The following is a 265,682-nucleotide window of genomic DNA, read 5'->3' on the forward strand; positions in this document are numbered from 1 at the left end:
AGAGCTGTGAAAATGTTGAATATACTCCCTCCAGAGCTGGTTATGGTTAGCTCACTAGATTGCTTTAAAAAAGGCCTGGATTCTTTCCTGGGTGTACTTAAAGCGGTAGTATCCTGTTTTTTTACACTTTTACCTACAGGTAAGCCTATAATAAGGCTTACCTGTAGGTACAATTAATATCTCCTAAACCGGCACGGTTTAGGAGATATTTGCAGTGCATGCAGCCGCTCACGCGAGTGGCGCATGCGCTCTGAAGGTCCGGGGGGACCTTCAGTTTTGCTTGCCGGGAGCTTGCCGGAAAATCGCTGGCTCCGGGCCAATCGCGGCTCCGGCCAATCACAGTGCCAGAGCCGCCGAACCCGGAAGAGACGGCGAGGGATCATGGCAGCGCCCGCAGCGATGTCCGGGGGTCCGTGTCGGGGCTTCGTTCTAAGGTAAGTAATACATAATGAGCTAGTATGCGATGCATACTACCTCATTATGCCTTTGTCTTGCAGGTTTTTTTTTGTTTTCTTTTTGCGTTTTTGGGTTTACAACCGCTTTAATATAAGTGGGTACTAATATTTATAGGTAAAGTTGATCCAGGGAATATCCGATTGCCTCTCGGGGGATCAGGAAGGATTTTGTTACCCCTGCTGTAGCAAATTGGATCATGCTTTGCTGGGGTTCTTTCGCCTTCCTCTGGATCAACTGCAGGTATAGGGTTGTGTATATGTGATTGGTTGCGTTTTCATTACTGTTTTTTTTTTGTTTTTTATTGGTTGAGTCAGATGGACTTGTGTCTTTTTTTAACTATGTAAGGATTGGTAAGATGCAATACAATACATTTTTGGTTTGGGGTTTAATATTGCATTAAAGTGACAGCACTCCCATTATGATCTGTTTGAACATCCACAAACTAGAGCTGAAGGTCTCTTAAAGCTTCAAGAAAGCAGTGCTGAAAGCTTTGCCAAATGCTTTTGTAAAGGACTCCTGCCTGAGTTTGCATTATATAAATAAAGATGCCATTGTGCATCAACAAAGACATTTCCAAAGATTAGGGCTTTTTAGGTGCCATTAGAAACAGACCATTAAACAAATCATAAAATGATTCAACTTTTATTTATACAAATACCGTAGTAAAATCTTTGTTTAAAAAGCAATTGTCAATTAAATATGACAGTATCACAAACTTTTCTCGACATGTTTCGCTATACATACATAGCTTCTTCAGGAGATTTAGTCTGGATAATGCTCACATAAGAATTGCTGGGTCCATAGAGGGAACATAACACCCCTTTTGATCAGTATACATCTCAGAGACTTCAACATTTATTTTTCAGTGAAACCAGCTGAAGGACACTTAGGATTTTTCAAATAAATGCTTTTAAGAATGGATATCAGTGTACCATAAGGAGCAAATGGGGCTCAAGATTTTAAAGCACTTATAATCACCCATATATTGCAGAACCACAACCCCTTAAGAACATTAGGACTCAAAAGAGAACCATATGAAGAGTAGAGATATTACTGAATGTCACCCCTCATCATTGGAAGCAGAGCAATTGAAATTGCAGCACACCTAAGATGTCCTTGCTCCCTTCACTGGTCCCACTCAAAGTGCTACAGGGCTGATCAAGGAGGTTCATTACTTGCCAAATCACCAGTTAAAAACAGAAGAAAGTCTAAAAAATACAAATTATGCAGCCACCCCATCCAAGGATTGGTAAGATGCAATACAATACATTTTTGGTTTGGGGTTTAATATTGCTTTAAAGTGACAGCATGCCATTATAACCTGTTTGAACATTCCCAAACTAGAGCTGAAGGGTCTCTAAAAGCTTGAAGAAAGCAGTGCTGAAAGCTTTGCCAAATGCTTTTGTAAAAGGTTCCTGTCTGAGTTTGCATTATAGAAATAAAGATGCCATTGTGCATGTTTTTTCATAACAAGTAGTTTATTAAAGACATTTTATTAACAAATCTTAAAGAATTTATTGTTGACACAAAAGGTTAATATGATCTATCACATTATCAGTGCAAGAGTTTTCAGAAAACAAAATGCAATCTTTGAAATAAAATGGTTTAAGAAAACAAAGTGTAGAATATGTATGAGACCTCTTAGCTGGCTTGCAGAAAGATCCAGCTCTTTCTTCATTAATACAGTTTAAATGATCATTTTATTTTTTTAACACAAGCAGTTTAAGTACCCTAATTTTAGCCTATTAAGAATCTCTTGCAGTCTCTGTACAGCAGAGACTTGGAAAGGGAAAAGCAGCACAAGGTCAGTTGTACTGCAATGCTCGTGCTAACAAGCAACATGCTGACAAAATGCAGAGTGGCAGAGATGAGTTCATAAGTCTGCTGCTTCCCCTTTCACTGTCCAGTCACAGGCTGGAAGTGGGACAAGCATAGTTTTTTTTTTTTAAATCACAAAGAATTATACACTGAACAAGAAGTATCCCTTGTGCTGGTGTCTGCCCTACCGCATACCCTGTCTGACTATGGTCGCCCTTTTCTGGCTATTTAGTAATAATAGAAGCTGTATTTTAGCTTTCAGCATTGAAAAGAGCTTTATGATGATCTTACTTTTTTCATTGTGGGAACTGATAGTACAGCTACTATGGAGGGAGCAAGGGGGTTGGAAAGAGTGGGAACAGGGTCACTCTTGACAAGTGCCTTCCAGCGGCTTGTAATCCTCCAGTGCTGATGGGACAGTGGACGGAGGATTTCAACTAACTGCAGCAGAGAAAAATCAGGTCTACTGCCCTGCCAAACAGGACTATGCAAGTCTCAGGTGTGTTTTATTCGATTGCATAGAGCAGCTTTAAGACCTATTTACATTCTATTTTACTGAAATAAAATGCATTTGCTACGTGCATAAAAATGCATTTCAAGTAGAAATCCTTATTGCTTTTTTAAAGCAGCCCTGTTATTCGTAAGAAAACACTATGCAGACATATACCTATTATAGAAAGGACTTAATACTTATCTGTTTTACTCTCTCTTCTGTGGGGGATAAAAGGCATAGACCTACTGGCAGGGGTGTAACTACAGGGGTTGCAACCGGGCCCCGTGCCTCAGGGGGCCTGTGCGACTCACATGGAGCAGCATGTAGCGAAATTACTGTCCTCCTTTTTCCTCCTGTAGCTGCGGGAGGAAAATGGAGGAGATTGGTTCCTCTGTATGCTGCCCCCACCACTCCTCCTATCCAGTTCACTTATGTTCTGCTGTCTCTGGGCCCCTATGTGCTCCCCTGGTCCCCCCCCACTGTGCTGCTCCCCCACACTGTGCTCCCTTCCCTCTCCTGCCGGCTGCTGCAGGGGATGTGTCACAATAGAGAACCAGTAAGGGGTCGGTAAATATGTAAATTTACCAGCTCCTCCTTTTCTGAATGGACAGAGTCATAGTCAGTAACATTGTAAAAAAATAAAATAAAATTATAAAAATACAATTAAAATGCCAAAAAACTACTGACACCAGTGGGTGAACTTCCAGGATCGTAAAGGTCACACTTGCAACCGGGCCCTGGCATTCCACCACCGTGGGGAGGCCCCAAGATGGCAATAATGGGGCCCACTGCAGAACTTGTGAAAGGGTCCTGCTGCGGGGCGTAATAAAGGGCCCCGCACTGAGAGTAAAGGGCCCCAGGATCAGTGGGAAGTGCCCCAGGCTTGAAGGGCAGGGCCCCGGCTAGGGGTCAGAAGGGCCCTTCATGGTTTCTTGCAACGGGGCCCTAAAGGTTCTAGTTACGCCTCTGCCTACTGGTTGTTCAGACTCTACCACAATGACAGGTTTGTGTCCAGGAATATTTGGGTGGATGCCCTGGTTGCTCTGTAGAATCAGTGTAATCTGATTTTGTCCCACAAATGCTAAGCGTATTTAGTAGATCATTATTCAGGCGTATGGTCCGTTTATTTTCTATTACATCGATGCTCATCATGGAGAGCCAGTAGAAGGACGGGTCCCTAGTGAAAGTGGAACACAGCTGCCAATTACAGACACATTGAAAAGGCATCGTCTACCCCATATTCTCTGTGCTGATTCCATCCACCATCTGGTAAGAGTCTAATACTGCACCGTATCACAGGGTGGTTAATTTGATTATCTCCTTCTTCCCAACACTATCAACAGAGTTTTCTCTGCCTTTCAAGTTTATTTATCTGGTAAGGAGGATAGTGTGGTGGTGGCGGGATCTTCAATCACAGAGCACTGGCAACATACTTTACCTTTTCAACAACCATTTGGTGAAGAGTTTTTGTGGACTTTTGAATTCATATCACTCTACGAGTTATTGCACTTATAAAGTTAAAGGGTCATAAGTTTTATCACTTGTCACACTTGATGGAATTTTGGACTTTTGACCATTTTTATTCACCCATCTTCATTATATCACCATTTATGTAAGATTGTAATATATCACATTGTGGATTTATTTATTTATTGTTAGCGCACCTATATTTTACACAGATTTTTTCACTAAGGCACAGTTCAGGTAGCAGCTATAATTTTATATCAGCGCACCCTTATTCACACCATTCAGGCGTATGACCTGAGAGGGAAGGGTTCCCCCTTTCCTGGTGAAGGCTCACTCCATCAGAAGTGTAGGTGCTTTCTGGGATTTCCACCAGGCCTCAGTTTCCCAGCTCAGTAAAGTTGCCACCTGTTCCTCTATTTCTTTTGTGTTTTGAGGTTTATCGGTAGGCTTGTTAAATGTCGTTTGCCCGCCCCTCTTGAGATTGCTTTTGGATGTCTCAGAATTACTGGGGTCCTGTGATGTACAATTTAGGATTTGACTTCCCTGTAAAATCCCTTTCTTGAAGTACATCACATGACATAGGTCTCGTTTCCTTCTAATATCGCTTGCTGACAGTGCAGGGAGTGGGTGGGGTTATGTAGGTCTGTGTTAGGGCCATTTAATACTAATGGGATGTTGATGCGTCCCCTTTGACTTACAACCAAAAGTGCCTTTTTGATGTGTTTTAAAAAAAATTCACTAAACATACAGCATGCACGACTTTTCAAAGTGCAGAGCACCTGCAGTGTGAACAGTGACATAGGATTTTAAGGGGGATTGTTTTCATACACTTCTGGAAAAGCATAGTAAAACACACCAGTATGAAAGGGACCTTAAAAGGATAAGTTCACCTTTCGCAACATATTTTACCAATATTCAGGGCGTAGCATGTTACTGTTGCACCAGTCCCCCGATCCCCTGTTGTGATAGCAAGTGGGGGGATCTTTTCCCCACACTAGTCACAATTTAAAAAAATTTGCGGCCCTGCAGGGCTCTGCCTACCCAGCCTCATCATTAATTCACTGAGTTCTGTGAATGTGAGAACTACAAGTACTGACAACCTTTGCAGCTGTCAGTTTGTAGATCTCAAACTACCAGGGCGCTGTTGAGCTGCCTTCATTGTCCCTTCCTGTCAGTGTGTAACTGCCTACACATAGGGCCTGTCCCACTAGGTCCATTGGACTCCCAAGTTTTTTTTTTACAGCAGTTTTGTGTGTCATCAATTTGCGGCATGTTACGGGTGGCATTTCCCGATCTCATACTGCCGCCCATAGTGCAAACTGATGAGTATGAGGAGGCAGAGTGTCTCCTCCGGGGAACTTCCATCACATATCGTGGTGTGCGCAATGACATCAGCGCACTCCATCTCATGCAGGGTAGGCTGGATCTTCTAGGGTGGTGGCGTGGCAGACACAGGAGTGACAGGAGGACTTAGGACAGACAGTGGGTGTTTGGTTGACCGGGCTGGTGTTGAGTTATGGAAGAAGATAAGAGTATACATAATATTTTCTAAAGGTTATCTTTATATAAAATAATAAATGTGGGGGCCTTTTGTTGGGCATGATTTTTTTTGGGGGGGGGGGGGGCATTTCTTTCTTGGACCCAGGCAGCACAATGTCTTGGGCCATTTTTTCTACAAAGGTGAACTTATCCATTAAGCTATGCTAATTGTCAGCCTTCAGTCACCTGGAGGTGAAGCAAAACCCAATGGCTTTAGGCCTCATGCACACAAGGCATTTTTACAGCTGCTTTTAGGAACGTCACAGTTTTTTTTTTTGCAGCTTAAAAAGGCCCCTCCATGTTATTCTATGGCCTCATGCACACACAGGCTTTTAGGAGCTGCAAGTGGCATAGGGCGTTTTAAAGCTTTGATAAAAAAACCCCAGGGCCAGTGGGTTCTTTAGCAGCAGCGTTAAGCTGTAAAAACGCCTGAAGCTGCTAAAGGCCGCATACAGCGTTAGGCCACATTAGACATTTTTAAGCTGTAGTAGTTGGATTTGAGGTTGGAAAATAGAAGAGGGAAGAGAAAGGCTGCTAAACGCCAACGCTGCTAAACGTGCATTAACGCCAATACAAAACGCTTCTAAAAGCTGCTTTTTCCTGGCATCAGAACTGGTTTTGCAGCTTGTTTTTTTTTAAATGCCCTGTGTGCATGAGGCCTATGAATTAGGTCAGGCCAAAGATTATGCAATTTTCTTTCCTTCCACCAGGGGAACACTTTAGGTTTAAGACCAGTTGACACAACCAGATAGGGCTATTTCATGCAGCATATGCAGGGCTTTTTCATGCTGCATATGCAAAAAGAAGGAACATTCCTATAAGAAAAAAAAAAAAAAAGATTTTTTTTTTTAAATGCATTTAGTGCAGCAAAATGCATGTGTTTCACTGTTGGAAAATACAAAGATGTGAATGAGTTTGTACATTACTACAGAAGACATAAATGCAGGGTTCAATCACCTGTAAAGTATTCAAAAAGCAAAACTCTAAAAGACTCATGTCCTGGAGAAGCAAGTTGATCCTCCAGATACACTTGGTTTAAAAACAACTCCATGTAAATCTAAGGAAATGGCAAGACGCTCAAAAGCATTCTCCTCAGAGACAGGCTGTTGGGACTGTAAATCACAATGAGTGATAGTGACAGGGACAAAGGCTTGGCCTGCTATCCAGACTCATATCTGCTGGGCATGGGGCTGAAGTGTGCTTAGTGCTTCTGCTTATTAGGTGCCCTAATAACTTGGCACATATCACCAAAAGTCCTGAGTAGACATAGAGGTCCTTGTAAGCATGGGGAGGAGCTGATGAAGACTCAGAGGCAAAGAACCCTCTAACAGTAGGGGTATCAGTTTCCAGATTAAATGTGTTGGTTCATTCTGGGGATACTGGATAAACACCCACAGAACCACTAAGGGGTCACCTGTACCAGCAGATCTGTCTGATTTAGCAAAGGCAAGTTGCTTCTGCATAGTGGTAATGCAACAAGGCCCAATATGGGGCAAGGCCTCGGGTACACACAAATCCTGGTAGCTGGTTTTGATGAGGAGTTTCTGGTGCTTGAAGTTTGCTGAAAGCTTAGCATATAATTTGTAAACGTTTGCTATATACATTGTTTTTTCACATATTGAAGTCTGTATTCAGGGCTTACACGTTACTAGGTCCATTGTAATGCTTTCTAATGACACTGACCTGAACAAAAATGCAGATCAGATTTCTGACGTAACGCTATTGAAGCCACTAAAATGGTGTGACTGCCAAAAAAGATATCATGTCACTTACATTATAATTTTTGTATGTAAAAGTTTGTTGTTTTAAATATAGTGATATCAAATAGGTATTTCTATTGAAAAGAAACCTGTCATAACTGAAATATGTGGGCAGCCATTACCAATCACATTCTGAAATTGGCAGGTACCGGTTTGTTGCTCTTATCTAATGGTTGTAATGCTTTAGGTTGCTGACCCAGGGTAGTTATTCAGCAAGTGAAGTTGGAACTCCTGATCTGTGTTGTTGTTTGGGGTCAGTGATGCGGATAGCATCAAACTAAAAAGACCAGCAAGACAGGCAAGCAACTAGCATTCAACAAGGGAGTTCAGCATTGGCAGCCTGCTTTATCTTATAACAGATTACCTTAGTCTACAGACTTTTGTTTGCATCAGGTGGGTTTTGCATTCCCTTGAGGTTGAGTTAACAGTTGCTGCGGCCGCGGCCCACAGCAGGGGGTCTGGTGCGTCCCTGTTCACCGATTCAGGTGCAAATCGGATCCAAATTTCTGCCTGAATTTGCATCGGATTCCAAACCAAAGACGCACAGGACCCTTTCCAAATGCGGACCACGGCCACCCCAGAGGTGTGTGAACCAGCTCCATTGCAAGCCGGGCACACTCTTCTGTCGTGCGCATTGGATGTGGGGACACCTTAGGCTGGGTTCACACTGATGTGGCTGCAGTTCACCGATTCAGGTGCGAATCAGGTCCGAATTTTTTGCCTGAATTTGCACCTGAAACTGAGCCAAAGATTTATAGAACCCTTTTCCAATGCGGACTGCGGCCACCCCAGAGCTGTGTGAACCGGCTCGATTGAGAGCCGGTCACACTGTCCTGTCATGAAAAGTGGATGCGGGGAAACCCTCATTCAATTTGCATCAGTGTGAACCGAGCCTAAAGGTCTTTGGGAATATAAACCTGCTTGAAACAAGTCAAATGCAGGTCGTAACGAATTCAACTGCAGGTAAAATGCACTTTCTGAATGATCTGAGAAGCTAATTGAAATAATGCCGTTAATCCCAAAGCCTGTCAACACCGGCCCCAAGGCCTTGTTTTACATTACATGGGCGTATTACAGGAAACACCCATGTGAGGACCATGTTTCTATGCATCCCCGTTTAGGCAGTCCCATGTTAGTTTCCCATGCTTATTAGGACTAAGCGACTAAACGGACTTGGCTGCTGCTCCCAATCTGACAGCCGCGCAGATGCACAGTCCCAAACGCAGACAGTGTGCACTTAGGGCCCTGCAGAGCTGTCAAATTGGCAGCAGCGGCTGTGTGCATGCAGTCGCTGCATCCCAACTGACTTGAATAGGACTGCATGCATGGGAATGCACAAGAACACCTGTGCATCCCTGTGCGGGCAAACACAGCCCTCGCATGGGTGTTTGCTGTAATATACCGGTGTGAACGTGAAATAAGGTAACCTGTACTGAGAAAATGAGTAGGATGCTATTGTTGAACTCTCATTTTAAAACCAATAGTTGCGTGGCTACGATTCGGATTGTAAGCCTTTACAATAGGTTACTGACATAGAACAAGCATTAGGACCAGGTGTTCAGAATTTTTCACTTGACTAGCTGCATGCTAGTTCTGACTCATTCAAAGTATTGAGGCCAGAGACATCCGGGCAACTAACATTTTTAGAACAAGGTCAGTAATATCACTCCAATATTTCTCTCATTGCAGGTTTACTTTAAAAGCCCAGTCAACCCAGATCTGATATTCTACTTAAAGCAGAGTTCCACCCTGAAAACATTTTTTTTACCTAAAAATACCCCCAGGACAGTCAGGGCTAGTGCATTTCAGCAATGATAGCCTCTGAACTGTCCCCTGTTTAACTTACCTTTTAGAAGAAATACTTACCTTGAAAATGTCTTGTCCAGCGCTGCCATCTCATGTGTGGGCAGCTGAAGCTGGAGCGTCCTCTTCAGTGACGCCAGAGTCCCAGAATGCTCTGCACCAGCCCTGCTCGTCACTTCCGGTGCAGGCGCATCATCCCTGCACAGCATCTGGGCATGCCCAGAAGCTGTTTAGCAGGGAATGACACGCCTGAACCGGAAGTGACGAGCAGGGCCGGTGCAGGCGCCTTTGACTCCTGGGATCGATGACGCTCAACTCCCAGGAGTCAATGCAAGGAGGAAGTGACGGCGGGGGCCGCGGCCACAGAGGGAGGAAGAGGAAGGAAGGTAAGTATACAAGCATTTTCATTAAAAACAAGGTAAGTGGAAAAAAAATGTTTTAATTATCCAATTTTTTTTTTAGGATATTTTCTTCTATTGGAAACTGCAAAGTGAAAAAATAGGGTGGAACTCCGCTTTAAGAGGGGAGGTTAATGGGCTGAATCATCTGGTTGCTTATACTATTCATACACTCTGTGTCACCTACACCTAGCACCTAGGAACTTGTGTGTAGATATCACTTCATCAGAGTCCCCAAGTAATCCAATAATGCCAACTATGAGTGGACAGTGGACACCCTTTGACTCCTGAAAGTTAAGCATTTGTTTTTCATAGCTCTGTTTTGTAGATAAGACAGTTTGATAGATTCATTACAGTAGTCCTTCATAAACATTTGTATAATGCTTGGCAGTAGTAAAAAGTAGCCTTAAAAATATGATTCACTTGACTATCTTTTGCGCTAGACTTTTATTGATCATATTAAAAAAAATTCTAATTTGAACCACTATTCTAGCTACAAAATACTTCTACTCCTGTCAGTGCTTTTTCTGTTTTCTCTTGGTTGGACGGCATTTTCTGCAAAGGAATAAGAAGACCTTGACAGTGATGTAAAGAATAGTGAAAAGGCAGACCAACAGGACTCCAATGACATCCAAGCAGTGGTATTGATACCAAGTTAAATCATGGGAAGCTGGACGCAAATGCTTCGCTCCTTTGTGACGCATGACATACTCTATCCAGAAAACGGCTCTGTCTAGTGGTTTAACTGGCTGGTCATGATGGATACCCGATATCCTCAAGGCATTTTCTTTATACCTAAAATTGACCCACATTTGCAATGAATATCACAATTTGAGAACAATGATATACATAAACAGATTAGTCATTGAAAAGACTGTTAAGACACTTTTACACTTGTTCCTCTTGGGAACTCATTCCATGTTTTAAAATTGTTATTTTCGATTGGATATTCATTAAAGTGTTTCATGGATATAGGGTTCATTCACATGGGCGTTGCGGCCTGAACGACTTGTTTATGCAGCTGGAGCTGTCTGGATCTGCGTGCAAACAGCCCATGCTTCTCTGCGGCACATGGTGGCTGTACGGACACAATCACTCATCCTAATGTAACAGGCTTACTGGAGTGGGTGAGCAGCTCAGAGATATTGCATGTTTGGAGATATTCACCTGTGCTTGCATTAGGAGGAGCAGGTATGATGATAAAGCTGCTGCATTATAGAGAAACATAAACTGCCTACATGCAGGTCCAAGTACCTCCAGCCACATAAACAAGGTGCTCATTCACTCTGTACAGGCCACAGCACTCAGGTAAACGAGCCAATTAACTTGAAAAAGGCGGCACTAAGATGGCATCATCACTTGCAATCATTCATATAACATTACTGCAAATAAAAATCAGGAATTTTGTACTCAACGAAAATCTTTTTCTATGCATTAATTTGAGGATAAAACTAAGATCTTAAATATTACCTGGGTTCTAGAGTAGTGTCATCTGCAGGAGTATGACACTAGGTGAGCGCAGGCTAAGCCACCCAGGCCATGAGATCACACTATCAGGCCTGACTTCCAACAAAACGCCAATGAGATACTGAGTGAATGAAAGCTTTAGGCTAGGTTCACATCTATGCAGGTTGCAGTTAATGCAGGTTTTTTTGTGTTTTTGGACATACGTTTTTTATGCGTTTTTTTTTTTTTTTTTTTTGGCAAATAGCAAAATATGACAGTGGAGTGTTGCTTTGATGTGACTTTACACTCTGGCACTCAAATAGCATCAAAGTTGCATCAAAGTAGTGCAGGAATCTTTATGTGCTCAAATTAGTATGTTAGGGTAAGAGTTAGGTGTTGGGTTAGGGTTTGAGTTAGGGTTAGCAGTATTTACTAGGGTAAACACTAATCGTTAGGGATAGCGTTCTAACCCTAACAACTACTGCTAAATCTAACTCTAAAGTTTGTGTATAGATTATTACAAATAATAATAAAAGTCTTACGTTGGATTGTTGATGACTGTGTTCACTGCGTCAACCAGGTCCTGGCTTTGCATTTTGTTTATGTCAACTATAACTGCCATGCCTTTTGTCTTCATATGGATCATATTATCTGGCTGGTCAGCAAAGAGTGGAATTCCAACCATAGGAACACCATGATAAATGGCTTCATATATTCCATTAGTTCCCCCGTGTGTAATAAAGGCTTTTGTTTTGGGGTGACCTAAAAACAGAGCACATTCATTGTCATGATCACTAGTTTTGATATTAGTTCATCAGCACAAAAAGAACAATAGTTACTATTACAACACCCACATTTCCTTTTACTATTATTTTGCTCTTCTACCAATCTTTGCTAATCGCTAATTTACTGTAAATCAAGCCCCTACAGTGGGTATAGAAAAGAATCACCCCCCTTTAAAATAATCACATTTTGCCTTGGATCAAATATATCTGTCTGAAGCCTCTAGGGTCCTTTCACACAGGCTGTCCTATCGGGTCTGCCTGGCAGTTTTTCAGGCGGACCTGATCAGACCCTGCAGTCTCCTCTATGGAGCGGCGAATGTCAGTAGACACATGTCCGCTGACACCCGCCACCATCTGATCCGATCCTGCCCGCAAAAAACAGATGGATGGTGGTCGTATTTCTCTTTCGTTCATTGACGGACACAGCTTCTGGTATTCTTAACCATTGGGTTATGCTGCCCCCTACAGGAGTAGGACACTAGGCAGAAAATAATTCTGGCTACACCCATTGGCATACTCCCTCTCTCTGCTATAGCCACTCAGTTTTTTATCCCTGGTCAGGAGAAAGGACCTAGTTCCTTGCTGGGATCTTTGGTCCTGGCAAAAAATTTTTAGATAGAAAAGGACGTTATCACAGACGTATGATAACACCCAGAGGAGGGGTGAAACAAGTTGACGCAATTTCTGGCTGACGGCTGTACCAATTACGTCACTTCCGGATACCGGTGTAACGCAAACAGGGAAGAGCGAAACCTGAGCGGCCACACCCAGCTACCAACTACCCGGAAGCCTCCAGAACTCATTCTACTGCATTTGTATTACTGGCATATTGTAAGTGTGTACTCTGTTTTTTAATAATAAACACTATTTATACGGTATCACACTATGGAGATTCTTTTCTTCTATGGCCATTGAATATTTTGTCCACTTGGGGGAGATTAATCATCCATTTGCAAGTCCATCCAACAGTGGGGGATCCAATTGGAAATCTATCAGGAGAGTCTATCCCACACCTTACCAGACCTAAATGCTTTTGACCCACATGCAAATTTTGCTACGGGGTCCTTTGAGTCTGGTAAGTGGAATATCTATTGGGAGTGGATGTGCACATACTACACATTATCCTCATGGATTGGCACTTTTTTGTTTACTAAGTCAGCACAGAGCACTTTTCTTCACTGGCTATTTGCTGAATTTGGATTTTTCTTCACTAGCTACTTGCTGAGCTTGGACTTTTTAAAAAAAATTGAAGGGACACTATATGTATTTTGAAGATAGCACTAATTGCACTTTAATTTGATTATTGATTTTATGATTGGGGCTCTATTCATTGTGTATTTAGCACTTATGCACTTTTGTATTGGTCATTGAATTCAGACCATTTATAATTTGCACTTTAAATTTGATTATTGTTTATATCATTGTAGTTTTATCTATTGTATATTTAGCACGTCATGCACTTTTGTATTGGTTATAGAACCCACATTTTCTGGGGAATTGCATTCACGATTAGTATACATTTTTTTTGCGCTGTGTTTAGAAAGAATTGGTTTAAGATCACAAGATTATGAACAGCTGCATTTAAAGGATTTTTTTTAATCCCATAGCGCAGGACACAATAGTTTAACATAATTCCTCCATGTCTGCAACCGCGCGTGAAAAAGCGCTGGTGGACGCACTGATTGTATTTGTGCGCGAGCCTCCAAAAATGAGGGATGCAGCTGCAACTGTGACAGGCTTCCTTGGCACTCACAAACCACTCAGAGCAGAAAAGTGTTCCCCTTCCCCGCCTATTCTGACAGAATTGTAGCGAAAGAGTGAGGACGACCAAACGTCCCCTTTGGGTCCCTAAACGGTTTTCTAGGAAATGCCCCTATGAAGAGTCCCTTTTCAAAAAGTGGTCTGTTCCACCGGTGGTGGACCCTCCAGTTTCCAGATCAAACAAAGCAACTCTGATTCCGGCCTTTAAGGACCCGACTGACAAAAAAGGCAGAGGCTGTGGCTCACAGTATGTTCACACTGGCTAGCTCGGCATTGAGGCCAGTGTTCAGCATTGCCCTGGTGTCGCAAACTGTGTGGGCTAAGCTTTTGTGCCGTGACCTGGAGGGAGAACAGCTCCCACCTGCCTTTGCAGAGCTGGCGGACCAGCTGGTCCAGGGGCTGCAGTTTATCTGTGCTGCATCTTTGGATGCGGCTCCTCTGGTGGCTTGGCTCTCTGTTTTCGGCAGTGATCATTGGCTAAAATGCTGGTCTGCGGACCAGACTTCCAAAAAAGCCCTGGCTGTTCTTCCTTTCCAAGAAGATCGACTGTTTGGAGCTACCCTGGATGACATCATTAGGGGTCTCACAGGGGGGGAAGAGTACCTTTCTTCCACAGGCTACTAAGGGCAAGGACCCTCGTCGCAGACCTGGGCCCTCCTTTTCGGCTCAGAAGAAGTTTTTCATCTCTCAGAATCGACTGACAAGGGATCGAAGCCTTTCGGGCCTCCTCTGATGGATCCAAGCGAACTTGGTCTAGCAAGTCCAGAGCAGGCTTCTCCAGATCTGCAGACAAGGCTCCTTCAGCATGAAGGTGCGCCCTCACCTGTATCTGGGGTGGGGGGACGTCTTCGCTGGTTCCCAGACCCGTGGACTTCCCTGGTACATGACAAGTGGGTCCACAAAGTCTTTTTTGCTTTCAACGTGCGACTGTCCCCAGTCCGCTTACAGGTCACCAACGCTTCCCCTGCTTTGCAGTGGGAGAGGAACATTATCAGTTTGGGGCGTTAACATTTTATCTTGCCTCCGTTCTCCGTGTCTTCACTACAGTGTTGGCCCTGGTACTGGTATTGTTACACCAGCGGGGGATCGCAGTCCTGGGCTATTTATATGATCTCTTTCGGCAGAAAACCTGGAGATCACTAAAGGAACTCTGAAGGAGTTAGGTTGGTTTCTGAATCTTTGGAAGTCAGCCGTGGTCCCTTCTACGAAACTAGACTATTTGGGGCCGAATCTGGACTCAGCTTTAGCCAGAATAATTCTTCCTCCGGACAAACTTTAGACACTGCAGGCTGCCGTTTGTCTCCTGCTGATGAGCACCAGACTCCTTTACGCGGGATATTGTTTTTAACATTGCGAGTGTCATTCCACTTTTTTTTTTTACATTAAATCTGTGATCCTTCTGCTCGTATTGCCCTCGGACCTCTGGCCATGTACTGTATACACCTTACACTTTCTACTGTACTGTATTTTGTATTGCCATATTCATTTTTATATGAATATATGGTTGTGGAACGCTGAGATTCTATTATTTCTTAAGGGAACATTCGCTTGATATACGTGTGCTTTGGACAAGCATGTTTCTGGAACAAATTATGCTTGCAATCCAAGGTATTACTGTATTTAAATTGCCAGCAAAATGACAGCTCCAGACCAGTTCATTCTGTTCATAAAGAAAGCGGCTGTGAATTCCTGTAATGTATCCCAGGCTATTATCCTAGATGAGGCTTTGGTATAGATTCAGGGTTCCCAACGAGGTCTGAAGCTGTTCAAAGCGGGAAGACAGCTCCTGTAGGAATCGCATCACCTGAGTCTGATTAGCTTCTTGCGTCTCAAGTCTGCGAACTAAGCCCTGTAATGGATTGTCTGGAGGGTGCTGCACGTTGGCCGGGTTCAGGGCTGTTCAAACTGTCAGGTCACCTGTGGCCAGGTGACGACTGCACCCTGTTGGAGGCAGGGGTGCACCGCATGGTAGTGAACCCAGTAGCTGACTGCTGCGGATGGACAGGAACGTGAGCCCAAGATTCCCCAGGGCGCGGAGTCTAAGACCCAGCAGGTGTTCACCAGAGCCCCTAGTGGTGAGGATGGACTTGGCTGCAGCTGGGCCCAGGTCGTGGCCCCTGGGGTCCCCCGGGTCATGCTCCATAGGGAGAGAGGGGAAGCAGCCACTCAGGACACAAGGGATAGTGATGGGTAAGCCGAGGTCGGGACAACAGGCAGACAAGGGTAACCAAGGAACAGGCCAAAGGTCAGGGTCACAGGCAAACAGGAGTAGTCAGAGACAAGCCAAAGTCGGTACACAAAAAAGGTAGATCAAGCACACGGCAGACAGGAACACAACTAACAAACAAAGCAGACCTGCAGTGCACTGGTTAATATAGGCTTCCTGGAATGGCCTGGGGTGAAGCCAAACAGGGAGGAGAGATGATAAAAAGCAGCCAGAAGTAGAGTCTGGCCTCTAATGCAGACATGAAGGAGCAGGTAAGCTGCCAGACACTATTGCAAGTCCATGATAGGTACTCAGTAGTTTGTATGGCCCCCGTGTGCTTGTATGCATGCCTGAAAAAATTGAGGCATGCTCCTAATGAGATGACACATGGTGCCCTGGGGTATTTCCTCCCAGATCTGGACCAGGGTATCACTGAGCTCCTGAACAGACTGAGGTGCAACCTGGCAGTGTCAGATGAAACAAAACATTGTTCTAAAGGTGTTCTATTGGATTTATGTCAGACGAGCATTGGGGCCATTCAATGGTATCAATTCCTTCATCCTCCAGGAACTGACTGCATACTCTCGCTACATGAGGCCGGACATTGTCATGCACCAGGAGGAACCCAAGACCCACTGCACCAGCATATGGTCTGACAATAAAAAAATGAAAGGAACACTTTTTAATCAGAGTATAGCATCAAGTCAATTAAACTCCTGGGATATTGATCTGGTCAGTTAAGTAGCAGAGGGGGTTGGTAATCAGTTTCAGCTGCTTTGGTGTTAATTAAATTAGCAACAGGTGCACTAGATGGGCAACAATGGGATGACCTCCAAAACAGGAGTGGTTTTACAGGTTGTGGCCACTGACTTTTTTTTCCCCTACTCATCTTTTCTGACTGTTTTTCACTAGTTTTGCATTTGGCTAGGGTCAGTGTCACTACTGGTAGCATGAGGCAATACCTGGACCCTAGAGAGGTTGCACAGGCAGTCTAACTCTTCCAGGATGGCACATCAATACGTACCACTGCCAGAAGGTTTTGTGTGTCTCCCAGTACACTTTCAAGAGCATGGAGGATATTCCAGGAGACATGCAGCTACTCTAGGAGAGTTGAAGAGAGCCATAGAAGGTCCTTAACCCATAAGCAGGACCAGTATCTGCTCCTTTGTGCAAGGAGGAACAGGATAAGCACTACCAGAGTCCTACAAAATGACCTCCAGCAGGCCTTTGGTGTGAATGTCTCTGACCAAACAATCAGAAACATACTTCATGAGGGTGGCCTGAGGTCCTTACATCCTCTAGTGGGCCCTGTGCTCACTGCCTGGCAATGTGGAGCAAAATTGGCATTTGCCAAGGTCCACCACTGGCGCCCTGTGCTTTTTACAGATGAGAGCAAGTTCACCCTGAGCACATGTGACAGATGTGAAAGGGTCTGGAGAAGCCATAGAGAATGTTATGCTGCCTGTAACATTATTAAGCATGACTGGTTTGGTGGTGGGTCAGTGATGGTCTGGGGAGGCATTTCCATGGAGGGACGCACAGACCTCTACAGGCTAGCCAATGGCACCCTGACTGCCAATAGGTATTGGGATGAAATCCTTGGACCCATTGTCAATTGGAAGTGGAAGGGCCAAGCCCACAAAGTTGGGAGCATGAAATTGTCCAAAATGTTTTGGTATGCTGACGCCTTAAGAGTTCCCTTCACTGGAACTAAGGGGTCAAGCCCAACCCCTGAAAAACAACTCCACACCATAATCCCCCCTCCACCAAATGGTTTAAACCAGTGCTCAAAGCAAGGTCCATAAAGACATGGAGGAGTGAGTTTGGGATGGAGGAACTTGTCTGGCCTGCACAGAGTCTTGACCTCAACCTGATAGAAATACCTTTGGGATAAATTAGAGCGGAGACTGCGAGCCAGGCCTTCTCTCCAACATTAGTGCCTGACCTCAAAAATGCGCTTCTGGAAGAATGGTCAAACATTCCCATGGACACACTCCTAAACCTTGTGGACAGCTTTCCCAGAAGAGTTGAAGCGGTTATAGCTGCAAAGGGTGGGCCAACTCAATATTGAACCCTACGGACTAAGACTGGAATGCATTAAAGTTCATGTGTATGTAAAGCCAGGCATCCCATTAATTTTGGAAATATACATATATATACATACATACACATACATATTTACATACACACATACAGCGTATATGCAAGTCCTTTATTCCTTTATCAGATCAGATAACAGCTTCCTTATACATATTATCTTACATATATTTAAGCTGTGTATTTAGATGTTTGCCTTGAGTTCAGCTGTAAAGGGGCTTAGCAAAATGCAATAGCATAATAAATGATGCATTAAGCCATGACAACTAATTTTGATTTACATTTTACTACCAGTAACAGTGATGTTACAATTCTTCTTCAGATCAAGGTAATGATGTGGTTCTAAAATTTCATGAGAAAAGTTTAAACACTGATGGAGCATTTCCCATGAGATTTGGGAACCTCATCATTTCCAGCATATATGGGGGTGGGGACCCTGTTGTATTAGGCAGACCTTGCTTTTTAGTGCTAAGTCTGTTTTACAACCTTTACAAGGAAGGCATGAATAGGATTCATAATTACACACCTTAAAGCTGCACAAACACTTTCAATATAAATATAATTCACAATAGCCACAAAGGATATGAATCCACATTGTGTGCATCAAACGCATTTGCAAACCCAGATAATACCTTGCAAAAAGTTGCAGTGACATCATCACTGTGCTGTACCTAGCCTGTACAGAAAACAGAGCTGTGGGAGGGGCCCAACAAGCTCCACCCACTGCAGACTGCCTGCAGAAAACTACGACAGGGGGTGGAGACAAGACCAGTCACCCTGGGCAAGGAAAGAGTGCAGCAGCGTGATAGGTCTTTATTACAGGAAACTCCTACAAAGAAGTTAAGTTTAACCCTGGATTACTGCACTGATCTGGAAGAGCTACAAAAAAGCACACCGAGGTTCAAGGAAGACTACTAGAGTTGAGCGGACAGCTGGATGTCCGTGTTCGGCCGAACTTGAAAAAAAAGTCCGGGTCCGTGACCCGGACTTTTTCCGAACTTTACCCGGACAACGAACCCCAAACCCCATTGAATTCAATGGGGACCCGAACTTTCAGGCACTAAAAGGGCTCTAAAAAATCAATTGAAAGGGCTAGAGTGCTGCAAATGGCAGCAGAATGTAGTTAAGAGCATGGCAAGTGCTCTGCAAACAAATGTGGATAGGGAAATAACTTAAAACAAAAAAAAAACCAGAAAAATAAAACCATTTTCTTCATCTGTGAAGAATGAGGCCCATATGGAGTAGGAGGGAGGTTGAGGTGGCGGTGGATGTGGCGGTGTAGGTGGAAGCGGCGGTGGAGGGGGACGAGGTAGCCAACACTGCTTTTTTTCAGTCATTTTAAATTAGGGTACACCCCAAAAGAGTGAGAAAGATCAAAAATATAACAATGGCTGGGTAAGGTCGGTATCCATCTCTATTCTGCACAAGGTACGGAAAAGTCCTGTGGGATCCATGCCTGGTTCATTTTATTGAACGCGAGCTTGTCCACATTGTCTCTGGACAGGCGGCTGCGCTTGTCTGTGATAAACGCCCCCAGCCGTGCTAAATACACTTTCAGATAATACACTGGCTGCAGGGCACGCCAGCACCTCCAAAGGTGTAAAGGGCAAGCTCAGGCCATGTGCCCAATTTGGAGACCCAGAAGTTGAAGGGGGCAGACCCGTCATTCACTACATGTAGGCGTGTGCACAAATACTGCTCCACCATGTTGGTGAAATGCTGCCTCCTGCTAAGACGTTCCATATGAGCTGCTGGTGCTGCTGTTTGTTGTGGCGTGCTGACAAAGCTTTTCCACATTTCAGCCATGCTAACCCTGCCTTCTGAGGTGCTGGCGGTGCCCTGGTTGCGTTGGCGACCTCTTCCTCCTCCTCCTCTGCCTAGGCCTTTTGCTTCCACTGTGGCCCCGCTGTCAGGTGGGAATGCCAGCAGCAGCGCGTCTACCAGCGTGCGCATGTACTCGCACATCTTGCGATCACGCTCCAGTGAGTGAATTAAGGACGGTACGTTGTCCTTGTAACGGGGATCCAGCAGCGTGGCCACCCAGTAATCAGCACAAGTTAGAATGTGGGCAACTCGGCGGTCGTTGTGGAGACACTGCAGCATGTAATCGCTCATGTGTGCCAGGCTGCCCAGAGGCAACGAAAGTCTGTCCTCTGTGGGAGGTGTATCGTTTGTGTCCTCTGTATCCCCCCAGCCACGCACCAGTGATGGCCATGAGCTGGCCTGGGTGCCACCCTGCTGTGAACATGGTTCCATCTCCTCCTCCATCTCCTCCTCCTCATCCTCCAGAACTGTGCCCCTGCTGGACAATTGTGTACCTGGCGTTTGTGGGTGCAGGAACCCACCCTCGGAGCCACTTGTGAATGACTGCCCTGAAAGCCTTGGAAATGATCCCTCTTTCTCCTCCTCCTCCTCCTGTGCCACATCCTCTTCCATCATCGCCCGAATCGTTTTTTCAAGGAGGCATAGAAGTGGGATAGTTAAGCTGACAACAGCGTCATCGGCACTGGCCATGTTGGTGGAGTACTCAAAACAGCGCAACAAGGCACACAGGTCTCGCATGGAGGCCCAGTTATTGGTGGTGAAGTGGTGCTGTTCCGCAAAGCGACTCACGCGTGCGTGCTGCAGCTGAAACTCCACTATGGCTTGCTGCTGCTCGCACAGTCTTTCCAGCATGTGCAAGGTGGAGTTCCACCTTGTGGGCACGTCACATATGAGACCGTGAGCGGGAAGGCCGAAGTTACGCTGCAGCGCTGACAGGCGAGCAGCAGCAGGGTGAGAACGCCGAAAGTGTGCACAGACGGCCCGCACTTTCTGCAGCAGCTCTGACATATCGGGGTAATTTTTAAGGAACCTCTGCACCACCAAATTCAGCACATGCGCCAGGCAAGAGATGTGCGTCAAACCGGCTAGGCCCAGAGATTCTATGAGATTTCGCCCGTTATCGCACACTACCAGGCCAGGCTTGAGGCTCGCTGGCAGCAACCACTCATCGGTCTGCTGTTCCATGCTCCTCCACAACTCCTACGCGGTGTGTGATGTTTTCCCCCAAACAGGCAAGTTTTAAAACTGCCTGTTGTCGTTTACCCCTGGCTGTGCTGAAGTTGGTGGTGAAGGTGTTACGCTGACCGGATGAGGAGGCGGTAGAGGATGAGGAAGCGGAGTAGGAGGAGTTAGGAACAGGAGGCAAACTGAAGCACCCTGCAATCCTCGGTGGTGGAAGGACATGCTCTAAATTGCTATCCGCCTCAGGCTCAGCCGCCACTGCATTTACCCAGTGTGCCGTTAGGGAGATATAACACCCCTGACCGTGCTTACTGGTCCACGTATCGGTAGTTAGGTGGACCTTGCCACAGATGGCGTTGCACAGTGCACACCTGATTTTTTCCCCCACTTGGTTGTGCAGGGAAGGAAAATCTTGCCTGGAAAAGTAGTGGCGGCTGGGCACGACGTACTGTGGGACAGCCACCGACATAAGGCTTTTAAAACTGTGCGTCTCCACCAGACGGAATGACAGCATTTCAAAGGCCAAGAATTTTGAAATGCTGGCATTCAGGGCCAGGGATCACTGGGTGGGTAGGGGGGTACTTCCTCTTCCTCTCAAGTGTTTGGGAGATGGAAAGCTGAACGCTTCCACGGGACATTGTGGAGATGGTTGGTGACCCAGGTGGTGGTGTTGCTGACAGAGATCGTCTGTTTGCGGTGTGGCAGGTGCCGGTATCACTACAGAGGTAGATGAAGAGGCCGAGACTGCAGCAGAAGAGGAAGCAGGAGGAGCCAGAGACCTTTCTTGGTTTTGAAGGTATCTACTCCACTGCAGCTTGTGCTTTGCACTTAGATGGCTGATCATGCAGGTTGTGCTCAGGTTGAGAAGGTTTATGCCTCGCTTCAGGCTCTGATTGCACAGGGTGCAAACCACTCGTGTCCTGTCATCAGCACATTGTCTGAAGAACTTCCACGCTAGAGAACTCCTTTGAGCTGGCTTTGGTGCGCTCGGTCCCTTGCTGCGTTGGGCAGTAGCAGGCGTAGTGTCTAGGGCACGGCCGCTCCGCTTCTGCACCCTGCTCCCTCTTCTGCTGTGCTGGTGGCTCTGTGCGACCACCGCCTCTTCCTCCAAACTACTCAGGTCACCTGCATGACCTTCATTCCATGTGGGGTCGAGGACCTCATCGTCCTCCACATCATCTTCCACCCAGTCTTCACCCCTGCCCTCCTTGTTGGTCTCCACAATTCTGAGTGCCGCAGCAGTTGGCACCTGCGTTTCAACATCATTGGAGATGTGCTGCGATGGTCCTTCCATGTACTCATCTTGAGAAATAAGTGGTTGCGCATCGCTGCACTCAATCTCTTCCACTTCTGGGGCAGGGCTAGGTGGATGGCCCTGGGAAACCCTGCTGACAGAGTCATCAAAAAGAAGAAGAGACTGCTGCATGACTTGGGGCTCAGACTGCTTGCCTGATTTGCAAGGGGGTGAGGTGAAAGACGGTTGGACATCGGCTGCAGGTGCCAACTCTGACCTTTCTGCAGTAGACTGGGTGGGAGACAATGTGAAGGAACTGGAGGCACTGTCAGCAAACCAATCTATTATCGCCTCTACTTATTCTTGCCTCAACACTTGTAGAGGCGCATGATGCCCTACCAAATACTGCTGCAGGTTCTGTCGCCTACTCACACTTGAGGAAGGTGTTTCACTTATGTGTGTAGCTGGCACAGATCGACCACGTCCTCTCCTTGCAACAGGAGCTCTACCAGCAGCACCACGACCCAGGCCATGGCCCCTATTTGACGTTCTCCTCATATTTCTGTAATTTATGATCTTGCCCTAGAAAGGTGTTTAATTGAATAGCGGAACAAAACAACAACAGTATCGCACGGGTGTATCTCACAGTCAAATATGCAAACTATGCCGCAATTTAATTTTTTTTATACCCCAAAAGGGTGTATATTGAATAGCAGAATAGAAAAAAGTATATAAAAAGGTGCATCTCACACGTACCGATACAGACTATGCCGCAATTTAATTTTTTTCACCCCAAAAGGGTGTATATTGAATAGCGGAATAGAAAATAGAAAAATTTTTATAAAATGGTGTATCTCACACGTACAAACACAGACTAGGCCCCGATTACAATTTTCTGTACCCTAAAGGCAGGATGAGGATGAGGAAGAGGAGTAGGAGGAGTTCAGAACAGGAGGTAAACTGAAGCGCCCTGCAATCCTCGGCGGTGGAAGATGCGCCCAAAAAATTTGAAAGGTGCATCTCACACGTACCGATACAGACTATGCCGCAATTTAATTTTTTTCACCCCCAAAAGGGTGTATATTGAATATCGGAATAGAAAAAGTTTTACAAAACGGTGTATCTCACACGTACAAACACAGACTAGGCCCCGATTACAATTTTTTGTACCCTAAAGGCAGGATGAGGATGAGGAGTAGGAGGAGTTCGGAACAGGAGGCAAACTGAAGCGCCCTGCAATCCTCGGCGGTGGAAGATGCGCCCAAAAAATGTGAAAGGTGTATCTCACACATACCGATACAGACTATGCCGCAATTTAATTTTTTTTACCCCAAAAGGGTGTATATTGAATAGTGGAATAGAAAAAAAGTATATAAAATTGGTGATTTTTCAATAGCACATGTGAACACAGCAGTGTCTTATGTTTTATGTCACGGTCAGCAGCAGGCTATGAAGGGAAAAAAAAAAATTCCCCTTTAACTTTGTAATTTTTAAATAGCAGATTAGAACAGCAATCTGTAGTAAAATATAGCTGAACGCTGCACACAACAGACTGATAAAAATATATTTTTTTCTCCCTCCTCCTCCTCCTCCTCCTCCTCAGTGGGCTCAAGTGAGGGCAAAAAGATCGTTCACTGCACCACCCCCCGCACAGCAAAATCAATGTAGATCGCTAACGGAGGATTGTTCTGTCCTGTGTCTCCTAATCTCTCCCTCCCTAATCTCTCCAGCCTGTCCCTACAAAACATACATTACATACAAAACAGGAAATAAAATTACCGAACAGGGATTTTAAACCCGAACATACAGTAAAGATTTTGGGTCCGTGTCCGGGTAGCCAAAAACCAATTATCCGGTACGGACCCGAATAATACAGTCCGTGTTCGCTCAACACTAAAGACTACACATGACAAATGTATTCATACAATATTGACTTATCCCAGATTTCAGCTTTAACTCATGCTGTAAAATGACCACATTGCCAAAAGACTTACCTAGCAGATCATTTTGTGGTATCCAGTCATAAATCACTGTATTCTCTCCTAAAGTTTCTGGTCTCTTCCCACTGTACCTCCAGATTACCTGTTCCCAAAATATAATTCATTACCTTAATTAAAACAGAAATAAATTACCAAGTTCAGGAGTTTTAGGTAGATATAAACCATAAGTCCAGGTTTATAGAAACGAACCCAGTTTTGAGTGAATTATGTCATTTTTTCAGATCAGGATATCTTAGCACAGGTTAAAAATGTATTAGAAAAATAAATAGGCATATAATAATTGTAAATATTGCAAAATAACTAAATGGTAATAGATTTAATATATAATCAATAATAGATGTAATATATGTCAATAGTTTATGGAAGACAAAATTACCTTCTGAGGTAACTGGCTCAGGGCAGCAGCAATGACATTGTTTTTTTCTTCCGTCAAATTTTTTATCATAGAGCCGAGGGAGAACACCACAATCCCATGTTCTCCAGAACTTTGGACAAGTTTTTCCATTTCCTAGGGGAAAAAATAAATAAGTAATCAACTGATATAGTAAAATATTGTCTTCTGGTGTATTTAATTATACAAAAGATTACTACGCCAGTTACAACGCCTATCAAACAGACCATTCAATAAAGCACTGGTAAAGAAAGGGGCACAGATTTATATAAGGAGAGACTGAAATATTTTGGAAAATACATGGCTTAAAAACTTCTGCTGGAATTTTAAGTAGAACCCATTTGTTCTGCAGCACTTGATTTTAAAGTGATTGTAAATACTCAATTTGTAAAACAACCTATTCAGTTTAAAACAAAAATGTAATGCAAAGGAAGTTGTGAGTTGTAGCTATAGTATTTTTTACCAAGGGTTTCCTGAAACTGGAAAGTTATTTCAAGGGTTATTCTGTGTTGAAAAGGTTAGAGGAAGGCTGATCTTGATAGTCATATTCTATTTGAAAAAATAATTTTCAGTAATAGTCATAAAAAGAAACAAATAATTATTGCCAGAAAGCAATTGAATACAGTGTAAATGACAGTTTCTTCTAACATTGGTGGGCAGTGAAGAAGGGACCCTAAAATTGGTGGACATGGAGATGGGCCCTTACATTCGTGGTCAGTTGAAAAGGGCCCTATAACATTGATGGTCAGTGGAGAAGAGCCCTCTAACATTGGTGGTCAAAGAAGAAAGGCTCCCTAACATTGGCCATCAGTGGAGAAGGGTCCCCTAACTTTGGTGGTCTGTATAGGCAGGAGCTCACTCTACTGCTTATAGCTCAAGGAACCCCTAGCAGCCTCTGGAGGAACCCTCATTAATAAAAGCTCCTGATTTATCCATACCTAACAAAAATACTTTAGATACATTCTATATTACAGGGCTTCAGCACTGAAACAGTACTGCATTTCCAGATTCCATATGCAGTTTCCCCTGCTGGAGGATTCTGATGTTACAGCCATCTAATATAATAAAGTCCAAGTGTCTCTGCGTCCAGTCTCTGTGTCCGTGGGATTGCGCATGTGCCCCATGGACAGCCGTTGGGACTTGGAGCGCAGAGACTTCGGGCGACCGGGCGGCTGTGCGGTGGGCAGGCTTTGGCCTGCAACCTGGTAACCAATCGCTGTTGGCGCCAATACCTACGTCAGGGGCTCTGCATAAAGGGTGGTACAGAGGGGACAATGCGCAGCTCTATGGGGGGGTACACTGGGATGCGGCTAGATCGCCCCGGATACCGCCACCCGTGTACACCCCGCCAGTCAGAGCGTCTGTCCTGTATCTAAACACATCTCTACCCGCCCGCGGACACACAATAAATGTACGGTTATTGCTGTCACCAGGGTGTCCTGTCGGATAATGCATCCAAGTGACGTCACTCCAGCTGACTGGTCCATCCGATCAGCTGGTCTGGCGGTGACGACACTGACATGCGCAGTTTGCCGGATGCTTTATCCGACAGTAGATAGAGAGCGGAGGAGGGGAGAGAATCTATTGTCCGATTCTGCCTCGCTCTCTGCACATCTATCGGGACAGATCGGATTACAGTGCAGTGTATTCTTATGTGAGAAATGGCGGGAATATTGTCTGATAGAGAACACAAACACAGCTCTTATCGGGGCACATTAAAGGGGACTCTGACCACACTATTAAAAAGGAGACTCTGACCACACTATTAAAAAGGGGACTCTGACCACACTATTAAAAAGGGGACTCTGACCACACTATTAAAGGGGACTCTGACCACATATGTTCTAGCGCCGTTAATTTAACGGGCTTAATGTCTAGTAAAATATAATTGTACTCTATGCTACCTTCTAAAGTCCCAAGTTGACAAGACCATCTATAAGCCTGTATAATAAGACTGCCATCTGCACAGTTTTGCATTATTTCATAGTAAGTGTACAGTTAGGTTAAAGCATTAGTTACCTCTGGTAAAGGTTTCGCTGGTTTACAGTGTAGGCCCCCAACATACTCAAAATTTGGAAGAATTGGGCGTGGATACTCAAAATCCCAGTAAGTCCGGATCAGCCAGATTTCTGCTTTCCCCATAATTTCACAAAAAGTTGTGGGGCGACCTGAATATAAGAAAAAATAGTAAAATATGAGTTACGTTGAGCCCATTTGAACTGCAAAAGATATTTAACATAACACATGTTGGAGTAGGATTAATGTTTTGACCATTCTTAAAGCAAAGAAAAGTTTTCACAGTTAAGGGTAAAAAAAAAAAAAGATATTGTTCTAGTCATTGGTTCTGCAACTCTCTAACTTCTAGTTTCAGTATATAGGCATGGCCAGAGTGACTTCACAGCGAAATTACAAATTTCCCCCTCACTTGAATTTTGTCAAACTTTGTCTCAACTTTTATTATAGACTGCAAAAAAAAAAAAAAAAAAATTCAAATGGCTTTGTTTAACCGGTTGCCGACCGCCGCACGACTATATACTGTGGCGGTCAGCCCCGGCCAGGCAGAGTGACGTATCGGTACGTCACTCGCCTGTCACTGACTTGCGAGCCTATCGCGGGCGGGCGCGCGCCCGCCGCGGCTCGTTCACAGGCAAGTCAGTGCGTGTGACCGGCGGACTCGATGTCCGCCAGTCACACTGCGATCGCTCCTGTGAAGGGAGAAAGACAGAGCAGCTTGTGTAAACAAGCTGCCTGTCAGTTCTCCCTGTGTAAAAGTGAAGATCTGTCCGTTCTACTATGTAGAACGGTTGATCTTTGCTTTTACACCAATAGGAATGTCCCTACACAGTTAGAATCACGCCCCTAGGACACACTTAACCCCTCCCTGTCCAATAAAGTTAACCCCTTCCCTGCCAGTGTCATTTTTGCAGTAACAGTGCATATGTATAGCACTGATTACTGCAGTAATGTCACTGGTAACCCCAAAAGTGTCAAAAATGTCAGTCAAGGGTCCGATCTGTCCGCCGCAATGTCGCAGTACCGAAAAAAAAAATCGCAGATCGCCGCCATTACGCGTTAAAAAAAAAAAAACCAAAAATGACAAAAAACTTTCCCTTTGTTAGTAAACGCGATAACTTTTGCGCAAACCAATCAAAATACGCTTTTTGCGATTTTTTTTTTACCAAACATAGGTAGCATAAAACAAATTGGCCGAAAAATGTTAAAAAATTTTGATTTTTACTTTTTTTTTGGGGAATTTCATATAAAAAAATGTGAAAAATATTGTTATTTTTGCAAAATTTACGCTCTTTTTTTGTTTATAGCGCGTGATCAAAAAATCGCACAGGTGATCAAATACCACCAAAAGAAAGCTCTGTTTGTGGGAAAAAAAGGACGTCAAATTCGTTTAGGTACAGCGTCGCACGACCGCGCAATTGTCCGTTAAAGTCACGCAGTAAAAAAGCGCAAAAAAAACCCTGGTCCTTTAGCAGCCAAATCCTCCGGGGCTTAAGTGGTTAATAACAAAGCCAGGTGGTCACCATGTCAAAGCTGACATGGAGACGCACGGCTTTGTTAACAAAGGCCATCCCCTAAAACTAACCCCTAACCCTTTGTATATGAGAAAAATCACATTTAACACATCTACCAATGAGGTTTGCACCTGTCTTTTGAAGTCTGAATTTGATTGGTGTTAGATCTGGCAAAGAAGCAGGAAGTTATTTAGCACAGGTTACAGAAAAAAGACCTACCCATACCATGTATAAGAAGTGCTATTGGATGTAGCTGAAGTGGTTTACATTTAACTGAGACCAAAATCTTTCAAACTGCTTTAGCACAGTTCAATAGTTTGTTTGAAGTTCTCTTTGGGGCATTGATGATTGAAACTACGAATATCAGTCAAACTGGCTAGTCTGTTGCTTTTTGGTGCTAGAGACTTAATGGTTGGCTGGGGACAGACGAAATGGAGAATCAGTATTTTTTAAAGCAAACAAGTATTTCCTATAACACTAGACTAGATGCTTAATACACAATTATTTATTTCAAATTACTCACACTTAAAAGGAACGAAAAGGGTAACAATTCTGCAGCGTATACCTGCAAACTCTAATTGGCAAGGCCACTCTCATACTGTATTTTGGAAAGTTCCCTTTAAAGGTCACTAACTTTATTTTAATAATGAAGCATGATTTATGAAATCTGGGGGCACCTTACTGACAATGCCCTCTTTGTTAGTCACTCACAAATTCACGCCCCCATTTCAATCAATATTGAAACTGCACTGCTAAAAATATCAAAAAGGCAAGAAGATGAAGCATCCCACAGAAAATGCATGACCAAATTGTGGTAAGAATGAAAGGGGCTTAAAGTGGTATAGATAAAAAAGCCAGAGCCGTGAGTGCAGGCATTATCAGTAAATAATGCACAGAGCAGAGGTTAGGAGTGCAAGGTTTAGGAGGGCATAATGCAGAGTGTAGGGGTTAGGAGTGTGTAACCCACAGGGGTAAGGAGGGCAAAAAGAATAGAGGGCAAGTGTCTAGAGTGCATAATGTACAGAGTACATGGGTCAGAAGTGTGTAATGCACAAAGAGTGGAAGTCAAAAATGCATAATGCACAAAGTGCAAAGGTCAGGAGTGCGTAACTTAAAAAGTACAGGGGTCAGGAGTAACATACACAGTGCAGAGGTCAGGAGTACATTAATGCACAGAGTGCAGAAGTTAGGAATGCAAAGCCCATAGAGTACAGGGGACAGGACTGCGTAATTCACAGAGTGCAGGGATCAGAAGTGCGAAATGCACAGAGTGCAGGGATCAGAAGTGCGAAATGCACAGAGTGCAGGGATCAGGAGTGCGAAATGCACGGAGTGTAGGAGTCAGAAATGCATTATGCACAAAGTGCTGGGGTCAAAAGTATCTAACACAGAGATAAAAGTTCAGGAGTTGAAAACTCCCAAAGTGCAGAGGTCAGGAGCAAGTATAGAAGATGGGAGCAGTGTAACCATCATAAGGAGAAAAAGACAATAACACTAGTACTCAGGAGTACTGAAGATGGGCGCAGTGTCACTATCAGATGGAAATGCAGATATTACTTACTAGTACAAAAGCTAGAAGTAATGTTACTGAAAAAGAGAAGAGTAATTAGGATAATAGAGTGTACAGATCAGAAAACAGGCAAAAATTGTTGCCAGCCCCCTGACATCCATCCTATCCAGCCCAGGGGTCTCTGGTACATAATAGGGTCCCTCTTTAAGGATCTAGTTACCAGCACACCATTCTCCCCAGTTAACACATCATAGATAAAGCATGATCTCAATGGTCCGATTTGCCAAAATTCAGGTATAGTAAAAGTCTCTTATTTATCTGTTTCTATCTTAAAGTCAAGAACTGCAAGGTGCCAACTCCAGCTCTTCTTAATATAAGTGCATCAAATCCATTAATGGTTATGCGAAAGGATCTCATGCTTCAGCTGAAGAGAAATTCCAGTCGTTTAAAAAAAAATTAAAATTCAGCAGCTACAAATACTGTAGCTGCTGACTTTTAAGAATCAGACACTTACCAGTTTCAGTTCAGGAGTCCAGTGCTGTTAAGACCTACGCTGCTTATTTGCCAGTCTTTGGATTCCCGCTGCCACCATTTTGGCTGTACAAGCCAGCTGGCTCCTCACTGCACATGGCCGGGATTGAGATCACGCGTTCCCCTTAGATTGTTCCTGCAGGGACGTGTCAATGTGCCCTAGGACGTTGCAGGTGGGGGGCGTTGTGTGCCAAGCTTATACTGTATAATTCCCACTTAGGCCAAAACAAAGGTATCCGCTCTCCAAAAAAAAAAAAAAAAAACCCTACACAGTTCAAATATGCTGGGCGGGGGTGGTGTTGGTCAAATTAGCGGTATTTTCACTTTTAGGTAAAGGTCTGCTTTAAACTGTGTCTCTCCTGTATATATCAGTCACCACCTCTGATCACAGAGAAAGTGCAGTATCAATCAGAACCCTTTCATCTGGGCTGAGACACACAAATTGATCTGGAATTCAGTCAAAACCACTTATTTTAGGGTGAACAGAAAGCTGGTTTATGAACACATAGGGGCATGGACATTCTCCAGACGGAGAATGCATAGTAGATGCTCGGTGACAAGGGTTTTTTTTTTAGAGTGTAGAAAGCACATACATGATCGAGCAACAGTATTAACATACATTAAAATGCTTTGCAAGCATAACTGAACAGATTGTTGTTTATCTATAGATACACATATGATACTTGACAAAGTACAAAATAACCTTTGAGAAACGCCACCAGATGGTCATGGTCAGAAAACATTCTAACTTTCCTGTTTTAGCAACCCCAAAAGGTCTTGGAGAGTTCATCACACAAAAGAGAAACATTGATGAAATCAGGCCTATTTTATTGGATAGTCAGGTTAAATTCTTTATCAATACTACCTCCACGGGAGACCAAGGCATTGCGTCTGCTGCCAAACCTCCCTTCTCTGCCAAAGTCTCAGTTCCATGTCTGCCCAGCCTCGATTTCTATTTGGAACTCCACTTCCATGTTCCAGCTCATGTATTCTTCTCCAGCCAATGCCCTGCTTGGATCTCCCTCCCAGCTCGTCCCATACAAGACGCGCGTGTTGCTTGCGCTAGCGACATCTCCGATGCTGGGGACTTGTCCTCTAACCGAGGACAGCCTCCTTAAAATGGGGACTGTCCCTGGAAACCAGGGACATCAGGTCAACCTTTTTTAACCTTTAGTGTAATAAAATTCAAAATTTAAATGGTAACTCCACTTTGATGGAAAAAGATCTAGCAAATAAAAAAATATATAGCATATACACTTGCTACACAAGCCACGGTGCAATATAATGTTATTTTGAAATGACCTTTCCTTTACAATCAGCAGCTGTAATTTTCTGAAAAATTCAATGCAATATTGCAAGCTGGAGGCGTTCTGTATTCTGTACATTATTGGTGCATGGAATGCTTCCAGGAAAATAATTTCCTGCTTGTGTGATTACCTCATTGATTTTCCCAGAAGTCTGCACTAAGATACACATTTCAGGTACTCCTTGCTATAGGAATTTTTTGGAGGAATACTCTCCAAGGGCTAAATACTTCTAAAGGGATGCAGACCCTGCAGCTTTTCTCATTAGAACACTGAGAGTGCACCACCTGATTATAGTGAAGCAGACCCTTCGAAACAGCTTTGTCTTCAAAACAACCAAATATATTGTAGCACTAATCCCAAGATAAATAGGTCTCCCTCACCCAGAGGCTGTTCAGCTCCAAAAACACACCAGCAAATTTAGACTAAAGCCCCGTACACGCGATCAGATTATCGAACGATCTGTCGTCCATTTTTTGTGGCATGCTAGTCTGATGTGGAAAGTGAAGATGTTATTTTCATACGAATTTTCCCGTACGACAGAATTTTACTTCAGAAGTGATGTCATGGATTTCTTTGTATGTGTTCTTTTGTCTCTGAGCATGCCTAGTCTTGCTCTTAAGATTTTATTCCGTCGAAATCTGTACTAATGAGACGAAAATCGGACGTTGTATTACGGACAACAAAAATTTTATAGCCTGCACATCAGGATTTTGTCAGCCGAAAAGTCGGAGTGTAAGCTGTCGAAAGCACCATACTAACAATCCAAAAATCGGTAGATCGGTCGTCGGGACGAAATTTCCCTTCAGATTTTCTTATCGTGTGTACGGGCCTTTAAGCTTAGTCTAGCAGTGTCTTTTTGAAGATTTATTGCAGATCTTGAATAAATGCAGGAAGCAGAGATGAGGGTGCAGTATACTTAAAAGCACGCACAAATCTTGGGGGACAGATTCCTTGAAAAAAATCCTGATTCAGCAGTACTGGGCCTTATAGTAGCAGCCTCAAAATAATGCTGATAGTGGAAGGGACAGTCAGTTAAAGCGGAGTTCCGGGCACAGAAATCATTTTTCAACAAACATACCCCCGGGACAGTCAGGGCTAGTATATTCCACAATGGCTAGCCTCTGATCTGTCCCGGTTCGCACTTACCTTTTAGAAGAAATACTCACTTATAAAATTTCTTCCACAGCGTTTCCATCTCTCTTATGGGCAGCTGAAGCCGGCGCGGTCCTCTTCGGCGTCTTCTTTGGCGTCTTCTTCTCCCAGAATGCGCCTGCACCGGCCCCTCTCGTCACTTCCAGTGCGGCGCCGCATTCCTCCACAGCTTCTGGGCATGCCCAGAAGCTGTTTAGCAGGGGAATGCGGCGTCGCCCGGAAGTGACGAGCGGGGCCGGTGCCGTCGCATTGATTCCTGGGAGCGATGACGTTCAGCTCCCAGGAATCAGTGCAAGCCCGGAAGTGACGGCGGAGCCGCGGCACAGAGGGAGGAAGTGAAGACTAGGTGAGTATATTCGATCTTCAATTACAAGGTGAGTAAATAAAAAAAAAAAACCTAACTATCCAATTCCTTTTCAGGTGAAGGGGAACAAGCGGACGGGCACAAAAAAAAATATTGATTTTGTGCCCGGAACTCCGCTTTAACCTGAACTTATGCGAGCAGTCACAGTCCTTAGCAGAAACTTCTGGCATCTAAAACACTTCCACTCCTGGAGCAATATTCGAAAGGATCTTAATGTCCAGAGGCAGCTCCCAACCAGTTCCTCTGCGACTCTCTTCAGTGAAGTTCTCCTTTTCCAGCCCAGTTTCTACAGATAGTATCTTCCAGGCCCCCCAGCACATGGCACCCATTGAGGCCTTGCAGTAGTAACATCTCTGGAACACACATAATGCCTCCAAGGGGTGAGACCCCAGGAGAGAGGGCTCTCTGATCAGATCAATTTATCTTCTCCCGAGCCACACCTTCTGGATCAGTCTCCCAGGGATTGGCTAGGGTCAAATAACTATTCATAACCCAGGGATGAATCCTCCCACACTATTTCTTGAACATTTTTTAAAAGGCAGGAAGAAGTAATCAGCCCCTAGGTTTAGAGATAAACCTGATCAGACCTAACAAGCAAATATGCAGCCCAGCTGGGTGCAGTAGAGTCATACACTACATTTAGCCATTTAGACAGACCAGGACAGGGAAACTACAATAGGAATCTGCTACAATGTTTGTTAAAATCTCTGCAATGTATGTTAATCACCCAGAAGGGTTTATTTTTTTCTCAACAAAAGTGGAGCTACTCATTAACTACTTAAGGACTGGAAGGTTTTACCCCTTAATGACCAGGCCATTTTTTGCAATATGGAATTGCGTTACTTTAACTGACAATTACACGGTCGTGCGACATTGTACCCAAATAAAATTGATGTCCTCTTTTTCCCACAAATAGAGCTTTCTTTTGGTGGTATTTGATCACCTTTGCAATTTCATATAAACAAAAAAAAGAGCGACAATTATGAAAAAACCCAATATGTTTTACTTTCTGCTATAAAACATTCCCAATAAAAAAAAATTAAAAAATAAATTTTTTCATCATTTTATTCCGCTACATATTTTTGGTAAAAAAATCCCAATAAGTGTATATTGATTGGTTTGCGCAAAAGTTATCTCGCCTACAAACTAGGGGAAAGATTTATGTCATTTTTATTTATTTATTTTTTACTAGTAATGACGGCGATCAGTGATTTTTAGCAGGACTGCAACATTGCTGCGGACAGATCAGACACCTAACTGACACTTTTGGGGGGACCAATGACATTACTACAGTAATCAGTGCTAAAAATATGTACTGTTACTGTACTAATGACTGGCAGGGAAGGGGTTAACACCAGGGGCGAGCAAAAGGTTAAATGTGTGCCTAGGGGATGCTTTCTAACTGTGTGGGGGATTTACTTACTGGATTAACACAGAGACCTGTGTTCCTGAATAGAAGGAACACAGGATCCCTGTGTTCATCACTGACAGAACAGCGCTCTGCTGTGTTTTTATATCGGCAGATGGCCGTTCCATCTCCATAGGAAGCAATCGCAGGTGCCCGGCGGACATCCCGTCCGCCGGACCCGCTGACTGGCTCCCCCTCTAACTGTTACAAGAAACGATGTATAGGTACATTGTTTCACGTAACAGAGCCAACCTGCCGCAGTATAACTACGGCGGCTGGTCGGCAAGTGGTTAAGATTTTGATTTTACTAACTTACATTTAACCAATTGCTGCCAGCTCGCCCACAATGTATTGTGCTAAAGAACTCTAGGAATCTGAAAAAAATAAATTGTTGCTCTACATAAAGATGGCCTAGGCTACAAGATAGATTAGATTCCCAAGACCCTTAAACTGAGCAGCAGCACGGTGGCCAAGACCATACAGCGGTTTAACAGGACAGGTTCCACTCAGAACAGGCCTCACCATGTTCGACCAAAGAAGTTGAGTGCATGTGCTCAGCATCATATGCAGAGGTTCTGTGTCAACAAACTACATCAATTTTTATTATCCAGGTTTGCAGTTGTGCCATACTCTTTCTGTTATTGGATGATGGATTGAACAGTGCTCCGTGAGATGTTTAAAGCTTGCAATATTTTTTTATAACCTAACCCTGCTTTAAACTTTTCCACAACTTTATCCCTGACCTGTCTGGTGTGTTCCTGATGCTGTTTGCTCACTAAGGTTCTCTAACAAACCTCTGAGGGCTTCACAGAACAGCTGTGTTTATACTGAGATTAAATTACAAATGTGTAGACTCTATTTATTAATTACAGTATCTCACAAAAGTGAGTACACCCATCACATTTTTGTAAATGTTTTATTATATCTTTTCATGTGACAACACTTTGCTACTATGTAAAGAAGTGAGTGTTCACCTTGTATAACAGTGTAAATTTGCTGTCCCCTCAAAATAACTCAACACACAGCTATTAATGTCTAAACCGCTGGCAACAAAAGTGAATACACCCCTAAGTCAAAATGTCCAAATTGGGCCCAAAGTGTCAGTATTTTGTGTGGACACCACTATTTTCCAGCACTGCCTTAACCCTCTTGTGGATGGAGTTTACCTGAGCTTCACAGTTTGCCACTGGAGTCCTCTTCCACTCCCCCATGACAACATCACAGATCTTGTGGATGTTAGAGACATTGCTCTCCTCCACCTTAAGTTTGAGGATGCCCCACAGATGCTCAATAAGGTTTAGGTCTGGAGACGTGCTTGGCCAGTCCTTCACCTTTACCCTCAGCTTCTTTAGCAAGGCAGTGGTCGTCCTGGAGGTGTGTTTGGGGTCGTTATTATTTTGGAATACTGTACTGCAGTCCAGTCTCCGAAGAAAGGGGATCATGCTCTGCTTCAGTATGTCACAGTACATGTTGGCATTCATGGTTCCCTCAATAAACTGTAGCTCCACAGTGCCAGGAGCACTCACGCAGCCCCAGACCATGACACTCCCATCATCATGCTTGACCATAGGCAAGACGCACTTGTCATTGTACTCCTCACCTGGTTGCCGCCACACATGCTTGACACCATCTGAACCAAATATGTTTATCTTGGTCTCATCTGACCACGGGACATGGTTTTAGTAATCCATGTCCTTAGTCTCCTTGTCTTCAGCAAACTGTTTGCAGACTTTCTTGTGCATCATCTTTAGAAGAGGCTTCCTTCTGGGATGACAGCCATGCAGACCACTTTGATGCAGTGTGCAGAGTATGGTCTGAGCACTGACAGGCTGACCCCCCCACCCCTTCAACCACTGCAGCAATGCTGGCAGCACTCATACGTCTATTTCATAAAGACAACCTCTGGATATGACGCTGAGCACGTGCACTCAACTTCTCTGGTCGACTATGGCGAGGCCTGTTCTAAATGGAACCTGTTCTGTTAAAACCACTGTATGGTCTTGGCCACCGTGCTGCAGCTCAATTTCAGAGTCTTGGCAATCTTACTATAGCCTAGGCCATCTTTATGTAGAGCAACAATTATTTTTTTCAGATCTTTAGAGAGTTCTTTACCATGAGGTGCCATGTTGAACTTCCAGTTAACATTATGAGAGAGTGAGAGCCATAACACCAAATTTAACACACCTGCTCCCCATTCACACCAGAGACCTTGTAACACTTAACAGGTCACATTACACCAGGGAGGGAAAATTGCTGATTGGGCCCAATTTGGACATTTTCACTTAGGAGTGTACTCACTTTTATTGCCAGCGGTTTAGACATTAATGGCTGTGTGTTGAGTTATTTTGAGGGGGACAGCAACTTTACACTGTTATACAAGCTGTACACTCACCACTTAACATTGTAGCAAAGTGTCATTTCTTCAGTGTTGTCACATGAAAAGATAAAATAAAATATTAGATATATTATATATATTATATATATAAAAAATATTAGATATTTATATAAAAATGTGAGGGGTGTACTCACTTGCGAGATACTGTATATGCCCTAGTTTGTAGACACTGATTTTCATACAAACCAATTAATGTACACTTATTGTGGTTTTGTTTTACCAAAGACATGTAGCAGAATACATTTTGGCCTAAATTTATGATGAAATTTGATTTTATTGAATATTTTTTTATAACAGAAAGCAGAAAATATAGTTTTTTTCAAATGTTTTAAATTTATATAATAAAAGATAAAAAAAACCCAGTGGTGATTAAATGCCACCAAAAGAATGTTCTATTTGTGTGAAAAAAACTATATAAATTTCCTTTAGGTACAGAATTGCATGACCGCGCAATCGCCAGCTAAATTAGGGCAGTGCTGAATAGTAAAAAATGGCCTGGTCATGAATGGGGTAACACTTTCTGGGGCTGAGATGGTAATTTAGGGTGCACCAATGAGATCCACAAAGCATTAAAGGTTTAAAAAAATAAAAAACGGAAGATGAAGATAGTTGTGTTCAGGCTCTTTCCCTCTGCAAATGAACCTCTCTACATCTGTCGGGACAGTGCAAGCAAAGAGGGCGAGGGCGATGAGTTCCTCTTATGACTCATTCAGTTATGTGTGTAAATTTACAGCAAAGCAGATAATGATAGCATGTTAAACACTTGAAAGGGGGCCAGAAACTGTTGCTTTTGCAAAATGTAAATGTGAAATAGTATTATGCAATATTTTAGATTTACCTGGCTACAACAATAACTATGGTTTCTACTTCTATAAAAAGTTTGCAAATGAAATGTTATCATCGTATTATCATCTTATATTCATTACTAAATTGCATCAAAAGGAAATACAGATCTTTTACAATAAAAACCTCCAAATGTGGTTTACTATTGCAGTAGTTATTCATTCACAACATTTATGTGCTTGTCATGTTACAAAGGAGAAAAATAATTCTGTGTCATACATTTGAACCCAGTTTCCTCCACGCCCATCAGCTACATTCCAACTTTTTTTCTTTGTTCAGTGCAATCATTTTTACTCTTAGTGATATGGGGGTTGGTTAGCTCAGTGGTAAATTAGTTTTTTTAGTGAAGTCCATTCCAGTCCGAACTGTGTTTCAGAGAATTACCAGTCCACTTTTTTAAAAACAGATGAAAGTAAAGTCCACCTACTTGCTCACTCAGGGGTTTCAGTTTCGCACAGCAAAACAGGTAACAGAAAAATACCTAGCCACCTGATTCTAGCTTTAGCAATACCACTACTCGTTATACTGGTCCCTCAGACCATCTCAGTCCTCTTGGCTAATGCACCTTGCTGCACAGGCCCACTCCTGGCCTCTAGGTAGGGTTTCTTCTGACACCCCGGGCTTTTTCACTCCCTTGAGACTAAAGCCTAGTACACACGCAATGAATTGTCCATCTTTTGTCCTGAGTGGTATTTTGTTGGTTGGAATGTGCCTAGACTGCACACGAATTTTCCTGCACGACAAAATTCTACTTCAGAAGTGATGTCATGTGTTGGTTTGCTTTCTTTGTGTTCTTTCTTCTCTGAGCATGCCTAGTCTTGCTCATAAGATTTTTCCCTGTAGAAATCTGTACTGACTGCGCGAAAATCGGACGTGTTTTGACGGAGGACAAAAATTTTATAGCCTGCACACCAGATTTTTTTCGGCCGAAAAGTCGGAGTCGGTTGTCGGAAGCATCATACTAACAAGCCGAAAATCGGCAGATCAGTCGTCGGACGAAAATTCCCGGCCGAATTTCGACTCGTGTGTACGGGGCTTTACAGATTCCTTCAGTCTCCTGTTCTCTTTCCTAGTTGCCTCAGCTCTTTTAGCCTCCCAGACTTTCTCAGCTTTCCCAACTCTCTCAGTCTGATGGACATGGAATCTTTCCAACATGGAGTACTGTCTCCTGAGTAGATCACCTTTGTCTCCAGACAGGATCACACGCACCTGTCTTCCAATGAGAGCGCACCTCCCTTCTGGCCGGAGCCCTGAGCTATGCCCAAGCCTTCATTATAAGGCTCCGTTCACATCTAGGCGTTTTGGGGCGTTTTTGGGGCGTTTTTCTGCTCTAGGATCAGCTCTCAAAACGCCCAACAAGACAAATCCTATTCATTTCAATGGCCCCTGTTCACATCTGAGCGTTTTGACGCTGTATACAAAACGCCCAACGCTCAAAAAAGTACATGAGCTTCTTTTTGGGCAGATTACAGGCGTTTTCCATTGATCTCTATTCAATCTAAAAACGCCTGCACAAAAATCGCGGTAAAAATCGTGGTAAAATCGCGGTAAAAAACGCCGCAAAAATCGCGGTAAAATCGCGGTAAAAAACGCGCGAAAAACGCTACGCTCAGGTGTGAATGTAGCCTTAGAGCTGTGTGCACCTGGACACACACCCTGCTGGTGTTCAACAAAAACCTATGCACTGGCTAGGAGATTTTCAAGGACACTTTGAAATCTCCAAACTACAGAGCTCAATCAGGGAACACCAAAATCCAGAGAAAGCTGTAAAAACAGTTTGCTCCTCTCCAAATCAATACTCTGGAGTCCCGCACTCTGCACACGTGTGAACCCTGTGTTCTTTTTCCAACTATTTTCACAGTGGCAGGGCCTTACACTGTCATACCTTGCACGCCAACCTTTAATATTAAACCACAGATTCCTTCATGTTCCCTTAACCACTTTAGCTCCGGAAGGATTTGCCCCCTTTCTGACCAGGCCACTTTTTTTCACCTTGGCACTGCGTGATTTTAACTGAAAATTGCGCGGTCATGCAATGCTGTACCCAAACTAAATTTATGTCCTTTTTTCCCCAGAAACAGAGCTTTATTTTGGTGGTATTTGATCACCTGTGCAATTTTTATGTTTTGCTCTATAAATAGAGCGACAATTGTGAAACAAAACAAAAAAAAAAAAAGAATATTTTTCACATTCTGCTATACAACATTCCCCAAAAAAAAAAAATAAATGTAAAAATCTAAATTTTTTAACATTTTAGGCCAACTAGTTTTCTGCTACATATTTTTGGTAAAAAAAAAAAAAGATCACAATAAGCGTATTTTGATTGGTTTGCGCAAAAGTTATTGCGTCTACTAACTACGGGAAAGATTTATGTCATTTTTATTGTTTTTTTTTACTAGTAATGGCGGCGATCTGCGATGTTTAGCGAGAATGCCACATTGCGGCGGACAGATCGGACCCCTGACTGACATATTTGACACTTTTGGGGTTACCAGTGACATTACTACAGTAATCAGTGCTAAAAATATGCACTGTTACTGCAATAATGCCATTGGCAGTGAAGGGGTTAACCCTGGGGTGATCAAAGGGGTTAATGTATGCCTATATGCTTATTGCTGTGGGGGGGTTCTGTGACAGACACAGACAGATCGCAGTTACAGCATAGCTGAAACTTCAGATATGTCCCTGCCTGTCTCACAGAAGATCCGCCTGCTTTGTTTACATAAGCAGGTGGGGCTTCTCTCCGATTACCGGACGATCGGGGGAGGAAGGCGGCAATCGCCGCCTCTCCTCCCGCGGCCTGCCTCCCGCTGTGTCTAAACACAGTGGTAGCGAGCCTCCAGCGGCACACGCGTGCCCCCGAAACCCCTTCCCCTCCAGTCACGTAGTACTACGTGACTGAACCCAGGGGAGCCGCACTGCAGCAGTAATATTACTGTGGGCAGTCGGCAAGTGGTTAAGACAGGGGTGCCTGACCAGTGGCCCGCGGAGCCCTCTGATGTGGCCCGCGACCTGCTCTGGGATGGCACGTCGACAAGCCCAGAATGTGCATTGTCGACCTGCCATCCCAGAGCATCAGTGCTGTGAATGGAGCCGGCGGTAGAGGAAGCAAAGCTGCATAAGCCAGTGCTTCCTGTATAGCGCTGGTTCCTATCCCAGGTGATACCAAATGCACTCCGTCTGGGACAGCAACAGCCATACCTGAATGGAAGACTGTTCCTAAAGGTCAGTTTATTACTAAAATTACAGAGTATATATATATATAAATACAGCTGAGGGTTACCTGCACTGTGCCATAGACTTCTGGTATTACCTACGTGTTTGGTGCGCTTTCTGAAAGCGCACCAAAACTCCTAAATGCAGGAGTTTTGGTGCGCTTTGAGAAGTGCACCACCCCTGCAGGTTATACTAGAAGTCTATGATAAAGCGCAGCTAACCCACAGAAAGGCCATTGGTGCACTGAGCTGCACCCGCAGTGTGGGTAAACCACAGCGCATCAGTGTGAAAGCAGCCTACCTCCAAACCGATCCGCTTAAAAAAAAAAAACAGAAGCGGATCCGTCTTCTTCCATCTGGGCAGATTGGAGGGCCCATAGAGTAGAGCGAGCTGTGTCTGCTCTGTATATGCAGAGTAAAGGGAAGAAGGAAGAGCGCCTCTGAGTGAAAGTTAAATGCCACATTCTCTGCAATAAATTTTAACTTGCACTCAGAGGCGCTCTTTCTTCTTCCCTTTACATGTTATCCAGAGTTGACTTCACTCTTATTGAGAGCCGGCCCTGAGCTGCTACCATCCACCCAAGGTACTGGTCTGGACCCCACTTATGGACTTCCTTACAGTTCCTTTTATGTCTTTCATCATTCCCATATACCAGTGATATGGACATGGACTATTAATCCCCCCTGTGCGTCCTATCCTTTTGGTCCCTGTATTTGTACAACCATAATTTCTGCTTCATCATTCCCTTATATCATTAAGCGCCTATATACCATTGCCTATTTTCTGTATTTGCAGAGTGGACGTGGACCTGTCATCCGTCTGCTCCGCTCATTGTGGCCTGCGACCAGTAACCAAGTCGCTTAAGTGTCCCTCGCTCTTCAAAAGATTGGGCACCCTGTTTTAAAACATACTAATCTACCACCACAGTGAAAAAAAGGGCAAAAGGGCATTGATCCACAGCAATGAGATTTCCGCAGTTAGGCTCCGTTCACATGTAGGCGTTTTGGGGCGTTTTTGGGGAGTTTTTCTGCTCTAGGATCAGCTCTCAAAACGCCCAACAAGACAAATCCTATTCATTTCAATGGCCCCTGTTCACATCTGAGCGTTTTGACGCTGTGAGCAAAACACCCAACGCTCAAAAAAGTACATGAGCTTCTTTCTGGGCAGATTACAGGCGTTTTCCATTGGTCTCTATTCAATCTAAAAACGCCTGCACAAAAATCGCGGTAAAAATCGCGGAAAAATCGCGTTAAAAATCACGGTAAAATCGCGGTAAAAAACGCTACGCTCAGGTGTGAATGTAGCCTTAAAATGGAACTAAAGGACAATTTTTACATTTTGGATAGAGTAAATAAGGGGTTATAACCTCTGTCAGTTTTTTTGCCTTCCATTAGGGAGTTTTCTCTCCACTTCCTGGCCCATAGCCAAAATGAGAATCAAGAAGAAATCTCTTGAAAATTCGAGATTTCTTGCTTGTCACCAGGGTCACTGGAACTAGTGTCCCCATTGGAGTATTTTCCCCTTACTGTTCAGGTTACAATCAAAAATTTGGGACTTTCTTTTACTTTCACTCTCGGTGATAATGTTAAACAGGATAAATAGACAGGGTGATTCTTCCTAAAGAGTACACAAACACCAATTATAACCTGACAGGTGTTCCAATCCCTCTCCTCTCCAAAACTTAAAAAAAAAAGGTTTGCCTTTTATACTTTTATGGGTCTTTTTATTTAAAAAAAAAATGCTTTTTGAATGTCTCATCATTTGTGCAAGTGTAACAAATAATATCTGTAATGTTGACCACTTCAATACTGGGCACTTTCACCCCCTTCCTGCCCAGGACAATTTTCAGTGCTGTCGCACTTTGAATGACAATTGCGTGGTCATGCAATACTGTAGGAAAATAAAATTGTTATAATTTTTTTTCACACAAATAGAGCTCTCTTATGGTGGTATTTAACCACTTTACCACTAGAGCATTTTGCTGTCTTACGTCTGGGCCACTTTTTGCGATTCGGCGCTGTGCGACTTTAACTGACAATTGCACGGTCGTGCGACGCCGTACCCAAACGAAATTGATGTCCTTTTTTTTCCCACAAACAGAGCTTTCTTTTGGTGGTATGTGATCACCTGTGCGATTTTTACTTTTTGCGCTATAAACAAAAAAAGAGCGTTTATTTTGAAAAAATAACATTTTTAACATTTTTTTATATGAAATTCCCCCCAAAAAAGATGTAAAAACCAATTTTTTTTTAAAGTTTTGGCCAATTTGTTTTCTGCTACCCATGTTTGGTAAAAAAAATCGCAATAAGCGTATTTTGATTGGTTTGCGCAAAAGTTATTGCGTTTACTAACTACGGGAAAGATTTCTGTCATTTTTGGTGTTTTTTTTTTTAACGAGTAATGGCAGCGATCTGCGATTTTTTTTGCGGGACTGCGACATTGCGGCGGACAGATCGGACCCTTGACTGACATTTTTGACACTTTTGGGGGTACCAGTGACATTACTACAGTAATCAGTGATATATATATGCACTGTTACTGTAAAAATGACACTGGCAGGGAAGGGGTTAATTTTATTGGAGAGGGAGGGGTTAATGTATGCCTGGTGCTTACTAACGTGTGTGGGGGGAGGTGACTGTGTGAGACAGGGACAGATCGGATGTCCAGCTATGCTGAACACTCCGATCTGTCACTCCCTGTCACTGAGGAGATCCGCCCGCTTGTGTTTACACAGGCGTATCTCCACACTAGATCCCCGACGATCGGGGCAGAGCAGCGGCGATCGCCGCTGCTCCTCCCCTGGCCCGACTCCCGCTGTGAATGAAAACAGCGGGAGCGCGCCTCTGGCGGCGCGCGAGCGCCGCCTACAGGGGAGGAGTCTGGCGACGTAGGTCTACGTCGTCAGACGGGAACGAGCCACTTTGCCACAGTACTATTCAAGTACTCAGCGGTAAAGTGGTTAATCACCATTGGATTTTTTGCTCTTTGCTAAACAAAAAAATACTGAATTTTTTTTTCTTTAGTAAAAAAAAAAGCGTTTTTCCTTATTTCTATGATTACATTTTGCCAATAAATAATCTTTCTGCATACATTTGGGCCAAAATTTCTGCTACAATACAATAAATCAGTATATAATATTTAGCCTGTAGGAAAGCTATGGAGTCCATAAACTATGGTATATATATGAAAATCATTTAATCCTGATGTATTGAGGGCCTATCTCATTTCTTGAGGATCACAAATACCAGGACAGTACAAATATCCCCCAAATTACCCTTTTTGGAAAGTAGACAGTCCAAGGTATTTAGTAAGAGGCATGGCGATTTTTTTTTTACACATTATGATTGTTTATACCAGTGAATTTCACAGGTATAAGCAACCATTATTACTGAATGAAACTGATTTATTCAATGTGTTTAGTTGTAATTAGCTGTGATTGGCCACAGCTAATCATATGGAACAGATGGGCTGTGATTGCCCTGTCTGTACCATGTGATTACTGTGACCAATCACAACTAGCAACACAATGGATGGCATGAAAGGATGCCATCTATTGTTTACAATTGTCATGTGATCTGATGTAATTGGTCACAGTGATCACATGGTACCGGCAGCGGGTCGGTACACTGATCAGTCATTGACTGTGCCAAGGGCCGCACGCGAGGAGCGTTGCGAAAAGACTTCAAATGACGTCCACCTGGATCGATGAAAGTCCCACTTGGCCATCATTTTGCTATAGGCTGGGCAGGAAATGGTTTAAAATATATGTGTGTAATGGTTTCTCTATTGCCTTTTACCAGGTTAATGCAACATTCCCTAACATTTTATCCTAAGAAAAAAATAGCCATAAGAACATTCATCCATGAGAGTTAAGATTCACCAAGAGAGAGCATAACCTAAAGCCTGGTACTCACCAAACCAGCGGGTTAAAAAAAACAAAATCTGACAGATCGCCGTACCAGCACAAGTGATGTTGGTGCAGCGATCTCCCCCACTGTGCTATTGTATTCTGTCAGGGAAACTCCCTTCCCCCACCAGAATACACTGATACGTGCTTGCAGCCATTGACTAAAAGTGCTGATCGGATGCTGGCTTTCCCATATGTCCCTTCAACAAATGCCGATCGTTAGACTAAATTAAATTTGGCCGGTTCCTGCTGAAACAGTGGATTTTTGGACAGCGTGTGCCCAGCTTTAGTCCATAGGCTAAGAACATCCAATGGGTGTTTGGCTGAGCAAACCTCCAGCTGAAGTGTGAAGTGAAACATTTAGATCAGGGTTTCTCATCAGGGTTCCGTGGAAGCCTAGGGTTCCTCCAGAGGTTACCAGGGGTTCCTTGAGAAATAAGTGATTTTTTCTTCTCAGATGAGTAACAACAGACACCAATGATCTTTTTAGCTATCTGGAAGGATGGATTTTTTCCAATGACCATAAATGTAAGGAACATTCTTCCCACTGACTATCATACTATGTATGTACTGTAAATATAGAATGATTAGCAGGGGTTCATAATAAAATAATAATGAAACCTTAGAACGAAGCCCCGACACAGTCGCCCAGACACAGCTGAGGCAGCTGATATCTTCCCTCGGCTTCTCTTCCGGGTTCGGCGGCTCCGGCGTTGTGAGTTCACTTTCCGGCAAGGAGCTGGCAAGGAGCTCTGAAGGTCCTTCAGAGCGCATGCGCCACTGGTGTCAGCGGCTGCATACAGGGCGTCGGAGATACAGGGGATACAGGGGAGATGGACCTGTCCGACTGTTCAGTGGAGCGATTCACCGCTGAGCAAGCGGATTTCGTTTCCTGTGAAATGGGCCCCCCACTTGGTCCTACACCATCAGTGACAACAACAGGACGCTGCCAGCTCTTATGGGTTCAGTTGGTGGCTTCCTGATCATGCACCGCCTGGCCTCACCCCCTCCTCTTTTCTCAGTGAAGGACTATGCCTCCTGAGGTATGTGACGTATAGATCCCTGGAGTCACAGTGGGCAAAGTGCACTAGGCAGCAAAGTGCCTAGGTGAATGACGTGCATGGGGGCAGAGGATTTTCATTACAAAAAAAAAGAAAGCCTAATTTGCACAGTGGAGGGGAGGCAACATCATGTTGAGGGTGTAGATTCACTCTAAGAATGACATTAGGGATTTGAATTGAGCTGTTTAAGTCAACAGTACATTTCAAAGGAACTTGGAGATAATCTTATGCTGAGTTACCTACTATAGGTTATGATTCTTGCAGCAGAACATAGAAATTGCACCAGTGTACTCACCTAGTGCCTCACTATAATATGCATTCCGAGAGAATGAAAGGCCAAAATAAAATAAAGCATCCTGAGAAAAATAGAACATTGTATTTTTTACACGTTCCATAAAGGACATTCTATCTGTGAATCCAGTCATTATACCGGGTACATAGGAAAACGGCATTGGTTGTTGACCACAAAGTCTTTCTAAAGTATTAGCCATGGAGAACCTAAAGGAATAGACAAATGGCACTCCGATGATCTCAGCGATAAGTTCACCACAAGGAGCTAGTGGGTCCGCAACAAGGATATCAAACTTCTCATGTTTTAGCTTCCTTAACATCTCCTTGTTCTTTATGATACCATCACACACCAGCTGCTCTATCTCCACAGCGTCTGCCAAGCTTTTTTTTATTCGGGTAAAGAATTCCCAGTAGGACATATTAGGAAGATCATGAATCCACGTGCGTAAGAATTCCTCTAGTAGCGCTTCATTTCTGGCTTTTGAAAAAGCAACAGGGAAGACTTCAAATTTTAAAGCTGAGGTTTTCTTGGTATCCATGATAAGGTTGGCTGAACTGACCAGCACTGTTACTTCATGGCCTTTGTGTGCAAGGTTTTCAAGGATCACATTTAAGTTCATAAAATGACTGCCGTCTGTTGGCCAAGCCAGAATTTTCCCTGAGTATGCTGTGCCAAAGAAACTTACATGCATCAGGAGTAAAACGCTTGCATAGAGCATTTTGATCCGGAGTTCACAGAGACTTCCTGAACAAGAGAGTAGTAGGAACTACCCAGCTGCACTTTGTTAGCTTAGTTTATTAGGAAATCACATGATCTGTATATCTATAGAAGGAACTTCCGTTACCAAAGCATAAAGGAATGCATTCTGTTTCTTTTCACAATGCTCCATCTACAGACCAACATATGATATGCAGGTCATTGGAAAAAATACTATGAATCTAATTTGCTTTGCCAAAACTGGAGAGTGCAAAATCTGATGCAGCTCTTCATAGAAATCAGCTGCCAGTTTTTTTTGTCAAAGCTTAATTGAACAAGCTGAAGTTAGAAGCTGATTGCACAGCTGCACCAGATTTTGAATTCTCCAGTTTTAGTAAATCAACTCCACTGGGTTTATTTAAACACTGTATGAACAACCATTATATCCCTAATTTACCGTGTTTTGGGGAAGAGAAGAAAAGTACAAGAAGAAAGTGAATGATAACAACGTTCATATTATTTTGCTTATTAGTTTCCTCTTTGGCTTTTCAAAAACAGTATTGCCTTTTAAAATTGATTTAAAATTTTTGCTTGTCCTGGAATCAAGCACACAGACCTAACTTTATATCAAAGAAAATGAAATCACTTACGCTATGTTTACACTTGCAGTAGGGGGAAGTAAAAACACATGACTGAGCTGCCCCCCAAATGCTCCTCCTCAGCCTGCAAAGACAGCAGACTGGGGTGTACATATGCTGCACCCACAATGCTCTACATCACACCGCAGCAAAATTTAACCCTAGCGTCCAGTGCTGCTGGTTCAACTAAATGGGGGGGGGGGGGGGGCAGGCCAAGCTTACATAATTCTCGCCTAGGTGAGAATTGCAGAAGTGGGGCGGGTACCTGTCAGTCAGAAAAGGTACCCGCTACCATAAAAAACCTTTCAAATATATTGGGGGGGGGGGGGAGGCAGATTAGTGGTACTTTCACTTATTCTTTGTACAAAAATTGCCAAATCTGATCACAGAGAAAGGGCACAGCCTCTGGATACCAGAGAGGTCTGGTCAAACACTTTAGTCTTCAACATTTTACAGTTCAGAGCAACTGCACTTGGAAAAAGAATAAAGCGAATAAAAAAATAATATAGCATATACACTTGCTACGCAAGCCGTGTTGTAAGATATTCTTAATAAAAATGACCTTTCCTTTTCAAGCTGCTGTAGTTTTCTGTAACGTCCAATGCAATATTGCAACCTGGAGGCGTTCTGTACATGAGGATGTACAGAATGCCTCCAGAAATGTAATTTCCTGCTTGTGTGATGGGCTCACAGATTTTCCCAGAAGTCTGCACTACAATACAAATTTTTAGACACCCCTTGCAATAGGAATTTCAGTTTTGGTGGGATACTTCCCAAGGGCTAAATACTTCTAAAAGGGATGCAGACCCTGCAGCTTTTCTCATTAGAGTGAGTTACACCTTATTTTAATGAACTAGACTATCCCAACAGCTTTGTCTTCAGAGCAACAAAAGGTAGTAATCTGCTACAAAGTTTGGTATCCCTGCAATATATGTTAACCACCCAGAGGGGATTTTTTTTTTTTTCCTTCAATAAATGTGGAGTTACTCTTTAATATTTTGATTTTACTATTGAACATTTAATTTAGGGTGCACCAAAGACACAAGATTCCCAAAGCATTATAGGTTTCTATACAAAAAGAGAGCAAGCTAAAGGATGAAGATAGTTATGTAGAGCTGCCCCTATAGGGGCAGCTGTAGTTTAACATGTTCTTTCCCAAGCAATGCAGAGGCAACCAGGCACACAGCAACAGTCCATTCACTCCAGTTACTTGAACAGTTCGGGGATGTGTTTTTACATTTTTTTTGCTTGTAGAACTGGTAACAAGAAGGGGTTTGGGGTGGTAAGGGATACTCCAAACGTTAGGTATTGTTAGCAGAGGCCACTTCTCGCTCAATACCAGCAGAACAAGTAATGGGTAGACTGAAACAGTCTATAGGTTTACGGCTGGGGATTTTGAAGTAGGTTTGAGCACAAGTAAAGGTAGATTTCAACTGTCTATAGGTTCACAGCTGAGGACTATGAAGTAAAGGAGGCTCTACTCACAGATTTCTGGAACAGAGTCAGTCCATAGGTGCAGCCTCTTGTAGAGTAGTCCAGCATTCAGCAAACAGGGGTCCAGTGGCAAGCAGCCCCCCTCCATTCAGCTCAAAGATCTATTCTCTTAGTAGGGAAAACTACAAACTCCTGGGGGCTCCATCTCTGCCATCATCCGGGCACACCTCACCAGGGATTGGTTAGGCCCTGCTCATTATCCAGGGCTTGTCATTTGAATTCTTCCTCCATAAGCTCAATAAACATCTTGTAGAGGCAGGAGGAATTAATCAAACTCCCAGCCTGTGAACCCCTGAACAGACCAGAACAAACAAATAGTGCTCCCCTGTCTACAGAAGGAGCCAAAAACTAAATTTTCCTAGCCTAAATAGGAGGGTGTTACAGTTGCCTTCAGACTCTCTCTCTCTCTTTAAATCAGGGGTCTCCAAACTACGGCCCTCCAGTTGTTCAGGAACTACAATTCCCATCATGCCTAGTCATGTCTGTAAATGTCAGAGTTTTACAATGCCTCATGGGACGTGTAGTTCTGCAACAGCTGGAGGGCCGTAGTTTGAGGATCCCTGCTCTAAATGAACTTCTGTACATGTGTAGGAACAGAACAAGCAAAGAGGGTGAGGGTGATGAATCCCTCTTCTGACTCATTCAGTTAAATGTGTAAATCTACAGCACAGCGGGTAATAATAGCCTGTCAAACATTTGAAAAAAAAGCCAGGACCTCCAACTACTGCTTGGAAATTTAAATATGAAATAGTCATATGCAATATTTTATAATTACCTGGCTACAACAATAATCGTGGTTTCTACTTATCTAAAAAGTTTGCAAATTAAATGTTTTTATTGTATATACATTACTAAATTGCATCAAATGCTCAACTGGAAATACAGATATTTTGCAATAAAAACCTTACTATTGCAGCAGCTAATTATTAACTACATTTATGTACTTTGTGGTCATGTTTCACAAGGAAAAAAAAAACTGGCTTCATACATCTGAACTCAGTTCTCTCCACACCTATCTACTACATTTCGCTAACTCCAACTGATTTTCTTTCCTCAAAGATAAACGCAATCATTTTTTCCCTTGCACATCAACATTTAAGATAAGACACCACTTAGATCATTCATTTGCAACATCTTAACTTAGCACCATAGTGCAAAGGTGCATTGAGCAGTTAAGGGCCATACACACTATACAATTGTCTTTAAATTTTTTCCTTCAGACTTAGCAAAACCATATAATATGAGGTCAAATCTAAACACTTTCAATTTGTATGTAATCAGGCAGGCCCTTGTACTACATAGAAAATGTAAAGCTACAGGAAATCTGACAACAAAAGTTATATAGTGTGTATCCAGCTTTAGGGTAGGTTCACACCATGCCAGCACAAGAATTGCACAGGAACGAACTGTGCTTTGCTGTGTGATTCAGACTGCATGCAAAACGTATTCCTGCAGCAGATTTCAATACAAAGTTAACGACATCCCAAAAACAGGTTGCAAATGCAGTGCGTTTGCTCGCACCTACCTGCACCAGATTACATAGTACTTTTGGTTGCAGTGCATTTTAAAAACTAGTGCATACAATACTTTTAGTGCTGTGTGATTTTAGTCCATTCAAAATGAAATCACAGCACACAGAACCCCATGTGAATTGCACAGGAACATGGAGTGCGTTCCTGTGCTATTCATGTGCAGGGTAGGTTTAAAAAGCCCTTAAGGTAGAACTAAAGCAATTTTTTTTTTATATCCAGTAAGCAAGGATTATTACCCCTGCCAATTTTTTTTCCATATGCATCCCATTAAGGAAATTTCCTGTCCCATAGCCAAAATGTTACCAGGATCACTGGAACTAGTATCCCCATTGGAAGATTTCCCCCTTATTCTTGTTCTGGTGATAACCCACTTTCACTCTTAGTGATAACTTTAAACAGAATAAACAGAGAGAGTAAATCCTCCCAATGGGGACACAAAAGGTCTCCACCATATTATAATCCCCTGCTGGTCAAATGTTCTTAATCTATAGTGTTAAGCTATTTCCTCAATGGTGAATACTACCTCTCATGGTCAGATGTTCTTATGGCTATTTTTCTCCTAGGATTAAATATCAGTGAAGGGTAAATTTGCCCAGTGAAAGTAAACAAAGAAACAATTACACACATATTACAATATTACAGGTATATTTTTTATGATCGAACAAATGATGAGACATTCATAAAGAAAATGTTTTTTTTAAGTAGACACCTAATGCCCCTTTCACACTGGGGGACTCCGCCAGTGGATCCACCCATTCAGTAAGGGATCTCTCTGCTGATCTGACTGGTGCCAGATCCGTGTCCACTTATGCAGAGCGGACATAGACACAGCCCGCTGTTTTCTATGGGGCTGTCGGATGGAAACGGACTGCCTGTCTTTTTCCATCCGACTGTCATCTGATCAGATCCATTAGACGGATGGTGAACAGATCCCCATCTGTCTGTTTTTAGCGTACAGAATCGGGTCTAATGCCGGCAGGTGTCAGAGGACACATGTCTGCTGACATCTGCTGCTCCATAGAGAGTTAAGGCCCTTACACACGTACCGATCGTCGGCCGAAAAGCTTCGGCCGACGACCGATCTGCCGATTGTAGGCTTGTTAGTATGATGCTTCCGACAGCCGACAGCGCACTTTCGGCCGAAAAGAATCTGTCTTGCAAGCATGAAAATTTTTGTATGCCGACACCAGAGCGGCCGATTGTTTGCCAGTCAGTACAGAATTCGGCCGACAGACAGCAGATTTGCAAGACTGGGCATGCTCAGAAAAGAAAAAACACAGGGAAAGTTAACCATTACATGACATCACTTCTGCAGTCGGCTGTAGTCGGCGGACAAAATTCTTGTGCAGTCTTTTGCACTTTTCAACAGACACCGACAGCCCTGGACAAAAGACGGCCGATCGTTCGGCCGACGATCGGTACGTGTGTACGGGGCTTTATGGATGGTCCGATCGGGTCCACCTGAAAAACTGCCAGGTGGACCCGATTGGTCTGTCAGTGTGAAAGAGGCCTTAATGTACAGATTTCATCTAGGCAAAAGGGAATCATTATTTTCCAAATAGTGAGACCCTTTAGATCCTATTTTTCCATTTTCTCACATTTGTTTTTCAGTAAAACACGTCATGTCTATAGACTGTGCCAATTGCAGATATAATAATAAAGTGGAAAAAAGGTTTCCAGCTTTATTTTGTTCTGCATTAATTTACCAATTTTTTTTCATAATTTTTCCACCCTATTCTCTCTAAGATTTTCACATAATGAACATACATTGTCACTTATGTAATATGTTAAAGTGGTTGTAAACCCACTTTATAATTTTCTGGCAATCCCCTGTGTTAGATAATGCAATGCCTCCAGTGTCTGTGATTTGTTAAAAAAAATGCCCCTGTATTCCTTGTTCCCTAGCTCCGGTCGGCGCTCACGTGACTGGCCGCCGTTCCCTCTTCCGATCTGACAGCTACAGCGGGAGGGGCAGAGAATCCCCCATTAATGTCAGTCAGGAGGAGGAGAGAAGAGAAGGAGAGAGGCAGCTGGTCATGTGAGCGCTGAGGGGTGCTCGGAAATAAGGTATAGTGAGGAATATTTTTAATAGAGCACATACAGTGGAGACATTGCATTATCTAACACAGGGGATTGCCTGAAAATGCTAAAGTTATTTCAGCAGCAATAGAGGAAGGATGGCACTGACACAAGATAGCAGGCAGGGGGGGGAGGAGGAGAGGAGGACAGAGGAGAGCTGCGGATGATGGAGGCACATAAACTGACCACGGTTTCAGGGCTCACCAGCTACGATAAACCATGATAAAATAGATAAGAAGGAAATTCCACGCTCCAAATGATAAATAAAATATGAGAAAAGTCCAAATAAAGTCTGCCAGCAGAATCTGATATTGACAATTCAGAAAAAAACAGAAATAATGGTGAAATTGCGGCGCTCAGATAACAGTCCGTGCTTTTAGCAAGAACAATCCAGTCTGCTTACCAGATGGAAAATAAAAATAAACCTGTCGTTAAAATATATATAATGTTGAATCACATGATCCCAACTCGGCTCATGCAACTCCGCAGAAACAGCAAGGCATATGAAATCAAACAAAAATAGATCTCATGGTGCAGTACATTGAAACTAATAAATGGTTGAAATAAAGACCATCACCAAGAACCCTTGCTAAGTCACAATCCACTGTGGTTAGACATGCTGCTTACCAGATATAAATATGGGTTAGGCAAATCACTCTAAAGAGATTGTCACCAAGACCCTATTCACAGCCATAAACGACGGTGATCAAACAGGCTGCTTACCAGACTCTAATAGATGGCAGGCGTTTGTAAGTATATAGCACACTCCACTCAACAACAGGAGACTCTACCTCAGATGGTCGACACAATCCAGGGATCAGGTCTCGCAATCTCAGTAGATAATCAAAACAACAAAAGAAATACATATAGTGTAGTATGTTTGGACACAGGAATAACCTCTACCAAGAAACCACCACCAAGAGCCCTGTGTACCAAAAGAAATCATCTTTGGATGTGAGAAAATGGGCTGCTTACCAGAAAGGTTTAATATGATAACATATATTCAGGTAACAGGAGTCTAGGTAGAGCCTTGATGATGTTGGAACTCTCGTGTCCAGGGGATAATCCACTATCCAGGTTGCATCAAACAATGAACAGGATATATCACCAATATATTCCAGTATCCAGAAAGAAGAAAAGGCTCATAGTGCAATATGTACATTACAACTCATGTTTATTGTAGTCACTTACATGTAAATTCAGTAAAATCAGCAGGTGCACATATACAAAGCCGCGGTGTGCATTCAAACAGCGTGTTCCAAGGAACTGCAGGAGCGTCAGCTGACACGTTTCGACCAATCAGCCGTCGTCTGAGGACCTCACTGTATAGTCAAACAGATTTGGCCTTCTATGCTTCCGGGTCCCATATCAGCTGCATGGCCTGCTTTGGCTATAATTACACCCCTGCTGGATTTTCACTTCTCTCTGAATACAACAGGTAGTGAGACACCTGGCTGTCCTCTGTAATGACCCACAGCTTTCTTATGCAACTTGTCTGCTACTGAGAAGTGAGAACGGCGAAATTACATTCCCATTGCATAGAGATTTTCTAAATCCACACGCACTCATGATGCTGAAGTTGGCTCCTTATTTGGCCAGCTTCTTAATTGACTGCTGAAGTTTGCTCCTTATTTGGCAAGCTTCTTATTCAAATGCAAAATTCAGGTTAGTCTGATTGAAAATGCATGGATGACAGGGTGCCAAGTTTGGCGCCATATTTCATTTATATCACTTGGCTCAGGCCAAATTGAACTTTTCCATATAGAGAGATGCCCATTTAGTATAAAACAATTGAACTTTTATATATTTTATATATAAAAATTTAACTTTTCTATATAGGAGGATGCCCAATTAATGTAAAACAAATGGGATTTGTGTGAGCCAAGATGGTTTTCATATAGAAAAAAGCTTGGCTTCTTATTCAGAATTTCCTATTGAAATGCATGGCTGTCAGGGTGCCAAGTTTGGTGCCATATTTTACTCTTTATATCACTTGGCTTAGGCCAAATTGAACTTATATTAGAGGGATGCCCAATTATATGAAAACAAGTCACATCTGGGTGAGCCAAGATGGTTTTCATAGATAAAAAGGTATTTATTCAGAATTACCCCAATGAATCCAGGGCAGTTAGGGAGATAGAATTGTTGCCAAACTTCAACATTTTATTATAAACTTTGCAGATGATTGGTTAGTAAATAATCACTTTTGTGAATAAGGATCCAACCTGAATTCTGCATTCGAATAAGAAGCTGGCCAAATAAGAAGCCAACTTCAGCAGTTGAATAAGAAGCTGGATGAATAAGGAGCCCAGCATCATCACACATTCAGTATTACATCTAGAATAGCCCTATATGGTCTGATTAAGAATGACATCTGGACTTCCAATTGGGCCTTTGGTGTCTACGCAAACAGTACATTTCAAATGAGCTTGGAGATAATTCTATAGTGAATTACCTACTATAAGTTATGATTCCTGCACCAGAACATAATAGAAACTGCACCAATGTACTTACCTAGTGCTTCACTGTAATATGCATCCCAGGAGGATGGAGGATGAAAGGACAGAATAAAATAAAGCATCTTGAGTTAAATAGAACATGGCATTTTTTAGGTGTTCCATAAAGGACATTATATCTTCGGTCATTATACCAGGTACATAGGAAAATGGCATTGGTTGTTGACCACAAAGTCTTTCTATAATATTATCCATGGAGAACCTAAAGGAATAGACAAATGGCACTCCAATGATCTCAGCGATAAGTTCCCCACAAGGAACTAGTAGGTCTGCAACAAAGATATCGATCTTCTTATCTTTTAGCTTCCTTAATATGGATTTTTTCATTCGGCTAAAGAATTCCCAGTAGGGTTGCCACCTCATCCCTTTAAGCCAGGGCACAAATTAATTACACAGGTTCTGTGGCTGATTAAGGTGGTAATTGAACTCACTTAGTGCCTTATGTGCATTATATTAGCCTCAGAACCTGTGTAATTAATTTGTGTCCTGGTTTAAAGGGATGAGGTGGTAACCCTAATACCCAGTAGGACATATTAGGACATATTAAGAAGATCATATATCCATATGCATAATAATTCTTCTAGTAGGTCCTCATTTCTAGTTCTTGAAAACGCAGCAGGGAAGACTTCAAATTTTAAAGCTGAGGTTTTGTTGGTGTCCATGATAAGGTTGCCTGAATTGACCAGTACTGTTACTTCATGACCTTTGTGTGCAAGATTCTAAGGATCACATTTAAGTTCATAAAATGACTGCCTTCTGTTGGCCATTGGCCAAGCCAGAATTTCCCCGGGTATGCTGTGCCAAAGAAACTTACATGCATTAGAAGTAAAATGCTTGCATAGAGCATTTTGAAGATCCGAAGTTCATAGAGAATTCCTAAACAAGAGTTCAGAAACTAGGTAGTAGGAACTACCCAGCAACACTGCACTTTGTTAGCTTGGTTTATCAGGAAATCAAATGATTCTGTGCATTCTATAGAAGGAAATTATTTTTCCATAGGATAAAGAAATGCTTTCCACTTCTTTTCACAATGCGCCATCTAAATGCCAACAAACCATATGCATGTCATTGAAAATAATACTAAGAAGCTGATTGCTGTGTAATACCCGTTTCCTATACACTGTATGAATGAACAACCATTATATCCCTAATTAACCTTATTTAGAGAAGGTAAGTACAAGCAGAACGTGAATGGCAACATTGTCCATATTGTTTTTCGTTATATCAAAGAAAATTAAATCACGCCTTGTTTACACCTGTGGTCGGGAGCAGTAAAAACAAATGGCTGAGCAGAGTTTTTACCACCCCCCAAACACTCCCCCTCAAGGTGCAAAGACTGCGTACTGGGGTGTACATATGTCACAGCAACGATGTTCTTTATCGCGCTGCAACAAAATTTATCACCATGGCCCAGTGCTGCTGGTTCAAATAAATGGGGGGATTTTGTGGGTGGGCGAAGTTTACGTGAGGGCTGGTACCTGTCAGAATTAAGAACATTTCAAATATGTTGAGGGGGGGGGGGCAGAAGCAGATTGGCGGTACTTTCACTCTAAACCGTGTCTCTCCTGTGTACAACAGTCACCACATCTGATCACCGAGTAAGTGCAGCATTGATCAGAACCCTTTCATCTGGGCTGATACACACAAATTGTTGTGGATTTCAGTCAAGACCACGGTGAACAGAAAGCAGGTTTAAAATGGGCATGAACATTCTCCAGAAGGAGAATACCCAGTAGATGTTCTGCGACAAGGGTATTTATACAGTGTAGAAAGCTCATATATGATTGGTCAACAGTATAAACAACAATACAATGCTTTAAAAGCATAACTATTGTGAACAGATTGTCAAATATTGTATGTGTATCTATAGATAAAAAACAAAGGACAGAGTAACCTTTGAGAAAAGCCACCAGATGGTCATGGTCAAAAAACATTCTAAATTTCCTGTTTTAGCTACCCCAAAAGATCCTGGAGAGTTCTTGACACAAATGTGAATAATGGATGAAATCAGGCCTATATTTTGGACAATCAGGTTAATTTCTTTATCAGTACTAACTCCATGGAGGACCAAGGTCTGCTGTCAAACAAACTGCCTTTCTCTGTCACAGTCCCAGCTCCATGTCTTCCCAACCTCGATTTTTGTTTGCAACTCCGCTTCCGTGTACCAGCTTATATATTAGTCTTCTCCTTCTGCAGGCAATCCCCACCCTGTCCATCACACTCGGCCCTCCTTCCCCACCTGTTTCACACTAGAAGCTTGTGTTGTCCACACTAGAAACCCCTCTGATGCTGGGGACTTGAATTCTAACCAATGACTAACTCTGGAAACCAGGGACATCTGGTCAAACACTTTTAGCCTTCAACATTTTACAGTTCAAGACTTAAAGGACAACTCCACTTTTGTAGAAAAATAATATAACAAATAAAAAATATTATAGCATGCACAACTGCTGCTCAAGCCACGTTGTAATATAATCTTATTAAAAATTAACTTTCCTTTTCAAGCTGCTGTAATTTTTTGTAGACTTCAGTGCAATATTGCAACCTGGAGGTGTTCTGTACATGAGGATGTACAGAATGCCTCCACATATGTCATTTTCTGCTTGTGTGATTGGCTCACAAATTTTCCCAGAGGTCTGCACTAAAATACAAATTTTAGGTACTTCTTGCAATAGGAATTTTTTGTTTGTTTTGGTGAGATTTTTTCCAAGGGCTAATTATCAGTGTTAATTTTGTCAAGGAAATTAACACTGGTAATGGAGATATGACTAAAAACGAACTAAAACAATTCAGATGACCAAAATACGACTAAATGTAATTTTAGTCAAAAGACTATGACTAAAACGAAATAAAAATTTGATATCAAACTTAACACTGCTCTGCTTTTTTTATATTTTATAGTTCTACTTCTGTTTGTCAAAAAGCACTATTTTTGTTTGCCTATAATACTCGGTTTTATTTAGAAAGACAAAATATATCACATCGGTTAAATCTTAATACTAGTGTTGAGCGAACAGTTTGGCCAGAGCATAAGTTCGGCCCGAACATCACCAGTTTGCGTGTTTGGTGAACAACCGAATTTGAGGGGCGCTCGGTAGGATGTTTGCCCGCCGAGCACCCCACAATGCACTGCGCGCTGCACAGTGCATTCTAAGCCAAAAAAAAAAATATTGCCAGCAATACAAAAATGTAAGAAAAATCTTTACCAGGCTCTTTGGGCCTGGTATGGATTTTAAGCGGAACCCCATGCCAAAATGTAAAAACAAATGGTGTGGGCCCCCCCACAAAATCCATACCAGACCCTTATCTGAGCTTGCAGGCTGGCAGGCCAGGAAAGGGGGGGGATGAGCGAGTGCCTCCCCTCCTGAAGTATACCAGGCCACATGCCTTCAACATGGGGGGGGGGGGGAGTGCTTTGGGGCAGGGGAGCTCTTCTTAAATAGGTAAGGGGCAGAACCATCTGGCGACATAACCTGGTGGCACCACCCCCATGTGACGTTACAGACCGGTGCATGCTGGGGCAGTGATGGTACAATGGTGCGGTGCCATCAGGTGATGTCACCAGGAGGCTCAGCCCCTTTCCTATTTAAGAACTGTCGGATGGCAGAGCAGGCAGACTGCAGGAGCCTTCGCTGCGGGTGGAGTCTTTTTTATTTTTATTTATACGGGTCTGGCAGTGTGGAGGACATCGTGATTGATGATGGATCTACACCAGAAGACATTGTTTTTTTTTATTTTTAATAAAGGAATTTTCTAAAAACTGTGTTTTTTTAATTTTTTTGACACTTTTTTGGTGAATGAGTACAATGTACCCCATACTCATTCACATGGGGGGCGGGATCTGGGGGCCCCTGCCTGATGACCCCCATAACCACAGCCCAGAGTTGTGGGGATGAGGCCCTTCTCCCCATCAACATGGGGACCCCCCTGCCCCAAAGAACCTTCACATGTTGAGGGCATGTGGCCTAGTATGGTTCGGGGGGGGGGGGTGCACGCTCGTCCCCCCTTTTCCTTGCCTGCCAGGCTGCATGCTCAGATAATGGTCTGATATGGATTTTGGGGGGACCCCACACTATTTTCTTTTTTAATTTTGGTGTAGGGTTCCCTTAAAATCTATACCAGACCTATAGGTTTTTTTCACATTTTTATATTGCTGGTAATAGTTTTATTTTTTTCAAGAAAGCTTGCAGCCGGGCAAATCAATTTAAATGTAATTTTTTTTCTTGATTGATGTCAGTTTCTGATGTCATGGTACAGATGCGCCACTTTACAGGCAGACTAAGGGGACCCCCCAGGCACTATATTTGAAGTAATTTTTCATTTTTATTGTTTCACTTTGAGCATCATTAACCACTTGACCCCCGTCCACCATACATATACTGCACCGTACATATACTGCGGCAATCTGCCGCTGCTGGGCAAAGCGACGTAACCCTATGTCGCTCACTCAGGCACCTGTGGGGGGGCGAGCGTGCGTGACCGGCGGCCCCGATGGCCTCCAGTCACTCACGATCTCCCGCAGCAGAGGGAGAAAGACAGAGGGCTGATGTAAACACAGCCGTCTGTCATTCTCCCTTAGATCATCACAGAGGCTATGCGATCCTGCTATATAGGATCTCATGTCTCTGTGATGATCTAACAAGCCACGCCCCCTGACAGTTAGAATCACGCCCCTAGGGTAACACTTAACCCTTAATAAAGTTAACCCCTTCCCTGCCAGTGTCATTTTGACAGTAACAGTGCATATTTATAGCACTGATTACTGTAGTAATGTCACTGGTACCCCCAAAAGTGTCAAAAATGTAAGTTAGGGGTCCTATCTGTCCTCCGCAATGTCGCAGTTCCGCAAAAAAAATCTCAAATCGCTGCCATTACTAGTTAAAAAAAAAACAATAAAAATTACATAAATCTTTTCCGTAGTTAGTAAACGCAATAACTTTTGCGCAAACTAATCAAACTACGCTTATTGTGATTTTTTTTTACCAAAAATATGTAGCAGAAAACAAATTGGCCTAAAATGTTAAAACATTTTGATTTTTTTTTTGAGAATTTCATATAAAAAAATTTGAAAAATATTGTTATTTTTTTAAAATTGTTGTTCTTTTTTTGTTTATTGCGCAAAAAAAAAAAAAAAAATCACACAGGTGATCAAATACCACCAAAAGAAAGCTCTGTTTGTGAGAAAAAAAGGACGTCAATTTTGTTTGGGTGCAGCGTCGCACGACCGCGCAATTGTCCGTTAAAATTACTCAGTGCCGAATCGTAAAATAGGGCCTGGTCATTGAGCAGCCAAATCCTCCCCCTAAAGTGGTTAAAATCACTGATCCTTAAAAAAATGTTTGCACTGATACATGTCCCCCTAGGGCATTACCGGGCCCCCATACCCTTTTTATGCCAAATAACTTGCATATAAGCCTTCAAAATTGGGACTTTTGATTTTTCAAGTTCGGCTCCGATAGACTTTAATAGGGTTTGCGGTTCAGGTACAAACTTTTTCCATGTTCGGAAGTTCTAGTGCGAACCGAACAGGGGTGGGGGGGGGGGGGGTTGTTCGGCCCACTAGTGATGAGTACTTCTTCTGACTCATTTAGTTATGTGTGTAAATTTACAGCACAGTGGGTAATAATAGCCTCAGCCTGTTAAACATTTGAAAAAAAAGCCAGGAACTCAAACTAATGCATGGTAATTTAAAAATTATATAGCCATATGCAATATTTTATATATACCTGTCGACAACAATTCTTCTTTTAAAAATTTGCAAATTAAATGTTATCATTGTTAATGCATTACAAAATTGCATCAAATGCTCAGGTGGAAATACAGATCTTTTGAAAAAAAAAAAAAAAAACCTTCAATGTGGCTAGCTATTCCAGCAGTTATTCATTAACAACACCTATGTACTTTGTAGTCATATTACACAAGAGAAAAAAAAATCAGTGTCATACATTTGAACCCAGATCCCTCCACACCTATCAGCTACATTTCGCTAACTACAACGTTTTTTTTTCTCAACGATAAACACAATATTTTTTCGCTTGCACATGAACATTTAAGATAAAATGTCAGATAGATCACTCATGTGCTCTTAAAACATCTTACAGTGGAATTCACCCCCCCCCCCCCATCTCTATCACATTTGGTACATTCTTTTTTTGAGGGGAGCAGATAACTAGTTTTGATATGTACCTGCTTCCAGCCATCCCTTTCTTTGCCTGCAGCCTTCTCAAATACATCACAGGTCCCGGAAGGCTGCGGGACCATTCACAAAGCACAGGGCTGCTTGCACAAGTGCAGTTGGAAGCTGGCTTTAAAACCGCAAGGAGTCAAAGCCTGCTTTCTACATGAAACATGCCAGGCAACAAGGACCTGAATACTAGAGAAGAACCAGCCCAGGTGAGGAAGGCGCTAGATCTGTGGACTGGAAAGGATACTCTTATTAAAAGTCAGCAGCTACAGTATTTATAACTGCTGACTTTTTTTTTTTTTTTCTTTCTAGGGGGAAGATGCTCTTTAGCCTACCATCATAGTGCAAAGGCCTCTTTGATCTGGTCTGGTCCCACGCTGAGCTGTCAGCAGCAGCTTCTCTGTTTAGGCACGTGCAGGAAAGGCAGCCGACAACAGAGGCCCCATTCTTAGTCTATGTGTGATGTCACTTCCCTTGCATTTCACAGCAGTTGTCGGCTGTCTCTTCTACACAGCATCTGCCGTTGGGGACCGGACCAGATTGGCTGCAGAAAAGGTATCTATTGCGATTTTTTCTTCACAGGGTTAGATAAATTTGTCTTAGAATGTGGCTGCTAGTGGATTTAGCTTAGGTGGTTTTTGGCTGAACTTCCATTTTAAAATAGAACTAAGACAAATGTTTTTTTTTTCTTTCTTTTCAATTTTGGATCAAGTAATGGAGGATTATAACCCCTTTCAGTTTTGTTCCATCTGCATTCCATTAGGAAGATCTCCCCATCACTTCCTGTCTCAAAGCCCAAAAGAGAAGTGAGAAAAAATTTCTCCAAAATAAGGGAATCCCTGATTGTTACCAGGATCAATGGTATTAGTTTCTCCATTGGAAGATGTCCCCCTTATTCTGGTGACAACCCAAAATTTGGGATCCTCATTCACTTTCACTCTCAGGGAGTAACGTTAAACAGGATAAATTGAGAGGGTGAATCTTCCTAATGGGGATACCAGCACCAATAAAAATTTGACAGTGTTCTTATACCACTCTACTCCACAACTAAAAAAAAGTTTTGTCTTTAGTTATACTTTTATGGGCCTATTTATAAAAATTCACTTTGCAAATGTCTCATCACTTGTGCAAACAATACCTGTAATGTTGATAACGTGTAAATTGTTTCTCTGTTGCCTATCGCAGGGCGAATGTTACATTCCCTAACATTCAATCCTAAGGCTGGACACACATTATACAATTTTCTTATTCAATTTCCCAACTTTGTAGAGCAAAGGTCTGCCTCACTGCATGCAAATTGAAAGTGTTTAGGGTTGACCTTGCAAATTATGGTTTTGGTAAATCTAAAGGTAATTTGTACTAGAAAATTGTATAACACCTGGCCAACCTTAGAGTTAAAATAGCTGTAGGAACATTTAACCATGAGAGCTAACATTTACCAACAGAGAAATTAGCCTAATGGGCTAAGAACCTCGAATTAACAGGGGAAATAATATGAGTGAGACTTTAGCACTGTGTACAGTCTATGGAGAATCCTGTGTGCCGAGTGAATGGATATTTAGCTAAGTGAACCTCCAGCTGCAGTGTGAAGTGAAACATTTAACAGTGCTAATAAATGTTTCACTTTGCATTGCAGCTGGAGGTTTGCTCGGCCAAACACCCATTTAGTAGCCTGTTTGTACAGGATTCTTCGTAGACTGTACACAGCGCAGAGGTCTCCCTCATATTATTTTCCCTGCTGGTCAAATGTTCTTAGCCTGTAGCAGGGATATGCAAACCGTGGCCCTCCAGCTGTTGCAAAACTACAAGCCTATGCCTCTGGGTGGCATGCTTATGGCTGTCAGAGTCTTGCTATGCGTCATGGGACTTGTAGTTCTGCAACATCTGGAGGGCCACAGTTTGCATATCCCTGGCCTATAGTGTTGGGCTATTTTCTCTGTTGGTGAATGATAACTCTCATGGTCGAATGTTCTTATGGCTATTTTTCTCTTGGGATTGAATGTCAGGGAATGTTACATTAGCCTGGTGAAAGGCAACCAAGAAACAATTACACACATAGTACAAATATCACAGGTATATTTTTTTAAATTTGCATGAATGATGAGACAATCCTAAAGTAGTTCCCAAACTCTATATTGATTTATTTAATGCTAAATCTTGTATAGTCAAACAGCTTTGACCTTCTATGCTTCTGGGCCCCATAGCAGGTGCATGGCATGCTTAGCTATATACTGTAGAAACACCCATGCTGGCCATTGATTTTCACATCTCCTTGAGTAAAACAGGTAGTGAGACACCTGTCTATCCTCTGTAGTGACCCACAGCAACTAGCTTGTTCATCAGATGTGAGAACAGGGACGTTTCATTTCCATTGTGTAGAGATTTACTGATTTCATAAACACCCCTTATTATTACCCCTAGAATAGCCCTATATGGTCTGATTCTCTCCTAAGCATAACATTTGGGCTTCAAATTGGGCTGTTCATGTCCTTGCTAACAGTGCATTCATAAGAAACAAACTTTTAGATAATTCTAAAGTGAATTAACTACTATAGGTTATGATTCCTGCACACAAAAAAAATAGAAATTGCGCCAGTATACTTACCTATTGCCTCACTGTAATATGCATCCCAGGAGGATGAAAGGACCGAATAAAATAGAGCATCTTGAGATAAATAGAAAATTGTATTTCTTAGGCGTTCTATAAAGGACATTCTATCTGTGAATTCAGTCATTATACCAGGTACATAAGAAAATGGCATAGGTTGTTGACCACAAAGTCTTTCTACAATATTAGCCATGGAGAACCTAAAGGAATAGACAAATGGCACTCCGATGATCTCAGCGATAAGTTCACCACAAGGAGCTAGTGGGTCCGCAACAAGGATATCAAACTTCTCATCTTTTAGCTTCCTTAACATTTTCTTGTTCTTTATGATGCCATCACACACCAGAAGCTGTACCTCCAAGGAGTCTGCCATGGCTTTTTTCATTCGGGTAAAGAATTCCCAATAGGACATATAAGGAAGATCATATATCCATATGCGTAAGAATTCCTCTAGTAGCTCTTCATTTCTGGTTCTTGAAAACGCAACAGGGAAGACTTCAAATGTTAAAGCTGAGGTTTTGTTGGTGTTCATGAAAGTGTTGGCTGAATTGACCAGCACTGTTACTTCATGACCTTTGCGTGCAAGGTTTTCAAGGATCACATTTAAGTTCATAAAATGACTGCCGTCTGTTGGCCAAGCCAGAATTTTCCCTGAGTATGCTGTGCCAAAGAAACTTACATGCATCAGGAGTAAAAAGCTTGCATAGAGCATTTTGAAGATCTGGAGCTCATAGAGATTTCCCGAACAAGAATGTAGTAGGAACTACTCAGCAACACTGCACTTAGCTTAGTTTAGTTTATCAGAAAATCACATGATCTTTACATTCTATGAAATTAGTTCCTTCTACGAAAGATAAAGTAATGCTTTCCATTTCTTTTCACAATGCTCCACCTATAGACCAGAAAAATGATATGCAGGTCATTGAAAACAATGATAGCATTAAGCTGATTGCTGTGCAACACAGTGTTTCTTATTCACCATAAGAATAACCATTATATCCTTGATGAACCACTTCATTAGGTAGATCATGTAAATAAAAGAAGAAAGTCAGTAACAACTGCCATATTTTTTTGCTTTTTATCTTCCTATTTGGTTGTCAAGAAAACAGTATGGTCTTTTTTTCCCCCCATAAGATGGTCTTTTTAATTGGTTTAACATTTTTGCTTGTCCTGGAATCAAACTCACAAGTCTATTTTCTTCCCACTGCCAGGTTCAACTAAATGGGGTGGCACCACAACCGGCCCACAACTGCGTGCGTTGATTGATGGGGATTAAAGAAGGTGGTGAGGTGGTGGCATACTGCCTCCTCACCGGCTGTCAAATGCTTCTGAAGAGTGACATCTGAGGGCAACACAAGTGTAAATGAACCTTACTGGATATGACCTCTGCTGCTGCTGTGTACCCATACGCATGTTCCACTTTCTCCTATGTGCATGATGATGTCACCCTGACTCCATCTTATGTATTATGTCCATAGGTCTCCTCATTATTATACCTCAGTGCATGATGCAGGTTGCACCTTACAATGTGTTTTTATCTATTGGTTTTAATAAAGCATTATTTACTGAAAGTTCTTTGGATCTATTTTGTGCTTTGTTTTGAACATAATATTGGAGAAACTAATAGTAACACATAAGGGCATCCACGAGGTGTTTGTAAAGGAGAAGTGCATCCAAAGTTTGTTCTGCACTCCGATGAAGCCCGCTGTCAGTGATGTCACAGAGCAGGTCCAGGCTCAGTAAAGATCGCAACCATTTGATCAGGATCCACCCATATGCTTGGACCAGCAGCGAACCACTGAGAATCTGAGCCAGCCACTCCCACCCCCTCCGCAGTCCAGCACTCCAGTGAGTATGTGGGGGGCGGGAGGGGGCAGAGCAGAGAGCCGGTGACTGACAGTCACCGACTCTCTGCTCAGGGAGCTCCGATATCTGAGCAGTGTTTTATCACTCGGTTCTTAGTCTTAGAGCCGGCAGGGAACAGATGCATCCACCTAGAAAAGTATGAATTAATAAAAAAAAAACATTCTCATACTTCTCTTTTAAGCCCTGAAGGGGTAAAACTGCTTATAGACCATCTTATCTATGAAAGGTCCAACAAAGAAGGCTATACTTCCCTTTGGGTGTTTGTGAACACAAAATGTGGTAAAACAACTATAAGCTCTCTTACACAAGCTCTTCCCAGACACGACAGACCTTTGTTGGAGATGCCGGAGTGAAGTGGGCACGATACTTCATATCTTCTGGTCCTGTCCCCGACTACGCTCCTTCTGGCGGGATGTCCAGGCCCTCCTGGGGGAACTATCGGACCGGGTTATCCCGGATACTCCGGAATTCTTCCTACTCCAAGTCTCCTCTATGCCGATCTCGAAATGTAAGAAATCGATTATTCCCCACGTTCTGAGTGCAGCAAAAGCCTGCATCCCGGTGCTTTGGAAAACGACCAGAGTGCCAACCATTGGGGACTGTATGCGCAGGATGGAGGAAATCAACCGAATGGAGGACCTCACCCTTACGAGGCAGCATCGCAGGGAACGCTACGAGAAGATTTGGGGTTACTGGAATGTCTTCATACTGTCTGACAAGGGCAGGTCTCTGATGTGCGGTTGATCTCCCCCCCAGAGATGCCTGTGGGTTTGTCCATGCGGGGAGTTTCCCCCTCTGCTCCTCCCCCCCCGTCCCTACTTCCTCGCCATCTTTCTTTACCTTTTCTGAGTTTCGCCCAGCCCCGCGGGCTCTGTTCTCACTTATTTCTCCTTCCTTCTAGTTAAAATCGGGGAGCGACGGCCGGGAAAGGTCTTTTCTTTTTCCAAACTATAGTTTTTCCACATGTCCGTAGCGGTGCCTGGCTATTTGTGATTCCGGCTGGATATGACTGCCCTTTCCCCGGCACCGGGGATGGGCTCTACGATTACGCCAGGACCCCCATTGTTCACTGATCTGATGTTATAGCTTGCTTCTCCTTTTGATGCAATGTTTGTTACGCATTTCTGTACAGTACGTATTACAGATTGTTTCTCGACTGTTGTTCCTTTTCCACAAATAAAATATTTGAAAAAAAAAAAAAAAACAACTATAAGAAGAGGAGACATCGATGTGTTGTTGACATTGACTGTCGTAGTATTGAAGGATGGAAGCACTGCGTGTGATATACTGGATGATATTTTTTTTTTTACACAGAAAACACTATCTACACTTTGGATGGAGTGAACTGTTTGTTACACTGAAAACACTAGAGCAGTTTATATTTATGCATTGTTGCTATCAGTTACATATTATGTTGGTAAATGTGTAAATTCTAAAAAAAAAAAATAGAATGCAATGGTTTGCAAATCTCATAAACCCATATTTTATTCACAACAGAAAATAGAAAACACTTTAAAAGTTTAAACTGAGGAAATGTGCCATTTTAAGAGAAAAAAAAAAGTAATTTTAAAATAGATGGCAGCAACACATTTCAAAAAAGTTGAGACGGAAAAAAAACATGGCAAAGTAAGTGGTACTAACAAGGAAGCGCTGGAAGAACATTTTGCAATGAATTAGGTTAACCAGTTGCCGACCGCCCCACGCAGACATACTGCGGCAGGGTGGCTCAGCTGCGCAAAATCACATAGATCTATATGATTTTGTACACGCGGTCTCAGCGATGTTTAGACACAGCGGGAGCCGAGCCGCGGGAGGAGCGGAGGCGGCGATCGCTGTCGGCCTCCCGCAATCGTCAGAGAAACTGACATAAAACCCGCCTGCTTATAAAAACAAAGCAGGCGAGTCTTCTGTCACACAGGCAGAGACAGATCAGGCTGAAACCCCGATCTCTCTGTGCCTGTCACAGAACCTTCCCCCCACAGTAAGTAAGCACAGTTAGGCATACATTAACCCCTTTGATCACCCCATGTAATCCCCTTCCCTGCCAGTATCATTTATACAGTAACAGTGCATATTATTTAGCACTGATTACTGTATTAATGTCATTGGTCCCCAAAAAGTATCAAAAATGTCAGTTAGGGGTCCGATCTTTCTGCCGCAATGTCGCAGTCCCGCTAAAAATCACTGATTGCCGCCATTACTAATAAAAACAAACCAAAAAAAAGTCCAAAAATCTATCCCGTAGTTTGTAAACGCTATAAATTTTGCGCAAAAATAATTAATATACGCTTTTTGGGAGTTTTGTTTACCAAAAATATGCAGCAGAATACAAATTGGCCTAAAATGATAAAAAAAATTGATTTTTTAATTTTTTTTATTGGGAATGTTTTATAGCAGAAAGTTAAAAACATTGTGATGTTTTCAAAATTGTCACTCTTTTTAGTTTATAACGCAAAATCTAAAAACCGCAGAGTTGATTAAATATCACCAAAAGAAAGCTCTATTTGTGGGAAAAAAAGGGCATCAATTGTATTTGGGTACAGCTTCACACGACCGCACAATTTTTCGTTAAAGTAATGCAGTGCCGAATCGCAAAAAATGGCCTGGTCACTAAGGGGGGTGAAACCTTCCACAGCTGAAGTGGTTAATTGGTAACAGGTCAGTGACATAACTGGGTATAAAAAGAGCATCTTGGAAAGTCAGAGTGTCTCAGAAGTAAAGATGGGCACAGGTTCACCAATTTGTAAAAAGCTGCATCTACAAATTGTCAGTTTCAGACTAATGTTCCTCAAGGTAAAATTGCAAAAACTTTAAATATATTATCAATTATAGTACATAATATCATCAAAAAATTCAGATAATCTGGAGAAATTCCTGTGAGTAAGTCCCAAACGCAATATTGGATGCCCGCCATCTTCGGCACTCATTTGGCACTGAATTAAAAAAAAGGCAAGATTCTGTAATGGACAGCGCTGCATGGGCTCAGGAATACTTCCAAAAATCACTGTCTGAGAACAGAGTTCACTGTGACATCCAAAAATGGAAGTTAATGTTCTATCATGAAAAAAGAAGCAATATCTGAACATCATCCAGAAATGTCACCATCTACTCTGGGCCAAAGCTCATATAAAATGGTTTGTTGCAAAGTGGAAATCTGTTCTGTGGTCAGACAAATCGAACTTTGACATTCTTTTTTGGCAACCATGGCCGCCGAGCCCTTTGGACTAAAGAGAAGAGGGACCTCTTGGCTTCTTATCAACGCTCAGTTCAAAAGCCTGCATCTCTGATGGCATGGGGGTGCATTAGTGAGTATTGACTGGGAAGCTTGCACATTTGGAAAGGCACTATCAATGCTGAAAGCTATATCCAGGCTTTAGAACAGCTTATGCTCCCATCTAGACAATGTTTTTTTAGGGAATGCCTTGCATATTTCAGCAGGACAATGCTAAACCACATACTGAATCTATGACAACAGAATGGCTTTGTAGTAGAAGAGGCAGAGTCCAGGCTGAGGAGACCGCTCCAGGTGAGACTGGGATCAGGTGCCGGTCGGATCCGCAATCCAGGGTCACAGCAAGCAAAAAGGAATGACCGCACTTCCGATGAAATTCAAAAAAGGAGTGTCTTTATTCCACATCAATCAAATGGCAAATATAGATACAAACTGTGAGTGCAGGACAAGATGGGGGACGCGTTTCACGACTGGATGTGTCGCTTACTCATTACTTGGTAATGAGTAAGCGACACATCCAGTCGTGAAACGCGTCTACCATCTTGTCCTGCACTCACAGTTTGTATCTATATTTGCCATTTGATTGATGTGGAATAAAGACACTCCTTTTTTGAATTTCATCGGAAGTGCGGTCATTCCTTTTTGCTTGCTTTGTAGTAGAAGAGTCTGGCTGCTTAACTGGCCTGCCTTCAGTCCGGACCTTTTACTAATTGAAATTATTTGGCACATCTTGAAAGTAAAAATATGATAAAGAAGACCCAGGATTGTTGAGCAGTTAGAATCCTACATCAGTCAAGAATGGGACAACATTCCTCTCCCAAAACTCCAGCAACTGGTCTCCCCAGTTCCCAGACATTTACAGAATGTTGTTAAAAGAAGAGGGGATGCTACACCATGGAAAACATGGCCCTGTCCCAACTTTTTTGAGACGTATTGCTGTCATCAATTTCAAAATCACTTTCTTATTTTCTTATAATGGTACATTTTCTCGGGTTAAACATTTGATATGTTTTCTATTTTCTATTATATAAAATCTACATAAAACAGAATGCAATAATTTGCAAATCTCATAAACCCATATTTTATTTACAACATCCCATCTTTTTTGGAAATGGGGCTGTAGTTTTTCCCAAGTAAATAGATTTGGTTAGCACTGCACTTATTAAATTAACCTCTTCCCGTCCATGTTATAGCCAAAGACAGCTACAATGCGGTCATCCAGTTCTAGGAGGGTGCCCATGGACATTCTCCCAGAATCACACCCCCCGTGCGCCCCCTGGGGCCCACATCAAGTGCCATCTGTGAGCTTTCATTTACCTCATGATCAGCTATGTCCAATCACAGCTGATCACTTGCGAACAAACTTGCCAGTTTTCTACATTCCTCTCCTCACGCGCTGTCACAGCGTGAGGAGAGCCAGTAACGAGCAATTCTGACAGGGGACATTTGCACCAATATCTGGGCACTGATCATCTATAGTATGAGGCCAGTAGTGAGGGGATCCATTTTTTAGATCTTGAGATAGAGGTCAACAACAAGCAACTGTTAACTAAAACCTATTTCAAGCCTACTGACCCCAATTTATTCATCCCCACTGACTGTTGTCACCACTTTGAAATCAGTGCCTCGCAGCCAACTTCTACGACTGCGACGAAACTGTTAAACCATTTTTGATTTTAAACAACAGGCCTTAGTGTTGAAACACAGATATATAGAAAAGGGATATAATACGCACAAGTTTGATTTGAAAATACAGAACACCCTTACCATCGACAGAAGGATCCTTTTGGAAGAACAACCCAAACGTAACCATGAGGACAATTTTTAGTGGTCTTTTTTTACTACCTATTCCTTACAACATAGAAAAATTAAGAATATTGTTAATAAACACTGGGGCATCCTTAAAACGTCCGTGTTCTGGGATCAGTATTACCAGAGCGAGCCAAATTGATTTATAGAGGAGCTCCCTCTTTGCAAAGTAAAATTGCCCCTAATTTAATCAACCTCATTGTTTTTTTTCCATGTCGCAAATATAATGTTTGTTTACACAAAACTCACATTACAAAAAAAAATCTGGGATTTAGGTCTACAATCACTGGTGATACACCATGAAATTCTTTGCCACATGTGCCACTCATAATGTTGTTTATTTTCTGACCTGTCTGTGTGGTAAACAATATGTTGGTAGAACCAATAGATATTTCACAGTAAGGGTCAATGAACATATTAATCACTGTGTCCCTAAACATTACCATCGATACAATATTAAAGATCCCAGAGGTACTCAATTTTTAATTATTGATAAACATGTTTCTCCGTGGAGGGGAGGTGCAATTAGACGAGGAGTTTCCCAATTAGAAACGTATTGGATTTATGAGTTGAGGTCCTTCTTTCCCTATGGTATGAATATAGCATGGGACATTAATTCATTTATCAATAAGGCTGAACATTTAGAAGTCTGGTATGTCTTCTATGAAAACCTCTTCTGGGAAGTTTTCACAATCTGTCTATACAGTAAAACCTTGGATTGAGAGTAACTTGGTTTGAGAGTGTTTTGCAAGACAAGCAATTTTTTTTAAAATAAATTTTGACTTGATATACAAGTATCATCATGTCACAATTGAGTATAAAAGAGAAGAGAGGCGCCTCTAGATGTAGCGTTATGGTTACATTTAATGAAGGTGCAACATTTAGCAACTCACATGGTTGATGATTAAAACAGGCACATGTAAGTATGCAGGCATCCAGGGTAAAACTGAATACACTTATTTGGTTCAGATGGTGTCAAGCGTGTGTGGCTGCAACCAGGTGAGGAGTACAAAGACAAGTGTGTCTTGCTACAGTCAAGCATGGTGGTGGGAGTGTCATGGTCTGGGGCTGCATGAGTGCTGCCGGCACTGGGGAGCTACAGTTCATTGAGGGAACCATGAATGCCAACTTGTACTGTGACATGCTGAAGTAGAGCATGATCCCCTCCTTTCGGAGACTGGGCCACAGGGCAGTATTCCAACATGATAATGACCCCGAACACACCTCCAAGACGACCACTGCCTTGCTAAAGAAGCTGAGGGTAAAGGTGATGGACTGGCCAAGCATGTCTCCAGACCTAAACCCTACTGAGCATCTCTGGGGCATCCTCAAACGAAAGGAGGAGGAGCGCAAGGTCTCTAACATCCACCAGCTCCGTAATGTCGTCATGAAGGAGTGAAAGAGGACTATCAGTGGCAACCTGTGAAGCTCTGGTGAACTACATGCCCAAGAGGGTAAAGGCAGTGCTAGAAAATAATAGTGGCCACACAAAATATTGACACTTTGGACCCAATTTGGTTATTTTCACTTAGGGGTGTACTCACATTTGTTGCCAGCGGTTTAGACATTAATGGCTGTGTGTTGAATTATTTTGAGTGGACAGCAAATTTACACTGCTGTACACTCACTACTTTACATTGTAGCAAAGTGCCATTTCTTCAGTGATGTCACATGAAAAAGTATAATAAAATATTTACAAAAATGTGAAGGGTGTACTCACTTTTGTGAGATACTGTATACACTTTACACTAATCATCAGTACCTTGATTATCAGTGCAGCCTCATCAGTGCTGCCTATCAGTGTCCATCAATGCTGCTTATCAGCGCCCATCAGTGCTACCTATCAGTGCCCATTGGTGCAACAGAACTAAGAAAAACTGTTTTTCTGTCTTTTCTTTAGCAAAAAATAAAAACCCAATGGTGAATAAATACCACCCCCCCAAAAAAAAGCTCAGTCTGTCTCCCAAAAATGTTTAAAATGTAATTTGGGTACAGTGTTGCATGACAGCGCTGTAGTGTGACAGCGCTGAAAGCTGAAAACTGGCCTGGGCAGGAAGGGGGGGAAAGTGCCCGGTATCGAAGTGGTCATTTGTCTACAGAGTATGTAAATCACAAAGGAGTGCTGACAGGCATATCACGCAACTAGCAGTGCAGGAGGATTATCACACTTTTTCATACTTGTTCATTTTTATTGCAGAGGATCCCAAGGCAAGATCTGAGTTCACATGCTGCCAATGTTAGTGTGGTTTCTCAATCCTCATTGCCAGGAACCTTGTGCCAAAATGACATTGCAAAAGTCCAGGCGTAACACAGCAACATAAAAAGCAAGAATCTTCTGTGTGCATTCTGTATATAGTCACATATGGTAACTGGCAGGATAGAAAAACATAGTAGGGACCATAAGGACACCAAGGAGGAGACCCATGAAAAAAATTACATAAAATTAGGTAAAAAAAAAGAATTTGATTATCAAGTAAAATTTTATCTCTATTAACCGCTTTAAGACTGCCCGCCGCACATTTACTGTGGCAGGCTGCCTCTTCAGCGCGAGCCGACGTAGCCCTACGTCAGTCGCGCGCGTGGTGCTGGGCACCCGCGATCGTTTCCCGCTGAGAGAGAAGGACGGTCACCTGTTGTAAACACAGCCGACCATTCTTCTCTCACAATTATCACAGAGCGCCTGTGATCCTTCTATACAGGATCACAGGTCTCTATGATAATTTCACAAGCCCATCCCCCCACAGTTAGAAAACACTCCACTAGGCTCACATTTTTTCCAGAAGTGTCACTCTTTTTTTGTTTATAGCACAAAAAATAAAAATCGCACAGGTGATCAAATACCACTAAAAGAAAGCTCTATTTGTGGGAAAAAAAGGACATCAATTTTATTTCAGTACAGGGTCGCACGACTGCGTAATTTTCCGTCATATCAACGCAGTATCGATTAGCAAAAAACTGGCCTGGTCATTAAGGGGGCAAATCCTTCCGGTCCAGGAGTGATTAAATGTGCGTTTGTGTATATTTAAAGCGGAGTTCCACCCAAATGTTCAACTTAACAGATTTCAGCAGTGAAATGGTTTTTAAAAATGAATTGGGCTATAATTTTTTTTTTTTTGGATCACTTACCTTATTTTAGAGGATTGTTTGTCCTACTTCCTCCTTCTGCAGCCGCGGCCCCGGACGTTACTTCCGGTTTCGCATTGCGTCCTATGAGATGTGTGTCATCAATCCCAGGAGGCAATGGGCATGGCCGGCCGCTCCTCTCATTGCCGATCTCAATCTACAGCGCATTCGCGAGATTGCGATCGGCATTCTGGGTAGCCAGCTTGTAGGGAAATCAAGAAGCGGCGCACACAGCGGCTTCAGAGATGGCCACGCTCTGAAATCATTTTTAAAGGTAAGAAATGATCTACAATCAAATACTGTACTGTATTGTAATCTGAGAATAGTGTTAATGTAATTGGCGATATATTAGTATTAAAGGGGCATTTTTATTTAAAAAAAGTATTTTCGGCCGGAACTCCACTTTAAATTTAGATACATTTCTTTTTAATCAGCCAAAGGTATTGTACTTACATTTAATGAGATGTGGCCCTTGTGCTTGTTGCTGATAAGTTCCTTGAAAAGTTAATTCCTTTGCACCCCCATACATACTTAAAAAAAACTTAAGCTTTATTACACATCTGTATATGTCAACTAAGCAACATATATTTTTGCTTAGTTAATGCATAGGTATATTCAAGTTATGTATTTTTCCACCTTAATGAAAGATATTCTACATAATTTCCATGTCACGGGCCCCTTCTCTAAAATATGCCTATAACACAAGGCTAAATGAAAGAAAATATTGAATATTCAGATATATATTTGGTTTAAACACATTCTCAAATTACTTTTTATGCTCACCTAATATTTCGCTGTAGTAACCATCCCAGTTGCCAGCGAACACAAGATAGAGTAATATGTCTTGGAAAAGATAGAAGTTTGTGTTTTGCCATCTCTCTAGAAAAGACATCCTATCAGTTAGTTCTGCCATGGCCCCAGGCACATAGGAAAAGGGGGCTGGAAGATGTCCACATAGTCTCTCCATTGAGTTGCCCATGGAGAATCTTATAGAATAGACAAATGGCAGGCCAAGAACTTCAGCAATAAGTTCACCACATACAATCAATGGGTCTGAGATCAGGACATCAAACTTCTCATCTTCTAGTTTCTTTAATAATGACTTGTTCTTAAGTACCCCATCACACATATGTTCTTCCAGTTTCTGTTGTCTGGTCACCATCTCTTTCATTTTTTGATAGAATTCCAAATAGGTCATTTTAGGTACATCAAAAATCCATAGACTAAAAAATTCCTCAAGAAACTTTTCATTCTCCTCCTTTGTGAAAGGCACATCAAAAGCTTCATATTTTATATGTGAGTCTTTACTGGTGTTTGTACCAATTATAAAGGCGGCTGAATGAAGCAACACTGTAACTTCATGGTCTCTATTGGCAAGTTCATTCAGGATTATTTTAATATTCAAAAAATGACTAGCGTCTGTTGGCCACACCAAAATCTTTCCGGCAGAAACAGTGCTAAAAAGAGTTGTTTGCAGGAGCAGAAAAAAAATCCCAGTACAGAACATGTTGATGACTCACTGTGATCTGAGGTTATGTGAGTTGGTACAAAGTGTAAAAAGATATACGAAAAACTCTGAACACTAGAGGTAAAATGAAACAATGCCAATATATTGGTAATAGCAGCCATTTTACAAGAGACTTTTTAGTAATAGAAAAATAAATTAACAGTATTTCCTAGTGTGGACAATTTTCCCATATATTGCAATGCAGTGTTGCAAAAAGTGATACTGCCAATCTATTTCAACATTGCTTAAAAGACTTTCCTGGAAAAAAAAAAGCTTTAAACGTTTTCTTTTTTTCATGATGGATAAAGTAAAGGAGGTTTAGGGTTATAACCCCTTTCAGTTTTTTTCCCATCTGCATCCCATTAACCACTTCTGGAAGATTGTCCCCCTTAACCACTTCTGGACCAGAAGATTTTCCCCCTTAATGACCAGGCCATATTTTGCGATTTGGCTCTGCGTTATTTTAACGGAAAATTGCACGGTCGTGCGGCGCTGTACCCAAATAAAATTGACGTCCTTTTTTTCCACAAGTAGAGCTTTCTTTTGGTGGTATTTGATCACCTCTGCAATTTTTATTTTTTGCGCTATTAACAAAAAAAAAAGGACGATTCTGAAAAAAAAACAAAACAATATTTTTCACATTCATTTTAGGCCAATTTGTTTTTTGCTACATATTTTTGGTAAAAAAAAAAATCGCAATAAGCGTATTTTGATTGGTTTGAGTAAAAGTTATCGTGTCTACTAACTACGGGAAAGATTTATGTAATTTTTATTGTTTTTATTTTGTTACTAGTAATCGCGGCGATTGACGGACTGCGACATTGTGATAGACAGATCGGACCCCTAACTGAAATTTATGACACTTTTGGGGGACCAGTGACATTACTACAGTAAAGGGTAAAAAGAAAAGGTGTATGGCGCTGCCAGAATATAATAATTGTTCCGTGTGTCTTTCAACGATGCTAAATGTATATTAAATGTGTGTCTCCACTGTGAATATTAAATTAATAAAGTGTCAAGTGCATCATATATGTGCCTGGTGAAAAGTATATGGTGAGTACAACAATAATAGGCGATCCAACCCTGTGAGGGGTTTACAATAGTGTTAAAACAATTGGGAATAAAATTGGGTAAAAATGCAATGTGAATAAAAAGTATGAAAAAATGTGAGTGGTGTCAACCCAATAAATAGAGAAAAATTGGTAAAAATCAGTTGGATCCACCTAGAAACATACAATACCACATGGGTGAACTGTGAAAATCCTTAAACGGTGTAACTATACAATAAATAGCATCATATATTGACATGAAACTATATAAAGGGTAAGTATATAAAAACTTATAAACCACTCTAAAATTTGACAGCAATAGTCCAGGTGCTAGTAAGTCCGTAGTGACTAAAAAGGGCCTAAAAAGGAGGGTGGTCCCACAATGGAAAAACCCTTCCTAAATTAGGGGAGCAAAAAGTGACTTGAGTGCAGGTGCTCTAACGGAGAATTTTGGAGGTGCTCGGATGCCAGTGACAATTCAGTGCTCCCCACACCCCTTGGACCGCACTCACCAGAGTTGATCACCCCAACAGGGGTATCAGGCCTTGGATATATAATCCTGGGGTCCCCTTCTCTGGTTGTTAGGGTAACTGTGTGGTCCAACATTCTGCCCGAGTCCTGCGTGCCAAGGTCCTTGGGGTTAGGGTCCACGGGTGCACAGGTATATATGGGGGAAGAGTAGTACCGCTTTTAAAATTGCTTTATTAGAATCAAAAAGAGGGTACTCACAAACATAAAGAGAATAATCGGCATGTAAATGTTTATGTAAATCTTTATGTTTGTGAGTACCCTCTTTTTGATTCTAATAAAGCAATTTTAAAAGCGGTACTACTCTTCCCCCATATATACCTGTGCATCCATGGACCCTAACCCCAAGGACCTTGGCACGCAGGACTCGGGCAGAATATTGGACCACACAGTTACCCTAACAACCAGAGAAGGGGACCCCAGGATTATATATCCAAGGCCTGATACCCCTGTAGGGGTGATCAACTCTGGTGAGTGCGGTCCAAGGGGTGCGGGGAGTACTGAATTGTCACTGGCATCCGAGCACCTCCAAAATTCTCCGTTAGAGCACCTGCACTCAAGTCACTTTTTGCTCCCCTAATTTAGGAAGGGTTTTTCCATTGTGGGGCCACCCTCCTTTTTAGGCCCTTTTTAGTCACTACGGACTAGCACCTGGACTATTGCTGTCAAATTTTAGAGTGGTTTATAAGTTTTTATATACTTACCTTTTATATAGTTTCATGTCAATATATGATGCTATTTATTGTATAGTTACACCGTTTAAGGATTTACACAGTTCACCCATGTGGTATTGTATGTTTCTAGGTGGATCCAACTGATTTTTACCAATTTTTCTCTATTTATTGGGTTGACACCACTCACATTTTTTCATACTTTTTATTCACATTGCATTTTTACCCAGTTTTATTCCCAATTGTTTTAACACTATTGTAAACCCCTCACAGGGTTGGATCGCCTATTATTGTTGTACTCACCATATACTTTTCACCAGGCACATATATGATGCACTTGACACTTTATTAATTTAATATTCACAGTGGAGACACACATTTAATATACATTTAGCATCGTTGAAAGACACACGAAACAATTATTATATTCTGGCAGCGCCATACACCTTTTCTTTTTACCCTTTATTCTTACTATATTCCTAGGAATATAGTGCATAGGTGGGCTGCAGCCAGTATCAAATACCATATAAAAGGCTAAAAATTATCCTAAGCGCGGATTCTTCATATTTCACATTACTACAGTAATCAGTGCTAAAAATATGCACTGTTACTGTAATAATGCCATTGGTAGGGAAGGGGGTTAACCCTGTGGGCGATCAATGGGTTAACCACTTACCGCAAAGTGACGTATATTTACGTCGGCTAACTTTGCGGTGTTATACCAGGATGATGCCTCTAGCTTAAACTGGTAACCGTTAAAAATTCTTAAAGCGTCGCCTATTGAGATTTCTATTGACCGTAGTTTGTCGCCATTCCAAGGGTGTGCGCAATTTTAAACCGTAACATGTTGGGTATCTATTTACTCGGCGTGACATCATCTTTCAAAATATACAAAAATGGGCTAACTTTACTGTTTAGTATTTTTTAAATGCAGTGAAATGTGATTTTTCGTAATTTTTCCAAAAAAAAAAGGCGTTTTAAAGACCGCTGCGCAAATACCGCGTGACAAAAAATATTGCAATGACCGCCATTTGATTCTCCAGAGTCTTTGCTAAAAAAATATATATAATGTTTGGGGGTTCTAAGTAGTTTTCTAGGAAAACATACTGATTTTAACTTGTAAACAAAAAGTGTCCGAAATAGGCCTGGGGCTTAAGTGGTTAAATGTGAGCCTAGGGGAGTGATTGTAACTGTATGGAGGTGGGGCTTATGGAATGACCATAGAGACCTGTGATCCTATATAGAAGGATCAGAGGTGCTCTGTGATCATTCCAGAGAGAAGAATGGTCAGCTGTGTTTCTCTCAGCTGTGATAGATCGCGGGTGGCAGACGGCAATCGGAGCCGCCTTCCCCTTGCATTGGAGTCCCCTAGCCCCTATGTCGGTTCGCGCAGGAGGGCCAGCCTGCCGCAGTATATATTCATTAACCGGTCCAGAACCGGTTAATGACCAGGCCATTTTTCGCGATTCGGCACTGTGTTATTTTAAAAGACAATTGCGCAGTCGTGCGATGCTGTGCCCAAATAAAATTTATGTCCTTTTTTTCCCACAAAAAGAGCTTTCTTTTGGTGGTATTTGATCACTTGTGCAATTTTTTTTTGGGCTATAAACAAGAAAAGAGCGACAATTCTGGAAAAAAAACTGTACTTTTCACTTTCTGCTATATAACATTCCCAAAACAAAAAATGTAAAATCCAATTTTTTCATCATTTTAGGCCAATTTGTATTCTGCTACATATTTTTGGTAAAAAAAAAAAATCGCAATAAGTGTATTTTGGTTGGTTTGCACAAAAGTTATTGCGTCTACAAACTAGGGGAAAGATTTATGTCATTTTTATAAATTTTTTATTTTTTACTAGTAATGACGGCGATCAGTGTTTTTTAGCGGGACTGCGACATTGCGGCGGACAGATCGGACCTCTAACTGACATTTTTGAAACTTTTGGTGGGGCCAGTGACATTACTACAGTAATCATTGCTAAAAATATGCACTGTTACTGTAATAATGACACTGGCAGGGAAGGGGTTAACCCAGGGGCGATCAAAGGGTTAAGTGTAAGTCTAGGGGGTGTCTTCTGACTGTGGGGGGGGGGCTTGTAAAATCAATACAGAGACCTGTGTTCCTAAATAGGAAGAACTCAGGAGCTCTGCATTGATTCCTGAGAGAACAACAGGGAGCGATCGCAGGTTCCTGGCGGCAATCACAGCTGCCGGCCCCGTGGACCGGCTTCCCCGCTGGCGAGTGGGCGCGTGCGCCCCCAGGATCTTTCCGACGGACTGCCGTAGAGGTATGGCGATTTGCGGAAACCTTCCGACCTGCCGCCTTATAACTTGGGCGGCTGGTCGGCAAGTAGTTAAGGAGATTTCTCCCTCACTTTCTGTCCCATAGCCAAAATGGGAAGTGATAAAAATCTCTCCAAAGCGATGGAATCCCTGGTTGTCACCAGACTCACTAGAATTAGTGGCCCTATTGGAAGATTTCTCCTTTATTGTTGTTCTGTTGACAAAAAATGTTGTATTTTCTTTCACTCTCGGCAATAACATTATACAGCAGAAAGAGTGAGGTTGAATCTTACTAACAGGGGCACAAACTCCAAATAAAACCCCACAGGTGCTCTAATCCCTCTCTACTTACAAACGTTAAAAAAAAATTGGCCTTTAGTTATACTTTGCTTTGCATTTGTGCATCTCTTTTTCTTTCGTTCAGTTGGCTGGCTGAACAAAAAAAAAGAACAGTTTGTACCCAGCTTAAGAGAAAAATAGCCAGAAGAACATTTGACCATGAGAGTTAACATTTTCTAATAGAGAAAATAGGCTATGGGCTAAGGACATTAAACCACTAGTAGTGATGGACGAGCATTGGCCGGGGCGGTTCGCGAACTTCAGCCGCAAATTTTCTCAAATGTCCGCAAACCGTAAGTTCGCGGCGGGCCCCATTTACTTTAATGGGAGGCGAACTTTAAAAACCTTTAGGTCATATTTGCAGCCACAAAAGACTTACTAGCTATGCAAAAATAGTCCCACCACATGGACAATGTCATAACTGAAGAATTGCAATTGGAAAAGTTGCCCTAAAAATTATTATTTTTTTTTTACAGCAAAAAAATGTTTTTTTTTCCCATAAATCAGCCATAACTGACAGCAGCCGGTAAATACATGTCAAACACATATAGGGTCCATTCACACATCTGTAAAATGGGTCCGCATCCATTCCACAATTTGGCGGAACCTTTACAGACCCATTGATTTCCAATTCCAGTTTGAAAAATTAGGCATTCACAGGACAAAGAAGTAAGTGTCGGCCGCTCCAGGCCCCAAAAATTAGCCCACATGGGTTTACCTGACAGCTAAGAATGTAGTATTTGGTGGCTGAAGGTACATTAGGCATTCACAGGATAAATAAGTAAGTGTCGGCCATAAAAGGCCCCAAAAATTAGCCCATATGGGTTTACCTGACAGCTAAGAACGTAGTATTTGGTGGCTGGAGGTACATTAGGCATTCACAGGATACAGAAGTAAGTGTCGGCCAGTATAGGCCCCAAAAATTATCCCACATGGGTTTACCTGTCAGCTAAGAACATTGTATTCTGTGGCTGGAGGTACATTCGGCATTTACAGGATAAAGAAGTAAGTGTCGGCCAGTATAGGCCCCAAAAATTAGCCCACATGGGTTTACCTGTCAGCAAAGAACGTTGTATTCTGTGGCTGGAGGAACATTAAGCATTTACAGGATAAAGAAGTAAGTGTCGGCCAGTATAGGCCCCAAAAATTAGCCCATATGGGTTTACCTGACAGCTAAGAACTTAGTATTTGGTGGCTGGAGGTACATTATGCATTCACAGGATACAGAAGTAAGTGTCAGCCAGTATAGGCCCCAAAAATTAGCCCACATGGGTTTACCTGACAGCAAAGAACATTGTATTCTGTGGCTGGAGGTACATTAGGCATTCACAGGATAAAGAAGTAGGTGTCGGCCATTCCAGGCCCAAAAATTAGCCCACATTGGTTTACCTGACCGCTAAGAACGTAGTATTTGGTGGATGGAGGTACATTAGGCATTCACAGGATACAGAAGTAAGTGTCGGCCAGTATAGACCCCAAAAATTAGCCCATATGGGTTTACCTGACAGCTAAGAACGTAGTATTTGGTGGCTGGAGGTACATTAGGCATTCACAGGATACAGAAGTAAGTGTCGGCCAGTATAGGCCCCAAAAATTAGCCCACATGGGTTTACCTGTCAGCAAAGAACGTTGTATTCTGTGGCTGGAGGTACATTAGGCATTCACAGGATAAAGAAGTAAGTGTCGGCCAGTATAGGACCCAAAAATCAGCCCACATGGGTTTACCTTACAGCTAAGAACGTAGTATTTGGTGGCTGGAGGTACATCACGCATTCACAGGATACAGAAGTAAGTGTCGGCCAGTATAGGCCCCAAAAATTATCCCACATGGGTTTACCTGACAGCTAAGAACGTAGTATTTGGTGGCTGGAGGTACATTAGGCATTGACAGGATACAGAAGTAAGTGTCGGCCAGTATAGGCCCCAAAAATTAGCCCACATGGGTTTACCTGTCAGCAAAGAACGTTGTATTCTGTGGCTGGAGGTACATTAGGCATTCCCAGGATACAGAAGTAAGTGTCGGCCAGTATAGGCCCCAAAAATTAGCCCATATGGGTTTAGCTGTCAGCAAAGAACGTAGTATTCTGTGGTTGAAGGTACATTAGGCATTCACAGGATAAATAAGTAAGTGTCAGCCATAAAAGGCCCCAAAAATTAGTCCACATGGGTTTACCTGAAAGCTAAGAATGTAGTATTCTGTGGCTGAAGGTTCATTAGGCATTGACAGAAAAATAATTGTCGGCCATTAAAGGCACCAAAAATTAGGCATTCAATGGACATGAAATGCCTTTTATGCCGCTGTATTTAGCGAAGACAAGGAACAGGAATTGTTGTGGGTGGATGGCGGTCTTTCAGATATTTGTGGCCTGTCATGAGGAATTTCAATGAAACATGGTCTACTGGTCACATGTGTTGAATTCCTCAGAGATCCATGCCTCATTCATTTTTATAAATGTGAGGTAGTCTACACTGTCATGAGCTGGGCGAGAGCGCTTATCGGTCACGATCCCCCCTGCTGTGCTGAACGTCATTTCAGACAGGACACTGGACGGGGGGCAAGCCAACGGTTAAATTGCAAATTGTGCAAGCTCTGGCCAGAGGTCAAGCCTGCCCACCCAGTAGTCCAGGGGTTCATCACTCCTCAGAGCGTCCACATCGGCCTGTTAACCCGATGCAGTCGGACACCTGTCGGTCTAGGCGTTCCCTGATGTTGGATCCGGAGTACAGCTGTCGATGGTCATCTGAAGTGACCAAGACATCTTCAAACCGCCCTCTTCTTGCAGGCGCTGTTGGATTGCTACCCGCAACTGTCTCTCTGTGACTGAAAAGTCCTCTGCCAGTGCACGCAAAAACAGAATGCAGCATTTCTCGCAGCAAGGCCTGGAAGTGCTGCATTCTGACCGCCCTCTGTGATGCTGGTAAAATTTCCACCATTTTTTGCTTGTACCGGGGGTCTAAGTACGTTGCCACCCATTACTGGTCCTTGCCCTTTATGCATTTTATATGGGGGTCCCCCTTAAAACACTGGAGCATGAAGGCCCCCCATTCGCACTAAACTGGAAGCGGTGTAGTGGCTTGGCTCCAGCTCATCATCCAGGATAATGTCGTCATCGTTCTCATCCCCCCATCCACAGATAACACCAGGGATCCCAGAAAGGTTTAAAGCATGTTATTATTGCTCCTCCTCATCCGCCCCGGCACCATCCTCCTCTGACTCCTCTTCAGACTCCTGTTGTTGACTTGTCTCAGATGGAGTAGCACCCACTGGGAATTCATCCAACATTGTGTCTTCCTCATCTTCCTGCTCCTGCTCCTCGACGGCTTGATCAATGACATGATGCAATGCATGCTCCAGAAAGAAGGCGTAAGGTACGATGTCACTGATGGCGCCCTGGCCGTGTTTTACATAGTTACATAGTTACATAGTAGGTGAGGTTGAATAAAGACAATAGTCCATCCAGTTCAACCTGTGTAGGTGTGTGTGACTGTAATCATCTAACATAGCCCTCAATCTCCTGATCCTTGAGATGTAAGTCTAAGAGTCTTTTGAAAGTCACCATACTACCCGCAGAAACCACCTCTTGTGGTAGACAATTCCACAATCTTGTAGCCCTAACAGTAAAGAACCCCCCACGTTGCCTGAGGTTAAAATGCTTCTCCTCTAATCGCATTGTATGTCCTCGAGTCCTCATGCAATTCCTTCGAATGAACAGCTTTTCTTCTAAGCTGAGATCCCCATTAAGATATTTATAAATTGCTATCATGTCCCCTCTCAGACGTCTCTTCTCCAGGGAAAATAAATCGAGCGATTGCAGCCGCTCTTCATAGGTAAGGTCCTCCAACCCCCTAATCAGTTTAGTTGCCCTTCTCTGGACTTTCTCCAGCTCCAACACATCCCTCCTGAGGACTGGCGACCAGAACTGGACAGAATACTCCAGATGCGGTCGGACCAGAGTTTTATAAAGTGGAAGGATTATAGTCTTATCTCTGGAATACATCCCTTTCTTTATGCATGCTAATATTCTGTTGGCTTTGGAAGCTGCCGCTTGGCATTGCATGCTGTTGCCTAATCTATCATCAACCAAGACTCCCAGATCTTTCTCCATTTTTGATTCCCCCAAGGGTTCCCCTCCTAACGTGTATTGTGTTTTTATGTTTTTGGTCCCCAAGTGCAAAACCTTACACTTCTCCACATTAAACCTCATTTGCCATGTCGTTGCCCACTCCGTAATTTTGTCCAGGTCATTCTGTAGGATATCTGCTTCATGCTGTGCAGTTATTGCCCTGGCCAATTTTGTGTCATCTGCAAAAACTGATAACGAACTACTGATCCCTTCCTCAATGCTGTTTATGAATAAATTGAACAAGGTTGGTCCCAGGACTGAGCCCTGGGGCACCCGCTTACTACCTCAGACCAGTCTGAGTATGCGCTGTTTATTACCACCCTTTGGACACGGCCTTTTAGCCAATTCCGTATCCAAGAGCAAACCCTGCTGTCGATACCTGCAGACCTTATTTTATAAATTAAGCGCTTGTGGGGAACTGTATCAAACGCCTTAGCGAAATCCAAGTACACCACATCCACTGGTCTCCCCCTATCTAGCTCACAGCTCACTTCCTCGTAGAATGCTAAGAGATTGGTTTGACAAGAACGTCCATTTGTAAACCCGTGCTGGTTACTACTGATGATGTTGTTGTCTTTAGCATACTCTACGATATAGTCCTTTATCATCCCCTCCAAAAGTTTACATATTATTGATGTCAGACTGACAGGCCTATAATTTCCCGGGATATGTCTCTGGCCCTTTTTGAATATCGGAATCACGTTAGCCTTCCTCCAATCCCCTGGTACATCTCCTGTCCTAATACTGTCAGCAAAGATCAGGAACAGTGGTCTAGATATAACCTTACTGAGTTCCTTGAGTACTCTCGGATGTACGCCATCCGGGCCTGGTGATTTGTTTGTGTTAAGTTTATCCAGTCTTTCCCTGATTTCCCCCTCTGTTAGCCATAGTGGCAAGTCCTGTGTATTACTACTAACCATACAGTCATGGTCAGTGTACCCTTCCTTTTCCTGCGTAAAGACTGACGAGAAAAAAGAATTCAGCACGGTTGCTTTTTCAGTGTCCTCTGTAACCATCCTCCCATCATCGTTAATTATGTGTGCAATATGCTCTGCCCTAGTTTTTTTGCTGTTGATATATTTAAAGAATTTCTTTGGGTTTTTTTTACTATCCTCCGCTATTTGTCTCTCAAAGTTGATTTTAGCCATCTTGATTTCGTGTTTACACTTCTTATTTTCCTCCTTGTATTGCTGGAAGGCCGATACTGTGCCCTCTGATTTATATTTCTTGAAGGCCAATTTTTTTCCCCTAATAAGTTTTTTAACGCTACGGTTTAGCCAGCCAGGTTTGGCTTTGTCTCTTCTAAATTTATTCCCCATAGGAATGCACTGCAAGATGCCTTTGCTTAATATTGTTCTAAAGCATTCCCATTTTTCCTCTGTGGTCAGTGATCCCAGGGTTTGGTCCCAGTTTACCCTTTCCATCAATGAGTACAATTTTGGAAAGTCTGCCCTTCTGAAGTTTAGGGTTCTTATGTTCCCCACTTGCCTTTTTATATTGTTATTTATACTAAATGTGATCATCCTGTGATCGCTAGAGCCCAGGTTGTCCTGGACTCCTACCTCCGAGATTATGTCTGGGTCATTAGTGATCAATAGATCCAGGATAGCATTCTCTCTAGTAGGGGAATCCACCAACTGCGACATGTAGTTATCCTGTAAGGTTTCCGTGAATAGCTGGGCCTTATGCGAGTGTGCAGTCCCCTCTTCCCAGTCAATGTCGGGATAATTGAAGTCCCCCAATATGATGACTGATCCTAGTTTTGCCGCTTTACCTATTAGTGCTAAAAATTCCAGCTCTACCTCCTCCCCTTGGTTAGGTGGCCTATAGCAAACCCCCACAACTACTTTTCCCTTATCGTCTTCCCTATCGAGTTCAACCCACACAGATTCTAAATCCATGCTCATCCCATCCGTAATGTCACTCCTTTCTAGCACCTTTATATTGTTCTTGACATAGAGACATACCCCTCCCCCTCTTTTACCAACCCTGTCCTTCCGGTACACCGAATACCCTTGGATATTTGCCAGCCAGTCATGTGAGGGGTCGAACCAAGTCTCCGTTATTCCCACAAGGTCTATGTCCTCCTCATGTACTAACATGTCCAACTCATCCATCTTATTAGCTAGGCTCCTGGCATTAGCATATACCCCTCTTAGTTTTACGGAAGTTAAACGTGATTGGCGGTTTTGTTTATTTCTGTTTGGTCTGCTGTTCTCCCGCACAGACCCGCCAATTGATGTTGTTGACCTACTGTCGCTGTTGACCCTACAACTGCCTTCAGTCCTCTGCTCCCTCCTGACTGATTCTACTTCTGAGCCCTCCCCCCCATCTCCTAGTTTAAAAGCCCCTCCAACTCGGTGGCCATCTTTCTCCCCAAAAGAGCTGTACCGTCCCCATTAAGGTGCAGCCCATCCTTACTAAAGAGCCGGTAGCCGACTGAGAAGTCAGCCCAGTTCTCCAGGAACCCAAACCCCTCCTTCCTACACCAATTCCTCAGCCACTTGTTAACTTCCCTAAGCTCCTTCTGCCTCTCCTGTGTGGCTCGAGGTACCGGCAGTATTTCAGAGAAAACCACCTTGGAGGTCCTTTTCCTCAATCTATTACCTAAGTCCCTGAAATCGTTCTTAAGGATCCTCCACCTACCTTTAACTTTGTCATTAGTGCCCACATGCACCATGACCGCTGGGTCATCCCCAGCCCCGCCCAACAATCTGTCTGCCAGATCTGCGATGTGCCGAACTCGGGCGCCCGGTAAACAACAAACTGTTCGGTTCACGCAATCTTTTTTACAGATTTCCCTCTCTGTCCTCTTGATAATTGAGTCCCCAACTACCACAACCTGTCTAACCTTTCCTGCGTTACGGCCCCCCTTCTTCCTGGAGCCGTCCCTCCCCTGGCAGCTGGGGGAGGGCGCATGCTCCAGCACTGCCACCCCTGAGTTGATATCCCCCTCAACCTGCAACTCGGCAAACATGTTAGGGTCTACCAACTCAGGACTGGCCTCCCTGACACTCCTCCCCCTAACATTCCTAACAGTCACCCAGCTGCGCACCTCTGCTGCTTGCGTCTCCTCTGTTCCTCCCTCCTCTATGCTGACCCCTGCCAGCGCCTGATGGGTAAAGTCCAAGCTCCTTTCCAGGTTGTAGATGCCACGCAGTCTTGTCACTGTGTTCTCTAGATCCACGATGTGGGCTTCCAGAGCAACAAGTCGCTCACATCTTGTACAGCAGTATTCGTCCTCGATTGTTTCATCAAGGAACGCATACATGCCGCAAGAAGTGCACTGAGTGGCATCCCCAATCCTGTCGGACATTATTACCCACTACCCTATGGGGATAATATTAACGACCTGCTCTTCCTTACCTACACTACCTCTAACCTCCCTGGTACAAAACCTGGGGTACCCACCAGTCGCTAATACCTTCACCAGTCACTAGATACTCACCAGTCGCAAGGATCCTCACCAGTCGCAAGGATCCTCACCAGTCGCAAGATACTCACCAGTCTCAAGATACTCACCAGTCTCAAGATACTTCACCAGTCGCAAGGATACTCACCAGTGCAAGGATACTCACCAGTCGCAAAGATACTTCCAGTCGCAAGGATACTCACCAGTCGCAAGATACTCACCAGTCGCAAGCTACTTCACCAGTCGCAAGGATACTCACCAGTGCAAGGATATTCACCAGTTGCAAGGATACTCACCAGTTGCAAGGATACTCACCCGTCACAAGGTACTCACCAGTCGCAAGGATACTCACCAGTCACAAAGATACCCACCAGTCGCAATGATACTCACCTGTCGCAAGGATACTCACCAGTCGCAAAGATACTCACCAGTCGCAAGATACTCACCAGTCGCAATGATACTCACCAGTCGCAAAGATACTCACCAGTCGCAAGGACACTCACCAGTCGCAAGGACACTCACCAGTCGCAAAGATACTCACCAGTCGCAATGATACTCACCAGTCGCAAAGATACTCACCAGTCGCAAGGATACTCACCAGTCGCAAGGATACTTACCAGACTTCCCAGGTACTCAGTTGCAGAGACAGTCACACAGCAGTCAGTCGCAGTACAGACAAACAGCTATTGATTTCTCACAGAGTACAGTCACACAGCTTTCCCCCTGTTTGCAGCTGCTGCTCTACTCACAGCTGCTGCCACACACACACACACACTGGGACGGATGTCTCCTCCTCCTCCTCCTCACTGGGCACGGACGGTCCTCCTCCTCTTCTTCCAGGCACTAAGGAAGGCGGGTTCTGACCTCCGCCGCCGCCGCCGCCGCTCTCTGCCTCGGCTCCCGTCCTCCACCTCCGCTCAGTTGCTGGTCCCTGCACGGTGCACCCGCACCCCTTGTGCGGCTTCCCCCGCACGTGTCCCCGCAGCTCCTCTTCCTTCCTCCTCTCTCCCTTGCCGCACGAACCGCACGAACACTCACTTCCGGTTCCGGTGTTTCCAGTTTGGTGATCATGCCCGCAGAAGTCTGCATGCATCCCGCATGAGCAGCCACTAGCGAGGTGAAAAAAACCCAAGCTCCCCAGAACCTGTCCTGCCGCAGAGTTCGTACAGGTAGTAGTTAACTGCACGTTTCTGCTGGAGCAGCCTATCAAGCATATGCAACGTTGAGTTCCATCACGTCGGGCAGTCACAAATAAGACGCCTGACGGGCAGGTTGTGTCACCGCTGAATGTCAGCAAGGCGAGCCATGGCTGTGTAAGATCTTCTGAAATGGCCCGAGATTTTTCTGGCCTGCCGCAAGACGTCCTGGACCCCAGGATATTTGGCAACGAATCACTGCACGACCAAGTTCAGGACGTGTGCCATGCATGGCATGTGTGTTATTTTGCCCTGTTTCAGAGCGCTCAGCAGATTGGCACCGTTGTCGCACACCACTTTACCAACTGTCAAATTCAGCGGTGTCAGCCACTGATCTGCCTGTGAACGCAAAGCTGAAAGGAGTACAGGACCAGTGTGGCTCTTGGCTTCCAGGCACAACAGACGCAGCACAGCATGGCAACGTCTCACCTGGCATGTGGAATAGGTTCTGGGGATCTTGGGCGGCACAGCGGAAGAGACAGCAGCAGCGGAAAAGGAGGAGTCAGCCGAGGAGGAGAGGGAGGATGGAGGAGGAGGAGAAGGAGAAGAGGAGGCAGGCCTGCATGCAATCCGTGGCGGTACAACCAAATCTACACAGGTGCAACGGGTTACATGCTTGACGGCCGTCAGCAGGTTCACCCAGTGGGCAGTAAAAGTGATATACCTTCCCTGCCCGTGTTTGCTAGACCATGTGTCTGTGGTCAGGGCACTGACACTGTGTGCCAGAGATACATTCACTTGCCGCTGAACTTTGCCATACAGCTCTTGAATGCCTTTCTGCGAGAAATATTTCCTGCCTGGGACCTTCCATTGTGGTGTTCCAATGGCCACAAATTTACGAAAGGCCTCCAAGTCCACCAGTTGATATTGCAGTAGTTGGCGGGCTCTCATTTCCGACAAGCCAGCAGTCTAACGTTGGGCAAGAGGGTTATCCGGCGTCATCTTTTTTTTCCGCTCCAACATTTGGGCCACAGAAGCCTGCCTTTTTCCAGAACAACGTGACGACGGCATCGTGGAAGGTGGAGTGGAGGACAATTGTGAGGAGATAGGAGAAGGAGAAGGAGAAAAGGCTGGACGGCGAGAGCTTGGAGTGTGGCTTTGTGGGTTCTGACGGTGTTGCTCCCACTGGGCTCGTGATGGGAGTTCAGGTGCCTTCTTAAGGCGGTCGTCCCTAGGTGAGTGTTGGGCTTACCGCGACTTATGCGTTGACTGCAAAGGCAGCAGATGGCAACACTGTTGTCAGCAATGGACACATTAAAAAAAGCCCACACTGCGGAGCCATGGGTCCTGGGAGCACCAGATGTGACTGTACATGGTTGATGGCTCGCTTCTGATATATTTGCAGTCTGCTTTGTACCTCTTGTGCAATGCAAGTTCCTCTGAAGACGTCACTACGCTCTGACGAAACGTGCGTCAGGTGGAACGCACGCCGCAAGCTTCCGGGTAGTCTGGTGGGTCGCCGTTCTCCATTCCCAGGCATTTACCCAGAGCTGGCATTCATTTACTTTTACTTGTTTTTATTCGATCCTTACTTTGTACAACATATTTTATCGGCAAATTAAAATAAAACGATTTTTAATGGTACTGCACTATCGGAGCACTCTTTTGTCCCTTTCTTGATTTGGACCTGGAGGATCGGTCCCCAGACATAGGAATACCACGGACCAGAGTGAACCACAGAACCCAGCAGTTACCTATAGGCTTGGGAAGCAACAAGCTCGTAAGGTCTTGTTACTATACGGTACTCAAGACCCAACAAGTCCGGTGAGTGTGCACCCCTTTTGTTACAAGATATGCCGATTATACCAGCAGCTGAAATATTGGAGAAACATTACTAGGACACATTTGCACAAGATCATTGAAGGAACTTCACATTGGGACTTTTAATAATTTGATTAATTGAATATAATTTTATTTATTGATGTAATTTATACCTCATCCAGCACTCTGCACTTTATCATAATTTATATTTTTTAGGAATTTAACTTTCTTCACTTGATTGTCCACTATTCAGGTGTGTGAACAAGGAATTGCTCATCCCTGACTAATTAGAAGCAAGCGCTATATTAATCCCTGTGGGATCCATACCTTTATATATTTTAAACTATAGCAGCTGCTAATTAATATTTACCCACTTATTTATTAATATATTTATACACATCACTAGACACACATTTCATCTATTTATTTATTTATTTATTTAGTTACTCCCTTAAATTAGGCTCTCCAGAGGCGCAAGGGTATATACTATTTTAGTATATAATTCTTACTCAATGCAAGTTCCACCTACCTCTCCTCCCTATCTGCCAGTCCGTCTCTCCCTCTGAACTCCCCTCCTCTTTCTCTCTTGTGGACACCCACGTGACGTCCATAGACATGTCATCATCCACGTCACCTTCCCCACCACTAACATTCGAGATCTCGGAGTAGGCAGCAACAGCGGAGACCAACCTCCTTGGGCTGATCTGGGTACTGTCATCAGACTGCTGAGTGGCGGCTGTTGCTACCTCCTCTTCCTGATCCGATGCCAAGAATGGCTGCACATCGCAAATGTCTTGTGATGGATTGGAAAATAATTCCAGTGACTCAAGCGGAGGGTAGGTGGTGGTGGAGTTTGTGGTGGTGTCTTTGGGGGTGCACACAGCAGAGAGTGAAGAAGGTGCAGATAGAGAGGATGAGGAGGGTGCAGAAGAGGAAGGCTGAGTGAGCCACTCAACCAAATCTGGTGCGCCCTTTGACGTAATCGAACGCACCTTCTGAAACTTCACACTTTGCCTCCGGCCTACTGCTCCTGCCCTACTCCTATCACCCCTGCGGAAGGGCCTGCCTCTTCCTCTGCCTGTCATTTTTTAAATTACAAAAGTCTCTAGAGAATTGCAGTATATCTGGAAAAAGGTATATAACACCCTGCTTCAATCTGTGGTATTGGGGGGCCATAGGTTTATCACACCAGTTCTACAAATAATTGGCCAGTTACGGTTGTTACTGTGTGTAACACAGAAAAGTATACTGTTATTCAAAAAATTGTATACTGCAATTTAAAAAATTGGCCAGTGAGTTTGGCACTGTGTGTATCAGATTTAACACAGCAAAAGAGGCAATATTGTTGCAGGACACAAATACACTTATAAGAGTATACTCAGATAACACCCCGCTTCAATCTGTGGTATTGAGGGGCCACTGGTTTATCACACCAGTTCTACAAATAATTGGCCAGTAATGGTTGTTACTTTGTGTAGCACAGTTAACACAGCAAAAGAGGCCAAATTTTTGCAGGACTACACTCTTAGAAAAGTATACTGTTAAATAACACCCCACTTCAATATGTGGTATTGGGGGGCCACTGGTTTATCACTCCAGTTGTTCAAAAAATTGGCCAGTGACTTTGGCACTGTGTGTATCAAAGTTAACACAGCAAAAGAGGCAATATTGTTGCAGGACACAAATACACTTATGAAAGTATACTCAGATGACACCCTACTTCAATCTGTGGTATTGGGGGGCCACTGGTTTATCACACCAGTTGTTCAAAAAATTGGCAAGGGAGTTTGGCACTGTGTGTATCAGAGTTAACACAGCAAAATAGACAATATTGTTGCAGGACACAAATACACCTATGAAAGTATACTCAGATAACCCCCCACTTCAATATGTGGTATTGGGGAGCCACTGATCTATCACACCAGTTGTACAAAAAATTGGCCAGTGAGTTTGGCACTGTGTGTAGCAGAGTTAACACAGCAAAAGAGGCAATATTGTTGCAGGACACAAATACACTTATGAAAGTATACTCAGATAACACCCCGCTTCAATATGTGGTATTGGGGGGCCATAGTTATATCACACCAGTTCTACAAATAATTGGCCAGTAACTGTTGTCACTGTGTGTAGCACGGTTAATGCAGAAAAAGAGGCCACATTTTTGCAGGACTACAATACACTCTTAGAAAAGTATACTGTTAAATAACACCCCACTTCAATATGTGGTATTGGGGGGCCACTGGTCTATCACACCAGTTATAATACATTAAAAGTGCTTTTGTCACTGTTTGTAGTATTGCTGCAGCAACGCTCAACACACCAGTCACAATGCTGCACAGTGCACAATACAAATCCTCTATAATATGCTTTCTATATTACAAAGTATATTATACGTGGATTACATCCCTATGTAGTGCACTGCACACCTATACCAAATAGCAGCCCTTAAAATGACTTTTGTGGACCTTAACAGAGCGATTTGTGTCACTGCCGATCTGTCCCTGGTGCACACACAGCATACCTGTCCCTACACTGACAAAAGACTGTACACCGATATCAAATAAATAGCAGCCCTTAAAATGACTTTTGTGGCCCTTAACAGAGCGATTTGTGTCACTGCCGATCTGTCCCTGATGAACACAGCATACCTGTCCCTAAACTGAAAAGAGACTGCAGACCTATACCAAATACCAGCCCTTTAAAGGACTTTTGTGGATCTTAACAGAGCGATTTGTGTCACTGCCGATCTGTCCCTGATGAACACAGCATACCTGTCCCTAAACTGAAAAGAGACTGTAGTAGACCTATACCAAATACCAGCCCTGAAAAGGACTTTTGTGGATCTTAACAGAGCTATTTGTGTCACTGGCAATCTCTCCCCGATGAACACAGCAGACCTCTCCCTACGCTGACAAAAAGCAGAATGGGAAATGGCCTCCAGCTCTGCTCTATTTATAAGGTAGGGGGCATGTCCATGTGCTGAAATGTTTCAATTGGCTGTCCCGTTCCACCTGACGGCTGTGTCATGGGTCAAAGTTCTCCCCAATGTAAACTAATATGGCCGCCGCGAACAACGCCATGTGTTTGCAAAATTGTCGCGTTGCGAACAAGCAAAATTTGCCGCGAACCAACCGCCGGGCGAAACCGCAAGGCCATCTCTAACCACTAGGGGAAATAATATGAGGGAGACCTCAGCACTGTGTAGACATGTGCAATTTGTGTCTGTCCAAATATAAATTCAGACAAATTTTTAGGTATTCAAAGATTCAGATGTATCTGAATCTGTGAATGAAATAGTAATTAATTTTGTTAAAATTAATTTAATTTTGTTTCCTTTATTTGTTTTCTAACGAATTCCAAATTTTTTGAATGTTTTTTGGGGGTCTGCAGGCGGGAGCTTATCGGAATCTGGAAGCCCGCTTTAACAAGGGGGCCCCCAGATTCTGCCCCCCCCACCATGTAAATGAGTATCAGGTACCCCTACCCATTCACCAAAAAAGTGGAAAAAGTGAGTAAAGACACAACATGAGTTTTTAACAAGTCCTTTATTAAAAAAAATAACAAAAAAAAAAATATCCCCCAGTGTAGGCCCATTGTCAATTACAAAGCCCACCGCACCGCCGGCCCCAAAAAAAAAAAAAAAAGAAAAAGAAAACCCCCTGGTCTCATCAAAGGCTCCTGACAGTTCTTAAATAGCTAAGGGGCAGGGCCAACCGGTGACATTACCGGATGACCCCACCGATTACGTCACAAGGGGGCGGAGGTCACCCTTTGACATTATAAGGTGACTCCACCTCTTAGTTGTTACGGAAATTTCAGGCTGCTGAGCAGGCAGAAGGTGGGAGCCTTCGACGAGATCAGCGATTTTATTTCTTTTTTCAGGTCTGGCAGTGCGGTGGGCATTGTGATTGGTGTTCGATTTACACTGGGAGATATTATGCTTTTTAATAAAAGACTTGTCAAAAATTTGTGTTGTGTCTTTACTCACTTTTTACACTTTTTTGGTGAATGGGTAAGGGTATTATGTACCCCATACTCATTCACATAGCAGGGGGGCGGGATCTGAGGGCCCACTTGTTAAAGGGGGCTTCCAGATTCCGATAAACCCCCCACCAGCAGACCTCTACCACCACTGGCCAGGGTCAGTATCGGGGCAAGCGCGTCATCCCTGCACAGCTTCTGGGCATGCCCAGAAGCTGTTTAGCAGGGAATGATGCGCCTGCACCGGAACTGACGAGTGGGGCCGTTCAGGCGCATTGACTCCTGAGAGCGATGACGTTCAGCTCCCAGGAGTCAACGCAAGTAGGAAGTGATAGCGGCGGCCGTGTCCACAGAGGGAGGAAGAGGAAGTAAGGTAAGTATATTTTCTTCAAAAACAAGGCAAGTAAACAAAAAAAAAAAAACTTCATTATCCATTTCTTTTTCAGGTGACACAGAGCAAGCGGATGGGTGGAACTCCGCTTTAATGACCAGGCAATTTTTTGCGATTCGGCACTGCGTTAATTTAACAGTCAATTGCATGGTCGGGCGACGCTGTACCCAAATAAAATTTATTTCCTTTTTTCCCCATAAATAGAGCTTTCATTTGGTGGTATTTAATCACCTATGCAATTTTTTTTTTTTTTTTTTTTTTACACTATAAACAAAAAAAGAGCAACATTTCTTAAAAAAAAACAAAAAAACAATATTTTTCACATTCTGCTATATAACATTCCCAAAAAAAAAGATTAAAAATCAAAAATGTTCATCCTTTTAGGCCATTTTGTATTCTGCTACATATTTTTGGTAAACAAAAATCGCAATGGGCGTATTTTGATTGGTTTGCGCAAAAGTTATCGCGTCTACAAACTAGGAAAAGATTTATGTAATTTTTATTTATTTATTTATTTTTTTACTAGTAATGGCGACCATCTGCGATTTTAAGCAGGACTGGAACATTGCGGCGGACAGATTGGACCCCTAACTGACATTTTTGACACTTTTAGGAGGACCAGTGACATTACTACAGTATTCAGTGCTAAAAATATGCACTGTTACTGTTATGACACTGGCAGGGAAGGGGTTAATCTAGGAGTGATCAAAGGGTTAAGTGTAAGCCTAGGAGAGTGTTTTCTAACTGTATTGGGGAGGGACTTATGAAATGACCACAGATCTGTGATCCTATATAGAAGGAAGGACCACAGGCGCTCTGTGATCATTCCAGAGAGAACAAGTTGGCTGTGTTTACAACAGCTGACAGTCCTTCTCTCTCAGCAGGGAATGATCACAGGTGTCCAGTGGCAATCACGACCGGCGGCCCCATGGATCAGCATCCCCCTTGCCTAGTGGGGGCAAAAGTGCGCCGCTGTCAGCGCCTGCTCGCCCCCAGCACCACTCTCACGAACCGACGTACCCATACGTTGATTCGCACAGCCGAGCCAGCCTGCCGCAGTATATATGCGGTGGGCAGTCGGCAAGCGGTTAAGGTATACCTAAAGGCAAAAGTATTTTTTTTAGTTTTGGAAGATTAGGGAGGGATTAGAACCCCTGTCAGTTTTTATTGCTGCCTGTGCCCTTGTTAAGGAGGTTCACCCTCTCTGTTTGTCCTGTTTACCATTCAGTGGCGGCTGGTGCTCAAAAATTTGGGGGGGGGGGGGGCGCAAACAGAAAAATGTAATAGGCATTGCTTTGCGGCAAAAAATGCGGCAAACCATTGCATGACTTTGAGGTCACAAAAGTGTGAAAGGGGCCTTCAGTAATCAAAATAAAGTGTGCCCCCTTCAATGCAGAGTGACCACAGCGTGCCCCCTTCAATGCAGAGTGACCACAGCGTACCCCCTTCAGTGCAGAGTGACCACAGCATGCCCCCATCAATGCAGAGTGACCACAGCGTGCCCCCATCAATGCAGAGTGACCACAGCATGCCCCCTTCAATGTAGAAAGACCACAGCATGCCCCCTTCAATGCAGAGTAACAACAGCATGCTCCCTTCAATGCAGAGTGACCACAGCGTGCCCCCTTCAATGCAGAGTGACCACAGCATGCCCCCATCAATGCAGAGTGACCACAGCATGCCCCCTTCAATACAGAGTGACCACAGCGTGCCCCTTTCAATGCAGAGTGACCACAGCGTGCCCCCTTCAATGCAGAGTGACCACAGCGTCCCCCCTTCAATGCAGAGTTACCACAGCATGCCCCCAGCAATGTAGAGTGACCACAGCATGCCCCCATCAATGTAGAGCGACCACAGTGTGCCCCCTTCAATGTAGAGTGATCACAGCATGCCCCCTTCAATGTAGAGTGACCACAGCGTGCCCCCTTCAATGTAGAGTGATCACAGCATGTCCCCTTAAATGTAGAGTGCCCACAGCGTGCCCCCTTTCAATGTAGAGTGACCACAGTGTGCCCCCTTCAATGTAGAGTGACCACAGTGTGCCCCCATCAATGTAGAGTGACCACAGTATGCCCTCTTCAATGTAGAGTGCCCACAGCATGCCCCCTTCAATGTAGAATGACCACAGCGTGCCCCCTTTAATGTAGAGTGACCATAGCGTGCCCCCTTCAATGCAGCGTGCCCACAATGTGCCCCCTTCAATGTAGAGTGCCCACAGTGTGCAGAGAGACCAGTGCCCTTACCTGATGCAGCGGCGGCTTCTCCTCAGTCCTCCGTGTCTCCTGAGTCCTCCTCCTCCTCCCTGGCCAATGGCCGGACGCATGTTACTATTATCATTGAAAGTCCCAAGAAAGTAATAGAGGGGAAATCTTCCAATGGTACACTAGTTCTGGTGACCTGGGGGTCCCCAAGAGATTCCCTTAATTTGCCAAGATTTCCTCTCATTTCATGTTTGGCTATGGGACAGAAAGTGATAAGAAAACTCTGAAATGGGACACAAATGCTGAAAAAAAAAAATGTAACAGGGGTTATATTCCTCCCTTGTTTTATCCAACATGAAAAAAAAGGTTTTCCTATAGTTCTACTTTAATGCATGTATAAAACTGTATCTGACACCTTTTTATAGGCCATCCAGTTAATAATAACTTGCACTGGCAAGGGGCAGGATTGCTTTCTAATTACTGATAGGTTTCAGCGTGTGTACTGGCTTTCAATGCCTTTTTGCACCTCCCTTTCTTCATGTGTTTAATACTTTTTACCTGTGTCATCCACTTTATTACACATAACGTAATTTATGAACTTATTTGTTTTTCTTTTTTGTATGTATGAATTGTATGGATTGTTACCGACATGTGGTGAAAATTTCATGTCAATAGCACCTTTTGAAATATATTTACCCAGAAAAATGTTCAATACTTATTTTACCCATCGTATAAGTTAATTCCTTTGCACCCCCATACATACTTAAAAAAGCTAACTAAACTTAAGCTTTATTACACATCTGTATATGTCAACTAAGCAACATAAATTTGTGCTTAGTTAATGCATAGGTATATTCAAGTTATGTATTTTTCCACCTTAATGAAAGATATTCTACATAATTTCCATGCCACGGGCCCATTTTTAAAATATGCCTATAACACAAGGCTAAATGAAAGAAAAAAATTCCTGAGGATTAGATAAAAATACTTTAGTTTGAATGTTCAGATATATATTTGGTTTAAACACATTCTCCAATTACTTGTTATGCTCACCTAATATTTCGCTGTAGTAACCATCCCAGTTGCCAGCGAACACAAGATAGCGTAATATGTCTTGGAAAAGATAGAAGTTTGTGTTTTGCCATCTCTCTAGAAAAGACATCCTATCAGTTAGTTCTGCCATGGCCCCAGGCACATAGGAAAAGGGGGCTGGAAGATGTCCACATAGTCTCTCTATTGAGTTGCCCATGGAGAATCTTATAGAATAGACAAACGGCAGGCCAAGAACTTCAGCAATAAGTTCACCACATGGGAATAATGGGTCTGAGATCAGGACATCAAACTTCTCATCTTCTAGTTTCTTTAATAATGACTTGTTCTTAAGTACCCCATCACACTTATGTTCTTGCATTTTCCGTTGTCTGGTCACCATCTCTTTCATTTTTTGATAGAATTCCCAATAGGTCATTTTAGGTACATCAAAAATCCATAGACTTAAAAATTCCTCAATATACTTTTCATTCTCCTCCTTTGTGAAAGGCACATCAAAAGCTTCATATTTTATATGTGAGTCTTTACTGGTGTTTGTACCAATTATAAAGGCAGCTGAATGAAGCAACACTGTAACTTCATGGTCTCTATTGGCAAGTTCATTCAGGATTATTTTCATATTCAAAAAATGACTAACGTCTGTTGGCCACACCAAAATCTTTCTGGCAGAAACAGTGCTAAAAATACTTGTGTGCAGGAGCAGAAAACAAATCCCAGTACAGAACATGTTGCTGACTCACTGTGATCTGAAGTTATCTGAGTTGGTACAAAGTGTAAAAAGGTATACGAAAAACTCTGAACACTAGAGGTAAAGTGAAACAGTGCCTATATATTGTTAATAGCAGCCATTTTACAAGAGACTTTTTAGTAATAGAAACAAAAATGAATGATATTTCCTAGTGTGGACAATTTTCCTATACTCTGCAATGCAGTGTTGCAAAAAGCGATACTGCCAATCTATTTCAACATTGCTTAACGACATAACGACCAGTCGCTGCAGATGTACTGCAGCAGGCTGGCTCTCCCAGGCAAAGTCCCATACATGTATGGCGCTTGTCTAGGAGGAGCTAGGGGGCGAGCGCGCCCCGTCGCCGATCATCAGTGGGGAAGCTGCCACGAGTGTCAGGCGGCTTCGATGGCCGCTGGCTAGAGTTGAGCGAACACCTGAAAGTCCGTGTTCGGCGGGTTCGGCCGAACTTGAAAAAAAAGTCTGGGTTTGTGAACCGGACTTAACCCGAACTTTGCCCCGATCCCGAACCCCATTGAAGTCAATGGAGACCCGAACATTTGAGCAGTAAAATGCGTCTAAAACAAACATGGAAAGGGCTAGAGGGCTGCAAATGGCAGCAAAATCATCTTAAGAGCATGGCAAGTGCTCTGCAAACAAATATGGATAGGGAAATAACTTAAAATAACATAAAAAACTGAAAAATAAAAAATAATAATCTTGAATGATGTAGGAGGAGGACGAGGCCCATATGGAGTAGGAGGTTGAGGTGGCGGTGGATATGGCGGTGTCGGTGGAAGCGGCGGCGGTGGAGGAGGACAAGGCCCATATGGAGTAGGAGGTTGAGGTGGAGGTGGATGTGGCGGTGTAGGTGGAAGCGGCGGTGGAGGAGGACGAGGTAGCCAACACTGGTTTTGGTTTCTAATTTTTTTTCTTTTTAAATTAGGGTACACCCCAAAAGAGTTAGAAAGATCAAATACAACAATGGCTGGGTAAGGCCGGTATACATGTCTATTCTGCACAAGGTACGGACAAGTCCTGTGGGATCCATGCCTGGTTCATTTTAATGAACGTGAGCTTGTCCACATTGGCTCTGGACAGGCGGCTGCGCTTGTCTGTGATAACGCCCCCAGCCGTGCTAAATACACGTTCAGATAATACACTGGCTGCAGGGGAGGCCAGCACCTCCAATGCGTAAAGGGAAAGCTCAGGCCATGTGCCCAATTTGGAGACCCAGAAGTTGAAGGGGCAGACCCGTCATTCAGTACATCTAGGCGTGTGCACACATACTGCTCCACCATGTTAGTGCTGGGTTGTGATGCTGCTGGTGGAGCTCCTGTTGCAAGGAGAGGACATGGTCGATCTTTGCCAGCTACACGCACAAGTGAAATACCTTTCTCAGCTGCGAGTAGGCGACAGAACCTTACAGCAGTATTTGGCAGGGCCTAATGCGCCTCTACAAATGTTGAGGCCAGAACAAGTACAGGCGATAGTAGATTGGGTTGCTGACAGTTCCTCCAGTTCCTTCACATTGTCTCCCACCTAGTCTTCTGCTGAAAGGTCAGAGTTGGCACATGCAGCCCATATCCATCAATCTTTCACCTCACCCCCCTGCAAATCAGCCAAGCAGTCTGAGCCCCGAATCATGCAGCAGTCTCTTCTTCTTTTTGATGACTCTGTTAGCATGGTTTCCCAGGGCCATCCACCTAGCCCTGCCCCAGAAGTGGAAGAGATTGAGTGCACCGATGCCCAACCACTTATGTCTCAAGATGAGTACATGGGAGGACCATCCCAGCACGTCTCGGATGATGACGAAACACAGGTACCAACTGCTGCGGAATTCTGAATTGTGGAGACCGACAAGGACAGGGGTGAAGACTGGGTGGAAGATGATGTGGCGGACGATGAGGTCTTTGACCCCACATGGAATGAACATCATGCAGATGACCTGAGTAGTTTGGAGGAAGAGGCGGTGGTCACACAGAGCCACCAGCACAGCAGAAGAGGGAGCAGGGTGCAAAAGCGGAGCGGCCGTGCCCTAGACACTACGCCTGCTACTGCCCAATGCAGCAAGGGACCGAGCACACCAAAGCCAGCTCAAGGGAGTTCCCTAGCGTGGCAGTTCTTCAGACAATGTGCTGATGACAGGACACGAGTGGTTTGTACGATGTGCAATCAGAGCCTGAAGCGAGGCATAAACCTTCTCAACCTGAGCAAAACCTGCATGAGCAGGCATCTAAGTGCAAAGCACGAGAGAAAGGTCTCTGGCTCCTCCTGCTCCCTCTTCTGCTGCTGCAGTCTCGGCCTCTTCATCCACCTATGTAGTGAGACCGGCACCTGCCACCCTGCAAACAGAGGATCTGCCAGCAACACCACCACCTGAGTCACCAACAACCATCTCCACAATGTCCCGTGGAATCGTTCAGCTTTCTATCTCCCAAACACTGGAGCGGAAGAGGAAGTACCCCCCCCCCTACCTTCCCGCAATCCTTGGCCCTGAATGCCAGCATTTCAAAATTCCTGACCTTTGAAATGCTGTCATTCCGTCTGGTGGAGACGCAGAGTTTTAAAAGCCTTGTGGCTGTGGCTGTCCCACAGTACGTCATGCCCAGCCGCCACTACTTTTCCAGGCAAGCCATCCCTTCCCTGCACAACTAAGTGGGTGACAAAATCAGGTGTGCACTGCGCAACCCCATCTGTGGCAAGGTCCACCTAACTACGGATACGTGGACCAGTAAGCATGGTCAGGGACGTTATATCTCCCTAACAGCACACTGGGTAAATGCAGCGGCGGCTGTGCCTGAGGCGGATAGCATTTTGGCGCATATCCTTCCACCACCGAGGATTGCAGTGCGCTTCAGTTTACCTCCTGTTCCTAACTCCTCCTACTCCGCTTCCTCATCCTCTACCGCCTCCTCATCCGGTCAGCGTAACACCTTCACCACCAACTTCAGCACAGCCAGGGGTAAACGACAGCAGGCAGTTTTAAAACTTGCCTGTTTGGGGGAAAAACCACACACCGCGTAGGAGTTGTGGAGGGGCATTGAACAGCAAACCAATGAGTGGTTGGTGCCAGTGAGCCTCAAGCCCGGCCTGGTGGTGTGCGATAATGGGTGAAATCTCGTAGCAGCTCTGGGCCTAGCCGGTTTGACACACATCCCTTGCCTGGCGCATGTGCTGAATTTGGTGGTGCAGAGGTTCCTTAGAAATTACCCCGATATGTCAGAGCTGCTGCAGAAAGTGTGGGCCGTCTGTGTGCACTTTCGGCGTTCTCACCCTGCTGCTTCTCGCCTATCAGCGCTGCAGCATAACTTCGGCCTTCCCGCTCACCACCTCATATGTGACGTGCCCACAAGGTGGAACTCCACCTTGCACATGCTGGCCAGACTGTGCGAGCAGCAGCAGGACATAGTGGAGTTTCAGCTGCAGCACGCACGCATGAGTCGCTCTGCGGAACAGCACCACTTCACCACCAGTAACTGGACCTCCATGCGAGACCTGTGTGCCTTGTTTCGCTGTAACATATGCAGACTAGGCCGCAATGTAATCTTTTTTCCTTAAATGGGTGTTTATTGAATAGCGGAATAGAACAACAGTATCCAACGAGTGTATCTCACAGTAAAATATGCAGACTAGGCCGCAATGTAATATTTTTTCCCTAAATGGGTATTTATTGAATAGAGGACTAGAACAACAGTATACAACGGGTGTATCTCACACGCACAGATACAGACTGGGACGCAATTTAATATTTTTTCCCTAAATGGGTGTTTATTGAAAAGCGAACTAGAACAACAGTATACAACAGGTGTATCTCACACATACAGATACAGACTAAGCCGCAATTTAATATCTTTCTGTCCCCTAAATGTTTTTTTTTATTGCAATGCGCAATACAACAGTATGCAATGGGTGTATGTCACTGTAACATATGCGGACAGGGCCGCAATAAACTCTTTTGTCCCCTAAATGTTTTTTTTTATTGCAATGCGCAATACAACAGTATGCGATGGGTGTATCTCAGTGTAACATATGCAGACAGGGCCGCAATCAACTTTTTTTGCCCCAAAATGTTTTTTTTTTATTGCAAGGCTCAATACAACAGTATGCAATGGTTGTATCTGACTGTAACATATGCAGACAGGGCCGAAATAAACTCTTTTGTCCCCTAAATGTTTTTTTTTATTGCAAGGCGCAATACAACAGTATGCAATGGGTGTATCTCAATGTAAATTATGCGGACAGAGCCGCAATAAACTCTTTTGTCCCCTAAATGTTTTTTTTTTATTGCAAGGCGCAATACAACAGTATGCAATGGGTGTATCTCACTGTAACATATGCAGACAGGGCCGCAATAAAGTAGAAACATATTTGCCAGCACACCAAGGATCTTGCAAAAGCAGTCCAAAAAACTTTATTCGAGATAAGATCACATCAGAAAAATATAGTGCAACGTTTCAGAGCTGCACAGGACCCCTTCGTCAGGCATGTGATACAGTGCAGTTTGTGAGCAGAGAATATATAAAGCAGTAGCGGAACTATCAGGGTCGCAGCGGTCGCGCTTGCGACCGGGCCCTGGAGTTGCGCTACCTGAGGGGGGCCCGCCAGCCCCCGTTCTCTTACTGCGGCCGCGGCGTGAGGGGGCCTGTCCGCCTGACTGTTCCGTGTTCGCTAGTGGCTGTCTGGCTGAGACTGAGAGACGATCATTGTGCGGGCGGGGGGGGGGGGGGGCGGCGGTAGAGACGTGTCTAAAGCGGCCAGTTTTCTGTGTAAAGCTGCAATCTGCTGCTGTGCTGCCTGCACCTCCCCCAGCCCTGCCGATCCTCCAATCAGAGCTGATGCAGTGAGGCAGTGACACCAATAGTGTGCAGGGGGAGGAGGAGTTCGAGTGCGAAGAGACTACATGCTGTGCCTGCTAGAAGAAGTGTGCCTGCCTGGCTGGAGTTGCTGAGTGACTGAGGGGGAAGCTGACTAACCGACTCGACTGCTAAGTGCTAATTGTAAGTGAACGAACTTGCCTTTTTGATCCCAAACTCCACCCTTGTTGCTGGCTTGCTGCAATGCTGCCTCTTAATGATCCCAGACCCATGCCTGGCACAGAACAGATCTCATCCCTATCTACAACAGAGGTGTTGGGGGGTGTAGGGATGAGATCTGTGGTGGTGGGGGGATGGGATCAGTAAGACAGAGGTGGTGGTGGTGGGGGAGGATGACACCACATCCCACCCCTCCTCCACCCCCCCCACCATTGCCCCCACTGATCCCTCTCCACTATCACCTCTTCACCACCGCCATTGATCCCACCCCCCTCCCAACTATCACCCCCCCTCACCACCGCCATTGATCCCACCCCCCTTCACCATTGCCGCCACTAATCTTACCCCCCCTTCACCACCATCACCACCTCTGATCACACCCCCCCTCCCCACCACCACCGCCACTGATCACACCCCCCTCCCCACCACCGCCGCCACTGATCACACCCTCCTTCCCACCACCGCCGCCACTGATCACACCCCCCTCCCCACCACGGCACCACTGATCACACCCCCCCTCCCCACCACCGCCGCCACTGATCACACCCTCCTCCCCACCACCACCCCCACTGATCACACCCCCCTCCCCACCACCGCCGCCACTGATCACACCCTCCTTCCCACCACCGCCGCCACTGATCACACCCCCCTCCCCACCACGGCACCACTGATCACACCCCCCCCCACCACCGCCGCCACTGATCACACCCTCCTCCCCACCACCGCCGCCACTGATCACACCCCCCTCTCCACCACGGCGCCACTGATCACACCCTCCTCCCCACCACCGCCGCCACTGATCACGCCCCCCTCCCCACCACGGCACCACTGATCACACCCCCCCTCCCCACCACCGCCGCCACTGATCACAGCCCCCTCCCCACCACCGCCGCCACTGATCACACCCCCCTCCCCACCACTGCCTCCACTGATCACACCCCCCTCCCCACCACTGCCTCCACTGATCACACCCCCCTCCCCACCACGGCACCACTGATCACACCCCCCCTCCCCACCACCGCCGCCACTGATCACACCCCCCTCCCCACCACCGCCGCCACTGATCACACCCCCCTCCCCACCACTGCCTCCACTGATCACACCCCCCTCCCCACCATGGCACCACTGATCACACCCCCCCTCCCCACCACCGCCGCCACTGATCACACCCCCCTCCCCACCACCGCCGCCACTGATCACACCCCCCTCCCCACCACCGCCGCCACTGATCACACCCCCCTCCCCACCACAGCCGCCACTGATCACACCCCCCTCCCCACCACCGCCGCCACTGATCACACCCCCCTCCCCACCACCGCCGCCACTGATCACACCCCCCTCCCCACCACTGCCTCCACTGATCACACCCCCCTCCCCACCACTGCCTCCACTGATCACACCCCCCTCCCCACCACCGCCGCCACTGATCACACCCCCCTCCCCACCACGGCGCTGCCACTGATCACACCCCCCTCCCCACCACGGGGGGGGGCCCTTCATGATTTCTTGCACCGGGGCCCTGAGAAATCTAGTTACGCCCCTGATATAAAGACATACCATCAATAGAAAGCAGTGCATTTAGGTGACACCCACCTCTGATGACATCATTCTCCCGCCTAATATACACCTAATAAACATCATTATCATCAAAAGCCAGCCCTAATATAAAAAATATTGAGGTTACCATACCTTGGGGTTTTGAAGAAGAGGATAGGTCCTGGTGTGCGCAGGCTGATCGGGCACATCGCTAGGATGCGTCCCGATCCCCCCTTTAACAAGCGGGGCAGAGCGTCTAAATTACAGGCCGCCTGTGTGAGAGACGGTACGCCTTCTGATGCATAGCGTCCACTGCTGTCATGGGAACCATGACGCAGGGACGCGCATGCGCATCAGAGAGGCTCGGCTCAGAAGGGGGAGGCGCGGGCTGTCAGAGCTGAAGAGAGAGAAGGGAAAAAGACAGAACACAGGCGTGTGACAGAACATAGGCAAAGGAATGCATGGAGAATATAGAGCCAAAAAGGAATATTAGACGGAAAAAAGGATGCAGAACAAGAAAAAAGGGGAAAAAAGGAGTCAGCGATTATAAATGCAAGGGAGGATGAAAGAAGAAGAAGGAGAAAAAATGATGAATGAAAAATCAATAGAAAATATTAAGCATAGAAAATGAAAAAAATAAAGAAAAAATAAATAATAAAAAAAGAAAAAAGAAGAAAAAAAAGAAAAAAAAGGGGAAAAAAGTGGAATATGTAAGTAACAATGATAGAAAATCAAAAATCAAAATAGAAAAATGCAAAGGAAAATAAACAAATAATAAATAAATAAAATAAAAATAAAAAATATGAAAATAAATAAGTGTAAAAAATTAATAAAATAAGAAATGAATAATAAATGAGAACCAAGACAAATGTAAAGAAGACAAGAAGAAAGAGGTAGAGAAAAGAGGAAAAGATACGATATAAAGGTGGAGGAGACATAAGTAGGAGGAAACTACAATGAGGGGGCAAATTGGGACTTTAAAGGTGCAAATGATGGAGAAAAATCTGAATTCTCAAAAATTGAACATTTTATTACACAAAGGAAAAGGAACAAGACAGGACATTAGATAAAATGTTAAAAGCAAAGGAATGCACTCAAAAATATCAACTCTACATGTTTCGCCATCTTCATAATAGCTTCTTCAGGAGTTTTGCCAGATATTTCTTGAGAGTGAACATTTCTAAATTACAGAAAAAAAAAAAAGGAACATAAACAATAGAACAAAGGAATAACTACTGGGGCATAAACCAAAAGGTCCTAAATTTGATGCCCTCATACACTTCACAATTTTAGCACTAATATCAAAAAGGTACCTTTATAAAGACCTGACCCCTTTCTTTTGCCGGAGGTGAACACAACGTAGGCGCCGGAGACCAGGTGAATGAGGAAGGAGGAACTGAGACATCTAGCCCCTTAAAGTTGACCCATAGAGAGGGTGATAGCCAAGCCAAGGATAATACGTATTGAGAATGAGAGACTGCAATATAGGAATACATTAAAAACAATATAGGTTTTGTGACTTGTAAATATCACATTCTTGAATGGGAATATATTTACCTATTCTGAATTAGCAATGAAATATACTTCAAGGGTATTCCAATATCAAAAGCGGGGAGGGAGAGCAAAGACTATCCCATATAAATCCCCAGGAAGAAGTATCCCTTTAAGAGAGACAAAAAAAAAAAATATATATATATATATATGGTGTATAGGTACACCTCAAATTGTAAGAAATATGCTAGTGGTAAAATGACCAAGAATATTTACCCTTATGAGGCAATATTGAACGAATGGAGTTCCATCCACACTGATATGTGATCGGACGCCAAATTGCAAAAAACTTTCCCAATGGTGTGCTTCAAAACAATGCTGCACAAGAGAGAAAGAGGGGCATAAAGCACGAGGTAATTTAGTCAGCATATCTAAGCCCAAAAGGAATCAGTAGAGTAGTAAGAAGGAGAAATGTTCCATTACCGCAGAAATCTTCAAACGCATATGTCGTTCCCCGGTGGTCTAGTGTAATACTGTCCATGTTGCGCCGGCATTTATACACCATCTCCACTCCCGCGGCGTGTGACGTCACCGCGGGAGTGAGAGCGAGGTATGCCCGGCGATCCAATTGAAGCCAAGCGGGAAGTGCGTCATACAGACGCGACCGCATCACATGATGCGGCCCGGAACCGGAAGTCGAGGATGACCACATCCGGTCCGGTCGCCATGTATGCAGAGGAGGTAGATTGAGAAGGAAACAAATAGTCCGAAATAGGTTCAACACTAAGATCGACCCAAATGACGCTAATTAAGCAATGATACTTACCTGAGAGACTCTTAAAATATATAAAGATATAAAGAAGATTTTATAGGACACAGTCACATACAAAAATCTGCCTCAATTACTCTCTCGTATCCATAGTAAGAAATATGCATTCATCTGCTAAAAGAAAGATGTAAAAAGAAAAAGGATGTAATATTACATCCTTTTTACCAGGGTAGACTTTTATATGTCATATTGTCTGTTAGAGAATAATTATGAAAGCAATACGTTTATGAGAACATATGCCACCCACACTGCGGAACCCTGGTAATTAGTGTTAAAGACTCAAAATTGACATAAATGGTTGAAAGGAAAAGAAAAGGGAAAAGAGAAAGAAAAAAAGGGGGGAGGGGCAAAAAAGGAGAAAGGAAACAAAAGACGAACATCTTTTGTTAGCGCACATGATCAGTTAGTGCACATGACGAGTATAGCTCAGGAAACAAGGCTGTCAGTGTCGTCCCAAGGGTGCTGATAATGGGACTGCCATGGGCAGTTCAGCGGCCCCATCATTTGCAAACCTGTTCATGGGCTACCTTGAGGATCAGCACGTTTATCCGTCCATTCCCTTCAACAGCTTTGTGAGGGGGTGGATGAGATACATAGACAATATTTTTTTAATCTGGATGGGGAGTAGTGATGTGTTTTCAATTTTTGTAGATTTTTTGAATGGAATATCTCCCGGAATAGTCTTCAACCCAGATATCTCGGACCACCAGATTACTTTCCTAGACGTCTTAATTACCAAGAAAGATGGCACTGTCGTCACTTCTCTCTATACCAAACCCACTGACAGAAATACGTTGCTCCATTATCAGAGCGCTCATCCAACTCACTTACGCAGGAACCTACCAATTTCACAGTTTATGAGGGTGACACGTATCTGCTCTGACACCAAAGAAAGACAGCGGCAACTGCATTCTATGTACAATAAATTTCTGGCAAGAGGTTATCCCACCCAGTACTTGATCGTGCCCTGGAGAGGGCCACATCTGAACGACGCAGAACTAATGACTCTAACGAACGCCCACTATGCGCACATGCCTTCAGCCGTGAATCCAACAGGATCAAGCATGCAGTAATGAACAACCATAACATCCTACAGGCAGATATAACCCTCGCATGAAGCCTTAAGACAAAACCCATGATTGCCTACAAACGTAGCAAGCCATTGCGGGAACATCTTATAAAGGCTGATCATAGGCAGAAATATGCCCCAGCTCCCTTTAAAATATCACACCAGAAAGGGTGTTATAGATGTCATAATTGCAATGTGTGTAACTCTCTCATCAGTGGTGAATATTTTTCATACCCACACAGGGGCAACCAATACCGGATATTGGATTATCTGAACTGCAATACTGAATTTTGTGTTTACATTTTGAAATGTCTCCTCCCCCTTTATATTGTATCTTTTCCTCTTTTCTCTACCTCGTTCTTCTTGTCTTCTTTACATTTGTCTTGGTTCTCATTTATTATTCATTTCTTATTTTATTTATTTTTTAGACTTATTTATTTTCATATTTTTTATTTATATTTTATTTATTTATTATTTGTTTATTTTCCTTTGCATTTTTCTATTTAGATTTTTGATTTTCTATCATTGTAACTTATATATTCCCCTTTTTTCTTTTTTTATTATTTATTTTTTATTTATTTTTTTTTCATTTTCTATGCTTTATATTTTCTATTGATTTTTCATTCATCATTTTTTTCTCCTTCTTCTTTCAGCCTCCCTTGCATTTATAATTTCTGCATCCTTTTTTCCGCCTGATATTCCTTTTTGGCTCTATATTCTCCATGCATTCCTTTGCCTGTGTTCTGTCACACGCCTGTGTTCTGTCTTTCTCCCTTCTCTCTCTTCAGCTCTGACAGCCCGCGCCTCCCCCTTCTGAGCCGAGCCTCTCTGATGCGCATGCGTGTCCCTGCGTCATGGTTCCCATGACAGCAGCGGACGCTATGCATCAGAAGGCGTACCGTCTCTCACACAGGCGGCCTACGTGGCGCGCCATGATTGGCTACCGCTGCGCAATGCTCTGCAATTGAGACGCTCTGCCCCGCTTGTTAAAGGGGGGATCGGGACGCATCCTAGTGATGTGCCCGATCAGCCTGCGCAAACCAGCACCTATCCTCTTCTTCAAAACCCCAAGGTATGGTAACCTCAATATTTTTTATATTAGTGCTGGCTTTTGATGATAATGATGTTTATTGGGTGTATATTAGGCGGGAGAATGATGTCATCAGAGGTGGGTGTCGCCTAAATGCACTGCTTTCTATTGGTGGTATGTCTTTATATATTCTCTGCTCACAAACTGCACTGTATCACATGCCTGACTAAGGGGTCCTGTGCGGCTCCGAAACGTTGCACTATATTTTTCTGATGTGATCTTATCTGGAATAAAGTTTTTTGGACTGCTTTTGCAAGATCCTTGGTGTGCTGGCGAATATGTATCTACTTGTAACTGATCCAGTTGCCAACTGGTGATCGCTTCAGCACCCAGTTCACATGAGCCTACAAACCAGGAAGGTGTGCGATAGGAATATGAACTATACTATATAGGGCCGCAATAAACTATTTTGTCCCCTAAATGTTTTTTTTTTATTGCAAGGCGCAATACAACAGTATGCAATGGGTGTATCTCACTGTAACATATGCAGACAGGCCCGCATTCAACTTTTTTTGCCCCTAAATGTTTTTTTTTTATTGCAATGCACAATACAACAGTATGCAATGGGTGTATCGCACTGTAACGTATCAATGAAAAACTGAAAAATAATTGTCCCATTAATTGGTGCTTGTTGAATAGCAGATTTGAAATGCAGTGTCTGTCTAAATGCTGTAAGTCACAGTAAAATATGAAGGAAAAAGTTTTTTTTTTTTTTTTAATGCAGATTAAGCAGACACATATGCACTGAGGTTGAAGGAAATGCCCGCTACACACCGCACGCCAAAGGCTTCATGTACAACACGGGACGTTGTTAAAAGTCCCTTTGAATGCTGGAATTTTTAGGACGTTTAAAACATCAGTTAACGTGCTTTTAGTAGCTTTTTCCATTTGCATTATTGCACGTTTGGCCACGTCGCTTTTATTAGCGTTTTTTCTGCCTCCATTCAAAATCAATGGTTCCCTATGGGAGCCTATTGATTTGAATGGAAGGCGCACCGCAAGTCGGATCATCATCCGACTTGCGGCGCGACTTGCGCTGTGAGAATCTTGAGGGGGAACTCCACGCCAAAATGGGAAAAAATGGCGTGAGGTTCCCCCCCAGGTTCCAAACCAGGCCCTTCGGGTCTGGTATGGAATTTCAGGGTAGCCCCATGCCGAAAAAACGGCGTGGGGTCCCCCCCAAAATCCATACCAAACCCTTATCCGAGCATGCAGCCCGGCAGGCCAGGAAAGGGGAGGGGACGAGCGAGCGGCCCCACCCCCCCTGGACCATACCAGGCCACACGCCCTCAACATGGGGGGTGTGGGTGCTTTGGGGCAGGGGGGGGCTCTGCACCCCCCCACCCCAAAGCACCTTTGCCCCATGTTGATGAGGGCAAGGGCCTCATCCCCACAACCCTGGCCGGTGGTTGTGGGGGTCTGCGGGCAGGGGGCTTCTCGATATCTGGAAGCCCCCTTTATCAAGGGGGCCCCCCAGATCCCGGACCCCCTCCCTATGTGAATGGGTATGGGGTACACTGTACCCCTACCCATTCACCCCATAAAAGGCAGTGTATGTAAATAATGACAGGAGACGTTTTGGAAAGTTTATTAAAAATCTTCATCCGGTCTTCTCCGCTCTGGTCTTCTCCCCCTCCGCTCTTCTGCTCTTTTGCTGTCCGCTCTTCTGCCCTTGGCCTTTCTTCTTCCTCTGGTCCTCCTCAGACGATGTCTCCGGTGATTATGCCGGTCTCCGGTCTCTGCAGCTTGTTATATAGCCATTGTGGGCGTGGCCTCCCAATTACATCATCAGGAGACCACGCCCCTCATGTAATCTGTGACGTCATCTGTGGCATGAGGGGGCGGGGTCTCCTGATGATGTCAGCGGGCGGCCACGCCCACAATGGCTATATAACAAGCTGCAGAGACCGAAAACTGGCATAATCACCGGAGACATCGTCTGAGGAGGACCGGATGAAGAAGAAGAGCTGAGGGCAAAAGACCAGAAGAGCGGACAGCAAAAGAGCAGAAGACCAGAAGAGCGGAGGGGGAGAAGACCAGAGCGGAGAAGATCGGATGAAGATTTTTAATAAACTTTCCAAAACGTCTCCTGTCGTTATTTACATACACTGCCTTTTATGGGGTGAATGGGTAGGGGTACAGTGTACCCCATACCCATTCACATAGGGAGGGGGTCCGGGATCTGGGGGCCACCCTTGTTAAAGGGGGCTTCCAGATACCAAGAAGCCCCCTGCCCTCAGACCCCCACAACCACCGGCCAGGGTTGTGGGGATGAGGCCCTTGCTTTGGGGTGGGGGGTGCAGAGCTCCCCCCCGCCTCAAAGCACCAACACCCCCCATGTTGATGGCATGTGGCCTGGTATGGTCCAGGGGGGGTTGGGGCAGTTCGCTCATCCCCTCCCCCTTCCTGCCCTACCGGGCTGCATGCGCAGATAAGGGTCTGGTGTGGATTTTGGGGGGGACCCCACGCCGTTTTTTCGGCGTGGGGCTACCCTCAAATTCCATACCAGACCCGAAGGGCCCGGTTTGGAACCTGGGGGGGGGGGACCCCCACGCAGTTTTTATTCCCATTTTGGCGTGGAGTTCCCCCTCAAGATTCTCACAGCGCAAGTCGCACCGCAAGTCACATCATCCTGATCCGACTTGCGGTGCGCTTTCCATTCAAATCAATAGGCTCCCATAGGGAACCATTGATTTTGAATGAAAGAAACGCGGGAAAACACACGTTCAAACGCAAATAATTGCGTTCCTTTCTCCTCCTCACTTGGCTCAGGTCAGGGCATAAAGATTGTGCACTGCGCCCCCACACAATACAATCAATGTAGATCGCTGTCTGATTAAAGCAGATTGTTCCTATCTATGCTTTCCCTAAAAGCAATCTCCAGCCTGAACCTATAGTAAACTCCTATCTCTCCCTCCGGGCAAAAAGATTGTGCACTGCACCCTCACACAACCAAATCAATGTAGATCGCTGTCTGATTAAAGCAGATTGTTCCTATCCTATGCTTTCCCTACAAGCAATCTCTCCAGCCTCGCCCTACAGTAAACTCCCATCTCTCCCTCAGCAGTATCAGGAACCTCTCCCTAGTATAGTTATAGCAGAGTGACGCGCGTCGCTGTGTGACTCCAGCTTATATAGTGTCTGGGTCACATGCTGCACTGGCCAATCACAGCCATGTCATTAGTAGGCATGGCTGTGATGGCTTCTAGGGCACACTAGTTAAACGCTTGCTGATTGGCTGCCTTGCACCTGTTGAAACTGCGCCATTAAAACCGCGCCAAAACATCAAATAACAGTACCGAACAACGGACAGTACCCAAACAAACAGTTAAATGTTTGGGTTCGGGTCCGGGTACCGAATCCCCAAAATTCCGGTACGAACGCGAACAATACAGTCCAGGTTCACTCAACCCTACCACTGGCCACTCGCGATCTCCCCCCGCTGACAGAGAAGGACGGACGGCTGATGTAAACACAGCCATCCGTTCTTCTTCCTGGGATGATCACAGAGACAATGTGATCCTGCTATATCTCACAAGCCCAACCCCCCCACAGTTAGAAACACTCCCCTAGGCTTACACTTAACCCCTTGATCACCCCATAGTGTTAACCCCTTCCCTGCCAATGGCATTACTACAGTAACAGTGCATATTTTTAGCACTGATTACTGTAGTAATGTCACTGATACCCCCAAAAGTGTAAAAAATGTCAGTTAGGTGTCCGATCTGTCCGCCGCAATGTCAGAGTCCCGCAAAAAATCACAGATCGCCGCCATTACTAGTAAAAAAAAAAAAAAAAAAAAACAATAAAAATGACATAAATCTTTCCCGTAGATAGTAAACTCAATAACTTTTGCGCAAACCAATCAAAATACGCTTATTACAATTTTTTTTTTTACCAAAAATATGTAGCAGAAAACAAATTGGCCTAAAATGTTAAAAAATTTAGATTTTACATTTATTTTTGGTAATGTTATATAGCAGAATGTGAAAAATATTGTTTTTTTTTCAAAATTGTCGCTCTATTTTTTTGTTTATAGCGCAAAAAATAAAAAAAAGCACAGGTGATCAAATATCACCAAAAGAAAGCTCTATTTGTGGGAAAAAAGGACATAAATTTCGATTGGGTACAGCGTCGCACGACCGCGCAATTGTCCGTTAAATTCACGCAGTGCCGAATCGCAAAATAGGGCCTGGTCATTGAGCAGCAAAATCTTCCGGTCTTAAAGTGGTAAAAGGGTAACTCCACTTTCGTGGGGAAAAAAATAGCAAACAAAGAAAAACAATATAGTGTATACAATTGAGACACAAATCATATTGCAATTGAATGATATTAAAAATTACCTTTCCTTTTCAATCTGCAGCCGCTGTAATTTTCTGAAAATGCAATGCATATATATATATATATGGCTACCTGGAGCCGTTCTGTACATAGAATGTGTACTGACCACACCCCAGAAACATAATTTCCTGTTTGTGTGATTGGCTCACCAATTTTCCCAGAAGTCTGCCTAAGATACAAGTCAAATTTCTGGCATCCCTTGCAACAAAAATGTAATTTTAGGTCAGATACTCCCAATAGGAACACGTCTAAAGGGATGCAGGCCCAGCAGCTTTCCTCATTAGAGCCCTGCAGTTGAAAATTCCAAATTTTAAGAACAAATCGAATTCAGATTGGTCGAGAAATGATCGACTGATTCTAATTCTGTGTGAAGAATAGCTGGTTAACCACTTCCTGACCACCTGCCGCCTATTTATTGCGGCAGGTTGGCTCTCCTGTGCAAACCAACGTAGATCTACCGTTCTTCTCCCTGCAATGACCATAGAGCCCATGTAATCCTTCTATATAGGATCACATGTCTCTATGGTCATTTCAGAAGCCATGCCCCCCCCCCCCCACAGTTAGAATCACTCCCCTAGGCTTACATTTAACCCCTTGATCGAATGGCAAAATAGGGCCTGGTCATTAAGGGGGCAAATGCTTCCGGTCTTAAAGTGGTTAAGGAGCGGGCCGGAAAGCTGGCTGCCGCATCCTTAGCAATCGATTACTCAATAGCTGTCAGTGGGATTCCCCTAACACCTGAAATGTAAACATAAGAATGCCGGCAATGAAAAATTCTGAAAAAAAATCAGCGTAGGCCCCCCCAATCCATACAAGACTCTTCAGGTCTAAGATGGATTTTAAAGGAAACTTATGCCAAAATATAAAAAAGAAATGGCATGGGGTCCCCCCTCAAAATCCATACCAGACCCTGACCTGAGCATGCAGCCCAGCGGGCGGTCGTCAAGTGTTGTACCCAGCCTTTTATACCTTAGTAGCAACAGCTGTCTCCTATAGCAAAATAGACTCACAGTAAAGAGCAAGACTTGGTTGGATGAGTCCCTTTTTGATGCTCTCCTAGTCTCTTCCACAGCTCCTTCAGGTTCCCATTCTTTCTTTCATGCACACAGAAAGGCCCTCATTTGCAGAGCCCAGGGCCTGTGGCCTTAGGCTTCAGGCCCACCCTGAGCAGGTGTTCCTCACATACCCACACCAGACCAAGGTCTGGGTAGGAGGACTCGGATTACTGGACCTCTCTGCATGTTTATATTCCCTCCCAGCATGCACCAGCAGCCAACTCCTGCTGATTTGCTGAGAGAAGTATGCATATTCATAACCCAGCTTTACTGCAGCTCATAGTACTAATGCCAAGGGTAACAGTGCCACCTACTGACAAAAGGGAGGAACTGCAGGCTACACTGAACTTAGAGGAAAACCCAAATATTCACGAAGACTACAAATTAGTCATGTAAACTACAACCCAGCAAATTGAAACTTACTTGTAGCCCCTATTTAGGACAACGGGGCAACACCACTAGGGTAATTGGGGTCAAGCATCGTAAAGCTGTAAAGGATTTTTGTCAGCAGTTTTGAAAGGGTAATTAAACCCATTACTAGTTCATTGCATGCAATAAATGTCTTACGCAGGGCTAATTGATATCATAAAAGCCATTTGGACCTGATCTATACTGACAGCTATCCTACTTGATTTGCAAAAGACCCTTGCCTCAATTCAAAATCTAGACATAATTCATAAACTCACATAAAATGCTACTTTACTACAGATTATACAGTATATCTGAATGTAAAAGTAAATACTGAATGGATCAAGGTCACACCTGACTAGGCTATAATTTACAGGAGGCAGAATAGATGCCTCCCACCTCCTGTGAGACCTGCCTATCAAGTAAATAATTTTTAGTCTCTCTGGAATGGCAATCACATGCTGCACATTAATTTGTGCGTTGCCAGATCATGACATGTGGCATACACAAAATATTAACAACTTCTGGACCGGAAGGATTTGCCCCCTTAATGACCAGGCAATTTTTTGCGATTCGGCACTGCGTTAATTTAACAGACAATTGCACGGTCGTGCGACACTGTACCCAAATAAAATTGATTTCCTTTTTTTCTCACAAATAGAGCTTTCTTTTGGTGGTATTTGATCACCTGTGTGATTTTTAAACAAAAAAAGAGCAACATTTCTGAAAAAAAAAAAAAAACCCAATATTTTTCACATTCTGCTATATAACCTCCCCCCCCCCCCAAAAATTTAAAAATCTAAATTTTTCATCCCTTTAGGCCAGTTTGTATTCTGCTACATATTTCTGGTAAAAAAAAAACCAATGGGCGTATTTTGATTGGTTTGCACAAAAGTTATCATGTCTACAAACTAGGGGAAAGATTTATGTAATTTTTATTTATTCATTTATGTTTGTACTAGTAATAGCAACCATCTGTGATTTTAAGCGGGACTGGAACATTGCGGCGGACAGATCGGACCCCTAACTTACATTTTTGACACTTTTAGGAGGACCAGTGACATTATTACAGTAATCAGTGCTAAAAATATGCACTGTTACTGTAATAATGACACTGGCAGGGAAGGGGTTAACCTAGGAGTGATCAAAGGGTTAAGTGTGAGCCTAGGGGAGTGTTTTCTAACTGTATGGGGGAGGGACTTATGAAATTACCACAGAGATCTGTGATCCTATATAGGTGGAAGGACCACAGGCGCTCTGTGATCATTCCAGAGAGAACAAGTTGGCTGTGTTTACAACAGCTGACACTCCTTCTCTCTCAGCAGGGAATGATCACAGGTGTCCAGTGGCAATCACAACTGGCGGCCCCATGGATCAGCATCCCCCTTGCCTAGTGGGGGCAAAAGCGCGCCGCTGTCAGCGTGTCAGCGATCGCAGGTGTCCGGCGGCAATCACGGCAGGCGGCCCCATGGATCAGCACCCCCCCCGCCTAGTGGGGGTGAAAATGCAGCGCGTGCTTGCCCCCAGCACTGCTCCCACGAACCGACGTACCCATACATCGATTTGCGCAGTCGAGCCAGCCTGCCGCAGTATATATGCGGTGGGCAGTCGGAAAGCGGTTAAGGTATACCTAAAGGCAAAAGTATTTTTTTTTAGTTTTGGGTTTTTATTGCTGCCTGTGCCCTTGTTAAGGAGCTTCACCCTCTCTGTTAGTCCTGTTTACCATTATCATTGAAAGTGAAAGTCCCAAGAAAAGTAAAAGAGGGGAAATCTTCCATTGATACACTAGTTCTGGTGACCTGGGGGTCCCCAAGAGATTACCTTAATTTGCAGAGATTTCCTCTCCCTTCATGTTTGGCTATGGGACAGAAAGTGATAGGAAAACTCTAAAATGGGACACAAATGCTAAAAAAAAAAATGTGACAGGGGTTATATTCCTCCCTTGTTTTATCCAACATTAAAAAAAAGGTTTTCCTATAGTTCTACTTACAATGCATGTAGAAAACTGTATCTGACACCTTTTTATAGGCCATCCAGTTAATATTAACTTGCACTGACAAGGGGCAGGATTGCTTTCTAATTACTGATAGGTTTCAGCGTGTGTACTGGCTTTCAATGCCTTTTTGCACCTCCCTTTCTTCATATGTTTAATAATTTTTACCTGTGTCATCCACTTTATTACACATAACTTAATTTATGAACTTATTTGTTTTGGTTTTTTGTATGTATGAATTGCATGGATTGTTAACGACATGTGGTGAAAATTGTCAATAGCACCTTTTGAAATATATTTACCCAGAAACATGTTCAATACTTATTTTACCCACCGTATAAGTTAATTCCTTTGCACCCCCATACATACTTAAAAAAAGCTAACTAAACGTAAGCTTTATTACACATCTGTATATGTCAACTAAGCAACATATATTTTTGCTTAGTTAATGCATAGGTATATTCAAGTTATGTATTTTTCCACCTTAACCACTTACCGCCCGCCCGCCGTCATATGACGGCGGGACGGTGCGGCTATTATCCTGGGCGGACGTCATATGACGTGCGCCCATTCAAGCACGGCAGGCGCGCGATCGCGGGCGCGCCGCCGTGCACTGCCGGTTTCGGCGTGTCCCCGGGACACAGCCGGTCACCGGCAGGGGGGAAACAGCCAATAGGCATGGCTGTTTCCCACGTGATCGGCTGTGTTCCAATGACACAGCCGATCACAATGAAGGCGCCCGGGAGATGACCGCGCATGCGCGATCGGGAGCGCGCAGCGCGGTCATGTCGGTGGCACTGTGTTCCGTAGGAACACAGCTGTCACCGGCGGTAGTAAGCAGTCACTGACAGTGACTTTTTACTAAGTGATCGGCTGTGAATCCATTCACAGCCGATCACAAAATGTAAACACAGAGCAGTAACTGACTGTTACTAGCTCTTCTCCCCTCATACAGTTTCCAGTATGAGGGGAGAAGAGCTAGAAATAGTGAGTTACTGCTCTGTGTACCTGCAAAAGTAAAAATCACACTAAAATCACACTAATAAAGGTCCCCACACAGTCCTCAGCCCCCCCCAATGTCACCTGTCACCCAACAGTCACCTCATCAGTGCCCAGAAATTGACACCCATAACGTTCACATGTGAGCGCAGCGATCGCGGGCAGAATCACCGCGATTCTGCCCGCAATCCGGAAATCATTGCAAATTGCGGGACGCCTGTGCGTTGCCCGTTTTTTGCAATAGCACCCCAAACGCTGTGCGATGTTGCCGCCATTTCAGCCTGCCGAATCGCAGTAACATCGCGCAAACATCGCATGACGCCCAAAAAAGGTACAAGAGCTTCTTTGGGGCGTCATGCATTGTTTGCTTGACGTTACCTCGATTTGGCAGGTGGAAATCGCAGCAACATCGCACAGCGTTTGGGGTGCTATTGCAAATCACGGGCAAAGCACAGGCGTCCCGCCATTTGCAATGATTTCTGGATCACGGGCAGAATCGCAGTGATTCTGCCCGCGATCGCTACGCTCACATGTGAACGTAGCCTAAAGTTCACCGGTCACCAGAGACTGCCATCAGTACCGCCGTGCACCATCGCCCGTCACCTGTCACCCATCAGTGACCATCGCCCGTCACCTGTCACCCCATCAATCACCGTCACCTGTCACCCCATCAGTCATCGCCACCTGTCACCCCATCATTCACCGTCATCTGTCACCCTATCAATCATCGTCACTTGACACCCCATCAGTGATCGTCACTTGTCACCCCATCAATCATCGTCACATGTCACCCGGTCAGTGATTGTCATCTGTCACCCCATCAATCATCGTCACTTGTCACCTCATCAATCATCGTCACATGTCACCTCATCAATCATCATCACCTGTCACCCCATCAGTCATCATCACCTGTCACCCCATCAGTCATCGTCACCTTTCACCCCATCAGTCATCGTCACCTGTCACCCCATCAGTAATCGTCACCTGTCACCCCATCAGTCATCGTCACCTGTTTGTCATATACATGCAATCACTTACTGACCGCCTAACGACTATATGCGTCGGCCATTAAAAGCTAAATACTGGGTTTATGGCAGAAGATAGCCCCCATAACCCCGGTATTTTTTGAAATGGCGGGCGGTCGGCTTTCAGATAAGGGTGGTCCCAGTGGCGGATTCGCCGCGGAATTACCCTTACGGTGCAGGGGAAGAGGTGCCCCCCCCCCCTCCTGCCGCATCCCAGACGTTTTCCCAGCTTACCGGACCAGCGGGGAAAACTATCCGGTCTCGGATCCTCAGAGACAGGAAGTCGAGTGAGGGCAAGATGGCCCTCACTCAACTCTATGGTCTTGGAGGACCGGAGCTACGTCAAAAGACGTTGCCTAGCAACCGGTTTAAAGGGCCGCTTTTTTTTTTTTTCTTTTTTAGTGTAGTTGTGAGGTGTGAGGTCTTTTTGACCCCAGATCTCACAATAAAGAGGACCTGTCATGCCTATTTCTATTACAAGGGATGTTTACATTCCTTGTAATAGGAATAAAAATGATCAAAACATTTTTTTTTTTAAACTGTGTAAAAATAAGAAAATAATAAATAAAATAAATAGGAAAAAAAAAAAAAAAAAAAAAATTAAAGCGCCCTGTCCCCGTTAGCTCGCGCGCAGAAGCAAACGCATACGCAAGTCCCGCCCACATATGTAAACGGTGTTCAAACCATACATGTGAGGTATCGCCGCGATCGTTAGAGCGAGAGCAATAATTTGAGCGCTAGACCTCCTCTGTAACTCTAAGCTAGTAACCTGCAGAAATTTTTAAAATGTTGCCTATGGGGATTTTTAAGTACCAATGTTTGGCGCCATTCTGTGAGCATGCGCAATTTTGAAGCATGACATGTTGGGTATCTAATTACTCGGCGTAACATTATCTTTCACATTATGGAAAATTTTTTTTCTACATTTACTGTTTTCTTATTTTTTAGATCAAAAAAGTGATTTTTTTTCAAAAAAATTGCATTTGGAAGACTGCTGCGCAAATATGGTGTGATAAAAAATATTGCAACGATCTCCATTTTATTCTCTAGGGTCTCTGCTAAAAAAAAATATATAATGTTTGGGGGTTCCAAGTAGTTTTCTAGCAAAAAAAAATGATTTTAGCTTGTAAACACCAAGTGTCAAAAATAGGCCCAGTCTTAAAGTGGATAAATGGACAACTTTGTGTAAAGCGCTACTTGGATGTTAGGCCTATGTATGTGGCCAGGCTGTGAAAAAGTGTTACACATGTGGTATCGCCATACTCAGGAGGAATAGCAGAATGTATTTTGGGGTGCAATTTTTGCTATGTACATGCTATGTGTTATTTATGTTATTGCATAAATGGACAGCTTTGTGTAAAAAAAAAATGTGTTTTCATTTTCTTTCCACATTTTCCAAAAACTTGTGGAAAAAAATGACATATTCAAAAGACTCATTATGCCTCAAAAATTATACGTTGGGCTGTTTGCTTTCCAAAATGGGGTCATTTTATGGGGGTTTCCATTGTCCTGGTGCTCCAGGGCCTTCAAAAGTACGATAGGTTGTCAGGAAATTATATGTGTAATTTGTGCTCCTAGAATGCCGGACGGTGCTGGTTGGATGTTAGGCCTCTGTATGTGGCCAGGCTGTGAAAAAGTCTCACACATGTGGTATCGCCATACTCAGAAGGAGTAGTAGAATGTGTTTTGGGGTGTAGTTGCAAGTATACATGTGCTGTGTGAGAGAAATAACCTGTTAATACGGCAATTTGTAAAAAAAAAAAAAAAAAAAAAATAATCTTCATTTTCAAAGCATTGTGGGAAAAAATTACAACTTCAAAAAACTCACCATGCCCCTTATTAAATACCTTGGAATGTCTACTTTCCAAAAAGGGGTCATTTGGGGGGTATTTGTACTTTCCTGACTTTTTAGTGTCTCAAGAAATGAGATAGGCCTTCAGTACATCAGGTGTGATCAAGTGTGATCAATTTTCAATGATTCCCACCATAGCTTGTGGACTCTATAACTTTCACAAAGACCAAATAATATACACTTACTTGGGTTATTTTTACCAAAGATAAGTAGCAGTATAAATTTTGGCCAAAATTTGTGAAGAAAAATTACTAATTTGCAAAATTTTATGACAGAAACAAAGAAAAATGCGTTTTTTCACAATATTTTCAGTCTTTTTTTATTTATAGCACAAAAAATAAAAAACCCAGTAGTGATTAAATACCATCAAAAGAAAGCTCTATTTGTGTGAAAAAAGGACACAATTTTTGAATTATGAAGTAATTCTCAGTCAAAGTGTGAGAGCGCTGAAAGCTGAAAATCGGTCTGGGCAGGAAGGGGGTGAAAGTGCACTGTAGGTAAGTGGTTAATGAAAGATATTCTACATAATTTCTATGTCACGGCCCCCTTCTCTAAAATATGCCTATAACACAAGGCTAAATGAAAGAAACATTTTTTTTTGCATGTATGAATTGCATGGATTGTTACCGACATGTGGTGAAAATTTCCTGTCAATAGCGCCTTTAGAATTAGATTTACCCAGAAAATACTTATTTTACCCATCGTATATACCTCAAAATAATTCATAAACCTTTTACATAACTATCCTTATGTGGATCTCCCAGTGTCACATCTCCTCAGTTTTGGTATTTGCCTGCATTGTCCCCTATGAGGTTTTTTTGGCCCAGCCTTTCCCCATGCCCAGTTCTTACCCAGTGAATACACGTGTGTTCCACTAGTAAACTTCTGATGAAGTGGACCAAAGCCCAAGAAACATGCCAAGTGTGCGGACAAACCTTATGTAAAATTTATACTGCTTAGGCAATTATTGGATATAAGTGTGTATACTACAGCTTGGACATCAAACAAAAATCTTTTGGAAAAGGTTTATGCATTGAGGAATATGCAATTTTAATGGATAATGTCTGTTGTTTCTAAAAAAAATGTTAGTTTGTAATAAACATTATACTTTTTTAAACTATATCTTGGATTTCTGCCATTAAAATCCCGCCATCTTTATGGTTTTGAGCCTTCTAGAACGTAACCGTTTGCCGACCGCCGCCAGTACATATACTGCGGCGGTCAGCCCCGTGCAGGCAAAGTGACGTATGGGTACGTCACTCGCCTGCGAGCCAATAGGGGGCGAGCGCGCACAGCCAGAGGCATGCTCCTGCCCCCGCTCGCTCACTGTGATTCCCGCACGTGTGACCGGCGGACCCGATGTCCGCCGGTCACTCGCGATCGTCCGTTACAGAGGGAGAAAGGCAGGCGGCTATTGTAAACAAAGCCGCCTGTCATTCTCCCTTGTGTAACAGCAGAGATCATACGGTCCTGCTATGTAGGATCGTAAATCTCTGCTGTTACATGAAAAGCCACATCCCTGCACAGTTAGAATCACGCCCCTAGGGACACACTTAACCCCTCCTTCTCCAATAAAGTTAACCCCTTCCCTGCCAGTGTCATTTTTACAGTAACAGTGCATATGTATAGCACTGATTACTGTAGTAATGTCACTGGTACCCCCAAAAGTGTCAAAAATGTCAGTCAAGGGTCTGATCTGTCCGCTGCAATGTCGCAGTCCCGCAAAAAAAAATCGCAGATCACCGCCAATACTCGTTAAAAAAAAAAACAATAAAAATGACAAAAATCTTTCCCTTAGTTAGTGAACGCAATAACTTTTGCGCAAACCAATCAAAATACGCTTATTGCGATTTTTTTTTACCAAACATATGTAGCAGAAAACAAATTGGCCTAAAATGTTAAAAAAATTTGATTTTTAAATTTTTTTCTTTTGGGGGGAATTTCATATAAAAAAATTGAAAAATATTGTTATTTTTGCAAAATTGTCGCTTTTTTTTGTTTATAGCGCATGATCAAAAAATCGCACACAGGTGATCAAATACCACCAAAAGAAAGCTCTGTTTGTGGGAAAAAAAGGACATCCATTTCATTTGGGTACAGCGTCGCACGACCGCGCAATTGTCCGTTAAAGTCACGCAGTGCCGAATAGCAAAATACCCCCTGGTCAGGAAGGGGGTAAAATCTTCCGGGGCTTAAGTGGTTAAACATTTGAATTTGGGGTGTGGCACTAAAAAGGCTAATTAAACCATTTACCTAGAGCATTTTCTATTGATGCACTGTTATGAATTACATGCTGTCAATGTTGAATTTTCAAGTATGGGGCCAAATTGGCCCAAAATGTAAGTAAAATTTATTTGATGAAAAAAAAAAAAAAAAATATATATATATATATATATATATATATATATATATTCGATATACTGTACATAGTATTATATATATAGTACAGACCAAAAGTTTGGACACACCTTCTCATTCAAAGAGTTTTCTTTATTTTCATGACTTTGAAAATTGTAGAGTCACACTTCAAGAGGTAGTCACCTGAAATGGTCTTCCAACAGTCTTGAAGGAGTTCCCAGAGATGCTTAGCACTTGTTGGCCCTTTTGCCTTCACTCTGCGGTCCAGCTCACCCCAAACCATCTCGATTGGGTTCAGGTCCGGTGACTGTGGAGGCCAGGTTATCTGGCGCAGCACCCCATCACTCTCCTTCTTGGTCAAATAGCCCTTACACAGCCTGGAGGTGTGTTTGGGGTCATTGTCCTGTTGAAAAATAAATGATGGTCCAACTAAACGCAAACCGGATGGAATAGCATGCCACTGCAAGATGCTGTGGTAGCCATGCTAGTTCAGTATGCCTTCAATTTTGAATAAATCCCCAACAGTGTCACCAGCAAAGCACCCCCACACCATCACACCTCCTCCTCCATGCTTCACGGTGGGAAACAAGCATGTAGAGTCCATCCGTTCACCTTTTCTGCGTCGCACAAAGACACGGGGGTTGGAACCAAAGATCTCAAATTTGGACTCATTAGACCAAAACACAGATTTCCACTGGTCTAATGTCCATTCCTTGTGTTCTTTAGCCCAAACAAGTCTCTTCTGCTGTTGCCTTTCTTTAGCAGTGGTTTCCTAGCAGATATTCTTCCATGAAGGCCTGATTCACACAGTCTCCTCTTAACAGTTGTTCTAGAGATGTGTCTGCTGCTAGAACTCCGTGAGCCATTGACCTGGTCTCTAATCTGAGCTGCTGTTAACCTGCGATTTCTGAGGCTGGTGACTCGGATGAACTTATCCTCTGCAGCAGAGGTGACTCTTGGTCTTCCTTTCCTGGGGCGGTCCGCATGTGAGCCAGTTTCTTTGTAGCGCTTGATGGTTTTTGTGACTGCACTTGGGGACACTTGCAAAGTTTTCCCAATTTTTCGGGCTGACTGACCTTCATTTCTTAAAGTAATGATGGCCACTCGTTTTCCTGTACTTAGCTGCTTTTTTCTTGCCATAATACAAATTCTAACAGTCTATTCAGTAGGACTATCAGCTGTGTATCCACCTCACTTCTGCACAACACAACTGATGGTCCCCACCCCATTTATAAGGCAAGAAATCACACTTATTAAACCTGACAGGGCACACCTGTGAAGTGAAAACCATTTCAGGTGACTACCTCTTGAAGTGTGACTCTACAATTTAGTCATGAATCTACAATAGTCATGAAAATAAAGAAAACTCTTTGAATGAGAAGGTGTGTCCAAACTTTTGGTCTGTACTGGTGTGTATATATATATATACACATATATATATATATATATGTGTGTATTTATTATATAAAGCTTACATTAGGTTACATTTTTTTTAAAACAAATCAGCGCAAGGGACTGTACTTACATTGAATGAGAACTGTCCATTGTGCTGGGGGCTACTAAGTTGAAATATTCTTTGCTTTGCCATCCCATACCCCCGCAGCTATGATCTTCCAGTGCTGGGGTGGTTAATGTAATATGCTAGACTTTTTATAGGCACTCATCAAAAGTGTTGACTATGATGCCCTTTCCGTCCCTGTGCCAAATCTATACATGGTGTACTATCACATGCCACTCATCAAAAGTGTTGACTATGATGCCCTTTCCGTCCCTGTGCCAAATGTATACATGGTGTACTATCACATGCCACAATGAAGAGCACTCTATGAATGGAGGATGGGTGGATGGATGAAAAGTCCACCTCCTTCATTCATAGAGTGCTCTTCATTGTTGGAAGCGATGATACAGCTTTTATGGATGGAATACGTGAAGGAACATTTCAATGAACACAGTAGCCATCAGCACAAGGGACTCTTCTCATTCTATGTAAGTACAGTGCTGAGTGCTGATATAAAAAAAAAGATAACTAAACTTAAGCTTTAACACACAGCTGTATATGTGTAATGTTCTGGTACCTCTGGTACCCTTGTTCCATATTTCTCCTTTGCTAATTGCGTCCCATCTTGTGTAACAAGAGACGCATATACCTTTAAGACCGGATGACATCATTGCCGAGCGCCGCTATGAGCGGCTATTTCAATCGCCGGCTTTCTCTCACTCATCGCTCGTTCAAACCACATGTTCACCGCACCTTCTCCTGTGAAGTCGGAGCTGCTGACATTTCCTTTGCTGAACTGATGCCGGAACCTCGCCGCTGATCCGTATCTCGCTACGGGATCACCTCTCTATCTATGGACATTGTTACTACTAACCTATCTAAGTGATAAGTACCCCACAGGGGATTCCTTACTAACCAATCTCCTACTGTCATCTACTGCAATTACCAGGACTATCTATCTATCTATTCCATACCATCTGCATAGACTGTTAGCTCTTGGGACTACCTTCAACTATCCTTGCACTAGGTTACTCTGTCTATGTGTACTCCATCTGTGTCCTCTTACCATCTGCATTATACTAGACATCAGAACCTATCTGCTTTACCATCACCTGCAACTCTCCTAATATTACTCCTAGTAATCACCATACAACCTGTCTCTCATCTATACATTCTCATATGTTCTATCCCTCCACTAAAACATCTGATTGAGTATATGTATATTGCATAACAGGCTGTACACCGTGATGAAGTCCTGAGAGTTGGATAGGTTTATTCAACAGTATCTCTACAAGGCTACTGAGTGTGATAATTCTGCAGCTGAAAATCCATCCATTAACAAAAACGCATGAACGTTACAGATTGAACGAGCCTTAAAAAAAAATATGGATTCAGCAGAATTACCCACTCATGTACTACAATTAAAACAGCAAGTAGATGCATTGATCCTTGCGCTTACAGAGGTACAAAACGAAAATCAGACCTTGAGACAGCAGGTTGGCCGTCTCACACAGCTTTCTGCTACTCAGCCCCGTGAGCCTAAGATAAACCCTCCTCTAGTGTTTTCTGGTGATCGGAGCAAATTTCGTGAATTTAAAAACGCATGTCGTTTACTTTTTTTGTTAAAACCTCTAACCTACACCACTGACCAAATTAAAGTTTGTACCATCATCTCCTATTTAACGGGTGAACCCCGGGCCTGGGCAGACGCTCTCTTTGAAAAGGATGATCCACTCCTTAATTCTTACCCTCTATTCCTAGCACAACTCGCTAGTTTATATGAAGACCCCAATAAGCAGAGTACCGCTGATACCCAGTTACGGGCCTTGAAACAAGGAAGGAGACCCGTTGAAGATTTCGTGGCAAATTTTAAAAGATGGTCCCCTGATTCAGGGTGGAACGACACATCTTTGAGAACGCAGTTTAGACTCGGCCTATTTGAGGCCGTTAAAGACGAGCTCGCCCGAGCGGATTTACCTGGCACTCTGGAGGGACTGATACAGACCAGTATCAATATTGACAGACGACTACGAGAAAGAAAGGCTGAGAAGATGGGCTCACCATTTTCCAGTCCTTCTCGGATGTTGCCTGCTGATCCTACTCCTATGGAGGTAGGAATGATACGCCCACCTCTGACCCTTTCTAAACGTGCCAGAAGGAAGACCGAACATCTCTGCATGTACTGCGCATCCCCGAATCATTTGATAAGCGGCTGTCCCCTTGTCCGCAGAAAAGAGGGTGAGTGTTCAAATGTCTTGCTAGGCGGACTCACAACTTCCTTTTCTAATCCTTATCTTTTTGTTCATTTAACATTGCAGTGGGACCAAACTAGGATCACCACCAAGGCTATGATTGACACAGGATCTTGTGGAAACTACATTGACATTTGTTTTGTCTCCCTTAATAAAATACCTATTGTTTCAAAACCCAAACCTGTCTCCGTTAGTTTTATTAACTGTACCCCCCTATCCTCTGGTCCTATCACCAGTCAGACACAGGCACTCCTTGTAACTGCTGACGAGTCTCATGTGGAGACCACCACCTTTGATGTGTTAACATCACCACATTTCCCAATCATTTTGGGACTTCCCTGGTTACACATACATCAACCAATCATCGATTGGAAAACAAGAACGCTAGCGTTCTCTTCTCACTATTGTGAAACGACGTGTAATCTCCCCACATATGATAGGATCCTGTCTGTAGTGTTGGATGACATTATACCCAAGTGTTATCAGGACTTATCGGAGGTTTTCCTTGAAAAAAGCGCTCAAATGCTACCTCCTCATAGGGACTATGATTGTTGTATCGATCTACTCCCTAATAGCAAGTTGCCCTTCGGACATGTTTATCCTCTCTCACAGGATGAACTCTTTCATCTTAAGGAGTATCTGGATGAGAACTTGGCAAATGGATTCATCCGACCTTCTACTTCCTCCACTGCTGCTGGACTCTTCTTTGTCCGCAATAAGGATTCTAGCCTTAGGCCTATCATTGATTTCAGACAATTAAATGCCATTACAATAAAGGATCGTTATCCTTTACCTCTTATTCCTGAACTTATCGAATAGGTGCGTGGAGCTTCTCTCTTTTCAAAATTGGACCTAAAAGGGGCATACAATTTAATTCGAATCCGTAAAGGGGATGAATGGAAGACGGCATTCAGAACCAGGTACGGACTGTTTGAGTACCTTGTAATGCCATTTGGGCTATGTAATGCTCCCGCAGCCTTCCAACGGTTTATAAATTAGATATTCAGAGACTTGCTTGACATTTGTGTTGTAGTATATTTGGACGATATACTTATCTATTCTCATTCCTTACCTGAGCACATAAAACATGTGAGACTTGTGTTGTCAAGACTACTTGCACATAACTTATATGTTAAATCAAAAAAATGTTTGTTTCATAAAGAGGAAGTACTATTCCTAGGATATATTATATCAAAAAATGGAATCAAGATGGACATGAGCAAAATATCCTGCATTCTAGATTGGCCTGTGCCAACCACTCGCAAAGCATTGCAAAGGTTCCTAGGATTCTCTAACTACTATAGGAAATTCATTAAAAACTTCTCTGCGATTGTGAAACCTCTCACACAACTCACAAGCACGAAGAAACCATTTAATTGGTCAAAAGAAGCAGATGGAGCATTCTGTCTGCTGAAATCAAGCTTCACTACTGCCCCCATACTATGCCATCCAGACCCATCCCTTCAATACATCTTGGAGGTAGATGCGTCAAATATGGCAGTAGGAGCAGTTCTCTCACAACGACCAACAAACACCTCACCTCTTCACCCAGTTGCTTTCTTCTCAAAGTCATTAAGCAGCCCCGAGGTGAACTACCCAGTAGGAGAGAAGGAGTTATTAGCCATAAAACTGGCATTAGAGAATTGGCGACATCTACTTGAGGGCACTCAATTGCCAATCCTGATATATACTGATCACAAAAACCTTCAATACCTTCAGACTAATAGAACTCTTTCCCACCGGCAGGTTTGGTGGTCGTTATTCTTTCTGAGGTTTAATTTTTTAGTGACTTATACGCCCGCAGACAAAAATAAAAAAGCGCATGCACTTTCACGACTAGCCGAGAAAGATTCTACCGAGGTTCCCTCAGTTCCTATAATACCACTTGAACGTATTATCGGTGTCATTCGCTCCCTGAAGGAAGAGATTTTGCACAGCATAGGACTGGACTCACCTCCACCACAACTAACTACTGACACAGAAGGCTTCCTCTATTACAACAATAAATTATACATACCCCCTACTATGCGAACCAAGATCTTGGAATTGTCGCATGATGTACCTATGGCAGGACATATGGGTATGACTAAAACTTTAAATCTACTTACTAGGCAGTTTTGGTGGCCAGACATGAAGAGAACCGTAAAAAAGTTCGTTTCATCTTGTGATATCTGTGCAAGGTCTAAAATCGACAACACAAAACCATCGGGGTTACTTTGTAGTTTACCGATACCCCATGTTCCGTGGGAAGTGGTATCCTTAGACTTCATAGTGGAACTACCACCTTCCAATGGATTCAACACCATCTTGGTATCAGTGGACCATCTGACCAAGATGGCACATTTTACTCCTATCCGAAGACTACCTTCGTCCAAACAAACAGCGGAATTACTTGTGAAACATGTCTTTAAGTTACATGGTATTCCAAAAACACTGCTGTCTGACCGTGGTTCACAATTCATCTCAAAGTTTTGGCTAGCTCTATGTCAGATACTACGAATAGAGCGTAAACTTACTTCTCCATACCACCCTCAGACCAACGGACAGACAGAGAGAGTTAACCAGTGCATTGAACAGTATCTGCGTTGCTATACTTCGTATCTACAGGACGATTGGGCAGATCTCCTCCCGCTGGCGGAATTCCCCTATAACAACGCGACTCATAGCACTACTAAACAAAGTCCATTTTACCTAAATTACGGGTTTCATCCCACACTCCTTCCACCACGTATCTTGCCATCAAGTAATCCAGTGGCATCTGATTATCTTGCCCAGATAAAGGATTCTCTGGGATTACTCAACAATACCATATCACATGCTCATAGCCAACAAAAGAGGTACTACGACCTCCGTAGGAAACCCTCTCCCCAATATGCCATTGGGGATCTTGTTTGGCTTTCTACAAAAAATCTGAGACTAAAAATCCCTAGTAAAAAACTTGGACCTCTATTTCTGGGACCTTTCCCAATAGAGAAGCTTATTGGAAAAGCTGCAGTACAACTCACATTACCAGCAGACCTCAAGATACATCCTATCTTCCATGTGTCTCTACTGAAGCCCCATGTTCCTAACCAAGGAATAAGGCCTACTATCTCACCTCCACCTCCTGTACAAGTGGAAGGTGGAGAAGAATTTGAGATAAAAGAAATTTTGGATTCCCGTTTCAATAGAAGAAGACTCCAGTATCTTGTACGATGGAAGAACTATGGGCCCCAAGATGACACCTGGCTGGATACCTCCGATATACATGCCCCTAGACTGATTCGCAATTTCCACTCGAAATATCCAGAAAAAACAGTTCTAGAGGCCTTCCGGAGCCGGCCTTAAGGGGGGGGTACTGTAATGTTCTGGTACCTCTGGTACCCTTGTTCCATATTTCTCCTTTGCTAATTGCGTCCCATCTTGTGTAACAAGAGACGCATATACCTTTAAGACCGGATGACATCATTGCCGAGCGCCGCTATGAGCGGCTATTTCAATCGCCGGCTTTCTCTCACTCATCGCTCGTTCAAACCACATGTTCACCGCACCTTCTCCTGTGAAGTCGGAGCTGCTGACATTTCCTTTGCTGAACTGACGCCGGAACCTCGCCGCTGATCCGTATCTCGCTACGGGATCACCTCTCTATCTATGGACATTGTTACTACTAACCTATCTAAGTGATAAGTACCCCACAAGGGATTCCTTACTAACCAATCTCCTACTGTCATCTACTGCAATTACCAGGACTATCTATCTATCTATTCCATACCATCTGCATAGACTGTTAGCTCTTGGGACTACCTTCAACTATCCTTGCACTAGGTTACTCTGTCTAAGTATACTCCATCTGTGTCCTCTTACCATCTGCATTATACTAGACATCAGAACCTATCTGCTTTACCATCACCTGCAACTCTCCTAATATTACTCCTAGTAATCACCATACAACCTGTCTCTCATCTATACATTCTCATATGTTCTATCCCTCCACTAAAACATCTGATTGAGTATATGTATATTGCATAACAGGCTGTACACCGTGATGAAGTCCTGAGAGTTGGATAGGTTTATTCAACAGTATCTCTACAAGGCTACTGAGTGTGATAATTCTGCAGCTGAAAATCCATCCATTAACAAAAACGCATGAACGTTACAATATGTCAACTAAGTAGCATATATTTTGCATATGTGCATTCAAAGGAAAGAGATTCTACATGATTTACATGTCACTTGCACAACACCTAAACTGCACCAAACAGACTTTTCTGGTTGCAAATATTTTCTAAAATAGGCGTAAAACACAAGGCTGAATGAAAGAAACATTTCCATGAGGATTAGATGAGAAAAATAATAAAGATTGATTACCCAGACTCCAATTACTTTTCATGCTCACCTAATACTTCACTGTAGTACCCGTCCCAGTTTCCAGCAAACACAAAAATGAATAACAAGTCTTGAAAAATACAGAAGTTTGTGTTTTTCCATCTCTCTAGAAAAGACATCCTATCAGTTAGTTCTGCCATGGCCCCAGGCACATAGGAAAAGGGGGCTGGAAGATGTCCACATAGTCTCTCCATTGAGTTGCCCATGGAGAATCTTAAAGAATAGACAAATGGAAGTCCAAGAATTTCAGCAATAAGTTCCCCACATGGGATCAATGGGTCTGAGATCAGGACATCAAACTTCTCATCTTCTAGTTTCTTTAATAATGACTTGTTCTTAAGTACCCCGTCACACATATGTTTTGCCAACTTTTGTTGCTCGGTCACCATCTCTTTCATTTTTTGATAGAATTCCCAGTAGGTCATATTAGGTACATCAAAAATCCACAGATGTAAACTTTCCTCAAGAAACTTTTCATTCTCCTCCTTTGTGAAAGGCACATCAAAAACTTCATATTGTATTGGTGAGTCTTTACTGCTGTCTGTACCCATTATTAGAGCAGCTGAGTGAAGCAACACTGTAACTTCATGGTCTCTAATAACAAGTTCATTCAGGATTATTTTCAGATTCAAAAAATGACTAGCGTCTGTTGGCCACACCAAAACTCTTCCGGCAGAAACAGTGCTAAGGCTTGTGTGCAGGAGCAGAAAACAAATCCCAGTACAGAACATGTTGATGACTCGATGAGATCTGAGGTTTTGTGAGGTGGTACAAAAAGTCATAAGCTTTACGAAAAACTCTGAACACTAGAGGTAAAATGAAACAGTGCTGCTTATGTATTGTTAATAACAGCCATTTTCCAACAGACTTTATAGTAATAAAAAATGAACAGTGTTTCCTACTGTGGAAATTTTTTCCATATTTTGCAATGCAGGTTTTGTAATCGAACATGGATCACCGCCAATCTATTTCAACATTGCTTAAAAGACTTTACTGGAAATTAAAGCTCATCGTTGGGCAGCAACTCTTATTATTCCCCAAAAAAGAAAAAAAACATTTGAGTGTGGTTGTCACTGAATGGAAGTTAGAAGAGCCAGGTTACACAGCACAGACAGTTCTGCGTGCTCCTCTCCCCCATCTATACACTGCCGTAGCAGCAGAGCACTGCTGGACTCTAACTAATGCACACCTCCCAACTTTCTGAGATGGGAATGAGGGACACCTATTAGCAAAAGTATCTAAGCATAGGACACACCCCTGCCACGCCCCTTAAAGGAGAATTGTACAAAAAAAAAAGATTGGTTAAACCCACAAGTGTTTTTTTTTTAACCACTATTATTCCTTTATATTGGCATTTGGAATGCAGCAATTTAGAAACTGGATGAAAGGTTTAGCCCTGTAAAACACTTTTTGATAGATAAGTAATGCATTTTATATACAACTATATAGATCAGACCAAAATGAGGGACAAATGAGGAGGAAAGAGGGACAGGGGGGTTTTGTTCCAAATGAGGGTCAGTCCCTCGAAATTGGGAGTTATGCTAATGTACCCACTCCCTATTCTTTGGCAGCTGAGAGCTGTGGGACACAGAGCTCTAGGGGAAGCAGAAACAGCAGTGGACTGAGCTAGGTGGGGAGAGGAGAGACTCTACCTATGAGAGTGTAGCTCTCCTCCTAGCTCTAGCAGCCAGGGACATTAAAGTGACTGGTCACCCTGCTCCCAGGGATTTGGCAGGAAAAAATGGTCCCCTGAACAGGAAGTTAGCTTCCTATATGAGTGTCAGTGCTGACAATGGATTACAGACAGTCTCCGAGTTACATACATCCGACTTACATACCTACAATCGGAGGGAGACAACAGGAAGTGAGAGGAAATATACCCCTAGGAAGGGAAATGCAGTCCCGTAAGGGTTATAATGGGAAAAAGGTGTCTCCACTGAAGCTTTATCACTAATCCTTGTTTCCACAACAACTCAAAATCCTCAAAATCCAATAGTCACAGGGACAGAAGGTGAGGTGAAATTTTCTGAACAGGAGCACAGACAGCAAAACAAACATTACAGGGGTGTTAACCCATCCCTATGCTATTCAAAAAAAAAAATAAAAATAATTTTTTGGGCTGGAGTTACACTTCAAAAATGTATCTGTTCCAACTAACATACAAGTCCAACCTAAGAGCAAACCTACAGACCCTATCTTGTTTGTAACGTGGGGACTGCCTGTACAGCCTGTACAGGATACATGGTCAACCTGCACAAGAACGGCTTTGCTACAGATGGTGATGGTGAATGTGCCATTATATTTCTGTCTGCTGTTGGAGTGGGGATTTAAGGAAAATATTGTAATGGTATCAGAGAATTTTCAGCTTCTATGTTGTTTTGTAGCCATTTGGCTTGTTGTTCGACAATTTAACCACTTTACCACCGGAGGATTTTGCTGTCTTACGTCTGGGCCACTTTTTGCGATTCGGCACTGTGCGACTTTAACTGACAATTGCGCGGTCGTGCAACGCCGTACCCAAGCGAAATTTACGTCCTTTTTTTCCCACAAACAGAGCTTTCTTTTGATGGTATTTAATCACCTGTGTGATTTTTACTTTTTGCGCTATAAACAAAAAAATGCATACATTTTGAAAAAATAATATTTTTCACATTTTTTTATATGAAATTCCCCCCCCCAAAAAAACGTAAAAATCAAAATTTTTTTCAATTTTTGGCCAATTTGTTTTCTGCTACCTATGTTTGGTAAAAAAAATCGCAATAAGCATATTTTGATTGGTTTGCGCAAAAGTTATTGCGCTTACTAACTAAGGGAAAGATTTATGTCATTTTTGGTGGGTTTTTTTTAACGAGTAATGGCGGCGATCTGCGATTTTGTTTTGCGGGACTGCGACATTGCGGCGGACAGATCGGACCCTTGACTGACATTTTTGACACTTTTGGGGGTACCAGTGACATTACCACAGTAATCAGTGCTATAAATAAGCACTGTTACTGTAAAAATGACACTGGCAGGGAAGGGGTTAATTTTTATTGGTGCTCAAGGGGTTAATGTATGCCTGGTGCTTACTGACGTGTGTGGGGGGAGGGGACTATGTGACACAAGGACAGATCGCATGTTCAGCTATGCTGAACCTTGCAATCTGACCCTGCCTGTCACTTAGGAGATCCGCCCGCTTGTGTTTACACAAGCAGGCGGATCTCCACACTCGATTCCCCGACGATCGGGGAAGAGCAGCGCCGATCGCCGCCGCTCCTCCCCTGGCCCGACTCCCGCTGTGACTGAATACAGTGGAAGCGAGCGAGAGGGAAGTGTCTGGTGACGTAGGTCTACGTCGCCAGATGTTATCGAGCCACTTTGCCGCAGTAGAGCTCTAGTGAGCAGTGAGGAAGTGGTTAAAACAGATTTGTTAATATAATAATGGCAAGAACACATTGGTGCTGATTAAAGCTGGCCAAACATCGGTAGAATTTTGCTGAAAATGTTTTTTGGAACATTCATTCAATCTTATAACAGGAAATGGGTTCAAATCAATTATCATTTTTTAAATATAGAAATCATTTATTATATGATAACATCTATGCATAAATCAATTTATTCAGGAATTCTCTACCTATACATTCAGAGCTGCTTTCAGTGAAAAAATACAGACCAGCAGAAAAAAGGGACAAACTATCGCTGGTAGGAAAAACAGTGGTAGGACTCGTTACGTAGGCTGTAGTTTCACTTCCCATTTCAATGAGACAAGTATCTTCTGAAGCTCACTTCCGGTACACGAGAGGTGATGAGTATAGGTTAGGAATAAAAATGGAAATAAATGTACTGTAATGCGTGAAACAAAAGAAAGTTAAATTAAGATAGGTTAAATTGGTGCCCAAGGGGGTGATCCATGTACAAGTCAAACTCAGGCATGGCGAAAAGGGGACAAGAAAAAAAGGGGGGACCAGGGGCATATTCAAAACGGAACAAAAAGATGCCAGCCAGGGGGTTCAGCACGGACAACGTAAAGAGGTGCAGATATATCATAACGGGGGAGTCATCGTTTCAAAAACAAATGTAGATATGCACTAGGTTGGCAGCATGTATGTATAAGGGGAAGTTTCTTGCTGAAGCAAGAGGCCTCATCTTACTCAGGACTTCTAGACAGATCTCCTTCACGCAGGGTGGTTTCTATACACATCTTTCTGGTGTAGCCATGTCGACGTGAGGTCCGGGTCATCAAAGAAGTGCGCTCGAACATCGCACACTACCCGCAATCGGGCCGGGAGCAGCATGGCATACTTCAGGTGGTGTAGTCGGAGGCGTCGTTTAACCACTTGCCGACCGCTCACGTTGAGGGTACTGCGGCAAAGTGGCTCATTATCGTCCAGCGACGTAGACCTACGTCGCTGGACAACGCCCCCTCTCGGCGGCACGTGCGCGCCGCCGGAGGCTCGCTCCCGCTGTATTCAGACACAGCGGGAGTCGGGCCAGGGGAGGAGAGGCGGTGATCACTGCTGCTCTTCCTTGATCGTCTGGGATCGAGTGTGGAAATCCGCCCACTTGTGTAAACAAAGTGGGCGGGTCTCCTATGTGACAGACAGTCACAGATTACAGGATTCAGCATAGCTGAACCTGCGATCTGTGTCTGTGTCACACAATCCCCTCCCCCCACACACGTCAGTAAGGCATAGAAACACACAATAATATAAATGGCAATATTGCCATTTATATTATTGTGTGTTTCTATATTTATTACCTATTTATTGGTCTAGTGCAATTGCCCATATTTATTTGGTTTTTAACAACAACACATTTACCTACTGATCGATTTAAAATTTCTTGGCAGCGCCAACTTACCCTACTTCCCTATAACATTTGAATATAGCCTTTACACTATATTTTTGGTGTAGGCTGCAGCCAATTTTTTCAGTTTCATCCAGTTGCGCGGAATTTTTTACATATCTTAAAAATAAGGTGAAGCTGTGTTTACTCTAATCATGTGCAAGGAAAATATAACAGGGATATGTAGTCTTTAGAAATTTCAATTAAACAGCAGAGGAGATGTAAAAAGAGATGGCCAGCAGAACAGGCAGCACTCACAACATGAAAGTAGATTTTTCAAGTAAGCCTATATTGAATTGTCAAATCTAAATATTGTTTGTACTGTTATTACAATGAAATAATATGAAAATGTTTGCTATGCTCCAGAACTTCTTTAACATTTTGGCTCCGACCCTTCTCATTAAAGGCATAAGAATTTGAGGAAAATAAAATTATTTTTTGAATGAACCAAAAACTCTATGAAGTAATTTACTAAAGTACATTTTTTACTTTCAACACTCAATCATATGATTGGATGATAGGGTATAGGGCTTAGGGCACAGGTTACAGGGTGTCTTTGGGTGGGAAGCCAGGTCCCAGAAGGAGGGGGACATTCGTCTCTCCTTCTGCTGCTGTGGATGGTAGTCACAGGCGGTCAGCCTTGTGAACCAGGAGTGTGGAGCTGAGCCAGGAGGTCCAGTGGATGCTGACTGGTGGAGTTGGAGGCAGAGAAACCTTGGGAAAAACAGTGTCCGTGAGTACCGGGAAGCTTTCCGGGGGTCTGCCCAGGAAGGGGACCACTCCCGTAGAGAGTCAGTGGACAGGTGCCAGCACACACAGCAAGTGAGAAAGTGGGTGCCAAGTTAAAACTCTGAAGAGTAATTCAAACAGGAACATATTAACTATTTTCACTTCAGTGGCAGGGTGGAGCAGCGGCCTTGCCGCACACTACAGCTAGTTGTCCTCAAGATTGTGCATAGTTCGTAGTTGGAGTATCCCACTCATCCCTTCTCCCATCCGAGTTCTCAATAAAAACACAAAAAAACATCATACCCTGGATTGATTATTGACTGAGCCAAGGACTTTAAATGCTATTTATCTGCTATCAGTTGCTAAGGGTAACCCAGGGGAATCCAGAAATTGTAATTCTCAGCAGTGCTACATTTGGGGGCTTGTCCGGGATATCGCCCTGGGTTACCAGAATGGTTGCTAATGGCAACAGCTGAAGAAAACTGTGTTCTAATGCTCAAGAGAAGTGTGAGGCCTGCTCTACAGGAGATAGGGAGAGTGTTATGAAGAATCAAATGCACAGTGATGGTTGCCCATGGCAACGGAAGAATTTTTGTCAGAATTGCAAATTATCTGATCAAGTGATGTGCTGGAGAGCGGGAGAAATGCATCTTGCTGTACAAATGGACTTTATCTATTTAACAGTAGAAGGTGAAGGGGTGGACAAAGAAAATCGCAGCCCAGGCACATGGATCGGTGTGCCAGGGGCCTTGTATATGCCAGAGCTATACAGGAAAATGTTGACTGTGCATCCAATGACAGCGGAACATTATTCCAAAGCAGTGGCAAAGTGGATGCTGTAAAGAAAACTGTTGACCATGCATTTAAAGACAGTGGGACATTTTTCTAATACAGTATGGAGAGTCTTGCCTGTACAAGTGCTATGAATAGGAGTGTTGACCGTGCAATGCCTGACAGCGGGACAGTTCTACTACATAGCAAAGAGGGCCAGCTGGCTCAGAGTGATGGAGGCGCAGCTGGGGCCCTGGTACAGACAAGGATGGTGGATGCATGCAAGCTGATAGGCACAGTCCACTTTACAGTAACTTCAATGCAGGCTGAGCTGAGATGGAGTGGCATCAGAAGGGTTACTGTATCGCGCGGGAAAGCGTGCGCTGGAAAGTTCTGCCTAGCAGGAGGAGCCACTGCCAATCTGGAGTTGTGGGCGGAGACGCCGCTCATGCACAGCCAATCCGGGGAAGGAAGGAAAGTCTATAAATTATGTCCGTTCGGGTGGAGTTGAGAGGGAGACACGTGTGCGGAGGAGAAACATGGCGAGTACCGGAGTGAGCCAGAACGCAGAGGCTATCCCACGTGCTGGCGGAGAACCTGTGGAGCAGACCGGAGAGCCGAAAACATCAACCCTGTGGGATACGGATGGTGCCCGACGGGAGACTGGCGTTGTGCACTGGAGGAGGCGTGGAGCATTTGGGCCTGGTATGTCCTCAGTGTCTGAGTGTGACCATGCGAATGCAGGTGTGGGGCCAGTGCAGGCATTGCGGCAATCTGCTGCTGCGGGCAAAAGAGAGTGGAGGTCGGCCCAGAAAGTTGAATGTGTCTTGGGAGACCGGGGCCTTTCATGGGCCGGGGAAGAGGAGTGCTGAGGTTCCTGATGCAGCTGGAGTCTATGCAATCTGTCGGTGATCCAGAGTGCAAATGGAGAGAGGCCGAATGTCCAAACCGGGGAGCATTCGGGTAGTGCGGGCCGGGGAGTGGGCACTTGGTGCATTGAAAGCTGCAGTGGCAAAAATAAAGTCTGCTCCTATACAGACAGAGGGGAGAAGATGGCCAGCGGTGACCGAGGCTGCAAGTGTGAGCGTAAGCAGCGAGGAAGAGGCCGGGTTCATTGATGTAGGGTCTCCCAGCTTCCAGCATCGGTTTGGATCCTTGGAGGAAGGATTGGATGTTTGGAAGTCAGAAGAGGAGACTGAATGGGACTGGGGGTCTGATGAGGAGGCTAGGGATTCCATGGTGCGAGGACAGTGTGCCAGGATTCTGGGGTTCTGTAAGGCCTATGCTACTCAGGCCCCAGACCTATCTCCACCTAGAAACTATGCCCGGGCTCGGGATCAAAATGAGGCCTATGCCTCCCTCATCAAAAGAGAGGAGACCCTATATTCCCCATCTGGGAGAGGTAATCAGAAAACCCTCCCCAAATTTTCCAGGATGCAAAGGTGGATACAGCGGAAGGTGGCCTTAAAGTATGGGTATGACTATCCCTATGCTCCACAGGAGGTCATGCTGGAGATAGAGGCCAGAAGAGAATCATGGTGTGATGAGGTTATATGGGACTTTCTCTTTGTCCCCAAACCCTTTCGCAATCAGACTTTGTTGGATTTGCGGTGAAGGTGCAGAGGAATCTGCAGGCTATCTACATAGACCGGGTAGAGGTTCGCCACCCAGATGGATCTGGCCAGGCTTGGTCAATCAGAATTCAAGATGAGGAGGTGAAAACTGTACGAATCCCCCATCCGGATTTCTACTGTTAAGAAGGAACTGTTGAACCCAATTGAGGCTGGCTTGCCTAAGTTAATTGACCGAGATACCTGGGAAGTGGACTTGTTTCAGAGTGCCAACCCTCTAATTTTCCAGGAGAAGTAAAAGACTGCAATGTTTGTTCAAAAAGATCCCTTGGGCCATCGGGCCTGGATTACAGATTACAAATTATATAGAGTTCCAAGTGAACTACCTTGGGCCAACGGGCAGGCAACGGAGCTCTGTGAGTGACCGCCCGGAAGAAGTGGGCAACAACTTGAGAGTCTTTTGGTGGGGGGTGCCCTGGTGCCTGAAGAAATTACAAACTCCCACAGGACTGGTGTGTTGCTCAGGCTCTGGCTACGAAGTTCCAGTTGGAGAAAACTGGGTGCTGAGTGTTGCTGAAGAAGAGGACACTGCAGGCGCCAATTTCTGAACTGTTCATATTTAGTCAGTGGCAGGGTTCAGGATCGCCTTGGAGGAGCAATGCTGAGCGCCAGGTCAAGACTGATAAATGGAATAGGATCACTTAGTCAGGGATGTTGGATGAGAAGGCCGCCCCCGGCAGGGTCCGGGAGGGTTTTCTCATCACCACGAGTTAGATTTGTGGTTACACAAAGCATAACTCTACAGGAGTGTCTATTCTTTCTTTTCTCTTTTCCAGGTTGTTTAGAGTTAATAGCATCAATTAGTTAGGATGATATGTCCACTCACCAGTGCAGAATGCCTTAAATGCTCCTAACATATATTATATTGTACAGCAGAGATTTATATATTTTTTCATGTAATTTATTTCTTGAATATTCGTTCTTCCCCTTTTCCCCCCTCTCCAAGTTTGTGGGATACTCCATAGTTTTTTCCAGTTGGGATTTTTGTAGGGGCGGCTGCCCCAGAGTCAATGGGGACATGGCTCATTTTTGGTAGGGGGTGGATGTAACACCCACCTAGGTAGGTGCTAGGTAGGTAAGAGCCTAGTGACTCCATCTGCTTATCAGGGGAGCCTGATTGTTAGATTGCTTGTTGCATGTGTCCATGTGTGATATATCTGGTCTGAGCCATACAGGCTTTGTAACTATCTCAGTGGGTTGGCACAAACAGTGGTGCATCCTGGGATATGTTATAAAAGCCAAGGGCACATGTGACAGGGTGTATTTGGGCGGGAAGCCAGGTCCCAGAAGGAGGGTGACATTCGTCTCTCCTTCTGGCTGCTGTGGGTGGTGGTCACAGGTGGTCGGCCTTGTGAGCCAGGAGTGTGGAGCTGAGCCAGGAGGTCCAGTGGATGCTGACTGGTGGAGTTGGAGGCAGAGCAACCTTGGGAAAAACAGTGTCCATGAGTACCGGGAAGCTTGCAGGGTGTCTGCCCAGTAAGGGGACCACTCCAGTGGTGAGTTAGTGGACAGGTGCCAGCACACACAGCAAGAGAGAAAGGGAGTGCCAAGTTAAAACCCTGAAGAGTAATTTAAACAGGAACACATTCACCACTTGAGGACCGCCCGCCGCAGATATACTGTGGCAGGCAGCCGATCCTGGGCGAATCGACGTAGGTATACGACGCTCACTCTCAGAAAGCTAAGGGGCTAGCGCGCGCCACCGGCGGCACGCTCCCGCCCCCGATCGTCAACGGGGAAGCCAGTGCGAGTGTCAGGCAGCTCCGATTGCCACCTGACACCGGCGATCTCCCCCCGCTGACAGAGAAGGACGGATGGCTGATGTAAACACAACCGTCCGTCCTCCCTGAGATGATCACAGAGACCATGTGATCCTGCTATATAGAATCGCATGTCTCTATGGTCATCTCACAAGCCCAACCCCCCCACAGTTAGAATCACTCCCCTAGGCTTACATTTAACCCCTTGATCACCAACAATAGTAACCCCTTCCCTGCCAATGGCATTATTAAAGTAACAGTGCATATTTTTTAGCACAGATTAATGTAGTAATGTCACTGGTATCCCCAAAAGTGTCAAAACCTTTTGCGCAAACCAATTAAAATATGCTTATTGCGATTTTTTTTACCAAACATATGTAGCATATGGCCTAAAATGTTAAAAATTTTGATTTTTTACATTTTTTTTTTTTTTGGGAATGTTATATAGCAGAATGTGAAAAATATTGTTTTTTTCAAAATTGTCACTCTTTTTTTGTTTATAGCGCAAAAAATAAAAATCGCACATGTGATCAAATACCACCAAAAAGAAAGCTCTATTTGTGGGAAAAAAAGGACGTTGATTTTATTTTGGTAAAGCGTTTCCTGTACCGCGCAATTGTCTGTTAAATTCACGCAGTGCCGAATTGCAAAATAGGGCCTGGTCATTAAGCAGGAAAATCTTCTGGTCTTAAAGTGGTTAACTATGTTCACTTCAGTGGTAGGGTAAAGCAGCGGCCTTGCCGCACACTACAGCTAGTTGTCCTCAAGATTGTGCATAGTTCATAGTTGGAGTATCACACTCATCCCTTCTCCCATCCCAGTTCTCAATAAAAACACAAAAAAACAACATCCCCTGGATTGATTACTGACTTAACCAAGGACTTTAAATGCTACTTATCTGCTATCAGTTGCTAAGGGTAACCCAGGAGAATCCAGAAAGGGTCATTTTCAGCAGTCCTCTAGGGGACAGTGCTACAGTTGGACAAGCTGGTACTGTGGAGTACCACTAGATTGGAGCAAAGTATTGCAGGCTGTACAGGACAAAAATAGTCAAATCTGGAATAATCTGATACAGGGGTAAATGTCAGATAACAAATGATTAAATTCAAAACCAGTGGTAACGACCAAATTGATAGTGATCACCAATAACATTATGTAATAATTCCAATAAAGTGAATGTATACATAAAACAATGAGAAAAGAAAAAAAATGAAAAAATAATTTACAACAAAATATAGTCCCTGCGACTGTGAGTCGCTAAATTATGAAAGTACCACTAAAACAAATTCCGGAAGGTGGATATTGTCTTCTATGGCAGCTTAAAAAGCGACTTATAGTAAACAGAACTGCTTACCAAATATAGCTGGTCTTCCAAATTAATGGACAGACCTTGGCTCACTTTTAATAAGATGACAGGATCCACTCGCTAAACTTCTCATTAGTATGAGGGAAGGAGGCTCTCAAAGGGAGGTGTTCAAAGAACCATATAAATCAGATAAAAGAAAAAGCACATAGTGTAACACCGTAGATAAAATGGCAAAGGAAAGGAAATGTAAGAATAGCACTCACATGGTATCCTTATAATTAAAGGTGTCTCACTGGTGACCCCAATCAGGGAAAGGGAAGAACCGCAGATCCCAAGAAAGGGCAAACGACACACACAAAGCACTTGCAAGACAAGTGTACACCCGTGGAATTTCACCAAACAAAGGGCAACTAATTGAGCCACTTACCAGATGCGCGTGGTCACCCAATCAAGGGATAGACCTCACCCAGTATGTGTGGATACTCAAGGGATGCCTCAGGCATAATAGAGCGATAAATGGACAACCAAATCCCCAAAAAAAGGGAAACAAATGTGCAGACATAGCATAATACCGTTTAAAAAAGGAACACTATTTATTGGTTAAAAGTTAAACTCACATGCTGTGATGCAGTAATGGGCATATAAACATACAACCGATGCTGGAGAAGGATTGCAGCTTCCTCGTGAAAAAAATCATAGGCCGGCTTCGGGGGCATGGTCACGTCATGTCTGACTCCACCCAACGCATTTCGTCATAGGTTTGAGGTCGTCATAGGTTTGACGCCCCTGACGACGTCAAACCTATGATGAAACGCGTTGGGTGGAGTCAGACCTGACGTGACCACGCCCCGGAGCCGTCCTTTGATTTTTTTCATGAAGACGCTGCCATCCTTCTCCAGCATCGGTTGTATGTTTATATGCCCATTACTGCATCACAGCATGTGAGTTTAACTTTTAACCAATAAATAGTGTTCCTTTTTTAAACGGTATTACGCGATATCCGCACATTTGTTTCCCTTTTTTTGGGGGATTTGGTTGTCCATTCATCGCTCTATTATGCCTGAGGCATCCCTTGAGTATCCACACATACTGGGTGAGGTCTATCCCTTGATTGGGTGACCACGCGCATCTGGTAAGTGGCTCAATTAGTTGCCCTTTGTTTGGTGAAATTCCACGGGTGTACACTTGTCTTGCAAGTGCTTTGTGTGTGTTTGTGAGTGCTATTCTTACATTTCCTTTCCTTTGCCATTTTATCTACGGTGTTACACTATGTGCTTTTTTCTTTTATCTGATTTATATGGTTCTTTGGACACCTGCCTTTGAGAGCCTTCTTCCCTCATACTAATGAGAAGTTTAGCGAGTGGATCCTGTCATCTTATTAAAACTGAGCCAAGGTCTGTCCATTAATTTGGAAGACCAACTATATTTGGTTAGCAGTTCTGTTTACTATAAGTCGCTTTTTAAGCTGCCATAGAAGACAACATCCACCTTCCAGAATTTGTTTTAGTGGGACTTTCATAATTTAGCGATTCACAGTCGTAGGGACTATATTTTGTTGTAAATTTTTTTTTCTTTTTTTTTCTTTTCTCATTGTTTTATGTATACATTCACTTTATTGGAATTATTACATAATTTTATTGGTGATCACTATCAATTTGGTCGTTACCACCGGTTTTGAATTTAATCATTTGTTTTTTGATATTTTATTTATTAGGGGTTAGGCGCTACAAATTTTTGTACTACATTCTGGGATTTTCTATAGGTCCATGTGTGCGGATTCCCCACTCAAACAAAAGGTTATTTATTTATAGGTTTCACAGTCACCTATTTCACGGTTATATATATTTTTTAGCGCAGGAATCCATAAATCCGGTAAATGTCAGATGTCAAGACAGCTTATGGAGTGTTGGGAAACAGATGAGGTGAAGTTTTTCAAAGTTACAGTGGGTGATAACCACTCATCTGTATACTCTTCCTCAGCAGGCACTGCCCTACCAAGTACTGAGAGAGAGAGCGCTGACAGTACTGATAATTGTGACAAAGAGATCTGTAATACATGGCAGAATATTATTAAGAACGATAAAGAGAGTAATTTGTTATTCATCTCAAATGTTTTGTTTGCCACAGGTGACCTCGAAAGGCTTGGTAAAGAGACCAGTAGAACCCCAAATTTGGGTATGGGCTTTTAGGAAAAATATCTGGGAAAAGGTTTGGGCCAGGCTGACAGCTGGCACAGAGGTGTTCCAACAAACAGTACAGGCCAATGTGTTTTACCATCTGGTTCGATACAAAAGGGGGGAGGGGGAATATGTGACAGAGAGAGGCCATGCCACTGGGTAAGAAAAGGCAAAGACAACACAGGGTCTCACGTATGCTGAGTTAGGGGCTCCAGTATACCAGTTCTGACTGGAGAAAGTTGGTTTTTCATCTTTATCTAGGTTTTTTATTTCCTGGATTAAGGTCTGGAGCCTGGAGGTTTTTAAGAGCTTTGGGAGGGTAGCAGCCTCTACTCTAGCACAATCCCAAGTCTTGCTGGAGACCAACAGGCTGAGTGTGCAGGTGTGCACACCCGTTATAATCAAGGGCATCGCAGTAGGTCAGGACTCCCGTTAGGAGACAAGTGTGCTTTACTCAACTAGAGGGCTGAGAGAGTTGAGATGACATAGCGAGTCTAGAGGACTGAGAAAATTGAGATAATTGAGCAAGTCCAGAAGGCTGAAAGAACCCTACCTGAGGCCTGAATCTGAGACCTGAACAGCTGTACGCTAAGTGAGCCAGGAAGCTAAGCATTCTTTATTTTCGTATATGTGAAGTGATGTTAGAAATCCCTGTGTGGGAAATTCCAGATGTAAGGAATTTTGCTTTTATTTGTAAATAAAAGTGGGCCATCAAGTCTAAGTGCCGGTTCACACTGATGCGGCGATCGCATGTAATGTCGGAGCGCACTGCTCCTTCATTACATGCGATCGGCTGTGCGGTGCGAGTTTAGCCATACACTTTGTATGGCTAAATTCGCACTGCACCCGCAGCAAAGATGCACAGGACCCTTTTTTGCAGCCGCATCAGGATCGGATCGCACAACGGTTCACACTCGTGCGATCCGATCCTGTGCGAACTGCAAGATCGCACTGCGATATGCGATCAAACTGGGGGTGTCGTTAAGATTACATTGACACCCCCAGCGTATCGCATATGGCAGTGTGAACTGCCAGGGGTGCGTTTGCGATGCGGGAACAGGCTGCGAATTCGCAGCCTTCCCGCATCGCATAAGTGTGAACCGGGGCTAAAAATGCACTTCCTGGCTGGCCTGAACTCACACTATTGAGTTAACTACCACAATATCACAAAATAATTAAATATTCAGAGTCGACACCTAGCAGCCCTTTCACTTTGCCATGCAGCCAAATTGCTGCACGTTTTATTGCATCACACAGCTGCTTTTTTTTTTTTTATATGACTTTATATGAATTGTAAAAGGTGACACTTCATTCATGTCACTGCACAAGAGTGCAGTACGCTTCATTTGCTGTACGGTGACATACGGTACCATGCAGGAGAGTGCAATATTATCCAAACATGCTGTATAATATCGCACAGCTCTGGAACGCAGTGGAATACTGCATTTTGGTCTAAACATAACATACTGAAAACTATTGTGTTCTGTGTGACATTGCAGTTACCTATTATTTCTCAATGAGGAAAAAATCAGGTAACTGCACATAATGTGAATAGGCCCTCAAGCTTAAGGCTCCATTCACACCTGGGCGTTTTTGAGCGTTTTTCAGCTCCAAAAAGGATGCTAGTGAGAGTGTTCTGAAGATAATTGTCAGTTCACCTAAGTCGTCTTAAAGCGGAGTTCCGGGCAGAGAATCGTTTTTTTTTTTGAACATACCCCCGGGACAGTCAGGGCTAGCACATTCCACAATGGCTAGCCTCTGATCTGTCCCGGTTCGCACTTACCTTTTAGAAGAAATACTTACTTAGAAGTTTTCTTCCACAGCGTTTCCATCTCGGTTGTGGGCAGCTGAAGCCGGCGCGGTCCTCTTCTCCGTCTTCTTCCGCGTCTTCGTGTCCCAGAATGCGCTGCACCGGCCCCTCTCGTCACTTCCGGTGCGGCGCCGCATTCCTAAACAGCTTCTGGGCATGCCCAGAAGCTGTTTAGCAGGGGAATGTGGCCTCGCCCGGAAATGACGAGCGGGGCCGGTGCGGCGCATTGATTCCTGGGAGCTATGACGTTCAGCTCCCAGGGATCATAGCGAGACAGGAAGTGACGGGGTGAGCCGCGGCTCCGAGGGAGGAAGCTGTCATAGGTGAGTATTTACGATCGTCAATTACAAGGTGAGTTTTTAAAAAAAAAAAATCTAACTATCCAATTCCTGTTTAGGTTAGGCTGAACTAGCGGACGGGCACAAAAAAAAAATATCGTTTTTGTGCCCGGAACTCCGCTTTAAGGAAAGAGACTCAATCCAAGCTCATCCATAGTGGCAAATTCAACAGCCTGGCTGTATCGTAAGATAGGAGTCCTCAGGCATTGTCTATAGTTCTTATTGGAGTATCCCACTATTCCCTCCTATCCCCATTTAATAAAAAAACAAAAATAACAACCAAATACCCCATGGACTGATTATTGGAGTGAGCCAAGGAAGAAGAAAGTAAGAACTTAAACTGTCATCATGTATGCTGGTAAATCAGGGGGACCAGTAAAGTGAAATCTGGCAGTCCTTACGGGGGCAGTGCTACACATAGTAACAAAAATACATAATATTCATGAAAAGAGGTAAACCATCAGATTACAAACAGGTTAGGCCTAGTAGTAGTAGAAACACTCCTATCTCATGAGAGTAAGGTGAACAATAGTGACAGATCGGGGCACTGTAGAGCCTGTGACAGATCTTTTTTACAATCAGGGTTGGTTTGAAAAACTTGATATCAAAAGCTTAGCTTGTTACGGATATTGACCAGTTAGAGATTATTAAACAGTTATAGTATCTCAGACTAGTAGGGGTAAAAGTAACATGGACTTGGCAAAGCTGTCTGACCATGTCCGACTGAGGTACATTTTGTGCTAATGAATAATAAGGCTGTTAATGTACAAAAAGTGAGAAGCTAAGAAAGAAAAGAAAGAAGGAAGGAAAAGGTAGAAAGAAGAAGAGGAGGAGAGGGGATCCCCAGGGGAGACCAAATTGCCAATGAGACACGTAGGGCAGTTGATGTGGTTTACAGCCACCAGGGCAGGAGGACCGTTTCGTCAAAGTTCAGTGGTAAACAGTGTTGGATCCAGGGTTGCCAGAATTTTTCAAATTTGGAAATCTGGTCCCTTTCAATGACAAGGGACACTTCTCATTCAATGTAAGTACCTTCCCTGGTGCTGATTTAAAAAAAAATAAAAATGTATGCTTTATTACACAGCTGTATATTTTACCTAAGAAGCATATATTTTTGCAAAGCTAATACATAGGTACATTAAAGTGATGTTTTTTTCCACGTCAAGGAAAAAGTTTCATTTTCTATGTCACTTACTCTTTCCATGTCACAGTACACAACACCTACACTACACCAGACAAACTTTTCTGGTTGCAAATATGTTCTGAAATATGCCTATAACCAAAGACTGAATGAAAGATACCTTTTCCTGAAGATTAGAAGCGAAAAATAATATACTGCAGATAGATTGCTCGGATATATATTTGGTTTAGACACATTATCCAATTACTTTTTATGCTCACCTAATACTTAGTGATGTCGCGAACATAAAATTCGCTGTTCGCGAACGGCGAACGCGAACATCGGCGAATGTTCGCGAACCGGCGAACATTGCGAACCGCCATAGACTTTAATAGGCAGGCGAATTTTAAAACCCACAGGGACTCTTTCTGGCCACAATAGTAATGGAAAAGTTGTTTCAAGGGGACAAAAACCTGGACTGTGGCATGCCGGAGAGGGATCAATTATTGGAAAAATTAAAAAAAAATAAAAATAAAAAATTTCTTTGGATTTAGCATCTGGGGGGGTCTAAAAAGTGTACCTGTGAAGTTTCAGCTCTGTAGCATGTCCGGAACCAGAAAAAAATACGAATTAGGGTTAGGGCTAGGGTTAGGGTTAGGGCTAGGGTTAGGGTTAGGGTTAGGGTTAGGGTTAGGGCTAGGGTTAGGTTTAGGGTTAGGTTTATTTTATGGCTAGGCTTAGAGGGTTAGGGTTAAGGTTAGAGGGTTAGGGTTATGGTTAGAGGGTTAGGTTTAGTGTTAGGGGCTAGGGTTAGGGTTACGGTGAGATACTTAGGGTTAGAGTTAGTAGCCCTACCCCTACCCCTCTAACTCTAACCCTAAGCACTAAAAATAACCCTAACCTTAGCCCTAACCCTAACCCTAACCCTAGCCCTAACCCTGATTCTATTTTTTTTCTGGTTCTGCACATGCTACAGAGCTGAAACTTCACAGGTACACTTTTTAGACCCCACAGACAATAAATCCAAAGAAATTTTTTTTTGTTAAGTTTTTTTTTTTTTTTTCCAATAATTGGCTCTCTATCAAAAATGACAATTTTTAAGAACTTTTTTTGTGTGATTTAGTGTCTAGGGGGTCTAAAAAGTGTATCTGTGAAGTTTCAGCTCTGTAGCATGTCCAGAACCAGAAAAAAAAGAAAATTTTTCAGTAGAGCAGGGATGGTGGGAACCCCTTTTACACCTATATATGATCTTTTTTTTCTGGTTCTGGACATGCTACATATATATATATATATATATATATATTAAAAAAATACTCAAATACCAGCCCTCAAAGGGGCTTTTGGGGACAATAGATATATATATATATATCACAGAACAAAAAAAATTACACAAATACCAGCCCTCAAAAGGGCTTTTGGGGACTATATATATATATATATATATATATATATATATATATATATCTAAAAAAAAAAACCTCAAATACCAGCCCTAAGAAGGGCTTTTTGGGGTGCTGTCCTAGAGTGTACCAAGAACACTGGCTAACAAGACCGGGAACTGTCCCCAGCTATAACAGCAGCAGCAGCACCAGCACTTTCCCTGCTATCAGTAACACAGAAATGATCTAAGATGGATGCTGCCCTTGCTTATTTATAGGAGGTGGGAGGGTGTGGGAGGGAGGTATGCTGATTGGCCTGTAATGTGTCTGCTGACTGTGATGTTCAGGGTCAAAGTTTGCCTCAATGATGATGTATAGGAGGCGGACCGAACATCGCATTTGTTCGCCCGCAGCGGCGAACGCGAACGTTCGAAGTTCGCCGGCGAACCGTTCGGTACATCTCTACTAATACTTTGCTGTAGTAACCATCCCAGCAGGCATACATACGATAGAAAAATTTGTCACTGGAAAAATAGAAGTACATGTTTTTCAATCTCTCTAGAAAAGACATCTTATCAGTTAGTTCTGCCATGGTTCCAGGCACATAGGAAAAGGGGGCTGGAAGATGTCCACATAGTCTCTCCATTGAATTGCCCTTGGAAAATCTATAAGAATAGACAAATGGAAGGCCAAGAACTTCAGCAATAAGTTCACCACATGGGATCAAAGGATCAGAGATCAGCACATCAAATTTCTTGTGTTTTAGTTTCTTCATCAAGGTCTTGTTCTTCAAAACCCCATCGCACATCTATTTTTGGAACCTCAGTTGCTTGATAAAAACCTCTGTTGCTTTTTGTTGGAAAGCCATATTATGTTCATCTAAAGTAAACAGACTTGAAAATGTTTCCAAACGCTTTTTATTCTCCTCTTTTGTTAAAGGCACCTTGAAATCTTCATATTTTAATGGAGAAGCTTTATCAGTGTCCTTACCGATTATAAAAAAAGGCTGAATGACGTAAAACTGTAACTTCATGGTCTCTTTTGCCAAGTTCATTCAGGATTATTTTCATGTTCAAAAAATGACTAGCATCTGTTGGCCACACTAAAATCTTTCCGCCAGAAATAATATTAAATAGGCCCGTGTGCAGGAGCAGAAAGGAAATCCTCGTACAGAACATGTTGATGACTCACTGTGGTCTGAGGCTACGTGAGGTGGTACAAAGAACGGTATGAAAAACTCTGAACACTAGAGTTAAAAGGAAGCAATGCTGCTTATATATTGTTAATAGCAGTCATTTTGCAAGAGACTTTTAGTTAAAGAATGAAAAATGAACGATGTTCCCTAGTGTGGACATTTTTCTTTTAATTGGCAATGCAGTGTTGTAAAAAAAATGTGTATTATTGCCAATCTGTTTCAACATTGCTAAAATGGCTTTCCTGGCAATTACAGCTAACCTTTGGGCAGCAATAAAGGAAACCTCCCCTGGGGAGGTTCTATGGGTGGATTCTATGGGTTGGTTCTATGGGTGAAGAACAAAGCTGAAGACAATTCACATCATCTTTTACTATTTTAACTTAACAGTCTGCTGATCCTGTGTGCAGCCAGGCACAATTTTCCTGTAATCTAAGCTGAGCCTTCTGGAGCATTAGGCCCCTTTCACACATGCTGTCCGTTTGTCCGTTTTTCATCCATCCGTTGACGGATGAAAAACGGACATCAATGTATCTCTATGTAAAAACGGATGACAACGGATGATCATCAGTTAACATCCATTTTCATCCGCTTCTGTCAATGTCCGTTTTTTTGAATGGATGAATGCCCTATTTTTCATCCGTCAAAAAAATGGATCAGACGAAAAACGGATGACAACGGATGAAAAACGGATGACAACGGATGAAAACGGATGACAACGGATGAAAAACAGATGACAACGGATGAAAAACAGATGACAACGGATGAAAAACGGATGACAACGGATGAAAAACAGATAACAACTGACGAAAAACGGATGAAAAACGGATAACAACTGACGAAAAACGGATGACAACTGACGAAAAACGGATGAAAAATGGATGAAAAATGCATGGAAAACTGATACATTTTGACGTGACTGAACTGATGAACTGAACGGACCGTATGTGTGAAAGGGGCCTTAGAGTCGTTTTTAGTTTGGGCAGCAGCTGTTTTTAATTTGGACAATCAGCTTGTTCTTCTCCCCCACCTTTATACTGTCATAGCAGCAGAGCACTGATGGACCCTAGCAAAGGTACCCACTCTCTTCTCACACTGCTCTCTTACTGATCTCAGATCTTTGGCAACTGAGAGCTGGTGCAGGACACCGAGCTTTAGGGAGAAGTAGAAACCGCAGAGTGAGCTGAACTAGGCGGGGACAGGAGAGACTTTTTTCTTTTGAGAATCTAGCTCTCCTCCAAGCCCTAGTGGCAGGTGCATTGAGAAGACGGATCACCCTGCTCACAGAGAGTTTGTAGGTGGGGCCTAATCCGGTATAACTAATTACCTGAAGATTGCGAGAAAACATCCCTTTTTATATGCTTTAGAAATTGAATAGACACAAAGAAGACAGTTATAGCAATGGTGCTACATACAGTTCTCCAGGTTGATAAAGTAATGTTTGATAATGTTGATAATGTAATAATGCTAATTATAGGTTGCCAGAGGAACACTTCCCTTGGAGGTGGGTGGTATTACTGAGTAACACTGCGATCCCCAACGCCTCTGCAGATAAGAGTGGGAGACTGTTCCAGGAAGCTGGTAGAGGGGACAACCTGAAGGAAAAGCCTACTCTTTCCCTCTTCATCAGGTAGCTCTCTCTAATGCTGCTATTATTCTTTCCCTATCCAGCCAGGGCTCTGGCTCCATCTTACCCCACACTGCAGCCACGCTAAATGACGCAGAATTCCACTATTTATGGAATCCTCAGTCAAGATAACTGCCCAAATCTTGGTATCCAGTAGGATTGCCATCCTCTCCAAAATGGCTTCCTTGAAGCCCATAGATGTAGACAATAATTCCTCAAAGGGCTTCTGAAAGCCTAAAGAAATATCACAGTACTACCTTCGGGTTGGAGGAAATACTACAGCCTAGATCTGCCTACAAGTTGTCAGGAAAGAATGGTCCCCTGAACAAGAAGTTATCCCTTGTATACGTTTCAGTGCTATATTTGACAATGAATTATAGGTTACATGGGCAATCTACACAAGTAGGACTTTGCTGCAGATGGTGGGGACTCCGTTATATTTTTGTCTGGGGCTGGAGTGGGGCTTTAACCACTTGACATATGGAAGGTTTTACCTCCTTCATGACCAGTGCATTTTTTGCTAGTCAGCACTGTTCTGCTTTAACTGACAACTGTACAGTCATGCAACACTGTATACAAATTACATTTTTATATATTTTTTTATACAAATAGAGCTTTCTTTGGGTGGTATTTGTTGACAATAAACTCATAATAGTTGCACTGTGTTTATAAAATCAATCTAGAAAATATCAATAAGAAGTGAACCAAAAAACTCAATTACAAATGGTGTGCCTCCAAGAATCATCAAATATTTAGGCGAAACTAAAGGGTTTTTTTTTTTTTTTTTTAAGAAATTGGATCTTTTCAATTTTTTTTAATAGATAGGTTTAATAACAGACAGTAGAAAATTTGAGTTTTTCTTTTATTTCAAAATTGTTGGTCTTATTTCATTTATATAATCAAAAATTAAAAACCCAGTGGTGATCAAATACCGTGAATATGTAAAAAAAACTGTGCATAGTGCCAATTTAAATATTCACAGTCCTAATCTTACAGCTGCACTCTAAGGCCCCTTTCACACTTGTGAAAAATGTCTTGCGACTTGGGATTGCAAAGCCGCATGACAAGTCGTACCCCATGATTTCCAATAAGTACCATTCATATCGGTGCAACTTCAAGTCACAGCGACTTCAAAGTAGTTCCTGCACAACTTTGGTCCAATTTTGATGTGACTTGAGGTCCATAGACCTTGAGATTACACATGCATTGCTCAAAGTCACTGCAAAGTCATGCAAAATTAATTTTGTACAAGTGTAAAAGCATAAAAGCACAAATGCTTAATACATAAATAAACTCAAAATAGTTGTGATGTGTTTATCAAATCCATCTAACATATATCAATAAGAAGTGAACCGAAAACCTCAATTACAAAAGCTGTATCGCCAAGAATCGCCATACATTTAGGTGTTTTGAAACATTCTCCCCTGGGAGTCCAATACTTTTTGACTCCTTCTGTGATGCATGCTGCCACTCTTGTGTTGCACACTATACTTCTTGGTAGAGTTTTAGAGATATAATGTAATAAGACTATACTTCACTATATTTCTTGTCCAAATGTCCTTCTCTACAACCAAAATTCACTTCACAATACGCACAATCTTTTTTAGCATTTCTGAAAACAATGCACACTTACTTTTACTGAAATCATTTGAAACACAGAACATTTTTTTGCACACTCATTTTAGCAGGAACAGCACTACTCTGGTTGACACATTTCTTACTATCTAAATTGAGATCAGATTGAGACTCCAGTAACAGAAACTTTTATGTTTATTGAAGAGAGAGTTCCACCAATCATAGAATAGAACTTCTGTTATCCATCGGTGGGAAAGTAGGGTGAAACCCTGTAACATCTCCTTACATGTTCACAACAAGCTCTCTGCATGCCTAAAACCCAAGTCTGCAAATAACCATATGAAAACAGCCTAGTGTTTTTCAAAGTATTATGATTCAGGCTGGCCTAAACCAGAGACTATTACCAGGTATGATCACAAACCAGTTTCTTCTCATGCAATACACTACTTGCTTTTTCTTGTACTAACAAACACAGAGTTGAGTCTGCAGAATTCTTGACATGATCAGTTACCTACTACTACAAAATTTTCTAAGTATAGTAAATTTCAACAATCCACATATTAGTGGTATTACTAGAAAGTATTTGTTAGATGGCATTATTTTTTAGTTTACATGCAGTAATCAAAATGACTACTAGGTGGTGCTAGGTATTCTAAAAAATAAATGGATGACTATATGCAATAGAGCATATGTTAATATAACAATTAATTATATATGTACACTGATATGTTCCTTGTGAGTAATGTGTAATTACTTAAAAAGCACACCAAACCTAAAACAGAAGCTTATGGCTCAGTGCAGGTACCCTGTAGGTGTACTGCACTGCACCTGTAGATCAGTATGAAAGCAGCCAATGTAGCTAGTGTACCAGTGTAGAGAACAGATATGCCTTGCTTGATTCACCATACCACATGGACTTTCCTATGCTGCTGGTGAAAAAGGAACAAGTTTATCCCTATCCAATCCATTTCATTTTTCGTTCATTCTGACTCTGGACACTGCAGATTAAAGTGGGATTATTTGTCTTTGATGATCTTCCAGACAACTGCTGTATGCTCCCTATGGTGCCCTCTCTTGGGCTGTTAACTCTCCCACGGGCCGGTGAGACTTGGCCACATTTGTGCGTTTGCCCCTGCACTTCCATAAACAGGTCAAGATAATTAGCATATTGCCACTGAAAAGAAACAATCTCTATGGTTCCTCAGGAGTTCCTCGAAACGTGTAGACCTCTATCTTATGTCTCGATCATATACCATGCAACTCCATGGTGGCTATCTATGTAGGGACACACAGACCTCTACAGGCTAGACAATGGCACCTTGACTGCCATTCGGTTTTGCAATGAAATCCTTGGACCCATTGTCAGGCCCTTCACTGGTGTAGTGGGTTCTGGGTTCCTCCTGGTGCATGATAATGTCCAGTCTCATGTGCTGAGAGCATGCAGCCAGTTCCTGAGGGATGAAGGAATTATTACCAGTGAATGGCCCATGCTCACCGGACCTAAATCCAATAGAACACCTCTGGGACATTACGTTTCGGTCCATCTGATGCTGCAAGGTTGCATCTCAGTCTGTTCAGAAGCTCAGTAATGCCCTAATACAGATCTGGGAGGAAATACTCCAGGAGACCATCTGTCCTCTCATTAGGAGCATGCCCCGACGTTGTCTGGCATGCATACAAGCACGTGGGAGCCATACAAACTACTGAGTACCATTTTGAGTTGCTACAATGAAATTTCAGCAAAATGAACTAGACTGATGCATCATTTTTTTACTTTGATTTTCAGGGTGTCTTTGAAATCAGCCCTCTGTAGGTTGATCATTTTCATTTCCATCAAATGATGTGGCATCCTTTCGTTTCTAACACATTACCCAGTCCATATCAGTATAGATATCCAGCATGATATTTTTCCCCATCGAGATCTGTGTTTTCAAAGTATTCCTTTAATTTTCTTGAGCAGTGTATATATTTTTGTACTTGTGTGTGCTTTGGAGGGGTATTTAAAGTCCTACTTGCTCTTTCTGTTTCCAAAATGACTACTAGGTGGTGCTAGGTATTCTAAAAACCTAAACAGATGAATATATGCAATAGAGCATATGTTAATATAATAAAATATAATAAAAAAAATAATAAAATATAATAAAATAATTATATACTGTATGTACACTGATATCTTCTTTTTGAATAATGTGCAATTACTTAGAAAGCACCCCAAACCTGCAGGTTATAACAGAAGTCTATGGCCCAGTGCAAGTAACCTGCAAGTATACTGCACTGCACCTGCGGACTAGTTTGAAAGCAGCCCAGTGTATGGCTGGCAGCTGTTGCTGTCCCCCAGGTGGGTATGGTTGGCGAAAAAGAGAAACATTGGGAATATTGCTTCAGTCTTCCCCCCACCTGCTGACGGCTGCCTCAAAGAAAAGTGGATTTTTCAACTTATGTTGCCCCCCATACTGCAGGACACTGTAAGTTTACAATAGACTCTACATAGCCCAAGAAATAGCGCCAATCTCATTTGTTATTGAGTATGGCTGGCGACTGTTGCTGTCGCCCAGGGTAGGCAAGGCTGGCGGCTGCTGCTGTCTCCCAAGGTGAGTGTGGCTGTTGGCTGCTGCTGTCCCCCAGGTGGGTATGGCTGGCTGCTGCTGTCCCTCAGGCGGGTATGGCTGGCTGCTGCTGTCCCCCAGAGAGATAGCTGAAATCCAATTGGGAAAAGACCGCTCCAGGTGGGCTGGATGTCAGGTGCTGGTCGGATCCGTCAATCCGGAATCACATGTAGCAAAAAAAGGAGATGACCGCACTCCGAAGTAAATCAAAAATTGGAGTAAAATTTATTCCACATCAAACAAATAGGCAAACTGGAACAACACACTGTGGATGCAGGACACAAAGGCAGACGCGTTTCACGACTTAGGGATGTCGCTTACTCATTGCCAGCTCCATTCTGTGTGTGCAGCTACCACAGATAAACCCATACAAGCAGCTGTAAACATTCAGGTTCATTGATTGATTGATTATCTGAATAGGTGTCGGCTACAAGTCTGTGGATTTAAAGTGCACAAACAGAATGGCCCCAAACGAAAACAAATACAAATTCAAATACACAATAATAGTGATATATGTACAAAAATACATCAATGACAAAATATTCATTTAAGACAAAAAATGTGCATTTGTGTTGAACAAAACTCAGTATTATTAAAAATACATGAATGTAATCGTGCTAAAATAAACCTGTATACAATATATGTATATGTATACTTATGTGAACTGTGAAATATTCAATATACAAAAAACATATTCAATAGTGTGAGTATGTATCAACAGATCGATACTCGATCAGAAAAGTTTTCTAACCGATGTAAATAAATCCCCAATATAATGATATAAGAAACGAAGTACGTGTACCCTGTTGGAAAAAACATGTGAAAAAAAAAAAAAAATATATATATATGGTACTGGGTAGACTTCGTACATGAAAACACTGTTTAAAGTGAAGAATTATTGAAAAAGTGTATATATATATATTCAAAAGAGGAAAAATTATATATATTGAAAAATATATATGTGAAAAATATATAGAAAATTCATGGAATGTGTATAAAAAATAATTAAACAAATAAATGTGTATATATATATAGTGATTAAAAATATCATGTTTTGAACTGATTAGATGTAAAGTATACATACACATATATATATCATGTTCCAGTATTTCACAATTATAAAAACCACATAGAATATCTTGCGTATTAACACAAGATATACTCTTTCAATTCATTCCACAAACAGTGTTTAAAACCATAATAAAGAATAGATAGAACTCACAGTGTTACAAATGTTATTGGAGCTAATTAGCAACCCAAACATATATGATTCTGTGAGAGGGGGAAGGGGATAGAAACCGGGGAAGGTTGGCCCATTAGATTAGATAGCTGACTGCTATCCAATACCATTTAACCCATAATTGGATGGCCAAAAAACCCCCCGATATTTAGAATCGGTTAGTGTATGGGAAATAGTATAGAGAAACATCCAAATTAATCCAATTCTGGCAAAAACACAGATTCTAAATAGAACCATAAAATATATCGATATATAGATAGTTTCTAAACATAACTAGTCAGATTATAGATTATGGATGAAAAAAGTTATAATGTTTCTATATGCTCAATTACTGAAAAATATGTATTGAAAAAGCTACTATTTCCCATTCCACAAGGGGAAAAAAAGAAAAGATTATAAAATAATCTTCTTGGACGAACCTATATTAAAGTAGAAACAGACTGGTTGGCTAATTGTATTGAAAATATATATATGTTCAATTATGTGTTAAATTTATTACACTGAAGAACATATCTATACAATATAGGCCTGTCATATATATTTGCATAGCAATTTTCCTTGTATGTATGGCTCATTAAAGCTATATGCTTTGAAGATGGATACAAAGAATATAAAGGACATGGGATATGGCCACTTAATTTGTATGCATAAACATATAGATACATATATATATACACCATATGTCTAAGCATAACACATTTTTGAAATTTCTTTAGTAAATATTGGCTTTAAAAGTCACCTATCAAATTCATGTGTAATATGGATATTTATTTTAACATATATAGATGGAATATATATATCTTTTAATACTATGTGTAAAAATGTGTCACGTCCCACTCGAAGTTCAAGCCTTCGGGTATTCGTGTACGGAGCATAAATATCCAGAAAACCTCCCTTTTACAGAGGATCTGGAATAAATCTCCTCCTCTCTTGGGTTTTAGAACTTTTTCTATGATTTCAATCATTACTAGTGAAGTGTCACCTCCATGAAAGTCATTAAAGTGACGGGCCACATTTGTTGATTTTACACATCGAATATCACTTAAGTGCTCCCTGAATCTGTCTTTCAGTTTCCTAGTAGTTCTACCTACGTATTGTTTCAAACAGCCTTTGCAGGTGATCAAATATATAACATATTCTGTGTTACAGTTAAAGAATTTGTTAAGTTTAAAATTCCTCCCACTACTTGAAGACTGAAAACTCGGGCTTTTCAAAATGTGGGGACAGGTGACACAGTCCTGCATTCCACATTTGAAATTGCCCTTACAATGTAACCATGTCAATGATGGAGAGCTGGTTTTTGTAGAAAAGAGGCTGGGAGACAATGTATTTCCCAGTGTAACCGCTCTCTTTGCTACAATGTTCACACCCTTGTTTAGGATGTTATCACATATTTGATCTACATGCAAAATTGGCAGATGTTTTTTAATAATGTGTTTTATCTCATTAAATTCCAAGCTATAGGGAAGCGCTAAAGTAACAGAAAATGTATTTTTGTTTTTATTTTTGATGTTTTTCTTTTTGTATGATTTTTTATTTTCTGTTGGCACCCTTGAGCTATTAGGATTAGACTGATAATCTACCGCTATTTGATTAGTTGCTAATAATAAATCAGTACGGTTCCTCTGGAGGGCCAGATGGTATGCTCTGTCCAGCATCCATCTGGGATATCCCCTCTGGAGAAACCGTTGATACAGATGGACCGATTCTTTCTTAAAGGTATCAATGTCACTACAAATTCTTCTAAGTCTAAGGAACTGTCCTACCGGTATACCTTTAATTGTGTGGAGAGGATGTCCTGACTTGGCATGCAGTAAACTGTTACCCGCCTGGGGTTTTCTGTATAAGGTGGAAGTGACTTTGTTACCTTCATGTTGTAGGGTCACATCAAGAAACTCTATTTTATCCGGGTTAGAAAGACCAGTAAAAGTAAGATTTAAATTATTATTGTTCAAAAAGCACATAAATGTGTCAAGGTCAATGGATCTATGGCATATGAATAGTAGATCGTCAATATAGCGAAAGTATAAAAATGTTAATTCCCTATATGGGTTATCACCTCCAAAGATGCGGGACCTCTCCCACCAACCCATATAGAGATTGGCTAGGGAGGGTGAGAACTTGGCTCCCATCGCAGCCCCGCATCTTTGGAGGTAAAAAACATCATCAAAGGCAAAATAATTATGTGTGAGTAAATACTCAAGAACTTCCACCACAAAATCTTGTAAAACAGTAGACATTTCTGTAAAGGTTTCCAAACTGTATCTCACCGCTTCCAAAGCTAAAACATGTGGGATAGACGAGTACAGGCTGGACACATCGCATGTGATCCAGCTGTAGTCGTCTGACCATACAAACAAATCCATAATTGTTAACAAGTGGTTGGTGTCCTTTAAGTAGCTGGGAAGTGTGTGTACTATATGTTGGAGTTGTCCATCCAACCATTCTCCCAATCGCTCGTTCAAGGATCCAATGCCCGCTACTATTGGTCGACCTTGTACTGTGTCCAATCCCTTATGGATCTTCGGTAAATGATGGAATATCGGTGTTACTGGAAACTCAGGGATCATACTTTCAAACTCTCTGATGGAAAAAGCTCCTATAGTGGCCCCTTTTTTCACCAATTTATTTAAGACAATTTTATATTTGCTGGTTGGGTCACTCTTGAGGGTTTGATAGGTTTTAGAATCCGATAATTGTCTCAAGGCTTCCGCTTTATATTGTGCTTTGTCTAAGACCACTTTTTGTCAAAGAAATAAGGGCTTATTGGGAAAAGACCACAATTACTGAATACCTGGATGTGGAACGTATTCCAAGAGGTCTACGGATAAAAAAGTTTCCAACGTTTGATCTTTTTAATGAAGAACTAAAAAAGCAATGGACAGACACTCTTTCCACCTGTTCCTTTAATCTCATGAAACTCATAATAGACTCAAAAACTTTGGAACTAAAGAGGTTACAGGATGAAATCACCAAACTACAAGAAGAAATATCTCCATTGAAAAGTAATTCTCTATTCACAGAACTTGACCGCAAGTTGAATGATAAAATAAACAAGCTAGAAACAAATACCATCAGCGGCAAAAAAGAGAAATTAATGAGAGATAAAGTAGATTATGAGACAAATAATGTCTATATTTGGAAAAAACCGAACACTTGGAACCGTCATTATCCAAAGAAAAAAGTGAGTTTCTCGGATCCAGAAACAACAGGCACGGATACATCGGTTGCCTATACGTCATCTGACACTTCTGTTGACTATACACATACATCTAGATCCAATTCTAGTCCATATAATGGGTCAAAAAACGAACAGAAGAGGGGCAGGAATCCAACAAAAAAGAAAAAAACAAAAAAGTCAAAACAAGGAGAGGAGGAAAGAAACATCAGCGAAAACTCAAATGGCCAATACAATTTGAGGACACACCGCAGATAACGTCTACAAATGTGTTAAATCTATCTCAGAGAGTTCTCACAACCGATGAGATCTCTCTATTATCTAAAGGACTGAATTTTTGTCCCCATACACATCTAGATCCCTTTGATACGATTTTACACATCAATAAATTTATTCGTAACCTTACTTTGAAGAGACATTTCCATGTTGATATCGACCAAGATATTATAGAAGGAGCCGATCAAGACTTTAATGCTTCCACACACGGCCCCATAAATGCTCCGATTTTTTCTTTTCGGGAACAATGTGCTATATCGGAGTTGGAGGATTTGATCTATGAGTCATCTACATCCTACTCTGATAGAGAAGAAGGAACCCGTCGAGTCCTTTTAAAGACACCATCTTCATTTTATCCCATACAATCCCGGTCTGCAGAAATGGATAAATTCCAAAAGCTAATTGAAACCGATATCTTTAAATTGGCATCTAATTTACCCTCATATGTCAAGTCAAATATGGACAATTTGACCACAGAGGAAAGAAAATCTTTAAAACTTCTGCAGGAAGATGCTTCAATCATTATAAAAAATGCAGACAAGGGAGGAGCTGTTGTGGTCTTAGACAAAGCACAATATAAAGCGGAAGCCTTGAGACAATTATCGGATTCTAAAACCTATCAAACCCTCAAGAGTGACCCAACCAGCAAATATAAAATTGTCTTAAATAAATTGGTGAAAAAAGGGGCCACTATAGGAGCTTTTTCCATCAGAGAGTTTGAAAGTATGATCCCTGAGTTTCCAGTAACACCGATATTCCATCATTTACCGAAGATCCATAAGGGATTGGACACAGTACAAGGTCGACCAATAGTAGCGGGCATTGGATCCTTGAACGAGCGATTGGGAGAATGGTTGGATGGACAACTCCAACATATAGTACACACACTTCCCAGCTACTTAAAGGACACCAACCACTTGTTAACAATTATGGATTCGTTTGTATGGTCAGACGACTACAGCTGGATCACATGCGATGTGTCCAGCCTGTACTCGTCTATCCCACATGTTTTAGCTTTGGAAGCGGTGAGATACAGTTTGGAAACCTTTACAGAAATGTCTACTGTTTTACAAGATTTTGTGGTGGAAGTTCTTGAGTATTTACTCACACATAATTATTTTGCCTTTGATGATGTTTTTTACCTCCAAAGATGCGGGGCTGCGATGGGAGCCAAGTTCTCACCCTCCCTAGCCAATCTCTATATGGGTTGGTGGGAGAGGTCCCGCATCTTTGGAGGTGATAACCCATATAGGGAATTAACATTTTTATACTTTCGCTATATTGACGATCTACTATTCATATGCCATAGATCCATTGACCTTGACACATTTATGTGCTTTTTGAACAATAATAATTTAAATCTTACTTTTACTGGTCTTTCTAACCCGGATAAAATAGAGTTTCTTGATGTGACCCTACAACATGAAGGTAACAAAGTCACTTCCACCTTATACAGAAAACCCCAGGCGGGTAACAGTTTACTGCATGCCAAGTCAGGACATCCTCTACACACAATTAAAGGTATACCGGTAGGACAGTTCCTTAGACTTAGAAGAATTTGTAGTGACATTGATACCTTTAAGAAAGAATCGGTCCATCTGTATCAACGGTTTCTCCAGAGGGGATATCCCAGATGGATGCTGGACAGAGCATACCATCTGGCCCTCCAGAGGAACCGTACTGATTTATTATTAGCAACTAATCAAATAGCGGTAGATTATCAGTCTAATCCTAATAGCTCAAGGGTGCCAACAGAAAATAAAAAATCATACAAAAAGAAAAACATCAAAAATAAAAACAAAAATACATTTTCTGTTACTTTAGCGCTTCCCTATAGCTTGGAATTTAATGAGATAAAACACATTATTAAAAAACATCTGCCAATTTTGCATGTAGATCAAATATGTGATAACATCCTAAACAAGGGTGTGAACATTGTAGCAAAGAGAGCGGTTACACTGGGAAATACATTGTCTCCCAGCCTCTTTTCTACAAAAACCAGCTCTCCATCATTGACATGGTTACATTGTAAGGGCAATTTCAAATGTGGAATGCAGGACTGTGTCACCTGTCCCCACATTTTGAAAAGCCCGAGTTTTCAGTCTTCAAGTAGTGGGAGGAATTTTAAACTTAACAAATTCTTTAACTGTAACACAGAATATGTTATATATTTGATCACCTGCAAAGGCTGTTTGAAACAATACGTAGGTAGAACTACTAGGAAACTGAAAGACAGATTCAGGGAGCACTTAAGTGATATTCGATGTGTAAAATCAACAAATGTGGCCCGTCACTTTAATGACTTTCATGGAGGTGACACTTCACTAGTAATGATTGAAATCATAGAAAAAGTTCTAAAACCCAAGAGAGGAGGAGATTTATTCCAGATCCTCTGTAAAAGGGAGGTTTTCTGGATATTTATGCTCCGTACACGAATACCCGAAGGCTTGAACTTCGAGTGGGACGTGACACATTTTTACACATAGTATTAAAAGATATATATATTCCATCTATATATGTTAAAATAAATATCCATATTACACATGAATTTGATAGGTGACTTTTAAAGCCAATATTTACTAAAGAAATTTCAAAAATGTGTTATGCTTAGACATATGGTGTATATATATATGTATCTATATGTTTATGCATACAAATTAAGTGGCCATATCCCATGTCCTTTATATTCTTTGTATCCATCTTCAAAGCATATAGCTTTAATGAGCCATACATACAAGGAAAATTGCTATGCAAATATATATGACAGGCCTATATTGTATAGATATGTTCTTCAGTGTAATAAATTTAACACATAATTGAACATATATATATTTTCAATACAATTAGCCAACCAGTCTGTTTCTACTTTAATATAGGTTCGTCCAAGAAGATTATTTTATAATCTTTTCTTTTTTTCCCCTTGTGGAATGGGAAATAGTAGCTTTTTCAATACATATTTTTCAGTAATTGAGCATATAGAAACATTATAACTTTTTTCATCCATAATCTATAATCTGACTAGTTATGTTTAGAAACTATCTATATATCGATATATTTTATGGTTCTATTTAGAATCTGTGTTTTTGCCAGAATTGGATTAATTTGGATGTTTCTCTATACTATTTCCCATACACTAACCGATTCTAAATATCGGGGGGTTTTTTGGCCATCCAATTATGGGTTAAATGGTATTGGATAGCAGTCAGCTATCTAATCTAATGGGCCAACCTTCCCCGATTTCTATCCCCTTCCCCCTCTCACAGAATCATATATGTTTGGGTTGCTAATTAGCTCCAATAACATTTGTAACACTGTGAGTTCTATCTATTCTTTATTATGGTTTTAAACACTGTTTGTGGAATGAATTGAAAGAGTATATCTTGTGTTAATACGCAAGATATTCTATGTGGTTTTTATAATTGTGAAATACTGGAACATGATATATATATGTGTATGTATACTTTACATCTAATCAGTTCAAAACATGATATTTTTAATCACTATATATATACACATTTATTTGTTTAATTATTTTTTATACACATTCCATGAATTTTCTATATATTTTTCACATATATATTTTTCAATATATATAATTTTTCCTCTTTTGAATATATATATATACACTTTTTCAATAATTCTTCACTTTAAACAGTGTTTTCATGTACGAAGTCTACCCAGTACCATATATATATATATATATTTTTTTTTTTTCACATGTTTTTTCCAACAGGGTACACGTACTTCGTTTCTTATATCATTATATTGGGGATTTATTTACATCGGTTAGAAAACTTTTCTGATCGAGTATCGATCTGTTGATACATACTCACACTATTGAATATGTTTTTTGTATATTGAATATTTCACAGTTCACATAAGTATACATATACATATATTGTATACAGGTTTATTTTAGCACGATTACATTCATGTATTTTTAATAATACTGAGTTTTGTTCAACACAAATGCACATTTTTTGTCTTAAATGAATATTTTGTCATTGATGTATTTTTGTACATATATCACTATTATTGTGTATTTGAATTTGTATTTGTTTTCGTTTGGGGCCATTCTGTTTGTGCACTTTAAATCCACAGACTTGTAGCCGACACCTATTCAGATAATCAATCAATCAATGAACCTGAATGTTTACAGCTGCTTGTATGGGTTTATCTGTGGTAGCTGCACACACAGAATGGAGCTGGCAATGAGTAAGCGACATCCCTAAGTCGTGAAACGCGTCTGCCTTTGTGTCCTGCATCCACAGTGTGTTGTTCCAGTTTGCCTATTTGTTTGATGTGGAATAAATTTTACTCCAATTTTTGATTTACTTCGGAGTGCGGTCATCTCCTTTTTTTGCTACATGCTGCTGTCCCCCAGGCAGCTATGGCTGGCGGCTACTCCTGAGCAGTTGGCCCCCCCTGATCTAGTAGAAACCAGAAAAATCATTACAAACACTGATGACTGAAGGCTTATCACTACCCAGATGCCCTGTGGATGTCTTTCTGACAGTAGTCAGTAGCCTGATAACAGCCTCAGCAGACTGGTGAGAATATAGTTGGGTGGCTTTGCAGTTAGAGGCTTGTTGAAATGAATCAATAAATCTTCAGTGATTTTCTGCAAGAAAGCTAGGCTCATTAAGGGACAGAAGTCTTCTTTCGGTGGAGTTGTAGGCTTTAAGAGCTGTTAATAATTGCTGAGTTTTACATTTTTCAAATATCATACTATAAAATCAGCATGTGGAATGTTTTGCTATGGATATTTAGGTGATTTTATAACATATTTGTCCAGGAAAGGACAAATGAAGGACTAAAGGAGTAGCTTGCAGTGGCAACCAAGTGTGTGGAAGACACTGCAAGCAAGGTAAAGGAATTAGAAAGTAGGGCACTCAAAGTCAAACCTGCAGTGGCTTTGAAGTGTGTTCAAACCACAGCAGGCAGAGCTGAAGATTTTAATGATGATGCCCTAACAAAGGACAAAGGCCCTAAGCCTGTGAGCAAAAGTAGGACATGTGTCACTGTTACTTCCCATAAATGGGAAGCTGAGAATCTGATCAATTCAAATAGTGATGGCCGAGATGAGTCAGATAAAAGAAGGCAAGGCCTAAGGTCTCCAGGGGACACATGTGGACTGATTTACTTAAGTTGGGGGTCCTTAGAGAGGAAATAGATGGAATTACTACACCAGCTTTGCTCAAGAGGTGGAAGCAATTGGTTGGGAATAGTAGATTCAGGCTGGGTTCACACTAGTGCAAATTGGATGCAGGATTCCTAGCATCCAAATTGCATGCCAGGGGAGTGTGTCTGGCTCTCAATGGAATCGGTTCACACATCTCCGTGGCGGCTACAGAGTGGATTGTACAGGGGTCCTGTGCGTCTTTTACTCTTGTTTCTGGTACAAATTTAGTCACAGATTCGGGCCCTATTCGTCCCTGAAACAGAGAACAGGGACACATCGGACCCCTGCTGTGAGCCGCATTTATATTAGGTGTGAACCCAGCCTCAGTTACATTGTTTTTTTTTTTTTGTCATAGAATGGGGCATTTTGCTAGAGATCAGCAGCAGGCCAGTGTTCCCAGGATAGCACGGAGAGGAATGCAGGTTTATTCTTTCTGCTGGAAATCAATGCCTTTCCGTGAAAATGTTACAAGGCAAAAGTGGGCACCCTACAATAGTTTTGCAGTTAGAACTGGGGAGATAGAGAAATGTGAGAAGTAAACTATTTTTTATTAGAAGTAGGAAGGAACATATACTGCTTTGTCTCTTACTCTTTTAAGGTAATCAACATTGAGAGGTGGAGCAGGCAGAGCAGATGACAAGGCCAGATGGGAGGATGCAGACCAGATGATCATATGGGAGGGTGAGGAAGATATGGATGTTTTCCTGATGATGGCTGAATTAGAGAGACTTTCATCTGAGCATTTCCTTATGACCAGGAGGACAAGGAATGAGGACAAGGGACTTTATCATCTGGAACTTTCTTAACACAGACTGCCGAGGACATTGCTTAAGGAATGCTTGCTCAAAGGAATGTTGTAGCTTTCCAGGGACAAAGGTCTGATCGCCCTGAACATAGTAATCAAGTTAGTCATGTTGAAAAAGGCACAAGTCCATCTAGCTCAACCAATAAAAATATAAATAAAATAAAACCACAACTATACAATCCTATATACACAATCCTATACCCACAGCTGATCTAGAGGAAGACAAAAAACCCCAGCAAAGCATGATCCAATTTGCTACAGCAGGGAAAAAAAATTCTTCCTGATCCCTTGAGAGGCATTTGGATATTTCCTGGATCAACTTTACATATAAATGTTAGTACCCAATTATATTATGTACACCTGGGAAAGAATTCAGGCATTTTCTAAAGCAATCTACTGAGCTGGCCAGAACCCCCTCTGGAGGGAGTCTATTCCACATTTTCACTGCTCTTACTGTGAATAAACCTTTCCATATTGGGAGACAAAATCTCTTTTCCTCTAGACTTAAAGAGTGCCCCCTTGTCCCCTGTGATGACCTTAAAGGGAATAACTCAACACCAAGTTCACTATATGGACCCCTTATGTATTTGTACATGTTGATCATATCTCCCCTTAATCTCCTTGCATGTTATTATAAAGCTTATGATCTACCAAAACCCCCAGATCTTTTTCCACGCTGGATTCCCCAAAATTTACTCTCCCTAGTATGTATGATGCATGCATATTCTTAGTCCTTAAATGCATAACTTTACATTTATCAACATTAAACCTCATTTGCCATATGGTTGCCCAATGAAACAGTTCATAGAAGTCGGCTTGTAAGTTGGAGACATCCTGTAAGGAAGTTATTCTACTGCATAGCTTGGTGTCATCTGCAAAGACTGAAATGGTACTTTTAAACCCAGACCCTATATAATTTTAAATATATTAAAAAGGAAGTGTACCTGAACCTTGGAGTACACCACTAATAACCTCAGACCATTCAGAGTAAGAATTAATTAACCACTACTCTCCTAATTCTGTCTTTTAGCCAGTTTTCTATACATTTACAAACTGATCTTTTCAAGCCTGTAGACTTAACCTTACACATTAGCCGTGTGTGGGGAACTGTGTCAAACGTCTTTGCAAAATTCAAGCTACATCCACAGCCACCCTTCTGTCCAAGGTTTTTGTTATGACAGGGAAATGGCAGTGGAAGAACTGTCAATGCTGCCAGTACTAGAGATGGGCGCCTCCGGTGCACTCCTATGCGCATGTGCAGAAGCAAATTGACGTACGCAGGTGCGCGATGGCGCAAATCAGCGTACGTGCGTATGCAATGGTGCACGCATAACGTGAAAGATGTGGCCACTTGCTGGCCTATATAAAACTGCTACTGGTTCCACCAAATTGCTGGATTGTCTTCAGCCTTCATGTGTTCATGAACCTCTGTGTACTTTCCTCTGATTTCCTGTTTTGTCCCGGCTTGTTTCTGACCTGTTTGATCTCTTCTCCTGGCGTTGACCCTCTGGCTTGCTCTACTAACCTTGCTCCTATTTGATCACCTGTGCTTTACGGACTTCGCTATTACTTACCTGCCTACCTTCCTGTATATGACCCCGGCTCACATTATGGACTTTGCTATTACTACCTGCCTGCTTTCCTGTTGTGATCTCGGCCAAGTTCCTGTTTCTGCTACATGCCTTGTCCCCGGGCAGATTACCTGCGTTTGATCCTCAGCCTGGTTTCCACTACTTTTTCCTGTGAGCACAAGTTTGCCAAGTTCATCTGGAGTTCCCGAGAGACATCTGTCTTGCTGTGTATCCTGTCATTTCCAGCATCCACCAGGTAACCACCGGCCCAGCTCCTTAGTACCCTGTACAACCTGTGCTTCTTTGGGCTCTACACCTCCTGTACCACCTTTAGGGGTGTACCGCACTTAGTCGCAAGGGGAGCCCTCTCAGCACCTTGGCCTCAGATTAGGTATGTGACAACTTGCCTCTTCTTAAAAAGAAATAAGGTTTGTTTGACAATTTCTGTCTTTCATAAATCTATGCTGTCTGTTGCTTAAAATATTTTTTTCCAGCAAGAACTAATTTATGTGATCTTTTAATAAACTCTCCAGTATCTTCCCGACTATAGAAGTTAAACTAACAGATCTATAGTTACTTGGTAAAGACTTTGATCCCTTTTTAAATATAGGCACCACATTGGCCTACGCCAATCCAGTGATTCAAAATTAGAAACAATGAATCCAGTGAATCCAGTGATCCAAAATTAGAAACAATGGCTTTGAAATTACAGAGTTCTATTCTTTTAGGATCCGTGGGTGGATGCTTTGTCCACCTTTATTCTGTCTAAATATTTCTGGAGCATATCAATTTTGAGCCATTGTGGATAATTTGGGGCTTTGTCAATACCATACCAATTATGTTCATGAGCTCCCCCATGCTCCTTGTTATACACAGAGATGAGGAAAGTATTTATTCTTTTCTTTTCCTTCTATTTGTCCCTAGTCACCCACTCCAGATTATTTTGTAAGCATGTCCACTCTTAGTGTCTTCTCCTCCAGAGTCATTTTTCCCTTTAGCCTAAATAGATACATGCTTGCCAATATGAATAAATTAAAGGAGAAGTGCAGGAATTTAAAAAAAAAACATACATACTTACCGTACATACCGGCTGCAGCATCAGTCTGATGCTGCAAGCTGTCCCTTGCCGGCTCCAAGCCCAAGAACTGAGCGAACACCTGATCGCTGATCGCTTAGTTCTTGGGTCTAATCTGAGCACAAAGCGATGTCAGTCACTGCTCTGCCCTGCCAGCACTCACTGGGGAGGAGATGAGAACACACTAAAAGGCTGAGCCAGCTGCCAATAAAACATCTGATGAATCCTGCAATTATTGTTTGAATCCCTCCAGTGTCTGGAGCAGCTCTGTAATGTTAAATGACAGTGGGCTAAAGCTGATTCTGGGTGACAGTGTGTACTCCTGTGACCCACATAGGAAGTATGGCCAAAAAAGCTTTGACCTACATAACTTTTTTATTATATTTATGAGACAGCGAATGTGAATAAATAAATAAATGTGTACATTTGTATACTTTTAAGACGCTAACTGGTTCCTCTTACCATATGAGAGCAGCTCAAGATCATTTTGCACTGGATCCAACCTTGCTGTGTTTCTGTTTGTATCAGGAGTTATCAACAAGGGATGATCGAACTTTTGAAAAGTTTGTTTCGACCAGAACACCCGAACTTCCCGAAAGTTTGGGTCCGGATTCCAGAACCCCGTTGAAATCAATGGGACCCGAACTTCAGTAATCAAAAAACACCATTTTAAAGCCCTAAAACCCAATAAATGCCCCTAAAAATTGCCTAGGGTTCTGGGTCATGCCCCAGGGACTATTAATCACACATAAAAAAGTTCTTAAAAATTGTCGTTTTTGATAGAGAGCCAATTATTGCAAAAATTATTGAAAAAATAAAAATTAGATTTCTTTGGATTTAGTGTCTGGGGGTCTAAAAGGTGTACCTGTGAAGTTTCAGCTCTGTAGCATGTCCAGAACCAGAAAAAAAAAGATAGTTTGTCTTAGAATTGCAGTAGAGCAGGGATGGGGCTCTGCTCCTTTCACAACTGGGCGATTTTTTTTCAGGCGTTTATTGGGCTTTTTTGTGGACGTCTTTGGAGACAGGCATGACATCTGAACTTCTGTGTAGGGGTATATATATACACATACACATATAGGTGTGATAGGAGCGGAACCCTATCCCTGCAAATAATTTCATTAGCGCAGGCATAGGGTTCTGCTTCTTTCACACCTATATGTGTGTATGTGTATATATACATATATGTGTGTGTGCATATATACCCCTATACAGATGTTCAGATGTCATGCCTGCCTCCAAAGACACCCAAAAAATGCACAATAAACGCCTGCAACAAAAACGCCCAGGTGTGTTGTTGCAGGCGTTTATTGGGCATTTTTTGGGCATCTTTGGAGGCAGGCATAACATCTGAACTTCTGTATAGGGGTATATATACACACACACACATATATGTATATATACACATACACACATATAGGTGTGATAGGAGCGGAACCCTATCCCTGCAAATAATTTCATTAGCGCAGGCATAGGGTTCTGCTTCTTTCACACCTATATGTGTGGATGTGTATATATACATATATGTGTGTGTGCATATATACCCCTATACAGAAGTTCAGATGTCATGCCTGCCTCCAAAGACGTCCACAAAAAAGCCCAATTAACGCCTGAAACAAATACGGCCAGGTGTGAAAGTAGCGGAGCCCTATCCCTGCTCTACTGCAATTCTAAGACAATTCTAAGACAGTCAGAGTCAGTTCACCCTACACTACACTACAGTCACCCTGACACTTAACACTTTCCCTACAGAAACTAGACTTTTGAATCTAACTATAGTGGTATATCGTACCCTAACTACACTAGATATCCCTTTCCTCACACTAATAATTGCTAAATGACACTTTTGCAGCAGGAGTAACAGAACTGCTTCCACTCTATTCCACAGCCCCTGTATTACAGTGCTAGAGATTTGGCGGGGCTATGTTATATACTGGGGGGCGTATTCACTACTGATTGGCCTCTGGACCCCCTAGTCACTCCAATCCCATTCCTAGCATCCTCCTGCCCCCTCAATTGGCTTTTACTAATGTTTCTGGTCCAATCACAGGCTTTTAAAACCCAGTTCCTGTTCTATTGCATTTTGGTCGGTTCTGGTTGCTGAATTCGGCCGAATTTCGAACAGTCAATGTTTGGGTTGAACCGATGGTCGACCCGAACCGTTCGATCAACCCTATTATCAACATGCAGAACAAAGGCTTTATTAGGTGTTAGAGCTTAAATGAAGTGCTAAGCTAAAGTGGTAAAAATAAAAGATTTTGGAATTTGGTTTAAAGTTTAAAGAAATGATTAGGAGTAGGTAAAGGTTTCAGCCGGTCATGGGTAAAGTGTTAAGGGTGGGGTGTGGGGGCTTTTTTCATTAAGATTAGAGCTCAATGCATTTTTTAAATTTCTATGTGATTTTATCTTGCAATGATCCATGTCTATGTAATTTTACTCTGAAATTCAATTTGAGTGGGAATAACTAACAATAAGAGAAAACTAAAAATAGAAAATTATCAGTTTTGGGTAACCCTTTAATCAAGTTACTTTGAATTAAATGAGCTCTTGTTGAGCTGCACGTGTATTATTCTAAAATTACTAAAAAAAAAAAAAAAAAATATGAAATGATTTGGCAGGTATTCAGGTACAGTCAGTTTAAGTTGGGTGTTTAACCAACCATTGTAATTCATGCAATTTAATCATATGTTACCCATGTATGAATAACACATGTGTTTGCCAAAGTTTACTTAATATCAACGAGCAATACAAATCTTGTTTGTTTTACTACTTTATCTGTAAAACAGTAAAGTAAAATAAGCTGTTTTATAGGATTACTTTCATTCTACTTATTTTATTCTTATCAGTCTTTGTTGATAAGCACATCATTAGGAGTAAACACCAAAAAAAAGCCAGATTTTCATAGTAATGAATACAGATTTTTTTTAAAGATTACATAAAAAATAAAAACATTTTAGGGCCAGTTAGAATTCTGGCCCGGATTAGTATAAAAACTGTAAGTTTTTTATTTAAACAGTCATAATCATTAAGAAATATACCATGAACTATATTAGATCAAACAGATTTTTCAGGAAATATTTAAACAAATCTAATCCATCATATAAGTTTTACTAAAGCTGTCATTTGTTGCACTCTATAACAATTTGGGAACTAATAGATACTCTATGCTAGGTAAGTAGACTGTGGTTTTTTTGCTATGACATCTGTAGTTCTTCCTTTCCCTGACTGCACCAGACACGCTCCGAAGCAATACTGTCACTGCACACACCAGGAACACATCTCCCAGCCTACAGATGTTGCCGAGGCTAATGCAGACAGCTTCTGAACTTACCAGCCTGCTGTACCAAACTCAGAACCACTAAAGGCAGGACAACAAATCTTTCAGTCACTGCATAAAGGGCGGTACACACTTGACGAAAATCGGACGATTTTTCTCTGTCTTCTCAGCGTTAATTACCGTTTTTAGTCGACAGTGCATAAATGTTCACGAAATTTCTCGTCCGATTTTTCTTTTTTTTGGCACATTTGTTCCTAGACTTCCGGGTTGTCAGCAACTTCAGATCATGCGCGGTCTTTCGTATCTGATTTTTCACTGACGTACTGCATACACATTAAATGAAAATTGGTCGTCTGGGGACGGACAAAAAAAATTTTGGTGTTTGTCCCTCCGTTTTTTTTCGTTGAAAATGTCGGCATCGGCTGCTGAAAGTTGTGTACACACTAGGCGAAAATCGGACGATTTCACATCGGGTGGGAATTTTCGGCAGATTTTCTACTAGTGTGTTTTCTGCTTAACTCTTTATAAACTTACATGGTCAGCATAATGGAATTTGTAGGTTTATTTTAATAACTATCATTTATGGGGCAATTGCTACCTTAGTTTGAAACACCCAGAATTTAATGGTAAAGTGCTAAAATATTCAAAAGACTCTTCTAGTGTAATAATTAGATTGCTGAACATTCTAACCTGGGCTGATCAACAGATTAGACTGTCTCTTTGTCTCTCTTTGACTTCTGTCTGATGTTCCTGCCTTATATTGCTCCTGTGAGTGTTTGGAGGAGGTTTGTACTCAGCTTTCCTGTGCTTATCTTGACCATCAGCCCGCTGACTCTGCTACTTTCTCCTGTTTGCTCTGAGCTTCTGTCTTGGGACTAAAGCTGGGTATACGCTAGTAGAGTTTTGTAGAAAATTAAAAAAAAAAATTCCTAGTACCTAGTTGAATACAGTAGTTGAAGATTTAATTTGCTTTTAACATTCGATTTTGAAATAAATACACTTTTCCAAATGAAAACCACATACACTGTTAGAAATCTGTTATTTTGAGAAACATTTTCCATCCTGCTCCTTTGAACCTTCTCATCACTGAGGTTGAAAATGAACATTGATTTGACCCTGCTAAAAATTAGAAACATGAAGGAACATTCTTAAAATGTTCTTACAACAGAAAATGTTGAACAAAATTCTACTAGTGTATACCCAGCTTTACTCCAACCCAGCATCTGTCCTGCCTGTTAGTCAGCTGTCATCCCTGGTGATACAGTAAGTCTACACAACTCTGTGGAAGACAGTTTTCAGCTAATAATAAAAAATGATACATTGCCCGTTGTCCCCAGACCCATCCCACAAGTCGTGTTAAGGTCAGGTAAAAAAAAAAGAAAAAAAAAAAAAGACTGCAAATATCAATGCTTTGAATCCTTTTAATGTAATTAATTCTCTTTATTTTAATATTCACAAATCTGTTTAACTTTTTTGAAACTCAATGGATTGCTACAGAATTTTATGAATCTATTACCGTATTGTTTATTGATTTTTTTACATTTACTACATCTGGGTCTGTATTCTTGGAACAAAATACTTCTCACCACCATAACATCCTTTGGTCGGGAATAGTCATTTATTGAATAACCATGATCAGCGTATTCCCTTGGAAAACATATCTGGGTATTTTTAAAATAAATATGACTTGAGTTCCTTTTTTTTTACATTATTGTAGTAATTTGACTTACCTAATATGTCACTGAAGTATGAATCCCATTCACTCCATACGCTGAGAAAGATGTAGTCTTGAATTAAGTATGACACAATATTTTCTATTCTTTCAGAAAACGACATGCTGTCGGTCAGTTCTGACAAAAATGCTGGGTTATATGATGGAAATGAGGGCAATTGTCCACAGTATCTTTCTGCTGCTGAGGCTGGTGAAAATCTCAATGAATACATGAAAGGAATATCCAAATTTAGAGCTATAAGTTCACCACACATAACAACTGGATCAGATAAAAGTACATTGTATTGGTGTGACTTCAAATTTGCCAGGAATTCTTGGTTTTTAAGCACAGAATTACAGTTCTCCTTATACATCGCATTTACTTGACTTGCCAACTCACGGAACCGTTTGCAAAATTGAAAAAAGGTAATGTTTGGCTTTTCGTAAATCCAAAGCTTGACAAAGTCCTGAATAATCGACAGTGTATAGTTTTTCCCATAAGGAACTTGGTAGAATAAATAATTCTCTGACTTTTTATCATTTGTATTAACGTAAGCAGCGCCTGTAGATATGAGCACTGTAACATTATGATTCCTAGTGGTTAATTCATCAATTATCTTTTTCATATTAAACCAATGGCTCCCTTCTGTTGGCCAGATTAAAACGTTTCCACAAAACACAGATCCAGCAAGGAGAATTTGGACTGTGAATAGCTTTCCAAGTCCTTTATATTTTAATAACCTAGGCAATGGGCTCATTTTGACTTTTGTATATGAACAAATTTGGTAGCCTTTAGGAAAAGTTAAAAAAGATAACTGTTAAACAGAGTAGAAGGTATGGAAAAAATTAGATAGATAGATAGATATTAAATAGATATTGAAAATAGAGTTTAAGTTACCTTGGCTTTATTGAGTATTTCTACCTCCCTGCGTGTTAGCAATCTGCGTTTCCTACACCTGTGTAATCCTGTTTATAAGTGTATTATTACAATAGGATTAACATAAAGCAAGTGCTTTGTGAAAAAACAAAATATCCAATAACACTTTGATTGCTTCCTCTGATTTGGAAATACGTTTTCGCTGATTATTGAATAACGACAGTGGAAAAGTACCCGCTATCAGAATACAATAGCATAGCAGGGAGGATTCCTACATCCACCTCGATCACAGGCATTCGTTTCCTTCTTTTTTTTATCAGCCCACTGTCTGTGGCTAGTCTACGAGATGCAATACAGTGTTAGTTAAACTCAAGTCAGCGTCAATACCTATTAGTTTTAGGCGGATTTTCACATCAGGAATGCTGTTTTCATGTACGTATGTTTTATTTAAACTTGGCTTTAAAATTCCTACTTCGAGTCACTCAAAGCTAACTGGTGTAAAAGGAACACAAAGTGTGGGTCACAAACAGGAATAGAACCCTGACCGAAAGTCTAACCCTCACAGAAGATTAACAAATTTTAACAAAACGACTGCATGTACAAAATAGATGGTTAATTTAAAACATTTGGTGTCAATTTGGCAATTTAGTTCCAATTATTACCTGATAGCCTAACCCCAGTATCTGCTAATTCTACCTATACCTACTCCCAGGGCAGGTATGGCTGTTGTTGTCCCCCAGACTCGTAGGGCTGGTAGCTGCTGCTGTCCCCCAGGCGGGTATGAATGGTAATTGCTGCTGTCCCCCAGGGTTGGTATGGCTAGCGGCTGCTGCTGTCCCCCAGGGTGGGTATGGCTGGCGACTGCTGCTGCTGTCCCCCAGAGTGGGTATGGCTGATGGCTGCTGCTGTCCCCCAGGGTGAGTATGGCTGGCGGCTGCTGCTGCTGTCCCCCAGAGTGGGTATGGCTGGTGGCTGCTGGTGTCCCTCAGGCAGGTATGGCGGGCAGCTGCTGTTGTCTCCCAGGGCTGTTGCTGTCCCCTGGGTGGGTTTGGCTGACAGCTGCTGCTGTCCCCTATGGCAGGTATTGCTGGCGCTGCTGCTGTCACAGGAGGCGGAGTGCATTTGGTATTACTTCACCTGTGACAGGATCAGGCGCTTTACTGGAAGCATCAGCTCTGCTCTCTACTGTAGCCGCATGCTTCCTATACCTCTGACTCCATTCTTCACACTGATACTTCGAGATGGCGTGTCAGGAACCCGCAATCTGGGCTTGCTGACCCGCCATCGAGGTCAGGCACCCCTGATCAAGTATAAACCAGAAAAATCTGTACAAACACATATGACCAAAGGCCTTTCACTATGCAGATGTCCTGTGGTTGTCTTTCTGAGAGTAGTCAGTAGCCTGATAACAGCCTCAGCAAACTGGATGGCAACACAGGCCACAAAATTCCCAAATGGGTGAGGATGGCTGTCGAACAGATCATTCTGCCTCTAGATGTTTCTCAATGGTCTGAAAAAATAGCAGTTTGTGTTGTTTCACATATAGTTGGGTGTCTTTGCAGGAAGTGGCTTGTTGAACTGAATCAAGAAATCTTCAGTAATGTTCTGCAAGAAAGCTAGGCTCATAAAGGGGACAGATATTTTTTTTTGGGTGAAGTTGTAGGCTTTTTGATGACCACATTGGGGATCCGGCTTGGAACTGTGTACATAAGGTTAAGAAGCTATGAGCCCAAAAGCCGCCACTTACTCTCAAAGGGATTCTGTTGAATCAGGAAACCAATGCTGCTAGCAGGCAACCTGCAAGAATAGGTGCCAAGGTGTGAATTGGCTACCACTTTCCTAGTACAATATGCTTTTATGCTGATGGGTTTGCAAATAGAGTAACAATACTGTTTACCTTTACATCTTTTTCATTTAAGTAAGTACCGCAGTCAGAAAAGACTCAAGCAACTGATAAAGCCACTTGAAGATTTGGCCTTTTTCTGACATTTGTTGCTTACAAGTTAAAATAGGTATTTTTTGCTAGAAAATTACTTAGAACCCCAAACATTATACAGTATATATATACAGTATATGTATTCTTTTAGCAGAGTCCCTAGAGAATAAAATGGCAGTCGATGCAATATTTTATATGACACTATATTTGCGCAGCTGTCTTTCAAATGCAATTTCAATGAATAAGAAAAAAAATGAAACAGTAAGGTTAGCCCTATTTTTTTTGTATGTGAAGGATGATGCTACGCTGAGTAAAATGATACTGAACATTTCATGCTTTAAAATTGCACACACTTGAGGAATGGCGACAAACTACGGTACCTAAAAATCTCCATAGGCAATGCTTTAAAAGATTTTAACGGTTACTTGTTGAGAGATACAGAGGAGGTTTTTTTTTCCTATTTATTTTATTTTTTTATTTTTACACTGTCACTTTAATTTTATTTTTTTAATCACTTTTATTGCTGTCACAAGGAATATAAACATCCCTTGTGACAGTAATAGGCAGTGACAGGTACTCTTTACTGAGGGATCTAGGGTCTATAAGACCCCAAACCCCTCCTCTGCACTTGAAAGTATTCAAAACGCCAAGATCAGTGTGAATACTTTAGATTTTTGAAAACTGGTGCCATTGGCTGCCAAATAATTCGGAAGTGATGTCATGCCGTCGCATCTAGGTTACTACATCCAAGACCCAATCAAAGCTGATTCTGGCGGACATGCTGGCTGGTCGTTCAGGTCTCCCAGTCGGACGGGAGAACCTGGGCGAGCAGAAGAAGATAGCGGGGGGGGCGTCATCCCCTCTGGCTGCTTGTAATAACAGCTTAGCCACATTGGTTGTTATTACTAGAGAGCCAACAGTCAGCTCTAAAAAATGGTACCAAAATGATGTACTGGTACGTGATTTGATGGTAAGTGGATAGATAACTGCCAGTGGACTCACATGCAAAGAGCACCTTAGACAGAGAAGTGTTCCAAGTGAGAAGCTATTAATGATTTGGCAGATGATCTACATCATCTTCATATTTCATACCCCAACAGTACAGTCATGTTTTCAAGATTTCTTTGCAGAGGTGCTGTAATCCAAAGTTAGTGGCTTAGCATTTATGATAGCTGTTATCTAAGGTAAGTTCCCAAAACACTGCCCATTTGGGGTGAATGAAGAATAAGATTGGGAAACACTGATCTAGATGATTGAAGTCTGTTGTAAACTATGGGATTTTGTCAGGTGAGGATCTGGTTTAGCAACATCAGGCTCCTCTTCCTTGGAGCTATGCTCTGCAGCTAAGCAACTTTTATCAGACAGTACATCCTATAACTGATGCTAGCTGACATTATGCATTAAATAGGCACTTATTTTTATTAGACATGGGAGTTTTTGGAAATGGTAGCAAGACTTTCAAACCATTTCTCCAAGCACAGGCTCCAGATCAGGCATGTCCAACCTGCATGCGGCCCAGAACCGCAGGCAATGCGGCCCACTGCCCCCTGACAATTTTTTTTTTTGCTGGGGAGGAAGAAAGTCAAGTCGGGGGCACGGCCACAGAGGTAGCCTCGGAGGTGATCATCCATTAGTTGTGTTAAACTAGTGCTGGGGGGGGGGGGGGGCGTGGCAGCACGGGAAGGGTGCGGCGGTGTTTTATTACTTATATACCTTAACTAATAGTATATATTTTATATGCGGCCCGAGAAAATTTCTCTGTACTCAATGTGGCCCAGAGAAGCCAAAAGTTTGGACACCATGCTCTAGATGCTCTGGAAGAGAGCTATTTAGCCTGTCGCAATGTATGCTTGTAAATACAACAAGGAATTCGAGTTTAGCCCATTTTGCAAGACAATTGGAGATTATTTCAGATAAAATTTTATAAAACATGTCCACTCTTGGTGTCCACTCTTGGTGTCTTTTGCTCCAGGATCCTTTTTACCTTTAATCTATGTAGATACACAATTATTATTACGCTATGGTCTCCTTCCTCCTTCCTTTCCATTTGGGTTGCCACTAATATCGGAGCTATTATAAGCTATACCATGGCTGCTTGTTACACCCTGGAGAGCTAAGAAGTCGCTGGAGATGACCCATGTCCGTTTTCTGTGGAGGAAAGAGTCCATCCTGAGTGGTTTTGTCTCAAGTTTGATTGACCTGTCCATTAAGTTGGGGGTCCATTCATTTTGGTAAGCAGCCACCTTTATCCATTCATCACGGGTGTTTTCTTTCTGCTCACCATATCTTGGGACCTCACCTTCTTTTTTGGACTTTCTGCTCTCCACTCCAGATCCATGTGTTGGGATTCATGATTCTCATGGACGTTTACTTTGACCTTATGTGACTTCACTGCACTAATGTTTTTTGGAATATAGTCATTATTGTTACTATCTAGCGCTGCACTATTTGATACATATATACGTAGATACACAATTGCCAATATGAATGAATTAAAGGAGAAGTGCAGGAATTAAAAAAAATAAATAAATAATGCTGCAAGCTGTCCCCTGCCGGCTTTAAGCCCAAGAACTGAGTGATCACCTGACCACTGATCGCTCAATTCTTGGGTCTGATCTGAGCACAAAGTGATGTCAGTCACTGCTCTGCCCTGCCAGCACTCACTGGGCAGGAGGTGAGAGCACACTAAAAGGCTGAGCCAGCTTCCAGTAGGACATCTGATGGATCCCAAAATTATTTTTGGGATCCCTCCAGAGCCAGGAGTGGCTCTGTAATGTTAGCCGACAGTGGGCTAAAGCTGATTCTGGGTGACAGTAAGTGCACACCTGTGACCCACATGAGAAGTATGGGCAAAAGAACTTTGACCATACATCTCTTTTAATATATTTATGAGACAATGAATAAATAATAAATGTGTACAATTTTATACTTTGAAGAAACTAATTGGTTCCTCTTACCACATGAGAGCAGCTCAAGAGTCTTTTGATCCAACCTTGCCATGTTTTTGTCTGGATCAGGAGTTATCAACATGCAGAACAAAGGCTTTATTAAGTGTTAGAGCTAAAATGGTTAAAATAAAAGATTCTGGAATGTGGTTTAAAAGGTAAATAAAAGATTAGGACTAGGAGAAGGATAAGGATTCAATCAGTCATGGGTAAAGTGTTAGAGGTGGGGTGTGGGGGCTTTTTTCATGAAGGTGAGAGCTGACTGCATTTTAACATTACATTGTGAGTTTATCTTGCAATGATCCCTATGTCTATAATTTTACTCTGAATATAGTGATAATATGAGTGGGAATAACTAACAATAGGAGACAACTAAAAATAGAAAATGATCAGTTTTGGGTAACCCTTAAATCAGGTTACTTTGGATAAATGAACTCTTATTTTTCTAGAGCTGCAAGGGTATTATTCTAAGAGTATTAAAACAGATTTGTTTTTTGCTTTGTTTGTTTAAAAAAAAAAAAACCCATATGAAATGTTTTGGCAGGTACTCAGCTAAGTTGGGTTTTTAATCAACTATTGTAATTAATGCAATTAAGACCCCGTTCACACTGGGGCGATGCTACTTCCCGGGGCGACCTGTGAAGTCGCGGTGCGCTGCTCGCACTGCGACCTCGGAGCGGCCGGCAAAGACTTCATAACATTGAAGTCAATGCAGGTCGCTCCAGGTCGCCCCAAAGAAGCTCCGGACCCTTTTTCTAAGTCGGAGCGACTTGTGTCGCTCCTATTAGAATGGGTCCACAGCTTCTGTATGGAAGGCGACCTGTCAGGCGACCAAGTCGCCTGACAGGTCGCCCCAGTGTGAACGGGCTCTTAATCGTATTTTACCCATGGATTAATAATAAATGTCTTGTTTGTTTTACTACTTTATCTGTAAAATAGTAAAGTAAAATAAGCTGTCTTAAAGGATTATTTCCATTGTTCTTTCCCTAGCATGCTCTTAAACAAGGATTTTATTCTTACCAGCCTTTGTTTATATCAGCATTAGGGATGATCGAACGGTTCGGGTCGACCATCGGTTCGGCCCGAACATTGGGTGTTCGAGGTTCGGCCGAATTTAGAACTTTTTGCCCAAAAAGTTTGGAATTCGGCAACCAGAACTGCCCAAAATGCAATGCTTCAGGAAATGGGCTTTAAAAGCCCGTGATTGGACCAGAACCATTAGCAAAATCCAATTGAGGGGGCAGGAGAATGCTAGGAATGTGATTGGAGTGACTAGGGGGTCCCTAGACAAATCATTAGTGAATACGCCCCCCAGTATATAAGATCGCCCCCGCCAAATTCCTAGCATTGTTATACTGGACATGGAAGAGAGTGGAAGCAGTTCTGTTAATTTTACTTAAAAAGTGTCATTTAGCTATTTTTAGTGTGAGGAAAGGGATATCTAGTGTAGTTAGAGTGCTCCTTTACATTTAAGTTAGCTTCAAAAATTTAGTTTCTGTAGGGAAAGTATGAAGTGCCAGGGTGACCGTAATGTAGTGTAGGGGGAACCGACTGCCATGGCAGGCTGACCGACTGACCAAACCCTTCCATACCAGGGTGACCGTAATGTAGTGTAGGGTTAACTGACTGCCATGGCAGGGTGACCGACTGACCAAACCCATACCAGGGTGACCGTAATGTAGTGTAGGGTGAACTGACAGTGACTGCCATAGCAGGGTGACCAAACCCTTCCATGTCAGAGTGACCGCAATAGAGAAATGATCATTTCTCTGAATTGCTTCGGGACACCATTATGGCTTCTCACCAGCAAGCATTTTTTATGCTGCAGGGGCTGCCACTGTCAGTGCTTTTTTGAGGACATGTTTGATGTCAGACATGACATCTGAACATGTGTATAGGGGGTATATATACACATATATGTCTGAATATATACCCCTAGACATATATAGGTGTGATAGTAGCAGAAATAAATGCTTGCGCTAATGAAATCATTTACAGTAATATATTTCTGCTACTATCACACCTATATATGTCTAGGGGTATATATTCAGACATATATGTGTATATATACCCCCTATACACATGTTCAGATGTTTTGCCTGCCTCAAAAGAACCCAAAAAAATGCCAAAAAAAAGCTGGCGTCAAAAAAAAAAAATGCCCAGGTGTGTTTTTGCTGGCATTTTTTGGGGGGTTTTGGAGGCAGGCAAAACATCTGAACTTGTGCACAGTACCACTATACACAAGTTCAGATGTTTTTCCTGACTGCAAAGAACCCAAAAAAATGCCTGCTATTAAATTAATAGCAGGCATTTTTTTGGGGTTCTTTGCAGTCAGGAAAAACATCTGAACTTGTGTATAGTGGTACTGTGCACAAGTTCTGTTTTGCCTGCCTCAAAAACCCCCAAAAAATGGCAGCAAAAACACACCTGGGCATTTTTTTTTTTGACGCTAGCGTTTTTTTTGGCATTTTTTTGGGTTCTTTTGAGGCAGGCAAAACATCTGAACTTGTCTATAGTGGTATATATACACACATACTTATATGTTTATACACACCTAGACATATATAGGTGTGATAGTAGCAGAAATATATTAGTGTAAATGATTTAATTAGCGCAAGCATATATTTCTGCTACTATCACACCTATATATGTCTAGGTGTGTATAAACATATAAGTATGTGTGTATATATACCACTATAGACAAGTTCAGATGTTTTGCCTGCCTCAAAAGAACCCAAAAAAAAGCCAAAAAAAACGCTAGCGTAAAAAAAAAATGCCCAGGTGTGTTTTTGCTGCCATTTTTTGGGGGTTTTTGGAGGCAGGCAAAACATCAGAACTTGTGCACAGTACCACTATACACAAGTTCAGATGTTTTTCCTGACTGCAAAGAACCCCAAAAAATGCCTTCTATTAAACCGGGAGAGAAGCTAACTACCTGTCCTGAAAGAAAGTGTTCTAATACAAACGATCTTTTTTTTATGGTTCTGGACATGCTACAGAGCTGAAACTTCACATGCACACCTTTTAGACCCCCCAGATACAAAATCCATAGTAAAAATCAAAAAAATCTCTTTTTTTTTCCAATAATTGGCTTTTTTTATCAAAAATGACAATTTTTAAGAACTTTTTTTTGTGTGATTTTGTGTCTGGGGGGTCTAAAAGGTGTACCTGTGAAGTTTCAGCTCTGTAGCATTTCCAGAACCAGAAAAAAAGATCATATAGGTGTTAAAGTTAAAGGAGGCTCCCGACCCACATCCCGGTTCTACTGAAAAATTATCTTTTTTTTTTCATGGTTCTTGACATGCTACAGAGCTGAAACTTCACATGCACACCTTTTAGACCCCCCAGATACTAAATCCAAAGTAAAAATCAAAAAATCTCTCTTTTTTTTAAAATTTTTTCAATAATTGGCTTTTTTATCAAAAATGACAATTTTTAAGAACTTTTTTTTGTGTGATTAATAGTTAATGGGGCATGACCCAGAACCCTGGGCACTTTTTAGGGGCGCTTATTGGGTTTTAGGGCTTAAAAATGGTGTTTTTTGATTACCGAAGTTCGGGTCCCATTGATTTCAATGGGGTTCTGAAATCCGGGCCGAACTTTCGGGAAGTTCGGATGTTCTGGCCGAACCGAACTTTTCAAAAGTTCGATCATCCCTAATCAGCATATCATTAGGAATAAACACCAAGGAAAGCCAGATTTTTATCATAGAACACAGGTTTTTTTTTTTTCTTTTAAGATTGCATAAATAAAAAAAAAAAAAAAACATTTTAGGGCCAGATAGAATTCTGGCCTTACTAGTATAAAAACTGTAGGTTTTCAGGCTCAGGTTAGTAAATGTGATAATTTTGTTTTAAGCAGTCTATTTCATAATCATTAGGAAACATACCATGAACTTTGTTACATCAAACAGATATTCCAGGAAAGATTTAAAAAATCCAAAGTCATATATGTTTTACCAAAGTTGTTTGTAGCACTTTATAACCATATGGAATCTAATATGTTATACTATATGTATATATATATATATATATATATATGTCTACTCTATGCTAGGTAAGTAGACTGTGTTTTTTTTTTTGCTATGACATCTGTAGTCTTTCCTTTCCCTGACTGCATCATACACGGTCTGAAGCAATACTGTCACTGCACGCACCAGGAACACATCTTCTAAAGGCCCGTACACACGTACCGATCGTCGGCCGAAAAGCTTCGGCCGACGACCGATCTGCCGATTGTAGGCTTGTTAGTATGATGCTTCCGACAGCCGACAGCGCACTTTCGGCCGAAAATAATCTGTCTTGCAAGCATGAAAATTTTTGTATGCCGACACCAGAGCGGCCGATTGTTCGCCAGTCAGTACAGAATTCGGCCGACTAACAGCAGATGAGCAAGACTGGGCATGCTCAGAAAAGACAAAACACAGGGAAAGTTAACCATCACATGACATCACTTCTGCAGTCGGCTGTAGTCGGCGGACAAAATTCTTGTGCAGTCTTTTGCAGTTTTCAACAGACACCGACAGCCCTGGACAAAAGACGGCCGATCGTTCGCCGACGATCGGTACGTGTGTACGGGGCTTTACCAGCCTGCTTTCCCAAATTCAAAACCACTAAAGGCAGGACAACAAATCTTTCAGTCACTGCATAACTCTTCATTATATTTACAAGGTCAGCATAATGGAATTTGAAGGTTTATTTTAATACCAACTGTGGTGGCAATGCTATCTTTGGGGCAATTGCTATCTTTGTTTGAAACACTCAGAATTGAATGGTAAAGTGCTCAAATATTCAAAATTCTCCTCTAGTGTAATGATCAGCCTTCACAATTTGCTGGCAATTACCCAACACTACAACACTGCTCCAATCATGAAAACTTAAGTAGATGCTGGATATTCCAACCTGGGCTGATCAACAGAATAGACCATCTCTCTGTCTCTTTAACTTCTGTCTGATGGTCTTGCCTTGACATTACTCCTGTGAGTGTTTGGAGGATGTTTGTACTCAGCTTGCCTGTGCTTATCTTGACCATCAGCCCGCTGACTCTGACACTTTGCTCTGACCATCTGTTATGGGACTAAAGGGCCATACACACTATAAGATTTTCTGAAGACTTTTTCCTTCAGATTTACCTTTTCTATGTAGTGCAAGGGCCTGCCAGATTGCATACAAATTGAAAGTGTTTAGGTTTGACCTCATATTATTTGGTTTTGGTAAGTCTAAAGGAAAAAGTCTTTAGAAAATCTTATAGTGTGTATGGCCCATTAAGCTGGGTATACAGTAGTAGAATTTTGTACAAAAATGTGTTAAAAAATTCCTAGTACATTTGAATGTCCTTCAAAAGTAGTTGAAGATTTAATTTGCTTCTAGCGTTCTATTTTGGATTGAATAGACTTTTCCAAATCAAAACCACATACACTGTTAGAAATGTGTTCATTTGAGAATCATTTTCCATCCTGCTCCTTTGAACCTTCTTGAGGTTGAAAAGGAACATTGATTTAACGCCACCAATAATTTATAAAAACTATTGAACATTCTTACAATGTTCTTACAAGAAAAAATATTGAACAAAATCCCAGCTTTACTTAGATCCAGCCAGTGGCGTAGCGTGGGGGGTGCAGGGGGGGCCGGCCGCACCGGGCGCAACATCTGGGGGGGGCGCGCTCGCACTCGCAGCTCTGCCCTGCCTGGCTCACTCATTCTCTCACTGCAGTGCTGGCTGTGGCGGCGGCGCTGTGCGAATCCGATCCGAGCCGCCGGGTCGCCGCCCACTGTGGAGGGGGGGTGCCAGGCGTGCGGAGATCGAGGGACCATCTGGGGGAGGGACAATACACTGCAGCGGCCGCCCAGCGCAGCGCTGAGCGCGGGAGCCACACCAGACCAGGCCAGCCCAGGCACGCAGCAGCAAGAAGAAGCTGGCAGCGGCGGCAGGTGACACAGGCCAGAGAGGAGAGAGCCAGTGGTGACAGACGCAGGAGGAAAACCTAGGAGCCGGAGGACCTGGAGGAGAAGACATAGCCTGCTGTGATCGGGTGCACCTGCAAAAAAAAGGTAGGAGTCACGAGTGACACAGGACAGGAGTCAGGACTGACTGGACTGTGACTGGAGTTGTACTGGGCTCAGTGGGCTGGCTGTGTACAGTGCTAGTAGTAGTGACTAGACTGAGTCTGACTGACTGAGTGTCTGTGTCTGTGAGAACTGAAGAAGAACACTGAATAACTGTATGCATATGGGGGGGTCCGTGTAGAGGAGGGTGTGTCAGTGTAGGGGGTTCAGCATAGGTGTCAGTGTAGGTGTCAGTGTATGGGGGGGATCAGTGTAGGGGGGTCAGTGTATGTGGAAATGTAGGGGGGTCAGTGTATGTGGCGGTCAGTGTAGGTGTCAGTGTATGGGGGGGAATCAGTGTAGGGGGGGGTCAGTGTATGTGGAAATGTAGGGGGGTCAGTATAGGTGTCAGTGTATGTGGCGGTCAGTGTAGGGAGGTCAGTGTAGGTGTCAGTGTATGGGGGGGGGTCGGTGTATGTGGAAATGTAGGGGGGGTCAGTATAGGTGTCAGTGTAGCTGTCAGTGTACGGGGGGGGGGTCAGTGTAGGTGTCAGTGTATGGGGGGGGTCAGTGTAGAGGAGGGTGTGTCAGTGTAGGGGGGTCAGCATAGGTGTCAGTGTAGGTGTCAGTGTATGGGGGGGGATCAGTGTAGGGGGGGTCAGTGTATGTGGAAATGTAGGGGTGTCAGTGTATGTGGCGGTCAGTGTAGGGGGGTCAGTATAGGTGTCAGTGTATGGGGGAGGTCAGTATAGGTGTCAGCGTATGGGGGGGTCAGTATAGCTATTAGCGTAGGGGTCAGTGTAGTGGGGGTCAGTGTATGTGGAAATGTAGGGGGGAGTCAGTGTAGGGGTCAGTGTATGGGGGGGGGGTCAGTGTATGTGGGAATGTAAGGGGGTCAGTATAGGTGTCAGTGTAGCTGTCAGTGTACGGGGGGGGTCAGTGTAGGTGTCAGTGTATGGGGGGGGGTCAGTGTAGAGGAGGTTGTGTCAGTGTAGGGGGGTCAGCATAGGTGTCAGTGTAGGTGTCAGTGTAGGGGGGGTCAGTGTATGTAGAAATGTAGGGGGGTCAGTATAGGTGTCAGTGTATGTGGCGGTCAGTGTAGGGGGGTCAGTATAGGTGTCAGTGTATGGGGGGGGTCAGTATAGCTATTAGTGTAGGGGGTCAGTGTATGTGGAAATGTAGGGGGGAGTCGGTGTAGGGGTCAGTGTATTGGGGGTCAGTGTATGTGGGAATGTAAGGGGGTCAGTATAGGTGTCAGTGTAGCTGTCAGTGTATGGTGGGGGTCAGTGTAGGGGGTGTCAGTATAGGTGTTAGTGTAGGGGTCAGTGTATGGGGGGGTCAGTGTAGGGGGGTCTGTATAGGTGTCAGTGTAGGGGGTGTTAGTGTATGGGGGGGTCAGTGTATAGAAATGTAAGGGGGAGTCAGTGTATGGGGGGTCAGTGTATGTGTCAGTGTAGTGGGGGTAAGTGAAGGGGGGGTCAGTGTAGGTGTCATTGTATGGGGGGGGTAGGTCTGTGTAGTGGTCTAGTAGGTTTGTGTAGGGGGCGCAAATTACTTGCCTTGCCCCGGGTGCTGACAACCCACGCTACGCCACTGGATCCAGCATCTATCCTGCCTGCTAGTCGGCTGTCATCCTTGGTGACACAGTGGGTACAGTGGCAGACGGTTTTCAGCTATTATTACAAAAATTATACATTGACCGATGTCCCCAGACCCATCCCACTAGCCGTGGCAAGGGCAGATAAAAAAAAGGCTGCAACTACTAATATTTTAAATCTTTTTAATGTAATTAACTTTCTTTATTTTTCTTTTCACACACCTGTTTACCTTTTATTGAAACTCAATGCATTTCTACAGTACTCTTTATCATAGGTTTTTTTTTTTTTTTTATTAACCGGTTGCCGACCGCTGCAAGTACATATACTGCGGCGGTCAGCCCCAGCCAGGCAAAGTGACATACCGGTACGTCACTAGCCTGTCACTTGCTTGTAAGCTGATAGCGGGCGAGCGCGCGCCCGCAGAGGCGCGCTCCCGCCCTGGCTCGTTCCCTGGGAAGTCTGTGCATGTGACCGGCGGACCCGATGTCCGCCAGTCACTCGCGATCGTCCGCCGTGAAGGGAGAAAGGCAGGCGGCTAATGTAAACAAGCCGTCTGTCATTCTCCCCTGTGTATGAATAGTGATCATACGGTTCTACTATGTAGGACCGTTGATCACTGTTCCTACACCAGTAGCCGTGTCCAATCACAGTTAGAATCACGCCCCTAGGGACACACTTAACCCCTCCTTCCCCAATAAAGTTAACCCCTTCCCTGCCAGTGTCATTTTGCAGTAACAGTGCATATGTATAGCACTGATTACTGTAGTAATGTCACTGGTAACCCCAAAAGTGTCAAAAATGTCATTCAAGGGTCCGATCTGTCCGCCGCAATGTCGCAGTACCACAAAAGAAATCGCAGATCGCCGCCATTACGCATTAAAAAAAAAAAAAATGACAAAAATCTTTCCCTTAGTAAACGCAATAACATTTGCGCAAACCAATCAAAATACGCTTTTTCCGGTTTTTTTTACCAAACATATGTAGCATAAATGAAAACAAGTATGACATCATCACGCCCCCTGATGATGTCATACTTTGATGAAACCGGTAGGGGACCGGTGATCGTCTGCTTTATGTACACCCTTTAGTGTCCTGTTACTTCACTCAGGAGACCGGGCTGCAGCTACCGCACATTTCATCTGGAGATCCCCGCAAGACCATAACTTGATGCCTATATGTCGTGATTCACATGTGAGTGTAAAATCTACTTCTTATTAAAGTAATATCTTGAACGTATTACACCATGCGAGGTCTCTTTTTCCTACATGTGACATGACTATATGTCCCCACGAGAGGATATTGTTTGATGGTACTAAGGCAGTTCTTTGCTGGAGGTGATCCTTTACATGTACAAGAATCGAGGAGTGCTGTGGAGTGTGAGGAGCCCTTGTTGCAAGAGCTATATGATCTCTGTCATGGGGATCATATAAGTCTGGTAAGAGGCTATTACTTTGGGTGTTTTGGTGAAGGTCACATATATTCAACACACCACCTGAGCTTCCTGTTGGACGTTTTTCCTCTCCACGGACACTTCTTTCACTGTTTTTCTAGTGTACATTGATATATTGTGACACTATGTATCTAATATAGATTGCTAATTTTTTTGTGTTTTACACCAAGCGCTGCATACTCTTGTTTTCATTCTACTGGGTTGAGGTACAACAACTTTCTTATGCCAGCAGCTGGTAATATCAAAACACTATTTTTCTTTGATCTAGCGCAGTATATACCTGTTTTTATATATGTAGCGTAAAACAAATTGGCCTAAAATGTTAAAAAATTTAGATTTTTACATTTTTTTGAGGGAATTTCATATAAAAAAATTGCAAAAATATTGTTATTTTTGCAAAATTGATGCTCTTTTTTTGTTTATAGAGCAAAAAGTAAAAATTGCACCAAAAGAAAGCTCTGTTTGTGGGAAAAAAAAAGACATCAAATTAGTTTAGGTACAGTTAAGGTACAACGTCCGTTAAAGTCACGCAGTGCTGAATCGCAAAATAGGCCCTGGTCAGGAAGGGGGTAAAATCTTCCAGGGGGTTAAGTGGTTAATTCTTTATGTAGCACCCTCCGAGATAGGTGCTAGGAAAAGTATAGTTGTGGCCCTGTCTGCTTATCCAGAGGGCCTGATCTGTTAGCATCTGTCACATGCCTCCAGCTGTGATCTGTTGAGTCTGGGGAGTCACAATGCACCCTGGGATTGGGAATAAATCTGTGGGGAGCATGTGACGGAGTGTCTTTTGGTGGAGCATCAGTCCCAGGAGGAGGTGACGGCTGTCTCTCCCTCTGTTAAGTGTGAGGGTTGTCCAGGCAGTCGGCTTGGGACTGGAGGTTGAGCTGGGCTGCAAGAGATCCAGAGTTACTGACCAAGTGGAGCTGCTGGGCAGAAATCTTCAGGAAAAACAGTATCGTGAGTACTCAAGAACTGCCCAGGGGTCCTCCTAAGAGAGAGGACCACTCCAGAGAGATCAAAGGGGATCCAGGAGCGAGCTAAGCAGGAGTGCACAGTAAAGAGGGTGCTAAGTAGTTAAACCCTGAAGTTGGGGAGTAAAAGGGGGCGCCAGGAAGGGCCCTGAAGTGTTCAGGAATACAGTGTGCTCTAATGTCAGCTACCTCAGGAAGGAGTGTCTTGGGGAGCTTAAAGGGACTTTTCCTACAGTCAGAGGTGAGGTTCTAGTATGAGGCCAGCATCAGTCAGCGTTAACCAGCATCAGTCAGCGTTAACCAGCGTCAGAGGAGCGCTAACAAAATGCTAAGTAGCATTATTCAGTGTCCCTGCCTAATTGTGCATAGTTCAGTTATGGGAGTATCCCACTTCTCCCTTCTCCCATACAAGTTCTCAAATAAACCCTAAAAACCAAAAAAACTGGACTGGTTCTTGTCTAAGGTGCTTACACTTGAAAACATGTCTGAAGGTACTGTTGTTACTAGCGGTAACCCAGGGGGACCCACACTCAGCCGCTCCCATTGGAGTAGGGCTACATTTGTTTAGGAGTATGCAACATAACACATTAGTATGACACGACAGCACAGTTCTGACAAAGATTATCAGCGGTGACATGATGGAAATGAAAATAACATAGGCTAATTGTCACTAACCAATCTATATACCCTATGTCAATTTGATGATAAATCGTGCCTTACAACTTAGGGTCATATTCAACTTTGGAAGAAAAATATATCCATGTGTAGAAAAATATTTGTAGGAACATAGCTCACATGTACATACTGGGAGGATCAGATCACTTACAGGCATGCATCAATTGTAATGAAAAAGCAAGCGATGACCCTCTTCAAAAAGAGTGTACCCCGCTCAGCTCTAAAGACCATCATACCAGACTGAAAGGCATTTTCAGGTGTATTTTTCTCTTAAAAAGAAACGTGGACACGCTAGGTGTCTAAAAATGAGGAGAAAAAGAAGAGAAAAAGAAAAGTAAGAGCAAGGAAATATTTCCCAATATAGCCAGCATTTATTGTGTTCTTCCGTCTTGTCCCTGAGGACCGCAGTGAGGTGTTCCATCTGGTGAATACCCTGGCAAACCATTGCAATATAAGGAGTGGGGCTTGTTGTTTCCACATACTGGGAATAAAAGTCCTAGAGGCATTCAGCAGATGCTTTAGTAAGGATTTATGGTATCTCCTGTTTGACATAGGAGTCAAATTAAGAAGTGCTGCAGCAGGTTGTCAAAAAAACAGCGGTCTGTGAGTTTGTCCACAATTTGTAATATCTGATGCCAGAAGGGGCAAATCTTTGGGCAATCCCAGAAAATGTGAATTACAGTGCCAGTCTAGATGCCACGTCTCCAACATAATGGGCTGTGTCCAGGGAAAAAGGGACGCTAACACAGAAGGGGCCTGGTAATTTTGTAAGAGGTCTACTGATATTTACTACAAAGGGAAGATTTGTGAGCAAAAAATAATATTTGGTTCTTTTGATCTTCTGAGAACGTGGAGTTTAGGTATCTTTCCTATTGGAGCAAATACAGTGGGTTGGCCTAAGACGTGACTGCAGTTAAGATACTATAAGAAACAGGGAGAGATTTCTGAATTGGCCCCTCTCCCAAATAAAGGTCTTCAAATGAGGTAGATTGTCTGTGAAACCCGGAATGATCAGGAGGGGATTGAAGGAAGTTGGTCAGTTGCAACAGTTTCCATTAGTCCAGAGCTGAAGAGTTAAACAGTTCTGACTGGTGGACCCATACAGATGGACCAAGGAAGGAAGAAGCTCTGACTAGGTTTAGAACATGTCGGAGTTGAAAGGCTCGATCAGTCAGACCCAGAACAAGCTGGAAGTCATTGCCAGTTTGTAATATCTAAAGATTTCTATCAAAGTGAATTCAATCAAGGAGTGGGGAGGCACCACTCTAAAGTGTTGCACTCATGTCCATGGAGGGCCAGCTAGGGAGGCAGCCACTGATTCCTGTTCCGAAGACACCCAAAGTATGTGAGAGGCATGTCTAAACCAGTCGACCACTCTGGCTATATGTACAGTATAAGGCAGGGCCACCTCTGAGCTTGGGTCTTTGCAAGAGTGCCTGTTTGAGATGGGAAGGTTTACCTTGCCAAACATATCAGATAAAGGCTGTTTGGGTCTTTTGAAAAAACACTAGTGGCTTTTTGATCGGCAAAGCTTGCAGAAACTATAAGCAATGTGGCATGATGTTAATTTTTAGGACATTACATCTGCCAAACCATGAAGAAATTTGGTAGCCTATAGGAAAAGGTAAAAAAGATAACTGTTAAACAGAGTAGGCGGCGTGGAAATAATAGATACGATAGATAGATAGATAGATAGATAGATAGATAGATAGATAGATAGATAGATAGATAGATAGATAGATAGATAGATAGATAGATAGATAGATAGATAGATAGATAGATAGATAGATAGATAGATAGATCTAATAAAGTGGTTGCTAAGCCACTTATATAAAAACATCCCATCCCCTCCGTGATACAGGAAAAATTGCCCATGTGCCTATGTTAAAGAAAAAATATGCCGATCTGTACATATATCACAGCGGCTCCCGGTGCTCAGCTGACCCCTTGGCTCTCTTCTCTGCCCGGCTGACAGCTCCAGCAGACGGGGCCGAGCAACTGCCACAGACGTCAGCTGGGGAGGAGGGGAAGAGAGGAGAGAGAGAGAGAGAGAGAGCCGAGCTGTCATGTGAGCACCGGGAGCCGCTCTGATATAGGTACCGATCGGCAAATTTTTTATATAGCACAGACACAGGGATACTTATTGTTTTATTACAGAGGGGATGGGATAATTATTTTTTAAATATAAGAGCAGCAGGAGAGGAAGGGGCAGGCACTGACACAAGCAGACAGGCAGGGAGGGAGCAGTGTTAATTTCGTCGACTAAAACGTTTTAGTCGACTAAATTAACACAATTTTAGTCAACTAAAACACGACTAAAACTAAAACACTTGCAGAAGACTAAAATGGGACTAAAACTAAAATGCCATTTTAGTCCTAAGACTAAAACTAAATTGAAATTTGCTGCCAAAAAAACACTGGGAGGGAGGAGGGAGAGGAGAACAGAGAGGACAGAGCAGGGCTGTGGCTGATGGAGGCACGAAAACTGACCACGTTGTCAGGGCTCAGCAGTCATGATATACCGGGGTCAGTTTACAGCGGGGAGGGTAGAAACTGGCAGGATCAGACAGGTTTTTTAGATGATAGAAGGGGCAAAATGACACAGCACAAACACTATTTTTAGGGTAACAAATGCTTTAAATCTATATTGATAATAGAGTTACCTTAGCCTTAAGCTAGGTACACACAGGCCAAATGTCGGGAAACATTGGCTGGTTAAAAAAATAAAACATCTGAAATTCGACCAGTGTATATGTCGGTCTGTTGGATGAGCATGCTGGAAAACCCGCAGCCAACCAACTTCCAATCAGTGCTCTCAGCCAATGGCAGAGAGTGCTGATTTGCCCTCTCCCCCTATCCGAACACAACAGCTCAGCGGGGGAGATTGCTGTACTTACTTTGCATAATATTAAAAAAGATTAGCGCGCAAATGCAAAGGAAATTACTACCAAATCTGAAGAGAGTCCATAAATAAAAATGGGGGTTTGGTCCCACCATATGGCCATATCGTGCTCAAGCCCACTACTGCGTCAAAGTACCCCATTATCAGTGGGAAAAACCTACACTATCCATGAAAAAGAGATGAATCCAGCCTTTCTAACCCATGGAGATAATACTCCTTGCTGGGAAAAATGTGCAAACGCACTACAGGGGACTCCTCCTATATCCACTTGATGGTGGACACTGATTGAGTACAGGTGTGTGTGGGGGGTGGGGAGGGCTGCTCAACCTCGATAGTCTGGTCAGACCGAATACATAATAAACAGGCAAAAAATTTGGGGGAGCATACCCATGTATTTCCAAAGCTGCTGCAGCTATGAACCAAAAGACATGTATATTAAAAAAGATTAGCGCGCAAATGCAAAGGAAATTACTACCAAATCTGAAGAGAGTCCATAAATAAAAATGGGGGTTTGGTCCCACCATATGGCCATATCGTGCTCAAGCCCACTACTGCGTCAAAGTACCCCATTATCAGTGGGAAAAACCTACACTATCCATGAAAAAGAGATGAATCCAGCCTTTCTAACCCATGGAGATAATACTCCTTGCTGGGAAAAATGTGCAAATGCACTACAGGGGACTCCTCCTATATCCACTTGATGGTGGACACTGATTGAGTACAGGTGTGTGTGGGGGGTGGGGAGGGCTGCTCAACCTCGATAGTCTGGTCAGACCGAATACATAATAAACAGGCAAAAAATTTGGGGGAGCATACCCATGTATTTCCAAAGCTGCTGCAGCTATGAACCAAAAGACATGTATATTAAAAAAGATTAGCGCGCAAATGCAAAGGAAATTACTACCAAATCTGAAGAGAGTCCATAAATAAAAATGGGGGTTTGGTCCCACCATCTGGCCATATCGTGCTCAAGCCCACTACTGCGTCAAAGTACCCCATTATCAGTGGGAAATGTGAGGAAAATGTGTATCTTGAAATGCCATTTTGTAGTGTTCAGCTTAGCATAAGTCATCTCAGTATATATTAGAAGGTTAGAGTATCCCTTTATATCTCTTGGATGTATCTTTGCTTAGTGTTTCAGATTATAAATCACACTTGCACTTTTTACGCCGGATATCTAGTCTGCGGTTAGAGATTAGAATCAGAGACAGGATGTTCTGCAAGTTAAAGACATGCAAGCTATAAGAGATGTTTTATACATATATTGATAGAACATTGCCAATATATCAGCATCAGCTATAATGCATAACATATATTTACATTAATATAGCTTGAATAAGTTTCTTAGCAATAATTAATAATTGACACAGTGAATAGGAATTTACTAAACATATTATTAAGTATGAGAGATGGTTTTGCAAAAGCTGAGATGGTTTTTGCTGAAGTTACGTAACCTTAAAATGTTCAGACAGTACTGAAAGTAGGAACGGGGAATTTTATTGTGGTAACAGGTGGTATGAACTGATGACACAATAATATGTTATTTTTTTTTATGATCTTTGAACTATATTTGACTTTTTATGTAACCGGGTAGATTAAGAAAACACGTTAATTGATTGGGTAATTTTTGTGGGAGGTCCTGGGAGGTATAAGATAATTTTGTGGTTGGATAAGATAATTTTGTGGTTTAAGGCTATATATTCTTGACGATGTTTGAAAATAAATGCAGTCATTAGAACCAAGCTATTGTGTATGGTTTTCATTGATTGTCCGGCTAGCTGAAGATTCATCCACAGGACAAACCTAGGGTGCACCCAAACTCGGGATCCTTACAGAATGGTACCAGAAGAAGTGGGGTGCTGACTATCCCGGTAAGTAATGTTTCTCCCATTTTTTTATGCTGGTTGAGATATTGCTTTCCTGGATACAGTAGAACCCGGTACTATTATTAGTGTTGGCAGGTTATTGGTAGGTTAGTGTTGGCAGGCTAGTTTAGTTTTTGCATGGCTGTGACAGGCACAGATTAGTACACTGTGTTCTGTAGGTTTCCAGGAGGGGCGTACTCCTGGACAACACGCAGCGTGGCTGGCAGGGGACGGTGTTTTATAGTAACACGCGTCATACGTTGGTAGGAATTTTCAAATGGAGAATTAGTCTCCTTTGAGCGTTGGCAGGAATTTTCAAATGGAGAATTAGTCTCCTTTGAGCGTTGGCAGGATATTTTCCAAACGAAGAGCTAGTCTAGTTTGGTGTTGGTAGGACTTATTGAGTTTAAGGATCACTCAAGGAATTTATATAAAGTACAAGGAAGTACAGGAAGTACAGGAAGTACAAGGAAGTACAAGGAAATACATGTATAAAGGTGAAATAAGATATATAAAGGAAAAGGAATATACGCACAGTAAGTGAAACTGATATATCGAAAAGTATATGTTTGTTTTTAACTTACTTGGATTGTCTGTGGATTGAATCAATTGTGAAACATAACTGTACAGTCAGATTTGGTTTGTATTCGTTGAAAGGTACAAATAGTGGTATTTGTGAATACTTCTTATCAAACTCATAGATTGTGGTGCCCACATTGTCAAAGAAATTCTAAACGTATTGTAAGGGTATTTTAAAGTATTTATGTATTAAGTATTTATTGTGCTTGCTCAAGCTTATCACTAACATAACGCTAATTATACAACTGCTGCTATTTATAATCCGCATTGTGCTATTGTTTGAAAGAATATATAGAGCTTGTTTTATATTTCATTTAAAAAGTTATGGGTAACGATTTGGGAAAGGATCCGGATGGTGAGCCGGAGACCAGACCCACACCGTTACTCTTTGTATCAGGCACCTGTGGGATAACAGTTACTGATCCATTTTGGGCGAACATATATGAGCGCGGTCCGCAATTGGAAATTACGCGGCTCAGCGCTATAGGTCCTCGCAATGAAGGGGACTGGGCGGAGGTTAAAAAAAAAATGGTGGGGCTTCACCCAAAATATAATTATCTCCCCCGGGTGCCTGGGATGAAATGTATGTGATGCAATGTTGTAAGAAATGGGGAAAGGCATTAAAGGAATAATAAATAGTTAACTAGGGCTTTTAAGAGTAGGTCCTCATTACCCACAGCAATTGCTTGTAAGTAGAAGTCAGGTGAAACTGTCCAGGAGTTTTGGACAAGGTTTAGAAATGTATGGACTTATGAGGCCGGTTTAAGTGTCACCCAGGAGTGGCACAGCCTCATGATTCAGACATTTATCAGTAATTTTAAAGTCCCAGTACATGCTAAAGTTTCATACTGGGCTGATAAAGACATGGATGGTTTTCAAAAAGCCATAATAGGAAAAAATGCAGCTGGCTGTTTTTGATCTGCTGAAAGGAAAACAGCCTGTCAGCGCGCATTTTCAAGGGTGTTTATCAGAGAAGCAGAAGAAAGGGGGAATTCAGGGACAAAGTAGGAAATTTTCAAACTAGGTCCCCCCACAATTGAACAGCCTCACAACAACAGCACAACAGTGAGTGGATTTACAGTGACATCGGGATCCAGGGGTATGGGCCATAAGTCCCCTGGATGTAGGATTGATTCCATGTTAGGTATACATTAGATAGATTCTTGGCCGAAGGTACATTTAAAATAGTATTACCTCACAAGATAACACTACGCCCCTGTTTTTTTTTTGTTGTTCTGAATATTCATTTTCCAAACTGGACATACATAATTGTTTGAAGCTGCGATGTTGACCTTGAAGTTGACACATTCCTAGAGAGGGGGGTCACTTCTGCAAATGCACTTCTTCATTAGTTCCCTAATTCACAACAGTTGTAGAACAAACGGCCCTATACATATGCAATTATTTTTTATAGAATTTTCTTGAAGTTTTGCCATTTATACATTTGTGCCCATCTTGTATGAGCATAGTAATAATGAATAAAAACACTATTTTACTAGAAAACAATATAAATTGCCGTTGTCGGCAGGATATTTTGAAGTTTTTTTTTTTATAGAATTAGAGATAATGAAAAATTACATTTTTGCAAATTGTCCCCTATGTGAAGGGGAGCCTTCCTGCAAAATTTTGAAAATTGGCTACTTGCCAAGAAAGCGTTCAAATGTCATATCTCTATTCCTGTTAAAGTTATGGAATTAAATTTTTGGACAGGAAGAGTTACTGCAATTAGTGTAACCATTGGACCCTGTTGGCACAGAGCCAAAAGTTTCAAATCAGATTAACTTCTTATCTGATTATAGTTTTTAAATTATATTTTATGGGTATCCTCTATTGAAAGAGGGGAACCTCTGGCCAGATTTTTGTTAGAATGGCACGAAGCAAAAAAAATAAATAAATACGTTTTTGGGAAAATTGGCACTAAGCCAAAAAGTTTTTTTTAGTTCTTTATCTGATCATAGCATGCAAGTGGTATCTGATGTGCCATCTCTACTGACAGCCATACCATCTGATGCTACCCACTTTACAGTGATTGGTTTAAGAAATGTTTTTTTTTTTAGCGTCCTATTGGACGAGGAGACACAGCCATGTTTGTTTCTTGTTTTTCAGTCCAGGTAACTGACCTGGTGTAGAGCAGTTCGCTTGTCCGCTCTATAGTTCTCCAGACCATGCAAGAGGGGATGGACACCTGCTCATGGGTCAGTCCCGCTACAATATGTATATGACATATGTAGTCACTCTGTGGAGGCCAGTCAGAGCGAGTGAGCTTATTGAAGAAATGTACATGTATGTGGACACAAAGTGTCACAGGAATTATGACAGTGGTGTCAGGAGAGTGTTGTTTACCTTGGTTTTGTTCTCACAGAGGGTGATAGTAGAGTCAGTCACATAAGAGCTAAAGCTCTAGTGGGTCTTGCCAGCCCACAGTGGGTCTTGCCCGCCCACAGGATCATTGATTGTTATGGATCCGGACTGCTCCTATCTATAATAACATTTTGAGACAAGCCACAGGTCCAGAAATGTCACAAGAAATGTTGAATGTGTTTATGTATCTGAAAAATGCTGTAGTTATAGCGCCTGCACTGGGCCTCCCAAATCATGGAAAAATGTTTTGTGTTTATGCAAGGGACAATTGTAAGACCATGACAGGTGTACTTGCCCAGGAGTATGGTGGTGGACTTTGCCCTATAGTTTTTGTCCAAAGATGGTCGCAGTCCAGGTCTAAAGGCATGCCTGAAGTGACTCCGAACATAGCACATAGCATCTTGTGAGATGGTAATAGGGATGGCTACATCATTTGCCCTAGGTAGGCCCCAGTTTTCGATGGATTACTGGAATTAAAGGGAGTGTTTCACCACAACATGGTTGTATAGATATAATATATCAAGACAGCCATTGAGGGAGCAGAGGATGTTTTTTGAAGATGGTTCCTGCTCCAGGCCAAAAGATCACACATTGTTAGAGCTACAAACGCATGTACAGAACGGGTTTTAAGGAACTGGGTGGTGATTTAGGAAAGAGTAGAGAATAGCCTTTTTCTAAAAGAGGGGAGATCATGTATCCCCGCAGCTAGCGCCCCACTGTCTATTGCCTAGTATCGTGGAATAGGAGTAGGGGGTGGGAAAGAACATATGAAGTATTACTGAAGTTTTTTTCTGCATTTACAGGCCTAAATTAGTGAAAGCATATTTTTCCAGGTGCATCAACTGTATTAGGAACAATACAATCAAACACATAAGGCCAAACATGAACATCTACAAAATGTTTTCACACATAAGCCCAACACAGGGTAGAAACAAGCGTTAATAGTGGACATGTTCAGCAGATGAGTAGAAGCTTTTAGGGCCACAAAAGGGAGATGCTCACATGGTGGCAAACATTCTCAATCGGGAGATTATTCCTGGATGAGGATGCCTGCTTTGAATTAGTTCTACTAATGGGCCAGCTTTCATATCAAAGAGGATGCCAGGAACTAGTTAAAATCCTGAAAATAGATTGTCATCCACAGAGTTCAGGTATAGTGGAAAGGATGAATAGGACAAGTAAAGAGAAGTTGAGAAAATAAAAAAAAAAGGTAATTGAAACTTTGAATCAAGTGGAATGAAAAGGTTGCTCGCACCTTTCTCTTTCTCTTCACAGATTCCCTGCCATCCCTTGAAGGAGGGAGATGAAGTAGTGATCAAGCTGCCGCCACATGACAGGACCAAGGCTGGATTTCGTTTTTGACCAAAAGACAAAGGTAGTCGCAGTGACCAGAATCGCTGTCCTTGTGGAAAACCAACAAGCCCGGATCCATGCCAATCGAGTAAAAGGTCAAGGTGGAAGCAAGACACAGATAAAGGAGGTGAAACAGGTGTTGAAAGCCTCGAAGAGTGAGTGAAGCAGGTGTTATAGTCTCTGAAAAGTTGCAAAATGACTGTACTCATAACAAAGAACTTTGGCAAGCTGTGGATTTTGTTGGGGGACAATAGTATTTTTAGTGTTCATCCCAACCTGGATCATAACTAACTGTATATATCAACTAGCAGATCTGGGGCCCCTTGGAGGAATTTGTGGGACCCCTAACGCCACCAGCCCAGACATAGTATCAAAGACACCTCAGAAAAGGAATAAAAGAGCCCTGTCCCATAGTACACCCTCCCAGATAGCCATCACACAAACAAATGGCACAAGGACACAATTTTAGTAGAATTCCTCTAACACACAAGTAGCTACTTTTATAGTGCCTTATGATAGGAGATTAGGCCCAGGAACTGTATTTATATGTGTCACGGACAAATATTGAGGAGACAATTGTGACTATTGGGGATCAGTGGGTTGGAACACGGGAGACGATTGGGAGTGCAAATCTACTTAAGGAGAACACTGGAACTACAGGGAAACAAAAGAGAGAAGCTCCCATACAAAGTTTTGACCCACATATATATATATATATATATATATATATATATATATACATATATATATAGATGTCATCGGGGTCCCAAGAGGGGTCCCTAATGAGTTCAAAGAAAGAGATCAGGTTAAAGCCAGTTATGAGTCCTTTATCTCTCCCCTTGTCACCATAAATAAAAATGTAGATTGGATAAATTGTATCTATTATAATCAGCAGAGATGTGTTAACTATATAAAGAATTCCCTAAAGAGCATAGCAGAACAACTAGAAGCCACTTCCCAGATGACATTCCAGAGCAGAATGGCTCTGGATATGACCCACACAGTAAAAGGTGGTACCTGTGCATATACTGATAAAGTAGATGGATGCTGTACTTACATTCCTGATAATACTGGCCCCAAAGGGAAGGTCACTCTGGCCATTCTGTGGAACTAAAGAAGAATTCTGGCATTGACAACCCTTGGGATCAGTATTTTGGATGGTCTAATACTTGAAAACAAACCCTAGTGTGGCTAGGAATTATCATTGTTATTATATTTGTTATAATAGGTGTTGTAATACTTTGTGTAGTCCCGAAAGCACACTGACTAACGCAACACGCAACCTCCCACGCGCTAGTAGACATAAGAGGTCCACTTCTATTTTTAAAAGACCCAATTTTGGAAATGCAAAGGTTGCTTGCTGTACAAGAGCTGGAAATCGGTTGAAAAAGACAATGATGAATAAGGTCATAGGATGGAAAGAGCAGAAACTAGGAGGGCCATGTAAAATAGCAGCCATATCATTGATCATTAGGGCCTTGCCCCAGAATATCTCCGTGTGTCTGACACCCAACCCAACTGATACAGCTACCAGAAGGAAAATACAGGAACTTAAACAATTAATTCCTCAGTCTAATAAGAAAGATATTCTACCCAAACTAAACTTTAGGGAGACAGAACAAGTAGCAAGACATTTGAATTTAGCAATACAGAAGTACATAGATCCCTTACCATCGATTCTAGGGAATGTACATCCTCAAGGTTTCCAAGATATGAATAGAATTCCCCATCATTTTCTGTTGATGCATGAATATGGTATACAACAATCACAGGGAAAGGGAGATTGTGGGGTTTGTTCTCATATGCATACAGGAGAAAATGTATTCCCAATGATAGCAAAACCATTATCTATAACACAGTTAATGAATGAGACATAAGTGTTCACTGGACAGGCAAGACCAGACAATAGGCCATTTTTGATACAGGGATACACACAACCACCAAAATTCTGTTTTCTGAATGGATATCCACTAAATACCAAAACAAATATTTATGCCAATGGTGAGTTTTATTAGGATTGATACATTTGCCGACATCATGGAAAAATGGATCAACACAACAACAATGCATATAGGATTAATTAATGAAGAAATTGGGAAAATCAGGATGGAAAAGGAAGTGATTAGGCAGCGACAGGAAAGACTTATGATGGCGGTAACAGGTCTGTGCGATCAAACACAAAACAAACAGATATGTTGTATATATTTCCACAACTTCACCAAAGAAACTAAAGATGTTCAAGTATCAGATTATTATGACATTATTAATGGCCACCAACTAGAGAGAGACTTCAGGGAGAACTGCATAATCTTCCCAATGCCTGGAATCCATTTGATTCCAGGCATTGGGAAAAGAGGGGATTGTGAGGAAAATGTGTATCTTGAAATGCCATTTTGTAGTGTTCAGCTTAGCATAAGTCATCTCAGTATATATTAGAAGGTTAGAGTATCCCTTTATATCTCTTGGATGTATCTTTGCTTAGTGTTTCAGATTATAAATCACACTTGCACTTTTTACGCCGGATATCTAGTCTGCGGTTAGAGATTAGAATCAGAGACAGGATGTTCTGCAAGTTAAAGACATGCAAGCTATAAGAGATGTTTTATACATATATTGATAGAACATTGCCAATATATCAGCATCAGCTATAATGCATAACATATATTTACATTAATATAGCTTGAATAAGTTTCTTAGCAATAATTAATAATTGACACAGTGAATAGGAATTTACTAAACATATTATTAAGTATGACAGATGGTTTTGCAAAAGCTGAGATGGTTTTTGCTGAAGTTACGTAACCTTAAAATGTTCAGACAGTACTGAAAGTAGGAACGGGGAATTTTATTGTGGTAACAGGTGGTATGAACTGATGACACAATAATATGTTATTTTTTTTTATGATCTTTGAACTATATTTGACTTTTTATGTAACCGGGTAGATTAAGAAAACACGTTAATTGATTGGGTAATTTTTGTGGGAGGTCCTGGGAGGTATAAGATAATTTTGTGGTTTAAGGCTATATATTCTTGACGATGTTTGAAAATAAATGCAGTCATTAGAACCAAGCTATTGTGTATGGTTTTCATTGATTGTCCGGCTAGCTGAAGATTCATCCACAGGACAAACCTAGGGTGCACCCAAACTCGGGATCCTTACAGGAAAAACCTACACTATCCATGAAAAAGAGATGAATCCAGCCTTTCTAACCCATGGAGATAATACTCCTTGCTGGGAAAAATGTGCAAATGCACTACAGGGGACTCCTCCTATATCCACTTGATGGTGGACACTGATTGAGTACAGGTGTGTGTGGGGGGTGGGGAGGGCTGCTCAACCTCGATAGTCTGGTCAGACCGAATACATAATAAACAGGCAAAAAATTTGGGGGAGCATACCCATGTATTTCCAAAGCTGCTGCAGCTATGAACCAAAAGACATGTATATTAAAAAAGATTAGCGCGCAAATGCAAAGGAAATTACTACCAAATCTGAAGAGAGTCCATAAATAAAAATGGGGGTTTGGTCCCACCATATGGCCATATCGTGCTCAAGCCCACTACTGCGTCAAAGTACCCCATTATCAGTGGGAAAAACCTACACTATCCATGAAAAAGAGATGAATCCAGCCTTTTTAACCCATGGAGATAATACTCCTTGCTGGGAAAAATGTGCAAATGCACTACAGGGGACTCCTCCTATATCCACTTGATGGTGGACACTGATTGAGTACAGGTGTGTGTGGGGGGTGGGGAGGGCTGCTCAACCTCGATAGTCTGGTCAGACCGAATACATAATAAACAGGCAAAAAATTTGGGGGAGCATACCCATGTATTTCCAAAGCTGCTGCAGCTATGAACCAAAATACATGTATATTAAAAAAGATTAGCGCGCAAATGCAAAGGAAATTACTACCAAATCTGAAGAGAGTCCATATAAAAAATGGGGGTTTGGTCCCACCATATGGCCATATCGTGCTCAAGCCCACTACTGCGTCAAAGTACCCCATTATCAGTGGGAAAAAACCTACACTATCCATGAAAAAGAGATGAATCCAGCCTTTCTAACCCATGGAGATAATACTCCTTGCTGGGAAAAATGTGCAAATGCACTACAGGGGACTCCTCCTATATCCACTTGATGGTGGACACTGATTGAGTACAGGTGTGTGTGGGGGGTGTGGAGGGCTGCTCAACCTCGATAGTCTGGTCAGACCGAATACATAATAAACAGGCAAAAAATTTGGGGGAGCATACCCATGTATTTCCAAAGCTGCTGCAGCTATGAACCAAAAGACATGTATATTAAAAAAAAGATTAGCGCGCAAATGCAAAGGAAATTACTACCAAATCTGAAGAGAGTCCATAAATAAAAATGGGGGTTTGGTCCCACCATATGGCCATATCGTGCTCAAGAGGCTTGGAGAGGCTGGATTCACCCCTTTTCTATGGATAGTGTAGGACCCACTGATAATGGGGTACTTTGACGCAGTGGTGGGCTTGAGCACGATATGGCCATATGGTGGGACTAAACCCCCATTTTTATTTATGGATTGTCTCCATATTTAATAGTCATTTCTTTTGCATGGTTGCGCTATTCTTTTTTAATATACATGTTGCTTGGTCCATAGCTGCACCGGCTTTAGATATACATGTTCAGGGCTTGCTCCCCCAATTTTTTGCTTGTTTATTATGTATTCAGTCTGACCAGACTTCTGTGGTTGAGCATCCCACCCCCCACACACACCTGTACTCTATCAGAGTCCACCATCAAGTAGATACAGGAGGAGTCCTTTGTAGTGCATTAGCACATCCATCCCAGCAAGGAGTGTTGTCTCCAAGGCTTGGAGAGGCTGGATTCACCCCTTTTCTATGGATAGTGTAGGACCCACTGATAATGGGGTACTTTGACGCAGTGGTGGGCTTGAGCACGATATGGCCATATGGTGGGACTAAACCCCCATTTTTATTTATGGATTGTCTCCATATTTAATAGTCATTTCTTTTGCATGGTTGCGCTATTCTTTTTTAATATACATGTTGCTTGGTCCATAGCTGCACCGGCTTTAGATATACATGTTCAGGGCTTGCTCCCCCAATTTTTTGCTTGTTTATTATGTATTCAGTCTGACCAGACTTCTGTGGTTGAGCATCCCACCCCCCACACACACCTGTACTCTATCAGAGTCCACCATCAAGTAGATACAGGAGGAGTCCTTTGTAGTGCATTAGCACATCCATCCCAGCAAGGAGTGTTGTCTCCAAGGGTTGGAGAGGCTGGATTCACCCCTTTTCTATGGATAGTGTAGGACCCACTGATAATGGGGTACTTTGACGCAGTGGTGGGCTTGAGCACGATATGGCCATATGGTGGGACTAAACCCCCATTTTTATTTATGGATTGTCTCCATATTTAATAGTCATTTCTTTTGCATGGTTGCGCTATTCTTTTTTAATATACATGTTGCTTGGTCCATAGCTGCACCGGCTTTAGATATACATGTTCAGGGCTTGCTCCCCCAATTTTTTGCTTGTTTATTATGTATTCAGTCTGACCAGACTTCTGTGGTTGAGCATCCCACCCCCCACACACACCTGTACTCTATCAGAGTCCACCATCAAGTAGATACAGGAGGAGTCCTTTGTAGTGCATTAGCACATCCATCCCAGCAAGGAGTGTTGTCTCCAAGGGTTGGAGAGGCTGGATTCACCCCTTTTCTATGGATAGTGTAGGACCCACTGATAATGGGGTACTTTGACGCAGTGGTGGGCTTGAGCACGATATGGCCATATGGTGGGACTAAACCCCCATTTTTATTTATGGATTGTCTCCATATTTAATAGTCATTTCTTTTGCATGGTTGCGCTATTCTTTTTTAATATACATGTTGCTTGGTCCATAGCTGCACCGGCTTTAGATATACATGTTCAGGGCTTGCTCCCCCAATTTTTTGCTTGTTTATTATGTATTCAGTCTGACCAGACTTCTGTGGTTGAGCATCCCACCCCCCACACACACCTGTACTCTATCAGAGTCCACCATCAAGTAGATACAGGAGGAGTCCTTTGTAGTGCATTAGCACATCCATCCCAGCAAGGAGTGTTGTCTCCAAGGGTTGGAGAGGCTGGATTCACCCCTTTTCTATGGATAGTGTAGGACCCACTGATAATGGGGTACTTTGACGCAGTGGTGGGCTTGAGCACGATATGGCCATATGGTGGGACTAAACCCCCATTTTTATTTATGGATTGTCTCCATATTTAATAGTCATTTCTTTTGCATGGTTGCGCTATTCTTTTTTAATATACATGTTGCTTGGTCCATAGCTGCACCGGCTTTAGATATACATGTTCAGGGCTTGCTCCCCCAATTTTTTGCTTGTTTATTATGTATTCAGTCTGACCAGACTTCTGTGGTTGAGCATCCCACCCCCCACACACACCTGTACTCTATCAGAGTCCACCATCAAGTAGATACAGGAGGAGTCCTTTGTAGTGCATTAGCACATCCATCCCAGCAAGGAGTGTTGTCTCCAAGGGTTGGAGAGGCTGGATTCACCCCTTTTCTATGGATAGTGTAGGACCCACTGATAATGGGGTACTTTGACGCAGTGGTGGGCTTGAGCACGATATGGCCATATGGTGGGACTAAACCCCCATTTTTATTTATGGATTGTCTCCATATTTAATAGTCATTTCTTTTGCATGGTTGCGCTATTCTTTTTTAATATACATGTTGCTTGGTCCATAGCTGCACCGGCTTTAGATATACATGTTCAGGGCTTGCTCCCCCAATTTTTTGCTTGTTTATTATGTATTCAGTCTGACCAGACTTCTGTGGTTGAGCATCCCACCCCCCACACACACCTGTACTCTATCAGAGTCCACCATCAAGTAGATACAGGAGGAGTCCTTTGTAGTGCATTAGCACATCCATCCCAGCAAGGAGTGTTGTCTCCAAGGGTTGGAGAGGCTGGATTCACCCCTTTTCTATGGATAGTGTAGGACCCACTGATAATGGGGTACTTTGACGCAGTGGTGGGCTTGAGCACGATATGGCCATATGGTGGGACTAAACCCCCATTTTTATTTATGGATTGTCTCCATATTTAATAGTCATTTCTTTTGCATGGTTGCGCTATTCTTTTTTAATATACATGTTGCTTGGTCCATAGCTGCACCGGCTTTAGATATACATGTTCAGGGCTTGCTCCCCCAATTTTTTGCTTGTTTATTATGTATTCAGTCTGACCAGACTTCTGTGGTTGAGCATCCCACCCTCCACACACACCTGTACTCTATCAGAGTCCACCATCAAGTAGATACAGGAGGAGTCCTTTGTAGTGCATTAGCACATCCATCCCAGCAAGGAGTGTTGTCTCCAAGGGTTGGAGAGGCTGGATTCACCCCTTTTCTATGGATAGTGTAGGACCCACTGATAATGGGGTACTTTGACGCAGTGGTGGGCTTGAGCACGATATGGCCATATGGTGGGACTAAACCCCCATTTTTATTTATGGATTGTCTCCATATTTAATAGTCATTTCTTTTGCATGGTTGCGCTATTCTTTTTTAATATACATGTTGCTTGGTCCATAGCTGCACCGGCTTTAGATATACATGTTCAGGGCTTGCTCCCCCAATTTTTTGCTTGTTTACTTTGCATAATGACTACAGCGGCTCCAACCAGAGCTGACAGCTTTTTTTGTTCAACCCGCTGAAAAAAAACCTATAGTGTGTACCTAACTTTACTGAGTATTTCTACCTCACTGCGTATAAGCAATCTGGGTTTCCTACACCTGTGTAATCCTGCTTATAAGTGTATTATTACAATAGAATTAACATAAATCAAGTGTTTTGTGACAAAACAAAATATCTAATACCTCTGCGATTTAGCAATGACCAAATCTGTATAGTATGTAGAACACTTTGTTTGCTTTCTCTGATTTGGAAATACTTTTTATCTGGTTCATTAGGATTTATATTATAAATTAATTTTTTTTAACAGTAGGCCAAGCTAGATTTGATATTTTATTTACAGGCGGGATCTACTGTGCTGAGTTATCTGCTAATTTCTTTACTTCTTGGGCACCCCAGCAATGAGATCCATAGTTCTGGGATCTTTTCCTAGCCACCTTGTCATGTTCCTATCCTTTTTGTATTCTCCATCCTATGAAAAAATGAATAATCCATTACAAAATGTGGGACCTCTTTAATAACAGCAATGCAGACGTGCCCTGACATGAATGTGCCATATGTAAAAGTGATTTGTCGGCCCTTATAAATACTTGTAATAAATAAATAAATGTGGAACTCTTGATAGCTGGTCATAGATGGATCGAAATGCAGCTGGTTCAGCATGGACTGATCACGGTTCCATCCATCTACGGCTGGAAATGTTGGAAATGTTTTATTCTATCAGCGGCTGCAGCCAAAGAGGCTGCAGTGCTGATTAGTAAATTCTGACAATCGAGGGGTACCTGCTTTCAGAATTCAATAACACAACAGGGATGATTCCTCTATCCATCTTGTTTACAGGAATTTGTTTTCTTTTTTTTATCATCCCGATGGCTGTGGCTAGTCTACAAGATGTAATAAAGTGTTAAGCCCTGTACACACGTAGCGATCGTCGGCCGAACGATCGGCCGTCTTTTGTCCAGGGCTGTCGTGTCTGTTGAAAACTGCAAAAGACTGCACATGAATTTTGTCGGCCAACAACAGCCGACTGCAGAAGTGATGTCATGTGATGGTTAACTTTCCTTGTCTTTTTTCTTTTCTGAGCATGCCCAGTCTTGCTAATCTGCTCTCTGTCGGCCGAAATCTGTACTGACTGGCGAACAATCGCCCATTCTGGTGACGGCCAACAAATATTTTAAAGTCTGCACGACAGATTCTGTTTGGCCGAAATTGCGCTGTCGGCTGTCGGAAGCATCATACTAACAAGCCTACAATCAGGCGATCGGTCGGCGGCCGAATATTTACGGCCCACAATCGGTACGTGTGTACGGGGCTTTAGTTTAACTCTAGTCAGCGTGAACACCTATTTTTTTTTTTTTTTTGACGGGCTGATAGTTTTCACATCAGGAATGCTGTTTTCATGTATGTTTTATTTAAACTTATCTTTAAAATCCCTACTTCGCATCACTCAAAACTAGCTGGTGTAAAAGGAAAACAAAGTGTGGGTCACAGACAGCAGTAGAATCCTGGCAGAGATTCTAACCCTCACAGAAGATTAACACATTTTAATAAAATGACTGCATGTACAAAATAGATGGTGGGTCAAAAAGCTATAGTGTCAATTTAGCAATTTATTGTTATTTTTTACCTGACAGCCTAGCCCCACCATCTGCTAATTCTATCTATAGCACTTTGTGTGTGTGCCAGTTTACTTTTAAAAAATAAAGCACCCAATATTCACAAAGCTGTTACTTTTGATTATGGGGCACCCAACAAGTGTGTTTTTCTCTCTGCTTGAGCTTATGTGGCTTAAAAGAGAACTAAAGTCAAAACTTTTTTTGTTTTCATTTTGGATCGAGTAAGGGAGGATAATTTTTTTTTCTGTATCTGTGCCCTATTTGGTAGATTTCCATTTACTTCTTGTTTCAAAACCACAACAGGAAGTGAGAGGAAATCCCTGTCCCCATCGGAAGATTTTACTTCTATTCCTCTTCTGGTGACCACTCTAAAATTGGGATTTTTTTCCATTCTTTACATATGGAGAGAGGACACAGACAGCATTAAAAACCTGACGGACCTTCTAATCCCTCTCAACTGTGTCTAAAACTAAACACGCTGGCCATACATGGATCGGGTTTTGGAAGAAAAATTGAAATCAAATCAGTGGGGTAACTACCCTTTGGCTTCTAACCAACATCAATTAACCAACTTAAGCCCCGGAAGAGTTTACCCCCTTCCTGACCAGGGCCTATTTTGCGATTCGGCACTGCGTGACTTTAACGGACAATTGCGCGGTCGTGCAAAGTTGTACCCAAATTAAATTGATGTCCTTTTTTCCCCACAAACAGAGCTTTCTTTTGGTGGTATTTGATCACCTGTGCGATTTTTTGATCATGCGCTATAAACAAAAAAAGAGCGTCAATTTTGCAAAAATAACAATATTTTTCACATTTTTGTATATGAAATTCCCCCCAAAAAAATGTAAAAATCAAAATTTTTTAACATTTTCAGCCAATTTGTTTTATGCTACATATGTTTGGTAAAAAAAAATAGCAAAAAGCGTATTTTGATTGGTTTGCGCAAAAGTTATCGCGTTTACTAACAAAGGGAAAGATTTGTGTCATTTTTGTTGTTTTTTTTGTAACGCGTAATGGTGGCGATCTGCGATTTTTTTTTTTCTGCGGTACTGCGACATTGCGGCGGACAGATCGGACCCTTGACTGACATTTTTGACACTTTTGGGGTTACCAGTGACATTACTACAGTAATCAGTGCTATACATATGCACTGTTACTGTAAAATTACACTGGCAGTGAAGGGGTTAACGTTTTTTTAGAGGGAGGGGTTATGTGTGTCCCTAGGGGCGTGATTCTAACTGTGATTGGCTATGGCTTGAGGTGTAGGAACAGTGATCAACAGTCCTACATAGTAGAACCGTATGATCACTATTCCTACACAGGGGAGAATGACAGGCGGCTTGTTTACATCAGCCACCTGCCTTTCTCCCTCTGCACCGACATTGGGTCCGCCGGTCACATTCGCGGGGGGGTCCGTGACCGCGTGGGAGTGGGAGCGCGCTTCCGGGGGCGCAAGCTCGCTCCCTAGACCCTCACAGGCTAGCGACGTAGTACTACGTCGCTCTGCCTGTGAGGGGCTGACTGCCGACGTAAATAGTCGTGCGGCAGTCGGCAAGTGGTTAAAGATTACCTACTTTTACAGAAATCTTTTGAAACACAGAACATAACATTTTATTGCACAAGAATAATTTTAATCAAATCAGTATTTGGTGTGGCTACCCTTTGACTTCAAATCAACATAATTTAAAGATTTCAAAAAAGGCCGGCATTTCAAGATGTGCAGTTCAAGCTCTTTTGAAGAAGCATAAAGAAGCACAGACAATAATGAGGACCGTAGACGCAGTGCTAAGCCAAGGAAGACACATTATGCTTACTTCCCTTCAACATCAGAAGATTTCCATGAGGACCATCTGCACAGAACGGGTGGAAACCAGTGGGACCAAGGTATACCCATCTACTGTTCAGAAAAGTCTGGCCAGAAGTGGTCTTCGTGGAAGACTTGAGGCCAAAAACCCATACTTTTGATGTGGAAACATGGCTAAGCATGAAAACATAGGAACTGGGGTGCAGAAAATGGCAGCAGGTGCTGTGGACTGATGAGTCAAATTTTTAAATATTTGGGTGCAGCAGATGGTAGTTTATTTGCAGAAGGCCTGGAGAGCAGAACAAAAATAAGTGTCTGCAGGCGACAGTGAGGCCTGGTGGAGGTCCCTTGCACGTTAGGGGCTGCATTTCTGCAAGTAGAGTGGGAGATTTGGTCAGGATTAACGGTGTCCTTAATGCTGAGAAATACAGGCAGATACTTATCAATCATCGCATACCCTCAGGGAGGTGTGTGATTGGCCCCAAATGTATTCTGCAGCAGGACAATGACCCCAAACATACAGCCAATGTCATTAAGAACTATCTTCAGCATAAAGAACAAGGAGTTCTGGAAGTAATGGTTTGTCCCCCACAGAACCCTGATTCCAACATCGAGTCAGTCTGGGATTACATGAGGAGACAGAAGGATTTGAGGCAGTCCACATCTGCATAATGTCTGTGGTTAGTTCTCCAAGATGTCTAGAATGACCTACCTGTAGATGCCTTGCCACAAACTACAAGAGTACCATATGTGATGACAAGGACATCCTTCCCTGGGAGTTTTTCAGGTGTACCTGATGCTCATTATACAAGCCAATATTTCACTCTCATTCCAGGCTGTATATTTAAGACTGATCATATAAGGGATACCCTTATGGACTCTACAGGTTTCTAACCACATGTAGTGACCTATCATATCACCCTTAGCTGGGTTGATTTTTACATCGCAGCCGAAATAATTTATCACATTGTCGGCCACACAGGGAAGAAGGGATATGCAGAAGTCCAGACCACATTGTCTACATGTGGTCTGGACTTCTGCATATCTATGAGAAGATTTCCTAATGGACTTTGAATAACATCTAATTTCAAACCAGTCCTGGAACATACCTTACCGAAGGATCTCCCTTAAGAAATCTTTAGTAAAATTCAGCTATAAGCTATAGATTACCACTTAACAATATAGAGGTGGCAATATTATAGGTTTTATGATCTAGTTGATATAGACTGTACCTAATGCATACTATGCATTAGGATAAAAAGCCTTCTGTGTGTAGCAGCCTCCCTAGCACCCTCTTATACTTACCTGAGCTCCATCCCTATCTATGTCCGAGAGTCCCTCGGCCTTCCGCGACTCTCCTTACTGATTGGCTGAGACACAGCCCCAGTGCCATTGGCTCCCATGGCTGTCAATCAAAGTCATTTAGCCAATCAGGAGAGCGAGGGGCGGGCCGAAACTGCAGCTCCGTGTTTGAATGGACACACAGAGCTGCAGCTCACCTCGGGTGCCCCCATAGCAAGCTGCTTGCTGTGGAGGCACTGAATAGGAGGCAGGGGCCAGGAGCACCGAAGATGGACCCGAGAAGAGGAGGATGCAGGCTGCTCTGTGCAAAACCAACTGTACAGAGTAGATTATAACATGTTTGTTTTTGTTTTTTTTTTTTTTTAAAAGGGACTTTACATCACTTTAAGCTGCAGTTCAGTTCAGTTCCCTGCATGGCAAAACATTTTCTTTATTGTTTAAAATGACTAAAAAGAATTCATTCAAAAGGTGTAAATTGATATTCATGTGAATTCATTAAAAATTTCTTAGTAAACCACTTGTATACGTAATTCTGCATATCAGTTTTCATTGTACGTATTAACGTTTATCATCGCCAGCATTATACCAGCATTACCATCTAATCATATCTATGCTATTCAGGTGTGCTTAGAGTAATAAAAGGTGATAGAGCTGAATGATATTGATTGCTTTTTGCACTGAACGGTAATTTGCTTTTGTATAATAGGCTTTAATGACTAAGCACACCAAAAGATGCTTCTGAGGTTCTCAGCATGCAACGTGGTTCTTAAGGACCCACAGTATTGTCAAACTGGGGAAAGGGTAGTGTCAGATGCACTAGGAGATTTATATGGACTTGACTAACAAACTAAAGACAGACTCCAACATATGCTTTTAAAACAGTTCCAGCGACAGTTTTTTTTCTATTTTAATAACTGTATTGGTTTTTAAAAGATGATTTAGAAAAACAGTTTTCTGCATAGGGACTACATAATAATAGTAGCATTATTTCCACAGAGGAGTGACTTCCTATGAAAATATCCAGGGATATTAGGCTTGCGATTGCTAGCACCAGTTAGGGATAAAAGGAGAGACAAAAGGATCCCAGGTAGGTAAACGGGGTAAGATAACTAGAACCTGAAGGGGGGGGGGGGGAGAGGTGGGGAGAAGGGAGAGGGGTAGGAGGGGTAGTGGGTGTTCATTGGGAATAGATATGAGGTAACCTGGACTGTAGCTGAGAACTGCTGTGAAACTTCTTCCTCCCTTCCTTCTTGCTGCTGTATTATTCTTCTGCAGTGTGTACAGGGTTAAACTGAATATTCATGAATGCGGAAGTACAGCAGGCATCTTTAACAACTTCTGGACCGGAAGGATTTGCCCCTTAATGACCAGGCCATATGTTGCGATTCGGCACTGTGTTATTTTAACGGACAATTGCGCGGTTGTGCGACGCTGTACCTAAATAAAATTGATGTCCTTTTTTTCCCACAAATAGAGCTTTCTTTTGGTGGTATTTGATCACCTGTGTGTTTTTTATTTTTTGCACTATAAACAAAAAAAGAGCGACAATTCTGAAAACAAAAAACAATATTTTTTCACATTCTGCTACAGTATATAACATTCCCAAAAAAAAAAAAAAAAAAATTTAAAATCAAAATTTTTTTAACATTTTAGGCCAATTTATTTTCTGCTACATATTTTTGGTAAAAAAAAATTGCAATAACGTATTTTGATTGGTTTGCGCAAAAGTTATCACGCCTACTAACTACGGGATTTATGTCATTTTTATTGTTTTTTTTTTTTTTACTAGTAATGGCGGCGATCTGTGATTTTTAGTGGGACTGCGACATTGCGGCGGACAGATCGGACTCCTGACTGACATTTTTGACACTTTTGGGGGGGGCGGACCAGTGACATTACTACAGTAATCAGTGCTAAAAATATGCACTGTTACTGTAATAATGACACTGGCAGGGAAGGGGTTAACACTGTGGGTGATCAAGGGGTTAAATGTGTACCTAGTATTTCTAACTGGGGGGGGGGGCGTGGCTTGTGAAATGATCACAGAGACCGGTGTTCCTATATAGAAGGATCAGGAGCTCTGTGATCATTCCAGGGAGAAGAACGGTCAGCTGTGTTTACAACAGCTGACCGTTCTTCTCTCTCAGCGGGGAACAATCGCGGGTGTCAGGCGGCAATCAGAGCCACCTGCCCCGTGCATCGGGTTCCCCGCTGACGAGCGGGGGTGGTAGCGTGCCGCTGGCAGAGAGCGCTCGCCCCCTAGCTGCCTGCGCGCGACCGACGTATACCTACGGCAGTTCGTGCAGGAGCGGCTGCCTGCCGCAGTATAACTGCGGCGGGCGGTTGTTAAGCGGTTAAGGAGACCACTTTGCAATGCCTGTCTATGGAATGTCTCAAGTGCAGGGGGCAGCCATTTTGGTTGGGTCTGATTAGATCGGGGAATTAATTGGCTGATGCAACAAAGGAAAGTCATGGCAACTTCCATCCCTGTCTGACTTGACCTTGACTTTTACTGAATCAAGGAACATGTCCGGAGACACAGAAGAGGGTGCCCTGGAACTGGTAAGAGACTGACATCATACAAGTTAATTTGCTGCCTGCTGGAAACTGCTGTGCTTTCTTCAAGGACCCCAAATTTGTTCGCCAATGTTTTTTTTACATCAATCACTGGTCAATGGGATAAAACAAGGACTGCTACAGCAAGTTAGGACTGGCTTTACATACATTACTGTTAGTGATAATACTGCAGGTGTTTAACCATAGCTCTTGGAGTAACTTTATTGTCTTATTGATTGTTTGTATACTTGCTAATCCTGTCTTTTAGGCTATGCTTGAAAAAAAAAAATATTTGAAATACCTTAAGGCGTGTTGGTAATTACTGGGTGAGAGAGGTATGTCATCTTCAGGTGTACAGAGAAATGACAAAATGCTGGGGGTAACACTAATATGTAACACCAACCATTTTTATTTTGTGTTGGGATAAGGAAATTACATAAATAAATAAAAAAAAGCAGATCATTGTAAGCACCTCTGTGTTAAATGGCATGTCTCACTTACAAACACTTTTGATGGACAGCTTTTTCTGGTAAAAAAAAGTTGGAAAATAACAGAAATACTGGCCAGATCAACAGCTAGAAATAAAAGAAAAAAATAAATAAAATGATTGCAACCTCTACATTTAGGAATTTGTAAGCTGCTATATAATACATCTTTATTTAGCACTAGGGATGATCGAACGGTTCGGGTCGACCATCGGTTCGACCCGAACATTGACTGTTTGAGGTTCGGCCGAATTCCGAACTTTTTGCTGAAAAAGTTCAGAATTCGGCAACCAGAACCGACCAAAATGCAAAGGGACAGGAACTGGGCTTTAAAAGCCCGTGATTGGACCAGAACCATCAGTAAAAGCCAATTGAGGGTGCAGGAGAATGCTAGGAATGTGATTGGAGTGACTAGGGGGTCCAGAGGCCAATCATTAGTGAATACGCCCCCCAGTATATAAGATAGCCCCCGCCAAATCTCTACCATTTTAATACAGAGCTGTGGAAGAAAGTGGAAGCAGTTCTGTTACTTCTGCTTCAAAGTGTCATTTAGCAATTATTAGTGTGAGGAAAGGGATATCTAGTGTAGTTAGGGTACTATTTTCCACTATAGTTAGATTTAATAATCTAGTTTCTGTAGGGAAAGTGTTAAGTGTAAGGGGACCGTAGTGTAGTGTAGGGTTAACTGACTCTGACTGCTATGGCAGGGTGACAAAACCCTTTAATGTCAGGGTGACCACTATAGAGAAAAGATTGTTTCTCTTAGAACACTTATAGAACCGGATAGTGGTTTCGCCCCTGTCACCCGGCTTTTTGTTGCAGGCGTTTATAGGGCTTTTTTGAGGACATGTTTGGAGTCAGGCATGACATCTGAACTTCTGTGTAGGGGTATTTATACACACACACATGTATGTATATATACACATACACATATATAGGTGTGAAAGTAGCAGAAACCTATGCTTGCGCTAATGAAATAATTAACACCCATATGGCTTCTCTGCTATCACACCTATATATGAGTATGTGTATAAATACATATAAGTGTGTGTGTATATATACCCTTATACAGAATTTCAGATGTTTTGCCTGCCTCCAAAGACCCCCAAAAAATGCCCATAAAAACGCCTGCTGCAAAAACACACCTGGGCGTTTTTGTAGCTTACGTTTTTTTGGGCATTTTTTGGGCGTCTTTGGAGGCAGGCATAACATCAGAACTTCTGTGTAGGGGTATATATACATACACATATATAGGTGTGAAAGTAGCAGAAACCTATGCTTGCGCTAATGAAATAATTAACACCCATATGGCTTCTCTGCTATAACACCTATATATGTGTATGTATATAAATACATATAAGTGTGTGTATATATACCCCTACACAGAAGTTCAGATGTTATGCCTGCCTCCAAAGACGCCCAAAAAATGCCCAAAAAAACGCCAGCTACAAAAACGCCCAGGTGTGTTTTTGCAGCAGGTGTTTTTTTTGGGCATTTTTTGGGGGTCTTTGGAGGCAGGCAAAACATCTGAAATTCTGTATAGGGGTATATATATACACACACACTTATATGTATTTATACACATACACATATATAGGTGTGATAGCAGAGAAGCCATATGGGTGTTAATTATTTCATTAGCGCAAGCATAGGTTTCGGCTACTTTCACACCTATGTATGTGTATGTGTATATACACATACATGTGTGTGAGTATATATACCCCTACACAGAAGTTCTGATGTTATGCCTGCCTCCAAAGACCCCCAAAAAATGCCTGCTAAAAAACCGGCAAGGTGTGAAAATAGCAGAGCCACTATCCTGTTCTATTGCAATTCTAATACAAACAAACTTTTTTTTCTGGTTCTGGACATGCTACAGAGCTGAAACTTCACAGGTACACTTTTTAGACCCCCCCAGACACTAAATCCAAAGAAATCTCTTTTTTTTTTTAATAATTTTTTCAATAATTGGCTCTCTATCAAAAATTTTTAAGAACTTTTTTTTGTGTGATTACTAGTCCCTGGGGCATGACCCAGAACCCTAAGGAACTTTTTAGGGGCATTTATTGGGTTTTAGGGCTTTAAAATGGTGTTTTTTGATTACCGAAGTTCGGGTCCCATTGATTTCAATGGGGTTCTGAAATCCGGGCCGAACTTTCGGGAAGTTCGGGTGTTCTGGTCGAACCGAACTTTTGAAAAGTTCGATCATCCCTATTTAGCACACAGCCCTGAAGCACATCACCCACCTGCTCCCTCTCCTGTACCTGCGCTGTCCTTTCTGGACAATGCATGTGGGATACTCAGGGTGTGCCCTTCAGGCAGTAAGAAATTAAATGAAAGTATTTATTTAAAATTTCTTAAATTAAATGAAGTGCTCATATCCCTAATGAATTGCACGCTGGGGAATGGGGAACAGGTTGCCAAGAAAGGCATTAATTTAAAAAAATTGTTAACATTAAATATTACTTCAAAGTGGACCCAGTGGTGCCACTAGGGTTTGTGTCACCTGGTGTGGTAAAACACGGTGTCACCCCCTCCTCCTCCTTAGTACAGACTCAACTCTCTTCCAGCCCACCTTCCTCAGCAGAGAACTCTACAAATATCCAGAATTAGTCTCCCTCTGCTCAGTTCCCCCACTGCATTAAATATTGAATAGTATATAGAAATACCCATGTTGTATACAGTGCCTTGAAATAGTATTCCTACCCCTTGAAATTTTCCACATTTTGTCATGTTACAAACAAAAACGTAAATGTATCTTATTGGGATTTTATGTGATAGACCAACACAAAGTGGCACATAATTGTGAAGTGGAAGGAAAATGTTAAATGGTTTTCCAATTTTTTTACAAACAAATATCCGAAAAGTGTGGCGTGCATTTGTATTCTGCCCCCTTTACTCTGATACCCCTAACTAAAATCTAGTGAAACCAATTGCCTACAGTAGTCCCCTAATTAGTAAACAGAGTCCACCTGTATGTAATTTAATCTCAGTATAAATACAGCTGTTCTGTGAAGCCCTCAGAGGTTTGTTAGAGAACCTTAGTGAACAAAAAACATCATGAAGGCCAAGGAACACAGCAAACAGGTCAGTTTTGGAGACGTTTAAAGCAGGATTTGGTTATAAAAAAATATCCCAAGCTTTGAACATCTCACGGAGCACTGTTTGATCCATCATTCGAAAATGGAAATAGTATGGCAAAACCTCAAACCTACCAAGACATGGGTGTCCACCTAAACTGACAGGCAGGGCAAGGAGAGAATTAATCAGAGAAGAAACCAAGAGTCCCATGGTAACTCTGGAGGAGCTGCAGAGATCCAGGGAGGAGAATCTGTCCACAGGACAACTATTAGTCGTGCAGTCCACAAATCTGGCCTTTATAGAAGAGTGGCAAGAAGAAAGCCATTGTTGAAAGAAAGCCATAAGAAGTCCTGTTTGTAAGAAGCCATATGGGGGACACAGCAAACATGTAGAAGAAGGTGCTCTGGTCCGATATGATCAAAATTGAACTTTTTGGCCTAAAAGTAAAACACTATGTGTGGTGTAAAACTAACACTGCACATCACCCTGAACACACCATCCCCACCTTGAAACATGGTGGTGGCAGCATCATTTTGTGGGGATGCTTTTCTTCAGCAGGGACAGGGAAGCTGGTCAGAGTTTATTGGAAGATAGATGGAGCCAAAAACAGGGCAATGTAAGAACCAAACCTGTTAGAGTCTGCAAAAGACTTGAAACTGTGTTAGAATGTGTTAGAATGGCCAAGTCAAAGTCCAGACCTAAATCCAATTGAGAATCTGTGGCAAGACTTAAAAATTGCTGTTCATAGATAGAGTTGAGCGGACACCTGGATGTCCGTGTTCGGCTGGTTTGGCCGAACTTGAAAAAAAAGTCCGGGTCCATGTCCCGGACTTTTTCCGAACTTTACCCGGACACCGAACCCCATTGAAGTCAATGGGGACCCGAACTTTCAGGCACTAAAATGGCTCTAAAATACCAATGGAAAGGGCTAGAGTGCTGCAAATGGCAGCAAAATGTAGTTAAGAGCATGGCAAGTGCTCTGCAAACAAATGTGGATAGGGAAATAACTTAAAACAACAAAAAAAACCAGAAAAATAAAACAATTTTCTTCATCTGTGAAGGACGATGCCCATATGGAGTAGGAGGGAGGTTGAGGTGGCGGTGGATGTGGCGGTGTAGGTGGAAGCGGCAGTGGAGGGGGACGAGGTAGCCAACACTGCTTTTTTTCAGTCATTTTAAATTAGGGTACACCCCAAAAGAGTGAGAAAGATCAAAAATATAACAATGGCTGGGTAAGGTCGGTATCCATCTCTATTCTGCACAAGGTATGGAAAAGTCCTGTGGGATCCATGCCTGGTTCATTTTAATGAACGTGAGCTTGTCCACACTGTCTCTGGACAGGCGGCTGCGCTTGTCTGTGATAACGCCCCCAGCCGTGCTAAATACACGTTCAGATAATACACTGGCTGCAGGGCACGCCAGCACCTCCAAGGCGTAAAGGGCAAGCTCAGGCCATGTGCCCAATTTGGAGACCTAGAAGTTGAGAAGGGTTCTTCTGAGGTGCTGGCAGTGCCCTGGCTGCGTTGGCGACCTCTTCCTCCTCCTCTTCCTCCTCCTCTGCCTTGGCCTTGTGCTTCCACTGTGGCCCCGCTGTCAGGTGGGAATGCCAGCAGCATCGCGTCTACCAGCGTGCGCTTGTACTCGCGCATCTTGTGATCACGCTCCAGTGAGTGAATTAAGGACGGTACGTTGTCCTTGTAACGGGGATCCAGCAGCGTGGCCACCCAGTAATCAGCACAAGTTAGAATGTGGGCAACTCGGCGGTCGTTGTGGAGACACTGCAGCATGTAATCGCTCATGTTTGCCAGGCTGCCCAGAGGCAACGAAAGGCTGTCCTCTGTGGGAGGTTTATCGTCTGTGTCTTCGGTATCCCCCCCAGCCACGCACCAGTGATAGCCATGAGCTGGCCTGGGTGCCACACTGCTGTGAACATGGTTCCATCTCCTCCTCCATCTCCTCCTCCTCCTCCACCTCCTCCTCCTCATCCTCCAGAACTGTGCCCCTGCTGGACAATTGTGTACCTGGCGTTTGTGGATGCAGGAACCCACACTCGGAGCCACTTGTGAATGACTGCCCTAAAAGCCATGGAAATGATCCTTCTTCCTCCTCCTCCTCCTCCTGTGCCACATCCTCTTCCATCATCGCCCGATGTGTTTTCTCAAGGAGGCATAGAAGTGGGATAGTTAAGCTGACAACGGCGTCATCGGCACTGGCCATGTTGGTGGAGTACTCAAAACAGCGCAACAAAGCACACAGGTCTCGCATGGAGGCCCAGTTATTGGTGGTGAAGGGGTGCTGTTCCGCAGAGCGACTCACGCGTGCGTGCTGCAGCTGAAACTCCACTATGGCCTGCTGCTGCTCGCACAGTCTTTCCAGCATGTGCAAGGTGGAGTTCCACCTTGTGGGCACATCACATATGAGGCGGTGAGCGGGAAGGCCGAAGTTACGCTGCAGCGCTGACAGGCGAGCAGAAGCAGGGTGAGAACGCCGAAAGTGCGCACAGACGGCCTGCACTTTCTGCAGCAGCTCTGACATATCGGGGTAATTTTGAAGGAACCTCTGCACCACCAAATTCAGCACATGCGCCAGGCAAGGGATGTGCGTCAAACCGGCTAGGCCCAGAGCTGCTATGAGATTTCGCCCGTTATCGCACACCACCATGCCGGGCTTGAGGCTCGCTGGCACCAACAACTCATCGGTCTGCTGTTCCATGCTCCTCCACAACTCATGCGCGGTGTGGGATTTTTCCCGCAAACATGCAAGTTTTAAAACTGCCTGCTGTCGTTTACCCCTGGCTTTGCTGAATTTGGTGGTGAAGGTGTTACGCTGACCGGATGAGGAGGCGGTAGAGGATGAGGAAGCGGAGTAGGAGGAGTTAGGAACAGGATGTAAACTGAAGCGCCCTGCAATCCTCGGTGGTGGAAGGAGATGCGCCAAACAAATTGAAAGGGTGTATCTCACACGTACACATACAGACTATGCCGCAATTTGATTTTTTTCACCTGCATGGGTGTATATTGAATAGCGGAATAGAACAATAGTATCTAAAAGGGTGCATCTCACACGTACAGACTATGCCGCAATTTAATATTTGTCACCCGCATGGGTGTATATTGAATAGCGGAATAGAAAAATAGTATCCAAAAGGGTGCATCTCACACATATAGACTATGCCGCAATTTAATTTTTGTCACCTGCATGGGTGTATATTGAATAGCGGAATAGAACAAAAGTATATAAAAGGGTACATCTCACACGTACAGACTAGGCCGCAATTGAATTATTTTCACCCGCATGGGTGTGTATTGAATAGAGGAATAGTTCATCCAGGAGGAAACTGCTTTGCAGGTTTTCTGGGAGTGCCTCTTTGCACAGAGCCTGTTTAGGGCCTTGGAACCTGAACTTAAGGACTTTGTACCACAGACTGCCATCACACACTTTGGTGTGCTAAATGGATTATTTGGTGGAACTTTTTCCCAAGAGGACATTGACAACGCCTGGCAGGTTTTGGGTTCCTTTAAGGACGCTTTATGGTGCGCCAAAAAGTGCCTTATCTACCAGCGAGAGAGGATGCCCATTGAGGACTGTTGCAGACTGGTCCATAGTCTGCTCAGAGACTATAACCTAATGGATCTCATGGAGGAAGAGGAGGTCTAGCGATTTCCCCTTCCCCAACTCTCCCTTGTGTGTTTTTGTCCTTTCATTAAAGCTTCGGGCTTGCACTTCTCCACCTCCCTTTCCCCCACTCTTTATTGTTTGTGTGTTTCACGTTTGTCTTTTTGTAATGTGGCGGTACACTTTATTTGCACACATAATCTGATTAGTAGGGTGTAGGTCCTTGGGACTGTCCCTGAACATCTTGGGGGGGGGGGTATGGATATGGCCTTTTGGCTTGGTTCACCCACCTAGTACTTTGCCAGTGTAAGTACACCAGTCCCTGTCAGCAGCCTTGCGCCCCGGGGTATCAGGGTCAGGGTCCTTCCTCTTTCGGGAGGAGGACCATGTGTACACCCTGTGTACTTTTTTATGCACCCGCCGGGTGATAGTCTGAGTGTGTTCACACACCACGGGCTTATAAAAAAAAAACGGCTGGTGGTCCTGGTTTTTGTGGCGTGCCGACAAACCTTTTCCACATTTCATACATGCTAACCCTGCTCTCTGAGGTGTCGGCGGTGCCCTGGGTGCGTTGGCGACCTACTCCTCCTCCTCCTCTGCCTTTGCCTTGTGCTTTCAATGTGCCCCTGCTGTCATATGGGAATTCCACCAGCATCGCTTCTCAACCTTTTGGCTAAGATCAAGTGTAGTATCAGTTGTTATAAGTTATACAGTGGGGGCGCTGTGATGTCATTCTGTCTGACCAAGATTGGGTGGCAGCTATGGAAACCTGCTGGAGTGATGGGGGCTTGGAAGGTTTGATGTGTGGCCCTCAGGTTGCTTCCTCCTGGGGGGGGTTGTTGGTGGGGGGGTGGGGGGTCTCTCTTCGGGAGAGCACCCCTGACCTAGTATTCGAGTGGCTTCAGGCTACCATGAATGAAGAACGGGGTTCTGCCAGGCCTTCTGGCTAGGCAGATCATGGAAACCCTATGTCCCCATCAGGAGACTTGCCAACCAGTAATCAGCACAAGTTAGAATGTGGGCAACTTGGCGGTCGTTGCGCAGACATTGCAGCATGTAATCGCTCATGTGTGCCAGGCTGCCCAGAGGCAACGAAAGGCTGCCCTCTGTGGAAGGTGTATCGTTTGTGTCCTCTGTATACCCCCAGCCACGCACCAGTAATGGCCACGAGCTGGCCTGGGTGCCACCCTGCTGTGAACATGGTTCCTCCTCCTCCTCATCCATCATCCAGCAATTTTTCAAAAAGGTATACAAGTGGGATAGGAATGCTGAGAACGGCGCCATAGGCACTGTCCATGTTGGTGGAGTACTCGAAACAGCGCAACAAGGCACACAGGTCTCGCATGGAAGCCCAGTTATTGGTGACGTGGTGCTGTTCTGCAGAGCGACTCATGCGTGTGTGCTGCAGCTGAACCTCCGCTATGGCCTGCTGCTGCTCGCACAGTCTTGCCAGCATGTGCAGGGTGGAGTTCCACCTTGTGGGCACGACACATATGAGGCGGTGAGCGGGAAAGCCGAAGTTACGCTGCAGCGCTGACAGGCGAGCAGAAGCAGGGTGGGAACGCCGAAAGTGCGCACAGGCGGCCCGCACTTTCTGCAGCAGCTCTGACATATCGGGGTAATTTTTAAGGAACCTCTGCACCACCAAATTCAGCACATGCGCCAGGCAAGGGATGTGCGTCAAACCGGCTAGGCCCAGAGCTGCTATGAGATTTCACCCGTTATCGCATACCACCATGCCGGGCTTGAGGCTCGCTGGCACCAACAACTCATCGGTCTGCTGTTCCATGCTCCTCCACAACTCATGCGCGGTGTGGGATTTTTCCCCCAAACATGCAAGTTTTAAAACTGCCTGCTGTCGTTTACCCCTGGCTTTGCTGAATTTGGTGGTGAAGGTGTTACGCTGACCGGATGAGGAGGCGGTAGAGGATGAGGAAGCGGAGTAGGAGGAGTTAGGAACAGGATGTAAACTGAAGCGCCCTGCAATCCTCGGTGGTGGAAGGAGATGCGCCAAACAAATTTAAAAGGTGTATCTCACACGTACCAGTACAGACTATGCCGCAATTTAATTTTTTTTACCCCAAAAGGGTGTAGATTGAATAGCGGAATAGAAAATATGATATAAAAAGGTATATCTCAGACGTACAAACACAGGCTATGCCGCAATTTAATTTTTTTTACCCCAAAAGGGTGTAGATTGATTAGCGGAATAGAAAATATGATATAAAAAGGTGTATCTCACACGTACAAACCCAGACTAGGCCCCAATTACAATTTTTTGTACCCTAAAGGCAGGATGAGGAGTAGGAGGAGTTCGGAACAGGAGGCAAACTGAAGCGCCCTGCAATCCTCGGTGGTGGAAGATGCACCAAACAAATTTAAAAGGTGTATCTCACACGTACCGATACAGACTATGCCGCAATTTAATTTTTTTTAACCCCAAAAGGGTGTATATTGAATAGCGGAATAGAAAAAAGTATATAAAAAGGTGTATCTCACATGTACCGATACAGACTATGCCGCAATTTAATTCTTTTTACCCCAAAGGGTGTAGATTGATTAGCGGAATAGAAAATATGATATAAAAAGGTGTATCTCACACGTACAAACCCAGACTAGGCCCCAATTACAATTTTTTGTACCCTAAAGGCAGGATGAGGAGTAGGGGGAGTTCGGAACAGGAGGCAAACTGATGTACCCTGCAATCCTCGGCGGTGGAAGATGCGCCCCAAAAATTTGGAAGGTGTATCTCACACGTACCGATACAGACTATGCCACAATTTAATTCTTTTTACCCCAAAGGGTGTAGATTGAATAGCAGAATAGAAAATATGATATAAAAAGGTGTATCTCACACGTACAGACCCAGACTAGGCCCCGATTACAATTTTTTGTACCCTAAAGGCAGGATGAGGAGTAGGAGGAGTTCGGAACAGGAGGCAAACTGAAGCACCCTGCAATCCTCGGCGGTGGAAGATGCGCCCCAAAAAATTGGAAGGTGTATCTCACACGTACCGATACAGACTATGCCGCAATTTAATTCTTTTTACCCCAAAGGGTGTAGATTGAATAGCGGAATAGAAAATATGATATAAAAAGGTGTATCTCACACGTACAAACCCAGACTAGGCCCCGATTACAATTTTTTGTACCCTAAAGGCAGGATGAGGAGTAGGAGGAGTTCGGAACAGGAGGCAAACTGAAGCACCCTGCAATCCTTGGCGGTGGAAGATGCGCCCCAAAAATTTGGAAGGTGTATCTCACACGTACCGATACAGACTATGCCACAATTTAATTCTTTTTACCCCAAAGGGTGTAGATTGAATAGCGGAATAGAAAATATGATATAAAAAGGTGTATCTCACACGTACAGACCCAGACTAGGCCCCGGTTACAATTTTTTGTACCCTAAAGGCAGGATGAGGAGTAGGAGGAGTTCGGAACAGGAGGCAAACTGAAGCACCCTGCAATCCTCGGCGGTGGAAGATGCGCCCCAAAAATTTGGAAGGTGTATCTCACACGTACCGATACAGACTATGCCGCAATTTAATTATTTTTACCCCAAAGGGTGTAGATTGATTAGCGGAATAGAAAATATGATATAAAAAAGGTGTATCTCACACGTACAAACCCAGACTAGGCCCCGATTACAATTTTTTGTACCCTACAGGCAGGATGAGGAGTAGGAGGAGTTCGGAACAGGAGGCAAACTGAAGCACCCTGCAATCCTCAGCGGTGGAAGATGCGCCCCAAAAATTTGGAAGGTGTATCTCACACGTACCGATACAGACTATGCCGCAATTTAATTTTTTTTACCCCAAAAGGGTGTAGATTGAATAGCGGAATAGAAAATATGATATAAAATTGGTGATTTTTCAATAGCACATGTGAACACAGCAGTGTCTTATGTTTTATGTCACGGTCAGCTCAGCAGCAGGCTATGAAGGGAAAAAAAAAAAATTCCCCTTTAACTTTGTAATTTTTAAATAGCAGATTAGTACAGACTATGCCACAATTTAATTTTTTTAACCCAAAAGGGTGTATATTGAATAGTGGAATAGAAAAAAGTATATAAAATTGAAAATCACTCAATAGCACATGTGAACACAGCAGTGTCTTATGTCACAGTCAGCTCTGCAGCAGGCTATGAAGGGAAAAAAAAAATTCCCCTTTAACTTTGTAATTTTTAAATAGCAGATTAGTACAGACTATGCCACAATTTAATTTGTTTTAACCCAAAAGGGTGTATATTGAATAGGGGAATAGAACAAAGTATATAAAATTGAAAATCACTCAATAGCACATGTGAACACAGCAGTGTCTTATGTCACGGTCAGCTCAGCAGCAAGCAGGCTATGAAGGGAAAAAAAAAATTCCTCTTTAACTTTGTAATTTTTAAATAGCAGATTAGAACAGCAATCTGTAGTAAAATATAGCTGAACGCTGCACACAACAGACTGATAAAAATATATTTTTTTCTCCCTCCTCCTCCTCTTCCTCAGTGGGCTCAAGTGAGGGCAAAAAGATCGTTCACTGCACCACCCCCCACACTGCAAAATCAATGTAGATCGCTAACGGACGATTGTTCTGTCCCTGCCTAATCTCTCCAGCCTGTCCCTAAAATGCTCAAATAACTTTCCCTGCCTACACTCCAACCTGTCCCTGCATTCTTTTCGGGCACAATTTTTCACTGTCTGTCCCTAATCAGCAGTCAGCACGTATGATGTGTGCTCTCTCCCTACACTACAGCAGAATGACGCACCACGCTGTGTCTCTCGAACTTATAAAGACATGGGTCACATGCTTCAGATGGCCAATCACAGCTACTAATACATTAGTAAGCATGGCTGGGATGGCTTAAGGCACACCAGTTAAACGCTTGTTGATTGGCTGTTGAAAGCCCGCCATTAAAAGCGCGCCATTACATACAAAACAGGAAATAAAATTACCGAACACGGATTTTAAACCCGAACATACAGTAAAGTTTTCGGGTCCGTGTCCGGGTAGCAAAAATCCAATTATCCGGTATGAACCCGAATAATACAGTCCGTGTTCACTCAACACTATTCATAGACTCTCTCCATCCAAACTAACAGAGCTTGAGCTAATTTGCAAAGAAGAATGGGTAAAAATGTCACTCTCTAGATGTGCAAAGCTGGTAAAGACATACCCAAAAAGACTTGCAGCAGTAATTGCAGCGAAAGGAGGTTTCTTCAAAGTATTGACTCAGTGGGGCTAAATACAAATGCACACCACACTTTTCACATATTTATTTGTAAAACATTTTTAAAACCATTTATCATTTTCCTTCCACTTCACAATTATGTGCTACTTTGGGTTGCTCTATGACATAAAATCCCAATAAAATAAAAATAAAATACATTTACATTGTTGGTTGTAACTTGACAAAATGTTGAACATTTTAAGGGGTACAATTACTTCTTCAAGGCACTGTAGTACCCATACAGGTCAACAGTGACCTCCTCCCCATTCCCCAGCTATAAATTGTACAGTATATAGAGATATCTATGCATAGAACCTGTACAGGTAGACAGTGGCCCCTCCCCATCCCCCAGGTATATATTATACAGTATATAGAGATATCTATGTATAGTACCTGGTAATGTAGACAGTGATCCCCTCCCCAACCCCCATGTATATATTCAGCCTGTCCCCTTCCGAGTGTCCTGTATTTTCTGATATCGAATTTCGGGTCTCGATGGAGCCATCTGCCACCTACACTCACCTGGACTTACCTCTTCCAGACTCACCTGTTTATCAGTGACACCTGAGACACGCCCACCACCTGTTTATCCACCCAGCTCTGTGAAACTCTACTATGCTCTTCTTTTCCCGCCCATATCTTGCTCATTCTCTGCCCCGACTCCTCCTCCTCATCTTACTTAAGCTCTAAGCGCTGCCTAGCAGCCTTTAGATGTTTAGACTTTGATCAGTGTTTTGCCCACCTTCAGCTATTTTCCATCCCCTGCTCTCTACCTGTGTACTGGATTGGAAGTGGCTGCGCCCCCTCCATTGTAGCCCCACCCCACTGTACCACCCGAAGTGCTGAGAGTCTTCTCCTGGGTCCACCAATACTGGAGAACCTGGAAGGATCGTGGTACCCCCTCTGGCAGGTGTCATCCCGGTGCAGTCCGCATCCCCATTGCAATGCCACTGAGTTGACCTGAACTCAAACAGTAAATATTTGCTACATTATAGGGATTATAAGGAAATGTAAATTGTGCATAAGTAATACCTAAAAAAAATGTAATTTCTTTGTAATTACTCCATAAAAATAACAAAGCTTTCACATGGTACCTGGGCCAATCACAGCACCCTGTACCATGTGATTAGCTGGAGCCAATCACAGATCACAATAGTAATCAAGCATTTAGGAAGGTTTGCAGGTTTAAAAGGTTATGACATGAATCTCTTGGAGCTTTAACCCTTTCACTGACACCAATGTAAAGCATTCCCTTGCAACTGCCCTGGCCAGTATGCCTCATGTCTGTTACATTCATTCTGTTATAAACTCAAGTTTCAGGGACCATAAACTTATTACAGACTCAGAGGGGTCCCCCAGCTTCTGACTGGAGACAGTTTCAAATAGGCATATTACGCTGTTATGTGTTAATCTCTTCACTTCTGTCAGTCTGAATGCAATGGCATATCTGTAAAATTGGTTAAAGAAGACAGACAGCAGGACCTTAAACTCCAACATGTCAGCTTTTGATGGTGTTGATTAGTCTGTAGAGTGAAATTTTTTTGATGTATAGAAAATGTGAATTTTTTTTAACCAAGGTAAAATATGTGATGGGCCTCTTGAGATTCATCCTTTTTGCACAGAAGTGTCCCTACACGTTTCATAAGCACACTGACGTCTTTAAAGACGTCAGTGTGCTGACGAAACGAGTTAGGTGGAATGCACGTAGAGACGTCACGTGGGGAGAGTGGACAATTCAATGCGCATAAAGTGGAAACCAGGAAAAGCGTGAAGACATGCGGGCGTGCCTGACGTTTCGTCCTACCTAGGACATTTTCAAAGGCCTTTGAAAATGTCCTAGGTAGGACGAAACGTCAGGCACGCCCGCATGTCTTCACGCTTTTCCTGGTGTTGGGGGTGTTTTTCTGCTAAAGGGACAGGACAACTTTTCCGCATCAAAGGGACGATGGACGGGGCCGTGTACCGTCAAATCTTTGGTGAGAACCTCCTTCAGTCAGCCAGAGCATTGATGACAATGACCCAAAACACACAGCCAAGGCAACAAATGAGTGGCTCAAGAAGAAGCACAGTCTGCAGGACCTTAATGTCATGTTTTGAGAAGGGTCAAATACTTATTTCACTCATTAAAATGCAAATCAGTTTATAACTTTTTTAAATGCGTTTTTCTGGATATACAAAAATAACAAAAACATCCAGAAAAATGCATTTAAAAGAAGGTATAAACTGATTTGCATTTTAATGAGTGAAATAAGTATTTGACCCCTTCGCAAAACATGACATTAAGGTACCGGAGACTGGCTAGGCCACTCCAGGACCTTAATGTGCTTCTACTTGAGCCGCACCTGTACGAGTGCTTTCTTGAGCAAGGGGACCTTGTAAGCGCTGCAGGATTTCGGTCATTCACAGTATAGTGTGTTACCAGTTGTCCTTAAGCCCCGTACACACGCGTCGAAAATTGGCAGGGAATTTTCGGCCAGCCGATTTTCGGCTTGTTAGTATGATGCTTCCGACAACGAACTCCGACTTTTCGGCCGAAAAAAATCTGGTGTGCAGACTAAAATTTTTGTTGGCCGTCAACACAACGGCCGATTTTCGTGCAGTCAGTACAGATTTCGACAGGGAAAAATCTGATGCGCAAGTCTGGGCATGCTCAGTGAAGAAAAAACACAAAGAAAACAAACCAACACATGACATCACTTCTGAAGTTGAATTTTGTTGGCCGAGAAAATTCGTGTGCAGTCTAGGCACATTCCAACCAACAAAACACAACTTTGACAAAAGTCGGACGATCGGTCGGCCGATAATCGTTGCATGTGTACGGGGCTTTAGATCATTGACAGGATTCTCCCGTGTAGTTCTGGGCTGATTCCTCTCCATTCTCATGATCATTAAAACTCCACGAGGTGAGATCTTGCATGGAGCCCCAGACCGAGGGAGATTGGCAGTTATTTTGTGTTTCTTCTATTTGTGAATAATCGCACCAACTGTTGTCACCAAGCTGCTTGGTGATGGTCTTGTAGCCCATTCCAGCCTTGTGTAGGTCTACAATCATGTCCCTGACATCCTTGAACAGCTCTTAAGTCTGGGCCATAGTGGAGAGATTGTAATCTAATTGATTGCTTTTGTGGACAGGTGTCTTTTATACACTTATCGCTTTCAGCTTTTAGAGTTTGTAAAAGACCCCCCAAACCATATATTTTCTAAAAGAACATGGCCAGTAGAATAAAAAGAAGGTGCTACTGTTTTTTAAGGCACTGCAATATTTGTGCAAATGTTTAGCAAATCCATATTTTCTCTAAAAATACACTAAAATCATTAATTGGATGGATTCATACATGGCAAAATGTACAAAATTCCTGCTAAATTCCTACTAAATTTAAAAGGTAAACCCATTTTGAGTTAATAAATAACAAATATTTGTACATTTGAAATGCTCCTTTTTGTGAAATGGTGAAAACTGAAGGTACGCAAAACTGTAAATAAAAACAATTTACTCTGGAGGTTACCATTTTTCACTTTTTTTTACTTACAGCTTTCAGAATTTGAAAAGACCTCTCAAGCCATACATTTTTTAAAAGCACATGACCTGTAGAATAAAAAACGTGCCACTGATTTTTTGGGCCCATCAATAACTGTGCAAATGTTCATCATATTGTTATTTTCACTAAAAATACACTAAAATCATCATTAGTACACATAAACACAACATAACTTAAAAAATTCCTGCTAAATTACTACAAAGGTGTACAGGCGGTCCCATTTATGTCAATTGGGATGCAACGGCTGCACAGGCATAGCTGCTGTTCCCAATCTGACATCTGTGTGGGTGTGGGTGTGAGTGCAGGATCCCGAATGCAGACAGTGTGAGCTCAGGGACATGCACGCTGACCTACATGGATGTCAAATTGGGAGCAACGGCTCTGTTCGTGCAGTTGCTACATCCCAAATGACATCAATGGGACTGCCTGCACAGGGATGCATGGAACACCTGTGCATTCTTGTAAAGGTTCACTGTGTATGCCCTGTGTGAACAAGGCCTTAGGCCCCTTTTACACAAGTACACTGATCGGTTCTGCCAATTGTTTTCTATGGAGAGGCTGATGTAAATGGATATGTGTCCATTTACACCTCCCTGCATTCCCCATCCATCTAGCAGATTGGATTGGTTGGTATCAGATGGAAATAGACAGGTGGTCCATTTCCATTTGACCGCCCCATAGAGAACATTGGGCTTCGTCCATGTCCACTCTGCATTAGCAGAGTGGACGCAGACCTGTCATCTGCCTGCTAAGCAGGGATCAGCAGAAAGATCCCCGCTGAGCAGGCCAATCTGCTTGACAGAGTCTGCTCCATGTTTTTTTTTTATATATATATATATATATATTTTTTTTTTTTTTTTTACTTTTTGCATACCTGCTTGACAGAGTCTGCTCCATGTTTATTTTTTTTTAAATATATATATTTTTTACTTTTTTCTATAATTATATATACTTTTTTTATTTTTTTTGTATTTTTTTGGTGGGGGAGGGTGTCTTTGGTGAGATATCAGAGGTCTAAACAGACCCCCATATCTCTTTGAGACCTCTGCATCAGTGGAGCAGATGCAGACCTGTCTGCTGAGCAATTCTGTTATAAGTTAATGGTCATTGAAGTGACCATGTGCTTAAAAGGAGAGAGAGAAATGAGGTCTGTATGGCGTACGGACCTAGCCAGCTGCAGGAAGTCCTGTAGTTCCATACACCAAATGGACCTGGCAGTAAAAAGGTTATATACTTTCTTCCCTCACTGTATAGACAGGTGTGTGCCTTTCCAAATCATGTCCAATTAACTGAATTTTACCACAGGTGGACTCAAATCAAGTTGTAGAAACATCTCAAGGATTATCGGTGGAAACAGGATGCACCTGAGCTCAATTTTGAGTGTCATGGCAAAGGCTCTGAATACTTATGTATGTGTGATTTCAAACAAATTTCTTTCATGTTGTCATTATGGGGTATTGTTTGTAGAATTATGAGGAAAATAATGGATTTAATCCATTTTGGAATAGGGCTGTAACATAACAAAATGTGGAAAAAGTTAAGCGCTGTGAATACTTTACAGATGCACTGTATGCAAGACGCTGTACAAATTGCTGGCGCTATATAAGGTTAAATTGTCTTTTTTGATATATGGTAGACCAAAGATTTTTCCATCTCTTGAGATTCATCTTTTTTGCACAGAAGTGTCTCTGATTGGATACAGTGCAATTAGGCTTATTACACTAAGGCCCCTTTCACACGGGCGCACTGCCCGACGGAGCCCGTTCTCTTCAGCGGGAGGATCGAGCCGCCGATCCCCGCTGAGCAGGCGGATGACAGCTCCATCTCGGCTCTGTGTGCAGAGATGGAGCTGTCAGATCCCCGCTGTCCACTATGGTGAGATCAGATGAGAACGGACCGTCTGATTAAGTAGATTAAAATTTTTTTTTTGATGTATGGAAAATGTGAGATTATTTATTCAGGATAAGATTTGTCACATGCCTCATTAAATTATCTTTTTTTTTGCACAGAAGTGGCCTAGATAAGATATACTGTACTGCAATTAGGCTTACTACACTAAAGTGGGGTACACACTAGTAGAAAATCTGCTGAAAATTTCCGTCCGAGGTAATATCGTACGATTTTCGGGCTAGTGTGTACACAACTTTCAGCAGCCGATGCCTACATTTTCAATGAAAGAAACACCAAAATTTTTATCGTCTGTCCCCAGACGACCAATTTTCGTTTAATGTGTATGCAGTAAGTCCATGAAAAATCGGATACGAAAGACCGCACATGATCTGAAGTTGCTGACAACCCGGAGTTCTGGGAACAAATGTCCCAAAAAAAAAAAAAAATCGGACGAGAAATTTCTAGAACATTTATGCACTGTCAACTAAAAACGGTAATGAACGCTGAGCAAGGGAGAGAAAAATCGGAGGATATTTCGTCCGATTTCCGTCAAGTGTGTACGGGCCTTAAGTCATGCATGAGTCTCCTCACTGCTGCCAGTCTAAATGCAATGGCACAGTTGTAAAATGGGATTCTCCTTTTACAGAAGACAGGCAGCAGAACCTTTTAGCCTAAATACTCCAACATCAACTTTTGATGGAATAGATTTGGCTGTAGATTGAAATGTTTTTTTTTTATGTATAGTAAATGTGAGATCTTTTTAAACCAGGGTAAAATATATGACAGACCTCTTAAGATTCATCCTTTTTTTGCACAGAAGTGTCCTTGGATACAATGCAATTGGGCTTATTGGTGCAAGAAAGGCAACACACCTATTGCTAACATGTTTGCATAAAAGCAACAGACACTCTGCACTACTCTACTGAACATACTACCTGCCTTCATACACTCTGTACTCCTCCTCTGAACACACTACCTATCATCATACACTTTGCACTCCTCTCCTGCATATACTAGCAACCGTCATACACTCTGCACTCATTTCCTACACATAATGTCATACACTGTGCACACTTTTTCTGCAGATGCTACCATACACACTACACTCTTTTCCTGCACACACCGTCATACAAACCACATTTCTTTCCTGCACACACCATCATACACATTGCATTCCTTCCCTTCACACACTGTCATACACACTGAACTCATTTTCTGCACATATCATCATACACTCCATACTTAAATGAATGTCCCTTACATAAACTACATTCTACAATGGCTTGCTGAGTGCACAACTGAAAAAAGTGTCCCTGGAACTCCATTTGAAATGTTGGCAACTATGCACTCTATACATAGCACACTCCTGAACTCTGCACTCTCTATGTAGCACACTCCTGAACAGTCCTCAATTCTGCACACTGTACAGAACGCACACCTGGTGTTTAACAACGTCCCTTTAGGACCCTTCCCCTGTTAGTGCCATTTGGCCACATCCACCATTTTGAGAAAAAAGCCCTTGAAAAGAGTAATCCCAGACATTATGTCAGTCATCGATATCTAAACTCGGAATGTCCATTGCCCATTTCCCCCTTCAATTTTGTAGGCCATGTGAAAGAGGCTAATGCAGGACCTGAGATAGGATCCAATGAGCCTTGCTCAGGGAATCAGCCCATAGGAGAGATTTCAAATCAGTGACTTGAGGATCGACTGGTATTGTGCCAAACTGTGATACTCATGCATGGTGTAATTGAGGACAGAAAAAAAAAAACAATTGAGAAGATAGTATTTGGCTCACAGGACATCAAATGTAGGGAGGTGTCCATTAACAGTTAGATCACCTAATATCTTAACGCCCCTAGCTGCCAAAGGACTGGCTCTGAAATCTGCAATAAATGAGGATGAATTGGGGTATTCCACACCAGAAGATGAGGTAACCATGAATGGGAGACAGTAGGGTGAATAACCTTAGCCCTGTTCCATGCTCCTAATAGTGGTTTTACTGTAATGGTGCATGTGAGTGGATATGGGGCACAACATCCCCTTTAAAGAAGTGAACGCAGCACCTCATAAGAACCCAATACTCTAGCCTACGCCACTGCCAAAGTATTCCCCTTACCAAGTGAAAGCCTATTGTATGCATTCACAAATGGGAGGGCCAGACTGTCAAAGTCCACAGATCTCCTGTCTCCGTTGACGTCCGCTTTAGGAGGAAACGCGTCAGAGAGGAGCGCTGCATCGTCATCACCAGTCGCCGCGGACCGCGCTGCAGGCGGCCACGGCCTCTCTCGAACCGGTATAGGTCTCTATGCGATCTTAGCAAGACTACCAATGTAAGTGCACCTTTTATTGTGTTACAATAAATGTCAGTGGTACTGCACTATGGTCTGGTTTCTGTCTTTGTGAGATACCTTTGGGAGACTTCACCTTGGCCACAGAGAGTCATCGCCCAGAGTGTGGACAGCCAGGATTGAGGAAGTACACCAATATAGGAGTGTATATACCAGCCCTGCTTATTTCAAGATCTGGTAAGAGGCTGAACCCCCCTATCTGAGTGATTCACTTCCCCTCCTGAGCATCTACTTCACGTCTGAGCTGATACTAACGCCCTTGAATCTTCTTCTTTCTGGTAAGGGGCCAGTCCCCAATATGGTGGTAGGATCTTTCTGCATCTGACAAGTTTAAGTGGAATTTTTCCTTGGATCTCTCCATATCCCTTTGGGAATTTGAATTGGGACTTGATACACCCTTCCCTTCTTCTTTTGTATACTTTTACAGTGGTGATACCACTTGAACTGTGTGTCACAACCCCGTTGAGGGTTCTGTTTTTCCTGTTCGTTTGTGTATATTATATATTCACCACCTGGATTTTCACTTTTTTATTATGTTAAACAGTTATTTTGAGTGTCCATCACCACGTATTACATACACCCCGTGCACCCCTGTGTATATTTGTTCACATTGTTCACACAGTTTTTACTGTACAACAAACACGGTACACACCCCAGGAGTGTGAGTGACACTCATTATAGTGTCAATTCCACTTTTGATTTGTGACATATATCAATTTAGCGCAGCTGATTTTTTATACACATTTCTATCCCCATTTGGCTCCAAGGTTGCAGCTTTATTTTGATCACAGATCCTGCGCACAATTTTTTCCATACACAAAGGCCACAGGTTGCCTAAGAGTTGCAAGACTGAGTCATGAAAATTTGTTATTTCACAAAAATGAAGAGATATATCCATCTAGTTTGAAAGGAGACAGGGAATCCAGGTGTGGGCATTCCTAAGAATGTAAAGGAAGGTCGGGAGTAATTTCATAATTTTTCTAAAAGGGATAATGGTAAGGATCCCCACAAGTGAAATCTAGATCTCACCAACACCAAAAGAGGCAAGAAACTCAATGGGATCAAGTCAGCCAAATTTTTTTGTAATTTGCACTCCCAAATATTTAATTTGGATCACCCACTGTAGGGGCAGCATGGCATCTCGGGCCAGAAGTAGAATTGAGTCTAACAGTAGTATCTGCAATTTACCCCAATTACAGTAATTTTGAACCCTGAGAACACGGAAAAGTCATCCAGAGTGGCAAGTGCATCTTTCAAACGGTCAGGGTTCTGTAAAAACAGGAGCATGTCATTGGCGTTTAACGTCTATATCAGTCTTTTTTAAGGAATAAACATTTCATACAGAGAGCATTCTGTGTTCATCTCTGTGGCTTTGTCTCTCTTATTGAATCTCCAAATTCCTAACTCCCATGGGGCACATCCCATGTTCCTAGAGCAAATGGAATCACTTCTTAGGTCATTTAGCTTAAAGCTGAACTAAAGGCCACAAATATTCACCTCCGCTCCAGCAATATGACATGCACAAGCTCCATTCCTGGCATATTCTTTCCAGCTTTTTCCAGGTGCTGGATCTTTGGCTGTCTTGATTGGCCACTGGGCAATAATGTACTGTAACTCCCACACATGCGCATAGGCATTCTTTCATTCTGGCACCCCAGTGTGTTAAGAATGGACATTGAGCTGTGATTGCACAGCTAGGTGTACATTCTAAAGAAGATTGTGAACAGGCAGGAATGTTTTATTGCAGAAGATGTGTCTTTTCTGCAACAAGGAGCCTGCCTACTCACAGTATTTTAATTTTGCACTTCAGTTGCGCTTCAACAGCAAACTGGGTAAGATTAACCTGGTAAACATGTATTAATGAGGTTAGAGCTTCCTCTGCTGGCTGAAATACAGTAGTAAATGTAAAAATGTCATATGCAGCTTGTCATATTTTACCTGACTAAAACAATAAACAAATTGTTCATTTTTAGTCCTGAGCATAATAAACAATTAAATAATAAAATATATGGCCTAATTATTTTGTTTTTTGCTATTAACATAGAAGTAATTATTCAGTACATTAAAGAATACATTTTTTCAAATTGTTGACTCATTTTCCTGGGTGTGTTTTGTTAAATCTTTAAAGCGATTAGAAAAGTGATGAATCCGATATGATGCATATTTTTGCTTAGATATAAAAAGAAAAAGTATTTCACAGTAAAAACAGCAATGCCAAACAGTACAGTATGTGATTTACAAAGGTGCATTTTTCTAGAAAGAAAAGGGTTACAACATAAAGTGGAGGCTGGAAAAGCTCTGTGCACTTTGTGCAGGTAAAAAGGAGTGCTAACCTTTGTCCCTTATGTAAAACCTTGACAAAGCTACCTAGTCTAAACAATCTGGTTCAGGTGTGTAAACTATACCTCAGACTTTGCCTTTGTTCAAAGGCCTTTTAACTATCTACTGTGGAATGTACATCGACTATAGCAACATTCTAAATAAAAAAATAGAAATTCAAGTTAAATAACTACTTTTAGATAAAGGCTGTGTTGCAAAATCAGTGACTACTACTGCTATACTACAACTGCTAATAATAATAATAATACAACGCATTATATTAATTATTATTATTATTCAAATGCAATAAAACCGTTAAATTTTAACTTTAGCATCTAAAACTTGATAAGATAGGAACAAGATAGGAAAAATGGAAAAATCATAAGATACTTGATATATAACAGTGGGGCTGAACAGTACTCATATATTATGAAGAACTCATCAGAGTGGAACTGTAGCACAGTATATACCTTCACAATGGAGCACAGATGTTTCACATGGCCCATTCCATCACAAATCAAAAAATAAGAGGATTATTCTTCATTTGAGAGTAGTGAGCAGAGTTACGCAAATCATTTGTTTATGGCCCGTGGCTTTCTATACATCCAAACCTGCTGGTGTATAGCACAAGATATTAAACAAATATAGGGCCATTTATTCCAAACTACATACAGTAATTTCAGGGTTCTTGCCCATTATTAGCACAGTATATGAAAATAATGGCTTCTAAACTCACTAGCCCTCAGCTGAACCAGAGCATAGCATAGAAGAGCCTTCTTCGAACAAAAGGTAGTCACATGTTTCATTCTATCGTATATTGTGTATCCCAAAAATAATGGGTCTATTCTCATTTCTGAATGTTAAGTGGAGCCATTTAAATCATTGTTGTATGCCTAATGGCTAACAGTTTGACACAACAGATTATTGCCCGTGGAGTCTCTTAGATATATTTAGATCTGGCACAGGTGATGATTATGTAACTGGTAAAATGGCTGATTAGACTCATTGAATTCTTTTTTTATTTGGTATTGTTTGTATAGTTGTTTTAATACAATGTAATACAATTGAAGTCCATATTACACTCTTGGTATGATATAGTCCAGAAATATTTAGACAGAATAAAGGTGAATAAAGCACCTGGACCAGATGACATCCACCCATGGATCCTAAAAGAATCGAGCTGTCATTTCAAAGCCATTGTTTTAAATGTTTAGGGACTTATTAATGACTGGAGTGGTACCACTGGATTGGCATAGCACTTCTATAGTCAGGAAGATACTGAAGAGTTTAAGAAAAGACCACATAGATGAATTCTTGCTGGAAAAAAAAAATATTTTAAGCAACAGGCAGCATGGATTCATGAAAGACAGAAGTGGTCAAACAAACATGATTTCTTTTTTGAGAAAGTAAGTAAAACCCTGTACAGAGGGGTGGCTGTGGGTGTAGCATATTTGGATGTTTCTAAAGTGTTTGACACAGTTCCCCACATTGGGCTAATGTGTAAGGCCAAGGCTTGGCAAAATGAGTTTGTAAATGGATAGAAAATGGGCTAAAAGTTAGAATTCAGAGAGTAGTGGTTAATGATTCATCTTCGGAATGGTCTAAGTGGTGTAACCCAATGTTTAGTGTTGGGGCCTTTACTTTTTAAAATCTTTATAAATGATGTAGGGTCTGGGATTAAAACTACCATTTCAGTCTTTGCAGATGACACCAAGCTATGCAGTGGAATAACGTCCTTACAGGATGTCTCCAACTTTAATCACTATCTTCTCCTGGCGGGGACAGCATCCTGATAATGGGTACAATGATTTCATCCCGATACCTAATGGCAGTCAGGGTGCCATTGTCTGGCCTGTAGAGGTCTGTACATCCCTCCATGGATATGCCCCCCAGACCATCACTGACCCACCACCAAACCAGTCATGCTGAATGATGTTACAGGCAGCCTAACATTCTCCACAGCTTCTCCAGACCCTTTCACGTTTGTCACATGTGCTCAGGGTGAACCTGCTCTCATCTGTGAAAAGCACAGGGCGCCAGTAGCGGAACTGTCAATTCTGGTGTTCAATGGCAAATGCCTATCGAGCTCCACAGTGCAGTGAGCACAGGCCCAGTAGAGTACATTGGGCCCTCAGGCCACCCTCATGAAATCTGTTTTTGATTGTTTGATCAGAGACAGTCACACCAGTGGCCTGCTGGAGGTCATTATGTTGGGCCCTGGCAGTGCTCTTCCTATTCCTCCTTGCACAAAGGAGCAGAGACCAGTCCTGCTAATGGGTTAAGAACCTTCTGTGGCCCTGTCCAGCTCTCCTAGAGTAACTGTCTGTCTCCTGGAGTCTCCGCCATGCTCTTGAGACTGGGAGACACAGCAAACCTTCTGGCAATGGCACGTATTGATGTGCCATTCTGAAGGAGTTGGACTGCCTGTGCAACCTCTATAGGGTCCAGGTATCGCCTCATGCTACCAGTAGTGACACTAAACCTAGCCAAATACAAAACTAGTGAAAAACAGTCAGAAAAGATGAGTAGAGAAAACAAACGTCAGTGGCCTCCACCTGTAAAACCATTCCTGTTTTAGAAGTCGTCTCATTTTTGCCCATCTAGTGCACCTGTTGTTAATTTCATTAACACCAAAGCAGTTAAAAATGATTAACAACCCCCTCTGCTACTTAACTGAGCAGATCAATATCCCAGAGGTTTATTTGATTTGATACTATACTCTGATTAAAGAGTGTTCCTTTAATTTTTTGAGCAGTGTATATATATATATATATATATATATATATATATATATATATATACTGTATATATATAGCACCCTCCTAGGTAGGCGCTAGGTGGATAAAAGCTTAGCAGCTCCATCTGCTTATCAGGGGAGCCTGATTGTTAGTTTTGCCTGTTGCATGTGTCCATGTGTGATTTATCTGGTCTGAGGGAGTGTCCCCACCAGTGATGGTAATAACAGCAGTAAAGTAAACGGCGATACTTAACGCCGTTACTTTTGCGGGTAACTAGTAATCAAACTGATTGCTTTTCCCCCAGCTGTAACGCCGTTCCCATTACTTAAGCGGCATTACCGCAATTACATCTACCACCACTAGATGGCAGTAGTGTAATACCTCCTCACTCCTCTATAACCCTGCTGGCGCTGTCTGCGGTACTGGCATGTGTGACATGGAGGAGAGCGGAGAGGGAGAGCGGACCGGCCGAGGGGAACCGTGAGAGCGGTGAGAGCCCTGCACTGTACCTGTACATCCACCAACCCCCCATATACATCTACCTACCTACCTTATATACCTACCTACCCACCCTATCCACCCACTGACCCCTATATACACCTACCTACCCACCCTATACACCCACTGACCCCTATATACACCTACCTACCCACCCTATCCACCCACTGACCCCTATATACACCTACCTACCCACTCTATACACCCACTGACCCCTATATACACCTACCTACCCACCCTATACACCCACTGACCCCTATATACACCTACCTACCCACCCTATACACCCATTGACCCCTATATACACCTACCTACCCACCCTATACACCCACTGACCCCTATATACACCTACCTACCCACCGTATACACCCACTGACTTCTATATACACCTACCTATCCCCACTATACACCCACTGACCCCTCTATACACCTACCTACTCACCCTATACACCCACTGACCCCTATAAACACCTACCCACTCACCCTATACACTGGCAGTGTACCACACAGGTACCAGTGTATCACACAGGCAGCCAGTACCACTCAGCAAATACCACTCATACAAGTTATTTGACATAGTTGATTCTTTTTTTAAAGTAACACAATAGTTACTTTCCCTGGTAATTAGTTACTTTTTTACTGATATACTAACTCAGTTACTTTTTGGGAGAAGTAACTAGTAACTATAATTAATTACTTTTTTTAAGTTATGTGCCCAACACTGGTCCCCACTGTATCCAATAGGGGAACATGTTGGACAGTGGAGGAAACCCAGCCAGTAACACACAGGCTTTTATGACTATCCCAGGGGGTTGGGACAACCGTGGTGAACCCTGGGATATGTTATAAAAGCTACGGGCACATGTGACAGGGTGTCTTTGGGCGGGAAACCAGGTCCCAGGAGGTGGGGGACGGCTGTCTCTCCTCCTGTCAGTATGGAAGGTGATCAGGGGCGGTCGGCCTAGTGAGCAAGAAGTGTGGTGCTGAGCCCGGAGGTCCAGTGTATGCTGACGGATGGAGGTGAAGGCAGAGCAACCCAGGGAAAAGCAGTGTCCGTGAGTACAGGGGTCTGCCCAGGAAGTGGACCACTCCAGTGGAGAGTCAGTGGAAAGGAGCTAGCACATAGAGAAAGTAAGAAATGGTGTGCCAAGCTAGGACCCTGAAGATAAATCTTCACAGGATCATATTCATTCACTTCACTTCAGTGGCAAGGTGAAGCCTTGCCGCACACACTACAGCTAGTTGTCCTAAAGTTGTGCATAGTTTATAGTTGGAGTATCCCACTCATCCCTTCTCCCATCCCAGTTCTAAATAAAATACAAAAACAACATTCCCTGTACTGTCCATTGTCTGAGCCAAGTATTTAAGGTGATAAGTTCCATAGACTGTTGCTAATGGTAACCCAGTGGACCTTCAAGGTGTAATTCTCAGCAACTCTCTAGGGGGCAGTGCTACATTTGGGGGCTCATACGGGATATCGCCCTGGGTTACCAGAATGGTTGCTAATGGCAACGGCCGAAGAAAATTTGTGAAAATGTAATTTATCTCTCAAGGACTGTGTTTTAATGCTCAAGAGAAGTGTAAGGCCTGCTCTACAGGGGATAGGGAGAGTGGGATGAAGAATCAAATGCACAACGATGGTTGCAAATTACAACTTTGTTTAAACTGTATATTGTCTGCACAAGTAATGTCCTTCAACCACTTGCCGTCTGCTTACGTTGATAGTACTGCGGCAAAGTGGCTCGTTATCGTCTGACGACGTAGATCTACATCAGTAGACACTCCCCTTTCTCTGCGGCGTGCGCGCCGCCGGAGGCTCGCTCCCGCTGTATTCAGTCACAGCGGGAGTCGGGCCAGGGGAGGAGCAGCGACGATCGCCGCTGCTCTTCCCCGATCGTCGGGGATCTCCTAAGTGACAGGCAGGGTCAGATTGCAGGGTTCAGCATAGCTGAACCCTGGATCTGTCCTTGTGTCACACAGTCACCTCCCCCCACACACGTCAGTAAGCACCAGGCATACATTAACCCCTCCTTCTACAAAAAAATTAACCCCTTCCCTGCCAGTGTCATTTTTACAGTAACAGTGCATATATATAGCACTGATTACTGCAGTAATGTCACTGGTACCCCCAAAAGTGTCAAAAATGTCAGTCAAGGGTCCGATCTGTCCGCCGCAATGTCGCAGTCCCGCAAAAAAAATCGCAGATAGCCGCCATTACTAGTTAAAAAAAAAACACTAAAAATGACAGAAATCTTTCCCTTAGTTAGTAAACGCAATAACTTTTGCGCAAACCAATCAAAATACGCTTATTGTGAATTTTTTACCAAACATAGGTAGCAGAAAACAAATTGGCCAAAAATGTAAAAAAATTTAGATTTTTACATTTTTTTGGGGGGGAATTTCATATAAAAAAATGTTAAAAATATTGTTATTTTTTTAAAATTTACGCTCTTTTTTTGTTTATAGCGCAAAAAGTAAAAATCGCACAGGTGATCAAATACCATCAAAAGAAAGCTCTGTTTGTGGGAAAAAAAGGACGTAAATTTAGTTTGGGTATGGCGTCGCACGACCGTGCAATTGTCAGTTAAAGTCGCACAGCACCGAATCGCAAAAAGTGGCCCAGATGTAAGACAGCAAAATCCTCTAGTGGTAAAGTGGTTAAAGTGGGAGAGTTGCATCTTACTGTAAAAATGGACTGTGCCTGCTTAACAGTAAATGGTGCAAGTGTGGACGGAAAAAATGGCAGCCCAGGGCACGTGGATCGGTGTGCCGGGAGCCACTTGTGTGCTAGAGCTATGCAGGAAAATGTTGACCGTGCATCCAATGACAGCGGGACATTCTTCCAAAATAGTGGCAAAGTGGATGCTGTAAAGAAATCTGTTGACCATGCAAATACAGTATGGCGAGTCTTGCTTGTACAAGTGCTAAGAAGAGAAATGTTGGCATCTGAGTGTTGGAGGCGCAGTTGGAGCTCTTGTATAAGCAAGGATGGCGGATGCGTGCAGGCACGGTCCGCTTTACAGTATCTTCCTTTCAGGCTGAGCTGAGATGGAGCGGCATTGGAAGGATTACTGTATCAGGAGGGAAACGCGCGCTGGAAAGTTCTGCCTAGCAGGAGGAGCCACCGCCAATCTAGAGATGAGGGCGGAAACGCCGCTCACGCACAGCCAATCTGGAACAGGAAGGAGAGTCTATAAATCACTTTCGCTCTGGATGAGGCTGAGAGGGAGATATGTGTGCGGAGGAGCAAGATGGCGAGTCCTGGAGTGAGCTGGGGCGCAGAGGCTATCCCACGTGTTGGCGGAGAACCTGCGGAGCAGACCGGAGAGCCGAAGACATCCACCCTGTGGGATACAGGGGTGCGGATGGTGCCCGACGGGAGACTGGTATTGTGCACCGGAGGAGGCGTGGAGCATTTGGGCCTGGTATGTCTTCAGTGTTTGAATGTGACCATGCATATGCAGGTGTGGGGCCAGTGCGGGCATTGCGGCAATCTACTGCTGCTAGTGGAAGAGAGTGAAGGTCGGCCCAGATTGAATGTGTCTTGGGAGACCTGGGTCACTCACGCTCTGTCGGCTGAGGAATCGGGGCCTCTCATGGGCCATGGAAGAGAAGTGCTGCGGTTCATGATGCAGTCTGTCAGTGATCCAGAGTGCAAATGGAAAGAGACCTCGAGCCAGGATGTATGCGGGTAGTGCGGGCCGGGGAGCGACCACCCGGTGCATTAAAACACTGCAGTGGCTAGAGAAAAAGTCTGCTCCCATACAGGCAGAGGGGAGAAAATGGCCAGCAGTGACCGGGGCTGCTGATATGAGTGTGAGCAGCAAGGAAGAGGCCGGAGTCATTGATGTGGGGTCTTCCAGCTTCCAGAATCAGTTCGGATCTTTGGAGGAGGGATTGGATGTTTGGAAGTCAGAGGAATAGACTGAATGGGACTGGGGGTCTGAGGATCGGAGCAGTCCAGCCAGTCTTGGCCTACCTGAACCTGATGAGAAGGTTAGGGATTCTGTGGTGCGAGGACAGTGTGCCAGGAATCTGGGGTTCTGCGAGGCCTAAGCTAATCGGATCCCAGACCTATCCCCACCTAGAAACTATGCCCGGGTTCGGGATCAAAATGAGACCTATGTCTCCCTCATCAAAAGAGAAGAGACCCTATACTCCCCAGCTGGGAGAGGTAATCGGAAGAGCCCCCCCCAGATTTTCCAGGATGCAGAGGAAGGTGGCCTTAGAGTATGGGTATGACTATCTTTATGCTCCACAGGAGGTCATGCTGGAGATAGAGGTCAAAAAAGAGTCCTGGTGTGATGAAGCTATATGGGACTACCTCTTTGTCCCCAAGTCATATTGACTTGTGGAAGACTTTTCTATCAGTAAAAGCACAGTGGAACCATGGGGGGCTATCTACTTGGACCGGGTAAAGGTCCGCTGTCCAGATGGATCTGGCCAGGCCTGTTTGATCCGAGTCCAGGAAAAGGAGGGGAAGATTGTGTGGATCCCCCATCCCGATTTTTATTGTGAAGGAGAACATGCAGAGTTCAAATGAGGCTGGCTAGCCTACGTCTCCTGACTGAAAGAAAAACAGAGACACAGTGGATGAAAATTCAAGTCCAGTGTTGTTGGGGCTTATGCCCTCTTTCCATTACCCTCTCCCCTTCTATACTTGCAGAAGGGGGTTGAGAAAATCACCAGATGCCACTGACTAGGTGAGTTTTACCAGAGTGCCAACCCTCTCAGGAGAAATTAAGGACTGTAATCTCGCTACTCTGGAGATCCTTTCGGCCATCGGGTCGGGATCACGGATTACAGCTTGTTCAGAGTTCCAAGGGAACTATCTTTGGGCCATCGGGCCAAAAGTGAAACTTCGAGGGTGCATGCCTGAAGGAAGTGGGCGGCAGTCCAAGAGATTTTTTGGTGGGGGGTGCCCTGGTGCCAGGGACCCCTGAGGAAGTTACTGCAAGCCCTTACAGGACTGGTGGTTGTCCAGGCTCCGGCAACCAAGTTTTGTAGGAGAGAAAATTGGGTGCCGAATACTGTGATGGAGAGGACATTACAGGGACCCCTGAGGAAGTTACTGCAAGCCCTTATAGGACTGGTGGTTGTCCAGGCTCCGGCAAGCAAGTATTTGTAGGAGAGAAAATTGGGTGCCGAATACTGTGATGGAGAGGACATTACAGACACCCCTTTTCTGGACTGATATCTAGAAAGTCAGTGACAGGGCTTAGAATCGCCTTTGAGGAGCGGTACTGAGCGAAGTGTCAAGACTGACGATCCAATGCCTGATAGGCTGTTCAGTGAGGGATGCTGGATGAGAAGGCCGCCCTCGCGGTGAGGGTCTTCTTACCAGACAAATGAGCTAGACTTATATTGCTTGAATGTATAGATGCAAAAGTGCCTAACCTTTTCTCTTGTTCTCTTTTCAGGGTGTCTAAAGTTCTGTAGATAGTTAGTTAGATAGTTAGTTAGGATGCTGTGGTTTACCACCAGAGCGAAGTTTGCTTGGTGAGGTGTGCATTGTTCCAAATGCATCCCAAAATTGTATCATATTTGTGTCTATATTTTTTATACGTAAATTATTCTTGTACATTCATTTTTTCCCTTTTCACCCTTTTCCAGGTTTGTGGGATACTCCTTGAGAATTTTGTAGAATTAGGACATGGCTCATTTTTGTGGATGTAGCACCCTCCTAGGTAGGTGCAAGGTGGATAAAAGCTTAGCAGCTCCATCTGCTTATCAGAGGAGCCTGATTGTTAGTTTTGCCTGTTGCATATGTCCATGTGTGATTTATCTGGTCTGAGGGAGTGTCCCCACTGTATCCAATAGGGAAGCAGGTTGGACAGTGGAGGAAACCCGGCCAGTAACACACAGGCTTTTATGACTATCCCAGTGGGTTGGCACAACAGTGGTGCATCCTGGGATATGTTATAAAAGCCACTGGCATATGTGACAGGGTGTCTTTGGGTGGGAAGCCAGGTCCCAGGAGGAGGGTGACGGCTGTCTCTCCTCCTGTCAGTATGGAAGGTGGTCACGGGCGGTCGGCCTAGTAAGCAAGAAGTGTAGTGCTGAGCCCGGAGGTCCAGTGTACGCTGATGGATGGAGGTGAAGGCAGAGCAACAAAAACAGTGTCCGTGAATTCCAGGAAGCTTGCCACGGGTCTGCCTAGGAAAGGGACCACTCCAGTGGAGAGTCAGTGGTGAGGAGCTATCACACACAGAAAGTGAGAAAGGTGGTGCCAAACTAGGATCCTGAAGATAAATCATCACAGGATCATATTCATTCGCTTCACTTCAGTGGTAAGGTGAAGCAGCGGCCTGGCCGCACACACTACAGCTAGTTGTCCTCAAGTTGTGCATAGTTCATAGTTGGAGTATCCCACTGATCCCTTCTCCCATCCTGGTTCTAAATAAAATACAAAAACAACATCCCCTGGACTGTTCATTGTCTGAGCCAAGGATTTAAGGTGATAAGTTCCATAAACTGTTGCTAATAGTAACCCAGGGGACCCGCAAGGTGTAATTCTCAGCAGCTCTCTAGGGGGCAGTGCTACAAATATATATATATATATATATATATATATATATATATATATATATATGTATACATACACTATATTACCAAAAGTATTGGGACACCTGCCTTTACACGCACATGAACTTTAATGGCATCCCAGTCTTACTCCATAGGGTTCAATAGTGAGTTGGCTCACCCTTTTCAGCTATAACAGCTTCAACTCTTCTACGAAGGCTGTCCACAAGTTTTAGGAGTGTGTCCACGGGAATGTTTGACCATTCTTCCAGAAGCTCATTTGTGAGGTCAGGCACTGATGTGAATGAGAAGGTCTGGCTCGCAATCTTTGCTCTAATTCATCCCAAAGGTGTTCTATCGGGTTGAGGTCAGGACTCTGTGCAGGTTAGTCAAGTTTCTCCACCCCAAACTCGCTTTGGGGGTAGCACTACATACTAAAAAAAATATATACAACTATGTAATTGGGAAATAATTAATGGCCTCTTTTTGTCACCCTGTCAGGGAATTCACAAATAAATACATGTGGCCATATGCCTGGACATGCAAGCACACCCACAGTCAGTGTTGGAGCCAGGTGGCCTATTTAAAGAATGCCTTAATCCAGTATCACTGTTGACTGGTCTTGATTCTATGTGTTCTATACTGTGACCTGTTTGTGTCCTATATATGACTTCTGTTACCAACCTGGCTTGCCTCTGACCTGATCTTGGATTCTGCTCATTCTGATCCTGCTTGTCCCTCGCTGCTGACCTTGGCTACGCCTGTTACCACACTGCCTTTAAATAGGCTCTACACCTAGTGCCTACACTGGCTGTCTCCAGTATCTGCTCCAACGACCACTGTGTGTTCCTGCCACAAGCTCACTGGGAGTGCAGTCAAGCTCTGCTTCCTGGGTTGGAGAAACAAGTTTGAGCGGCACTCAGCCATTCAATGTCAGTTTTGCATTCTGTGAATGAGTACAAATCTTCCTCTGATTGACTTAGGTGGAGAGGCTAGCTGATGACATGACACTCTCTGACTTGGCAAACCAGAGGAAGCTTTGCATTCATTCACAGTTCATACAATGCTTAGAGCCAGTGCTGCAATTAGTGAGACCAGCTTGGTCCAAACAAACCAGTGACAGGAAACATAGAGATCAGCTTTAGGAACATTTTATAAATTTCTATAATGTGTTATTTATCAAATTTTGTGCATTTTATACATAATTTGTAGATGTAAACAGGCAGATCTCTTACTGAATGCTATGGGTATTTAAATATCAGATTGTCTTGTGTATGTGGTGATCAGTGTCATCTTAAGCGCATTAAAGGGCCCCGGGCAATGCAGTGCACTGGGGCCCTGCCTACACAATCACCCACGAGAATAAAAATGCAAATTATCGATAAGGCTATATTTATTGATACAGCAGTGCCAGGCTAATGATAGCTTCCAAGTTGGGCGACTGGGTCCAGTGAACACACACCCAGACGGGAGTCAGACTCGATTGTCCTGTGTGCGCCTGTTCCGGTGGAGGCGGACAGGCATTCCTGCAGTTGTAGGCTCCCCCTCCACGGCTCAATGACCTGACAGCAGCGCAGGGCCGACGGGCACTTGCCACCCGCTAAGTTCGGCAACAGGATGCACATGGGAATTGAGACTAATGCTTGGCTGGGGCTGGGTCGCTGGGCAAGTGGGGCCCCTGGGCAACTGCCCAGCGTGCCCATTCGGTAAGATGGCCCTGATGCTGATGGGCTTTCCTTTCTCTCTCACTTTGCCAACTAAATCAACCAATTTGCAAATCTGTGACATTGTGTCCCATTGGGGAGATTTCCCTTTGCATCCCTGCCCATAGCCAAAACCAGAAAAGAGAGGAAATCCCTTTAAAGTGAAGGAATCCTGGGGAATCACCAGGGTCACAGAACTAATGTTCGCATTGGAAGATTTTCTGTCTATTCCTGTTCCAATGAAAACCCAAAATTTGGTATTTTCTTTTACTTTTACTCTTGATGGTAATGGTAAACAGGCCAAATTGAGTGGGTGAGTCTTTCTAATGGGGGAACAGTTGGCAATAAAACCGGTGTTCTAATTCCTCTCCAATTTAAGCTGGCCTTAGAGAAGAAAGAGAGGTATGAAGATCTATTTATTGTTTTTTATGATTGTGCCATGGAGAGAGTTTGAAAGATGGTGGGAGGTGAGGGGAGCTGTTGTTGACATCCGGTGGGTCGGTCCGGTCAGATCTTGGTTAGGTGGACGAACTCCTCCATCGGATGTAGGAGGACAAACACCTACTTATACCAATACAAGTGGTTTATGACCTGAATCACGAGTTGAATGCGATATGACAAGCTACTAGTTATGGTGCTATGTTGTTATGTCTGATCACAATTATAGCCCAGTGTTTTAGCTTGAGTCGTAATATAATGTACTTCTTTCAAGTTTTATTTTTGATGTAGGGGGTTGCCCCCGGATGGTATACAGTCAAAACAAATTTCTTTACTCCCTCTCACTTGAGGGACATCTCCGGGTTGCGCCAATCACTTTCCCCTAACAGGATTTTTTTTTCTTTCACTTATGTGTGATTATTAAAACAAATTTTATTCCTAATTGTCGAATTGACCACTTGGTTCCATCACAGACTAGTGTGGTCGATATATACTACTTGGTCTTTATTCTTTCACATCTTTACTTTCCTCTTACTCTTCTATCTTCTTTATACCTTCTCTTTCTTGTTTTTTAACTCACTTTTTTCCCTACCCTTCCTACCTTTCTACCCCCACCCTTTTTTTTTTTTATTTTTTTTTTTTTTATTTATTTATTTTATTTTGTACGATGGCCTACTCACACCTGAGTAAGGATCCAATGCTTATCTCCCACAATGTCATTGGTCTCAATTTACCAGAAAAAAGAAGACGCTTGATGTATGAACTTAAAAAAACCAAAGCGCAAATCATATTCCTACAAGAAACACATTTCCGAGGACCAGATGTCCCTAAACTTACTACCAAACATTTCCTGGCATGCAACTAATTCTCAACCTAAGACCAAGGGGGTTGCAATCTTGTTCCATAAGAATTCTAAATTTGTTGTTGAAGAAAAACTGTCAGATCCTGATGGGAGGTACCTGTTTTTGTCAGGTTCCCTTAATGGTAATCCAGTTACTTTAGCAAACGTTTACTTTCCCAATAAAGCTCATATTACCTTCTGCATCCTAGTTGTGGAGGAACTCAAAAAATTTGCCAAGGGATGTATTATTATGGGGGTGACTTCAATATACCAATAAATCCTCTACAGGATACGTCCCCTGGCAAAACTTGTATTTCTTTTAAGATTCTCAAAAGGATCAAGGATTTCCTCAGATTTTTAACATTGGTTGACACATGGAGAACACTTAACCCGTCTGAAAGGGATTACACCTTCTTCTCTGCACCCCACAAAAGATATACGTGCATTGACCATATCTATATTACACAAAGAGACCTTTCTAAATTGACTAAAGCAGATATAGGCATCATATCCTTTTCGGACCATGCACCGATCTCTATTTAATTTCTCATGGATTCGCCCGGCCGGGGAGAGTTCTCGTGGAGATTAAACTCTTCCCTTTTAGTTAACCCAAAAATACAAACTGATAAACAAACTTCCTTAACTAATTATTTTAGGGATAACTCGTCCTTGGACATGACCCCTCTAATGATTTGGGAAGCTCATAAAAGAGTAATCAGGGGGGAACTAATTAAGCATGGAGCAATGCAAAAGTTTGAAAGGGAAAGAGAAAATCACATAAACAACATTGTTGAGAAAATCGCCTCTCTTGAATTGCAGCACAAACATTCTTCATCTCAATTAGTTGAACAGGAATTGCTCTCCCAAAGGAGAGTACTAAATGAGTTGATGCAATCAAGAGTTAGGAGATCCTTGTTCTTTAAGAAATCGATTTATTATGAACATGGAGATAAGGGAGGTAGGCTGTTTGCCAGAGCTTTGAAAGATGCTCAATGTGATAATAATATTCATTGCATCCGGGATTCGGCGGGAAACCCAATACGTGAACCACATAATATGGCGGAATGTTTTGGATCTTTTTATTCCAAGTTGTACAACATTCCCCCTCAAAATAAGCTGGAAGGTCTTGAGGGCCCTAGAGCGCAGCAAATCCTAGACTACCTAACGTGTAGTGGACTCCCGGTTTTATCAAAGGATACAACTGAAGATTTGGAAAGGGTTATATCCATTGATGAGACTAAAATGGCAATAAATGATTTAAAAATGGGTAAAAGCCCAGGCCTTACGTCCCAATATTACAAACTCTTTGTGGAATCCATCGCTCCACCTCTAACTGAAGCTTTTAATTCCATTCTGAAACAGCAACATCCCACTAAAGAATTTAGAATGGCTCATATATCAGTTATCCCCAAACCTGATAAAGATCAAACTTTATGCGCAAGTTATAGGCCAATATCACTTTTAAATATAGATCTTAAACTTCTAACTAAAATACTGCCAAATAGATTAAGACCCTTACTCACCCACATTATAGGCCCAGAACAGTTTGGCTTCATGCCTGGCAGAGAAGCTAAAGATAGCGTTATTAAAGCCTTGAACTTGAATTCATGGTTCCAATGTCAAAAGTCTTCTGTTGTCTACTGACGCAGAACAGGCCTTTGACAGAGTCGCTTGGGACTTTCTGCTTTCTACATGTAGACATATTGGTCTTGGGTCCAATATGATGAACTGGATTCAAGCTTTGTACGCTGATCCTACTACAAGAGTAAAGGTCAATAACACCCTATCTACTCCATTCTCACTGAAAAATGGCACCAGACAGGGATGCCCCCTGTCACCTCTTTTATTTATATTAACCTTGGAGCCACTCATTAAAACCATTAACCTCACTCCAGACATACATGGATTTCAAAGAGACACTAGGGAATTTAAGCTCTATGCTGATGATCTTCTGTTCTTCATCTCCCAACCACAAATATCCATACCCAACCTTAATAAACAATTTAAACTTTATAGGTTCTGTATCTCTCTAACTTTAAAATGAATCATAATAAATCAGAGGCAATGAATCTGACTCTTCCCCCTGACCTTCTAAGACTTACAACTGAAAATTGCCATTATAGATGGGAGGGGAGCTCGTTGAAATATCTAGGAATTAAACTTACCCCACGCTTAGAAACCTTATTTGAGGCTAATTTCATTCCTATCTGAAGTTAATTTTGACAGATCTTAAGAAATGGAACATCAAAACTTTCTCATGGTTCAGCAGAGCATCTATTATAAAAATGACAATTCTACCTAGACCCCTCTATCTTTTCCATGCTCTCCCAATCACGATACCCTCTTCCTTTTTTCAGAAATTATCCGCATTACAAAGATCCTTTATTTGGGCGCATAAACGTCCCCGAATCAGGCTTAAATACTTGTAGTTACCTAAGTTAAGAGGTGGCATGGGGTTACCAGATTTTCAAAAATACTTCCAAGCCACACACTTAACAAGAATACTTGATTGGTATTGCCACTCAGAAAACAAGCATTGGGTTGAAATGGAATTGAATTGGACTGAGCTCCCTTCCCAACATCTTCTGTGGTCTGATTCGTGTAACCACCCAACAGTCATCAAAAACATCCACTTATCTCCACCACCTTAAGTATATTTCAAAAGGTAGCAGACAAACACAATATATCATAGATTCCGGGGCCCCTTACCTCACTCTTCAACAATCCAGATTTTCAGCCAGGTATTAATAATCCCACTTTCTGAATATGTCAGAACGACACAGTTCGTCCCTTGCTAGTCAATCAATGCTTTCAAAACTCTAAATTTCGGTCGTTTTCTGTTCTTAAAAATATATGCTCTTCTAGAACAGTGTTTCTCAACTCCGGTCCTCAGGGCACACTAACAGGCCAGGTTTGCAAGAAAACTGAAATACATCACAAGTGATATAATTTGCTGCTTAGTGATTGCAGTATTCTAGTCTGCATCTCCCCAAGGTAATAGTTAAAATCTGGCCTGTTTGTGTGCCCTGAGGACCGGAGTTGAGAAACACTGTTCTAGAACACCCTTAAACTTTTGGACATATATACAGATACATGATTTTGTCTCCAATAGTAAACACAAACACCTGCTGCAGAGGCAGCTCACTGAATTTGAGGAACAGTGCCTGGATCAGGAGCATGTAGAAGGTGCCATGTCCCAATCCTATAAAAGGCTTATTGAAGCCCCCTTGAGCTTTGTTGATAAATATAAACAAATCTGGGAAAGGGATTTGGGACAATCCTTCTCGCCTACCCAGTGGGAGAAGGCATGCTATTTCTCACACAAATGCTCACTGAGCACCCAAATACAAGAATCTTCTTACTAAATCAAAACACAATGGTATCGGACTCCGGTTTTGGTCCATCGATGGTCCAAAAAAAGATCGGATTTCTGCTGGAGATGCAATTCCTCCCTAGGCACTTTTCTCCATATTTGGTGGACCTGCCTGAAGATTCAGAGTTTCTGGAAGGAAATTACCTGGTGGATAATTCACATTACTGAAACCAAGCTGAATCTTGCTCTCGCATTCTGTTTTTTACACATAAATCACTATCCATACAGAAAGCACAAACGATCATTGGTACGCCACCTTCTTAACGCGGCTAAATCACTAATACCCATCTATTGGAATACTAAGCGGATACCTTTTGTGTCGGAATGGCTCCTTAGGACAGGACTGCCTTGATCTAAGAGATGGAGGAAACCCAAGCCATTAAATGGAGAGAAATGACCTGTTTCAGAAACTATGGTATCCTTGGCAAATATTAGTTCTGTCAAACGAATACAAAGAATTATTGCGTAAATACATTTATTAAAAGTAAAAGGGTACAATTACAAACATCCAGGAACATTGAGCAATGGGTGAATGCCGGCATTTACCTTTGATAAAGTCATTTTTGATTAAACACGTCAGGACTTTTGCCTTATGCAGCAAGGACCACACCAAAGACTGTCTGATTCGTGTATCTTTCACTCACTGCTCAATGTTCCTGGATGTTTGTAAGTGTACCCTTTAACTTTTAATACATTTATTTAAAGTGGAATTACACTATGTTTGCTTTGTCTGGGATTATCCTTTCCATGTAATCTGGAGAGAGAGGAGATTTACTTCATCTGACCCTTTGACCGCAAACTTGAACATCCACTATTGCAGTTTGAAGATCCGCAGGACATTGTATGAGCCTATCTGACCCCTTTGTCATATGGCAAATTGGGTCCATTTGTTCCGGTGAACGCAATTGTTTTCCTTTCCTGTTGGTGTTGGGATCTGATGTCCTCTGTGGATTACACACATCACCCTGGAATTATAAAATCGCGCTTTTTCACTTGTGACTTTTTAGATATTTATTATTGTATTTGATTTAATATACATCTTCATTGAGTATATTTCTTTATAGCGCTGCACATTATTTTTATTTATTTTTTTATTTATCTGTGCATAACATATATATCTATTGATCTTTATGTCAAAGGTTGCATAACATTGTTGTTTTTTGACTACTGCATTTTATGTCTGTAACTGCGACTTAATTTTTGAAATTTGAAGCCACTTAGGTATTACTTTTGTCTTATGGCAAGGTGCTCGATCATGCTGGAAAAGGCATTGTTCATCACCAAACTGTTCTTGGATGGTTGGTAGAAGTTGCTCTTGGAGGATGCCTTTGTACCATTCTTTATTCATGGCTGTGTTAGGCAAAATTGTGATTGAGCCCACTCCCTTGCCTGATAAGTAGGGTTGAGCGGACACCTAGATGTCCGTGTTCGACGGGTTCGGCCGAACTTTAAAAAAAAGTCCGGGTCCGTGTCCCGGACTTTTACCGAACTTTTCCCGGACACCGAACCCCATTGAAGTCAATGGGGACCCGAACTTTAAGGCACTAAAATGGCTCTAAAACACCAATGGAAAGGGCTAGAGTGCTGCAAATGGCAGCAAAACGTAGTTAAGAGCATGGCAAGTGCTCTGCAAACAAATGTGGATAGGGAAATAACTTAAAACAACAAAAAAAAAACAGAAAAATAAAACAATGTTCTTCATCTCTGAAGGACGAGGCCCATATGGAGTAGGAGGGAGGTTGAGGTGGTGGTGGATGTGGCGGTGTCATAGGCGTGCGCACAGGGTGTGCCTGGTGTACCTGGGCACACCCTAATCACCTAGGGCACATAGCATTATCGCTCTGTTTGCCAGTGAGGAGATGGGAAAGATCTCCCTCGCACCTGCTCTGCTCTATTTCTCTTTGCCAGCAGGGAGAGTAATGTATCGGGGCCATGTACATGTAGGCAAACACATGCATGTGTATTTCAACTTTGGGGTTCACACCCTAATGCAATAGGCTGCGCACACCTATGGGCGGTGTAGGTGGAAGCGGCGGTGGAGGAGGACCAGGGCCGGATTAAGAGCATCATGGTCTTGGTGCTGAGGATTTTGAAGGGCCTTAAGGGCCGTGCCTTGGCATGCACCCAGAGGAGGAAGGGTGCAGCCATGCATGCCTAATTCAACATGGGATGCTGTCTCTGAAGCCCATAAACACATCCATGCATCGGCAACTGTCCCTCCTTGTCCGGCCTTCGCGCTGTGTGGGGAGGTTCTGAGGGTGCTGCCTGGGGAAGCGAGCATAGAAGCCAGACTTCTGTGTTTACAAGTGACAGAAGAGCGGTCACAGTGAATATGGCCAACCCGGGGCCTATATAAAAGGTAGGGGCCTGCATGGAGCTGCAGCTCCAATAGCCCCTACGTTAATCTGGCCCTGAGGAGGAGGACGAGGTAGCCAACACTGCTTCTTTTCACAAATTTTAAATGAGGGTACACCCCAAAAGAGTGAGAAAGAGCAAAAATGGAACAATGGGTGGGTAAGGTCGGTATCCATTGCTATTCTGCACAAGGTACGGAAAAGTCCCGTGGGATCCATGCCTGGTTCATTTTAATGAACGTGAGCTTGTCCACATTGTCTCTGGACAGGCGGCTGCGCTTGTCTGTTATAACACCCCCAGCCGTGCTAAATACCCGTTCAGATAATACACTGGCTGCAGGGCACGCCAGCACCTCCAAGGCGTAAAGGGCAAGCTCAGGCCATGTGCCCAATTTGGAGACCCAGAAGTTGAAGGGGGCAGACCCCTCATTCACTACATGTAGGCGTGTGCACACATACTGCTCCACCATGTTGGTAAAATGCTGCCTCCTGCTAAGACGTTCCATCTGAGCTGCTGGTGCTGCTGTTTGTTGTGGCGTGCTGACAAAGCTTTTCCACATTTCGGCCATGCTAACCCTGCCTTCTGAGGTGCTGGCGGTGCCCTGGTTGAGTTGGCGACCTCCTCCTCCTCCTCCTCTGCCTTGTGCTTCCACTGTGGCCCCGCTGTCAGATGGGAATGCCAGCAGCATCGCGTCTACCAGCGTGCGCTTGTACTCGCGCATCTTGCGATCGCGCTCCAGTGAGTGAATTAAGGACGGTACGTTGTCCTTGCAACGGGGATCCAGCAGCGTGGCCACCCAGTAATCAGCACAAGTTAGAATGTGGGCAACTCGGCGGTCGTTGTGGAGACACTGCAGCATGTAATCGCTCATGTGTGCCAGGCTGCCCAGAGGCGACGAAAGGCTGTCCTCTGTGGGAGGTGTATCGTCCGTGTCCTCTGTATCCCCCCAGCCACGCACCAGTGATGGCCATGAGCTGGCCTGGGTGCCATCCTGCTGTGAACATGGTTCCATCTCCTCCTCCAGCTCCTCCTCCTCCTCATCCTCCTCATCCTCCAGAACTGTGCCCCTGCTGGACAATTGTGTCCCTGGCGTTTGTGTGTGCAGGAACCCACCCTCGGAGCCCCTTGCGAATGACTGCCCTGAAAGCCTTTGAAATGTTACCTCTTCATCCTCCTCCTCCTCATTCTGTGCCACATCCTCTTCCATCATCGCCCGAATTGTTTTTTCAAGGAGGCATAGAAGTGGGATAGTTAAGCTGAGAACGGCGTCATTGCCACTGGCCATGTTGGTGGAGTACTCAAAACAGCGCAACAAGGCACACAGTTCTCGCATGGAGGCCCAGTTATTGGTGGTGAAGTGGTGCTGTTCCGCAGAGCAACTCACGCGTGCGTGCTGCAGCTGAAACTCCACTATGGCCTGCTGCTGCTCGCACAGTCTTTGCAGCATGTGCAAGGTGGAGTTCCACCTTGTGGGCACGTCACATATGAGGCGGTGAGCGGGAAGGCCGAAGTTACGCTGCAGCCCTGCCAGGCGAGCAGCAGCAGGGTGAGAACGCCGAAAGTGCGCACAGACGGCCCGCACTTTCTGCAGCAGCTCTGACATATCGGGGTAGTTTTTAAGGAACCTCTGCACCACCAAATTCAGCACATGCGCAAGGCAAGGGATGTGCGTCAAACCGGCTAGGCCCAGAGCTGCTATGAGATTTCGCCCGTTATCGCACACCACCAGGCCGGGCTTGAGGCTCGCTGGCAGCAACCACTCATTTGTCTGCTGTTCCATGCTCCTCCACAACTCCTGCACGGTGTGTGGTTTGTCCCCCAAACAGGCAAGTTGTAAAACTGCCTGCTGTCGTTTAGCCCTGGCCGTGCTGAAGTTGGTGGTGAAGGTATTACGCTGTCCGGATGAGGAGGCGGTAGAGGATGAGGTAGCGGAGTAGGATGAGTTAGGAACAGGAGGCAAACTGAAGCGCCCTGCAATCCTCGGTGGTGGAAGGACATGTGCCAAATTGCTATCCGCCTCAGGCCCATCCGCCACTGCATTTACCCAGTGTGCCGTTAGGGAGATATAACGCCCCTGACCGTGCTTACTGGTCCACGTATCGGTAGTTAGGTGGACCTTGGCACAGATGGCGTTGCGCAGTGCACACCTGATTTTTTCCCCCACTTGGTTGTGCAGGGAAGGGATGGCTTGCCTGGAAAAGTAGTGGCGGCTGGGCACGACGTACTGTGGGACAGCCACCGACATAAGCTTTTTAAAACTGGGCGTCTCCACCAGACGGAATGACAGCATTTCAAAGGCCAATAATTGTGAAATGCTGGCGTTCAGGGCCAGGGATCGCGGGTGGGTAGGGGGGTACTTCCTCTTCCTCTCAAGTGTTTGGGAGATGGAAAGCTGAACGCTTCCACGGGACATTGTGGAGATGGTTGTTGGTGACCCAGGTGGTGGTGTTGCTGACAGATCGTCTGTTTGCGGGGTGGCAGGTGCCGGTATGACTACAGAGGTGGCTGGAGCGGCCGAGACTGCAGCAGATGAGGAAGCAGGATGAGCCAGAGACGTTTCTTGGTTTTGAAGGTGTGTACTCCACTGCAGCTCGTGCTTTGCACTTAGATGCCTGATCATGCAGGTTGTGCTCAGGTTGAGAAGGTTTATGCCTCGCTTCAGGCTCTGATTGCACAGGGTGCAAACCACTCGTGTCCTGCCATCAGCACATTTTCTAAAGAACTTTCACGCTAGAGAACTCTTTTGAGCTGACTTTGGTGCGCTCGTTCCCTTGCTGCGTTGGGCAGTAGCAGGCGTAGTGTCTAGGGCACGGCCGCTCCGCTTCTGCACCCTGCTCCCTCTTCTGCTGTGCTGGTGGCTCTGTGCGACCACCGCCTCTTCCTCCAAACTACTCAGGTCACCTGCATGACCTTCATTCCATGTGGGGTCGAGGACCTCATCGTCCTCCACATCATCTTCCACCCAGTCTTCACCCCTGCCCTCCCTGTCGGTCTCCACAATGCTGAACGCCGCAGCAGTTGGCACCTGCGTTTCGTCATCATCGGAGACGTGCTGTGATGGTCCTTCCATGTACTCATCTTGAGAAATAAGTGGTTGGGCATCGCTGCACTCAATCTCTTCCACTTCTGGGGCAGGGCTAGGTGGATGGCCCTGGGAAACCCTGCTGACAGAGTCCTCAAAAAGAATAAGAGACTGCTCTATGGCTTGGGGCTCAGACTGCTTGCCTGATTTGCAAGGGGGTGAGGTGAAAGACGGTTGGACATTGGCTGCAGGTGCCAACTCTGACCTTTCTGCAGTAGACTGGGTGGGAGACAATGTGAAGGAACTGGAGGCACTGTCAGCAGCAAACCAATCTACTATCACCTCTCTGTGTTCTGGCCTCATCACTTCTAGAGGCGTATGATGCCCTACCAAATACTGATGCAGGTTCTGTCGCCTACTCACACTTGAGGAAGGTGTTTCACTTGTGCGTGTAGCTGGCACAGATCGACCACGTCCTCTCCTTGCAACAGGAGCTCTAGCAGCAGCACCACCACGACCCAGGCCACGGCCCCTATTTGACGCTCTCCTCATATTTCTGAAATTTAAGATCTTGCCCTAGAAAGGTCTTTATTGAATAGCGGAACAAAAGAACAACAGTATCGCACGGGTGTATCTCACAATCAAATATGCAAACTATGCCGCAATTTAATGTTTTTTACACCAAAAGGGTGTGTATTGAATAGCGGAATAGGATAAAAAACTGTGTATCTCACACGTACAAACACAGACTAGGCCCGATTACATTTTTTCCTACCCTAAAGGGAGGATGAGGAAGAGGAGTATGGAACAGGCAGCACCCTCAAATCTTCAGAAGTATGAGATGAACCCCAAAAACTTGGAAAGGTGGATCTCACACGTACCGACACAGACTATTCCGCAATTTAATTGAGCCACAAAGGTTTTTATTGAATAGCGGAATAGGAAATATGATCAAAAAAAAGTGTATGTTTTTCACACGTACAGAAGCACACTAGGCCCCAATTACTATTGTTTGTACACCTAAAAGGATGGATGAGGAGGAGGAGGAGGAGGAGTATAGAACAGGCAGCACCCTCAAAGCTTCAGAAGTATGAGATGAACCCCAAAAACTTGGAAAGGTGGATCTCACACGTACCGACACAGACTATTCCGCAATTTAATTGAGCCCCAAAGGTTTTTATTGAATAGCGGAATAGGAAATATGATCAAAAAAAAGTGTATGTTTTTCACACGTACAGAAGCACACTAGGCCCCAATTACTATTGTTTGTACACCTAAAAGGATGGATGAGGAAGAGGAGGAGGAGGAGGAGTATAGAACAGGCAGCACCCTCAAAGCTTCAGAAGTATGAGATGAACCCCAAAAACTTGGAAAGGTGGATCTCACACGTACCGACACAGACTATTCCGCAATTTAATTGAGCCCCAAAGGTTTTTATTGAATAGCGGAATAGGAAATATGATAAAAAAAAAGTGTATGTTTTTCACACGTACAGAAGCACACTAGGCCCCAATTACTATTGTTTGTACACCTAAAAGGATGGATGAGGAGGAGGAGGAGGAGTATAGAACAGGCAGCACCCTCAAAGCTTCAGAAGTATGAGATGAACCCCAAAAACTTGGAAAGGTGGATCTCACACGTACCGACACAGACTATTCCGCAATTTAATTGAGCCCCAAAGGTTTTTATTGAATAGCGGAATAGGAAATATGATCAAAAAAAAGTGTATGTTTTTCACACGTACAGAAGCACACTAGGCCCCAATTACTATTGTTTGTACACCTAAAAGGATGGATGAGGAGGAGGAGGAGTATAGAACAGGCAGCACCCTCAAAGCTTCAGAAGTATGAGATGAACCCCAAAAACTTGGAAAGGTGGATCTCACACGTACCGACACAGACTATTCCGCAATTTAATTGAGCCCCAAAGGTTTTTATTGAATAGCGGAATAGGAAATATGATAAAAAAAAGTGTATGTTTTTCACACGTACAGAAGCACACTAGGCCCCAATTACTATTGTTTGTACACCTAAAAGGATGGATGAGGAAGAGGAGGAGGAGGAGTATAGAACAGGCAGCACCCTCAAAGCTTCAGAAGTATGAGATGAACCCCAAAAACTTGGAAAGGTGGATCTCACACGTACCGACACAGACTATTCCGCAATTTAATTGAGCCCCAAAGGTTTTTATTGAATAACGGAATAGGAAATATGATCAAAAAAAGTGTATGTTTTTCACACATACAGAAGCACACTAGGCCCCAATTACTATTGTTTGTACACCTAAAAGGATGGATGAGGAGGAGGAGGAGGAGTATAGAACAGGCAGCACCCTCAAAGCTTCAGAAGTATGAGATTGTGTTCACTGTACCCCACAAAGATTGTGTTCACTGTACCCCACAAAGATTGTGTTCACTGTACCCCACAAAGGTTTTGTTCACTGCACCCCACAAAGATTGTGTTCACTGTACCCCACAAAGGTTTTGTTCACTGCACCCCACAAAGATTGTGTTCACTGTACCCCACAAAGATTGTGTTCACTGCACCCCAAAAGGATTTTCTTCTCTGCACCCCACAAAGATTGTGTTCACTGTACCCCACAAAGGTTTTGTTCACTGTACCCCACAAAGATTGTGTTCACTGCACTCCAAAAGGATTGTCTTCACTGCACCCCACAAAGATTGTGTTCACTGTACCCCACAAAGGTTTTGTTCACTGCACCCCACAAAGATTGTGTTCACTGTACCCCACAAAGGTTTTGTTCACTGCACCCCACAAAGATTGTGTTCACTGTACCCCCCAAAGATTTTGTTCACTGCACCCCACAAGGATTGTTTGTCTTCACTGCACCCCACAAGGATTGTCTTCACTGCACCCCACAAAGATTGTGTTCACTGCACCCCACAAAGGTTTTGTTCACTGCACCCCACAAAGATTGTGTTCACTGTACCCCACAAAGATTGTGTTTACTGCACCCCAAAAGGATTGTCTTCTCTGCACCCCACAAAGATTGTGTTCACTGTACCCCACAAAGGTTTTGTTCACTGCACCCCACAAAGATTGTGTTCACTGTACCCCACAAAGGTTTTGTTCACTGCACCCCACAAAGATTGTGTTCACTGTACCCCACAAAGATTGTGTTCACTGTACCCCACAAAGGTTTTGTTCACTGCACCCCACAAAGATTGTGTTCACTGTACCCCACAAAGGTTGTGTTCACTGCACCCCACAAAGGTTTTGTTCACTGCACCCCACAAAGATTGTGTTCACTGCACCCCACAAAGATTGTGTTCACTGTACCCCACAAAGGTTTTGTTCACTGCACCCCACAAAGATTGTGTTCACTGTACCCCACAAAGATTGTGTTCACTGCACTCCAAAAGGATTGTCTTCACTGCACCCCACAAAGATTGTGTTCACTGTACCCCACAAAGGTTTTGTTCACTGCACCCCACAAAGATTGTGTTCACTGTACCCCACAAAGGTTTTGTTCACTGCACCCCACAAAGATTGTGTTCACTGTACCCCCCAAAGATTTTGTTCACTGCACCCCACAAGGATTGTCTTCACTGCACCCCACAAGGATTGTCTTCACTGCACCCCACAAAGATTGTGTTCACTGCACCCCACAAAGGTTTTGTTCACTGCACCCCACAAAGATTGTGTTCACTGTACCCCCCCAAAGATTTTGTTCACTGCACCCCACAAGGATTGTCTTCTCTGCACCCCACAAAGATTGTGTTCACTGTACCCCCCAAAGATTTTGTTCACTGCACCCCACAAGGATTGTCTTCACTGCACCCCACAAGGATTGTCTTCACTGCACCCCACAAAGATTGTGTTCACTGTACCCCCACAAAGGTTTTGTTCACTGCACCCCACAAAGATTTTGTTCACTGCACTCCAAAAGGATTGTGTTCACTGCACCCCAAAAAGATTGTGTTCACTGCAGCCCACACACAGAAAATGGATGTGGATCACTGACACCTGCCTATCTCCTATCCCACACCACACAGCAATATCGATTGTAGTTTGTAGAACACACTTTCCCTAAAATTCAGCAGACTCTGTCCCTAACAGGATTGAGAAGAGATCGTAGATCAGGAGAACTAAGTGCAGACCCCACCCCACACAGCAATATCGATTGTAGTTTGTAGAACACACTGACCCTATAATTCAGCAGACTCTATCCCTAAAATGCCTACAACTCGCCCTGCCTAAACACTCCGACCTGTCCCTCAATTCTATCCGGACACAAATGGTTTTTTCCTGCCTATCTTTCCCTAATCAGCAGCCAGCACGTTGATGTGTGCTCTGTCCCTGATCTAAGCAGCATAATGACGCCGCTGCGGCTGCCTCGAACTTATAAAGACTTGGTCACATGCTTCAGACGGCCAATCACAGCTACTGAGACATTTGCAGGCATGGCTGGGATGGCTTAAGGCACACCAGTTAAACGATTGTTGATTGGCTGTTGAAAGCCCGCCATGAAAAGAGCGCCAAAGCATGCAAAACCCGGAAATAAAACGACCGAACACGGATTTTTACCCGAATATACAGTAAAGTGTCCGTGTTCGTGTTCGGGTAACAAAAATCCAATTATTCGGTACGAACACGAATAATACAGCCCGTGTTCGCTCAACACTACTGATAAGCAACCCCACACTTGAATGGTTTCAGGATGCTTTACTGTTGGCATAACACAGGACTGATGGTGGCACTCGCCTTTTCTTCTCCGGACAAGGGTTTTTGCGGATACCCCAAACAATCAGAAAGGGGATTCATCAGAGAAAATGACTTTACCCCAGTCCTCAGCAGTCCAGTCCCTGTACCTTTTGCACAATATCAGTCTGTCCCTGATGTTTTTCCTAGAGAGAAGTGGCTTCTTTTGGTGCCCTTCCTGACAACAGGCCATCCTCCAAAAATCTTCTCCTCACTGTGCATGCAGATGTACTCACACCTGCCTGTTGCCATTCCTGAGCAAGCTCTACACTTGTGGTGCCCCGATCCCGCAGCTGAATCAACTGTAAGAGAATCCGAAATGCGGTAGATCATGGATTTCCAAACTACGGTCCTCCAGTTGTTCAGGAACTACAATTCCCATCATGCCTAGTCATGTATGTGAATGTCGGAGTTTTACAATGCCTCATGGGATGTGTAGTTCTACAACAGCTACAGGGCCATTTTGGAATCCCTGCTCTAGATGCACACTAGTTCCATAGAAGTGTGAATGTTTTTACTTTGAGAAGACACTACAATTGCCAGCATTAGCTCAGAGTTTAGTAATTGGTTAGGAAAATCAAACCCTGACAAACAATTCCTTCCTGAGCATTAGCCAGGAGATGTCTGCAGAAATTCCACACTAACAAATAATCATCTGATGTCTATTTGTAATCTTAAAAAAATTTGATCAATGGGTGGCCTTCAGATGAAAAATCTAAGGAGCCAGGTTGAATCAATACCTGCATTCAATCTGATGCTCTCCCCGCTGTAGACTATTTTATCCTGACAGCCAAAATGCAGTTGCCAGAATGAAATAGCCTGCAGTTGGATATTTGTCCATTCACGCTGTTAGCATGTGTAGCACCCTCCCAGCCTAGGTGCCTAGGCAAATTCAACTTTGGCTCTTTTAA

General features: G+C 43.0%; 1 protein-coding gene across 5 annotated transcripts; it reads right to left on the reverse strand.

Annotated features, from left to right (window-relative positions):
* Positions 1-10,152: 10,152 nt before the first annotated feature.
* On the reverse strand, positions 10,153-175,916 carry LOC309567267 (UDP-glucuronosyltransferase 2A2-like). Of its 5 annotated transcripts, none has more exons than XM_082272652.1 (6): positions 175,543-175,916; positions 26,680-26,828; positions 24,646-24,777; positions 24,264-24,351; positions 11,723-11,942; positions 10,153-10,529 (listed from the first exon to the last, which is right to left on the reverse strand). In XM_082272652.1, exons 1-6 carry the CDS (start codon positions 175,895-175,897, stop codon positions 10,250-10,252), a joined length of 1,224 nt encoding a protein of 407 aa, XP_082128778.1. In that variant the 5' UTR covers positions 175,898-175,916; the 3' UTR covers positions 10,153-10,249. The 5 variants fall into 5 exon arrangements, with proteins under 5 accessions (XP_082128778.1, XP_082128774.1, XP_082128776.1 ...); XM_082272648.1 differs by lacking the exon at positions 175,543-175,916 and adding an exon at positions 132,377-133,251; XM_082272650.1 differs by lacking the exon at positions 175,543-175,916 and adding an exon at positions 98,446-98,662.
* Between the last annotated feature and the right edge of the window lie 89,766 nt (positions 175,917-265,682).

This window comes from Pelophylax lessonae (genome assembly GCF_965119305.1).
Source record: "Pelophylax lessonae genome assembly, chromosome: 1".
In the NCBI taxonomy this organism is placed as follows: Eukaryota; Metazoa; Chordata; class Amphibia; order Anura; family Ranidae; genus Pelophylax; species Pelophylax lessonae.

What these genes read in the sequence shown, in the direction of transcription:
- LOC309567267 (XM_082272648.1), bottom strand. Translation starts at nt 133,148, where the DNA reads ATGACTTTTTGTACCACCTCACAAAACCTCAGATCTCATCGAGTCATC. An exon ending in GTACTACAGTGAAGTATTAG is followed by an intron (nt 26,829 to 132,376) that starts GTGAGCATGAAA and finishes TCTTATATTCAG; the next exon opens with GTCGCCCCACAACTTTTTGT. An exon ending in ACCACAAAATGATCTGCTAG is followed by an intron (nt 11,943 to 24,263) that starts GTAAGTCTTTTG and finishes CTCTGTTTTTAG; the next exon opens with GTCACCCCAAAACAAAAGCC.